The sequence below is a fragment of the Ambystoma mexicanum genome, chromosome 12 (genome assembly GCF_040938575.1).
Source record: "Ambystoma mexicanum isolate Mex_15411 chromosome 12, UKY_AmexF1_1, whole genome shotgun sequence".
NCBI lineage: Eukaryota > Metazoa > Chordata > Amphibia > Caudata > Ambystomatidae > Ambystoma > Ambystoma mexicanum.
The window spans coordinates 320,061,848-320,350,205 of record NC_090936.1 but is presented as its reverse complement, the minus strand read 5'-3'; positions in this window follow the sequence as shown (position 1 = coordinate 320,350,205).

The following is a 288,358-nucleotide window of genomic DNA, read 5'->3' as shown; positions in this document are numbered from 1 at the left end:
TAGAGGTAGGGCCGCAGCTTCCTTAGGGCCCACACAACAGAGAAACATTCTTTCTCTACCGTGGACCATCTGAGCTCTCTGTCCTTAAGCTGGCGACTAATAAAACCGATAGGGTGTTCCTTACCCTTCTCATCTACTTGTGATAGTACAGCTCCTATCCCAGTGTCAGAGGCATCCGTCTGCACGATAAAAGGTCTTTGATAATCAGGGGCCCTGAGCACAGGGGCCTGGCACAAGGAGTCTTTCAAGCCATTGAAGGCCTTCTCACACTCGTCAGTCCAAGTTACCTTCTTGGGTTTCTTCGGAGTTGTGAGGGCAGTCAGAGGAGCAGCTATGGTGCCATAGTCTGCCATAAAATTGCGGTAATAACCCGTGAGTCCTAAGAAGGCTCTCACTTGGGTTTGTGTAGTGGGGGTAGGCCAGTCTTGTACTGCTTGTACTTTACTGGGGAGAGGCTGTATCCTTCCTCCACCTACTTCATGCCCAAGGTAAACCACTGAGCCTTGTCCAATCTGGCATTTACTCGCCTTTATGGTCAAGTGGGCTTTCTGAAGAGCCTGGAGCACAATCCCGAGGTGTTTCACATGGTCTTCCCAGGTGGCACTGAAAACTGCTATATCGTCCAGATATGCAAGACAGAATTCGTCCAACCCATTCAACACATGATTCACAAGCCTCTGGAAAGTGGCAGGTGCATTCTTCAATCCGAACGGCATTACCCGGAATTGGTAAAGCCCGTCGGGAGTTGAAAATGCTGTCTTCTCCTTGGCATGTTCTGCTAAAGCTATTTGCCAATAGCCCGCAGTCAGGTCAAACGTGCTGAGGTACTTGGAGGCACCCAAGGTATCCACCAGCTCGTCAGTTCGAGGCAAGGGGTGAGCGTCTGTCTTGGTGACAGCATTCAGAGCCCTGTAATCCACGCAGAACCTCAATTCAGAAGTGCCTGCCTTTGGAACCAATACCACAGGACTGGACCAAGGACTACTAGAGGGTTCAATCACCCCAAGGTCTAACATCTTGTTGACCTCGGTCTTAATATAAGACCGTACTTTATCCGACATCCTGTATCCCCTACTTTTGGTAGGTACACTGTCTCCTGTGTCAATGTTATGTTTGCACCAAGGTGTCAAACCAGGCGACTGTGAAAACAGGGGGGAAAACTGCCTAAGCAAACTTTTCACCTCAGCCTGCTGATCAGAAGTCAGGTGAGGGGCCACTCGGACACCCTCAACGGAGCTATCTGAAGGACCGCTTTGGAACAGGTCGGGAAGAGGTTCTGACTCCTCTTCCTCAACGTCTGACGCCAGTAGCAGTGCTGCGATTTCGACTCTTGGGACGAAAGCCTTCAGCCTATTTACGTGGAACACTTTTGGAGCCTGTCCAGGCCTTCCAAGGTCCACTAAATAGTTCACCTCACCCAGGGGCTCCACCACTGTGTAAGGGCCTGACCATTTGTCCTGTAAAGCGCGAGGCCTTATAGGGTTCATGATCAGGACTTGCTGACCAGGGGTAAAGTGAATTAAGGAAGCTCTCTGGTCGTACCAATGTTTCACCAGCGCTTGTCCTGCCTTCAACTTTTCACTAGCCAAGCCCATCAGGAGTACCATCCGTTTTCTGAGCCCTAGCACATAGTCAACTACATTGGTAGTAACAGGGGGAGTGGGCATCTCCCATCCCTCTTTGACGATGGCTAAGGGTCCCCGTACGGGATGACCGAACAGAAGTTCGAAGGGGCTGAAGCCAACACCCTCCTGTGGTACCTCTCTGTAGGCAAACAGCAAGCATGGTAACAGAAGATCCCATTTTCTTCTCTGGGGCTCCTCCAGAGCCCCAATCATGCTCTTTAGCGTTCTGTTGAAACGCTCCACCAGACCATTGGTCTGGGGGTGGTATGCAGAAGAGAACTTGTAGGTGACCCCACATTCTTTCCACATAGCCTGCATATACTTCGACATAAAGTTGCTGCCACGATCTGACACAACTTCTTTAGGGAAGCCAACCCTAGTAAATATGCCGAGTAAAGCTTTTGCAACTGACTTGGCAGTTACAGTCTTTAATGGGATGGCCTCAGGATACCTGGTTGCATGGTCGACCAGCACCAGGATAAACCTATTGCCTGAGGATGTTTGCGGGTCAAGGGGACCAACGATGTCGATCCCTACCCTTTCAAATGGTACCCCCACAACTGGGAGCGGTACCAACGGAGCTTGGATTGTCGCGCCAACCTTACCAGACAACTGGCAGGAGGCACAACTCCTGCAGTGACTTTCTACTTGCACCCCCATCTTGGGCCAGTAGAAGTGCATAGATAACCTTTGCTTGGTCCTCTTCATTCCAAGGTGACCAGCAAGGGGAACTTCATGCGCCAACTGCAGGAGGAAGGGTCTAACAGCAAGGGGAACCACCAACCTCCTATGGTCTCCTTCTGTAGACTCTGTGGGCTCACTATACAGGAGTCCACCTTCCCAATAAATCCGATGCTTCCCAGGAGGTTCACCCTCAAGCTGGGAGCAGGCCTGTCTCCTTAGGCCTTCCAGAGATGGGCACTCACGTTGGCCCTTACTGAAGTCGTCCCGATCAGGACCTCCTTCAACTAACAAGTCTTTTAGTTCAGGATGGTCGTTGGGGTCGAACACTTCAGGCATCGCCACCTCCTCGTCAGGCTCGGGCGATTGACCAACTCCCTCCACCGCAGTGGTAGGCGAGCTCGGGGGAATATTCTCTTTCCCCCGTCGGGACTTGTTGACTCCTTTCGCCTTGGGTTTCCCCTTCGGCTGGGGCGGCGTATTGGACTTGGCCAATGCTGCCCGTGCTTGAGACCGTGTGTAGGGTCTTTCGGCAGTGTCTCCTACGAGCCCTAGAGCTCTGAGATCATTGCCCAACAAGACCTTTCCCGGGACGTTTCTCTGAATGCTCACTGGAATCCTAACTGCTGTACCATTTAAAGTTAGATTAACAGGGATCACGGGAAACATACGGAGGGGGCCGTCAGCCAACTTAGTGGGCATCAGAGTAGCTCTGGCAACTTCCTCTGAGTCTACCAAGGTAGAATCCACTACAGTTCGACTGCACCCACTATCCCTAAGAGCTGGAGTATCCACTCCATTGATCAGCACACTGTCTTTAAAGTAGTGCTTGGTATTATCCGGAATCCTAGCATACGCCTCTGCGACTTTAGGCTCCCAGGAACCCAGGGACACTAAAACTACCTCAGCCTCTATTCCGCTGGGAAATGAGTCTGAGGAGAAGGATGCTCCTGTAATCTCTTCTTCCTCGTAGGAGGAGAAGGCCAGATTAGCGGAGTGGACCCCCAAAGGTCTAACCTTACAACGGGGATCCCCCTTCACATGGTCAGTTGCTCCACAAGAAAAACAAGCCCCATTGGGTCTGTTTACGTAGGGAGGCTTATTATAACCAGAGTTCTGTTTCGGAGGCGAACCTCCACTACCCTGTGAGTTCTCGGATGGCTTACCCTTATTTTTCTTTTTGTGGCCCTTATGGGAAGAAGATTTAGCAGATTCCCCACCCTCCACATCTTTGGACTTTTTCCCTTCCTCCTGCTTACCAGGATGAGTTTTGTCCTTATGGGACACTCGATGTGACACCCATAAATCTGCTGCAATGGCCAGCTTCTTAGGATCTATCTCCTTCGAATCGGCCAAATGCTGCTTAAGCTCCGGGGAAGAAGAAGCAAAAATGTGTTCCAGCATGACCAGATTGATCATGCCTTCGAAGGTAGAAACCTTATAACCTTCAACCCAGCCAGTCAAGTTTTTCAGGGACTCAGCTACATACGACACCCAAGTACCACCTTCCTTTTTCTTATACTCTCTAAACCTTTTCAAATATTGGGTCGGAGTCTTCCCAAACTTTAAAATGAGAGTCTGCTTCAACATTGCAAAATCAGCGCGCTCAGCCTTCGACATTTCCATAATGGCACTGCAACCAGAATGGGGCAGTCTGCTGAGTAACCATGCAATCTTATCCGCATTATCAACCTCTTGAACCTCGCATGCATACTCAAACGCATTTAACCAGTCCATAATGTCATTTCGTTCCTCATACACACTGAGCAGATCTTTTGGAAACCGTGGATGAGAGGAAGCCCCAGAACCATGTCCAGGACCCTTGGACCCATTTGCGAACTGAAGCTTGGCCAGTTCCAACTGGTGATCCCTGTCTTTTTGTTTTTCTGCCTGGTCGATTTTCAGTTTGGCTATGCTGAATTCAAGCTCCTGCTGCCTAAACCGCAGCTCTTGCTTCTTGAATTCAAGCATAGCCTCCCCATCAACACTGGCAGAGGAAACGTTAGACATTACATCCTCCCTGTCCTCGTGGTCGTGATGGATCAGTGCAGCGGCAGAACCGTCGGTTCTGCCAGTGAGAGCAGCCCCACCACCTTCTGCACTGTCCTCGGAAGTTATAGCGTCAAGCTGCGCTTCTTGCCACGCCACGATTCTCTGGATCATTTCCAATTTAGTGCCTTGAGAGGAAACCCCTCTCTCCGCACACATCTTCTTCAATGTTTCAGATTTCGAAGCATTTAAGGTTAATAAAGTATTCGTTTCCATACTGTCGATAGGACTATGGCCTTTTTAACGTTATATTCAATACTTTACTGCGTGTCCTGGTTGGAATAACCTGAAAACGCCTTAGCTCGTGCGCAACACTGGATACCTTCAGTCGTATCCCACCGCTGTACACCAATTTGTTAAGACGGATTTCTGAACTCTGTCCTGGTGGCGCAGAGGTTCAGAAGGCCAACCTAATTACTTGGAACAGGGTAACCTCTGGACAAGCCAGACCAATCAAGGTAGCGATCGCGGCGGTCAAGACTAGGTCTCAAGAGGGGTGAGGGTGACTGAAAGCCCGCAATGAGCACACAAAGCAAGAGCGCTTACAAACTACTCCAAACAGTTGTTTATATCAAAAATAGATACACATTTATTATAAGGCCTTGAAACTAATAACTACAGTAAAAGCAGCAATATACAACGATATTAAACCAACACATACACTATCCACCCAATATATATACAGAATACACAGTTTCACAGCATTAGCAGCACGAAATATGTTATCCACCTGCAGGGGAAGGAAAACAGGCAGTGCGAACCAATGCGTGTGATATGTCCGCCTTCTGAGGCCCCTAACTAGATGGTAGTCCAATCCCTACGAAGAGTGGAGCCTAGCGCTCAAAAGTACCTGCACACGCCGGTGCCAATGGGCAGAAGGTGAAGCTCTTCGGAGGACGTTGAACAGCTCTGTAGGGAGCTCTAATGAAGGAGAACACGGTCCGCGACTCTAGCGCAGCCTCCACTGTGAGGCAGAAGCAGGGCGCGAGTACGGACAAGGGGTGCTGTATTTACAGCGGGGAAAAGCAAGGGGCACTGCAGGAGGGCGACCAGATCCTAGCTAATCTACTCACCGGTCCCCGAAGCAAGCAGGCCCGAGCTTCTCCTCGATAGATACAGCTTCTGGCAGGTTCTGAAGAGCAGGGAACGTCTCGTCGTCGTGCAGAGTAAAAAGACGTCCCGATCGAAGAAACAAGCACAGTTTTGTCGCCACAGCAGGGCAACGGAACGGCCGGGTGTATTCAAGCCAAACGAGCACTGCTCACCTCTAGCTTAGGACTGCTAAGCAAACGAAGCGTGTGAGCATGCCCCGGACTCAGAATACCACCCAACCTGTCGGCGATTACAGAGCAGGCCTCCTTAGTAAGCTGGTCAGTCAACTGGATGGCCCAGAGACACTTCCGAAGGCTTACAGCAGGAGTGGATGAAGGTGCCGGGAATAGCTGGTCCTGCTATTCCAATAGGTCGAAGCGCCAGTACAGGCCTTCTTGTTCGATCTTAGGTGGAAAGGGCTTCACCGGACGACAGCAATGAGGAGCAGAAGTTCTTCAGGGGGTCACCAGCGATTCCTCGGTCCAGCCTCGTGTTCGCAGGATACTTGGCTCCTGTATCCCTGGGTTCGTAAGAACTCAGGAGATCGACATGGTAGTGGTGTTTCCAGCTCCCTCTTATCCACGGTTCCCTTCGCGCCAAAACGGAGGGGAGCCAATGGGAGATCCGCTCATCAACACACATACCATACGTGGACCAATCACGGACCACAGTGGTCCCAGGCATTCACACCACCCTAGACTCTCTGGCACCCAGGATGTGTATTGGGACCAGACAGCCCAGCCCACATCCTGGGGGCACTCAAACGACATGTAGAAGCCCGCGAACGCAACCGTGTTTCGCGGGAAACTACATGCCCAAATAAGGAAGGCCCCGGGTCGCCTGACCCGGGGGAAGGTAAAGGGAGCAAGACGGACAGTGGACTAGACAAAGGAGCCTCGTGGTCCGGCCATTTTGTGTAGCCGGGCCACCCTTTTGTGTTCGCGGCAAAAACGTGCTCAGAACGGCAAAAGGAGCTCAAAATAAACCAAATGATCGCTGCCACCAGCCCAGTCCCTGAATGACTTGCACCGATCCAAAAACCATCCTACAAGAGTGTCTAGGGTCTGTAGAAGGCTAGAGACCCAAGAGAGCTGTAACTTAGCTTACAGTGCCCTCTTGTGTCGTGTTGCACTAAAATGGCGACACGATAAAAGAAACTACGGGAAACAGCGTTCCCCGGTACTGACTGTCTTAAGGGCATGTCAGTTTCCCCGTAAGAAAGGAGCGAAAGCCCAGAGGAGTACAGCAGAAGGCTGCACTTCTCTGGCAAAGTCAAGAAAACAGGTTGAAAACAATAGCAAAAAGTTTAGGGGTTGCCACATGGAAGGAAAGTTCCCTACAATAACGAAATCTTTCCTAACAATAAAAAACCTGAGACCCGTCCTATAACATGAGATGGGATATCCAACTCCTTCCCATTCCATTCCCGAGACACTTCCGATAGCAGAGATGTGATATCTCAATGTTTATACCAAACCTGAGACCCTTCCTATAACATGAGATGTGATATTCAACTCCTTCCCGTTCCAAACCTGAGACCCTTCCTTTAGCATGAGATGTGATATCCAGCTCCTTCCCATTCCAATCCTGAGACCCTTTTGATAGCAGAGATGTGATATCTCAATGTTCATACCAAACCTGAGACCCTTCCTACGGCATGAGATGTCATATTCAACTCCTTCCCATTCCAATCCTGAGACCCTTCCCATAGCATGAGATGTGATATCCAACTCCTTCCCATTCCAATCCTCAGACCCTTCCTATAGCATGAGATGTGATATCTCAATGCTTCTAATACCAAACCTGAGACTCTTCCTATAACATGAGATGGGATATCTGTTAGGAAAGATTTCATGATTGCAGGTAATTTTCCTTCCATGTGGCAACCCCTAAACTTTTTGCTGTTGTTTTTCACCTTGTTCTTGACTTTGCCAGAGAAGTGCAGCCTTCTGCCGCACTCCTCTGGGCTTTCGCTCCTTTCTTACGGGGAAACTGACATGCCCTTAACACAGTCAGTACCGGGGAACGCTGTTTCCCGTAGTTTCTTTTATCGTGTTGCGGCATTAGTGCAACATGACACAAGAGGGCACTGTAAGCTAAATTACAGCTCTCTTGGGTCTCTAGCCTTCTACAGGCCCTAGATACTCTTTTAGGATGGTATTTTGATCGGTGCAAGTCAATCAGGGACTGGAATGGTGGCAGCGATCGTTTTGTTTATTTTGAGCTCCTTTTGGCGTTCTGAGCACGTTTTTCGCACTGAACCCAAAATGGTGGCCTGGCTCCCAAAATGGCCAGACCACGAGGCTCCTTTGTCTTGTCCACTGACCGTCTTGCTCCCTTCACCTTCCCCAGGTCGGGCGACCCGGGGCCTTCCTTATTTGGGCATGTACTTTCCCGCGAAACGTGGTTGCTTTCGCGGGCTTCTACATGTCGTTTGTGTGCCTCCAGGGTGTGGGGTGGGATGTCTGGTCCCAATACACATCCTGGGTGCCAGAGAGTCTAGGGTGGTGTGAATGCCTGGGACCACCGTGGTCCGTGATTGGTCCACGTATGGTATGTGTGTTGATGAGCGGATCTCCCATTGGCTCCCCTCCGTTTTGGCGCGAAGGGAACCGTGGATAAGAGGAGGCTGGAAACACCACTACCATGTCGATCTCCTGAGTTCTCACGAACGAAGGAATACAGGAGCCAAGTATCCTGCAACTACGAGGCTGGACCGAGGAATCGCTGGTGACCCGCTGAAGGAATCCTCCTTTGCACTGCTGTCGTCCTTTGAAACCCTTTCCTCCTTGGATCGAACCAGAAGGCCTGTACTGGTGCTTCGACCTTTGGAATAGCAGGAACAGCTAATCCCGGCGACTTCATCATCTCCTGCCAAGTAAGCCTTCGGAAGTGTCTCTGGGCCATCCAGTTGACTGACCAGCTTACAAGGGAGTCCTGCTCTGTAACTGCCGCCAGGTTGTGTTGTATTCCGAGTCCTGGTCACTCTCCCACGCTTCGTACACTTGGCGTTCCCAAGTCTGAAGGGAGGAGTGTACATTTGGCTCGAATACACACGGCCGCTCCGTTGTCCTGCTGCGGCAACAAACTGTGCTGGTTTCGTCGATTGGGACGTCTTTTTGCTCTACACGACTACGAGGCGTTCCCTGCTCTTCTGAACCTGCCAGCTGCTGAAACTAACGTGGAGAAGCCTGGGTCTGCTTGCTTCGGGGACCGGTGAGTAGTTTAGCTAGGATCTGGTCGCCCTCCTGCAGTATCCCATTGCTTTTCCCTGCTGTGTAAAAACAGCACCCTTTTGGCCGTACTCGCGCTCTCCTTCTGCCCGCTGTGGAGGCTGCGCCTGAGTTGCGGAACCTGCTCTCCTTCTGCTGTGCACTAACCCGAACTGCCTGACTTCCTACGAAGAGCTTCCCCTTTTGCCCGTTGGCACCGGCGTGGCAGGTACTTTGAGCACAAGGCTCCACTCTTCGCAGGGCTCGGACTTCCATCTAGTTAGGTGCCTCTCAAGGCGAACTGAGTCTAAAGCGTTATCGCACTGCCTGTTTTCCTTTCCTTTCAGGTGGACTACATATTTCGTGCTTTAAACGCTTGCGACTGTGTATTGGTGTATATATTGTGTTGATATGGTATGTGTTTGTTTAATATTGTGATATTGTGATTTTCTCGCTACGGTCATTGTTTTAAAGGCCTTAAAATAAATGTGTATCTATTTTTGATATAACAACTGTTTGGAGTAGTTTGTAAGCGCTCTTGCTTGGTGTGCTCACTGCGGGCTTTCAGTCACCCTCACCCCTCTTGAGACCTAGTCTTGACCGCCGCGATCGCTACCTTGATTGGTCTGGCTTGTCCAGAGGTTACCCTGTTCCAAGTAATTAGGTTGGCCTTCTGAACTTCTGCGCCACCAGGACAGAGTTCAGAAATCCGTCTTAACAATATCCAACTCCTTCCCATTCCAATCCTGAGACCCTTTTGATAGCAGAGATGTGATATCTCAATGTTTATACCAAACCTGAGACCCTTCCTACGGCATGAGATGTCATATTCAACTACTTCCCATTCCAATCCTGAGACCCTTCCTATAGCATGAGATGTGATATCCAACTCCTTCCCATTCCAATCCTCAGACCCTTCCTATAGCATGAGATGTGATGTCTCAATGCTTCTAATACCAAACCTGAGATCCTTCCTATAACATGAGATGTGATATCCAACTCCTTCCATTCCAATCCTGAGACCCTTCCTATAGCATGAGATGTGATATCTCAATGCTTATACCAAACCTGAGACCCTTCCTATAGCATGAGATGTGATATCCAACTCCTTCCCATTCCAATCCTGAGACCCTTCCTATAGCCTGAGATGTGATATCTCAATGCCTCTAATACCAAACCTGAGATCCTTCCTCTAACATGAAATGTGATATCCAACTCCTTCACTTTCCAAACCTGAGAGCCTATCTATAGCATGAGATGTGATATCCAAGTCCTTCCCATTCCAATCCTTAGACCCTTCCTACAGCATGCAATATGATATCTCAATGATTCTAATAAAAAACCTGAGACCCGTCCTATAACATGAGATGGGATATCCAACTCCTTCCCATTCCATTCCCGAGACACTTCCGATAGCAGAGATGTGATATCTCAATGTTTATACCAAACCTGAGACCCTTCCTATAACATGAGATGTGATATCCAACTCCTTCCCGTTCCAAACCTGAGACCCTTCCTTTAGCATGAGATGTGATATCCAGCTCCTTCCCATTCCAATCCTGAGACACTTCCGATAGCATGAGATGTGATATCTCAATGCTTCTAATATCAAAACTGAGACCCTCCCTATAGCATGATATGTGATATCTAAGTCGTTCCCATTCCAATCCTGAGACCCTTCCTTTAGCATGAGATGTGATATCTCAATGCTTCTACCAAACCTGAGACCCTTCCTTTAGCATGAGATGTGATATCCAACTCCTTCCCATTCCAATCCTGAGACCCTTCCTATAGCATGAGATGTGATATCTCAATGCTTCTAATACCAAACCTGAGATCCTTCCGATAACATGAGATGTGATATCTCAATACTTCTAATACCAAACCTGAGATCCATCCTATAACATGAGATGTGATATCCAAATCCTTCCCCTTCCAAACCTGAGACCCTCCCTTTAGCATGAGATGTGATATCCAACTCCTTCCCATTCCAATCCTGAGACCCTTCTGATAGCATAAGATATGATATCTCAATGCTTCTATACCAAACCTGAGATCCTTCTGATAGCATGAGATGTGATATCTCAATACTTCCAATACCAAACCTGAGATCCTTCCTATAACATGAGATGTGATATCCAAATCCTTATCTTCCAAACCTGAGACCCTCCCTTTAGCATGAGATGTGATATCCAACTCCTTCCCATTCCAATCCTGAGACTCTTCTGATAGCATAAGATATGTCAATGCTTCTATACCAAACCTGAGATCCTTCTGATAGCATGAGATGTGATATCTCAATACTTCTAATACCAAACCTGAGATCCTACCTCTAACATGAAATGTGATATCCAACTCTTTCCCCTTGCAAACCTGAGAGCCTTCCTATAGCATAAGATGTGATATCCAAGTCCTTCCCATTCCAATCCTGAGACCCTTCCTATAACATGAGATGTGATTTCCAACTCCTTCCCATTCCAACCTGAGACCCTTCCTATAGCATGAGATGGGATATCCAACTCCTTCCAAATCCAATCCCGATACCCTTCCGATAGCATGAGATGTGATATCCCAATGCTTCTACCAAACCTGAGACCCATACTATGGCATGAGATGTGATATCAAACTCCTTCCCATTCTAATCCTGAGACCCTTTCTGTAGCTTGAGATGTGATATCCAACTCCTTCCCATTCCAATTCTGAGACCCTTCCTTTATCATGAGATGTGATATCCAACTCCTTCCCATTCCAATCTTGAGACCCTTCCGATATCATGAAATGTGATATCCAACTCCTTCCCATTCCAATCTTGAGACCCTTCCGATATCATGAAATGTGATATCTCAATGCTTCTAATATCAAACTTGAGACCCTCCCTATAGCATGAGATGTGATATCCAAGTCCTTCCCATTCCAATCCTGAGACCCGCCCTATAGCATGAGATGTGATATCCAACTCCTTCCCATTCCAATCCTGAGACACTTCCGATAGCAGAGATGTGATATCTCAATGTTTATACCAAACCTGAGACCCTGCCTATAACATGAGATGTGATATCCAACTCCTTCCCGTTCCAAACCTGAGACCCTTCCTTTAGCATGAGATGTGATATCCAGCTCCTTCCCATTCCAATCCTGAGACACTTCCGATAGCATGAGATGTGATATCTCAATGCTTCTAATATCAAAACTGAGACCCTCCCTATAGCATATGTGATACCTAAGTCCTTCCCATTCCAATCCTGAGACCCTTCCTATAGCATGAGATGTGATATCTCAATGCTTATCCTTGATTCCTGTAGTAAATTGATTTCCTTTGCAGGCCGACTCCTGTCACGAATGCCTTGTCTGCATGCATTCTCTCCTGGCCATTCTCTCACCGTGGCTATTTGCCTACCCCCTTCCTCTCTCAGTGGATGGACTTCTCCATCCTAGCCTCCTACCACTCAACTCCGCCTACTTGGAGAATTCAAAATGAACCTGTATGCTTCCTGACCTGGACTTTTACGAGATCTGCAACTCTTCATGTCGCTGGCCCTACACACTGCAGTGAATACTCAGGATTTTCTGATCTCAGACCTCCCCCTCTGTAACCCTCTCAACAATCCTCTCCCGTGGTGATCAAGTTCTCATCTCCAAAGAAGGCTAACTGCCAGCTGTTCCTCCTCAGAGGAGTTCTCCCTTTCTGTCCCTGCTCCCTGCACCGTTTCGCGTTGCAAACACTCGCTTCCCTGCTCTCTGGTTTAGACGCTTTTCCTTCTCAGAGGCCTTCATCCTTTCTGCCCCTTTCGCGTTGCAAGTACTCGCTTCCCAGCTCTCTGGTTTAGACACGTGTTCCCTGCCTTCTCTCCTCTTCCCGCTGCCTTCAAATCAAAAAATGAGCTCCAAAAGATACACAGTGCTCAGAATGCTCTATAACACCCATTATTCAACATATAGCCGTAACCCGCTAGACGTATTGAAACGTGCTGTAAAGTAGCAAAAACAGCTACAAAATGTACTTTCCTCGCGTTTTTGTAAATGCTAATTCTGACGGGTTCCCATGTATGTACTGTCCGTGCGTTTGTTGTCGAATCCTGAAGTTTTTAACCACTGTTCTCCCATACAAGGGGGGGGTCAACGTCTACTGCTGTTCACAGGCTGAATGTATACGGCTGAAATCTTCAAGGCATTATCAGCTTTCCTGACTGTTTTGGAACGTGTATTTGCCATCTGTTAATGCAGTCGCCCTGTGTTCATCGTCCCTTCTACTTTACAGGCTGCACTCCCCTGGTGGTCACATTCTCCTCTCCAGAGCAGGCTGACTACCAGCTGCTCCTCCTCATAGGCGTTCCTCCTTTCTATCGCTGATCCCTGCACCGTTTCGCGTTGCATGTACTCACTTCAAAGCTCTCTGGTTTAGATGCGTGTTCCCTGCCTTCTCTCCTCTTCCTACAGCCTTCCAATGAGCTCCACAAGATAGTGTTCAGAATGCTTTATAACACCCATTATTCAACATATAGCTGTAACCCGCTAGACGTATTGAAACGTGCTAAAAACGAGCAGAAACAGCTAGAAAATGTATTTTCTCGCGTTTTGGTAAATGCGAATTCTGGTGGATTCCCATTTTGTACTCTGTTCGTGCGTTTGTTCAGTCGAATCCTGGTCTTTTGAACCACTCTTCTCCCATACAAGGGAGGGTCAAAATGTGTTGTTCACAGGCTGAATTTATACTGCTGAAATGCTCGCTTCCCTGCTCTCTGGTTTATACGCGTGTACCCTGCATTTACCAAAACGCGAGGGAAGTACATTTTCTAGCTGTTTTTGCTAGTTTTTAGCACGTTTCAATACGTCTAGCGGGTTACAGCTATATGTTGAATAATGGGTGTTATAAAGCATTCTGAACACTATCTTGTGGAGCTCATTGGAAGGCTGTAGGAAGAGGAGAGAAGGCAGGGAACACGCATCTAAACCAGAGAGCTGGGAAGCGAGTACATGCAACGCGAAACGGTGCAGGGAGCAGGGACAGAAAGGTGGAACGCCTCTGAGGAGGAGCAGCTGGTAGTTAGCCTGCTCTGGAGAGGAGAATGTGATCACCATGGGAGTGCAGCCTTGAAACAAGAAGGGACGATGAAAACATGCTGACTGGAATAACAGATGGCAAATACACTTTCCAGAACAGTCGGTTTACCCGATAATGCATTGACGATTTCAGCAGTATACATTCAGCCTGTGAACAGTAGATTTTGATCCCCCCCTTGTATGGGTGACGAGTGGTTAAAAACATCAGGATTCGACTGAACAAATGCACGAACAGAGTACAAAATGGGAATCCACCAGAATTCGTATTTACCAAAACGCGAGGAAAGAACATTTTCTAGCTATTTTTGCTAGTTTTTAGCACTTTTCAATACGTCTAGCGGGTTACAGCTATATCTTGAATAATGGGTGTTATAAAGCATTCTGAGCACCGTGTATCTTTTGAAGCTCATTTGTTGATTTGAAGGCAGCGGGAAGAGGAGAGAAGGCAGGGAACACACGTCTAAACCAGAGAGCTGGGAAGCGAATTGTTCTCTGCAACGCGAAACGATGTAGAGAACAAGCACAGAAAGGAAGAAGGAAAAGCGTCTAAACCAGAGAGCAGGGAAGCGAGTGTTTGCAACGCGAAACGGTGCAGAGAGCAGGGACAGAAAGGGAGAACTCCACTGAGGAGGAACAGCTGGTAGTTAGCCTTCTTTGGAGATGAGAACTTGATCACCACGGGAGAGGATTGTTGAGAGGGTTACGTAGGGGGATGTCTGAGATCAGAAAATCCTGAGTATTCCCTGCAGTGTGTAGGGCCAGAAACATGAAGAGTTGCAGATCTCGTAAAAGTCCAGGTCAGGAAGCATACAGGTTCATTTTGAATTCTCCAAGTAGGCGGAGTTGAGTGGTAGGAGGCTAGGATGGAGAAGTCCATCCACTGAGAGAGGAAGGGGGTAGGCAAATAGCCACGGTGAGAGAATGGCCAGGAAAGAGAGAATGCATGCAGACAAGGCATTCGTGAGAGGAGTCGGCCTGCAAAGGAAAGCAATTTACTACAGGAATCAAGGATACTCCCCCTCAAGAACGGTTGGATCTGGGCATGGAGAGGAACTTGTCATCAGGGAGGAAAGTGTCAGAGCTCGAGACAGCGCTGGCCGTCATCCATGTCTCGGTTAGACCAAGGACATCAAGGTCGGGTTCTTCCAGGAAATGGCAGATGTCAGATGAGTGTTAACTGAGTGAGAGTTGAGAGTGGGGAGGGGTACAAATCAGTAATCCTTGCGGAGGTGTAGAAGGAGCCTGACCTAGGGCACATGAGGAAGGAGAGAGGAAAGGAAGCAGAAGAAGGGAGAGAAGACACAGCAGGAGTGCATTATCAATCCGGGAGCTAGGAGTGGTGAGGTTAGACGGGGAGGTCTGAGTCTCAGGATTTGAATGGGAAGTTTGATACCACATGTCATGCTATAGGAAGACTCTCAGGATTGGAATGGGAAGGAGTTGGATATGATATCTCTTGTTATAGGGAGGGTCTCAGGTTTGGTATTAGAAGCACTGAGATATCAAATCACATCCTATCGGAAGGGTCTCGGGTTTGGTATTGGAAGAAATGAGATTTCAAATCTCAGGCTGTGGGAATGGTCTCGGGTATGGTATTGGAAGGGGTGAAAAATCACATTTCATGCTACAGGAAGGGTCACAAGTTTGGAATGGGAAGGAGTTGGATTTCACATATACTACGGGAAGGGCCTCAGGTTTGGTATTAGAAGCATAGAGATATCACATCTCATGTTATAGGAAGGGTCGCGATTGGAATGGGAAGGAGTTGGATATCACATCTCATGTTATAGGGAGGGTCTCAGTTTTGATATTAGAAGCATTGAGATATCACATCTCATGATATCGGAATGGTCTCAGGGATGGAATGGGAAGGAGTTGGATATCACATCTCATGATAAAGGAAGTGTCTAAGGTTTGGAAGGGGAAGGAGTTTGATATCACATCTCATGCCATAGTATGGGTCTCAGGTTTGGTAGAAGCATTGGGATATCACATCTCTGCTACCGGAAGTGTCTCGGGATTGGAAAGGGAAGGAGTTGGATATCCCATCTCATGTTATAGGACGGGTCTCAGGTTTTTTTATTAGAATCATTGAGATATCTTATTGCATGCTGTAGGAAGGGTCTAAGGATTGGAATGGGAAGGACTTGGATATCACATCTTATGCTATAGATAGGCTCTCAGGTTTGGAAAGTGAAGGAGTTGGATATCACATTTCATGTTAGAGGAAGGATCTCAGGTTTGGTATTAGAGGCATTAAGATATCACATCTCAGGCTATAGGAAGGGTCTCAGGATTGGAATGGGAAGGAGTTGGATATCACATCTCATGCTATAGGAAGGGTCTCAGGTTTGGTATAAGCATTGAGATATCACATCTCATGCTATAGGAAGGGTCTCAGGATTGGAATGGAAGGAGTTGGATATCACATCTCATGTTATAGGAAGGATCTCAGGTTTGGTATTAGAAGCATTGAGACATCACATCTCATGCTATAGGAAGGGTCTCAGGATTGGAATGGGAAGGAGTTGAATATGACATCTCATGCCGTAGGAAGGGTCTCAGGTTTGGTATAAACATTGAGATATCACATCTCTGCTATCAAAAGGGTCTCAGGATTGGAATGGGAAGGAGTTGGATATCCCATCTCATGTTATAGGAAGTGTCTCATGTTTGGTATTAGAAGCATTGAGATATCACATCTCATGCTATAGGAAGTGTCTCAGGTTTGGAAAGGGAAGGACTTGGATATCACATCTCATGCTATAGGTAGGGTCTCAAGTTTGATATTAGAAGCATTGAGATATCACATCTCATGCTATAGGAAGGGTCTGAGGATTGGAATGGGAAGGAGTTGCATATCACATCTCATGCTATGGGAAGGGTCTCAGGTTTGGTATAAGCAGTGAGATATCACATCTCAAGCTATAGGAAGTGTCTCAGGATTGGAATGGGAAGGAGTTGGATATCACATCTCATGTTATAGGAAGGATCTCAGGTTTGGTATAAGCATTGAGATATCACAACTCTGCTATCGGAAGGGTCTCAGGATTGGAATGGGAAGGAGTTGGATATTCCCATCTCATGTTATAGGAAGGGTCTCAGGTTTGGTATTAGAAGCATTGAGATATCACATCTCATGCTATAGGAAGGGTCTCAGGATTGGAATGGGAAGGACTTGGATATCACATCTCATGCTATAGGGAGGTTCTCAAGTTTGATATTAGAAGCATTGAGATATCACATCTCATGATATCGGAAGGGTCTCAGGGATGGAATGGGAAGGAGTTGGATATCACATCTCATGATAAAGGAAGTGTCTAAGGTTTGGAAGGGGAAGGAGTTTGATATCACATCTCATGCCATAGTATGGGTCTCAGGTTTGGTAGAAGCATTGGGATATCACATCTCATGCTATCGGAAGGGTATCAGGATTGGATTTGGAAGGAGTTGGATATCCCATCTCATGCTATAGGAAGGGTCTCAGCTTGGAATGGGAAGGAGTTGGATATCACATCTCATGTTATAGGAAGGGTCTCAGGATTGGAATTGGAAGGACTTGGATATCACATCTCATGCTATAGGAAAGCTCTCAGGTTTGGAAGGGGAAAGAGTTGGATATCACATTTCATGTTAGAGGTAGGATCTCAGGTTTGGTATTAGAGGCATTGAGATATCACATCTCATGCTATCAGAAGAGTCTCAGGATTGGAATGGGAAGGAGTTGGATATCACATCTCATGCTAAAGGGAGGGTCTCAGGTTTGGAAGGGGAAGGATTTGGATATCACATCTCATGTTATAGGAAGGATCTCAGGTTTGGTATTAGAAGCATTGAGATATCACATCTCATGCTATCGGAAGGATCTCAGGTTTGTGTTAAGACGGATTTCTGAACTCTGTCCTGGTGGCGCAGAGGTTCAGAAGGCCAACCTAATTACTTGGAACAGGGTAACCTCTGGACAAGCCAGACCAATCAAGGTAGCGATCGCGGCGGTCAAGACTAGGTCTCAAGAGGGGTGAGGGTGACTGAAAGCCCGCAATGAGCACACAAAGCAAGAGCGCTTACAAACTACTCCAAACAGTTGTTTATATCAAAAATAGATACACATTTATTATAAGGCCTCAAAACTAATGACCACAGTAAAAGCAGCAACATACAACGATATTAAACCAACACATACACTATCCACCCAATATATATACAGAATACACAGTTTCACAGCATTAGCAGCACGAAATATGTTATCCACCTGCAGGGGAAGGAAAACAGGCAGTGCGAACCAATGCGTGTGATATGTCCGCCTTCTGAGGCCCCTAACTAGATGGTAGTCCAATCCCTACGAAGAGTGGAGCCTAGCGCTCAAAAGTACCTGCACACGCCGGTGCCAATGGGCAGAAGGTGAAGCTCTTCGGAGGACGTTGAACAGCTCTGTAGGGAGCTCTAATGAAGGAGAACACGGTCCGCGACTCTAGCGCAGCCTCCACTGTGAGGCAGAAGCAGGGCGCGAGTACGGACAAGGGGTGCTGTATTCACAGCGGGGAAAAGCAAGGGGCACTGCAGGAGGGCGACCAGATCCTAGCTAATCTACTCACCGGTCCCCGAAGCAAGCAGGCCCGAGCTTCTCCTCGATAGATGCAGCTTCTGGCAGGTTCTGAAGAGCAGGGAACGTCTCGTCGTCGTGCAGAGTAAAAAGACGTCCCGATCGAAGAAACAAGCACAGTTTTGTCGCCACAGCAGGGCAACGGAACGGCCGGGTGTATTCAAGCCAAACGAGCACCGCTCACCTCTAGCTTAGGACTGCTAAGCAAACGAAGCGTGTGAGCATGCCCCGGACTCAGAATACCACCCAACCTGTCAGCGATTACAGAGCAGACCTCCTTAGTAAGCTGGTCAGTCAACTGGATGGCCCAGAGACACTTCCGAAGGCTTACAGCAGGAGTTGATGAAGGTGCCGGGAATAGCTGGTCCTGCTATTCCAATAGGTCGAAGCGCCAGTACAGGCCTTCTTGTTCGATCTTAGGTGGAAAGGGCTTCACCGGACGACAGCAATGAGGAGCAGAAGTTCTTCAGGGGGTCACCAGTGATTCCTCGGTCCAGCCTCGTGTTCGCAGGATACTTGGCTCCTGTATCCCTGGGTTCGTAAGAACTCAGGAGATCGACATGGTAGTGGTGTTTCCAGCTCCCTCTTATCCACGGTTCCCTTCGCGCCAAAACGGAGGGGAGCCAATGGGAGATCCGCTCATCAACACACATACCATACGTGGACCAATCACGGACCACAGTGGTCCCAGGCATTCACACCACCCTAGACTCTCTGGCACCCAGGATGTGTATTGGGACCAGACAGCCCAGCCCACATCCTGGGGGCACTCCAACGACATGTAGAAGCCCGCGAAAGCAACCGTGTTTCGCGGGAAACTACATGCCCAAATAAGGAAGGCCCCGGGTCGCCTGACCCGGGGGAAGGTAAAGGGAGCAAGACGGACAGTGGACGAGACAAAGGAGCCTCGTGGTCCGGCCATTTTGGGTAGCCGGGCCACCCTTTTGTGTTCGCGGCAAAAAGGTGCTTAGAACGGCAAAAGGAGCTCAAAATAAACCAAATGATCGCTGCCACCAGCCCAGTCCCTGAATGACTTGCACCGATCCAAAAACCATCCTACAAGAGTGTCTAGGGTCTGTAGAAGGCTAGAGACCCAAGAGAGCTGTAACTTAGCTTACAGTGCCCTCTTGTGTCGTGTTGCACTAAAATGGCGACACGATAAAAGAAACTACGGGAAACAGCGTTCCCCGGTACTGACTGTCTTAAGGGCATGTCAGTTTCCCCGTAAGAAAGGAGCGAAAGCCCAGAGGAGTACAGCAGAAGGCTGCACTTCTCTGGCAAAGTCAAGAAAACAGGTTGAAAACAATAGCAAAAAGTTTAGGGGTTGCCACATGGAAGGAAAGTTCCCTACAATAACGAAATCTTTCCTAACACTCGCCCCTCCCAGACTATGGACAGGGGGAACTAATCCACCCCTGGATGAGTCTCTTGTTCAGGTCGGTAAAACATTCTGGACAACCCATCAGCATTGCTATGTTGGACACCTGGCCTATGCTCAATAGTGAAGTCGAAGCCTTGTAGACTTATGGACCACCTAAGCAACTTTGGATTCTCCCCCTTCATGTTCATTAGCCACTTTAACGGCTTATGGTCAGTCTGCACAGTGAAGTGGGTCCCATAGAGGTAGGGCCGCAGCTTCCTTAGGGCCCACACAACAGAGAAACATTCTTTCTCTACCGTGGACCATCTGAGCTCTCTGTCCTTAAGCTGGCGACTAATAAAACCGATAGGGTGTTCCTTACCCTTCTCATCTACTTGTGATAGTACAGCTCCTATCCCAGTGTCAGAGGCATCCGTCTGCACGATAAAAGGTCTTTGATAATCAGGGGCCCTGAGCACAGGGGCCTGGCACAAGGAGTCTTTCAAGCCATTGAAGGCCTTCTCACACTCGTCAGTCCAAGTTACCTTCTTGGGTTTCTTCGGAGTTGTGAGGGCAGTCAGAGGAGCAGCTATGGTGCCATAGTCTGCCACAAAATTGCGGTAATAACCCGTGAGTCCTAAGAAGGCTCTCACTTGGGTTTGTGTAGTGGGGGTAGGCCAGTCTTGTACTGCTTGTACTTTACTGGGGAGAGGCTGTCTCCTCCCTCCACCTACTTCATGTCCAAGGCAAACCACTGAGCCTTGTCCATTTTGGTGAGGGGCCACTCGGACACCCTCAAAAGAGCTTTCTGAAGGACTGCTTTGGAACAGGTCAGGGAGAGGTTCAGACTCCTCTTCCTCAACGTCTGAAGCCAATAGCAGTGCTGCGATTTCGCCGCTTGGGACGAAAGCCTTCAGCCTATTCACGTGAAACACTTTTAGAGCCTGTCCAGGCCTTCCAAGGTCCACTGAATAGCTAACCTCACCCAGGGGCTCCACCACTGGGTAAGGGCCTGACCATTTGTCCTGTAAAGCTCGAGGCCTTATGAGATTCATGATCAGGACTTGCTGACCAAGTGTAAAGTTGATGAGGGAAGCTTTCTGGTCGTACCAAGGTTTCACCAGCGCTTGCCCTGCCTTCAATTTATCACTAGTCAAGCCTATCAGAAGTACCATCCGTTTTCTGAGCCCTAGCACATAATCAACTACATTGGTAGTAACAGGGGGAGTGGGCATCTCCCATCCCTCTTTGATGATGGCTAAGGGTCCCCGTACGGGATGACCGAACAGAAGTTCGAAGGGGCTGAAGCCAACACCCTCCTGTGGTACCTCTCGGTAGGCAAACGGTAAGCATGAAACAAGAAGATCCCATTTTCTTCTCTGAGGCTCCTCCAGAGCCCCAATCATGCTTTTTAACGTCCTGTTAAGACGCCCCCCCAGACCATCGGTCTGGGGGCGGTATGCAGAAGAGAACCTGTAGGTGACCCCACATTCTTTCCACATAGCCTGCCTATACTTCGACATAAAGTTGCTGCCATGATCCGACACAACTTCTTTAGGGAAGCCAACCCTAGTGAACATGCCGAGTAAAGCTTCTGCAACTGGCTTGGCAGTTACAGTTGTAAATGGGACGGCCTCAGGATACCTGGTTGCATGGTCGACCAGCACCAGGATAAACCTATTGCCTGAGGATGTTTGCGGGTCAAGGGGACCAACCATGTCGATCCCTACCCTTTCAAATGGTACCCCCACAACTGGGAGCGGTACCAACGGAGCTTGGATTGTCGCGCCAACCTTACCAGACAACTGGCAGGAGGCACAACTCCTGCAGTGACTTTCTACTTGCACCCCCATCTTGGGCCAGTAGAAGTGCATGGATAACCTTTGCTTGGTCCTCCTCATACCAAGGTGACCAGCAAGGTGAACGACATGCGCCAACTGCAGGAGGAAGGGCCTAACAGCAAGGGAAACCACCAACCTCCTATGGTCTCCTTCTGTAGACTCTGTGGGCTCACTATAAAGGAGTCCACCTTCCTGGTAAATCCTTTGCAACCCAGGAGGTTCACCCTCAAGCTGGGAGCAGGCCTGTCTCCTTAGGCCTTCCAGAGATGGGCACTCACGTTGGCCCTTACTGAAGTCGTCCCTATCAGGACCTCCTTCAACTAACAAGTCTTTTAGTTCAGGATGGTCGTTGGGGTCGAACACTTCAGGCATCGCCACCTCCTCGTCAGGCTCGGGCGATTGACCAACTCCCTCCACCGCAGTGGTAGGCGAGTTCGGGGGAATATTCTCTTTCCCCCGTCGGGACTTGTTGACTCCTTTCGCCTTGGGTTTCCCCTTCGGCTGGGGCGGCGTATTGGACTTGGCCAATGCTGCCCGTGCTTGAGACCGTGTGTAGGGTCTTTCGGCAGTGTCTCCTACGAGCCCTAGAGTTCTGAGATCATTGCCCAACAAGACCTTTCCCGGGACGTTTCTCTGAATGCTCACTGGAATCCTAACTGCTGTACCATTTAAAGTTAGATTAACAGGGATCACGGGAAACATACGGAGGGGGCCGTCAGCCAACTTAGTGGGCATCAGAGTAGCTCTGGCAACTTCCTCTGAGTCTACCAAGGTAGAATCCACTACAGTTCGACTGCACCCACTATCCCTAAGAGCTGGAGTATCCACTCCATTGATCAGCACACTGTCTTTAAAGTAGTGCTTGGTATTATCCGGAATCCTAGCATACGCCTCTGCGACTTTAGGCTCCCAGGAACCCAGGGACACTAAAACTACCTCAGCCTCTATTCCGCTGGGAAATGAGTCTGAGGAGAAGGATGCTCCTGTAATCTCTTCTTCCTCGTAGGAGGAGAAGGCCAGATTAGCGGAGTGGACCCCCAAATGTCTAACCTTACAACGGGGATCCCCCTTCACATGGTCAGTTGCTCCACAAGAAAAACAAGCCCCATTGGGTCTGTTTACGTAGGGAGGCTTATTATAACCAGAGTTCTGTTTCGGAGGCGAACCTCCACTACCCTGTGAGTTCTCGGATGGCTTACCCTTATTTTTCTTTTTGTGGCCCTTATGGGAAGAAGATTTAGCAGTTTCCCCACCCTCCACATCTTTGGACTTTTTCCCTTCCTCCTGCTTACCAGGATGAGTTTTGTCCTTATGGGACACTCGATGTGACACCCATAAATCTGCTGCAATGGCCAGCTTCTTAGGATCTATCTCCTTCGAATCGGCCAAATGCTGCTTAAGCTCCGGGGAAGAAGAAGCAAAAATGTGTTCCAGCATGACCAGATTGATCATGCCTTCGAAGGTAGAAACCTTATAACCTTCAACCCAGCCAGTCAAGTTTTTCAGGGACTCAGCTACATACGACACCCAAGTACCACCTTCCTTTTTCTTATACTCTCTAAACCTTTTCAAATATTGGGTCGGAGTCTTCCCAAACTTTAAAATGAGAGTCTGCTTCAACATTGCAAAATCAGCGCGCTCAGCCTTCGACATTTCCATAATGGCACTGCAACCAGAATGGGGCAGTCTGCTGAGTAACCATGCAATCTTATCCGCATTATCAACCTCTTGAACCTCGCATGCATATTCAAACGCATTCAACCAGTCCATAATGTCATTTCGTTCCTCATACACACTGAGCAGATCTTTTGGAAACCGTGGATGAGAGGAAGCCCCAGAACCATGTCCAGGACCCTTGGACCCATTTGCGAACTGAAGCTTGGCCAGTTCCAACTGGTGATCCCTGTCTTTTTGTTTTTCTGCCTGGTCGATTTTCAGTTTGGCTATGCTGAATTCAAGCTCCTGCTGCCTAAACCGCAGCTCTTGCTTCTTGAATTCAAGCATAGCCTCCCCATCAACACTGGCAGAGGAAACGTTAGACATTACATCCTCCCTGTCCTCGTGGTCGTGATGGATCAGTGCAGCGGCAGAACCGTCGGTTCTGCCAGTGAGAGCAGCCCCACCACCTTCTGCACTGTCCTCGGAAGTTATAGCGTCAAGCTGCGCTTCTTGCCACGCCACGATTCTCTGGATCATTTCCAATTTAGTGCCTTGAGAGGAAACCCCTCTCTCCGCACACATCTTCTTCAATGTTTCAGATTTCGAAGCATTTAAGGTTAATAAAGTATTCGTTTCCATACTGTTGATAGGACTATGGCCTTTTTAACGTTATATTCAATACTTTACTGCGTGTCCTGGTTGGAATAACCTGAAAACGCCCTAGCTCGTGCGCAACACTGGATACCTTCAGTCGTATCCCACCGCTGTACACCAATTTGTTAAGACGGATTTCTGAACTCTGTCCTGGTGGCGCAGAGGTTCAGAAGGCCAACCTAATTACTTGGAACAGGGTAACCTCTGGACAAGCCAGACCAATCAAGGTAGCGATCGCGGCGGTCAAGACTAGGTCTCAAGAGGGGTGAGGGTGACTGAAAGCCCGCAATGAGCACACAAAGCAAGAGCGCTTACAAACTACTCCAAACAGTTGTTTATATCAAAAATAGATACACATTTATTATAAGGCCTCAAAACTAATGACCACAGTAAAAGCAGCAACATACAACGATATTAAACCAACACATACACTATCCACCCAATATATATACAGAATACACAGTTTCACAGCATTAGCAGCACGAAATATGTTATCCACCTGCAGGGGAAGGAAAACAGGCAGTGCGAACCAATGCGTGTGATATGTCCGCCTTCTGAGGCCCCTAACTAGATGGTAGTCCAATCCCTACGAAGAGTGGAGCCTAGCGCTCAAAAGTACCTGCACACGCCGGTGCCAATGGGCAGAAGGTGAAGCTCTTCGGAGGACGTTGAACAGCTCTGTAGGGAGCTCTAATGAAGGAGAACACGGTCCGCGACTCTAGCGCAGCCTCCACTGTGAGGCAGAAGCAGGGCGCGAGTACGGACAAGGGGTGCTGTATTCACAGCGGGGAAAAGCAAGGGGCACTGCAGGAGGGCGACCAGATCCTAGCTAATCTACTCACCGGTCCCCGAAGCAAGCAGGCCCGAGCTTCTCCTCGATAGATGCAGCTTCTGGCAGGTTCTGAAGAGCAGGGAACGTCTCGTCGTCGTGCAGAGTAAAAAGACGTCCCGATCGAAGAAACAAGCACAGTTTTGTCGCCACAGCAGGGCAACGGAACGGCCGGGTGTATTCAAGCCAAACGAGCACCGCTCACCTCTAGCTTAGGACTGCTAAGCAAACGAAGCGTGTGAGCATGCCCCGGACTCAGAATACCACCCAACCTGTCAGCGATTACAGAGCAGACCTCCTTAGTAAGCTGGTCAGTCAACTGGATGGCCCAGAGACACTTCCGAAGGCTTACAGCAGGAGTTGATGAAGGTGCCGGGAATAGCTGGTCCTGCTATTCCAATAGGTCGAAGCGCCAGTACAGGCCTTCTTGTTCGATCTTAGGTGGAAAGGGCTTCACCGGACGACAGCAATGAGGAGCAGAAGTTCTTCAGGGGGTCACCAGTGATTCCTCGGTCCAGCCTCGTGTTCGCAGGATACTTGGCTCCTGTATCCCTGGGTTCGTAAGAACTCAGGAGATCGACATGGTAGTGGTGTTTCCAGCTCCCTCTTATCCACGGTTCCCTTCGCGCCAAAACGGAGGGGAGCCAATGGGAGATCCGCTCATCAACACACATACCATACGTGGACCAATCACGGACCACAGTGGTCCCAGGCATTCACACCACCCTAGACTCTCTGGCACCCAGGATGTGTATTGGGACCAGACAGCCCAGCCCACATCCTGGGGGCACTCCAACGACATGTAGAAGCCCGCGAAAGCAACCGTGTTTCGCGGGAAACTACATGCCCAAATAAGGAAGGCCCCGGGTCGCCTGACCCGGGGGAAGGTAAAGGGAGCAAGACGGACAGTGGACGAGACAAAGGAGCCTCGTGGTCCGGCCATTTTGGGTAGCCGGGCCACCCTTTTGTGTTCGCGGCAAAAAGGTGCTTAGAACGGCAAAAGGAGCTCAAAATAAACCAAATGATCGCTGCCACCAGCCCAGTCCCTGAATGACTTGCACCGATCCAAAAACCATCCTACAAGAGTGTCTAGGGTCTGTAGAAGGCTAGAGACCCAAGAGAGCTGTAACTTAGCTTACAGTGCCCTCTTGTGTCGTGTTGCACTAAAATGGCGACACGATAAAAGAAACTACGGGAAACAGCGTTCCCCGGTACTGACTGTCTTAAGGGCATGTCAGTTTCCCCGTAAGAAAGGAGCGAAAGCCCAGAGGAGTACAGCAGAAGGCTGCACTTCTCTGGCAAAGTCAAGAAAACAGGTTGAAAACAATAGCAAAAAGTTTAGGGGTTGCCACATGGAAGGAAAGTTCCCTACAATAACGAAATCTTTCCTAACAGTTTGGTATAGAAGCATTGAGATATCACATCTCATGCTATCAGAAGGGTCTCAGGATTGGAATGGGAAGGAGTTGGATATCACATCTCATGCTAAAGGGAGGGTCTCAGGTTTGGAAGGGGAAGGATTTGGATATCACATCTCATGTTATCGGAAGGATCTCAGGTTTGGTATTAGAAGTATTGAGATATCACATCTAATGCTATAGGAAGGGTCTCAGGATTGGAATGGGAAGGAGTTGGTTATCACATCTCATGCTAAAGGAAGGGTCTCAGGTTTGGTAGAAGCATTGAGATATCACATCTCATGCTATAGGAAGGGCCTCAGGATTGGAATATGAAGGATTTAGATATCACATATTGTTAGGAAAGATTTCGTAATTGTAGGGAATTTTCCTTCCATGTGGCAACCCCTAAACTTTTTGCTATTGTTTTTAACCTTGTTCTTGACTTTGCCAGAGAAGTACAGCCTTCTGCCGCACTTCTCTGGGCTTTCGCTCCTTTTCTTATGGGGAAACTGACATGCCCTTAAGACAGTCAGTACCGGGGAACGTGGTTTCCCGTAGTTTCTTTAATCGTGTCGCCATTTTAGTGCAACACGACACAAGAGGGCACTGTAAGCTAAGTTACAGCTCTCTTGGGTCTCTAGCCTTCTACAGACCCTAGATACTCTTTTAGGATGGTATTTGATCGGTGCAAGTCATTCAGGGACTCGAATGGTGGCAGCAATCGTTTTGTTTATTTTGAGCTCCTTTTGGCGTTCTGAGCACGTTTTTGCACTGAACCCAAAATGGTGGCCTGGCTCTCCAAAATGGCCAGACCACGAGGCTCCTTTGTCTTGTCCACTGACCGTCCTGCTCCCTTCACCTTCCCCAGGTCAGGCGACCCGGGGCCTTCCTTATTTGGGCATGTACTTTCCCGCGAAACGTGGTTGCTTTCGCGGGCTTCTACATGTCGTTTGTGTGCCTCCAGGGTGTTGGCTGGGATGTCTGGTCCCAATACACATCCTGGGTGCCAGAGAGTCTAGGGTGGTGTGAATGCCTGGGACCACTGTGGTCCGTGATTGGTCCACGTATGGTATGTGTTTTGATGAGCGGATCTCCCATTGGCTCCCCTCCGTTTTGGCGCGAAGGGAACCGTGGATAAGAGGGGGCTGGAAACACCACTACCATGTCGATCTCCTGAGTTCTCACGAACGAAGGAATACAGGAGCCAAGTATCCTGCAACTACGAGGCTGGACCGAGGAATCGCTGGTGACCCGCTGAAGGAATCCTCCTTTGCACTGCTGTCGTCCGGAGAGCCCCTGTCCTCCTTTGATCGAACCAGAAGGCCTGTACTGGTGCTTCGACCTTTGGAATAGCAGGAACAGCTATTCCCGGCATCTTCAACCATCTCCTGCCAAGTAAGCCTTCGGAAGCGTCTCTGGGCCATCCAGTTGACTGACCAGTTTACCAAGGAGTTTGGCTCTGCAACCGCCGCGAGGTTGTGTTGTATTGCGAGTCCTTGTCACTCTCCCACGCTTCGTACGCTTGGCGTCCCCAGGTCTGGAGGGAGGAGTGTTCATTTGGCTCGAATACGCACGGCCGCTCCGTTGTCCTGTGCGGCAACAAAACTGTGCCGGTTTCGTCGATTGGGACGTCTTTTTGCTCTACACGACTACAAAGCGTTCCCTGCTCTTCTGAACCTGCCAGCTGCTGAAACTATCGTGGAGAAGCCTGGGTCTGCTTGCTTCGGGGACCGGTGAGTAGTATATCTAGGATCTGGTCGCCCTCCTGCAGTATCCCATTGCTTTTCCCTGCTGTGTAAAAACAGCACCCTTTTGCCGCGCTCGCGCTCTGCTTCTGCCCGCTGTGGAGGCTGCGCTTGAGTTGCGGAACCTGTTCTTCTTCTACTGTGCACTAACGTGAACCGCCTGACTTCCTCCGAAGAGCTTCCCCTTGTGCCCGTCGGCACCGGCGTGGCAGGTACTTTGAGCACAAGGCTCCACTCTTCGCAGGGCTCGGACTTCCATCTAGTTAGGTGCCTATGAAGGCGAACTGAGTCGAAAGCATTATCGCACTGCCTGTTTTCCTTCCCTGGCAGGTGGACTACATATTTCGTGCTTTAAACGCTTGCGACTGTGTATTTGTATATATATTGTGTTGATATGGTATGTGTTGGTTTAATATTGTGATATGGTGATTTTCTCGCTACGGTCGTTGTTTTAAAGGCCTTAAAATAAATGTGTATCTATTTTTGATATAACAACTGTTTGGAGTAGTTTGTTAGCGCTCTTGCTTTGTGTGCTCATTGCGGGCCTTCAATCACCCTCACCCCTCTTGAGACCTAGTCTTGACCGCCGCGATCGCTACCTTGATTGGTCTGGCTCGTCCAGAGGTTACCCTGTTCCAAGTAATTAGGTTGGCCTTCTGAACTTCTGCGCCACCAGGACAGAGTTCAGAAATCCGTCTTAACAAATTGGTGTACAGCGGTGGGATACGACTGAAGGTATCCAGTGTTGCGCTCGAACTAAGGCATTTCAGGTTATTCCAAACAGTACACGTAGTGAATTGTTATAGTATAACTTTAAAAAGGCCATAGTCCTATCAAACAGTATGGAAACAAGTACGTTGTTAACTTTAAATGCTTCCAAATCAGAAACGCTGAAAAAGATGTGTGCGGAGAGAGGTGTTTCCTCTCAAGGCACGAAATTGGAAATGATCCAAAGAATCGTGGCGTGGCAAGAAGCGCAGCTTGACACTATTACTTCTGAGGACAGTGCGGAAGGTGGTGGGGCTGCTCTCACTGGCAGAACCGACGGTTCTGCCGCTGCACTGATCCATCACGACCACGAGGACAGGGAGGATGTAATGTCTAATGTTTCCTCTGCCAGTGCTGATGGGGAGGCTATGCTTGAATTCAAGAAGCAAGAGCTTGAATTCAGCATAGCCAAACTAAAAATCGAACAGGCAGAAAAACATAAAAGACAGGGATCACCAGTTGGAACTGGCCAAGCTTCAGGTTGCAAATGGATCCAAGGGTCCTGGACATGGTTCTGGGGCTTCCTCTCATCCACGGTTTCCAAAAGATCTGCTCAGTGTGTATGAAGAAAGGAATGACATTATGGACTGGCTGAATGTGTTTGAGTATGCATGTGAGGTTCAAAAAGTTGACAGTGCTGATAAGATTGCGTGGTTGCTCAGTAGACTGCCCCATTCTGGATGTAGTGCCATTATGGAAATGTCGAAGGCTGAGCGGGCTGATTTCGCAATGTTAAAGCAGACTCTCATTTTAAAGTTTGGGAAGACTCCGGCCCAATATTTAAAGCGCTTTCGAGAGTATAAGAAAAAGGAAGGTGGTACTTGGGTATCTTATGTCGCTGAATCTTTGAAATACTTAACTGGCTGGGTCGAAGGCTATAAGGTTTCTACCTTTGACGGCATGATAAATCTTGTCATGCTGGAACACATTTTTGCTTCTTCTTCCCCGGAGCTTAAGCAGCATTTGGCCGATTCGAAGGAGATAGATCCTAAGAAGCTGGCCATTGCAGCAGACTTATGGGTGTCACATCGAGTGTCCCATAAGGACAAAACTCATCCTGGTAAGCAGGAGGAGGGGAAAAAGTCCAAAGATATGGAGGGTGGGGAATCTGCTAAATCTTCTTCCCAAAAGGGCCACAAAAAGAAAAACAAGGGTAAGACACAAGAGAACTCACAGGGTAGTGGAGGTGCGCCTCCGAAACAGAACTCTGGTTACAATAAGCCTCCCTACGTAAACAGACCCACTGGGGCTTGTTTTTCTTGTGGAGCAACTGACCATGTGAAGGGGGATCCCCGTTGTAAGGTTAGACCTTTGGGGGTCCACTCCGCTAATCTGGCCTTCTCCTCCTACGAGGAAGAAGAGATTACAGGAGCATCCTTCTCCTCTGACTCGTTTCCCAGCGGAATAGAGGCCGAGGTAGTTTTAGTGTCCCTGGGTTCCTGGGAGCCTAAAGTCGCAGAGGCTTATTGTTAAGACGGATTTCTGAACTCTGTCCTGGTGGCGCAGAAGTTCAGAAGGCCAACCTAATTACTTGGAACAGGGTAACCTCTGGACAAGCCAGACCAATCAAGGTAGCGATCGCGGCGGTCAAGACTAGGTCTCAAGAGGGCTGAGGGTGACTGAAAGCCCGCAGTGAGCACACAAAGCAAGAGCGCTGACAAACTACTCCAAACAGTTGTTATATCAAAAATAGATACACATTTATTTTAAGGCCTTTAAAACAATGACCGTAGCGAGAAAATCACAATATCACAATATTAAACCAACACATACCATATCAACACAATATATATACAAATACACAGTCGCAAGCGTTTAAAGCACGAAATATGTAGTCCACCTGAAAGGAAAGGAAAACAGGCAGTGCGATAACGCTTTAGACTCAGTTCGCCTTTAGAGGCACCTAACTAGATGGAAGTCCGAGCCCTGCGAAGAGTGGAGCCTTGTGCTCAAAGTACCTGCCACGCCGGTGCCAACGGGCAAAAGGGGAAGCTCTTCGGAGGAAGTCAGGCAGTTCGGGTTAGTGCACAGCAGAAGGAGAACAGGTTCCGCAACTCAAGCGCAGCCTCCACAGCGAGCAGAAGCAGAGCGCGAGTACGGCAAAAGGGTGCTGTTTTTACACAGCAGGGAAAAGCAATGGGATACTGCAGGAGGGCGACCAGATCCTAGCTAAACTACTCACCGGTCCCCGAAGCAAGCAGACCCAGGCTTCTCCACGTTAGTTTCAGCAGCTGGCAGGTTCAGAAGAGCAGGGAACGCCTCGTAGTCGTGTAGAGCAAAAAGACGTCCCAATCGACGAAACCAGCACAGTTTTGTTGCCGCAGCAGGACAACGGAGCGGCTGTGTGTATTCAAGCCAAATGTACACTCCTCCCTTCAGACTTGGGAACGCCAAGCGTACGAAGCGTGGGAGAGTGACAAGGACTCGAAATACAACACAACCTGGCGGCAGTTACAGAGCAGGACTCCCTTGTAAGCTGGTCAGTCAACTGGATGGCCCAGAGACACTTCCGAAGGCTTACTTGGCAGGAGATGATGAAGTCGCCGGGAATAGCTGTTCCTGCTATTCCAAAGGTCGAAGCACCAGTACAGGCCTTCTGGTTCGATCCAAGGAGGAAAGGGTTTTCACAGGACGACAGCAGTGCAAAGGAGGATTCCTTCAGCGGGTCACCAGCGATTCCTCGGTCCAGCCTCTGGGTTGCAGGATACTTGGCTCCTGTATTCCTTCGTTCGTGAGAACTCAGGAGATCGACCCGGTAGTGGTGTTTCCAGCTCCCTCTTATCCACGGTTCCCTTCGCGCCAAAACGGAGGGGAGCCAATGGGAGATCCGCTCATCAACACACATACCATACGTGGACCAATCACGGACCACGGTGGTCCCAGGCATTCACGCCACCCCAGACTCTCTGGCACCCAGAATGTGTATTGGGACCAGACATCCCAGCCCACACCCTGGAGGCACACAAACGACATGTAGAAGCCCGCGAAAGCAACTACGTTTCGCGGGAAAGTACATGCCCAAATAAGGAAGGCCCCGGGTCGCCCGACCTGGGGAAGGTGAAGGGGGCAAGACGGTCAGTGGACAAGACAAAGGAGCCTCGTGGTCTGGCCATTTTGGAGAGCCAGGCCACCATTTTGGGTTCAGTGCAAAAACGTGCTCAGAACGCCAAAAGGAGCTCAAAATAAACAAAACGATCGCTGCCACCATTCGAGTCCCTGAATGACTTGCACCGATCAAATACCATCCTAAAAGAGTATCTAGGGTCTGTAGAAGGCTAGAGACCCAAGAGAGCTGTAACTTAGCTTACAGTGTCCTCTTGTGTCATGTTGCACTAAAGCCGCAACACGATAAAAGAAACTACGGGAAACGGTGTTCCCCGGTACTGACTGTCTTAAGGGCATGTCAGTTTCCCCGTAACAAAAGGAGCGAAAGCCCAGAGAAGTGCGGCAGAAGGCTGTACTTCTCTGGCAAAGTCAAGAACAAGGTTAAAAACAATAGCAAAAAGTTTAGGGGTTGCCACATGGAAGGAAAATTCCCGACAATTACAAAATCTTTCCTAACACTCGCCCCTCCCAGACTATGGACAGGGGGAACTAATCCACCCCTGGATGAGTCTCTTGTTCAGGTCGGTTAAACATTCTGGACAACCCATCAGCATTGCTATGTTGGACACCTGGTCTATGCTCAATAGTGAAGTCGAAGCCTTGAAGACTTATGGACCACCTAAGCAACTTTGGATTCTCCCCCTTCATGTTCATTAGCCACTTTAACGGCTTATGGTCAGTCTGCACAGTGAAGTGGGTCCCATAGATGTACGGCCTCAGCTTCCTTAGGGCCCACACAACAGAGAAACATTCTTTCTCTACCGTGGACCATCTGAGCTCTCTGTCCTTAAGCTGGCGACTAATAAAACCGATAGGGTGTTCCTTACCCTTCTCATCTACTTGTGATAGTACAGCTCCTATCCCAGTGTCAGAGGCATCCGTCTGCACGATAAAAGGTCTTTGATAATCAGGGGCCCTGAGCACAGGGGCCTGGCACAAGGAGTCTTTTAAGCCATTGAAGGCCTTCTCACACTCGTCTGTCCAAGTTACCTTCTTGGGTTTCTTCGGAGTTGTGAGGGCAGTCAGAGGAGCAGCTATGGTGCCATAGTCTGCCACAAAATTGCGGTAATACCCCGTGAGTCCTAAAAAGGCTCTCACTTGGGTTTGCGTAGTGGGGGTAGGCCAGTCTTGTACTGCTTGTACCTTACTGGATAGAGGCTGTCTCCTCCCTCCAACTACTTCATGTCCAAGGTAAACCACTGAGCCTTGTCCATTTTGGTGAGGGGCCACTCGGACACCCTCAAAAGAGCTAACTGAAGGACTGCTTGGGAACAGGTCGGGGAGAGGTTCAGACTCCTCTTCCTCAACATCTGAAGCCAGTAGCAGTGCTGCGATTTCGACGCTTGGGCCGAAAGCCTTCAGCCTATTCACGGGAAGCACTTTTGGAGCCTGTCCAGGCCTTCCAAGGTCCACTGAATAGTTAACCTCACCCAGGGGCTCCACCACCGGGTAAGGGCCTGACCATTTGTCCTGTAAAGCTCGAGGCCTTATGAGATTCATGATCAGGACTTGCTGACCAAGTGTAAAGTTGATGAGGGAAGCTTTCTGGTCGTACCAATGTTTCACCAGCGCTTGCCCTGCCTTCAATTTATCACTAGTCAAGCCCATCAGAAGTACCATCCGTTTTCTGAGCCCTAGCACATAATCAACTACATTGGTAGCAACAGGGGGAGTGGGCATCTCCCATCCCTCTTTGACGATGGCTAAGGGTCCCCGTACGGGATGACCGAACAGAAGTTCGAAGGGGCTGAAGCCAACACCCTCCTGTGGTACCTCTCGGTAGGCAAACAGTAAGCATGAAACAAGAAGATCCCATTTCCTTCTCTGAGGCTCCTCCAGAGCCCCAATCATGCTCTTTAACGTCCTGCTGAAACACCCCCCCAGACCATTGGTCTGGGGGCGGTATGCAGAAGAGAACCTGTAGGTGTCCCCACATTCTTTCCACATAGCCTGCCTATACTTCGACATAAAGTTGCTGCCATGATCCGACACAACTTCTTTAGGGAAGCCAACCCTAGTAAACATGCCGAGTAAAGCTTCTGCAACTGGCTTGGCAGTTACAGTTGTAAATGGGACGGCCTCAGGATACCTGGTTGCATGGTCGACCAGCACCAGGATAAACCTATTGCCTGAGGATGTTTGCGGGTCAAGGGGACCAACCATGTCGATCCCTACCCTTTCAAATGGTACCCCCACAACTGGGAGCGGTACCAACGGAGCTTGGATTGCCGCGCCAACCTTACCAGACAACTGGCAGGCGGCACAACTCCTGCAGTGACTTTCTACTTGCTCCCCCATCTTGGGCCAGTAGAAGTGCATGGATAACCTTTGCTTGGTCTTCCTCATACCGAGGTGACCAGCAAGGGGAACTTCATGCGCCAACTGCAGGAGGAAGGGCCTAACAGCAAGGGGAACCACCAACCTCCTATGGTCTCCTTCTGTAGACTCTGTGGGCTCACTATACAGGAGTCCACCTTCCTGGTAAATCCTATGCATCCCAGGAGGTTCACCCTCAAGCTGGGAGCAGGCCTGTCTCCTTAGGCCTTCCAGAGATGGGCACTCACGTTGGCCTTTACTGAATTCGTCCCTATCAGGACCTCCTTCAACTAACAAGTCTTTTAGTTCAGGATGATCGTTGGGGTCGAATACTTCAGGCATCGCCACCTCCTCGTCAGGCCCGGGCGATTGACCAACTTCCTCCACCGCAGTGGTAGGCGAGCTCGGGGGAATATTCTCTTTCCCTCGTCTTGACTTGTAGACTCCTTTCGCCTTGGGTTTCCCCTTCGGCTGGGGCGGCGTATTGGACTTGGCCAATGCTGCCCGTGCTTGAGACCGTGTGTAGGGTCTTTCGGCAGTGTCTCCTACGAGCCCTAAAGCTCTGAGATCATTACCCAACAAGACCTTTCCCGGGACGTTTCTCTGAATGCTCACTGGAATCCTGACTGCTGTACCATTTAAAGTAAGATTTACAGGGATCACGGGAAACATACGGAGGGGTCCGTCAGCCAACTTAGTGGGCATCAGAGTAGCTCTGGCAACTTCCTCTGAGTCTACCAAGGTAGAATCCACTACAGTGCGACTGCACCCACTATCCCTAAGAGCTGGAGTATCCACTCCATTGATCAGCACACTGTCTTTAAAGTAGTGCTTGGTATTATCCGGAATCCTAGCATAAGCCTCTGCGACTTTAGGCTCCCAGGAACCCAGGGACACTAAAACTACCTCAGCCTCTATCCCGCTGGGAAATGAGTCTGAGGAGAAGGATGCTCCTGTAATCTCTTCTTCCTCGTAGGAGGAGAAGGCCAGATTAGCGGAGTGGACCCCCAAAGGTCTAACCTTACAACGGGGATCCCCCTTCACATGGTCAGTTGCTCCACAAGAAAAACAAGCCCCAGTGGGTCTGTTTACGTAGGGAGGCTTATTGTAACCAGAGTTCTGTTTCGGAGGCGAACCTCCACTACCCTGTGAGTTCTCTTGTGTCTTACCCTTGTTTTTCTTTTTGTGGCCCTTATGGGAAGAAGATTTAGCAGATTCCCCACCCTCCATATCTTTGGACTTTTCCCCTTCCTCCTGCTTACCAGGATGAGTTTTGTCCTTATGGGACACTCGATGTGACACCCATAAGTCTGCTGCAATGGCCAGCTTCTTAGGATCTATCTCCTTCGAATCGGCCAAATGCTGCTTAAGCTCCGGGGAAGAAGAAGCAAAAATATGTTCCAGCATGACAAGATTTATCATGCCTTCGAAGGTAGAAACCTTATAACCTTCGACCCAGCCAGTTAAGTTTTTCAAAGATTCAGCGACATAAGATACCCAAGTACCACCTTCCTTTTTCTTATACTCTCGAAAACGCTTTAAATATTGGGCCGGAGTCTTCCCAAACTTTAAAATGAGAGTTTGCTTTAACATTGCGAAATCAGCCCGCTCAGCCTTCGACATTTCCATAATGGCACTACAGCCAGAATGGGGCAGTCTACTGAGCAACCACGCAATCTTATCAGCACTGTCAACTTTTTGAACCTCGCATGCATACTCAAACGCATTCAGCCAGTCCATAATGTCATTCCTTTCTTCATACACACTGAGCAGATCTTTCGGAAACCGTGGATGAGAGGAAGCCCCAGAACCATGTCCAGGACCCTTGGACCCATTTGCAACGTGAAGCTTGGCCAGTTCCAACTGGTGATCCCTGTCTTTCTGTTTTTCTGCCTGTTCGATTTTTAGTTTGGCTATGCTGAATTCAAGCTCCTGCTGCCTAAACCGCAGCTCTTGCTTCTTGAATTCAAGCATAGCCTCCCCATCAGCACTGGCAGAGGAAACATTAGACATTACATCCTCCCTGTCCTCGTGGTCGCGATGGATCAGTGCAGCGGCAGAACCGTCGGTTCTGCCAGTGAGAGCAGCCCCACCACCTTCTGCACTGTCCTCGGAAGTTATAGCGTCAAGCTGCGCTTCTTGCCACGCCACGATTCTCTGGATCATTTCCAATTTTGTGCCTTGAGAGGAAACACCTCTCTCCGCACACATCTTTTTCAGCGTTTCTGATTTGGAAGCATTTAAAGTTAACAACGTATTTGTTTCCATACTGTTTGATAGGACTATGGCCTTTTTAAAGTTATATTACAACAATTCACTACGTGCACTGTTTGGAATAACCTGAAATGCCTTAGTTCGAGCGCAACACTGGATACCTTCAGTCGTATCCCACCGCTGTACACCAATTTGTTAAGACGGATTTCTGAACTCTGTCCTGGTGGCGCAGAAGTTCAGAAGGCCAACCTAATTACTTGGAACAGGGTAACCTCTGGACAAGCCAGACCAATCAAGGTAGCGATCGCGGCGGTCAAGACTAGGTCTCAAGAGGGGTGAGGGTGACTGAAAGCCCGCAGTGAGCACACAAAGCAAGAGCGCTGACAAACTACTCCAAACAGTTGTTATATCAAAAATAGATACACATTTATTTTAAGGCCTTTAAAACAATGACCGTAGCGAGAAAATCACAATATCACAATATTAAACCAACACATACCATATCAACACAATATATATACAAATACACAGTCGCAAGCGTTTAAAGCACGAAATATGTAGTCCACCTGAAAGGAAAGGAAAACAGGCAGTGCGATAACGCTTTAGACTCAGTTCGCCTTTAGAGGCACCTAACTAGATGGAAGTCCGAGCCCTGCGAAGAGTGGAGCCTTGTGCTCAAAGTACCTGCCACGCCGGTGCCAACGGGCAAAAGGGGAAGCTCTTCGGAGGAAGTCAGGCAGTTCGGGTTAGTGCACAGCAGAAGGAGAACAGGTTCCGCAACTCAAGCGCAGCCTCCACAGCGAGCAGAAGCAGAGCGCGAGTACGGCAAAAGGGTGCTGTTTTTACACAGCAGGGAAAAGCAATGGGATACTGCAGGAGGGCGACCAGATCCTAGCTAAACTACTCACCGGTCCCCGAAGCAAGCAGACCCAGACTTCTCCACGTTAGTTTCAGCAGCTGGCAGGTTCAGAAGAGCAGGGAACGCCTCGTAGTCGTGTAGAGCAAAAAGACGTCCCAATCGACAAAACCAGCACAGTTTTGTTGCCGCAGCAGGACAACGGAGCGGCTGTGTGTATTCAAGCCAAATGTACACTCCTCCCTTCAGACTTGGGAACGCCAAGCGTACGAAGCGTGGGAGAGTGACAAGGACTCGAAATACAACACAACCTGGCGGCAGTTACAGAGCAGGACTCCCTTGTAAGCTGGTCAGTCAACTGGATGGCCCAGAGACACTTCCGAAGGCTTACTTGGCAGGAGATGATGAAGTCTCCGGGAATAGCTGTTCCTGCTATTCCAAAGGTCGAAGCACCAGTACAGGCCTTCTGGTTCGATCCAAGGAGGAAAGGGTTTTCACAGGACGACAGCAGTGCAAAGGAGGATTCCTTCAGCGGGTCACCAGCGATTCCTCGGTCCAGCCTCTGGGTTGCAGGATACTTGGCTCCTGTATTCCTTCGTTCGTGAGAACTCAGGAGATCGACCCGGTAGTGGTGTTTCCAGCTCCCTCTTATCCACGGTTCCCTTCGCGCCAAAACAGAGGGGAGCCAATGGGAGATCCGCTCATCAACACACATACCATACGTGGACCAATCACGGACCACGGTGGTCCCAGGCATTCACACCACCCCAGACTCTCTGGCACCCAGAATGTGTATTGGGACCAGACATCCCAGCCCACACCCTGGAGGCACACAAACGACATGTAGAAGCCCGCGAAAGCAACTACGTTTCGCGGGAAAGTACATGCCCAAATAAGGAAGGCCCCGGGTCGCCCGACCTGGGGAAGGTGAAGGGGGCAAGACGGTCAGTGGACAAGACAAAGGAGCCTCGTGGTCTGGCCATTTTGGAGAGCCAGGCCACCATTTTGGGTTCAGTGCAAAAACGTGCTCAGAACGCCAAAAGGAGCTCAAAATAAACAAAACGATTGCTGCCACCATTCGAGTCCCTGAATGACTTGCACCGATCAAATACCATCCTAAAAGAGTATCTAGGGTCTGTAGAAGGCTAGAGACCCAAGAGAGCTGTAACTTAGCTTACAGTGCCCTCTTGTGTCATGTTGCACTAAAGCCGCAACACGATAAAAGAAACTACGGGAAACGGTGTTCCCCGGTACTGACTGTCTTAAGGGCATGTCAGTTTCCCCGTAACAAAAGGAGCGAAAGCCCAGAGAAGTGCGGCAGAAGGCTGTACTTCTCTGGCAAAGTCAAGAACAAGGTTAAAAACAATAGCAAAAAGTTTAGGGGTTGCCACATGGAAGGAAAATTCCCTACAATTACGAAATCTTTCCTAACACTTATGCTAGGATTCCGGATAATACCAAGCACTACTTTAAAGACAGTGTGCTGATCAATGGAGTGGATACTCCAGCTCTTAGGGATAGTGGGTGCAGTCGAACTGTAGTGGATTCTACCTTGGTAGACTCAGAGGAAGTTGCCAGAGCTACTCTGATGCCCACTAAGTTGGCTGACGGCCCCCTCCGTATGTTTCCCGTGATCCCTGTTAATCTAACTTTAAATGGTACAGCAGTCAGGATTCCAGTGAGCATTCAGAGAAACGTCCCGGGAAAGGTCTTATTAGGTAATGATCTCAGAGCTTTAGGGCTCGTAGGAGACACTGCCGAACGACCCTACACACGGTCTCAAGCACGGGCAGCATTGGCCAAGTCCAATACGCCGCCCCAGCCGAAGGGGCAACCCAAGGCGAAAGGAGTCTACAAGTCAAGACGGGGGAAAGAGAATATTCCCCCGAGCTCGCCTACCACTGCGGTGGAGGAAGTTGGTCAATCGCCCGAGCCTGACGAGGAGGTGGCGATGCCTGAAGTATTCGACCCCAACGATCATCCTGAACTAAAAGACTTGTTAGTTGAAGGAGGTCCTGATAGGGACGAATTCAGTAAAGGCCAACGTGAGTGCCCATCTCTGGAAGGCCTAAGGAGACAGGCCTGCTCCCAGCTTGAGGGTGAACCTCCTGGGAAGTATAGGATTTATTGGGAAGGTGGACTCCTGTATAGTGAGCCCACAGAGTCTACAGAAGGAGACCATAGGAGTTTGGTGGTTCCCCTTGCTGTTAGACCCTTCCTCCTGCAGTTGGCGCATGAAGTTCCCCTTGCTGGTCACCTTGGTATGAAGAGGACCAAGCAAAGGTTATCCATGCACTTCTACTGGCCCAAGATGGGGGTGCAAGTAGAAAGTCACTGCAGGAGTTGCGCCTCCTGCCAGTTGTCTGGTAAGGTTGGCGCGACAATCCAAGCTCCGTTGGTACCGCTCCCAGTTGTGGGGGTACCATTTGAAAGGGTAGGGATCGACATCGTCGGTCCCCTTGACCCGCAAACATCCTCGGGCAATAGGTTTATCCTGGTGCTGGTTGACCATGCAACCAGGTATCCTGAGGCCATCCCATTGAAAACTGTAACTGCCAAGTCAGTTGCAAAAGCTTTACTCGGCATATTTACTAGGGTTGGCTTCCCTAAAGAAGTTGTGTCAGATCGTGGCAGCAACTTTATGTCGAAGTATATGCAGGCTATGTGGAAAGAATGTGGGGTCACCTACAAGTTCTCTTCTGCATACCACCCCCAGACCAATGGTCTGGTGGAACGCTTCAACAGAACGTTAAAGAGCATGATTGGGGCTCTGGAGGAGCCCCAGAGAAGAAAATGGGATCTTCTTTTACCATGCTTGCTGTTTGCCTACCGAGAGGTACCACAGGAGGGTGTTGGCTTCAGCCCCTTCGAACTTCTGTTTGGTCATCCCGTACGGGGACCCTTAGCCATTGTCAAGGAGGGATGGGAGATGCCCACTCCCCCTGTTACTACCAATGTAGTTGACTATGTGCTAGGGCTCAGAAAACGGATGGTACTTCTGATGGGCTTGGCTAGTGATAAATTGAAGGCAGGGCAAGCGCTGGTGAAACATTGGTACGACCAGAAAGCTTCCCTCATCAACTTTACACCTGGTCAGCAAGTCCTGATCATGAATCCTATAAGGCCTCGAGCTTTACAGGACAAATGGTCAGGCCCTTACACAGTGGTGGAGCCCCTGGGTGAGGTGAACTATTTAGTGGACCTTGGAAGGCCTGGACAGGCTCCAAAAGTGTTCCACGTGAATAGGCTGAAGGCTTTCGTCCCAAGAGTCGAAATCGCAGCACTGCTACTGGCGTCAGACGTTGAGGAAGAGGAGTCAGAACCTCTCCCCGACCTGTTCCACAGCGGTCCTTCAGATAGCTCCATTGAGGGTGTCCGAGTGGCCCCTCAACTGACTTCTGATCAGCAGGCGGAGGTGAAACGTTTGCTTAGGCAGTTTTCCCCCCTGTTCTCACAGTCGCCTGGTTTGACACCTTGGTGCAAACATAACATTGACACAGGAGACAGTGTACCTACCAAAAGTAGGGGATACAGGATGTCGGATAAAGTACGGTCTTATATTAAGACCGAGGTCAACAAAATGTTAGACCTTGGGGTGATTGAACCCTCTAGTAGTCCTTGGTCCAGTCCTGTGGTTCTGGTTCCAAAGGCAGGCACTTCTGAATTGAGGTTCTGCGTGGATTACAGTGCTCTGAATGCTGTCACCAAGACAGATGCCCACCCCTTGCCTCGAACAGATGAGCTGGTGGATACTTTGGGTGCCTCCAAGTACCTCAGCACGTTTGACCTCACTGCTGGCTATTGGCAAATAGCGTTAGCAGAACATGCCAGGGAGAAGACAGCATTTTCTACACCAGACGGCCTTTACCAATTCCGGGTAATGCCGTTCGGGTTGAAGAATGCACCTGCCACTTTCCAGAGGCTTGTGAATCATGTGTTGAATGGGTTGGACGAATTCTGTCTTGCATATCTGGATGATATAGCAGTTTTCAGTGCCACCTGGGAAGACCATGTGAAACACCTCGGGATTGTGCTCCAGGCTCTTCAGAAAGCCCACTTGACCATAAAGGCTAGTAAGTGCCAGATTGGACAAGGCTCAGTGGTTTACCTTGGACATGAAGTAGGTGGAGGGAGGATACAGCCTCTACCCAGTAAAGTACAAGCAGTACAAGACTGGCCTACCCCCACTACGCAAACCCAAGTGAGAGCCTTTTTAGGACTCACGGGGTATTACCGCAATTTTGTGGCAGACTATGGCACCATAGCTGCTCCTCTGACTGCCCTCACAACTCCGAAGAAACCCAAGAAGGTAACTTGGACCGACGAGTGTGAGAAGGCCTTCAATGGCTTAAAAGACTCCTTGTGCCAGGCCCCTGTCCTAAGGGCCCCTGATTATCAAAGACCTTTTATCGTGCAGACGGATGCCTCTGACACTGGGATAGGAGCTGTACTATCACAAGTAGATGAGAAGGGTAAGGAACACCCTATCGGTTTTATTAGTCGCCAGCTTAAGGACAGGGAGCTCAGATGGTCCACGGTAGAGAAAGAATGTTTCTCTGTTGTGTGGGCCCTAAGGAAGCTGAGGCCCTACCTCTATGGGACCCACTTCACTGTGCAGACTGACCATAAGCCGTTAAAGTGGCTAATGAACATGAAGGGGGAGAATCCAAAGTTGCTTAGGTGGTCCATAAGTCTACAAGGCTTCGACTTCACTATTGAGCATAGGCCAGGTGTCCAACATAGCAATGCTGATGGGTTGTCCAGAATGTTTTACCGACCTGAACAAGAGACTCATCCAGGGGTGGATTAGTTCCCCCTGTCCATAGTCTGGGAGGGGCGAGTGTTAGGAAAGATTTCGTAATTGTAGGGAATTTTCCTTCCATGTGGCAACCCCTAAACTTTTTGCTATTGTTTTTAACCTTGTTCTTGACTTTGCCAGAGAAGTACAGCCTTCTGCCGCACTTCTCTGGGCTTTCGCTCCTTTTCTTATGGGGAAACTGACATGCCCTTAAGACAGTCAGTACCGGGGAACGTGGTTTCCCGTAGTTTCTTTAATCGTGTCGCCATTTTAGTGCAACACGACACAAGAGGGCACTGTAAGCTAAGTTACAGCTCTCTTGGGTCTCTAGCCTTCTACAGACCCTAGATACTCTTTTAGGATGGTATTTGATCGGTGCAAGTCATTCAGGGACTCGAATGGTGGCAGCGATCGTTTTGTTTATTTTGAGCTCCTTTTGGCGTTCTGAGCACGTTTTTGCACTGAACCCAAAATGGTGGCCTGGCTCCCAAAATGGCCAGGCCGCGAGGCTCCTTTGTCTTGTCCATTGACCGTCTTGCTCCCGTCACCTTCCCCAGGTCCGGCGACCCGGGGCCTTCCTTATTTGGGCATGTACTTTCCCGCGAAACGTGGTTGCTTTCGCGGGCTTCTACATGTCGTTTGTGTGCCTCCAGGGTGTGGGCTGGGATGTCTGGTCCCAATACACATCCTGGGTGCCAGAGAGTCTAGGGTGGTGTGAATGCCTGGGACCACTGTGGTCCGTGATTGGTCCACGTATGGTATGTGTTTTGATGAGCGGATCTCCCATTGGCTCCCCTCCGTTTTGGCGCGAAGGGAACCGTGGATAAGAGGGGGCTGGAAACACCACTACCATGTCGATCTCCTGAGTTCTCACGAACGAAGGAATACAGGAGCCAAGTATCCTGCAACTACGAGGCTGGACCGAGGAATCGCTGGTGACCCGCTGAAGGAATCCTCCTTTGCACTGCTGTCGTCCGGAGAGCCCCTGTCCTCCTTTGATCGAACCAGAAGGCCTGTACTGGTGCTTCGACCTTTGGAATAGCAGGAACAGCTATTCCCGGCATCTTCAACCATCTCCTGCCAAGTAAGCCTTCGGAAGCGTCTCTGGGCCATCCAGTTGACTGACCAGCTTACCAAGGAGTTTGGCTCTGCAACCGCCGCGAGGTTGTGTTGTATTGCGAGTCCTTGTCACTCTCCCACACTTCGTACGCTTGGCGTCCCCAGGTCTGGAGGGAGGAGTGTTCATTTGGCTCGAATACGCACGGCCGCTCCGTTGTCCTGTGCGGCAACAAAACTGTGCCGGTTTCGTCGATTGGGACGTCTTTTTGCTCTACACGACTACAAAGCGTTCCCTGCTCTTCTGAACCTGCCAGCTGCTGAAACTATCGTGGAGAAGCCTGGGTCTGCTTGCTTCGGGGACCGGTGAGTAGTATATCTAGGATCTGGTCGCCCTCCTGCAGTATCCCATTGCTTTTCCCTGCTGTGTAAAAACAGCACCCTTTTGCCGCGGTCGCGCTCTGCTTCTGCCCGCTGTGGAGGCTGCGCTTGAGTTGCGGAACCTGTTCTTCTTCTACTGTGCACTAACGTGAACCGCCTGACTTCCTCCGAAGAGCTTCCCCTTGTGCCCGTCGGCACCGGCGTGGCAGGTACTTTGAGCACAAGGCTCCACTCTTCGCAGGGCTCGGACTTCCATCTAGTTAGGTGCCTATGAAGGCGAACTGAGTCGAAAGCATTATCGCACTGCCTGTTTTCCTTCCCTGGCAGGTGGACTACATATTTCGTGCTTTAAACGCTTGCGACTGTGTATTTGTATATATATTGTGTTGATATGGTATGTGTTGGTTTAATATTGTGATATTGTGATTTTCTCGCTACGGTCGTTGTTTTAAAGGCCTTAAAATAAATGTGTATCTATTTTTGATATAACAACTGTTTGGAGTAGTTTGTTAGCGCTCTTGCTTTGTGTGCTCATTGCGGGCCTTCAGTCACCCTCACTCCTCTTGAGACCTAGTCTTGACCGCCGCGATCGCTACCTTGATTGGTCTGGCTCGTCCAGAGGTTACCCTGTTCCAAGTAATTAGGTTGGCCTTCTGAACTTCTGCGCCACCAGGACAGAGTTCAGAAATCCTGCTTAACACATATCATGCTATAGGGAGGGTCTCAGTTTTGATATTAGAAGCATTGAGATATCACATCTCATGCTATCGGAAGGATCTCAGGATTGGAATGGGAAGGAGCTGGATATCACATCTCATGCTAAAGGAAGGGTCTCAGGTTTGGAACGGGAAGGAGTTGGATATCACATCTCATGTTATAGGAAGGGTCTCAGGTTTGGTATAAGCATTGAGATATCACATCTCTGCTATCGGAAGTGTCTCAGGATTGGAATGGGAAGGACTTGGATATCAAATCTCATGCTATACATAGGCTCTCAGGTTTGGAAAGGGAAGGAGATGTGATATCTCAATGCTTCTAATATCAAAACTGAGACCCTGCCTATAGCATGATATGTGATATCTAAGTCCTTCCCATTCCAATCCTGAGACCCTTCCTATAGCATGAGATGTGATATCTCAATGCTTCTACCAAACCTGAGACCCTCCCTTTAGCATGAGATGTGATATCCAACTCCTTCCCATTCCAATCCTGAGACCCTTCTGATAGCATAAGATATGATATCTCAATGCTTCTATACCAAACCTGAGATCCTTCTGATAGCATGAGATGTGATATCTCAATACATCTAATACCAAACCTGAGATCCTTCCTATAACATGAGATGTGATATCCAAATCCTTATCTTCCAAACCTGAGACCCTCCCTTTAGCATGAGATGTGATATCCAACTCCTTCCCATTCCAATCCTGAGACTCTTCTGATAGCATAAGATATATGTCAATGCTTCTATACCAAACCTGAGATCCTTCTGATAGCATGAGATGTGATATCTCAATACTTCTAATACCAAACCTGAGATCCTACCTCTAACATGAAATGTGATATCCAACTCTTTCCCCTTGCAAACCTGAGAGCCTTCCTATAGCATAAGATGTGATATCCAAGTCCTTCCCATTCCAATCCTGAGACCCTTCCTATAACATGAGTTGTGATTTCCAACTCCTTCCCATTCCAACCTGAGACCCTTCCTATAGCATGAGATGGGATATCCAACTCCTTCCAAATCCAATACCGATACCCTTCCGATAGCATGAGATGTGATATCCCAATGCTTCTACCAAACCTGAGACCCATACTATGGCATGAGATGTGATATCAAACTCCTTCCCATTCTAATCCTGAGACCCTTTCTGTAGCTTGAGATGTGATATCCAACTCCTTCCCATTCCAATTCTGAGACCCTTCCTTTATCATGAGATGTGATATCCAACTCCTTCCCATTCCAATCTTGAGACCCTTCCGATATCATGAAATGTGATATCCAACTCCTTCCCATTCCAATCTTGAGACTCTTCCGATATCATGAAATGTGATATCTCAATGCTTCTAATTTCAAACTTGAGACCCTCCCTATAGCATGAGATGTGATATCCAAGTCCTTCCCATTCCAATCCTGAGACCCTCCCTATAGCATGAGATGTGATATCCAACTCCTTCCCATTCCAATCCTGAGACACTTCCGATAGCAGAGATGTGATATCTCAATGTTTATACCAAACCTGAGACCCTGCCTATAACATGAGATGTGATATCTGTTAGGAAAGATTTCGTAATTGTAGGGAATTTTCCTTCCATGTGGCAACCCCTAAACTTTTTGCTGTTGTTATTCACCTTGTTTTTGACTTTGCCAGAGAAGTGCAGCCTTCTGCCGCACTCCTCTGGGCTTTCGCTCCTTTCTTACGGGGAAACTGACATGCCCTTAAGACAGTCAGTACCGGGGAACGCTGTTTCCCGTAGTTTCTTTTATCGTGTTGCGGCTTTAGTGCAACATGACACAAGAGGGCACTGTAAGCTAAGTTACAGCTCTCTTGGGTCTCTAGCCTTCTACAGACCCTAGATACTCTTTTAGGATGGTATTTGATCGGTGCAAGTCATTCAGGGACTCGAATGGTGGCAGCGATCGTTTTGTTTATTTTGAGCTCCTTTTGGCGTTCTGAGCACGTTTTTGCACTGAACCCAAAATGGTGGCCTGGCTCTCCAAAATGGCCAGACCACGAGGCTCCTTTGTCTTGTCCACTGACCGTCCTGCTCCCTTCACCTTCCCCAGGTCAGGCGACCCGGGGCCTTCCTTATTTGGGCATGTACTTTCCCGCGAAACGTGGTTGCTTTCGCGGGCTTCTACATGTCGTTTGTGTGCCTCCAGGGTGTGGGCTGGGATGTCTGGTCCCAATACACATCCTGGGTGCCAGAGAGTCTGGGGTGGTGTGAATGCCTGGGACAACCGTGGTCCGTGATTGGGCCACGTATGGTATGTGTGTTGATGTGCGGATCTCCCATTGGCTCCCCTCCGTTTTGGCGCGAAGGGAACCGTGGATAAGAGGGAGCTGGAAACACCACTGCCATGTCGATCTCCTGAGTTCTCACGAACGAAGGAATACAGGAGCCAAGTATCCTGCAACTACGAGGCTGGACCGAGGAATCGCTGGTGACCCGCTGAAGGAATCCTCCTTTGCACTGCTGTCGTCCGGAGAGCCCCTGTTCTCCTTTGTTCGAACCAGAAGGCCTGTACTGGTGCTTCGACCTTTGGAATAGCAGGAACAGCTATTCCCGGCATCTTCAACCATCTCCTGCCAAGTAAGCCTTCGGAAGCGTCTCTGGGCCATCCAGTTGACTGACCAGCTTACAAAGGAGGTTGGCTCTGCAACTGCCGCCAGGTTGTGTTGTATTGCGAGTCCTTGTCCCTCTCCCACGCTTCGTACGCTTGGCGTCCCCAGGTCTGAAGGGAGGAGGGTTCATTTGGCTCGAATACACACGGCCGCTCCGTTGTCCTGTGCGGCAACAAAACTGTGCTGGTTTCGTCGATTGGGACGTCTTTTTGCTCTACACGACTACGAGGCGTTCCCTGCTCTTCTGAACCTGCCAGCTGCTGAAACTAACGTGGAGAAGCCTGGGTCTGCTTGCTTCGGGGACCGGTGAGTAGCTTAGCTAGGATCTGGTCGCCCTCCTGCAGTATCCCATTGCTTTTCCCTGCTGTGTAAAAACAGCACCCTTTTGGCCGTACTCGCGCTCTGCTTCTGCCCGCTGTGGAGGCTGCGCTTGAGTTGCGGAACCTGTTCTCCTTCTGCTGTGCACTAACCCGAACTGCCCGACTTCCTCCGAAGAGCTTCCCCTTTTGCCCGTTGGCACCGGCGTGGCAGGTACTTTGAGCACAAGGCTCCACTCTTCGCAGGGCCCGGACTTCCATCTAGTTAGGTGCCTCTAAAGGCGAACTGAGTCAAAAGCGTTATCGCACTGCCTGTTTTCCTTTCCTTTCAGGTGGACTACATATTTCGTGCTTTAAACGCTTGCGACTGTGTATTTGTATATATATTGTGTTGATATGGTATGTGTTGGTTTAATATTGTGATATTGTGATTTTCTCGCTACGGTCGTTGTTTTAAAGGCCTTAAAATAAATGTGTTTATATTTTTGATATAACAACTGTTTGGAGTAGTTTGTAAGCGCTCTTGCTTTGTGTGCTCATTGCGGGCTTTCAGTCACCCTCACCCCTCTTGAGACCTAGTCTTGACCGCCGCGATCGCTACCTTGATTGGTCTGGCTTGTCCAGAGGTTACCCTGTTCCAAGTAATTAGGTTGGCCTTCTGAACTTCTGCGCCACCATGACAGAGTTCAGAAATCCGTCTTAACAAATTGGTGTACAGCGGTGGGATACGACTGAAGATATCCAGTGTTGCGCTCGAACTAGGGCATTTCAGGTTATTCCAAACAGTACACGTAGTGAATTGTTGTAATATAACTTTAAAAAGGCCATAGTCCTATCAAACAGTATGGAAACAAATACCTTGTTAACTTTAAATGCTTCCAAATCAGAAACGCTGAAAAAGATGTGTGCGGAGAGAGGTGTTTCCTCTCAAGGCACAAAATTGGAAATGATCCAGAGAATCGTGGCGTGGCAAGAAGCGCAGCTTGACGCTATTACTTCTGAGGACAGTGCGGAAGGTGGTGGGGCTGCTCTCAATGGTAGAACCGACGGTTCTGCCGCCGCACTGTTCCACCGCGACCACGAGGACAGGGAGGACGAGCTGTCTAATGTTTCCTCTGCCAGTGCTGATGGGGAGGCTATGCTTGAATTCAAGAAGCAAGAGCTGCGGTTTAGGCAGCAGGAGCTTGAATTCAGCATAGCCAAACTAAATATCGAACAGGCAGAAAAACAAAAAGACAGGGATCACCAGTTGGAACTGGCCAAGCTTCAGGTTGCAAATGGATCCAAGGGTCCTGGACATGGGTCTGGGGCCTCCTCTCATCCACGGTTTCCAAAAGATCTGCTCAGTGTGTATGAAGAGAGGAATGACATTATGGACTGGCTGAATGCGTTTGAGTATGCTTGCGAGGTCCAGGAAGTTGACAATGCTGATAAGATTGCGTGGTTGCTCAGTAGACTGCCCCATTCTGGCTGTAGTGCCATTATGGAAATGTCGAAGGCTGAGCGGGCTGATTTCGCAATGTTAAAGCAGACTCTCATTTTAAAGTTTGGGAAGACTCCGGCCCAATATTTAAAGCGTTTTCGAGAGTATAAGAAAAAGGAAGGTGGTACTTGGGTATCTTATGTCGCTGAATCTTTGAAAAACTTAACTGGCTGGGTTGAAGGTTATAAGGTTTCTACCTTCGAAGGCATGATCAATCTGGTCATGCTGGAACACATTTTTGCTTCTTCTTCCCCGGAGCTTAAGCAGCATTTGGCCGATTCGAAGGAGATAGATCCTAAGAAGCTGGCCATTGCAGCAGACTTATGGGTGTCACATCGAGTGTCCCATAAGGACAAAACTCATCCTGGTAAGCAGGAGGAAGGGAAAAAGTCCAAAGATATGGAGGGTGGGGAATCTGCTATATCTCCTTCCCATAAGGGCCACAAAAAGAAAAACAAGGGTACGACACAAGAGAACTCACAGGGTAGTGGAGGTTCGCCTCCGAAACAGAACTCTGGTTACAATAAGCCTCCCTACGTAAACAGACCCAATGGGGCTTGTTTTTCTTGTGGAGCAACTGACCATGTGAAGGGGGATCCCCGTTGTAAGGTTAGACCTTTGGGGGTCCACTCCGCTAATCTGGCCTTCTCCTCCTACGAGGAAGAAGAGATTACAGGAGCATCCTTCTCCTCAGACTCATTTCCCAGCGGAATAGAGGCTGAGGTAGTTTTAGTGTCCCTGGGTTCCTGGGAGCCTAAAGTCGCAGAGGCTTATGCTAGGATTCCGGATAATACCAAGCACTACTTTAAAGACAGTGTGCTGATCAATGGAGTGGATACTCCAGCTCTTAGGGATAGTGGGTGCAGTCGCACTGTAGTGGATTCTACCTTGGTAGACTCAGAGGAAGTTGCCAGAGCTACTCTGATGCCCACTAAGTTGGCTGACGGCCCCCTCCGTATGTTTCCCGTGATCCCTGTAAATCTTACTTTAAATGGTACAGCAGTCAGGATTCCAGTGAGCATTCAGAGAAACGTCCCGGGAAAGGTCTTGTTGGGTAATGATCTCAGAGCTTTAGGGCTCGTAGGAGACACTGCCGAAAGACCCTACACACGGTCTCAAGCACGGGCAGCATTGGCCAAGTCCAATACGCCGCCCCAGCCGAAGGGGAAACCCAAGGCAAAAGGAGTCTACAAGTCAAAACGAGGGAAAGAGAATATTCCCCCGAGCTCGCCTACCACTGCGGTGGAGGAAGTTGGTCAATCGCCCGGGCATGACGAGGAGGTGGCGATGCCTGAAGTATTCGACCCCAACGATCATCCTGAACTAAAAGACTTGTTAGTTGAAGGAGGTCCTGATAGGGACGAATTCAGTAAAGGCCAACGTGAGTGCCCATCTCTGGAAGGCCTAAGGAGACAGGCCTGCTCCCAGCTTGAGGGTGAACCTCCTGGGATGCATAGGATTTACCAGGAAGGTGGACTCCTGTATAGTGAGCCCACAGAGTCTACAGGAGGAGACCATAGGAGGTTGGTGGTTCCCCTTCCTGTTAGGCCCTTCCTCCTGCAGTTGGCGCATGTCGTTCCCCTTGCTGGTCACCTTGGTATGAGGAGGACCAAGCAAAGGTTATCCATGCACTTCTACTGGCCCAAGATGGGGGAGCAAGTAGAAAGTCACTGCAGGAGTTGTGCCTCCTGCCAGTTGTCTGGTAAGGTTGGCGCGACAATCCAAGCTCCGTTGGTACCGCTCCCAGTTGTGGGGGTACCATTTGAAAGGGTAGGGATCGACATGGTTGGTCCCCTTGACCCGCAAACATCCTCAGGCAATAGGTTTATCCTGGTGCTGGTCGACCATGCAACCAGGTATCCTGAGGCCGTCCCATTTACAACTGTAACTGCCAAGCCAGTTGCAGAAGCTTTACTCGGCATGTTTACTAGGGTTGGCTTCCCTAAAGAAGTTGTGTCGGATCATGGCAGCAACTTTATGTCAAAGTATAGGCAGGCTATGTGGAAAGAATGTGGGGTCACCTACAGGTTCTCTTCTGCATACCGCCCCCAGACCGATGGTCTGGGGGGGCGTTTCAACAGGACGTTAACGAGCATGATTGGGGTTCTGGAGGAGCCTCAGAGAAGAGAATGGGATCTTCTTGTTTCATGCTTACTGTTTGCCTACCGAGAGGTACCACAGGAGGGTGTTGGCTTCAGCCCCTTCGAACTTCTGTTCGGTCATCCCGTACGGGGACCCTTAGCCATCGTCAAAGAGGGATGGGAGATGCCCACTCCCCCTGTTACTACCAATGTAGTTGATTATGTGCTAGGGCTCAGAAAACGGATGGTACTTCTGATGGGCTTGGCCAGTGATAAATTGAAGGCAGGGCAAGCGCTGGTGAAACATCGGTACGACCAGAAAGCTTCCCTCATCAACTTTATACTTGGTCAGCAAGTCCTGATCATGAATCTCATAAGGCCTCGAGCTTTACAGGACAAATGGTCAGGCCCTTGCCCAGTGGTGGAGCCCCTGGGTGAGGTCAACTATTCAGTGGACCTTGGAAGGCCTGGACAGGCTCCAAAAGTGTTTCATGTGAATAGGCTGAAGGCTTTCGTCCCAAGTGGCGAAATCGCAGCACTGCTATTGGCTTCAGATGTTGAGGAAGAGGAGTCTGAACCTCTCCCCGACCTGTTCCCAAGCAGTCCTTCAGTTAGCTCTTTTGAGGGTGTCCGAGTGGCCCCTCACCAAAATGGACAAGGCTCAGTGGTTTACCTTGGACATGAAGTAGTTGGAGGGAGGAGACAGCCTCTATCCAGTAAGGTACAAGCAGTACAAGACTGGCCTACCCCCACTACGCAAACCCAAGTGAGAGCCTTTTTTAGGACTCACGGGGTATTACCGCAATTTTGTGGCAGACTATGGCACCATAGCTGCTCCTCTGACTGCCCTCACAACTCCGAAGAAACCCAAGAAGGTAACTTGGACCGACGAGTGTGAGAAGGCCTTCAATGGCTTAAAAGACTCCTTGTGCCAGGCCCCTGTGCTCAGGGCCCCTGATTATCAAAGACCTTTTATCGTGCAGACGGATGCCTCTGACACTGGGATAGGAGCTGTACTATCACAAGTAGATGAGAAGGGTAAGGAACACCCTATCGGTTTTATTAGTCGCCAGCTTAAGGACAGAGAGCTCAGGTGGTCCACGGTAGAGAAAGAATGTTTCTCTGTTGTGTGGGCCCTAAGGAAGCTGAGGCCCTACCTCTATGGGACCCACTTCACTGTGCAGACTGACCATAAGCCGTTAAAGTGGCTAATGAACATGAAGGGGGAGAATCCAAAGTTGCTTAGGTGGTCCATAAGTCTACAAGGCTTCGACTTCACTATTGAGCATAGGCCAGGTGTCCAACATAGCAATGCTGATGGGTTGTCCAGAATGTTTAACCGACCTGAACAAGAGACTCATCCAGGGGTGGATTAGTTCCCCCTGTCCATAGTCTGGGAGGGGCGAGTGTTAGGAAAGATTTCGTAATTGTAGGGAATTTTCCTTCCATGTGGCAACCCCTAAACTTTTTGCTGTTGTTATTCACCTTGTTTTTGACTTTGCCAGAGAAGTGCAGCCTTCTTCCGCACTCCTCTGGGCTTTCGCTCCTTTCTTACGGGGAAACTGACATGCCCTTAAGACAGTCAGTACCGGGGAACGCTGTTTCCCGTAGTTTCTTTTATCGTGTTGCGGCTTTAGTGCAACATGACACAAGAGGGCACTGTAAGCTAAGTTACAGCTCTCTTGGGTCTCTAGCCTTCTACAGACCCTAGATACTCTTTTAGGATGGTATTTGATCGGTGCAAGTCATTCAGGGACTCGAATGGTGGCAGCGATCGTTTTGTTTATTTTGAGCTCCTTTTGGCGTTCTGAGCACGTTTTTGCACTGAACCCAAAATGGTGGCCTGGCTCTCCAAAATGGCCAGACCACGAGGCTCCTTTGTCTTGTCCACTGACCGTCCTGCTCCCTTCACCTTCCCCAGGTCAGGCGACCCGGGGCCTTCCTTATTTGGGCATGTACTTTCCCGCGAAACGTGGTTGCTTTCGCGGGCTTCTACATGTCGTTTGTGTGCCTCCAGGGTGTGGGCTGGGATGTCTGGTCCCAATACACATCCTGGGTGCCAGAGAGTCTGGGGTGGTGTGAATGCCTGGGACCACCGTGGTCCGTGATTGGTCCACGTATGGTATGTGTGTTGATGTGCGGATCTCCCATTGGCTCCCCTCCGTTTTGGCGCGAAGGGAACCGTGGATAAGAGGGAGCTGGAAACACCACTGCCATGTCGATCTCCTGAGTTCTCACGAACGAAGGAATACAGGAGCCAAGTATCCTGCAACTACGAGGCTGGACCGAGGAATCGCTGGTGACCCGCTGAAGGAATCCTCCTTTGCACTGCTGTCATCCGGAGAGCCCCTGTCCTCCTTTGTTCGAACCAGAAGGCCTGTACTGGTGCTTCGACCTTTGGAATAGCAGGAACAGCTATTCCCGGCATCTTCAACCATCTCCTGCCAAGTAAGCCTTCGGAAGCGTCTCTGGGCCATCCAGTTGACTGACCAGCTTACAAAGGAGGTTGGCTCTGCAACTGCCGCCAGGTTGTGTTGTATTGCGAGTCCTTGTCCCTCTCCCACGCTTCGTACGCTTGGCGTCCCCAGGTCTGAAGGGAGGAGGGTTCATTTGGCTCGAATACACACGGCCGCTCCGTTGTCCTGTGCGGCAACAAAACTGTGCTGGTTTCGTCGATTGGGACGTCTTTTTGCTCTACACGACTACGAGGCGTTCCCTGCTCTTCTGAACCTGCCAGCTGCTGAAACTAACGTGGAGAAGCCTGGGTCTGCTTGCTTCGGGGACCGGTGAGTAGCTTAGCTAGGATCTGGTCGCCCTCCTGCAGTATCCCATTGCTTTTCCCTGCTGTGTAAAAACAGCACCCTTTTGGCCGTACTCGCGCTCTGCTTCTGCCCGCTGTGGAGGCTGCGCTTGAGTTGCGGAACCTGTTCTCCTTCTGCTGTGCACTAACCCGAACTGCCCGACTTCCTCCGAAGAGCTTCCCCTTTTGCCCGTTGGCACCGGCGTGGCAGGTACTTTGAGCACAAGGCTCCACTCTTCGCAGGGCTCGGACTTCCATCTAGTTAGGTGCCTCTAAAGGCGAACTGAGTCAAAAGCGTTATCGCACTGCCTGTTTTCCTTTCCTTTCAGGTGGACTACATATTTCGTGCTTTAAACGCTTGCGACTGTGTATTTGTATATATATTGTGTTGATATGGTATGTGTTGGTTTAATATTGTGATATTGTGATTTTCTCGCTACGGTCGTTGTTTTAAAGGCCTTAAAATAAATGTGTTTATATTTTTGATATAACAACTGTTTGGAGTAGTTTGTAAGCGCTCTTGCTTTGTGTGCTCATTGCGGGCTTTCAGTCACCCTCACCCCTCTTGAGACCTAGTCTTGACCGCCGCGATCGCTACCTTGATTGGTCTGGCTTGTCCAGAGGTTACCCTGTTCCAAGTAATTAGGTTGGCCTTCTGAACTTCTGCGCCACCAGGACAGAGTTCAGAAATCCGTCTTAACAATATCCAACTCCTTCCCGTTCCAAACCTGAGACCCTTCCTTTAGCATGAGATGTGATATCCAGCTCCTTCCCATTCCAATCCTGAGATACTTCCGATAGCATGAGATGTGATATCTCAATGCTTCTAATATCAAAACTGAGACCCTCCCTATAGCATGATATGTGATACCTAAGTCCTTCCCATTCCAATCCTGAGACCCTTCCTATAGCATGAGATGTGATATCTCAATGCTTATCCTTGATTCCTGTAGTAAATTGATTTCCTTTGCAGGCCGACTCCTGTCACGAATGCCTTGTCTGCATGCATTCTCTCCTGGCCATTTGTTAAGACGGATTTCTGAACTCTGTCCTGGTGGCGCAGAAGTTCAGAAGGCCAACCTAATTACTTGGAACAGGGTAACCTCTGGACAAGCCAGACCAATCAAGGTAGCGATCGCGGCGGTCAAGACTAGGTCTCAAGAGGGGTGAGGGTGACTGAAAGCCCGCAGTGAGCACACAAAGCAAGAGCGCTTACAAACTACTCCAAACAGGTGTTATATCAAAAATATAAACACATTTATTTTAAGGCCTTTAAAACAACGACCGCAGCGAGAAAATCACAATATCACAATATTAAACCAACACATACCATATCAACACAATATATATACAAATACACAGTCGCAAGCATTTAAAGCACGAAATATGTAGTCCACCTGAAAGGAAAGGAAAACAGGCAGTGCGATAACGCTTTAGACTCAGTTCGCCTTCAGAGGCACCTAACTAGATGGAAGTCCGAGCCCTGCGAAGAGTGGAGCCTTGTGCTCAAAGTACCTGCCACGCCGGTGCCAACGGGCAAAAGGGGAAGCTCTTCGGAGGAAGTCAGGCAGTTCGGGTTAGTGCACAGCAGAAGGAGAACAGGTTCCGCAACTCAAGCGCAGCCTCCACAGCGGGCAGAAGCAGAGCGCGAGTACGGCCAAAAGGGTGCTGTTTTTACACAGCAGGGAAAAGCAATGGGATACTGCAGGAGGACGACCAGATCCTAGCTAAACTACTCACCGGTCCCCGAAGCAAGCAGACCCAGGCTTCTCCACGTTAGTTTCAGCAGCTGGCAGGTTTAGAAGAGCAGGGAACGCCTCGTAGTCGTGTAGAGCAAAAAGACGTCCCAATCGACAAAACCAGCACAGTTTTGTTGCCGCAGCAGGACAACGGAGCGGCCGTGTGTATTCAAGCCAAATGTACACTCCTCCCTTCAGACCTGGGGACGCCAAGCGTACGAAGCGTGGGAGAGTGACCAGGACTCGAAATACAACACAACCTGGCGGCGGTTACAGAGCAGGACCCCCTTGTAAGCTGGTCAGTCAACTGGATGGCCCAGAGACACTTCCGAAGGCTTACTTGGCAGGAGATGATGAAGTCGCCGGGAATAGCTGTTCCTGCTATTCCAAAGGTCGAAGCACCAGTACAGGCCTTCTGGTTCGATCCAAGGAGGAAAGGGTTTCACAGGACGACAGCAGTGCAAAGGAGGATTCCTTCAGCGGGTCACCAGCGATTCCTCGGTCCAGCCTCTGGGTTGCAGGATACTTGGCTCCTGTATTCCTTCGTTCGTGAGAACTCAGGAGATCGACATGGTAGTGGTGTTTCCAGCTCCCTCTTATCCACGGTTCCCTTCGCGCCAAAACGGAGGGGAGCCAATGGGAGATCCGCTCATCAACACACATACCATACGTGGACCAATCACGGACCACGGTGGTCCCAGGTTTTCACACCACCCCAGACTCTCTGGCACCCAGGATGTGTATTGGGACCAGACATCCCAGCCCACACCCTGGAGGCACACAAACGACATGTAGAAGCCCGCGAAAGCATCTGCGTTTCGCGGGAAAGTACATGCCCAAATAAGGAAGGCCCCGGGTCGCTCGACCTGGGGAAGGTGAAGGGAGCAAGACGGTCAGTGGACAAGACAAAGGAGCCTCGTGGTCTGGCCATTTTGGGAGCCAGGCCACCATTTTGGGTTCAGTGCGAAAAACGTGCTCAGAACGCCAAAAGGAGCTCAAAATAAACAAAACGATCGCTGCCACCATTCGAGTCCCTGAATGACTTGCACCGATCAAATACCATCCTAAAAGAGTATCTAGGGCCTGTAGAAGGCTAGAGACCCAAGAGAGCTGTAACTTAGCTTACAGTGCCCTCTTGTGTCATGTTGCACTAAAGCCGCAACATGATAGAAGAAACTACGGGAAACAGCGTTCCCCGGTACTGACTGTCTTAAGGGCATGTCAGTTTCCCCGTAAGAAAGGAGCGAAAGCCCAGAGGAGTGCGGCAGAAGGCTGCACTTCTCTGGCAAAGTCAAGAACAAGGTTAAAAACAATAGCAAAAAGTTTAGGGGTTGCCACATGGAAGGAAAATTCCCTACAATTACGAAATCTTTCCTAACACTCGCCCCTCCCAGACTATGGACAGGGGGAACTAATCCACCCCTGGATGAGTCTCTTGTTCAGGTCGGTTAAACATTCTGGACAACCCATCAGCATTGCTATGTTGGACACCTGGTCTATGCTCAATAGTGAAGTCGAAGCCTTGTAGACTTATGGACCACCTAAGCAACTTTGGATTCTCCCCCTTCATGTTCATTAGCCACTTTAACGGCTTATGGTCAGTCTGCACAGTGAAGTGGGTCCCATAGAGGTAGGACCTCAGCTTCCGTAGGGCCCACACAACAGAGAAACATTCTTTCTCTACCGTGGACCATCTGAGCTCTCTGTCCTTAAGCTGGCGACTAATAAAACCGATAGGGTGTTCCTTACCCTTCTCATCTACTTGTGATAGTACAGCTCCTATCCCAGTGTCAGAGGCATCCGTCTGCACGATAAAAGGTCTTTGATAATCAGGGGCCCTGAGCACAGGGGCCTGGCACAAGGAGTCTTTTAAGCCATTGAAGGCCTTCTCACACTCGTCGGTCCAAGTTACTTTCTTGGGTTTCTTCGGAGTTGTGAGGGCAGTCAGAGGAGCAGCTATGGTACCATAGTCTGCCACAAAATTGTGGTAATACCCCGTGAGTCCTAAGAAGGCTCTCACTTGGGTTTGCGTAGTGGGGGTAGGCCAGTCTTGTACTGCTTGTACCTGACTGAGTAGAGGCTGTCTCCTCCCTCCACCTACTTCATGTCCAAGGTAAACCACTGAGCCTTGTCCATTTTGGTGAGGGGCCACTCGGACACCCTCAAAAGAGCTTACTGAAGGACTGCTTGGGAACAGGTCGGGGAGAGGTTCAGACTCCTCTTCCTCAACGTCTGAAGCCAATAGCAGTGCTGCGATTTCGACGCTTGGGACGAAAGCCTTCAGCCTATTCGTGTGAAACACTTTTGGAGCCTGTCCAGGCCTTCCAAGGTCCACTGAATAGTTAACCTCACCCAGGGGCTCCACCACTGGGTAAGGGCCTGACCATTTGTCCTGTAAAGCTCGAGGCCTTATGGGATTCATGATCAGGACTTGCTGACCAAGTGTAAAGTTGATGAGGGAAGCTTTCTGGTCGTACCAATGTTTCACCAGCGCTTGCCCTGCCTTCAATTTATCACTAGCCAAGCCCATCAGAAGTACCATCCGTTTTCTGAGCCCTAGCACATAATCAACTACATTGGTAGTAACAGGGGGAGTGGGCATCTCCCATCCCTCTTTGACGATGGCTAAGGGTCCCCGTACGGGATGACCGAACAGAAGTTCGAAGGGGCTGAAGCCAACACCCTCCTGTGGTACCTCTCGGTAGGCAAACAGTAAGCATGAAACAAGAAGATCCCATTTTCTTCTCTGAGGCTCCTCCAGAGCCCCAATCAAGCTCTTTAACGTCCTGTTAAAACGGCCCCCCAGACCATCGGTCTGGGGGCGGTATGCAGAAGAGAACCTGTAGGTGACCCCACATTCTTTCCACATAGCCTGCCTATACTTCGACATAAAGTTGCTGCCATGATCCGACACAACTTCTTTAGGGAAGCCAACCCTAGTAAACATGCCGAGTAAAGCTTCTGCAACTGGCTTGGCAGTTACAGTTGTAAATGGGACGGCCTCAGGAAACCTGGTTGCATGGTCGACCAGCACCAGTATAAACCTATTGCCTGAGGATGTTTGCGGGTCAAGGGGACCAACCATGTCGATCCCTACCCTTTCAAATGGTACCCCCATAACTGGGAGCGGTACCAACGGAGCTTGGATTGTCGCGCCAACCTTACCAGACAACTGGCAGGCGGCACAACTCCTGCAGTGACTTTCTACTTGCTCCCCCATCTTGGGCCAGTAGAAGTGCATGGATAACCTTTGCTTGGTCTTCCTCATACCGAGGTGACCAGCAAGGGGAACTTCATGTGCCAACTGCAGGAGGAAGGGCCTAACAGCAAGGGGAACCACCAACCTCCTATGGTCTCCTTCTGTAGACTCTGTGGGCTCACTATACAGGAGTCCACCTTCCCAATAAATCCTATGCTTCCCAGGAGGTTCACCCTCAAGCTGGGAGCAGGCCTGTCTCCTTAGGCCTTCCAGAGATGGGCACTCACGTTGGCCTTTACTGAATTCGTCCCTATCAGGACCTCCTTCAACTAACAAGTCTTTTAGTTCAGGATGATCGTTGGGGTCGAATACTTCAGGCATCGCCACCTCCTCGTCAGGCCCGGGCGATTGACCAACTTCCTCCACCGCAGTGGTAGGCGAGCTCGGGGGAATATTCTCTTTCCCTCGTCTTGACTTGTAGACTCCTTTCGCCTTGGGTTTCCCCTTCGGCTGGGGCGGCGTATTGGACTTGGCCAATGCTGCCCGTGCTTGAGACCGTGTGTAGGGTCTTTCGGCAGTGTCTCCTACGAGCCCAAAAGCTCTGAGATCATTGCCCAACAAGACCTTTCCCGGGACGTTTCTCTGAATGCTCACTGGAATCCTGACTGCTGTACCATTTAAAGTAAGATTTACAGGGATCACGGGAAACATACGGAGGGGGCCGTCAGCCAACTTAGTGGGCATCAGAGTAGCTCTGGCAACTTCCTCTGAGTCTACCAAGGTAGAATCCACTACAGTTCGACTGCACCCACTATCCCTAAGAGCTGGAGTATCCACTCCATTGATCAGCACACTGTCTTTAAAGTAGTGCTTGGTATTATCCGGAATCCTAGCATAAGCCTCTGCGACTTTAGGCTCCCAGGAACCCAGGGACACTAAAACTACCTCAGCCTCTATTCCGCTGGGAAATGAGTCTGAGGAGAAGGATGCTCCTGTAATCTCTTCTTCCTCGTAGGAGGAGAAGGCCAGATTAGCGGAGTGGACCCCCAAAGGTCTAACCTTACAACGGGGATCCCCCTTCACATGGTCAGTTGCTCCACAAGAAAAACAAGCCCCAGTGGGTCTGTTTACGTAGGGAGGCTTATTGTAACCAGAGTTCTGTTTTGGAGGCGGACCTCCACTACCCTGTGAGTTCTCTCGTGTCTTACCCTTGTTTTTCTTTTTGTGGCCCTTATGGGAAGAAGATTTAGCAGATTCCCCACCCTCCATATCTTTGGACTTTTTCCCTTCCTCCTGCTTACCAGGATGAGTTTTGTCCTTATGGGACACTCGATGTGACACCCATAAGTCTGCTGCAATGGCCAGCTTCTTAGGATCTATCTCCTTCGAATCGGCCAAATGCTGCTTAAGCTCCGGGGAAGAAGAAGCAAAAATGTGTTCCAGCATGACCAGATTGATCATGCCTTCGAAGGTAGAAACCTTATAACCTTCAACCCAGCCAGTTAAGTTTTTCAAAGATTCAGCGACATAAGATACCCAAGTACCACCTTCCTTTTTCTTATACTCTCGAAAACGCTTTAAACATTGGGCCGGAGTCTTCCCAAACTTTAAAATGAGAGTTTGCTTTAACATTGCGAAATCAGCCCGCTCAGCCTTCGACATTTCCATAATGGCACTGCAGCCAGAATGGGGCAGTCTACTGAGCAACCACGCAATCTTATCAGCATTGTCAACTTCCTGGACCTCGCATGCATACTCAAACGCATTCAGCCAGTCCATAATGTCATTCCTTTCTTCATACACACTGAGCAGATCTTTCGGAAACCGTGGATGAGAGGAAGCCCCAGACCCATGTCTAGGACCCTTGGATCCATTTGCAACCTGAAGCTTGGCCAGTTCCATCTGGTGATCCCTGTCTTTCTGTTTTTCTGCCTGTTCGATTTTTAGTTTGGCTATGCTGAATTCAAGCTCCTGCTGCCTAAACCGCAGCTCTTGCTTCTTGAATTCAAGCATTGCCTCCCCATCAACACTGGCAGAGGAAACATTAGACATTACATCCTCCCTGTCCTCGTGGTCGCGGTGGAACTGTGCGGCGGCAGAACCGTCGGTTCTACCAGTGAGAGCAGCCCCACCACCTTCCGCACTGTCCTCAGAAGTAATAGCGTCAAGCTGCGCTTCTTGCCACGCCACGATTCTTTGGATCATTTCCAATTTCGTGCCTTGAGAGGAAACACCTCTCTCCGCACACATCTTTTTCAGCGTTTCTGATTTGGAAGCATTTAAAGTTAACAACGTACTTGTTTCCATACTGTTTGATAGGACTATGGCCTTTTTAAAGTTATACTATAACAATTCACTACGTGTACTGTTTGGAATAACCTGAAATGCCTTAGTTCGAGCGCAACACTGGATACCTTCAGTCGTATCCCACCGCTGCCACCAATTTGTTAAGACGGATTTCTGAACTCTGTCCTGGTGGCGCAGAAGTTCAGAAGGCCAACCTAATTACTTGGAACAGGGTAACCTCTGGACAAGCCAGACCAATCAAGGTAGCGATCGCGGCGGTCAAGACTAGGTCTCAAGAGGGGTGAGGGTGACTGAAAGCCCGCAGTGAGCACACAAAGCAAGAGCGCTTACAAACTACTCCAAACAGGTGTTATATCAAAAATATAAACACATTTATTTTAAGGCCTTTAAAACAACGACCGCAGCGAGAAAATCACAATATCACAATATTAAACCAACACATACCATATCAACACAATATATATACAAATACACAGTCGCAAGCATTTAAAGCACGAAATATGTAGTCCACCTGAAAGGAAAGGAAAACAGGCAGTGCGATAACGCTTTAGACTCAGTTCGCCTTCAGAGGCACCTAACTAGATGGAAGTCCGAGCCCTGCGAAGAGTGGAGCCTTGTGCTCAAAGTACCTGCCACGCCGGTGCCAACGGGCAAAAGGGGAAGCTCTTCGGAGGAAGTCAGGCAGTTCGGGTTAGTGCACAGCAGAAGGAGAACAGGTTCCGCAACTCAAGCGCAGCCTCCACAGCGGGCAGAAGCAGAGCGCGAGTACGGCCAAAAGGGTGCTGTTTTTACACAGCAGGGAAAAGCAATGGGATACTGCAGGAGGGCGACCAGATCCTAGCTAAACTACTCACCGGTCCCCGAAGCAAGCAGACCCAGGCTTCTCCACGTTAGTTTCAGCAGCTGGCAGGTTTAGAAGAGCAGGGAACGCCTCGTAGTCGTGTAGAGCAAAAAGACGTCCCAATCGACAAAACCAGCACAGTTTTGTTGCCGCAGCAGGACAACGGAGCGGCCGTGTGTATTCAAGCCAAATGTACACTCCTCCCTTCAGACCTGGGGACGCCAAGCGTACGAAGCGTGGGAGAGTGACCAGGACTCGAAATACAACACAACCTGGCGGCGGTTACAGAGCAGGACCCCCTTGTAAGCTGGTCAGTCAACTGGATGGCCCAGAGACACTTCCGAAGGCTAACTTGGCAGGAGATGATGAAGTCGCCGGGAATAGCTGTTCCTGCTATTCCAAAGGTCGAAGCACCAGTACAGGCCTTCTGGTTCGATCCAAGGAGGAAAGGGTTTCACAGGACGACAGCAGTGCAAAGGAGGATTCCTTCAGCGGGTCACCAGCGATTCCTCGGTCCAGCCTCTGGGTTGCAGGATACTTGGCTCCTGTATTCCTTCGTTCGTGAGAACTCAGGAGATCGACATGGTAGTGGTGTTTCCAGCTCCCTCTTATCCACGGTTCCCTTCGCGCCAAAACGGAGGGGAGCCAATGGGAGATCCGCTCATCAACACACATACCATACGTGGACCAATCACGGACCACGGTGGTCCCAGGCATTCACACCACCCCAGACTCTCTGGCACCCAGGATGTGTATTGGGACCAGACATCCCAGCCCACACCCTGGAGGCACACAAACGACATGTAGAAGCCCGCGAAAGCATCTGCGTTTCGCGGGAAAGTACATGCCCAAATAAGGAAGGCCCCGGGTCGCTCGACCTGGGGAAGGTGAAGGGAGCAAGACGGTCAGTGGACAAGACAAAGGAGCCTCGTGGTCTGGCCATTTTGGGAGCCAGGCCACCATTTTGGGTTCAGTGCGAAAAACGTGCTCAGAACGCCAAAAGGAGCTCAAAATAAACAAAACGATCGCTGCCACCATTCGAGTCCCTGAATGACTTGCACCGATCAAATACCATCCTAAAAGAGTATCTAGGGCCTGTAGAAGGCTAGAGACCCAAGAGAGCTGTAACTTAGCTTACAGTGCCCTCTTGTGTCATGTTGCACTAAAGCCGCAACATGATAGAAGAAACTACGGGAAACAGCGTTCCCCGGTACTGACTGTCTTAAGGGCATGTCAGTTTCCCCGTAAGAAAGGAGCGAAAGCCCAGAGGAGTGCGGCAGAAGGCTGCACTTCTATGGCAAAGTCAATAACAAGGTTAAAAACAATAGCAAAAAGTTTAGGGGTTGCCACATGGAAGGAAAATTCCCTACAATTACGAAATCTTTCCTAACACCATTCTCTCACCGTGGCTATTTGCCTACCCCCTTCCTCTCTCAGTGGATGGACTTCTCCATCCTAGCCTCCTACCACTCAACTCCGCCTACTTGGAGAATTCAAAATGAACCTGTATGCTTCCTGACCTGGACTTTTACGAGATCTGCAACTCTTCATGTCGCTGGCCCTACACACTGCAGTGAATACTCAGGATTTTCTGATCTCAGACCTCCCCCTCTGTAACCCTCTCAACAATCCTCTCCCGTGGTGATCAAGTTCTCATCTCCAAAGAAGGCTAACTGCCAGCTGTTCCTCCTCAGAGGAGTTCTCCCTTTCTGTCCCTGCTCCCTGCACCGTTTCGCATTGCAAACACTCGCTTCCCTGCTCTCTGGTTTAGACGCTTTTCCTTCTCAGAGGCCTTCTTCCTTTCTGCCCCTTTCGCGTTGCAAGTACTCGCTTCAAAGCTCTCTGGTTTAGATGCGTGTTCCCTGCCTTCTCTCCTCTTCCTACAGCCTTCCAATGAGCTCCACAAGATAGTGTTCAGAATGCTTTATAACACCCATTATTCAACATATAGCTGTAACCCGCTAGACGTATTGAAACGTGCTAAAAACGAGCAGAAACAGCTAGAAAATGTACTTTCCTCGCGTTTTCGTAAATGCGAATTCTGGTGGATTCCCATTTTGTACTCTGTTCGTGCGTTTGTTCAGTCGAATCCTGGTCTTTTGAACCACTCTTCTCCCATACAAGGGAGGGTCAAAATGTGTTGTTCACAGGCTGAATTTATACTGCTGAAATGCTCGCTTCCCTGCTCTCTGGTTTATACGCGTGTACCCTGCATTTACCAAAACGCGAGGGAAGTACATTTTCTAGCTGTTTTGCTAGTTTTTAGCACGTTTCAATACGTCTAGCGGGTTACAGCTATATGATGAATAATGGGTGTTATAAAACATTCTGAACACTGTATCTTGTGGAGCAAATTGGAAGGCTGTAGCAAGAGGAGAGAAGGCAGGGAACACGCATCTCAACCAGTGAGCTGGGAAGCGAGTACATGCAACGCGAAACGGTGCAGGGAGCAGGGACAGAAAGGATGAACACCTATGAGGAGGAGCAGCTGGTAGTTAGCCTGCATAGGAGAGAAGAATGTGATCACTAGGGGAGTGCAGCCTGTCAACTAGAAGGAACGATGAACAAAGGGCGACTGCATTAACAGATGGCAAATACACGTTCCAAAACAGTCAGGAAAGCTGATAATGCCTTGAAGATTTCAGCCGTATACATTCAGCCTGTGAACAGCAGTAGATGTTGACCCCCCTCCCTAGTATGGGAGAACAGTGGTTAAAAACTTCAGGATTCGACACAAACGCACGGACACAGCACATACAACATGGGAACCCACCAGAATTCGCATTTACAAAAACGCGAGGGAAGTACATTTTCTAGCTATTTTTGCTAGTTTTTAGCACGTTTCAATACGTCTAGTGGGTTACAGCTATATGTTGAATAATGGGGTTATAAAGCATTCTGAACACTATCTTGTGGAGCTCATTGGAAGGCTGTAGGAAGAGGAGAGAAGGCAGGGAACACGCATCTAAACCAGAGAGCTGGGAAGCGAGTACATGCAACGCGAAACGGTGCAGGGAGCAGGGACAGAAAGGTGGAACGCCTCTGAGGAGGAGCAGCTGGTAGTTAGCCTGCTCTGGAGAGGAGAATGTGATCACCACGGGAGTGCAGCCTTGAAACAAGAAGGGACGATGAAAACATGCTGACTGGAATAACAGATGGCAAATACACTTTCCAGAACAGTCGGTTTACCCGATAATGCATTGACGATTTCAGCAGTATACATTCAGCCTGGGAACAGTAGATTTTGATCCCCCCCTTGTATGGGTGACGAGTGGTTAAAAACATCAGGATTCGACTGAACAAATGCACGAACAGAGTACAAAATGGGAATCCACCAGAATTCGTATTTACCAAAACGCGAGGAAAGAACATTTTCTAGCTATTTTTGCTAGTTTTTAGCACTTTTCAATACGTCTAGCGGGTTACAGCTATATCTTGAATAATGGGTGTTATAAAGCATTCTGAGCACCGTGTATCTTTTGAAGCTCATTTGTTGATTTGAAGGCAGCGGGAAGAGGAGAGAAGGCAGGGAACACACGTCTAAACCAGAGAGCTGGGAAGCGAGTTGTTCTCTGCAACGCGAAACGATGTAGAGAACAAGCACAGAAAGGAAGAAGGAAAAGCGTCTAAACCAGAGAGCAGGGAAGCGAGTGTTTGCAACGCGAAACGGTGCAGAGAGCAGGGACAGAAAGGGAGAACTCCACTGAGGAGGAACAGCTGGTAGTTAGCCTTCTTTGGAGATGAGAACTTGATCACCACGGGAGAGGATTGTTGAGAGGGTTACGTAGGGGGATGTCTGAGATCAGAAAATCCTGAGTATTCCCTGCAGTGTGTAGGGCCAGAGACATGAAGAGTTGCAGATCTCGTAAAAGTCCAGGTCAGGAAGCATACAGGTTCATTTTGAATTCTCCAAGTAGGCGGAGTTGAGTGGTAGGAGGCTAGGATGAAGAAGTCCATCCACTGAGAGAGGAAGGGGGTAGGCAAATAGCCACGGTGAGAGAATGGCCAGGAAAGAGAGAATGCATGCAGACAAGACATTCGTGAGAGGAGTCGGCCTGCAAAGGAAAGCCATTTACTACAGGAATCAAGGATACTCCCCCTCAAGAACGGTTGGATCTGGGCTTGGAGAGGAACTTGTCATCAGGGAGGAAAGTGTCAGAGCTCGAGACAGCGCTGGCCGTCATCCATGTCTCGGTTAGACCAAGGACATCAAGGTCGGGTTCTTCCAGGAAATGGCAGATGTCAGATGAGTGTTAACTGAGTGAGAGTTGAGAGTGGGGAGGGGTACAAATCAGTAATCCTTGCGGAGGTGTAGAAGGAGCCTGACCTAGGGCACATGAGGAAGGAGAGAGGAAAGGAAGCAGAAGAAGGGAGAGAAGACACAGCAGGAGTGCATTATCAATCCGGGAGCTAGGAGTGGTGAGGTTAGATGGGGAGGTCTGAGTCTCAGGATTTGAATGGGAAGTTCGATATCACATGTCATGCTATAGGAAGAGTCTCAGGATTGGAATGGGAAGGAGTTGGATATGATATCTCTTGTTATAGGGAGGGTCTCAGGTTTGGTATTAGAAGCACTGAGATATCAAATCACATCCTATCGGAAGGGTCTCGGGTTTGGTATTGGAAGAAATGAGATTTCAAATCTCAGGCTGTGGGAATGGTCTCGGGTATGGTATTGGAAGGGGTGAAAAATCACATTTCATGCTACAGGAAGGGTCACAAGTTTGGAATGGGAAGGAGTTGGATTTCACATATGCTACGGGAAGGGCCTCAGGTTTGGTATTAGAAGCATAGAGATATCACATCTCATGTTATAGGAAGGGTCGCGATTGGAATGGGAAGGAGTTGGATATCACATCTCATGTTATAGGGAGGGTCTCAGTTTTGATATTAGAAGCATTGAGATATCACATCTCATGATATCGGAAGGGTCTCAGGGATGGAATGGGAAGGAGTTGGATATCACATCTCATGATAAAGGAAGTGTCTAAGGTTTGGAAGGGGAAGGAGTTTGATATCACATCTCATGCCATAGTATGGGTCTCAGGTTTGGTAGAAGCATTGGGATATCACATCTCTGCTAGCGGAAGTGGCTCGGGATTGGAAAGGGAAGGAGTTGGATATCCCATCTCATGTTATAGGACGGGTCTCAGGTTTTTTATTAGAATCATTGAGATATCTTATTGCATGCTGTAGGAAGGGTCTAAGGATTGGAATGGGAAGGACTTGGATATCACATCTTATGCTATAGATAGGCTCTCAGGTTTGGAAAGTGAAGGAGTTGGATATCACATTTCATGTTAGAGGAAGGATCTCAGGTTTGGTATTAGAGGCATTGAGATATCACATCTCAGGCTATAGGAAGGGTCTCAGGATTGGAATGGGAAGGAGTTGGATATCACATCTCATGCTATAGGAAGGGTCTCAGGTTTTGTATAAGCATTGAGATATCACATCTCATGCTATAGGAAGGGTCTCAGGATTGGAATGGAAGGAGTTGGATATCACATCTCATGTTATAGGAAGGATCTCAGGTTTGGTATTAGAAGCATTGAGACATCACATCTCATGCTATAGGAAGGGTCTCAGGATTGGAATGGGAAGGAGTTGGATATCACATCTCATGCTATAGGAAGGGTCTCAGGATTGGAATGGGAAGGAGTTGAATATGACATCTCATGCCGTAGGAAGGGTCTCAGGTTTGGTATAAACATTGAGATATCACATCTCTGCTATCAAAAGGGTCTCAGGATTGGAATGGGAAGGAGTTGGATATCCCATCTCATGTTATAGGAAGTGTCTCATGTTTGGTATTAGAAGCATTGAGATATCACATCTCATGCTGTTAGGAAAGATTTCGTAATTGTAGGTAATTTTCCTTCCATGTGGCAACCCCTAAACTTTTTGCTGTTGTTTTCACCTTGTTCTTGACTTTGCCAGAGAAGTGCAGCCTTCTGCCGCACTCCTCTGGGCTTTCGCTCCTTTCTTACGGGGAAACTGACATGCCCTTAAGACAGTCAGTACCGGGGAATGTGGTTTCCCGTAGTTTCTTTTATCGTGTCGCAGCTTTAGTGCAACACGACACAAGAGGGCACTGTAAGCTAAGTTACAGCTCTCTTGGGTCTCTAGCCTTCTACAGGCCCTAGATACTCTTTTAGGATGGTATTTGATCGGTGCAAGTCAATCAGGGACTCGAATGGTGGCAGCGATCGTTTTGTTTATTTTGAGCTCCTTTTGGCGTTCTGAGCACATTTTTGCACTGAACCCAAAATGGTGGCCTGGCTCCCAAAATGGCCAGGCCGCGAGGCTCCTTTGTCTTGTCCATTGACCGTCTTGCTCCCGTCACCTTCCCCAGGTCCGGCGACCCGGGGCCTTCCTTATTTGGGCATGTACTTTCCCGCGAAACGTGGTTGCTTTCGCGGGCTTCTACATGTCGTTTGTGTGCCTCCAGGGTGTGGGCTGGGATGTCTGGTCCCAATACACATCCTGGGTGCCAGAGAGTCTAGGGTGGTGTGAATGCCTGGGACCACCGTGGTCCGTGATTGGTCCACGTATGGTATGTGTGTTGATGAGCGGATCTCCCATTGGCTCCCCTCCGTTTTGGCGCGAAGGGAACCGTGGATAAGAGGGAGCTGGAAACACCACTACCATGTCGATCTCCTGAGTTCTCACGAACGAAGGAATACAGGAGCCAAGTATCCTGCAACCCAGAGGCTGGACCGAGGAATCGCTGGTGACCCGCTGAAGGAATCGTCCTTTGCACTGCTGTCGTCCTGTGAAGCCCTTTCCTCCTTGGATCGAACCAGAAGGCCTGTACTGGTGCTTCGACCTTTGGAATAGCAGGAACAGCTATTCCCGGCGACTTCATCATCTCCTGCCAAGTAAGCCTTCGGAAGTGTCTCTGGGCCATCCAGTTGACTGACCAGCTTACAAGGGGGTCCTGCTCTGTAACTGCCGCCAGGTTGTGTTGTATTTCGAGTCCTGGTCACTCTCCCACGCTTCGTACGCTTGGCGTTCCCAAGTCTGAAGGGAGGAGTGTACATTTGGCTCGAATACACATGGCCGCTCCGTTGTCCTGCTGCGGCAACAAAACTGTGCTGGTTTCGTCGATTGGGACGTCTTTTTGCTCTACACGACTACGAGGCGTTCCCTGCTCTTCTGAACCTGCCAGCTGCTGAAACTAACGTGGAGAAGCCTGGGTCTGCTTGCTTCGGGGAACGGTGAGTAGTTTAGCTAGGATCTGGTCGCCCTCCTGCAGTATCCCATTGCTTTTCCCTGCTGTGTAAAAACAGCACCCTTTTGCCGTACTCGCGCTCTGCTTCTGCTCGCTGTGGAGGCTGCGCTTGAGTTGCGGAACCTGTTCTCCTTCTGCTGTGCACTAACCCGAACTGCCTGACTTCCTCCGAAGAGCTTCCCCTTTTGCCCGTTGGCACCGGCGTGGCAGGTACTTTGAGCACAAGGCTCCACTCTTCGCAGGGCTCGGACTTCCATCTAGTTAGGTGCCTCTGAAGGCGAACTGAGTCTAAAGCGTTATCGCACTGCCTGTTTTCCTTTCCTTTCAGGTGGACTACATATTTCGTGCTTTAAACGCTTGCGACTGTGTATTTGTATATATATTGTGTTGATATGGTATGTGTTGGTTTAATATTGTGATATTGTGATTTTCTCGCTACGGTCATTATTTTAAAGGCCTTAAAATAAATGTGTATCTATTTTTGATATAACAACTGTTTGGAGTAGTTTGTAAGCGCTCTTGCTTTGTGTGCTCATTGCGGGCTTTCAGTCACCCTCACCCCTCTTGAGACCTAGTCTTGACCGCCGCGATCGCTACCTTGATTGGTCTGGCTCGTCCAGAGGTTACCCTGTTCCAAGTAATTAGGTTGGCCTTCTGAACTTCTGCGCCACCAGGACAGAGTTCAGAAATCCGTCTTAACAAATTGGTGTACAGCGGTGGGATACGACTGAAGGTATCCAGTGTTGCGCTCGAACTAAGGCATTTCAGGTTATTCCAAACAGTACACGTAGTGAATTGTTGTAACATAACTTTAAAAAGGCCATAGTCCTATCAAACAGTATGGAAGCAAATACCTTGTTAACTTTAAATGCTTCCAAATCAGAAACGCTGAAAAAGATATGTGCGGAGAGAGGTGTTTCCTCTCAAGGCACAAAATTGGAAATGATCCAGAGAATCGTGGCGTGGCAAGAAGCGCAGCTTGACGCTATAACTTCCGAGGACAGTGCAGAAGGTGGTGGGGCTGCTCTCACTGGCAGAACCGACGGTTCTGCCGCTGCACTGATCCATCACGACCACGAGGACAGGGAGGATGTAATGTCTAACTCTGCCAGTCTAACCTGTCTAACCTCTGCCAGTGTTGATGGGGAGGCTATGCTTGAATTCAAGAAGCAAGAGCTGCGGTTTAGGCAGCAGGAGCTTGAATTCAGCATAGCCAAACTAAAAATCGAACAGGCAGAAAAACAGAAAGACAGGGATCACCAGTTGGAACTGGCCAAGCTTCAGGTTGCAAATGGATCCAAGGGTCCTAGACATGGGTCTGGGGCTTCCTCTCATCCACGGTTTCCAAAAGATCTGCTCAGTGTGTATGAAGAAAGGAATGACATTATGGACTGGCTGAATGCGTTTGAGTATGCATGCGAGGTTCAAGAAGTTGACAATGCTGATAAGATTGCCTGGTTGCTCAGTAGACTGCCCCATTCTGGCTGCAGTGCCATTATGGAAATGTCGAAGGCTGAGCGGGCTGATTTCGCAATGTTAAAGCAAACTCTCATTTTAAAGTTTGGGAAGACTCCGGCCCAATGTTTAAAGCGTTTTCGAGAGTATAAGAAAAAGGAAGGTGGTACTTGGGTATCTTATGTCGCTGAATCTTTGAAAAACTTAACTGGCTGGGTCGAAGGTTATAAGGTTTCTACCTTCGAAGGCATGATCAATCTGGTCATGCTGGAACACATTTTTGCTTCTTCTTCCCCGGAGCTTAAGCAGCATTTGGCCGATTCGAAGGAGATAGATCCTAAGAAGCTGGCCATTGCAGCAGACTTATGGGTGTCACATCGAGTGTCCCATAAGGACAAAACTCATCCTGGTAAGCAGGAGGAAGGGAAAAAGTCCAAAGATATGGAGGGTGGGGAATCTGCTATATCTCCTTCCCATAAGGGCCACAAAAAGAAAAACAAGGGTACGACACAAGAGAACTCACAGGGTAGTGGAGGTTCGCCTCCGAAACAGAACTCTGGTTACAATAAGCCTCCCTACGTAAACAGACCCAATGGGGCTTGTTTTTCTTGTGGAGCAACTGACCATGTGAAGGGGGATCCCCGTTGTAAGGTTAGACCTTTGGGGGTCCACTCCGCTAATCTGGCCTTCTCCTCCTACGAGGAAGAAGAGATTACAGGAGCATCCTTCTCCTCAGACTCATTTCCCAGCGGAATAGAGGCTGAGGTAGTTTTAGTGTCCCTGGGTTCCTGGGAGCCTAAAGTCGCAGAGGCTTATGCTAGGATTCCGGATAATACCAAGCACTACTTTAAAGACAGTGTGCTGATCAATGGAGTGGATACTCCAGCTCTTAGGGATAGTGGGTGCAGTCGCACTGTAGTGGATTCTACCTTGGTAGACTCAGAGGAAGTTGCCAGAGCTACTCTGATGCCCACTAAGTTGGCTGACGGCCCCCTCCGTATGTTTCCCGTGATCCCTGTAAATCTTACTTTAAATGGTACAGCAGTCAGGATTCCAGTGAGCATTCAGAGAAACGTCCCGGGAAAGGTCTTGTTGGGTAATGATCTCAGAGCTTTAGGGCTCGTAGGAGACACTGCCGAAAGACCCTACACACGGTCTCAAGCACGGGCAGCATTGGCCAAGTCCAATACGCCGCCCCAGCCGAAGGGGAAACCCAAGGCAAAAGGAGTCTACAAGTCAAAACGAGGGAAAGAGAATATTCCCCCGAGCTCGCCTACCACTGCGGTGGAGGAAGTTGGTCAATCGCTCGGGCCTGACGAGGAGGTGGCGATGCCTGAAGTATTCGACCCCAACGATCATCCTGAACTAAAAGACTTGTTAGTTGAAGGAGGTCCTGATAGGGACGAATTCAGTAAAGGCCAACGTGAGTGCCCATCTCTGGAAGGCCTAAGGAGACAGGCCTGCTCCCAGCTTGAGGGTGAACCTCCTGGGATGCATAGGATTTACCAGGAAGGTGGACTCCTGTATAGTGAGCCCACAGAGTCTACAGGAGGAGACCATAGGAGGTTGGTGGTTCCCCTTCCTGTTAGGCCCTTCCTCCTGCAGTTGGCGCATGTCGTTCCCCTTGCTGGTCACCTTGGTATGAGGAGGACCAAGCAAAGGTTATCCATGCACTTCTACTGGCCCAAGATGGGGGAGCAAGTAGAAAGTCACTGCAGGAGTTGTGCCTCCTGCCAGTTGTCTGGTAAGGTTGGCGCGACAATCCAAGCTCCGTTGGTACCGCTCCCAGTTGTGGGGGTACCATTTGAAAGGGTAGGGATCGACATGGTTGGTCCCCTTGACCCGCAAACATCCTCAGGCAATAGATTTATCCTGGTGCTGGTCGACCATGCAACCAGGTATCCTGAGGCCGTCCCATTTACAACTGTAACTGCCAAGCCAGTTGCAGAAGCTTTACTCGGCATGTTTACTAGGGTTGGCTTCCCTAAAGAAGTTGTGTCGGATCATGGCAGCAACTTTATGTCGAAGTATAGGCAGGCTATGTGGAAAGAATGTGGGGTCACCTACAGGTTCTCTTCTGCATACCGCCCCCAGACCGATGGTCTGGGGGGGCGTTTCAACAGGACGTTAACGAGCATGATTGGGGTTCTGGAGGAGCCTCAGAGAAGAGAATGGGATCTTCTTGTTTCATGCTTACTGTTTGCCTACCGAGAGGTACCACAGGAGGGTGTTGGCTTCAGCCCCTTCGAACTTCTGTTCGGTCATCCCGTACGGGGACCCTTAGCCATCGTCAAAGAGGGATGGGAGATGCCCACTCCCCCTGTTACTACCAATGTAGTTGATTATGTGCTAGGGCTCAGAAAACGGATGGTACTTCTGATGAGCTTGGCCAGTGATAAATTGAAGGCAGGGCAAGCGCTGGTGAAACATCGGTACGACCAGAAAGCTTCCCTCATCAACTTTATACTTGGTCAGCAAGTCCTGATCATGAATCTCATAAGGCCTCGAGCTTTACAGGACAAATGGTCAGGCCCTTGCCCAGTGGTGGAGCCCCTGGGTGAGGTCAACTATTCAGTGGACCTTGGAAGGCCTGGACAGGCTCCAAAAGTGTTTCACGTGAATAGGCTGAAGGCTTTCGTCCCAAGCGGCGAAATCGCAGCACTGCTATTGGCTTCAGATGTTGAGGAAGAGGAGTCTGAACCTCTCCCCGACCTGTTCCCAAGCAGTCCTTCAGTTAGCTCTTTTGAGGGTGTCCGAGTGGCCCCTCACCAAAATGGACAAGGCTCAGTGGTTTACCTTGGACATGAAGTAGTTGGAGGGAGGAGACAGCCTCTATCCAGTAAGGTACAAGCAGTACAAGACTGGCCTACCCCCACTACGCAAACCCAAGTGAGAGCCTTTTTTAGGACTCATGGGGTATTACCGCAATTTTGTGGCAGACTATGGCACCATAGCTGCTCCTCTGACTGCCCTCACAACTCCGAAGAAACCCAAGAAGGTAACTTGGACCGACGAGTGTGAGAAGGCCTTCAATGGCTTAAAAGACTCCTTGTGCCAGGCCCCTGTGCTAAGGGCCCCTGATTATCAAAGACCTTTTATCGTGCAGACGGATGCCTCTGACACTGGGATAGGAGCTGTACTATCACAAGTAGATGAGAAGGGTAAGGAACACCCTATCGGTTTTATTAGTCGCCAGCTTAAGGACAGAGAGCTCAGGTGGTCCACGGTAGAGAAAGAATGTTTCTCTGTTGTGTGGGCCCTAAGGAAGCTGAGGCCCTACCTCTATGGGACCCACTTCACTGTGCAGACTGACCATAAGCCGTTAAAGTGGCTAATGAACATGAAGGGGGAGAATCCAAAGTTGCTTAGGTGGTCCATAAGTCTACAAGGCTTCGACTTCACTATTGAGCATAGGCCAGGTGTCCAACATAGCAATGCTGATGGGTTGTCCAGAATGTTTAACCGACCTGAACAAGAGACTCATCCAGGGGTGGATTAGTTCCCCCTGTCCATAGTCTGGGAGGGGCGAGTGTTAGGAAAGATTTCGTAATTGTAGGGAATTTTCCTTCCATGTGGCAACCCTTAAACTTTTTGCTGTTGTTATTCACCTTGTTTTTGACTTTGCCAGAGAAGTGCAGCCTTCTTCCGCACTCCTCTGGGCTTTCGCTCCTTTCTTACGGGGAAACTGACATGCCCTTAAGACAGTCAGTACCGGGGAACGCTGTTTCCCGTAGTTTCTTTTATCGTGTTGCGGCTTTAGTGCAACATGACACAAGAGGGCACTGTAAGCTAAGTTACAGCTCTCTTGGGTCTCTAGCCTTCTACAGACCCTAGATACTCTTTTAGGATGGTATTTGATCGGTGCAAGTCATTCAGGGACTCGAATGGTGGCAGCGATCGTTTTGTTTATTTTGAGCTCCTTTTGGCGTTCTGAGCACGTTTTTGCACTGAACCCAAAATGGTGGCCTGGCTCTCCAAAATGGCCAGACCACGAGGCTCCTTTGTCTTGTCCACTGACCGTCCTGCTCCCTTCACCTTCCCCAGGTCAGGCGACCCGGGGCCTTCCTTATTTGGGCATGTACTTTCCCGCGAAACGTGGTTGCTTTCGCGGGCTTCTACATGTCGTTTGTGTGCCTCCAGGGTGTGGGCTGGGATGTCTGGTCCCAATACACATCCTGGGTGCCAGAGAGTCTGGGGTGGTGTGAATGCCTGGGACCACCGTGGTCCGTGATTGGTCCACGTATGGTATGTGTGTTGATGTGCGGATCTCCCATTGGCTCCCCTCCGTTTTGGCGCGAAGGGAACCGTGGATAAGAGGGAGCTGGAAACACCACTGCCATGTCGATCTCCTGAGTTCTCACGAACGAAGGAATACAGGAGCCAAGTATCCTGCAACTACGAGGCTGGACCGAGGAATCGCTGGTGACCCGCTGAAGGAATCCTCCTTTGCACTGCTGTCGTCCGGAGAGCCCCTGTCCTCCTTTGTTCGAACCAGAAGGCCTGTACTGGTGCTTCGACCTTTGGAATAGCAGGAACAGCTATTCCCGGCATCTTCAACCATCTCCTGCCAAGTAAGCCTTCGGAAGCGTCTCTGGGCCATCCAGTTGACTGACCAGCTTACAAAGGAGGTTGGCTCTGCAACTGCCGCCAGGTTGTGTTGTATTGCGAGTCCTTGTCCCTCTCCCACGCTTCGTACGCTTGGCGTCCCCAGGTCTGAAGGGAGGAGGGTTCATTTGGCTCGAATACACACGGCCGCTCCGTTGTCCTGTGCGGCAACAAAACTGTGCTGGTTTCGTCGATTGGGACGTCTTTTTGCTCTACACGACTACGAGGCGTTCCCTGCTCTTCTGAACCTGCCAGCTGCTGAAACTAACGTGGAGAAGCCTGGGTCTGCTTGCTTCGGGGACCGGTGAGTAGCTTAGCTAGGATCTGGTCGCCCTCCTGCAGTATCCCATTGCTTTTCCCTGCTGTGTAAAAACAGCACCCTTTTGGCCGTACTCGCGCTCTGCTTCTGCCCGCTGTGGAGGCTGCGCTTGAGTTGCGGAACCTGTTCTCCTTCTGCTGTGCACTAACCCGAACTGCCCGACTTCCTCCGAAGAGCTTCCCCTTTTGCCCGTTGGCACCGGCGTGGCAGGTACTTTGAGCACAAGGCTCCACTCTTCGCAGGGCTCGGACTTCCATCTAGTTAGGTGCCTCTAAAGGCGAACTGAGTCAAAAGCGTTATCGCACTGCCTGTTTTCCTTTCCTTTCAGGTGGACTACATATTTCGTGCTTTAAACGCTTGCGACTGTGTATTTGTATATATATTGTGTTGATATGGTATGTGTTGGTTTAATATTGTGATATTGTGATTTTCTCGCTACGGTCGTTGTTTTAAAGGCCTTAAAATAAATGTGTTTATATTTTTGATATAACAACTGTTTGGAGTAGTTTGTAAGCGCTCTTGCTTTGTGTGCTCATTGCGGGCTTTCAGTCACCCTCACCCCTCTTGAGACCTAGTCTTGACCGCCGCGATCGCTACCTTGATTGGTCTGGCTTGTCCAGAGGTTACCCTGTTCCAAGTAATTAGGTTGGCCTTCTGAACTTCTGCGCCACCAGGACAGAGTTCAGAAATCCGTCTTAACAATATCCAACTCCTTCCCGTTCCAAACCTGAGACCCTTCCTTTAGCATGAGATGTGATATCCAGCTCCTTCCCATTCCAATCCTGAGACACTTCCGATAGCATGAGATGTGATATCTCAATGCTTCTAATATCAAAACTGAGACCCTCCCTATAGCATGATATGTGATACCTAAGTCCTTCCCATTCCAATCCTGAGACCCTTCCTATAGCATGAGATGTGATATCTCAATGCTTATCCTTGATTCCTGTAGTAAATTGATTTCCTTTGCAGGCCGACTCCTGTCACGAATGCCTTGTCTGCATGCATTCTCTCCTGGCCATTTGTTAAGACGGATTTCTGAACTCTGTCCTGGTGGCGCAGAAGTTCAGAAGGCCAACCTAATTACTTGGAACAGGGTAACCTCTGGACAAGCCAGACCAATCAAGGTAGCGATCGCGGCGGTCAAGACTAGGTCTCAAGAGGGGTGAGGGTGACTGAAAGCCCGCAGTGAGCACACAAAGCAAGAGCGCTTACAAACTACTCCAAACAGGTGTTATATCAAAAATATAAACACATTTATTTTAAGGCCTTTAAAACAACGACCGCAGCGAGAAAATCACAATATCACAATATTAAACCAACACATACCATATCAACACAATATATATACAAATACACAGTCGCAAGCATTTAAAGCACGAAATATGTAGTCCACCTGAAAGGAAAGGAAAACAGGCAGTGCGATAACGCTTTAGACTCAGTTCGCCTTCAGAGGCACCTAACTAGATGGAAGTCCGAGCCCTGCGAAGAGTGGAGCCTTGTGCTCAAAGTACCTGCCACGCCGGTGCCAACGGGCAAAAGGGGAAGCTCTTCGGAGGAAGTCAGGCAGTTCGGGTTAGTGCACAGCAGAAGGAGAACAGGTTCCGCAACTCAAGCGCAGCCTCCACAGCGAGCAGAAGCAGAGCGCGAGTACGGCAAAAGGGTGCTGTTTTTACACAGCAGGGAAAAGCAATGGGATACTGCAGGAGGGCGACCAGATCCTAGCTAAACTACTCACCGGTCCCCGAAGCAAGCAGACCCAGGCTTCTCCACGTTAGTTTGAGCAGCTGGCAGGTTCAGAAGAGCAGGGAACGCCTCGTAGTCGTGTAGAGCAAAAAGACGTCCCAATCGACGAAACCAGCACAGTTTTGTTGCCGCAGCAGGACAACGGAGCGGCTGTGTGTATTCAAGCCAAATGTACACTCCTCCCTTCAGACTTGGGAACGCCAAGCGTACGAAGCGTGGGAGAGTGACAAGGACTCGAAATACAACACAACCTGGCGGCAGTTACAGAGCAGGACTCCCTTGTAAGCTGGTCAGTCAACTGGATGGCCCAGAGACACTTCCGAAGGCTTACTTGGCAGGAGATGATGAAGTCTCCGGGAATAGCTGTTCCTGCTATTCCAAAGGTCGAAGCACCAGTACAGGCCTTCTGGTTCGATCCAAGGAGGAAAGGGTTTCACAGGACGACAGCAGTGCAAAGGAGGATTCCTTCAGCGGGTCACCAGCGATTCCTCGGTCCAGCCTCTGGGTTGCAGGATACTTGGCTCCTGTATTCCTTCGTTCGTGAGAACTCAGGAGATCGACATGGTAGTGGTGTTTCCAGCTCCCTCTTATCCACGGTTCCCTTCGCGCCAAAACGGAGGGGAGCCAATGGGAGATCCGCTCATCAACACACATACCATACGTGGACCAATCACGGACCACGGTGGTCCCAGGCATTCACACCACCCCAGACTCTCTGGCACCCAGGATGTGTATTGGGACCAGACATCCCAGCCCACACCCTGGAGGCACACAAACGACATGTAGAAGCCCGCGAAAGCATCTGCGTTTCGCGGGAAAGTACATGCCCAAATAAGGAAGGCCCCGGGTCGCTCGACCTGGGGAAGGTGAAGGGAGCAAGACGGTCAGTGGACAAGACAAAGGAGCCTCGTGGTCTGGCCATTTTGGGAGCCAGGCCACCATTTTGGGTTCAGTGCGAAAAACGTGCTCAGAACGCCAAAAGGAGCTCAAAATAAACAAAACGATCGCTGCCACCATTCGAGTCCCTGAATGACTTGCACCGATCAAATACCATCCTAAAAGAGTATCTAGGGCCTGTAGAAGGCTAGAGACCCAAGAGAGCTGTAACTTAGCTTACAGTGCCCTCTTGTGTCATGTTGCACTAAAACCGCAACATGATAGAAGAAACTACGGGAAACAGCGTTCCCCGGTACTGACTGTCTTAAGGGCATGTCAGTTTCCCCGTAAGAAAGGAGCGAAAGCCCAGAGGAGTGCGGCAGAAGGCTGCACTTCTCTGGCAAAGTCAAGAACAAGGTTAAAAACAATAGCAAAAAGTTTAGGGGTTGCCACATGGAAGGAAAATTCCCTACAATTACGAAATCTTTCCTAACACTCGCCCCTCCCAGACTATGGACAGGGGGAACTAATCCACCCCTGGATGAGTCTCTTGTTCAGGTCGGTTAAACATTCTGGACAACCCATCAGCATTGCTATGTTGGACACCTGGTCTATGCTCAATAGTGAAGTCGAAGCCTTGTAGACTTATGGACCACCTAAGCAACTTTGGATTCTCCCCCTTCATGTTCATTAGCCACTTTAACGGCTTATGGTCAGTCTGCACAGTGAAGTGGGTCCCATAGAGGTAGGGCCTCAGCTTCCGTAGGGCCCACACAACAGAGAAACATTCTTTCTCTACCGTGGACCATCTGAGCTCTCTGTCCTTAAGCTGGCGACTAATAAAACCGATAGGGTGTTCCTTACCCTTCTCATCTACTTGTGATAGTACAGCTCCTATCCCAGTGTCAGAGGCATCCGTCTGCACGATAAAAGGTCTTTGATAATCAGGGGCCCTGAGCACAGGGGCCTGGCACAAGGAGTCTTTTAAGCCATTGAAGGCCTTCTCACACTCGTCGGTCCAAGTTACTTTCTTGGGTTTCTTCGGAGTTGTGAGGGCAGTCAGAGGAGCAGCTATGGTACCATAGTCTGCCACAAAATTGTGGTAATACCCCGTAAGTCCTAAGAAGGCTCTCACTTGGGTTTGCGTAGTGGGGGTAGGCCAGTGTTGTACTGCTTGTACCTGACTGAGTAGAGGCTGTCTCCTCCCTCCACCTACTTCATGTCCAAGGTAAACCACTGAGCCTTGTCCATTTTGGTGAGGGGCCACTCGGACACCCTCAAAAGAGCTTACTGAAGGACTGCTTGGGAACAGGTCGGGGAGAGGTTCAGACTCCTCTTCCTCAACGTCTGAAGCCAATAGCAGGACTGCGATTTCGACGCTTGGGACGAAAGCCTTCAGCCTATTCGCGTGAAACACTTTCGGAGCCTGTCCAGGCCTTCCAAGGTCCACTGAATAGTTAACCTCACCCAGGGGCTCCACCACTGGGTAAGGGCCTGACCATTTGTCCTGTAAAGCTCGAGGCCTTATGGGATTCATGATCAGGACTTGCTGACCAAGTGTAAAGTTGATGAGGGAAGCTTTCTGGTCGTACCAATGTTTCACCAGCGCTTGCCCTGCCTTCAATTTATCACTAGCCAAGCCCATCAGAAGTACCATCCGTTTTCTGAGCCCTAGCACATAATCAACTACATTGGTAGTAACAGGGGGAGTGGGCATCTCCCATCCCTCTTTGACGATGGCTAAGGGTCCCCGTACGGGATGACCGAACAGAAGTTCGAAGGGGCTGAAGCCAACACCCTCCTGTGGTACCTCTCGGTAGGCAAACAGTAAGCATGAAACAAGAAGATCCCATTTTCTTCTCTGAGGCTCCTCCAGAGCCCCAATCATGCTCTTTAACGTCCTGTTAAAACGGCCCCCCAGACCATCGGTCTGGGGGCGGTATGCAGAAGAGAACCTGTAGGTGACCCCACATTCTTTCCACATAGCCTGCCTATACTTCGACATAAAGTTGCTGCCATGATCCGACACAACTTCTTTAGGGAAGCCAACCCTAGTAAACATGCCGAGTAAAGCTTCTGCAACTGGCTTGGCAGTTACAGTTGTAAATGGGACGGCCTCAGGAAACCTGGTTGCATGGTCGACCAGCACCAGTATAAACCTATTGCCTGAGGATGTTTGCGGGTCAAGGGGACCAACCATGTCGATCCCTACCCTTTCAAATGGTACCACCATAACTGGGAGCGGTACCAACGGAGCTTGGATTGTCGCGCCAACCTTACCAGACAACTGGCAGGCGGCACAACTCCTGCAGTGACTTTCTACTTGCTCCCCCATCTTGGGCCAGTAGAAGTGCACGGATAACCTTTGCTTGGTCTTCCTCATACCGAGGTGACCAGCAAGGGGAACTTCATGCGCCAACTGCAGGAGGAAGGGCCTAACAGCAAGGGGAACCACCAACCTCCTATGGTCTCCTTCTGTAGACTCTGTGGGCTCACTATACAGGAGTCCACCTTCCCAATAAATCCTATGCTTCCCAGGAGGTTCACCCTCAAGCTGGGAGCAGGCCTGTCTCCTTAGGCCTTCCAGAGATGGGCACTCACGTTGGCCTTTACTGAATTCGTCCCTATCAGGACCTCCTTCAACTAACAAGTCTTTTAGTTCAGGATGATCGTTGGGGTCGAATACTTCAGGCATCGCCACCTCCTCGTCAGGCCCGGGCGATTGACCAACTTCCTCCACCGCAGTGGTAGGCGAGCTCGGGGGAATATTCTCTTTCCCTCGTCTTGACTTGTAGACTCCTTTCGCCTTGGGTTTCCCCTTCGGCTGGGGCGGCGTATTGGACTTGGCCAATGCTGCCCGTGCTTGAGACCGTGTGTAGGGTCTTTCGGCAGTGTCTCCTACGAGCCCAAAAGCTCTGAGATCATTGCCCAACAAGACCTTTCCCGGGACGTTTCTCTGAATGCTCACTGGAATCCTGACTGCTGTACCATTTAAAGTAAGATTTACAGGGATCACGGGACACATACGGAGGGGGCCGTCAGCCAACTTAGTGGGCATCAGAGTAGCTCTGGCAACTTCCTCTGAGTCTACCAAGGTAGAATCCACTACAGTTCGACTGCACCCACTATCCCTAAGAGCTGGAGTATCCACTCCATTGATCAGCACACTGTCTTTAAAGTAGTGCTTGGTATTATCCGGAATCCTAGCATAAGCCTCTGCGACTTTAGGCTCCCAGGAACCCAGGGACACTAAAACTACCTCAGCCTCTATTCCGCTGGGAAATGAGTCTGAGGAGAAGGATGCTCCTGTAATCTCTTCTTCCTCGTAGGAGGAGAAGGCCAGATTAGCGGAGTGGACCCCCAAAGGTCTAACCTTACAACGGGGATCCCCCTTCACATGGTCAGTTGCTCCACAAGAAAAACAAGCCCCAGTGGGTCTGTTTACGTAGGGAGGCTTATTGTAACCAGAGTTCTGTTTTGGAGGCGGACCTCCACTACCCTGTGAGTTCTCTTGTGTCTTACCCTTGTTTTTCTTTTTGTGGCCCTTATGGGAAGAAGATTTAGCAGATTCCCCACCCTCCATATCTTTGGACTTTTTCCCTTCCTCCTGCTTACCAGGATGAGTTTTGTCCTTATGGGACACTCGATGTGACACCCATAAGTCTGCTGCAATGGCCAGCTTCTTAGGATCTATCTCCTTCGAATCGGCCAAATGCTGCTTAAGCTCCGGGGAAGAAGAAGCAAAAATGTGTTCCAGCATGACCAGATTGATCATGCCTTCGAAGGTAGAAACCTTATAACCTTCGACCCAGCCAGTTAAGTTTTTCAAAGATTCAGCGACATAAGATACCCAAGTACCACCTTCCTTTTTCTTATACTCTCGAAAACGCTTTAAACATTGGGCCGGAGTCTTCCCAAACTTTAAAATGAGAGTTTGCTTTAACATTGCGAAATCAGCCCGCTCAGCCTTCGACATTTCCATAATGGCACTGCAGCCAGAATGGGGCAGTCTACTGAGCAACCACGCAATCTTATCAGCATTGTCAACTTCCTGGACCTCGCATGCATACTCAAACGCATTCAGCCAGTCCATAATGTCATTCCTTTCTTCATACATACTGAGCAGATCTTTCGGAAACCGTGGATGAGAGGAAGCCCCAGACCCATGTCTAGGACCCTTGGATCCATTTGCAACCTGAAGCTTGGCCAGTTCCAACTGGTGATCCCTGTCTTTCTGTTTTTCTGCCTGTTCGATTTTTAGTTTGGCTATGCTGAATTCAAGCTCCTGCTGCCTAAACCGCAGCTCTTGCTTCTTGAATTCAAGCATAGCCTCCCCATCAACACTGGCAGAGGAAACATTAGACATTACATCCTCCCTGTCCTCGTGGTCGCAGTGGAACTGTGCGGCGGCAGAACCGTCGGTTCTACCAGTGAGAGCAGCCCCACCACCTTCCGCACTGTCCTCAGAAGTAATAGCGTCAAGCTGCGCTTCTTGCCACGCCATGATTCTTTGGATCATTTCCAATTTCGTGCCTTGAGAGGAAACACCTCTCTCCGCACACATCTTTTTCAGCGTTTCTGATTTGGAAGCATTTAAAGTTAACAACGTACTTGTTTCCATACTGTTTGATAGGACTATGGCCTTTTTAAAGTTATACTATAACAATTCACTACGTGTACTGTTTGGAATAACCTGAAATGCCTTAGTTCGAGCGCAACACTGGATACCTTCAGTCGTATCCCACCGCTGCCACCAATTTGTTAAGACGGATTTCTGAACTCTGTCCTGGTGGCGCAGAAGTTCAGAAGGCCAACCTAATTACTTGGAACAGGGTAACCTCTGGACAAGCCAGACCAATCAAGGTAGCGATCGCGGCGGTCAAGACTAGGTCTCAAGAGGGGTGAGGGTGACTGAAAGCCCGCAGTGAGCACACAAAGCAAGAGCGCTTACAAACTACTCCAAACAGGTGTTATATCAAAAATATAAACACATTTATTTTAAGGCCTTTAAAACAACGACCGCAGCGAGAAAATCACAATATCACAATATTAAACCAACACATACCATATCAACACAATATATATACAAATACACAGTCGCAAGCATTTAAAGCACGAAATATGTAGTCCACCTGAAAGGAAAGGAAAACAGGCAGTGCGATAACGCTTTAGACTCAGTTCGCCTTCAGAGGCACCTAACTAGATGGAAGTCCGAGCCCTGCGAAGAGTGGAGCCTTGTGCTCAAAGTACCTGCCACGCCGGTGCCAACGGGCAAAAGGGGAAGCTCTTCGGAGGAAGTCAGGCAGTTCGGGTTAGTGCACAGCAGAAGGAGAACAGGTTCCGCAACTCAAGCGCAGCCTCCACAGCGGGCAGAAGCAGAGCGCGAGTACGGCCAAAAGGGTGCTGTTTTTACACAGCAGGGAAAAGCAATGGGATACTGCAGGAGGGCGACCAGATCCTAGCTAAACTACTCACCGGTCCCCGAAGCAAGCAGACCCAGGCTTCTCCACGTTAGTTTCAGCAGCTGGCAGGTTTAGAAGAGCAGGGAACGCCTCGTAGTCGTGTAGAGCAAAAAGACGTCCCAATCGACGAAACCAGCACAGTTTTGTTGCCGCAGCAGGACAACGGAGCGGCCGTGTGTATTCAAGCCAAATGTACACTCCTCCCTTCAGACCTGGGGACGCCAAGCGTACGAAGCGTGGGAGAGTGACCAGGACTCGAAATACAACACAACCTGGCGGCGGTTACAGAGCAGGACCCCCTTGTAAGCTGGTCAGTCAACTGGATAGCCCAGAGACACTTCCGAAGGCTTACTTGGCAGGAGATGATGAAGTCGCCGGGAATAGCTGTTCCTGCTATTCCAAAGGTCGAAGCACCAGTACAGGCCTTCTGGTTCGATCCAAGGAGGAAAGGGTTTCACAGGACGACAGCAGTGCAAAGGAGGATTCCTTCAGCGGGTCACCAGCGATTCCTCGGTCCAGCCTCTGGGTTGCAGGATACTTGGCTCCTGTATTCCTTCGTTCGTGAGAACTCAGGAGATCGACATGGTAGTGGTGTTTCCAGCTCCCTCTTATCCACGGTTCCCTTCGCGCCAAAACGGAGGGGAGCCAATGGGAGATCCGCTCATCAACACACATACCATACGTGGACCAATCACGGACCACGGTGGTCCCAGGCATTCACACCACCCCAGACTCTCTGGCACCCAGGATGTGTATTGGGACCAGACATCCCAGCCCACACCCTGGAGGCACACAAACGACATGTAGAAGCCCGCGAAAGCATCTGCGTTTCGCGGGAAAGTACATGCCCAAATAAGGAAGGCCCCGGATCGCTCGACCTGGGGAAGGTGAAGGGAGCAAGACGGTCAGTGGACAAGACAAAGGAGCCTCGTGGTCTGGCCATTTTGGGAGCCAGGCCACCATTTTGGGTTCAGTGCGAAAAACGTGCTCAGAACGCCAAAAGGAGCTCAAAATAAACAAAACGATCGCTGCCACCATTCGAGTCCCTGAATGACTTGCACCGATCAAATACCATCCTAAAAGAGTATCTAGGGCCTGTAGAAGGCTAGAGACCCAAGAGAGCTGTAACTTAGCTTACAGTGCCCTCTTGTGTCATGTTGCACTAAAGCCGCAACATGATAGAAGAAACTACGGGAAACAGCGTTCCCCGGTACTGACTGTCTTAAGGGCATGACAGTTTCCCCGTAAGAAAGGAGCGAAAGCCCAGAGGAGTGCGGCAGAAGGCTGCACTTCTCTGGCAAAGTCAAGAACAAGGTTAAAAACAATAGCAAAAAGTTTAGGGGTTGCCACATGGAAGGAAAATTCCCTACAATTACGAAATCTTTCCTAACACCATTCTCTCACCGTGGCTATTTGCCTACCCCCTTCCTCTCTCAGTGGATGGACTTCTCCATCCTAGCCTCCTACCACTCAACTCCGCCTACTTGGAGAATTCAAAATGAACCTGTATGCTTCCTGACGTGGACTTTTACGAGATCTGCAACTCTTCATGTCGCTGGCCCTACACACTGCAGTGAATACTCAGGATTTTCTGATCTCAGACCTCCCCCTCTGTAACCCTCTCAACCATCCTCTCCCGTGGTGATCAAGTTCTCATCTCCCAAGAAGGCTAACTGCCAGCTGTTCCTCTTCAGAGGAGTTCTCCCTTTCTGTCCCTGCTCCCTGCACCGTTTCGCATTGCAAACACTCGCTTCCCTGCTCTCTGGTTTAGACGCTTTTCCTTCTCAGAGGCCTTCTTCCTTTCTGCCCCTTTCGCGTTGCAAGTACTCGCTTCCCAGCTCTCTGGTTTAGACGCGTGTTCCCTGCCTTCTCTCCTCTTCCCGCTGCCTTCAAATAAAAAAATGAGCTCCAAAAGATACACAGTGCTCAGAATGCTCTATAACACCCATTATTCAATATATAGCCGTGACCCGCTAGACGTATTGAAACGTGCTGTAAAGTAGCAAAAACAGCTACAAAATGTACTTTCCTCGCGTTTTTGTAAATGCTAATTCTGACGGGTTCCCATGTATGTACTGTCCGTGCGTTTGTTGTCGAATCCTGAAGTTTTTAACCACTGTTCTCCCATACAAGGGGGGGTCAACGTCTACTGCTGTTCACAGGCTGAATGTATACGGCTGAAATCTTCAAGGCATTATCAGCTTTCCTGACTGTTTTGGAACGTGTATTTGCCATCTGTTAATGCAGTCGCCCTGTGTTCATCGTCCCTTCTACTTTACAGGCTGCACTCCCCTGGCGATCACATTCTCCTCTCCAGAGCAGGCTGACTACCAGCTGCTCCTCCTCATAGGCGTTCATCCTTTCTGTCGCTGCTCCCTGCACCGTTTCGCGTTGCATGTACTCGCTTCAAAGCTCTCTGGTTTAGATGCGTGTTCCCTGCCTTCTCTCCTCTTCCTACAGCCTTCCAATGAGCTCCACAAGATAGTGTTCAGAATGCTTTATAACACCCATTATTCAACATATAGCTGTAACCCGCTAGACGTATTGAAACGTGCTAAAAACGAGCAGAAACAGCTAGAAAATGTACTTTCCTCGCGTTTTCGTAAATGCGAATTCTGGTGGATTCCCATTTTGTACTCTGTTCGTGCGTTTGATCAGTCGAATCCTGGTCTTTTGAACCACTCTTCTCCCATACAAGGGAGGGTCAAAATGTGTTGTTCACAGGCTGAATTTATACTGCTGAAATGCTCGCTTCCCTGCTCTCTGGTTTATACGCGTGTACCCTGCATTTACCAAAACGCGAGGGAAGTACATTTTCTAGCTATTTTTGCTAGTTTTTAGCACGTTTCAATACGTCTAGCGGGTTACAGCTATATGTTGAATAATGGGGTTATAAAGCATTCTGAACACTATCTTGTGGAGCTCATTGGAAGGCTGTAGGAAGAGGAGAGAAGGCAGGGAACACGCATCTAAACCAGAGAGCTGGGAAGCGAGTACATGCAACGCGAAACGGTGCTGGGAGCAGGGACAGAAAGGTGGAACGCCTCTGAGGAGGAGCAGCTGGTAGTTAGCCTGCTCTGGAGAGGAGAATGTGATCACCACGGGAGTGCAGCCTTGAAACAAGAAGGGACGATGAAAACATGCTGACTGGAATAACAGATGGCAAATACACTTTCCAGAACAGTCGGTTTACCCGATAATGCATTGACGATTTCAGCAGTATACATTCAGCCTGGGAACAGTAGATTTTGATCCCCCCCTTGTATGGGTGACGAGTGGTTAAAAACATCAGGATTCGACTGAACAAATGCACGAACAGAGTACAAAATGGGAATCCACCAGAATTCGTATTTACCAAAACGCGAGGAAAGAACATTTTCTAGCTATTTTTGCTAGTTTTTAGCACTTTTCAATACGTCTAGCGGGTTACAGCTATATCTTGAATAATGGGTGTTATAAAGCATTCTGAGCACCGTGTATCTTTTGAAGCTCATTTGTTGATTTGAAGGCAGCGGGAAGAGGAGAGAAGGCAGGGAACACACGTCTAAACCAGAGAGCTGGGAAGCGAGTTGTTCTCTGCAACGCGAAACGATGTAGAGAACAAGCACAGAAAGGAAGAAGGAAAAGCGTCTAAACCAGAGAGCAGGGAAGCGAGTGTTTGCAACGCGAAACGGTGCAGAGAGCAGGGACAGAAAGGGAGAACTCCACTGAGGAGGAACAGCTGGTAGTTAGCCTTCTTTGGAGATGAGAACTTGATCACCACGGGAGAGGATTGTTGAGAGGGTTACGTAGGGGGATGTCTGAGATCAGAAAATCCTGAGTATTCCCTGCAGTGTGTAGGGCCAGAGACATGAAGAGTTGCAGATCTCGTAAAAGTCCAGGTCAGGAAGCATACAGGTTCATTTTGAATTCTCCAAGTAGGCGGAGTTGAGTGGTAGGAGGCTAGGATGAAGAAGTCCATCCACTGAGAGAGGAAGGGGGTAGGCAAATAGCCACGGTGAGAGAATGGCCAGGAAAGAGAGAATGCATGCCGACAAGGCATTCGTGAGAGGAGTCGGCCTGCAAAGGAAAGCCATTTACTACAGGAATCAAGGATACTCCCTCTCAAGAACGGTTGGATCTGGGCTTGGAGAGGAACTTGTCATCAGGGAGGAAAGTGTCAGAGCTCGAGACAGCGCTGGCCGTCATCCATGTCTCGGTTAGACCAAGGACATCAAGGTCGGGTTCTTCCAGGAAATGGCAGATGTCAGATGAGTGTTAACTGAGTGAGAGTTGAGAGTGGGGAGGGGTACAAATCAGTAATCCTTGCGGAGGTGTAGAAGGAGCCTGACCTAGGGCACATGAGGAAGGAGAGAGGAAAGGAAGCAGAAGAAGGGAGAGAAGACACAGCAGGAGTGCATTATCAATCCGGGAGCTAGGAGTGGTGAGGTTAGACGGGGAGGTCTGAGTCTCAGGATTTGAATGGGAAGTTCGATATCACATGTCATGCTATAGGAAGAGTCTCAGGATTGGAATGGGAAGGAGTTGGATATGATATCTCTTGTTATAGGGAGGGTCTCAGGTTTGGTATTAGAAGCACTGAGATATCAAATCACATCCTATCGGAAGGGTCTCGGGTTTGGTATTGGAAGAAATGAGATTTCAAATCTCAGGCTGTGGGAATGGTCTCGGGTATGGTATTGGAAGGGGTGAAAAATCACATTTCATGCTACAGGAAGGGTCACAAGTTTGGAATGGGAAGGAGTTGGATTTCACATATACTACGGGAAGGGCCTCAGGTTTGGTATTAGAAGCATAGAGATATCACATCTCATGTTATAGGAAGGGTCGCGATTGGAATGGGAAGGAGTTGGATATCACATCTCATGTTATAGGGAGGGTCTCAGTTTTGATATTAGAAGCATTGAGATATCACATCTCATGATATCGGAAGGGTCTCAGGGATGGAATGGGAAGGAGTTGGATATCACATCTCATGATAAAGGAAGTGTCTAAGGTTTGGAAGGGGAAGGGGTTTGATATCACATCTCATGCCATAGTATGGGTCTCAGGTTTGGTAGAAGCATTGGGATATCACATCTCTGCTAGCGGAAGTGGCTCGGGATTGGAAAGGGAAGGAGTTGGATATCCCATCTCATGTTATAGGACGGGTCTCAGGTTTTTTATTAGAATCATTGAGATATCTTATTGCATGCTGTAGGAAGGGTCTAAGGATTGGAATGGGAAGGACTTGGATATCACATCTTATGCTATAGATAGGCTCTCAGGTTTGGAAAGTGAAGGAGTTGGATATCACATTTCATGTTAGAGGAAGGATCTCAGGTTTGGTATTAGAGGCATTGAGATATCACATCTCAGGCTATAGGAAGGGTCTCAGGATTGGAATGGGAAGGAGTTGGATATCACATCTCATGCTATAGGAAGGGTCTCAGGTTTGGTATAAGCATTGAGATATCACATCTCATGCTATAGGAAGGGTCTCAGGATTGGAATGGAAGGAGTTGGATATCACATCTCATGTTATAGGAAGGATCTCAGGTTTGGTATTAGAAGCATTGAGACATCACATCTCATGCTATAGGAAGGGTCTCAGGATTGGAATGGGAAGGAGTTGGATATCACATCTCATGCTATAGGAAGGGTCTCAGGATTGGAATGGGAAGGAGTTGAATATGACATCTCATGCCGTAGGAAGGGTCTCAGGTTTGGTATAAACATTGAGATATCACATCTCTGCTATCAAAAGGGTCTCAGGATTGGAATGGGAAGGAGTTGGATATCCCATCTCATGTTATAGGAAGTGTCTCATGTTTGGTATTAGAAGCATTGAGATATCACATCTCATGCTGTTAGGAAAGATTTCGTAATTGTAGGTAATTTTCCTTCCATGTGGCAACCCCTAAACTTTTTGCTGTTGTTTTCACCTTGTTCTTGACTTTGCCAGAGAAGTGCAGCCTTCTGCCGCACTCCTCTGGGCTTTCGCTCCTTTCTTACGGGGAAACTGACATGCCCTTAAGACAGTCAGTACCGGGGAACGTGGTTTCCCGTAGTTTCTTTTATCGTGTCGCAGCTTTAGTGCAACACGACACAAGAGGGCACTGTAAGCTAAGTTACAGCTCTCTTGGGTCTCTAGCCTTCTACAGGCCCTAGATACTCTTTTAGGATGGTATTTGATCGGTGCAAGTCATTCAGGGACTCGAATGGTGGCAGCGATCGTTTTGTTTATTTTGAGCTCCTTTTGGCGTTCTGAGCACGTTTTTGCACTGAACCCAAAATGGTGGCCTGGCTCCCAAAATGGCCAGGCCGCGAGGCTCCTTTGTCTTGTCCATTGACCGTCTTGCTCCCGTCACCTTCCCCAGGTCCGGCGACCCGGGGCCTTCCTTATTTGGGCATGTACTTTCCCGCGAAACGTGGTTGCTTTCGCGGGCTTCTACATGTCGTTTGTGTGCCTCCAGGGTGTGGGCTGGGATGTCTGGTCCCAATACACATCCTGGGTGCCAGAGAGTCTAGGGTGGTGTGAATGCCTGGGACCACCGTGGTCGTGATTGGTCCACGTATGGTATGTGTGTTGATGAGCGGATCTCCCATTGGCTCCCCTCCGTTTTGGCGCGAAGGGAACCGTGGATAAGAGGGAGCTGGAAATACCACTACCATGTCGATCTCCTGAGTTCTCACGAACGAAGGAATACAGGAGCCAAGTATCCTGCAACCCAGAGGCTGGACCGAGGAATCGCTGGTGACCCGCTGAAGGAATCCTCCTTTGCACTGCTGTCGTCCTGTGAAGCCCTTTCCTCCTTGGATCGAACCAGAAGGCCTGTACTGGTGCTTCGACCTTTGGAATAGCAGGAACAGCTATTCCCGGCGACTTCATCATCTCCTGCCAAGTAAGCCTTCGGAAGTGTCTCTGGGCCATCCAGTTGACTGACCAGCTTACAAGGGGGTCCTGCTCTGTAACTGCCGCCAGGTTGTGTTGTATTTCGAGTCCTGGTCACTCTCCCACGCTTCGTACGCTTGGCGTTCCCAAGTCTGAAGGGAGGAGTGTACATTTGGCTCGAATACACACGGCCGCTCCGTTGTCCTGCTGCGGCAACAAAACTGTGCTGGTTTCGTCGATTGGGACGTCTTTTTGCTCTACACGACTACGAGGCATTCCCTGCTCTTCTGAACCTGCCAGCTGCTGAAACTAACGTGGAGAAGCCTGGGTCTGCTTGCTTCGGGGACCGGTGAGTAGTTTAGCTAGGATCTGGTCGCCCTCCTGCAGTATCCCATTGCTTTTCCCTGCTGTGTAAAAACAGCACCCTTTTGCCGTACTCGCGCTCTGCTTCTGCTCGCTGTGGAGGCTGCGCTTGAGTTGCGGAACCTGTTCTCCTTCTGCTGTGCACTAACCCGAACTGCCTGACTTCCTCCGAAGAGCTTCCCCTTTTGCCCGTTGGCACCGGCGTGGCAGGTACTTTGAGCACAAGGCTCCACTCTTCGCAGGGCTCGGACTTCCATCTAGTTAGGTGCCTCTGAAGGCGAACTGAGTCTAAAGCGTTATCGCACTGCCTGTTTTCCTTTCCTTTCAGGTGGACTACATATTTCGTGCTTTAAACGCTTGCGACTGTGTATTTGTATATATATTGTGTTGATATGGTATGTGTTGGTTTAATATTGTGATATTGTGATTTTCTCGCTACGGTCATTATTTTAAAGGCCTTAAAATAAATGTGTATCTATTTTTGATATAACAACTGTTTGGAGTAGTTTGTAAGCGCTCTTGCTTTGTGTGCTCATTGCGGGCTTTCAGTCACCCTCACCCCTCTTGAGACCTAGTCTTGACCGCCGCGATCGCTACCTTGATTGGTCTGGCTCGTCCAGAGGTTACCCTGTTCCAAGTAATTAGGTTGGCCTTCTGAACTTCTGCGCCACCAGGACAGAGTTCAGAAATCCGTCTTAACAAATTGGTGTACAGCGGTGGGATACGACTGAAGGTATCCAGTGTTGCGCTCGAACTAAGGCATTTCAGGTTATTCCAAACAGTACACGTAGTGAATTGTTGTAATATAACTTTAAAAAGGCCATAGTCCTATCAAACAGTATGGAAGCAAATACCTTGTTAACTTTAAATGCTTCCAAATCAGAAACGCTGAAAAAGATATGTGCGGAGAGAGGTGTTTCCTCTCAAGGCACAAAATTGGAAATGATCCAGAGAATCGTGGCGTGGCAAGAAGCGCAGCTTGACGCTATAACTTCTGAGGACAGTGCAGAAGGTGGTGGGGCTGCTCTCACTGGCAGAACCGACGGTTCTGCCGCTGCACTGATCCATCACGACCACGAGGACAGGGAGGATGTAATGTCTAATGTTTCCTCTGCCAGTGTTGATGGGGAGGCTATGCTTGAATTCAAGAAGCAAGAGCTGCGGTTTAGGCAGCAGGAGCTTGAATTCAGCATAGCCAAACTAAAAATCGAACAGGCAGAAAAACAGAAAGACAGGGATCACCAGTTGGAACTGGCCAAGCTTCAGGTTGCAAATGGATCCAAGGGTCCTAGACATGGGTCTGGGGCTTCCTCTCATCCACGGTTTCCAAAAGATCTGCTCAGTGTGTATGAAGAAAGGAATGACATTATGGACTGGCTGAATGCGTTTGAGTATGCATGCGAGGTTCAAGAAGTTGACAATGCTGATAAGATTGCGTGGTTGCTCAGTAGACTGCCCCATTCTGGCTGCAGTGCCATTATGGAAATGTCGAAGGCTGAGCGGGCTGATTTCGCAATGTTAAAGAAAACTCTCATTTTAAAGTTTGGGAAGACTCCGGCCCAATGTTTAAAGCGTTTTCGAGAGTATAAGAAAAAGGAAGGTGGTACTTGGGTATCTTATGTCGCTGAATCTTTGAAAAACTTAACTGGCTGGGTCGAAGGTTATAAGGTTTCTACCTTCGAAGGCATGATCAATCTGGTCATGCTGGAACACATTTTTGCTTCTTCTTCCCCGGAGCTTAAGCAGCATTTGGCCGATTCGAAGGAGATAGATCCTAAGAAGCTGGCCATTGCAGCAGACTTATGGGTGTCACATCGAGTGTCCCATAAGGACAAAACTCATCCTGGTAAGCAGGAGGAAGGGAAAAAGTCCAAAGATATGGAGGGTGGGGAATCTGCTATATCTCCTTCCCATAAGGGCCACAAAAAGAAAAACAAGGGTACGACACAAGAGAACTCACAGGGTAGTGGAGGTTCGCCTCCGAAACAGAACTCTGGTTACAATAAGCCTCCCTACGTAAACAGACCCAATGGGGCTTGTTTTTCTTGTGGAGCAACTGACCATGTGAAGGGGGATCCCCGTTGTAAGGTTAGACCTTTGGGGGTCCACTCCGCTAATCTGGCCTTCTCCTCCTACGAGGAAGAAGAGATTACAGGAGCATCCTTCTCCTCAGACTCATTTCCCAGCGGAATAGAGGCTGAGGTAGTTTTAGTGTCCCTGGGTTCCTGGGAGCCTAAAGTCGCAGAGGCTTATGCTAGGATTCCGGATAATACCAAGCACTACTTTAAAGACAGTGTGCTGATCAATGGAGTGGATACTCCAGCTCTTAGGGATAGTGGGTGCAGTCGCACTGTAGTGGATTCTACCTTGGTAGACTCAGAGGAAGTTGCCAGAGCTACTCTGATGCCCACTAAGTTGGCTGACGGCCCCCTCCGTATGTTTCCCGTGATCCCTGTAAATCTTACTTTAAATGGTACAGCAGTCAGGATTCCAGTGAGCATTCAGAGAAACGTCCCGGGAAAGGTCTTGTTGGGTAATGATCTCAGAGCTTTAGGGCTCGTAGGAGACACTGCCGAAAGACCCTACACACGGTCTCAAGCACGGGCAGCATTGGCCAAGTCCAATACGCCGCCCCAGCCGAAGGGGAAACCCAAGGCAAAAGGAGTCTACAAGTCAAAACGAGGGAAAGAGAATATTCCCCCGAGCTCGCCTACCACTGCGGTGGAGGAAGTTGGTCAAACGCCCGGGCCTGACGAGGAGGTGGCGATGCCTGAAGTATTCGACCCCAACGATCATCCTGAACTAAAAGACTTGTTAGTTGAAGGAGGTCCTGATAGGGACGAATTCAGTAAAGGCCAACGTGAGTGCCCATCTCTGGAAGGCCTAAGGAGACAGGCCTGCTCCCAGCTTGAGGGTGAACCTCCTGGGATGCATAGGATTTACCAGGAAGGTGGACTCCTGTATAGTGAGCCCACAGAGTCTACAGGAGGAGACCATAGGAGGTTGGTGGTTCCCCTTCCTGTTAGGCCCTTCGTCCTGCAGTTGGCGCATGTCGTTCCCCTTGCTGGTCACCTTGGTATGAGGAGGACCAAGCAAAGGTTATCCATGCACTTCTACTGGCCCAAGATGGGGGAGCAAGTAGAAAGTCACTGCAGGAGTTGTGCCTCCTGCCAGTTGTCTGGTAAGGTTGGCGCGACAATCCAAGCTCCGTTGGTACCGCTCCCAGTTGTGGGGGTACCATTTGAAAGGGTAGGGATCGACATGGTTGGTCCCCTTGACCCGCAAACATCCTCAGGCAATAGGTTTATCCTGGTGCTGATCGACCATGCAACCAGGTATCCTGAGGCCGTCCCATTTACAACTGTAACTGCCAAGCCAGTTGCAGAAGCTTTACTCGGCATGTTTACTAGGGTTGGCTTCCCTAAAGAAGTTGTGTCGGATCATGGCAGCAACTTTATGTCGAAGTATAGGCAGGCTATGTGGAAAGAATGTGGGGTCACCTACAGGTTCTCTTCTGCATACCGCCCCCAGACCGATGGTCTGGGGGGGCGTTTCAACAGGACGTTAACGAGCATGATTGGGGTTCTGGAGGAGCCTCAGAGAAGAGAATGGGATCTTCTTGTTTCATGCTTACTGTTTGCCTACCGAGAGGTACCACAGGAGGGTGTTGGCTTCAGCCCCTTCGAACTTCTGTTCGGTCATCCCGTACGGGGACCCTTAGCCATCGTCAAAGAGGGATGGGAGATGCCCACTCCCCCTGTTACTACCAATGTAGTTGATTATGTGCTAGGGCTCAGAAAACGGATGGTACTTCTGATGGGCTTGGCCAGTGATAAATTGAAGGCAGGGCAAGCGCTGGTGAAACATCGGTACGACCAGAAAGCTTCCCTCATCAACTTTATACTTGGTCAGCAAGTCCTGATCATGAATCTCATAAGGCCTCGAGCTTTACAGGACAAATGGTCAGGCCCTTGCCCAGTGGTGGAGCCCCTGGGTGAGGTCAAATATTCAGTGGACCTTGGAAGGCCTGGACAGGCTCCAAAATTGTTTCACGTGAATAGGCTGAAGGCTTTCGTCCCAAGCGGCGAAATCGCAGCACTGCTATTGGCTTCAGATGTTGAGGAAGAGGAGTCTGAACCTCTCCCCGACCTGTTCCCAAGCAGTCCTTCAGTTAGCTCTTTTGAGGGTGTCCGAGTGGCCCCTCACCAAAATGGACAAGGCTCAGTGGTTTACCTTGGACATGAAGTAGTTGGAGGGAGGAGACAGCCTCTATCCAGTAAGGTACAAGCAGTACAAGACTGGCCTACCCCCACTACGCAAACCCAAGTGAGAGCCTTTTTTAGGACTCACGGGGTATTACCGCAATTTTGTGGCAGACTATGGCACCATAGCTGCTCCTCTGACTGCCCTCACAACTCCGAAGAAACCCAAGAAGGTAACTTGGACCGACGAGTGTGAGAAGGCCTTCAATGGCTTAAAAGACTCCTTGTGCCAGGCCCCTGTGCTCAGGGCCCCTGATTATCAAAGACCTTTTATCGTGCAGACGGATGCCTCTGACACTGGGATAGGAGCTGTACTATCACAAGTAGATGAGAAGGGTAAGGAACACCCTATCGGTTTTATTAGTCGCCAGCTTAAGGACAGAGAGCTCAGGTGGTCCACGGTAGAGAAAGAATGTTACTCTGTTGTGTGGGCCCTAAGGAAGCTGAGGCCCTACCTCTATGGGACCCACTTCACTGTGCAGACTGACCATAAGCCGTTAAAGTGGCTAATGAACATGAAGGGGGAGAATCCAAAGTTGCTTAGGTGGTCCATAAGTCTACAAGGCTTCGACTTCACTATTGAGCATAGGCCAGGTGTCCAACATAGCAATGCTGATGGGTTGTCCAGAATGTTTAACCGACCTGAACAAGAGACTCATCCAGGGGTGGATTAGTTCCCCCTGTCCATAGTCTGGGAGGGGCGAGTGTTAGGAAAGATTTCGTAATTGTAGGGAATTTTCCTTCCATGTGGCAACCCCTAAACTTTTTGCTGTTGTTATTCACCTTGTTTTTGACTTTGCCAGAGAAGTGCAGCCTTCTTCCGCACTCCTCTGGGCTTTCGCTCCTTTCTTACGGGGAAACTGACATGCCCTTAAGACAGTCAGTACCGGGGAACGCTGTTTCCCGTAGTTTCTTTTATCGTGTTGCGGCTTTAGTGCAACATGACACAAGAGGGTACTGTAAGCTAAGTTACAGCTCTCTTGGGTCTCTAGCCTTCTACAGACCCTAGATACTCTTTTAGGATGGTATTTGATCGGTGCAAGTCATTCAGGGACTCGAATGGTGGCAGCGATCGTTTTGTTTATTTTGAGCTCCTTTTGGCGTTCTGAGCACGTTTTTGCACTGAACCCAAAATGGTGGCCTGGCTCTCCAAAATGGCCAGACCACGAGGCTCCTTTGTCTTGTCCACTGACCGTCCTGCTCCCTTCACCTTCCCCAGGTCAGGCGACCCGGGGCCTTCCTCATTTGGGCATGTACTTTCCCGCGAAACGTGGTTGCTTTCGCGGGCTTCTACATGTCGTTTGTGTGCCTCCAGGGTGTGGGCTGGGATGTCTGGTCCCAATACACATCCTGGGTGCCAGAGAGTCTGGGGTGGTGTGAATGCCTGGGACCACCGTGGTCCGTGATTGGTCCACGTATGGTATGTGTGTTGATGTGCGGATCTCCCATTGGCTCCCCTCCGTTTTGGCGCGAAGGGAACCGTGGATAAGAGGGAGCTGGAAACACCACTGCCATGTCGATCTCCTGAGTTCTCACGAACGAAGGAATACAGGAGCCAAGTATCCTGCAACTACGAGGCTGGACCGAGGAATCGCTGGTGACCCGCTGAAGGAATCCTCCTTTGCACTGCTGTCGTCCGGAGAGCCCCTGTCCTCCTTTGTTCGAACCAGAAGGCCTGTACTGGTGCTTCGACCTTTGGAATAGCAGGAACAGCTATTCCCGGCATCTTCAACCATCTCCTGCCAAGTAAGCCTTCGGAAGCGTCTCTGGGCCATCCAGTTGACTGACCAGCTTACAAAGGAGGTTGGCTCTGCAACTGCCGCCAGGTTGTGTTGTATTGCGAGTCCTTGTCCCTCTCCCACGCTTCGTACGCTTGGCGTCCCCAGGTCTGAAGGGAGGAGGGTTCATTTGGCTCGAATACACACGGCCGCTCCGTTGTCCTGTGCGGCAACAAAACTGTGCTGGTTTCGTCGATTGGGACGTCTTTTTGCTCTACACGACTACGAGGCGTTCCCTGCTCTTCTGAACCTGCCAGCTGCTGAAACTAACGTGGAGAAGCCTGGGTCTGCTTGCTTCGGGGACCGGTGAGTAGCTTAGCTAGGATCTGGTCGCCCTCCTGCAGTATCCCATTGCTTTTCCCTGCTGTGTAAAAACAGCACCCTTTTGGCCGTACTCGCGCTCTGCTTCTGCCCGCTGTGGAGGCTGTGCTTGAGTTGCGGAACCTGTTCTCCTTCTGCTGTGCACTAACCCGAACTGCCCGACTTCCTCCGAAGAGCTTCCCCTTTTGCCCGTTGGCACCGGCGTGGCAGGTACTTTGAGCACAAGGCTCCACTCTTCGCAGGGCTCGGACTTCCATCTAGTTAGGTGCCTCTAAAGGCGAACTGAGTCAAAAGCGTTATCGCACTGCCTGTTTTCCTTTCCTTTCAGGTGGACTACATATTTCGTGCTTTAAACGCTTGCGACTGTGTATTTGTATATATATTGTGTTGATATGGTATGTGTTGGTTTAATATTGTGATATTGTGATTTTCTCGCTACGGTCGTTGTTTTAAAGGCCTTAAAATAAATGTGTTTATATTTTTGATATAACAACTGTTTGGAGTAGTTTGTAAGCGCTCTTGCTTTGTGTGCTCATTGCGGGCTTTCAGTCACCCTCACCCCTCTTGAGACCTAGTCTTGACCGCCGCGATCGCTACCTTGATTGGTCTGGCTTGTCCAGAGGTTACCCTGTTCCAAGTAATTAGGTTGGCCTTCTGAACTTCTGCGCCACCAGGACAGAGTTCAGAAATCCGTCTTAACAATATCCAACTCCTTCCCGTTCCAAACCTGAGACCCTTCCTTTAGCATGAGATGTGATATCCAGCTCCTTCCCATTCTAATCCTGAGACACTTCCGATAGCATGAGATGTGATATCTCAATGCTTCTAATATCAAAACTGAGACCCTCCCTATAGCATGATATGTGATACCTAAGTCCTTCCCATTCCAATCCTGAGACCCTTCCTATAGCATGAGATGTGATATCTCAATGCTTATCCTTGATTCCTGTGGTAAATTGATTTCCTTTGCAGGCCGACTCCTGTCACGAATGCCTTGTCTGCATGCATTCTCTCCTGGCCATTTGTTAAGACGGATTTCTGAACTCTGTCCTGGTGGCGCAGAAGTTCAGAAGGCCAACCTAATTACTTGGAACAGGGTAACCTCTGGACAAGCCAGACCAATCAAGGTAGCGATCGCGGCGGTCAAGACTAGGTCTCAAGAGGGGTGAGGGTGACTGAAAGCCCGCAGTGAGCACACAAAGCAAGAGCGCTTACAAACTACTCCAAACAGGTGTTATAACAAAAATATAAACACATTTATTTTAAGGCCTTTAAAACAACGACCGCAGCGAGAAAATCACAATATCACAATATTAAACCAACACATACCATATCAACACAATATATATACAAATACACAGTCGCAAGCATTTAAAGCACGAAATATGTAGTCCACCTGAAAGGAAAGGAAAACAGGCAGTGCGATAACGCTTTAGACTCAGTTCGCCTTCAGAGGCACCTAACTAGATGGAAGTCCGAGCCCTGCGAAGAGTGGAGCCTTGTGCTCAAAGTACCTGCCACGCCGGTGCCAACGGGCAAAAGGGGAAGCTCTTTGGAGGAAGTCAGGCAGTTCGGGTTAGTGCACAGCAGAAGGAGAACAGGTTCCGCAACTCAAGCGCAGCCTCCACAGCGGGCAGAAGCAGAGCGCGAGTACGGCCAAAAGGGTGCTGTTTTTACACAGCAGGGAAAAGCAATGGGATACTGCAGGAGGACGACCAGATCCTAGCTAAACTACTCACCGGTCCCCGAAGCAAGCAGACCCAGGCTTCTCCACGTTAGTTTCAGCAGCTGGCAGGTTTAGAAGAGCAGGGAACGCCTCGTAGTCGTGTAGAGCAAAAAGACGTCCCAATCGACAAAACCAGCACAGTTTTGTTGCCGCAGCAGGACAACGGAGCGGCCGTGTGTATTCAAGCCAAATGTACACTCCTCCCTTCAGACCTGGGGACGCCAAGCGTACGAAGCGTGGGAGAGTGACCAGGACTCGAAATACAACACAACCTGGCGGCGGTTACAGAGCAGGACCCCCTTGTAAGCTGGTCAGTCAACTGGATGGCCCAGAGACACTTCCGAAGGCTTACTTGGCAGGAGATGATGAAGTCGCCGGGAATAGCTGTTCCTGCTATTCCAAAGGTCGAAGCACCAGTACAGGCCTTCTGGTTCGATCCAAGGAGGAAAGGGTTTCACAGGACGACAGCAGTGCAAAGGAGGATTCCTTCAGCGGGTCACCAGCGATTCCTCGGTCCAGCCTCTGGGTTGCAGGATACTTGGCTCCTGTATTCCTTCGTTCGTGAGAACTCAGGAGATCGACATGGTAGTGGTGTTTCCAGCTCCCTCTTATCCACGGTTCCCTTCGCGCCAAAACGGAGGGGAGCCAATGGGAGATCCGCTCATCAACACACATACCATACGTGGACCAATCACGGACCACGGTGGTCCCAGGCATTCACACCACCCCAGACTCTCTGGCACCCAGGATGTGTATTGGGACCAGACATCCCAGCCCACACCCTGGAGGCACACAAACGACATGTAGAAGCCCGCGAAAGCATCTGCGTTTCGCGGGAAAGTACATGCCCAAATAAGGAAGGCCCCGGGTCGCTCGACCTGGGGAAGGTGAAGGGAGCAAGACGGTCAGTGGACAAGACAAAGGAGCCTCGTGGTCTGGCCATTTTGGGAGCCAGGCCACCATTTTGGGTTCAGTGCGAAAAACGTGCTCAGAACGCCAAAAGGAGCTCAAAATAAACAAAACGATCGCTGCCATCATTCGAGTCCCTGAATGACTTGCACCGATCAAATACCATCCTAAAAGAGTATCTAGGGCCTGTAGAAGGCTAGAGACCCAAGAGAGCTGTAACTTAGCTTACAGTGCCCTCTTGTGTCATGTTGCACTGAAGCCGCAACATGATAGAAGAAACTACGGGAAACAGCGTTCCCCGGTACTGACTGTCTTAAGGGCATGTCAGTTTCCCCGTAAGAAAGGAGCGAAAGCCCAGAGGAGTGCGGCAGAAGGCTGCACTTCTCTGGCAAAGTCAAGAACAAGGTTAAAAACAATAGCAAAAAGTTTAGGGGTTGCCACATGGAAGGAAAATTCCCTACAATTACGAAATCTTTCCTAACACTCGCCCCTCCCAGACTATGGACAGGGGGAACTAATCCACCCCTGGATGAGTCTCTTGTTCAGGTCGGTTAAACATTCTGGACAACCCATCAGCATTGCTATGTTGGACACCTGGTCTATGCTCAATAGTGAAGTCGAAGCCTTGTAGACTTATGGACCACCTAAGCAACTTTGGATTCTCCCCCTTCATGTTCATTAGCCACTTTAACGGCTTATGGTCAGTCTGCACAGTGAAGTGGGTCCCATAGAGGTAGGGCCTCAGCTTCCGTAGGGCCCACACAACAGAGAAACATTCTTTCTCTACCGTGGACCATCTGAGCTCTCTGTCCTTAAGCTGGCGACTAATAAAACCGATAGGGTGTTCCTTACCCTTCTCATCTACTTGTGATAGTACAGCTCCTATCCCAGTGTCAGAGGTATCCGTCTGCACGATAAAAGGTCTTTGATAATCAGGGGCCCTGAGCACAGGGGCCTGGCACAAGGAGTCTTTTAAGCCATTGAAGGCCTTCTCACACTCGTCGGTCCAAGTTACTTTCTTGGGTTTCTTCGGAGTTGTGAGGGCAGTCAGAGGAGCAGCTATGGTACCATAGTCTGCCACAAAATTGTGGTAATACCCCGTGAGTCCTAAGAAGGCTCTCACTTGGGTTTGCGTAGTGGGGGTAGGCCAGTCTTGTACTGCTTGTACCTGACTGAGTAGAGGCTGTCTCCTCCCTCCACCTACTTCATGTCCAAGGTAAACCACTGAGCCTTGTCCATTTTGGTGAGGGGCCACTCGGACACCCTCAAAAGAGCTTACTGAAGGACTGCTTGGGAACAGGTCGGGGAGAGGTTCAGACTCCTCTTCCTCAACGTCTGAAGCTAATAGCAGTGCTGCGATTTCGACGCTTGGGACGAAAGCCTTCAGCCTATTCGCGTGAAACACTTTTGGAGCCTGTCCAGGCCTTCCAAGGTCCACTGAATAGTTAACCTCACCCAGGGGCTCCACCACTGGGTAAGGGCCTGACCATTTGTCCTGTAAAGCTCGAGGCCTTATGGGATTCATGATCAGGACTTGCTGACCAAGTGTAAAGTTGATGAGGGAAGCTTTCTGGTCGTACCAATGTTTCACCAGCGCTTGCCCTGCCTTCAATTTATCACTAGCCAAGCCCATCAGAAGTACCATCCGTTTTCTGAGCCCTAGCACATAATCAACTACATTGGTAGTAACAGGGGGAGTGGGCATCTCCCATCCCTCTTTGACGATGGCTAAGGGTCCCCGTACGGGATGACCGAACAGAAGTTCGAAGGGGCTGAAGCCAACACCCTCCTGTGGTACCTCTCGGTAGGCAAACAGTAAGCATGAAACAAGAAGATCCCATTTTCTTCTCTGAGGCTCCTCCAGAGCCCCAATCATGCTCTTTAACGTCCTGTTAAAACGGCCCCCCAGACCATCGGTCTGGGGGCGGTATGCAGAAGAGAACCTGTAGGTGACCCCACATTCTTTCCACATAGCCTGCCTATACTTCGACATAAAGTTGCTGCCATGATCCGACACAACTTCTTTAGGGAAGCCAACCCTAGTAAACATGCCGAGTAAAGCTTCTGCAACTGGCTTGGCAGTTACAGTTGTAAATGGGACGGCCTCAGGAAACCTGGTTGCATGGTCGACCAGCACCAGTATAAACCTATTGCCTGAGGATGTTTGCGGGTCAAGGGGACCAACCATGTCGATCCCTACCCTTTCAAATGGTACCCCCATAACTGGGAGCGGTACCAACGGAGCTTGGATTGTCGCGCCAACCTTACCAGACAACTGGCAGGCGGCACAACTCCTGCAGTGACTTTCTACTTGCTCCCCCATCTTGGGCCAGTAGAAGTGCATGGATAACCTTTGCTTGGTCTTCCTCATACCGAGGTGACCAGCAAGGGGAACTTCATGCGCCAACTGCAGGAGGAAGGGCCTAACAGCAAGGGGAACCACCAACCTCCTATGGTCTCCTTCTGTAGACTCTGTGGGCTCACTATACAGGAGTCCACCTTCCCAATAAATCCTATGCTTCCCAGGAGGTTCACCCTCAAGCTGGGAGCAGGCCTGTCTCCTTAGGCCTTCCAGAGATGGGCACTCACGTTGGCCTTTACTGAATTCGTCCCTATCAGGACCTCCTTCAACTAACAAGTCTTTTAGTTCAGGATGATCGTTGGGGTCGAATACTTCAGGCATCGCCACCTCCTCGTCAGGCCCGGGCGATTGACCAACTTCCTCCACCGCAGTGGTAGGCGAGCTCGGGGGAATATTCTCTTTCCCTCGTCTTGACTTGTAGACTCCTTTCGCCTTGGGTTTCCCCTTCGGCTGGGGCGGCGTATTGGACTTGGCCAATGCTGCCCGTGCTTGAGACCGTGTGTAGGGTCTTTCGGCAGTGTCTCCTACGAGCCCAAAAGCTCTGAGATCATTGCCCAACAAGACCTTTCCCGGGACGTTTCTCTGAATGCTCACTGGAATCCTGACTGCTGTACCATTTAAAGTAAGATTTACAGGGATCACGGGAAACATACGGAGGGGGCCGTCAGCCAACTTAGTGGGCATCAGAGTAGCTCTGGCAACTTCCTCTGAGTCTACCAAGGTAGAATCCACTACAGTTCGACTGCACCCACTATCCCTAAGAGCTGGAGTATCCACTCCATTGATCAGCACACTGTCTTTAAAGTAGTGCTTGGTATTATCCGGAATCCTAGCATAAGCCTCTGCGACTTTAGGCTCCCAGGAACCCAGGGACACTAAAACTACCTCAGCCTCTATTCCGCTGGGAAATGAGTCTGAGGAGAAGGATGCTCCTGTAATCTCTTCTTCCTCGTAGGAGGAGAAGGCCAGATTAGCGGAGTGGACCCCCAAAGGTCTAACTTTACAACGAGGATCCCCCTTCACATGGTCAGTTGCTCCACAAGAAAAACAAGCCCCAGTGGGTCTGTTTACGTAGGGAGGCTTATTGTAACCAGAGTTCTGTTTTGGAGGCGGACCTCCACTACCCTGTGAGTTCTCTTGTGTCTTACCCTTGTTTTTCTTTTTGTGGCCCTTATGGGAAGAAGATTTAGCAGATTCCCCACCCTCCATATCTTTGGACTTTTTCCCTTCCTCCTGCTTACCAGGATGAGTTTTGTCCTTATGGGACACTCGATGTGACACCCATAAGTCTGCTGCAATGGCCAGCTTCTTAGGATCTATCTCCTTCGAATCGGCCAAATGCTGCTTAAGCTCCGGGGAAGAAGAAGCAAAAATGTGTTCCAGCATGACCAGATTGATCATGCCTTCGAAGGTAGAAACCTTATAACCTTCGACCCAGCCAGTTAAGTTTTTCAAAGATTCAGCGACATAAGAGACCCAAGTACCACCTTCCTTTTTCTTATACTCTCGAAAACGCTTTAAACATTGGGCCGGAGTCTTCCCAAACTTTAAAATGAGAGTTTGCTTTAACATTGCGAAATCAGCCCGCTCAGCCTTCGACATTTCCATAATGGCACTGCAGCCAGAATGGGGCAGTCTACTGAGCAACCACGCAATCTTATCAGCATTGTCAACTTCCTGGACCTCGCATGCATACTCAAACGCATTCAGCCAGTCCATAATGTCATTCCTTTCTTCATACATACTGAGCAGATCTTTCGGAAACCGTGGATGAGAGGAAGCCCCAGACCCATGTCTAGGACCCTTGGATCCATTTGCAACCTGAAGCTTGGCCAGTTCCAACTGGTGATCCCTGTCTTTCTGTTTTTCTGCCTGTTCGATTTTTAGTTTGGCTATGCTGAATTCAAGCTCCTGCTGCCTAAACCGCAGCTCTTGCTTTTTGAATTCAAGCATAGCCTCCCCATCAACACTGGCAGAGGAAACATTAGACATTACATCCTCCCTGTCCTCGTGGTCGCGGTGGAACTGTGCGGCGGCAGAACCGTCGGTTCTACCAGTGAGAGCAGCCCCACCACCTTCCGCACTGTCCTCAGAAGTAATAGCGTCAAGCTGCGCTTCTTGCCACGCCACGATTCTTTGGATCATTTCCAATTTCGTGCCTTGAGAGGAAACACCTCTCTCCGCACACATCTTTTTCAGCGTTTCTGATTTGGAAGCATTTAAAGTTAACAACGTACTTGTTTCCATACTGTTTGATAGGACTCTGGCCTTTTTAAAGTTATACTATAACAATTCACTACGTGTACTGTTTGGAATAACCTGAAATGCCTTAGTTCGAGCGCAACACTGGATACCTTCAGTCGTATCCCACCGCTGCCACCAATTTGTTAAGACGGATTTCTGAACTCTGTCCTGGTGGCGCAGAAGTTCAGAAGGCCAACCTAATTACTTGGAACAGGGTAACCTCTGGACAAGCCAGACCAATCAAGGTAGCGATCGCGGCGGTCAAGACTAGGTCTCAAGAGGGGTGAGGGTGACTGAAAGCCCGCAGTGAGCACCCAAAGCAAGAGCGCTTACAAACTACTCCAAACAGGTGTTATATCAAAAATATAAACACATTTATTTTAAGGCCTTTAAAACAACGACCGCAGCGAGAACATCACAATATCACAATATTAAACCAACACATACCATATCAACACAATATATATACAAATACACAGTCGCAAGCATTTAAAGCACTAAATATGTAGTCCACCTGAAAGGAAAGGAATACAGGCAGTGCGATAACGCTTTAGACTCAGTTCGCCTTCAGAGGCACCTAACTAGATGGAAGTCCGAGCCCTGCGAAGAGTGGAGCCTTGTGCTCAAAGTACCTGCCACGCCGGTGCCAACGGGCAAAAGGGGAAGCTCTTCGGAGGAAGTCAGGCAGTTCGGGTTAGTGCACAGCAGAAGGAGAACAGGTTCCGCAACTCAAGCGCAGCCTCCACAGCGGGCAGAAGCAGAGCGCGAGTACGGCCAAAAGGGTGCTGTTTTTACACAGCAGGGAAAAGCAATGGGATACTGCAGGAGGGCGACCAGATCCTAGCTAAACTACTCACCGGTCCCCGAAGCAAGCAGACCCAGGCTTCTCCACGTTAGTTTCAGCAGCTGGCAGGTTTAGAAGAGCAGGGAACGCCTCGTAGTCGTGTAGAGCAAAAAGACGTCCCAATCGACGAAACCAGCACAGTTTTGTTGCCGCAGCAGGACAACGGAGCGGCCGTGTGTATTCAAGCCAAATGTACACTCCTCCCTTCAGACCTGGGGACGCCAAGCGTACGAAGCGTGGGAGAGTGACCAGGACTCGAAATAAAACACAACCTGGCGGCGGTTACAGAGCAGGACCCCCTTGTAAGCTGGTCAGTCAACTGGATGGCCCAGAGACACTTCCGAAGGCTTACTTGGCAGGAGATGATGAAGTCGCCGGGAATAGCTGTTCCTGCTATTCCAAAGGTCGAAGCACCAGTACAGGCCTTCTGGTTCGATCCAAGGAGGAAAGGGTTTCACAGGACGACAGCAGTGCAAAGGAGGATTCCTTCAGCGGGTCACCAGCGATTCCTCGGTCCAGCCTCTGGGTTGCAGGATACTTGGCTCCTGTATTCCTTCGTTCGTGAGAACTCAGGAGATCGACATGGTAGTGGTGTTTCCAGCTCCCTCTTATCCACGGTTCCCTTCGCGCCAAAACGGAGGGGAGCCAATGGGAGATCCGCTCATCAACACACATACCATACGTGGACCAATCACGGACCACGGTGGTCCCAGGCATTCACACCACCCCAGACTCTCTGGCACCCAGGATGTGTATTGGGACCAGACATCCCAGCCCACACCCTGGAGGCACACAAACGACATGTAGAAGCCCGCGAAAGCATCTGCGTTTCGCGGGAAAGTACATGCCCAAATAAGGAAGGCCCCGGGTCGCTCGACCTGGGGAAGGTGAAGGGAGCAAGACGGTCAGTGGACAAGACAAAGGAGCCTCGTGGTCTGGCCATTTTGGGAGCCAGGCCACCATTTTGGGTTCAGTGCGAAAAACGTGCTCAGAACGCCAAAAGGAGCTCAAAATAAACAAAACGATCGCTGCCACCATTCGAGTCCCTGAATGACTTGCACCGATCAAATACCATCCTAAAAGAGTATCTAGGGCCTGTAGAAGGCTAGAGACCCAAGAGAGCTGTAACTTAGCTTACAGTGCCCTCTTGTGTCATGTTGCACTAAAGCCGCAACATGATAGAAGAAACTACGGGAAACAGCGTTCCCCGGTACTGACTGTCTTAAGGGCATGTCAGTTTCCCCGTAAGAAAGGAGCGAAAGCCCAGAGGAGTGCGGCAGAAGGCTGCACTTCTCTGGCAAAGTCAAGAACAAGGTTAAAAACAATAGCAAAAAGTTTAGGGGTTGCCACATGGAAGGAAAATTCCCTACAATTACGAAATCTTTCCTAACACCATTCTCTCACCGTGGCTATTTGCCTACCCCCTTCCTCTCTCAGTGGATGGACTTCTCCATCCTAGCCTCCTACCACTCAACTCCGCCTACTTGGAGAATTCAAAATGAACCTGTATGCTTCCTGACCTGGACTTTTACGAGATCTGCAACTCTTCATGTCGCTGGCCCTACACACTGCAGTGAATACTCAGGATTTTCTGATCTCAGACCTCCCCCTCTGTAACCCTCTCAACAATCCTCTCCCGTGGTGATCAAGTTCTCATCTCCAAAGAAGGCTAACTGCCAGCTGTTCCTCCTCAGAGGAGTTCTCCCTTTCTGTCCCTGCTCCCTGCACCGTTTCGCATTGCAAACACTCGCTTCCCTGCTCTCTGGTTTAGACGCTTTTCCTTCTCAGAGGCCTTCTTCCTTTCTGCCCCTTTCGCGTTGCAAGTACTCGCTTCCCAGCTCTCTGGTTTAGACGCGTGTTCCCTGCCTTCTCTCCTCTTCCCGCTGCCTTCAAATCAAAAAATGAGCTCCAAAAGATACACAGTGCTCAGAATGCTCTATAACACCCATTATTCAACATATAGCCGTAACCCGCTAGACGTATTGAAACGTGCTGTAAAGTAGCAAAAACAGCTACAAAATGTACTTTCCTCGCGTTTTTGTAAATGCTAATTCTGACGGGTTCCCATGTATGTACTGTCCGTGCGTTTGTTGTCGAATCCTGAAGTTTTTAACCACTGTTCTCCCATACAAGGGGGGGGGTCAACGTCTACTGCTGTTCACAGGCTGAATGTATACGGCTGAAATCTTCAAGGCATTATCAGCTTTCCTGACTGTTTTGGAACGTGTATTTGCCATCTGTTAATGCAGTCGCCCTGTGTTCATCGTCCCTTCTACTTTACAGGCTGCACTCCCCTGGTGATCACATTCTCCTCTCCAGAGCAGGCTGACTACCAGCTGCTCCTCCTCATAGGCGTTCATCCTTTCTGTCGCTGATCCCTGCACCGTTTCGCGTTGCATGTACTCGCTTCAAAGCTCTCTGGTTTAGATGCGTGTTCCCTGCCTTCTCTCCTCTTCCTACAGCCTTCCAATGAGCTCCACAAGATAGTGTTCAGAATGCTTTATAACACCCATTATTCAACATATAGCTGTAACCCGCTAGACGTATTGAAACGTGCTAAAAACGAGCAGAAACAGCTAGAAAATGTACTTTCCTCGCGTTTTCGTAAATGCGAACTCTGGTGGATTCCCATTTTGTACTCTGTTCGTGCGTTTGTTCAGTCGAATCCTGGTCTTTTGAACCACTCTTCTCCCATACAAGGGAGGGTCAAAATGTGTTGTTCACAGGCTGAATTTATACTGCTGAAATGCTCGCTTCCCTGCTCTCTGGTTTATACGCGTGTACCCTGCATTTACCAAAACGCGAGGGAAGTACATTTTCTAGCTGTTTTTGCTAGTTTTTAGCACGTTTCAATACGTCTAGCGGGTTACAGCTATATGATGAATAATGGGTGTTATAAAACATTCTGAACACTGTATCTTGTGGAGCAAATTGGAAGGCTGTAGCAAGAGGAGAGAAGGCAGGGAACACGCATCTCAACCAGTGAGCTGGGAAGCGAGTACATGCAACGCGAAACGGTGCAGGGAGCAGGGACAGAAAGGATGAACACCTATGAGGAGGAGCAGCTGGTAGTTAGCCTGCATAGGAGAGAAGAATGTGATCACTAGGGGAGTGCAGCCTGTCAACTAGAAGGAACGATGAACAAAGGGCGACTGCATTAACAGATGGCAAATACACGTTCCAAAACAGTCAGGAAAGCTGATAATGCCTTGAAGATTTCAGCCGTATACATTCAGCCTGTGAACAGCAGTAGATGTTGACCCCCCTCCCTAGTATGGGAGAACAGTGGTTAAAAACTTCAGGATTCGACACAAACGCACGGACACAGCACATACAACATGGGAACCCACCAGAATTCGCATTTACAAAAACGCGAGGGAAGTACATTTTCTAGCTATTTTTGCTAGTTTTTAGCACGTTTCAATACGTCTAGCGGGTTACAGCTATATGTTGAATAATGGGGTTATAAAGCATTCTGAACACTATCTTGTGGAGCTCATTGGAAGGCTGTAGGAAGAGGAGAGAAGGCAGGGAACACGCATCTAAACCAGAGAGCTGGGAAGCGAGTACATGCAACGCGAAACGGTGCAGGGAGCAGGGACAGAAAGGTGGAACGCCTCTGAGGAGGAGCAGCTGGTAGTTAGCCTGCTCTGGAGAGGAGAATGTGATCACCACGGGAGTGCAGCCTTGAAACAAGAAGGGACGATGAAAACATGCTGACTGGAATAACAGATGGCAAATACACTTTCCAGAACAGTCGGTTTACCCGATAATGCATTGACGATTTCAGCAGTATACATTCAGCCTGGGAACAGTAGATTTTGATCCCCCCCTTGTATGGGTGACGAGTGGTTAAAAACATCAGGATTCGACTGAACAAATGCACGAACAGAGTACAAAATGGGAATCCACCAGAATTCGTATTTACCAAAACGCGAGGAAAGAACATTTTCTAGCTATTTTTGCTAGTTTTTAGCACTTTTCAATACGTCTAGCGGGTTACAGCTATATCTTGAATAATGGGTGTTATAAAGCATTCTGAGCACCGTGTATCTTTTGAAGCTCATTTGTTGATTTGAAGGCAGCGGGAAGAGGAGAGAAGGCAGGGAACACACGTCTAAACCAGAGAGCTGGGAAGCGAGTTGTTCTCTGCAACGCGAAACGATGTAGAGAACAAGCACAGAAAGGAAGAAGGAAAAGCGTCTAAACCAGAGAGCAGGGAAGCGAGTGTTTGCAACGCGAAACGGTGCAGGGAGCAGGGACAGAAAGGGAGAACTCCACTGAGGAGGAACAGCTGGTAGTTAGCCTTCTTTGGAGATGAGAACTTGATCACCACGGGAGAGGATTGTTGAGAGGGTTACGTAGGGGGATGTCTGAGATCAGAAAATCCTGAGTATTCCCTGCAGTGTGTAGGGCCAGAGACATGAAGAGTTGCAGATCTCGTAAAAGTCCAGGTCAGGAAGCATACAGGTTCATTTTGAATTCTCCAAGTAGGCGGAGTTGAGTGGTAGGAGGCTAGGATGAAGAAGTCCATCCACTGAGAGAGGAAGGGGGTAGGCAAATAGCCACAGTGAGAGAATGGCCAGGAAAGAGAGAATGCATGCAGACAAGGCATTCGTGAGAGGAGTCGGCCTGCAAAGGAAAGCCATTTACTACAGGAATCAAGGATACTCCCCCTCAAGAACGGTTGGATCTGGGCTTGGAGAGGAACTTGTCATCAGGGAGGAAAGTGTCAGAGCTCGAGACAGCGCTGGCCGTCATCCATGTCTCGGTTAGACCAAGGACATCAAGGTCGGGTTCTTCCAGGAAATGGCAGATGTCAGATGAGTGTTAACTGAGTGAGAGTTGAGAGTGGGGAGGGGTACAAATCAGTAATCCTTGCGGAGGTGTAGAAGGAGCCTGACCTAGGGCACATGAGGAAGGAGAGAGAAAAGGAAGCAGAAGAAGGGAGAGAAGACACAGCAGGAGTTCATTATCAATCCGGGAGCTAGGAGTGGTGAGGTTAGACGGGGAGGTCTGAGTCTCAGGATTTGAATGGGAAGTTCGATATCACATGTCATGCTATAGGAAGAGTCTCAGGATTGGAATGGGAAGGAGTTGGATATGATATCTCGTTATAGGGAGGGTCTCAGGTTTGGTATTAGAAGCACTGAGATATCAAATCACATCCTATCGGAAGGGTCTCGGGTTTGGTATTGGAAGAAATGAGATTTCAAATCTCAGGCTGTGGGAATGGTCTCGGGTATGGTATTGGAAGGGGTGAAAAATCACATTTCATGCTACAGGAAGGGTCACAAGTTTGGAATGGGAAGGAGTTGGATTTCACATATACTACGGGAAGGGCCTCAGGTTTGGTATTAGAAGCATAGAGATATCACATCTCATGTTATAGGAAGGGTCGCGATTGGAATGGGAAGGAGTTGGATATCACATCTCATGTTATAGGGAGGGTCTCAGTTTTGATATTAGAAGCATTGAGATATCACATCTCATGATATCGGAAGGGTCTCAGGGATGGAATGGGAAGGAGTTGGATATCACATCTCATGATAAAGGAAGTGTCTAAGGTTTGGAAGGGGAAGGAGTTTGATATCACATCTCATGCCATAGTATGGGTCTCAGGTTTGGTAGAAGCATTGGGATATCACATCTCTGCTAGCGGAAGTGGCTCGGGATTGGAAAGGGAAGGAGTTGGATATCCCATCTCATGTTATAGGACGGGTCTCAGGTTTTTTATTAGAATCATTGAGATATCTTATTGCATGCTGTAGGAAGGGTCTAAGGATTGGAATGGGAAGGACTTGGATATCACATCTTATGCTATAGATAGGCTCTCAGGTTTGGAAAGTGAAGGAGTTGGATATCACATTTCATGTTAGAGGAAGGATCTCAGGTTTGGTATTAGAGGCATTGAGATATCACATCTCAGGCTATAGGAAGGGTCTCAGGATTGGAATGGGAAGGAGTTGGATATCACATCTCATGCTATAGGAAGGGTCTCAGGTTTGGTATAAGCATTGAGATATCACATCTCATGCTATAGGAAGGGTCTCAGGATTGGAATGGAAGGAGTTGGATATCACATCTCATGTTATAGGAAGGATCTCAGGTTTGGTATTAGAAGCATTGAGACATCACATCTCATGCTATAGGAAGGGTCTCAGGATTGGAATGGGAAGGAGTTGGATATCACATCTCATGCTATAGGAAGGGTCTCAGGATTGGAATGGGAAGGAGTTGAATATGACATCTCATGCCGTAGGAAGGGTCTCAGGTTTGGTATAAACAATGAGATATCACATCTCTGCTATCAAAAGGGTCTCACGATTGGAATGGGAAGGAGTTGGATATCCCATCTCATGTTATAGGAAGTGTCTCATGTTTGGTATTAGAAGCATTGAGATATCACATCTCATGCTGTTAGGAAAGATTTCGTAATTGTAGGTAATTTTCCTTCCATGTGGCAACCCCTAAACTTTTTGCTGTTGTTTTCACCTTGTTCTTGACTTTGCCAGAGAAGTGCAGCCTTCTGCCGCACTCCTCTGGGCTTTCGCTCCTTTCTTACGGGGAAACTGACATGCCCTTAAGACAGTCAGTACCGGGGAACGTGGTTTCCCGTAGTTTCTTTTATCGTGTCGCAGCTTTAGTGCAACACGACACAAGAGGGCACTGTAAGCTAAGTTACAGCTCTCTTGGGTCTCTAGCCTTCTACAGGCCCTAGATACTCTTTTAGGATGGTATTTGATCGGTGCAAGTCATTCAGGGACTCGAATGGTGGCAGCGATCGTTTTGTTTATTTTGAGCTCCTTTTGGCGTTCTGAGCATGTTTTTGCACTGAACCCAAAATGGTGGCCTGGCTCCCAAAATGGCCAGGCCGCGAGGCTCCTTTGTCTTGTCCATTGACCGTCTTGCTCCCGTCACCTTCCCCAGGTCCGGCGACCCGGGGCCTTCCTTATTTGGGCATGTACTTTCCCGCGAAATGTGGTTGCTTTCGCGGGCTTCTACATGTCGTTTGTGTGCCTCCAGGGTGTGGGCTGGGATGTCTGGTCCCAATACACATCCTGGGTGCCAGAGAGTCTAGGGTGGTGTGAATGCCTGGGACCACCGTGGTCTGTGATTGGTCCACGTATGGTATGTGTGTTGATGAGCGGATCTCCCATTGGCTCCCCTCCGTTTTGGCGCGAAGGGAACCGTGGATAAGAGGGAGCTGGAAACACCACTACCATGTCGATCTCCTGAGTTCTCACGAACGAAGGAATACAGGAGCCAAGTATCCTGCAACCCAGAGGCTGGACCGAGGAATCGCTGGTGACCCGCTGAAGGAATCCTCCTTTGCACTGCTGTCGTCCTGTGAAGCCCTTTCCTCCTTGGATCGAACCAGAAGGCCTGTACTGGTGCTTCGACCTTTGGAATAGCAGGAACAGCTATTCCCGGCGACTTCATCATCTCCTGCCAAGTAAGCCTTCGGAAGTGTCTCTGGGCCATCCAGTTGACTGACCAGCTTACAAGGGGGTCCTGCTCTGTAACTGCCGCCAGGTTGTGTTGTATTTCGAGTCCTGGTCACTCTCCCACGCTTCGTACGCTTGGCGTTCCCAAGTCTGAAGGGAGGAGTGTACATTTGGCTCGAATACACACGGCCGCTCCGTTGTCCTGCTGCGGCAACAAAACTGTGCTGGTTTCGTCGATTGGGACGTCTTTTTGCTCTACACGACTACGAGGCGTTCCCTGCTCTTCTGAACCTGCCAGCTGCTGAAACTAACGTGGAGAAGCCTGGGTCTGCTTGCTTCGGGGACCGGTGAATAGTTTAGCTAGGATCTGGTCGCCCTCCTGCAGTATCCCATTGCTTTTCCCTGCTGTGTAAAAACAGCACCCTTTTGCCGTACTCGCGCTCTGCTTCTGCTCGCTGTGGAGGCTGCGCTTGAGTTGCGGAACCTGTTCTCCTTCTGCTGTGCACTAACCCGAACTGCCTGACTTCCTCCGAAGAGCTTCCCCTTTTGCCCGTTGGCACCAGCGTGGCAGGTACTTTGAGCACAAGGCTCCACTCTTCGCAGGGCTCGGACTTCCATCTAGTTAGGTGCCTCTGAAGGCGAACTGAGTCTAAAGCGTTATCGCACTGCCTGTTTTCCTTTCCTTTCAGGTGGACTACATATTTCGTGCTTTAAACGCTTGCGACTGTGTATTTGTATATATATTGTGTTGATATGGTATGTGTTGGTTTAATATTGTGATATTGTGATTTTCTCGCTACGGTCATTATTTTAAAGGCCTTAAAATAAATGTGTATCTATTTTTGATATAACAACTGTTTGGAGTAGTTTTGTAAGCGCTCTTGCTTTGTGTGCTCACTGCCGGCTTTCAGTCACCCTCACCCCTCTTGAGACCTAGTCTTGACCGCCGCGATCGCTACCTTGATTGGTCTGGCTTGTCCAGAGGTTACCCTGTTCCAAGTAATTAGGTTGGCCTTCTGAACTTCTGCGCCACCAGGACAGAGTTCAGAAATCCGTCTTAACACATGCTATAGGAAGTGTCTCAGGTTTGGAATGGGAAGGACTTGGATATCACATCTCATGCTATAGGTAGGGTCTCAAGTTTGATATTAGAAGCATTGAGATATCACATCTCATGCTATAGGAAGGGTCTGAGGATTGGAATGGGAAGGAGTTGCATATCACATCTCATGCTATGGGAAGGGTCTCAGGTTTGGTATAAGCAGTGAGATATCACATCTCATGCTATAGGAAGTGTCTCAGGATTGGAATGGGAAGGAGTCGGATATCACATCTCATGTTATAGGAAGGATCTCAGGTTTGGTATAAGCATTGAGATATCACATCTCTGCTATCGGAAGGGTCTCAGGATTGGAATGGGAAGGAGTTGGATATTCCCATCTCATGTTATAGGAAGGGTCTCAGGTTTGGTATTAGAAGCATTGAGATATCACATCTCATGCTATAGGAAGGGTCTCAGGATTGGAATGGGAAGGACTTGGATATCACATCTCATGCTATAGGGAGGTTCTCAAGTTTGATATTAGAAGCATTGAGATATCACATCTCATGATATCGGAAGGGTCTCAGGGATGGAATGGGAAGGAGTTGGATATCACATCTCATGATAAAGGAAGTGTCTAAGGTTTGGAAGGGGAAGGAGTTTGATATCACATCTCATGCCATAGTATGGGTCTCAGGTTTGGTAGAAGCATTGGGATATCACATCTCATGCTATCGGAAGGGTATCAGGATTGGATTTGGAAGGAGTTGGATATCCCATCTCATGCTATAGGAAGGGTCTCAGGTTGGAATGGGAAGGAGTTGGATATCACATCTCATGTTATAGGAAGGGTCTCAGGATTGGAATTGGAAGGACTTGGATATCACATCTCATGCTATAGGAAGGCTCTCAGGTTTGGAAGGGGAAAGAGTTGGATATCACATTTCATGTTAGAGGTAGGATCTCAGGTTTGGTATTAGAGGCATTGAGATATCACATCTCATGCTATCAGAAGAGTCTCAGGATTGGAATGGGAAGGAGTTGGATATCACATCTCATGCTAAAGGGATGGTCTCAGGTTTGGAAGGGGAAGGATTTGGATATCACATCTCATGTTATAGGAAGGATCTCAGGTTTGGTATTAGAAGCATTGAAATATCACATCTCATGCTATCGGAAGGATCTCAGGTTTGGTATAGAAGCATTGAGATATCACATCTCATGCTATCAGAAGGGTCTCAGGATTGGAATGGGAAGGAGTTGGATATCACATCTCATGCTAAAGGGAGGGTCTCAGGTTTGGAAGGGGAAGGATTTGGATATCACATCTCATGTTATCGGAAGGATCTCAGGTTTGGTATTAGAAGTATTGAGATATCACATCTAATGCTATATGAAGGGTCTCAGGATTGGAATGGGAAGGAGTTGGTTATCACATCTCATGCTAAAGGAAGGGTCTCAGGTTTGGTAGAAGCATTGAGATATCACATCTCATGCTATAGGAAGGGTCTCAGGATTGGAATATGAAGGACTTAGATATCACATATCATGCTATAGGGAGGGTCTCAGTTTTGATATTAGAAGCATTGAGATATCACATCTCATGCTATCGGAAGGATCTCAGGATTGGAATGGGAAGGAGCTGGATATCACATCTCATGCTAAAGGAAGGGTCTCAGGTTTGGAACGGGAAGGAGTTGGATATCACATCTCATGTTATAGGAAGGGTCTCAGGTTTGGTATAAGCATTGAGATATCACATCTCTGCTTTCGGAAGTGTCTCAGGATTGGAATGGGAAGGACTTGGATATCAAATCTTATGCTATAGATAGGCTCTCAGGTTTGGAAAGGGAAGGAGATGTGATATCTCAAAGCTTCTAATATCAAAACTGAGACCCTCCCTATAGCATGATATGTGATATCTAAGTCCTTCCCATTCCAATCCTGAGACCCTTCCTATAGCATGAGATGTGGTATCTCAATGCTTCTACCAAACCTGAGACCCTTCCTTTATCATGAGATGTGATATCCAACTCCTTCCCTTTCCAATCCTGAGACCCTTCCTATAGCATGAGATGTGATATCTCAATGCTTCTAATACCAAACCTGAGATCCTTCCGATAACATGAGATGTGATATCTCAATACTTCTAATACCAAACCTGAGATCCATCCTATAACATGAGATGTGATATCCAAATCCTTCCCCTTCCAAACCTGAGACCCTCCCTTTAGCATGAGATGTGATATCCAACTCCTTCCCATTCCAATCCTGAGACCCTTCTGATAGCATAAGATATGATATCTCAATGCTTCTATACCAAACCTGAGATCCTTCTGATAGCATGAGATGTGATATCTCAATACTTCTAATACCAAACCTGAGATCCTTCCTATAACATGAGATGTGATATCCAACTCCTTCCCCTTGCAAACCTGAGAGCCTTCCTATAGCATAAGATGTGATATCCAAGTCCTTCCCATTCCAATCCTGAGACCCTTCCTATAACATGAGATGTGATTTCCAACTCCTTCCCATTCCAACCTGAGACCCTTCCTATAGCATGAGATGGGATATCCAACTCCTTCCAAATCCAATCCCGATACCCTTCCGATAGCATGAGATGTGATATCCCAATGCTTCTACCAAACCTGAGACCCTTCCTTTATCATGAGATGTGATATCCAACTCCTTCCCTTTCCAATCCTGAGACCCTTCCTATAGCATGAGATGTGATATCTCAATGCTTCTAATACCAAACCTGAGATCCTTCCGATAACATGAGATGTGATATCTCAATACTTCTAATACCAAACCTGAGATCCATCCTATAACATGAGATGTGATATCCAAATCCTTCCCCTTCCAAACCTGAGACCCTCCCTTTAGCATGAGATGTGATATCCAACTCCTTCCCATTCCAATCCTGAGACCCTTCTGATAGCATAAGATGTGATATCTCAATGCTTCTAATACCAAACCTGAGATCCTTCCGATAACATGAGATGTGATATCTCAATACTTCTAATACCAAACCTGAGATCCATCCTATAACATGAGATGTGATATCCAAATCCTTATCTTCCAAACCTGAGACCCTCCCTTTAGCATGAGATGTGATATCCAACTCCTTCCCATTCCAATCCTGAGACTCTTCTGATAGCATAAGATATATGTCAATGCTTCTATACCAAACCTGAGATCCTTCTGATAGCATGAGATGTGATATCTCAATACTTCTAATACCAAACCTGAGATCCTACCTCTAACATGAAATGTGATATCCAACTCTTTCCCCTTGCAAACCTGAGAGCCTTCCTATAGCATAAGATGTGATATCCAAGTCCTTCCCATTCCAATCCTGAGACCCTTCCTATAACATGAGATGTGATTTCCAACTCCTTCCCATTCCAACCTGAGACCCTTCCTATAGCATGAGATGGGATATCCAACTCCTTCCAAATCCAATCCCGATACCCTTCCGATAGCATGAGATGTGATATCCCAATGCTTCTACCAAACCTGAGACCCATACTATGGCATGCGATGTGATATCAAACTCCTTCCCATTCTAATCCTGAGACCCTTTCTGTAGCTTGAGATGTGATATCCAACTCCTTCCCATTCCAATTCTGAGACCCTTCCTTTATCATGAGATGTGATATCCAACTCCTTCCCATTCCAATCTTGAGACCCTTCCGATATCATGAAATGTGATATCCAACTCCTTCCCATTCCAATCTTGAGACCCTTCCGATATCATGAAATGTGATATCTCAATGCTTCTAATATCAAACTTGAGACCCTCCCTATAGCATGAGATGTGATATCCAAGTCCTTCCCATTCCAATCCTGAGACCCTCCCTATAGCATGAGATGTGATATCCAACTCCTTCCCATTCCAATCCTGAGACACTTCCGATAGCAGAGATGTGATATCTCAATGTTTATACCAAACCTGAGACCCTGCCTATAACATGAGATGTGATATCCAACTCCTTCCCGTTCCAAACCTGAGACCCTTCCTTTAGCATGAGATGTGATATCCAGCTCCTTCCCATTCCAATCCTGAGACCCTTCCTATAGCATGAGATGTGATATCTCAATGCTTATCCTTGATTCCTGTAGTAAATTGATTTCCTTTGCAGGCCGACTCCTGTCACGAATGCCTTGTCTGCATGCATTCTCTCCTGGCCATTCTCTCACCGTGGCTATTTGCCTACCCCCTTCCTCTCTCAGTGGATGGACTTCTCCATCCTAGCCTCCTACCACTCAACTCCGCCTACTTGGAGAATTCAAAATGAACCTGTATGCTTCCTGACCTGGACTTTTACGAGATCTGCAACTCTTCATGTCGCTGGCCCTACACACTGCAGTGAATACTCAGGATTTTCTGATCTCAGACCTCCCCCTCTGTAACCCTCTCAACAATCCTCTCCCGTGGTGATCAAGTTCTCATCTCCAAAGAAGGCTAACTGCCAGCTGTTCCTCCTCAGAGGAGTTCTCCCTTTCTGTCCCTGCTCCCTGCACCGTTTCGCATTGCAAACACTCGCTTCCCTGCTCTCTGGTTTAGACGTTTTTCCTTCTCAGAGGCCTTCTTCCTTTCTGCCCCTTTCGCGTTGCAAGTACTCGCTTCCCAGCTCTCTGGTTTAGACGCGTGTTCCCTGCCTTCTCTCCTCTTCCCGCTGCCTTCAAATAAAAAAATGAGCTCCAAAAGATACACAGTGCTCAGAATGCTCTATAACACCCATTATTCAACATATAGCCGTGACCCGCTAGACGTATTGAAACGTGCTGTAAAGTAGCAAAAACAGCTACAAAATGTACTTTCCTCGCGTTTTTGTAAATGCTAATTCTGACGGGTTCCCGTGTATGTACTGTCCGTGCGTTTGTTGTCGAATCCTGAAGTTTTTAACCACTGTTCTCCCATACAAGGGGGGGTCAACGTCTACTGCTGTTCACAGGCTGAATGTATACGGCTGAAATCTTCAAGGCATTATCAGCTTTCCTGACTGTTTTGGAACGTGTATTTGCCATCTGTTAATGCAGTCGCCCTGTGTTCATCGTCCCTTCTACTTTACAGGCTGCACTCCCCTGGTGATCACATTCTCCTCTCCAGAGCAGGCTGACTACCAGCTGCTCCTCCTCATAGGCGTTCATCCTTTCTGTCGCTGCTCCCTGCACCGTTTCGCGTTGCATGTACTCGCTTCAAAGCTCTCTGGTTTAGATGCGTGTTCCCTGCCTTCTCTCCTCTTCCTACAGCCTTCCAATGAGCTCCACAAGATAGTGTTCAGAATGGTTTATAACACCCATTATTCAACATATAGCTGTAACCCGCTAGACGTATTGAAACGTGCTAAAAACGAGCAGAAACAGCTAGAAAATGTACTTTCCTCGCGTTTTCGTAAATGCGAATTCTGGTGGATTCCCATTTTGTACTCTGTTCGTGCGTTTGATCAGTCGAATCCTGGTCTTTTGAACCACTCTTCTCCCATACAAGGGAGGGTCAAAATGTGTTGTTCACAGGCTGAATTTATACTGCTGAAATGCTCGCTTCCCTGCTCTCTGGTTTATACGCGTGTACCCTGCATTTACCAAAACGCGAGGGAAGTACATTTTCTAGCTGTTTTTGCTAGTTTTTAGCACGTTTCAATACGTCTAGCGGGTTACAGCTATATGTTGAATAATGGGTGTTATAAAGCATTCTGAACACTGTATCTTGTGGAGCAAATTGGAAGGCTGTAGCAAGAGGAGAGAAGGCAGGGAACACGCATCTCAACCAGAGAGCTGGGAAGCGAGTACATGCAACGCGAAACGGTGCAGGGAGCAGGGATAGAAAGGATGAACACCTATGAGGAGGAGCAGCTGGTAGTTAGCCTGCATAGGAGAGAAGAATGTGATCACTAGGGGAGTGCAGCCTGTAAACTAGAAGGAACGATGAACAAAGGGCGACTGCATTAACAGATAGCAAATACACGTTCCAAAACAGTCAGGAAAGCTGATAATGCCTTGAAGATTTCAGCCGTATACATTCAGCCTGTGAACAGCAGTAGATGTTGACCCCCCTCCCTAGTATGGGAGAACAGTGGTTAAAAACTTCAGGATTCGACACAAACGCACGGACACAGCACATACAACATGGGAACCCACCAGAATTCGCATTTACAAAAACGCGAGGGAAGTACATTTTCTAGCTGTTTTTGCTAGTTTTTAGCACGTTTCAATACGTCTAGCGGGTTACAGCTATATGTTGAATAATGGGGTTATAAAGCATTCTGAACACTATCTTGTGGAGCTCATTGGAAGGCTGTAGGAAGAGGAGAGAAGGCAGGGAACACGCATCTAAACCAGAGAGCTGGGAAGCGAGTACATGCAACGCGAAATGGTGCAGGGAGCAGGGACAGAAAGGTGGAACGCCTCTGAGGAGGAGCAGCTGGTAGTTAGCCTGCTCTGGAGAGGAGAATGTGATCACCACGGGAGTGCAGCCTTGAAACAAGAAGGGACGATGAAAACATGCTGACTGGAATAACAGATGGCAAATACACTTTCCAGAACAGTCGGTTTACCCGATAATGCATTGACGATTTCAGCAGTATACATTCAGCCTGTGAACAGTAGATTTTGATCCCCCCCTTGTATGGGTGACGAGTGGTTAAAAACATCAGGATTCGACTGAACAAATGCACGAACAGAGTACAAAATGGGAATCCACCAGAATTCGTATTTACCAAAACGCGAGGAAAGAACATTTTCTAGCTATTTTTGCTAGTTTTTAGCACTTTTCAATACGTCTAGCGGGTTACAGCTATATCTTGAATAATGGGTGTTATAAAGCATTCTGAGCACCGTGTATCTTTTGAAGCTCATTTGTTGATTTGAAGGCAGTGGGAAGAGGAGAGAAGGCAGGGAACACACGTCTAAACCAGAGAGCTGGGAAGCGAGTTGTTCTCTGCAACGCGAAACGATGTAGAGAACAAGCACAGAAAGGAAGAAGGAAAAGCGTCTAAACCAGAGAGCAGGGAAGCGAGTGTTTGCAACGCGAAACGGTGCAGAGAGCAGGGACAGAAAGGGAGAACTCCACTGAGGAGGAACAGCTGGTAGTTAGCCTTCTTTGGAGATGAGAACTTGATCACCACGGGAGAGGATTGTTGAGAGGGTTACATAGGGGGATGTCTGAGATCAGAAAATCCTGAGTATTCCCTGCAGTGGAATAAGGCCAGAGACATGAAGAGTTGCAGATCTCGTAAAAGTCCAGGTCAGGAAGCATACAGGTTCATTTTGAATTTTCCAAGTAGGCGGAGTTGAGTGGTAGGAGGCTAGGATGGAGAAGTCCATCCACTGAGAGAGGAAGGGGGTAGGCAAATAGCCACGGTGAGAGAATGGCCAGGAAAGAGAGAATGCATGCAGACAAGGCATTCGTGAGAGGAGTCGGCCTGCAAAGGAAAGCAATTTACTACAGGAATCAAGGATACTCCCCCTCAAGAACGGTTGGATCTGGGCATGGAGAGGAACTTGTCATCAGGGAGGAAAGTGTCAGAGCTCGAGACAGCGCTGGCCGTCATCCATGTCTCGGTTAGACCAAGGACATCAAGGTCGGGTTCTTCCAGGAAGTGGCAGATATCAGATGAGTGTTAACTGAGTGAGAGTTGAGAGTGGGGAGGGGTACAAATCAGTAATCCTTGCGGAGGTGTAGAAGGAGCCTGACCTAGGGCACATGAGGAAGGAGAGAGGAAAGGAAGCAGAAGAAGGGAGAGAAGACACAGCAGGAGTGCATTATCAATCCGGGAGCTAGGAGTGGTGAGGTTAGACGGGGCGGTCTGAGTCTCAGGATTTTATTGGGAAGTTCGATATCACATATGCTATAGGAAGAGTCTCAGGATTGGAATGGGAAGGAGTTGGATATGATATCTCTTGTTATAGGGAGGGTCTCAGGTTTGGTATTAGAAGCACTGAGATATCAAATCACATCCTATCGGAAGGGTCTCGGGTTTGGTATTGGAAGAAATGAGATTTCATATCTCAGGCTGTGGGAATGGTCTCGGGTATGGTATTGGAAGGGGTGAAAAATCACATTTCATGCTACAGGAAGGGTCACAAGTTTGGAATATGAAGGAGTTGGATTTCACATATACTACGGGAAGGGCCTCAGGTTTGGTATTAGAAGCATAGAGATATCACATATCATGTTATAGGAAGGGTCTCAGTTTTGATATTAGAAGCATTGAGATATCACATATGCTATTGGAAGGGTCTCAGTTTTGATATTAGAAGCATTGAGATATCACATCTCATGATATCGGAAGGGTCTCAGGGATGGAATGGGAAGGAGTTGGATATCACATCTCATGATAAAGGAAGTGTCTAAGGTTTGGAAGGGGAAGGAGTTTGATATCACATCTCATGCCATAGTATGGGTCTCAGGTTTGGTAGAAGCATTGGGATATCACATCTCTGCTAGCGGAAGTGTCTCGGGATTGGAAAGGGAAGGAGTTGGATATCCCATCTCATGTTATAGGACGGGTCTCAGGTTTTTTATTAGAATCATTGAGATATCTTATTGCATGCTGTAGGAAGGGTCTAAGGATTGGAATGGGAAGGACTTGGATATTACATCTTATGCTATAGATAGGCTCTCAGGTTTGGAAAGTGAAGGAGTTGGATATCACATTTCATGTTAGAGGAAGGATCTCAGGTTTGGTATTAGAGGCATTGAGATCACATCTCAGGCTATAGGAAGGGTCTCAGGATTGGAATGGGAAGGAGTTGGATATCACATCTCATGTTATGGGAAGGGTCTCAGGTTTGGTATAAGCATTGAGATATCACAGCTCATGCTATAGGAAGGGTCTCAGGATTGGAATGGAAGGAGTTGGATATCACATCTCATGTTATAGGAAGGATCTCAGGTTTGGTATTAGAAGCATTGAGACATCACATCTCATGCTATAGGAAGGGTCTCAGGATTGGAATGGGAAGGAGTTGGATATCACATCTCATGCTATAGGAAGGGTCTCAGGATTGGAATGGGAAGGAGTTGAATATGACATCTCATGCCGTAGGAAGGGTCTCAGGTTTGGTATAAACATTGAGATATCACATCTCTGCTATCAAAAGGGTCTCAGGATTGGAATGGGAAGGAGTTGGATATCCCATCTCATGTTATAGGAAGTGTCTCATGTTTGGTATTAGAAGCATTGAGATATCACATCTCATGCTATAGGAAGTGTCTCAGGTTTGGAATGGGAAGGACTTGGATATCACATCTCATGCTATAGGTAGGGTCTCAAGTTTGATATTAGAAGCATTGAGATATCACATCTCATGCTATAGGAAGGGTCTGAGGATTGGAATGGGAAGGAGTTGGATATCACATCTCATGCTATGGGAAGGGTCTCAGGTTTGGTATAAGCAGTGAGATATCACATCTCATGCTATAGGAAGTGTCTCAGGATTGGAATGGGAAGGAGTTGGATATCACATCCCATGTTATAGGAAGGATCTCAGGTTTGGTATAAGCATTGAGATATCACATCTCTGCTATCGGAAGGGTCTCAGGATTGGAATGGGAAGGAGTTGGATATTCCCATCTCATGTTATAGGAAGGGTCTCAGGTTTGGTATTAGAAGCATTGAGATATCACATCTCATGCTATAGGAAGGGTCTCAGGATTGGAATGGGAAGGACTTGGATATCACATCTCATGCTATAGGGAGGTTCTCAAGTTTGATATTAGAAGCATTGAGATATCACATCTCATGATATCGGAAGGGTCTCAGGGATGGAATGGGAAGGAGTTGGATATCACATCTCATGATAAAGGAAGTGTCTAAGGTTTGGAAGGGGAAGGAGTTTGATATCACATCTCATGCCATAGTATGGGTCTCAGGTTTGGTAGAAGCATTGGGATATCACATCTCATGCTATCGGAAGGGTATCAGGATTGGATTTGGAAGGAGTTGGATATCCCATCTCATGCTATAGGAAGGGTCTCAGGTTGGAATGGGAAGGAGTTGGATATCACATCTCATGTTATAGGAAGGGTCTCAGGATTGGAATTGGAAGGACTTGGATATCACATCTCATGCTATAGGAAGGCTCTCAGGTTTGGAAGGGGAAAGAGTTGGATATCACATTTCATGTTAGAGGTAGGATCTCAGGTTTGGTATTAGAGGCATTGAGATATCACATCTCATGCTATCAGAAGAGTCTCAGGATTGGAATGGGAAGGAGTTGGATATCACATCTCATGCTAAAGGGAGGGTCTCAGGTTTGGAAGGGGAAGGATTTGGATATCACATCTCATGTTATAGGAAGGATCTCAGGTTTGGTATTAGAAGCATTGAGATATCACATCTCATGCTATAGGAAGGGTCTCAGGATTGGAATGGGAAGGAGTTGGTTATCACATCTCATGCTACAGGAAGGGTCTCAGGTTTGGTAGAAGCATTGAGATATCACATCTCATGCTATAGGAAGGGTCTCAGGATTGGAATGGGAAGGACTTAGATATCACATATCATGCTATAGGGAGGGTCTCAGTTTTGATATTAGAAGCATTGAGATATCACATCTCATGCTATCGGAAGGATCTCAGGATTGGAATGGGAAGGAGCTGGATATCACATCTCATGGTAAAGGAAGGGTCTCAGGTTTGGAACGGGAAGGAGTTGGATATCACATCTCATGTTATAGGAAGGGTCTCAGGTTTGGTATAAGCATTGAGATATCACATCTCTGCTATCGGAAGTGTCTCAGGATTGGAATGGGAAGGACTTGGATATCAAATCTCATGCTATAGATAGGCTCTCAGGTTTGGAAAGGGAAGGAGTTGGATATCACATTTCATGTTAGAGGAAGGATCTCAGGTTTGGTATTAGAGGCATTGAGATATCACATCTCAGGCTATAGGAAGGGTCTCAGGATTGGAATGGGAAGGAGTTGGATATCACATCTCATGCTATAGGAAGGGATTCAGGTTTGGTATAAGCATTGAGATATCACATCTCATGCTATAGGAAGGGTCTCAGGATTGGAATGGGAAGGAGTTGTATATGACATCTCATGCCATAGGAAGGGTCTCAGGTTTGGTATAAGCATTGAGATATCACATCTCATGCTATAGGAAGGGTCTCAGGATTGGAATGGGAAGGACTTGGATATCACATCTCATGCTATAGGCAGGGTCTCAGGTTTGGAAAGGGAATGAGATGGATATCACATTTCATGTTAGAGGTAGGATCTCAGGTTTGGTATTAGAGGCATTGAGATATCACATCTCAGGCTATAGGAAGGGTCTCAGGATTGGAATGGGAAGGAGTTGGATATCACATCTCATGCTATAGGAAGGGTCTCAGGATTGGAATGCTAAGGAGTTGGATTTCACATCTCATGCTAGAGGAAGGGTCTCAGGTTTGGTATAAGCATTGAGATATCACATCTCGTGCTATAGGAAGGGTCTCAGGATTGGAATGGGAAGGAGTTGTATATGACATCTCATGCCGTAGGAAGGGTTTCAGGTTTGGTATAAGCATTGAGATATCACATCTCTGCTATCGAAAGGGTCTTAGGATTGGAATGGGAAGGAGTTGGATATCCCATCTCATGTTATAGGAAGAGTCTCAGGTTTGGTATTAGAAGCATTGAGATATCCCATCTCATGATATAGGAAGGGTCTCAGGTTGGAATGGGAAGGAGTTGGATATCACATTTCATGTTATAGGAAGGGTCTCAGGATTGGAATGGGAAGGACTTGGATATCATATCCCATGCTATAGGAAGGCTCTCAGGTTTGGAAGGGGAAGGAGTTGGATATCACATTTCATGTTAGAGGAAGGATCTCAGGTTTGGTATTAGAGGCCTTGAGATATCACATCTCATGCTATAGGAAGGGTCTCAGGATTGGAATGGGAAGGAGTTGGATATCACATCTCAAGCTATAGGAACGGTCTCAGGTTTGGTATAAGCATTGTGATATCACATCTCATGCTATAGGAAGGGTCTCAGGATTGGAATGGGAAGGAGTTGGATATCACATCTCATGTTATAGGAAAGATCTCAGGTTTGGTATTAGAAGCATTGAGACATCACATCTCATGTTATAGGAAGATTCTCAGGATTGGAATGGGAAGAAGTTGGATATCACATCTCATGCTATAGGAAGGGTCTCAGGTTTGGTATAAGCATTGAGATATCACATCTCATGCTATAGGAAGGGTCTCAGGATTGGAATGGGAAGGAGTTGTATATGACATCTCATGCAATAGGAAGGGTCTCAGGTTTGGTATAAGCATTGAGATATCACATCACATGCTATAGGAAGGGTGTCAGGATTGGAATGGGAAGGACTTGGATATCACATCTCATGCTATAGGCAGGGTCTCAGGTTTGGAAAGGGAATGAGATGGATATCACATTTCATGTTAGAGGTAGGATCTCAGGTTTGGTATTAGAGGCATTGAGATATCACATCTCATGCTATCAGAAGGGTCTCAGGATTGGAATGGGAAGGAGTTGGATATCACATCTCATGCTAAAGGGAGGGTCTCAGGTTTGGAAGGGGAAGGATTTGGAAATCACATCTCATGTTATAGGAAGGATCTCAGGTTTGGTATTAGAAGCATTGAGATATCACATCTCATGCTTTCATAAGGGTCTCAGGATTGGAATGGGAAGGAGTTGGATATCACATCTCATGTTATAGGAAGGATCTCAGATTTGGTGTTAGAAGCATTGAGACATCACATCTCATGCTATAGGAAGGGTCTCAGGATTGGAATGGGAAGGAGTTGGATATCACATCTCATGCTATAGGAAGGGTCTCAGATTTGGTATAAGCATTGAGATATCACATCTCATGCTATAGGAAGGGTCTCAGGATTGGAATGGGAAGGAGTTGTATATGACATCTCAGGCCATAGGAAGGGTCTCAGGTTTGGTATAAGCATTGAGATATCACATCTCTGCTATCGGAAGGGTCTCAGGATTGGAATGGGAAGGAATTGGATATCACATCTCATGTTATAGGAAGGATCTCAGGTTTGGTATTAGAAGCATTGAGATATCCCTTCTCATGCTATAGGAAGGGTCTCAGGATTGGAATGTGAAGGATTTGGATATCACATCTCATGCTAAAGGAAGGGTCTCAGGTTTGGTAGAAGCATTGAGATATCACGTCTCTGCTATCGGAAGGGTCTCAGGATTGGATTGGGAAGGAGTTGGATATCCCTTCTCATGCTATAGGAAGGGTCTCAGGTTTGGTATAAGCATTGAGATATCACATCTCTGCTATCGGAAGGGTCTCAGGATTGGATTGGGAAGGAGTTGGATATCCCTTCTCATGCTATAGGAAGTGTCTCAGGTTGGAATGGGAAGGAGTTGGATATCACATCTCATGTTATAGGAAGGGTCTCAGGATTGGAATCAGAAGGATTTGGATATCACATCTCTTGCTATAGGAAGGGTCTCAGGATTGGAATGGGTAGGAGTTGGATATTACTTTCTTGCTATAGGAAGGGTCTCATGTTTGGAATGGGAAGGAGTTGGATATCACATATGCTATAGTTAGTGTCTCAGGTTTGGAACGGGAAGGAGTTGGATATCACATCTCATGTTATAGGAAGGGTCTCAGGTTTGGTATAAGCATTGAGATATCACATCTCTGCTATCGGAAGTGGCTCAGGATTGGAATGGGAAGGAGTTGGATATCCCATCTCATGTTATAGGACGAGTCTCTGGTTTGGTATTAGAATCATTGAGATATCACATCGCATGCTGTAGGAAGGGTCTAAGGATTGGAATGGGATGGACTTGGATATCACATCTCATGCTATAGATAGGCTCTTAGGTTTGGAAATGGAAGGAGTTGGATATCACATTTCATGTTAGAGGAAGGATCTCAGGTTTGGTATTAGAAGCATTGAGATACCACATCTCATGCTATAGGAAGGGTCTCAGGATTGGAATGGGAAGGAGCTAGATATCACATCTCATGCTAAAGGAAGGGTCTCAGGTTTGGAACGGGAAGGATTTGGATATCACATCTCATGTTATAGGAAGGGTCTCAGGTTTGGTATAAGCATTGAGATATCACATCTCTGCTATCGGAAGTGTCTCAGGATTGGAATGGGAAGGAGTTGGATATCCCATCCCATGCTATAGGAAGGGTCTCAGGTTTGGTATAAGCATTGAGATATCACATCTCATGCTATAGGACGGGTCTCAGGATTGGAATGGAAGGAGTTGGATATCACATCTCATGCTATAGGAAGGGTCTCAGGTTTGGTATAAGCATTGAGATATCACATCTCATGCTATAGGAAGGGTCTCAGGATTGGAATGGGAAGGAGTTGTATATGACATCTCATGCCATAGGAAGGGTCTCAGGTTTGGTATAAGCATTGAGATATCACATCACATGCTATAGGAAGGGTCTCAGGATTGGAATGGGAAGGACTTGGATATCACATCTCATGCTATAGGCAGGGTCTCAGGTTTGGAAAGGGAATGAGATGGATATCACATTTCATGTTAGAGGTAGGATCTCAGGTTTGGTATTAGAGGCATTGAGATATCACATCTCATGCTATCAGAAGGGTCTCAGGATTGGAATGGGAAGGAGTTGGATATCACATCTCATGCTAAAGGGAGGGTCTCAGGTTTGGAAGGGGAAGGATTTGGAAATCACATCTCATGTTATAGGAAGGATCTCAGGTTTGGTATTAGAGGCATTGAGATATCACATCTCAGGCTATAGGAAGGGTCTCAGGATTGGAATGGGAAGGAGTTGGATATCACATCTCATGCTATAGGAAGGGTCTCAGGATTGGAATGCTAAGGAGTTGGATATCACATCTCATGCTAGAGGAAGGGTCTCAGGATTGGAATGGGAAGGACTTGGATATCACATCTCATGCTATAGGCAGGGTCTCAGGTTTGGAAAGGGAATGAGATGGATATCACATTTCATGTTAGAGGTAGGATCTCAGGTTTGGTATTAGAGGCATTGAGATATCACATCTCAGGCTATAGGAAGGGTCTCAGGATTGGAATGGGAAGGAGTTGGATATCACATCTCATGCTATAGGAAGGGTCTCAGGATTGGAATGCTAAGGAGTTGGATATCACATCTCATGCTAGAGGAAGGGTCTCAGGTTTGGTATAAGCATTGAGATATCACATCTCGTGCTATAGGAAGGGTCTCAGGATTGGAATGGGAAGGAGTTGTATATGACATCTCATGCCGTAGGAAGGGTTTCAGGTTTGGTATAAGCATTGAGATATCACATCTCTGCTATCGAAAGGGTCTTAGGATTGGAATGGGAAGGAGTTGGATATCCCATCTCATGTTATAGGAAGAGTCTCAGGTTTGGTATTAGAAGCATTGAGATATCCCATCTCATGATATAGGAAGGGTCTCAGGTTGGAATGGGAAGGAGTTGGATATCACATTTCATGTTATAGGAAGGGTCTCAGGATTGGAATGGGAAGGACTTGGATATCATATCCCATGCTATAGGAAGGCTCTCAGGTTTGGAAGGGGAAGGAGTTGGATATAACATTTCATGTTAGAGGAAGGATCTCAGGTTTGGTATTAGAGGCCTTGAGATATCACATCTCATGCTATAGGAAGGGTCTCAGGATTGGAATGGGAAGGAGTTGGATATCACATCTCAAGCTATAGGAACGGTCTCAGGTTTGGTATAAGCATTGTGATATCACATCTCATGCTATAGGAAGGGTCTCAGGATTGGAATGGGAAGGAGTTGGATATCACATCTCATGTTATAGGAAAGATCTCAGGTTTGGTATTAGAAGCATTGAGACATCACATCTCATGTTATAGGAAGATTCTCAGGATTGGAATGGGAAGAAGTTGGATATCACATCTCATGCTATTGGAAGGGTCTCAGGTTTGGTATAAGCATTGAGATATCACATCTCATGCTATAGGAAGGGTCTCAGGATTGGAATGGGAAGGAGTTGTATATGACATCTCATGCCATAGGAAGGGTCTCAGGTTTGGTATAAGCATTGAGATATCACATCACATGCTATAGGAAGGGTGTCAGGATTGGAATGGGAAGGACTTGGATATCACATCTCATGCTATAGGCAGGGTCTCAGGTTTGGAAAGGGAATGAGATGGATATCACATTTCATGTTAGAGGTAGGATCTCAGGTTTGGTATTAGAGGCATTGAGATATCACATCTCATGCTATCAGAAGGGTCTCAGGATTGGAATGGGAAGGAGTTGGATATCACATCTCATGCTAAAGGGAGGGTCTCAGGTTTGGAAGGGGAAGGATTTGGAAATCACATCTCATGTTATAGGAAGGATCTCAGGTTTGGTATTAGCAGCATTGAGATATCACATCTCATGCTTTCATAAGGGTCTCAGGATTGGAATGGGAAGGAGTTGGATATCACATCTCATGCTATAGGAAGGGTCTCAGATTTGGTATAAGCATTGAGATATCACATCTCATGCTATAGGAAGGGTCTCAGGATTGGAATGGGAAGGAGTTGTATATGACATCTCAGGCCATAGGAAGGGTCTCAGGTTTGGTATAAGCATTGAGATATCATATCTCTGCTATCGGAAGGGTCTCAGGATTGGAATGGGAAGGAATTGGATATCACATCTCATGTTATAGGAAGGATCTCAGGTTTGGTATTAGAAGCATTGAGATATCCCTTCTCATGCTATAGGAAGGGTCTCAGGATTGGAATGTGAAGGATTTGGATATCACATCTCATGCTAAAGGAAGGGTCTCAGGTTTGGTAGAAGCATTGAGATATCACGTCTCTGCTATCGGAAGGGTCTCAGGATTGGATTGGGAAGGAGTTGGATATCCCTTCTCATGCTATAGGAAGGGTCTCAGGTTTGGTATAAGCATTGAGATATCACATCTCTGCTATCGGAAGGGTCTCAGGATTGGATTGGGAAGGAGTTGGATATCATATCCCATGCTATAGGAAGGCTCTCAGGTTTGGAAGGGGAAGGAGTTGGATATCACATTTCATGTTAGAGGAAGGATCTCAGGTTTGGTATTAGAGGCCTTGAGATATCACATCTCATGCTATAGGAAGGGTCTCAGGATTGGAATGGGAAGGAGTTGGATATCACATCTCAAGCTATAGGAACGGTCTCAGGTTTGGTATAAGCATTGTGATATCACATCTCATGCTATAGGAAGGGTCTCAGGATTGGAATGGGAAGGAGTTGGATATCACATCTCATGTTATAGGAAAGATCTCAGGTTTGGTATTAGAAGCATTGAGACATCACATCTCATGTTATAGGAAGATTCTCAGGATTGGAATGGGAAGAAGTTGGATATCACATCTCATGCTATTGGAAGGGTCTCAGGTTTGGTATAAGCATTGAGATATCACATCTCATGCTATACGAAGGGTCTCAGGATTGGAATGGGAAGGAGTTGTATATAACATCTCATGCCATAGGAAGGGTCTCAGGTTTGGTATAAGCATTGAGATATCACATCACATGCTATAGGAAGGGTGTCAGGATTGGAATGGGAAGGACTTGGATATCACATCTCATGCTATAGGCAGGGTCTCAGGTTTGGAAAGGGAATGAGATGGATATCACATTTCATGTTAGAGGTAGGATCTCAGGTTTGGTATTAGAGGCATTGAGATATCACATCTCATGCTATCAGAAGGGTCTCAGGATTGGAATGGGAAGGAGTTGGATATCACATCTCATGCTAAAGGGAGGGTCTCAGGTTTGGAAGGGGAAGGATTTGGAAATCACATCTCATGTTATAGGAAGGATCTCAGGTTTGGTATTAGAAGCATTGAGATATCACATCTCATGCTTTCATAAGGGTCTCAGGATTGGAATGGGAAGGAGTTGGATATCACATCTCATGTTATAGGAAGGATCTCAGATTTGGTGTTAGAAGCATTGAGACATCACATCTCATGCTATAGGAAGGGTCTCAGGATTGGAATGGGAAGGAGTTGGATATCACATCTCATGCTATAGGAAGGGTCTCAGATTTGGTATAAGCATTGAGATATCACATCTCATGCTATAGGAAGGGTCTCAGGATTGGAATGGGAAGGAGTTGTATATGACATCTCAGGCCATAGGAAGGGTCTCAGGTTTGGTATAAGCATTGAGATATCACATCTCTGCTATCGGAAGGGTCTCAGGATTGGAATGGGAAGGAATTGGATATCACATCTCATGTTATAGGAAGGATCTCAGGTTTGGTATTAGAAGCATTGAGATATCCCTTCTCATGCTATAGGAAGGGTCTCAGGATTGGAATGTGAAGGATTTGGATATCACATCTCATGCTAAAGGAAGGGTCTCAGGTTTGGTAGAAGCATTGAGATATCACGTCTCTGCTATCGGAAGGGTCTCAGGATTGGATTGGGAAGGAGTTGGATATCCCTTCTCATGCTATAGGAAGGGTCTCAGGTTTGGTATAAGCATTGAGATATCACATCTCTGCTATCGGAAGGGTCTCAGGATTGGATTGGGAAGGAGTTGGATATCCCTTCTCATGCTATAGGAAGTGTCTCAGGTTGGAATGGGAAGGAGTTGGATATCACATCTCATGTTATAGGAAGGGTCTCAGGATTGGAATCAGAAGGATTTGGATATCACATCTCTTGCTATAGGAAGGGTCTCAGGATTGGAATGGGTAGGAGTTGGATATTACTTTCTTGCTATAGGAAGGGTCTCATGTTTGGAATGGGAAGGAGTTGGATATCACATATGCTATAGTTAGTGTCTCAGGTTTGGAACGGGAAGGAGTTGGATATCACATCTCATGTTATAGGAAGGGTCTCAGGTTTGGTATAAGCATTGAGATATCACATCTCTGCTATCGGAAGTGGCTCAGGATTGGAATGGGAAGGAGTTGGATATCCCATCTCATGTTATAGGACGAGTCTCTGGTTTGGTATTAGAATCATTGAGATATCACATCGCATGCTGTAGGAAGGGTCTAAGGATTGGAATGGGATGGACTTGGATATCACATCTCATGCTATAGATAGGCTCTTAGGTTTGGAAATGGAAGGAGTTGGATATCACATTTCATGTTAGAGGAAGGATCTCAGGTTTGGTATTAGAAGCATTGAGATACCACATCTCATGCTATAGGAAGGGTCTCAGGATTGGAATGGGAAGGAGCTGGATATCACATCTCATGCTAAAGGAAGGGTCTCAGGTTTGGAACGGGAAGGATTTGGATATCACATCTCATGTTATAGGAAGGGTCTCAGGTTTGGTATAAGCATTGAGATATCACATCTCTGCTATCGGAAGTGTCTCAGGATTGGAATGGGAAGGAGTTGGATATCCCATCTCATGCTATAGGAAGGGTCTCAGGTTTGGTATAAGCATTGAGATATCACATCTCATGCTATAGGACGGGTCTCAGGATTGGAATGGAAGGAGTTGGATATCACATCTCATGCTATAGGAAGGGTCTCAGGTTTGGTATAAGCATTGAGATATAACATCTCATGCTATAGGAAGGGTCTCAGGATTGGAATGGGAAGGAGTTGTATATGACATCTCATGCCATAGGAAGGGTCTCAGGTTTGGTATAAGCATTGAGATATCACATCACATGCTATAGGAAGGGTCTCAGGATTGGAATGGGAAGGACTTGGATATCACATCTCATGCTATAGGCAGGGTCTCAGGTTTGGAAAGGGAATGAGATGGATATCACATTTCATGTTAGAGGTAGGATCTCAGGTTTGGTATTAGAGGCATTGAGATATCACATCTCATGCTATCAGAAGGGTCTCAGGATTGGAATGGGAAGGAGTTGGATATCACATCTCATGCTAAAGGGAGGGTCTCAGGTTTGGAAGGGGAAGGATTTGGAAATCACATCTCATGTTATAGGAAGGATCTCAGGTTTGGTATTAGAAGCATTGAGATATCACATCTCATGCTTTCATAAGGGTCTCAGGATTGGAATGGGAAGGAGTTGGATATCACATCTCATGTTATAGGAAGGATCTCAGATTTGGTATTAGAAGCATTGAGACATCACATCTCAAGCTATAGGAAGGGTCTCAGGATTGGAATGGGAAGGAGTTGGATATCACATCTCATGCTATAGGAAGGGTCTCAGATTTGGTATAAGCATTGAGATATCACATCTCATGCTATAGGAAGGGTCTCAGGATTGGAATGGGAAGGAGTTGTATATGACATCTGAGGCCATAGGAAGGGTCTCAGGTTTGGTATAAGCATTGAGATATCACATCTCTGCTATCGGAAGGGTCTCAGGATTGGAATGGGAAGGAATTGGATATCACATCTCATGTTATAGGAAGGATCTCAGGTTTGGTATTAGAAGCATTGAGATATCCCTTCTCATGCTATAGGAAGGGTCTCAGGATTGGATTGGGAAGGAGTTGGATATCCCTTCTCATGCTAAAGGAAGGGTCTCAGGTTTGGTAGAAGCATTGAGATATCACATCTCTGCTATCGGAAGGGTCTCAGGATTGGATTGGGAAGGAGTTGGATATCACATCTCATGCTATAGGAAGGGTCTCAGATTTGGTATAAGCATTGAGATATCACATCTCATGCTATAGGAAGGGTCTCAGGATTGGAATGGGAAGGAGTTGTATATGACATCTCAGGCCATAGGAAGGGTCTCAGGTTTGGTATAAGCATTGAGATATCACATCTCTGCTATCGGAAGGGTCTCAGGATTGGAATGGGAAGGAATTGGATATCACATCTCATGTTATAGGAAGGATCTCAGGTTTGGTATTAGAAGCATTGAGATATCCCTTCTCATGCTATAGGAAGGGTCTCAGGATTGGAATGTGAAGGATTTGGATATCACATCTCATGCTAAAGGAAGGGTCTCAGGTTTGGTAGAAGCATTGAGATATCACGTCTCTGCTATCGGAAGGGTCTCAGGATTGGATTGGGAAGGAGTTGGATATCCCTTCTCATGCTATAGGAAGGGTCTCAGGTTTGGTATAAGCATTGAGATATCACATCTCTGCTATCGGAAGGGTCTCAGGATTGGATTGGGAAGGAGTTGGATATCCCTTCTCATGCTATAGGAAGTGTCTCAGGTTGGAATGGGAAGGAGTTGGATATCACATCTCATGTTATAGGAAGGGTCTCAGGATTGGAATCAGAAGGATTTGGATATCACATCTCTTGCTATAGGAAGGGTCTCAGGATTGGAATGGGTAGGAGTTGGATATTACTTTCTTGCTATAGGAAGGGTCTCATGTTTGGAATGGGAAGGAGTTGGATATCACATATGCTATAGTTAGTGTCTCAGGTTTGGAACGGGAAGGAGTTGGATATCACATCTCATGTTATAGGAAGGGTCTCAGGTTTGGTATAAGCATTGAGATATCACATCTCTGCTATCGGAAGTGGCTCAGGATTGGAATGGGAAGGAGTTGGATATCCCATCTCATGTTATAGGACGAGTCTCTGGTTTGGTATTAGAATCATTGAGATATCACATCGCATGCTGTAGGAAGGGTCTAAGGATTGGAATGGGATGGACTTGGATATCACATCTCATGCTATAGATAGGCTCTTAGGTTTGGAAATGGAAGGAGTTGGATATCACATTTCATGTTAGAGGAAGGATCTCAGGTTTGGTATTAGAAGCATTGAGATACCACATCTAATGCTATAGGAAGGGTCTCAGGATTGGAATGGGAAGGAGCTGGATATCACATCTCATGCTAAAGGAAGGGTCTCAGGTTTGGAACGGGAAGGATTTGGATATCACATCTCATGTTATAGGAAGGGTCTCAGGTTTGGTATAAGCATTGAGATATCACATCTCTGCTATCGGAAGTGTCTCAGGATTGGAATGGGAAGGAGTTGGATATCCCATCCCATGCTATAGGAAGGGTCTCAGGTTTGGTATAAGCATTGAGATATCACATCTCATGCTATAGGACGGGTCTCAGGATTGGAATGGAAGGAGTTGGATATCACATCTCATGCTATAGGAAGGGTCTCAGGTTTGGTATAAGCATTGAGATATCACATCTCATGCTATAGGAAGGGTCTCAGGATTGGAATGGGAAGGAGTTGTATATGACATCTCATGCCATAGGAAGGGTCTCAGGTTTGGTATAAGCATTGAGATATCACATCACATGCTATAGGAAGGGTCTCAGGATTGGAATGGGAAGGACTTGGATATCACATCTCATGCTATAGGCAGGGTCTCAGGTTTGGAAAGGGAATGAGATGGATATCACATTTCATGTTAGAGGTAGGATCTCAGGTTTGGTATTAGAGGCATTGAGATATCACATCTCATGCTATCAGAAGGGTCTCAGGATTGGAATGGGAAGGAGTTGGATATCACATCTCATGCTAAAGGGAGGGTCTCAGGTTTGGAAGGGGAAGGATTTGGAAATCACATCTCATGTTATAGGAAGGATCTCAGGTTTGGTATTAGAGGCATTGAGATATCACATCTCAGGCTATAGGAAGGGTCTCAGGATTGGAATGGGAAGGAGTTGGATATCACATCTCATGCTATAGGAAGGGTCTCAGGATTGGAATGCTAAGGAGTTGGATATCACATCTCATGCTAGAGGAAGGGTCTCAGGATTGGAATGGGAAGGACTTGGATATCACATCTCATGCTATAGGCAGGGTCTCAGGTTTGGAAAGGGAATGAGATGGATATCACATTTCATGTTAGAGGTAGGATCTCAGGTTTGGTATTAGAGGCATTGAGATATCACATCTCAGGCTATAGGAAGGGTCTCAGGATTGGAATGGGAAGGAGTTGGATATCACATCTCATGCTATAGGAAGGGTCTCAGGATTGGAATGCTAAGATGTTGGATATCACATCTCATGCTAGAGGAAGGGTCTCAGGTTTGGTATAAGCATTGAGATATCACATCTCGTGCTATAGGAAGGGTCTCAGGATTGGAATGGGAAGGAGTTGTATATGACATCTCATGCCGTAGGAAGGGTTTCAGGTTTGGTATAAGCATTGAGATATCACATCTCTGCTATCGAAAGGGTCTTAGGATTGGAATGGGAAGGAGTTGGATATCCCATCTCATGTTATAGGAAGAGTCTCAGGTTTGGTATTAGAAGCATTGAGATATCCCATCTCATGATATAGGAAGGGTCTCAGGTTGGAATGGGAAGGAGTTGGATATCACATTTCATGTTATAGGAAGGGTCTCAGGATTGGAATGGGAAGGACTTGGATATCATATCCCATGCTATAGGAAGGCTCTCAGGTTTGGAAGGGGAAGGAGTTGGATATAACATTTCATGTTAGAGGAAGGATCTCAGGTTTGGTATTAGAGGCCTTGACATATCACATCTCATGCTATAGGAAGGGTCTCAGGATTGGAATGGGAAGGAGTTGGATATCACATCTCAAGCTATAGGAACGGTCTCAGGTTTGGTATAGCATTGTGATATCACATCTCATGCTATAGGAAGGGTCTCAGGATTGGAATGGGAAGGAGTTGGATATCACATCTCATGTTATAGGAAAGATCTCAGGTTTGGTATTAGAAGCATTGAGACATCACATCTCATGTTATAGGAAGATTCTCAGGATTGGAATGGGAAGAAGTTGGATATCACATCTCATGCTATTGGAAGGGTCTCAGGTTTGGTATAAGCATTGAGATATCACATCTCATGCTATAGGAAGGTTCTCAGGATTGGAATGGGAAGGAGTTGTATATGACATCTCATGCCATAGGAAGGGTCTCAGGTTTGGTATAAGCATTGAGATATCACATCACATGCTATAGGAAGGGTGTCAGGATTGGAATGGGAAGGACTTGGATATCACATCTCATGCTATAGGCAGGGTCTCAGGTTTGGAAAGGGAATGAGATGGATATCACATTTCATGTTAGAGGTAGGATCTCAGGTTTGGTATTAGAGGCATTGAGATGTCACATCTCATGCTATCAGAAGGGTCTCAGGATTGGAATGGGAAGGAGTTGGATATCACATCTCATGCTAAAGGGAGGGTCTCAGGTTTGGAAGGGGAAGGATTTGGAAATCACATCTCATGTTATAGGAAGGATCTCAGGTTTGGTATTAGCAGCATTGAGATATCACATCTCATGCTTTCATAAGGGTCTCAGGATTGGAATGGGAAGGAGTTGGATATCACATCTCATGCTATAGGAAGGGTCTCAGATTTGGTATAAGCATTGAGATATCACATCTCATGCTATAGGAAGGGTCTCAGGATTGGAATGGGAAGGAGTTGTATATGACATCTCAGGCCATAGGAAGGGTCTCAGGTTTGGTATAAGCATTGAGATATCACATCTCTGCTATCGGAAGGGTCTCAGGATTGGAATGGGAAGGAATTGGATATCACATCTCATGTTATAGGAAGGATCTCAGGTTTGGTATTAGAAGCATTGAGATATCCCTTCACATGCTATAGGAAGGGTCTCAGGATTGGAATGTGAAGGATTTGGATATCACATCTCATGCTAAAGGAAGGGTCTCAGGTTTGGTAGAAGCATTGAGATATCACGTCTCTGCTATCGGAAGGGTCTCAGGATTGGATTGGGAAGGAGTTGGATATCCCTTCTCATGCTATAGGAAGGGTCTCAGGTTTGGTATAAGCATTGAGATATCACATCTCTGCTATCGGAAGGGTCTCAGGATTGGATTGGGAAGGAGTTGGATATCATATCCCATGCTATAGGAAGGCTCTCAGGTTTGGAAGGGGAAGGAGTTGGATATCACATTTCATGTTAGAGGAAGGATCTCAGGTTTGGTATTAGAGGCCTTGAGATATCACATCTCATGCTATAGGAAGGGTCTCAGGATTGGAATGGGAAGGAGTTGGATATCACATCTCAAGCTATAGGAACGGTCTCAGGTTTGGTATAAGCATTGTGATATCACATCTCATGCTATAGGAAGGGTCTCAGGATTGGAATGGGAAGGAGTTGGATATCACATCTCATGTTATAGGAAAGATCTCAGGTTTGGTATTAGAAGCATTGAGACATCACATCTCATGTTATAGGAAGATTCTCAGGATTGGAATGGGAAGAAGTTGGATATCACATCTCATGCTATTGGAAGGGTCTCAGGTTTGGTATAAGCATTGAGATATCACATCTCATGCTATACGAAGGGTCTCAGGATTGGAATGGGAAGGAGTTGTATATGACATCTCATGCCATAGGAAGGGTCTCAGGTTTGGTATAAGCATTGAGATATCACATCACATGCTATAGGAAGGGTGTCAGGATTGGAATGGGAAGGACTTGGATATCACATCTCATGCTATAGGCAGGGTCTCAGGTTTGGAAAGGGAATGAGATGGATATCACATTTCATGTTAGAGGTAGGATCTCAGGTTTGGTATTAGAGGCATTGAGATATCACATCTCATGCTATCAGAAGGGTCTCAGGATTGGAATGGGAAGGAGTTGGATATCACATCTCATGCTAAAGGGAGGGTCTCAGGTTTGGAAGGGGAAGGATTTGGAAATCACATCTCATGTTATAGGAAGGATCTCAGGTTTGGTATTAGAAGCATTGAGATATCACATCTCATGCTTTCATAAGGGTCTCAGGATTGGAATGGGAAGGAGTTGGATATCACATCTCATGTTATAGGAAGGATCTCAGATTTGGTGTTAGAAGCATTGAGACATCACATCTCATGCTATAGGAAGGGTCTCAGGATTGGAATGGGAAGGAGTTGGATATCACATCTCATGCTATAGGAAGGGTCTCAGATTTGGTATAAGCATTGAGATATCACATCTCATGCTATAGGAAGGGTCTCAGGATTGGAATGGGAAGGAGTTGTATATGACATCTCAGGCCATAGGAAGGGTCTCAGGTTTGGTATAAGCATTGAGATATCACATCTCTGCTATCGGAAGGGTCTCAGGATTGGAATGGGAAGGAATTGGATATCACATCTCATGTTATAGGAAGGATCTCAGGTTTGGTATTAGAAGCATTGAGATATCCCTTCTCATGCTATAGGAAGGGTCTCAGGATTGGAATGTGAAGGATTTGGATATCACATCTCATGCTAAAGGAAGGGTCTCAGGTTTGGTAGAAGCATTGAGATATCACGTCTCTGCTATCGGAAGGGTCTCAGGATTGGATTGGGAAGGAGTTGGATATCCCTTCTCATGCTATAGGAAGGGTCTCAGGTTTGGTATAAGCATTGAGATATCACATCTCTGCTATCGGAAGGGTCTCAGGATTGGATTGGGAAGGAGTTGGATATCCCTTCTCATGCTATAGGAAGTGTCTCAGGTTGGAATGGGAAGGAGTTGGATATCACATCTCATGTTATAGGAAGGGTCTCAGGATTGGAATCAGAAGGATTTGAATATCACATCTCTTGCTATAGGAAGGGTCTCAGGATTGGAATGGGTAGGAGTTGGATATTACTTTCTTGCTATAGGAAGGGTCTCATGTTTGGAATGGGAAGGAGTTGGATATCACATATGCTATAGTTAGTGTCTCAGGTTTGGAACGGGAAGGAGTTGGATATCACATCTCATGTTATAGGAAGGGTCTCAGGTTTGGTATAAGCATTGAGATATCACATCTCTGCTATCGGAAGTGGCTCAGGATTGGAATGGGAAGGAGTTGGATATCCCATCTCATGTTATAGGACGAGTCTCTGGTTTGGTATTAGAATCATTGAGATATCACATCGCATGCTGTAGGAAGGGTCTAAGGATTGGAATGGGATGGACTTGGATATCACATCTCATGCTATAGATAGGCTCTTAGGTTTGGAAATGGAAGGAGTTGGATATCACATTTCATGTTAGAGGAAGGATCTCAGGTTTGGTATTAGAAGCATTGAGATACCACATCTCATGCTATAGGAAGGGTCTCAGGATTGGAATGGGAAGGAGCTGGATATCACATCTCATGCTAAAGGAAGGGTCTCAGGTTTGGAACGGGAAGGATTTGGATATCACATCTCATGTTATAGGAAGGGTCTCAGGTTTGGTATAAGCATTGAGATATCACATCTCTGCTATCGGAAGTGTCTCAGGATTGGAATGGGAAGGAGTTGGATATCCCATCTCATGCTATAGGAAGGGTCTCAGGTTTGGTATAAGCATTGAGATATCACATCTCATGCTATAGGACGGGTCTCAGGATTGGAATGGAAGGAGTTGGATATCACATCTCATGCTATAGGAAGGGTCTCAGGTTTGGTATAAGCATTGAGATATAACATCTCATGCTATAGGAAGGGTCTCAGGATTGGAATGGGAAGGAGTTGTATATGACATCTCATGCCATAGGAAGGGTCTCAGGTTTGGTATAAGCATTGAGATATCACATCACATGCTATAGGAAGGGTCTCAGGATTGGAATGGGAAGGACTTGGATATCACATCTCATGCTATAGGCAGGGTCTCAGGTTTGGAAAGGGAATGAGATGGATATCACATTTCATGTTAGAGGTAGGATCTCAGGTTTGGTATTAGAGGCATTGAGATATCACATCTCATGCTATCAGAAGGGTCTCAGGATTGGAATGGGAAGGAGTTGGATATCACATCTCATGCTAAAGGGAGGGTCTCAGGTTTGGAAGGGGAAGGATTTGGAAATCACATCTCATGTTATAGGAAGGATCTCAGGTTTGGTATTAGAAGCATTGAGATATCACATCTCATGCTTTCATAAGGGTCTCAGGATTGGAATGGGAAGGAGTTGGATATCACATCTCATGTTATAGGAAGGATCTCAGATTTGGTATTAGAAGCATTGAGACATCACATCTCAAGCTATAGGAAGGGTCTCAGGATTGGAATGGGAAGGAGTTGGATATCACATCTCATGCTATAGGAAGGGTCTCAGATTTGGTATAAGCATTGAGATATCACATCTCATGCTATAGGAAGGGTCTCAGGATTGGAATGGGAAGGAGTTGTATATGACATCTGAGGCCATAGGAAGGGTCTCAGGTTTGGTATAAGCATTGAGATATCACATCTCTGCTATCGGAAGGGTCTCAGGATTGGAATGGGAAGGAATTGGATATCACATCTCATGTTATAGGAAGGATCTCAGGTTTGGTATTAGAAGCATTGAGATATCCCTTCTCATGCTATAGGAAGGGTCTCAGGATTGGATTGGGAAGGAGTTGGATATCCCTTCTCATGCTAAAGGAAGGGTCTCAGGTTTGGTAGAAGCATTGAGATATCACATCTCTGCTATCGGAAGGGTCTCAGGATTGGATTGGGAAGGAGTTGGATATCACATCTCAAGTTATAGGAAGGGTCTCAGGTTGGAATGGGAAGGAGTTGGATATCACATCTCATGTTATAGGAAGGGTGTCAGGATTGGAATGGGAAGGATTTGGATATCACATCTCTTGCTATAGGAAGGGTCTCAGGATTGGAATGGGAAGGATTTGGATATCACATCTCATGTTATAGGAAGGGTCTCAGGTTTGTTATTAGAAGCATTGAGATATCACATCTCATGTTATAGGACAGTCTCAGGTTTGGTATTAGAAGCATTGAGATATCATATCTCATGGTATAGGACAGGTCTCAGGATTGGAATGGAAAGGAGTTGGATATCACATCTCATGCTATAGGAAGGGTCTCAGGATTGGAATGGGAAGGATTTGGATATCACATCTCATGTTATAGGGAGGGTCTCAGGTTTGTTATTAGAAGCATTGAGATATCACATCTCATGTTATAGGACAGTCTCAGGTTTGGTATTAGAAGCATTGAGATATCACATCTCATGGTATAGGACGGGTCTCAGGATTGGAATGGGAAGGAATTGGATATCACATCTCATGCTATAGGAAGGGTCTCAGGATTGGAATGGGAAGGAGTTTGATATCACATCTCATGCCATAGGAAGGTCTCAGGTATGGTAGAAGCATTAAGATATCACATCTCATGCTATCGGAAGGGTCTCAGGATTGGATTGGGAAGGAGTTGGATATCCCATCTCATGCTATAGGAAGGGTCACAGGTTGGAATTGGAAGGAGTTGGATATCACATCTCATGCTATCGGAAGGGTCTCAGGATTGGAATGGGAAGGAGTTGGATATCACATCTCATGCTTTAGGGAGGGTCTCAGGTTTGATATTAGAAGCATTGAGATATCATATCTCATGCTATCGGAAGGGTCTCAGGATTGTATTGGGAAGGAGTTGGATATCACATCTCATGTTATAGGAAGGGTCTCAGGATTGGATGGGAAGAGTTGGATATCACATCTCATGCTATAGGAAGGGTCTGAGGTTTGGAAGGGGAAGGATTTGGATATCATATCTCAGGTCATAGGACGGGTCTGTGGTTTTGGTATTAGAAGCATTGAGATATCATATCTCATGCTATCGGAAGGGTCTCAGGATTGGATTGGGAAGGAGTTGGATATCACATCTCATGTTATAGGAAGGGCCTCAAGATTGGAATGGGAAGGGCTTGGATATCACATCTCATGTTATAGGAAGGGTCTCAGGTTTGTTATTAGAAGCATTGAGATATCACATCTCTTGTTATAGGACTGTCTCAGTTTTGGTATTAGAAGCATTGAGATATCATATCTCATGGTATAGGACGGGTCTCAGGATTGGAAAGGGAAGGATTTGGATATCACATCTCATGTTATAGGAAGGGTCTCAGGTTTATTATTAGAAGCATTGAGATATCACATCTCATGTTATAGGACAGTCTCAGGTTTGGTATTAGAAGCATTGAGATATCACATCTCATGGTATAGGACGGGTCTCAGGGTTGGAATGGGAAGGAGTTGGATATCACATCTCATGCTATAGGAAGGGTCTCAGGATTGGAATGGGAAGGAGTTTGATATCACATCTCATGCCATAGGAAGGTCTCAGGTATAGTAGAAGCATTAAGATATCACATCTCATGCTATCGGAAGGGTCTCAGGATTGGATTGGGAAGGAGTTGGATATCCCATCTCATGCTATAGGAAGGGTCACAGGTTGGAATTGGAAGGAGTTGGATATCACATCTCATGCTATCGGAAGGGTCTCAGGATTGGAATGGGAAGGAGTTGGATATCACCTCTCATGCTATAGGGAGGGTCTCAGGTTTGATATTAGAAGCATTGAGATATCATATCTCATGCTATCGGAAGGGTCTCAGGATTGAATTGGGAAGGAGTTGGATATCACATCTCATGTTATAGGAAGGGTCTCAGGATTGGATGGGAAGAGTTGGATATCACATCTCATGCTATAGGAAGGGTCTCAGGTTTGGTAGAAGCATTTAGATATCACATCTCATGCTATAGGAAGGGTCTCAGGATTGGAATGGGAAGGAGTTGGATATCACATCTCATGATAAAGGAAGGGTCTCAGGTTTGGAAGGGGAAGAATTTGGATATCACATCTCAAGTTATAGGACGAGTCTGTGGTTTGGTATTAGAAGCATTGAGATATCATATCTCATGCTATCGAAAGGGTCTCAGGATTGGTTTGGGAAGGAGTTGGATATCACATCTCATGTTATAGGAAGGGTCTCAGGTTTGTTAGAAGCATTGAGATATCACATCTCTTGTTATAGGACAGTCTCAGGTTTGGTATTAGAAGCATTGAGATATCATATCTCATGGTATAGGACGGGTCTCAGGGTTGGAATGGAAAGGAGCTGGATATTACATCTCATGCTATACGAAGGGTCTCAGGATTGGAATGGGAAGGATTTGGATATCACATCTCATGTTATAGGAAGGGTCTCAGGTTTGTTATTAGAAGCATTGAGATATCACATCTCATGGTATAGGACGGGTCTCAGGATTGGAATGGGAAGGAATTGGATATCACATCTCATGCTATAGGAAGGGTCTCAGGATTGGAATGGGAAGGAGTTTGATATCACATCTCATGCCATAGGAAGGTCTCAGGTATGGTAGAAGCATTAAGATATCACATCTCATGCTATCGGAAGGGTCTCAGGATTGGATTGGGAAGGAGTTGGATATCCCATCTCATGCTATCGGAAGGGTCACAGGTTGGAATTGGAAGGAGTTGGATATCACATCTCATGCTATCGGAAGGGTCTCAGGATTGGAATGGGAAGGAGTTGGATATCACCTCTCATGCTATAGGGAGGGTCTCAGGTTTGATATTAGAAGCATTGAGATATCATATCTCATGCTATCGGAAGGGTCTCAGGATTGAATTGGGAAGGAGTTGGATATCACATCTCATGTTATAGGAAGGGTCTCAGGATTGGATGGGAAGGAGTTTGATATCACATCTCATGCCATAGGAAGGTCTCAGGTATGGTAGAAGCATTAAGATATCACATCTCATGCTATCGGAAGGGTCTCAGGATTGGATTGGGAAGGAGTTGGATATCACATCTCATGTTATAGGAAGGGTCTCAGGATTGGATGGGAAGAGTTGGATATCACATCTCATGCTATGGGAAGGGTCTCAGGTTTGGTAGAAGCATTGGGATATCACATCTCATGCTATAGGAAGGGTCTCAGGATTGGAATGGGAAGGAGTTTGATATCACATCTCATGCCATAGGAAGGTCTCAGGTATGGTAGAAGCATTAAGATATCACATCTCATGCTATCGGAAGGGTCTCAGGATTGGATTGGGAAGGAGTTGGATATCACATCTCATGTTATAGGAAGGGTCTCAGGATTGGATGGGAAGAGTTGGATATCACATCTCATGCTATAGGAAGGGTCTCAGGTTTGGTAGAAGCATTGGGATATCACATCTCATGCTATAGGAAGGGTCTCAGGATTGGAATGGGAAGGAGTTTGATATCACATCTCATGCCATAGTAAGGTCTCAGGTATGGTAGAAGCATTAAGATATCACATCTCATGCTATCGGAAGGGTCTCAGGATTGGATTGGGAAGGAGTTGGATATCACATCTCATGTTATAGGAAGGGTCTCAGGATTGGATGGGAAGAGTTGGATATCACATCTCATGCTATAGGAAGGGTCTCAGGATTGGAATGGGAAGGAGTTGGATATCACATCTCATGATAAAGGAAGTGTCTCAGGTTTGGAAGGGGAAGGATTTGGATATCATATCTCAAGTTATAGGACGGGTCTGTGGTTTTGGTATTAGAAGCATTGAGATATCATATCTCATGCTATCGGAAGGGTCTCAGGATTGGATTGGGAAGGAGTTGGATATCACATCTCATGTTATAGGAAGGGCCTCAAGATTGGAATGGGAAGGGCTTGGATATCACATCTCATGTTATAGGAAGGGTCTCAGGTTTGTTATTAGAAGCATTGAGATATCACATCTCCTGTTATAGGACAGTCTCAGGTTTGGTATTAGAAGCATTGAGATATCATATCTCATGGTATAGGACGGGTCTCAGGATTGGAATGGAAAGGAGTTGGATATCACATCTCATGCTATAGGAAGGGTCTCAGGATTGGAATGGGAAGGATTTGGACATCACATCTCATGTTATAGGAAGGGTCTCAGGTTTATTATTAGAAGCATTGAAATATCACATCTCATGTTATAGGACAGTCTCAGGTTTTGTATTAGAAGCATTGAGATATCACATCTCATGGTATAGGACGGGTCTCAGGATTGGAATGGGAAGGAGTTGGATATCACATCTCATGCTATAGGAAGGGTCTCAGGATTGGAATGGAAGTAGTTTGATTTCACATCTAATGCCATAGGAAGGTCTCAGGTATGGTAGAAGAAGCATTGAGATATCACATCTCATGGTATAGGACGGGTCTCAGGATTGGAATGGGAAGGAGTTGGATATCACATCTCATGCTATAGGAAGGGTCTCAGGATTGGAATGGGAAGGAGTTTGATATCACATCTCATGCCATAGGAAGGTCTCAGGTATGGTAGAAGCATTAAGATATCACATCTCATGCTATCGGAAGGGTCTCAGGATTGGATTGGGAAGGAGTTGGATATCCCATCTCATGCTATAGGAAGGGTCACAGGTTGGAATTGGAAGGAGTTGGATATCACATCTCATGCTATTGGAAGGGTCTCAGGATTGGAATGGGAAGGAGTTGGATATCACATCTCATGCTTTAGGGAGGGTCTCAGGTTTATTATTAGAAGCATTGAGATATCACATCTCATGTTATAGGACAGTCTCAGGTTTGGTATTAGAAGCATTGAGATATCACATCTCATGGTATAGGACGGGTCTCAGGATTGGAATGGGAAGGAGTTGGATATCACATCTCATGCTATAGGAAGGGTCTCAGGATTGGAATGGGAAGGAGTTTAATATCACATCTCATGCCATAGGAAGGGTCTCAGGTATGGTAGAAGCATTAAGATATCACATCTCATGCTATCGGAACGGTCTCAGGATTGGATTGGGAAGGAGTTGGATATCCCATCTCATGCTATAGGAAGGGTCACAGGTTGGAATTGGAAGGAGTTGGATATCACATCTCATGCTATCGGAAGGGTCTCTAGATTGGAATGGGAAGGAGTTGGATATCACCTCTCATGCTATAGGGAGGGTCTCAGGTTTGATATTAGAAGCATTGAGATATCATATCTCATGCTATCGGAAGGGTCTCAGGATTGAATTGGGAAGGAGTTGGATATCACATCTCATGTTATAGGAAGGGTCTCATGATTGGATGAGAAGAGTTGGATATCACATCTCATGCTATAGGAAGGGTCTCAGGTTTGGTAGAAGCATTTAGATATCACATCTCATGCTATAGGAAGGGTCTCAGGATTGGAATGAGAAGGAGTTGGATATCACATCTCATGATAAAGGAAGGGTCTCAGGTTTGGAAGGGGAAGGATTTGGATATCACATCTCAAGTTATAGGACGAGTCTGTGATTTGGTATTAGAAGCATTGAGATATCATATCTCATGCTATCGGAAGGGTCTCAGGATTGGTTTGGGAAGGAGTTGGATATCACATCTCATGTTATAGGAAGGGTCTCAAGATTGGAATGGGAAGGACTTGGATATCACATCTCATGTTATAGGAAGGGTCTCAGGTTTGTTATTAGAAGCATTGAGATATCACATCTCATGTTATAGGACAGTCTCAGGTTTGGTATTAGAAGCATTGAGATATCACATCTCATGGTATAGGACGGGTCTCAGGATTGGAATGGGAAGGAGTTGGATATAACATCTCATGCTATAGGAAGGGTCTCAGGATTGGAATGGAAGTAGTTTGATTTCACATCTAATGCCATAGGAAGGTCTCAGGTATGGTAGAAGAAGCATTGAGATATCACATCTCATGGTATAGGACGGGTCTCAGGATTGGAATGGGAAGGAGTTGGATATCACATCTCATGCTATAGGAAGGGTCTCAGGATTGGAATGGGAAGGAGTTTGATATCACATCTCATGCCATAGGAAGGTCTCAGGTATGGTAGAAGCATTAAGATATCACATCTCATGCTATCGGAAGGGTCTCAGGATTGGATTGGGAAGGAGTTGGATATCCCATCTCATGCTATAGGAAGGGTCACAGGTTGGAATTGGAAGGAGTTGGATATCACATCTCATGCTATCGGAAGGGTCTCAGGATTGGAATGGGAAGGAGTTGGATATCACCTCTCATGCTATAGGGAGGGTCTCAGGTTTGATATTAGAAGCATTGAGATATCATATCTCATGCTATCGGAAGGGTCTCAGGATTGAATTGGGAAGGAGTTGGATATCACATCTCATGTTATAGGAAGGGTCTCAGGATTGGATGGGAAGAGTTGGATATCACATCTCATGCTATAGGAAGGGTCTCAGGTTTGGTAGAAGCATTGAGATATCACATCTCATGCTATAGGAAGGGTCTCAGGATTGGAATGGGAAGGAGTTGGATATCACATCTCATGATAAAGGAAGGGTCTCAGGTTTGGAAGGGGAAGGATTTGGATATCACATCTCAAGTTATAGGACGAGTCTGTGGTTTGGTATTAGAAGCATTGAGATATCATATCTCATGCTATCGGAAGGGTCTCAGGATTGGTTTGGGAAGGAGTTGGATATCACATCTCATGTTATAGGAAGGGTCTCAAGATTGGAATGGGAAGGACTTGGATATCACATCTCATGTTATAGGAAGGGTCTCAGGTTTGTTATTAGAAGCATTGAGATATCACATCTCATGTTATAGGACAGTCTCAGGTTTGATATTAGAAGCATTGAGATATCACATCTCATGGTATAGGACGGGTCTCAGGATTGGAATGGGAAGGAGTTGGATATAACATCTCATGCTATAGGAAGGGTCTCAGGATTGGAATGGAAGTAGTTTGATTTCACATCTCATGCCATAGGAAGGTCTCAGGTATGGTAGAAGAAGCATTGAGATATCACATCTCATGGTATAGGACGGGTCTCAGGATTGGAATGGGAAGGAGTTGGATATCACATCTCATGCTATAGGAAGGGTCTCAGGATTGGAATGGGAAGGAGTTTGATATCACATCTCATGCCATAGGAAGGTCTCAGGTATGGTAGAAGCATTAAGATATCACATCTCATGCTATCGGAAGGGTCTCAGGATTGGATTGGGAAGGAGTTGGATATCCCATCTCATGCTATAGGAAGGGTCACAGGTTGGAATTGGAAGGAGTTGGATATCACATCTCATGCTATCGGAAGGGTCTCAGGATTGGAATGGGAAGGAGTTGGATATCACCTCTCATGCTATAGGGAGGGTCTCAGGTTTGATATTAGAAGCATTGAGATATATCTCATGCTATCGGAAGGGTCTCAGGATTGGATTGGGAAGGAGTTGGATATCACATCTCATGTTATAGGAAGGGTCTCAGGATTGGATGGGAAGAGTTGGATATCACATCTCATGCTATAGGAAGGGTCTCAGGTTTGGTAGAAGCATTGAGATATCACATCTCATGCTATAGGAAGGGTCTCAGGATTGGAATGGGAAGGAGTTGGATATCACATCTCATGATAAAGGAAGGGTCTCAGGTTTGGAAGGGGAAGGATTTGGATATCACATCTCAAGTTATAGGACGAGTCTGTGGTTTGGTATTAGAAGCATTGAGATATCATATCTCATGCTATCGAAAGGGTCTCAGGATTGGATTGGGAAGGAGTTGGATATCACATCTCATGTTATAGGAAGGGTCTCAAGATTGGAATGGGAAGGACTTGGATATCACATCTCATGTTATAGGAAGGGTCTCAGGTTTGTTATTAGAAGCATTGAGATATCACATCTCATGTTATAGGACAGTATCAGGTTTGGTATTAGAAGCATTGAGATATAACATTTCATAGTATAGGACGGGTCTCAGGATTGGAATGGGAAGGAGTTGGATATCACATCTCATGCTATAGGAAGGGTCTCAGGATTGGAATGGGAAGGAGTTTGATATCACATCTCAAGCCATGGGAAGGTCTCAGGTTTGCTAGAAGCATTTAGATATCACATCTCATGCTATCGGAAGGGTCTCAGGATTGGATTGGGAAGGAGTTGGATATCGCATCTCATGCTATAGGAAGGGTCACATGTTGGAATTGGAAGGAGTTGGATATCACATCTCATGTTATAGGAAGGGTATCAGGATTGGAACGGGAAGGACTTTGATATCACATCTCACGCTATAGGGAGGGTCTCAGGTTTGGTATTAGAAGCATTGAGATATCACATCTCATGCTATCGGAAGGGTCTCAGGATTGGATTGGGAAGGAGTTGGATATCACATCTCATGTTATAGGAAGGGTCTCAGGATTGGAATGGGAAGGACTTGGACATCACATCTCATGTTATAGGAAGGGTCTCAGGTTTGTTATTAGAATCATTGAGATATCACATCTCATGTTATAGGACAGTCTCAGGTTTGTTATTAGAAATATTGAGATATAACATCTCATGGTATAGGACGGGTCTCAGGATTGGATGGGAAGAGTTGGATATCACATCTCATGCTATAGGAAAGGTCTCAGGTTTGGTAGAAGCATTGGGATATCACATCTCATGCTATAGGAAGGGTCTCAGGATTGGAATGGGAAGGAGTTGGATATCACATCTCATGTTATAGGAAGGGTCTCAGGATTGGATGGGAAGAGTTGGATATCACATCTCATGTTATAGGAAGGGTATCAGGATTGGAATGGGAAGGACTTTGATATCACATCTCACGCTATAGGGAGGGTCTCAGGTTTGGTATTAGAAGCATTGAGATATCACATCTCATGCTATCGGAAGGGTCTCAGGATTGGATTGGGAAGGAGTTGGATATCACATCTCATGTTATAGGAAGGGCCTCAGGATTGGAATGGGAAGGACTTGGACATCACATCTCATGTTATAGGACAGTCTCAGGTTTGGTATTAGAAGCATTGAGATATCACATCTCATGCTATAGGAAGGGTCTCAGGATTGGAATGGGAAGGAGTTGGATATCACATCTCATGATAAAGGAAGTGTCTCAGGTTTGGAAGGGGAAGGATTTGGATATCATATCTCAGGTTATAGGACGGGTCTGTGGTTTTGGTATTAGAAGCATTGAGATATCATATCTCATGCTATCGGAAGGGTCTCAGGATTGGATTGGGAAGGAGTTGGATATCACATCTCATGTTATAGGAAGGGCCTCAAGATTGGAATGGGAAGGGCTTGGATATCACATTTCATGTTATAGGAAGGGTCTCAGGTTTGTTATTAGAAGCATTGAGATATCACATCTCTTGTTATAGGACAGTCTCAGGTTTGGTATTAGAAGCATTGAGATATCATATCTCATGGTATAGGACGGGTCTAAGGATTGGAAAGGGAAGGATTTGGATATCACATCTCATGTTATAGGAAGGGTCTCAGGTTTATTATTAGAAGCATTGAGATATCACATCTCATGTTATAGGACAGTCTCAGGTTTGGTATTAGAAGCATTGAGATATCACATCTCATGGTATAGGACGGGTCTCAGGATTGGAATGGGAAGGAGTTGGATATCACATCTCATGCTATAGGAAGGGTCTCAGGATTGGAATGGGAAGGAGTTTGATATCACATCTCATGCCATAGGAAGGTCTCAGGTATGGTAGAAGCATTAAGATATCACATCTCATGCTATCGGAAGGGTCTCAGGATTGGATTGGGAAGGAGTTGGATATCCCATCTCATGCTATAGGAAGGGTCACAGGTTGGAATTGGAAGGAGTTGGATATCACATCTCATGCTATCGGGAGGGTCTCAGGATTGGAATGGGAAGGAGTTGGATATCACCTCTCATGCTATAGGGAGGGTCTCAGGTTTGATATTAGAAGCATTGAGATATCATATCTCATGCTATCGGAAGGGTCTCAGGATTGAATTGGGAAGGAGTTGGATATCACATCTCATGTTATAGGAAGGGTCTCAGGATTGGATGGGAAGAGTTGGATATCACATCTCATGCTATAGGAAGGGTCTCAGGTTTGGTAGAAGCATTTAGATATCACATCTCATGCTATAGGAAGGGTCTCAGGATTGGAATGGGAAGGAGTTGGATATCACATCCCATGATAAAGGAAGGGTCTCAGGTTTGGAAGGGGAAGGATTTGGATATCACATCTCAAGTTATAGGACGAGTCTGTGGTTTGGTATTAGAAGCATTGAGATATCATATCTCATGCTATCGGAAGGGTCTCAGGATTGGTTTGGGAAGGAGTTGGATATCACATCTCATGTTATGGGAAGGGTCTCAGGTTTGTTAGAAGCATTGAGATATCACATCTCTTGTTATAGGACAGTCTCAGGTTTGGTATTAGAAGCATTGAGATATCATATCTCATGGTATAGGACGGGTCTCAGGATTGGTTTGGGAAGGAGTTGGATATCACATCTCATGTTATAGGAAGGGTCTCAGGTTTGTTAGAAGCATTGAGATATCACATCTCTTGTTATAGGACAGTCTCAGGTTTGGTATTAGAAGCATTGAGATATCATATCTCATGGTATAGGACGGGTCTCAGGATTGGAATGGAAAGGAGTTGGATATCACATCTCATGCTATAGGAAGGGTCTCAGGATTGGAATGGGAAGGATTTGGATATCACATCTCATGTTATAGGAAGGGTCTCAGGTTTGTTATTAGAAGCATTGAGATATCACATCTCATGTTATAGGACAGTCTCAGGTTTGGTATTAGAAGCATTGAGATATCACATCTCATGGTATAGGACGGGTCTCAGGATTGGAATGGGAAGGAATTGGATATCACATCTCATGCTATAGGAAGGGTCTCAGGATTGGAATGGGAAGGAGTTTGATATCACATCTCATGCCATAGGAAGGTCTCAGGTATGGTAGAAGCATTAAGATATCACATCTCATGCTATCAGAATGGTCTCAGGATTGGATTGGGAAGGAGTTGGATATCCCATCTCATGCTATAGGAAGGGTCACAGGTTGGAATTGGAAGGAGTTGGATATCACATCTCATGCTATCGGAAGGGTCTCAGGATTGGAATGGGAAGGAGTTGGATATCACCTCTCATGCTATAGGGAGGGTCTCAGGTTTGATATTAGAAGCATTGAGATATCATCTCTCATGCTATCGGAAGGGTCTCAGGATTGGTTTGGGAAGGAGTTGGATATCACATCTCATGTTATAGGAAGGGTCTCAGGTTTGTTAGAAGCATTGAGATATCACATCTCTTGTTATAGGACAGTCTCAGGTTTGGTATTAGAAGCATTGAGATATCATATCTCATGGTATAGGACGGGTCTCAGGATTGGAATGGAAAGGAGTTGGATATCACATCTCAGGTAATAGGAAGGGTCTCAGGATTGGAATGGGAAGGATTTGGATATCACATCTCATGTTATAGGAAGGGTCTCAGGTTTGTTATTAGAAGCATTGAGATATCACATCTCATGTTATAGGACAGTCTCAGGTTTGGTATTAGAAGCATTGAGATAATACCTCTCATGGTATAGGACGGGTCTCAGGATTGGAATGGGAAGGAATTGGATATCACATCTCATGCTATAGGAAGGGTCTCAGGATTGGAATGGGAAGGAGTTTGATATCACATCTCATGCCATAGGAAGGTCTCAGGTATGGTAGAAGCATTAAGATATCACATCTCATGCTATCGGAAGGGTCTCAGGATTGGATTGGGAAGGAGTTGGATATCCCATCTCATGTTATAGGAAGGGTCACAGGTTGGAATTGGAAGGAGTTGGATATCACATCTCATGCTATCGGAAGGGTCTCAGGATTGGATTGGGAAGGAGTTGGATATCACATCTCATGTTATAGGAAGGTTCTCAGGATTGGATGGGAAGAGTTGGATATCACATCTCATGCTATAGGAAGGGTCTCAGGTTTGGTAGAAGCATTGGGATATCACATCTCATGCTATAGGAAGGGTCTCAGGATTGGAATGGGAAGGAGTTTGACATCACATCTCATGCCATAGTAAGGTCTCAGGTATGGTAGAAGCATTAAGATATCACATCTCATGCTATCGGAAGGGTCTCAGGATTGGATTGGGAAGGAGTTGGATATCACATCTCATGTTATAGGAAGGGTCTCAGGATTGGATGGGAAGAGTTGGATATCACATCTCATGCTATAGGAAGGGTCTCAGGTTTGGTAGAAGCATTGGGATATCACATCTCATGCTATAGGAAGGGTCTCAGGATTGGAATGGGAAGGAGTTGGATATCACATCTCATGATAAAGGAAGTGTCTCAGGTTTGGAAGGGGAAGGATTTGAATATCATATCTCAAGTTATAGGACGGGTCTGTGGTTTTGGTATTAGAAGCATTGAGATATCATATCTCATGCTATCGGAAGGGTCTCAGGATTGGATTGGGAAGGAGTTGGATATCACATCTCATGTTATAGGAAGGGCCTCAAGATTGGAATGGGAAGGGCTTGGATATCACATCTCATGTTATAGGAAGGGTCTCAGGTTTGTTATTAGAAGCATTGAGATATCACATCTCATGGTATAGGACGGGTCTCAGGATTGGAATGGAAAGGAGTTGGATATCACATCTCATGCTATAGGAAGGGTCTCAGGATTGGAATGGGAAGGATTTGGATATCACATCTCATGTTATAGGAAGGGTCTCAGGTTTATTATTAGAAGCATTGAGATATCACATCTCATGTTATAGGACAGTCTCAGGTTTGGTATTAGAAGCATTGAGATATCACATCTCATGGTATAGGACGGGTCTCAGGATTGGAATGGGAAGGAGTTGGATATCACATCTCATGCTATAGGAAGGGTCTCAGGATTGGAATGGGAAGGAGTTTAATATCACATCTCATGCCATAGGAAGGGTCTCAGGTATGGTAGAAGCATTAAGATATCACATCTCATGCTATCGGAAGGGTCTCAGGATTGGATTGGGAAGGAGTTGGATATCCCATCTCATGCTATAGGAAGGATCACAGGTTGGAATTGGAAGGAGTTGGATATCACATCTCATGCTATCGGAAGGGTCTCTGGATTGGAATGGGAAGGAGTTGGATATCACCTCTCGTGCTATAGGGAGGGTCTCAGGTTTGATATTAGAAGCATTGAGATATCATATCTCATGCTATCGGAAGGGTCTCAGGATTGAATTGGGAAGGAGTTGGATATCACATCTCATGTTATAGGAAGGGTCTCAGGATTGGATGGGAAGAGTTGGATATCACATCTCATGCTATAGGAAGGGTCACAGGTTTGGTAGAAGCATTTAGATATCACATCTCATGCTATAGGAAGGGTCTCAGGATTGGAATGAGAAGGAGTTGGATATCACATCTCATGATAAAGGAAGGGTCTCAGGTTTGGAAGGGGAAGGATTTGGATATCACATCTCAAGTTAAAGGACGAGTCTGTGGTTTGGTATTAGAAGCATTGAGATATCATATCTCATGCTATCGGAAGGGTCTCAGGATTGGTTTGGGAAGGAGTTGGATATCACATCTCATGTTATAGGAAGGGTCTCAAGATTGGAATGGGAAGGACTTGGATATCACATCTCATGTTATAGGAGGGGTCTCAGGTTTGTTATTAGAAGCAGTGAGATATCACATCTCATGTCATAGGACAGTCTCAGGTTTGGTATTAGAAGCATTGAGATATCACATCTCATGGTATAGGATGGGTCTCAGGATTGGAATGGGAAGGAGTTGGATATAACATCTCATGCTATAGGAAGGGTCTCAGGATTGGAATGGAAGTAGTTTGATTTCACATCTAATGCCATAGGAAGGTCTCAGGTATGGTAGAAGAAGCATTGAGATATCACATCTCATGGTATAGGACGGGTCTCAGGATTGGAATGGGAAGGAGTTGGATATCACATCTCATGCTATAGGAAGGGTCTCAGGATTGGAATGCGAAGGAGTTTGATATCACATCTCATGCCATAGGAAGGTCTCAGGTATGGTAGAAGCATTAAGATATCACATCTGATGCTATCGGAAGGGTCTCAGGATTGGATTGGGAAGGAGTTGGATATCCCATCTCATGCTATAGGAAGGGTCACAGGTTGGAATTGGAAGGAGTTGGATATCACATCTCATGCTATCGGAAGGGTCTCAGGATTGGAATGGGAAGGAGTTGGATATCACATCTCATGCTTTAGGGAGGGTCTCAGGTTTGATATTAGAAGCATTGAGATATCATATCTCATGCTATCGGAAGGGTCTCAGGATTGGATTGGGAAGGAGTTGGATATCACATCTCATGTTATGGGAAGGGTCTCAGGATTGGATGGGAAGAGTTGGATATCACATCTCATGCTATAGGAAGGGTCTCAGGTTTGGTAGAAGCATTGGGATATCACATCTCATGCTATAGGAAGGGTCTCAGGATTGGAATGGGAAGGAGTTGGATATCACATCTCATGATAAAGGAAGTGTCTCAGGTTTGGAAGGGGAAGGATTTGGATATCATATCTCAAGTTATAGGACGCGTCTGTGGTTTTGGTATTAGAAGCATTGAGATATCATATCTCATGCTATCGGAAGGGTCTCAGGATAGGATTGGGAAGGAGTTGGATATCACATCTCATGTTATAGGAAGGGCCTCAAGATTGGAATGGGAAGGGCTTGGATATCACATCTCATGTTATAGGAAGGGTCTCAGGTTTGTTATTAGAAGCATTGAGATATCACATCTCTTGTTATAGGACAGTCTCAGGTTTGGTATTAGAAGCATTGAGATATCATATCTCATGGTATAGGACGGGTCTCAGGATTGGAATGGAAAGGAGTTGGATATCACATCTCATGCTATAGGAAGGGTCTCAGGATTGGAATGGGAAGGATTTGGATATCACATCTCATGTTATAGGAAGGGTCTCAGGTTTGGTATTAGAAGCATTGAGATATCACATCTCATGTTATAGGACAGTCTCAGGTTTATTATTAGAAGCATTGAGATATCACATCTCAAGTTATAGGACAAGTCTGTGGTTTGGTATTAGAAGCATTGAGATATCATATCTCATGCTATCGGAAGGGTCTCAGGATTGGTTTGGGAAGGAGTTGGATATCACATCTCATGTAATAGGAAGGGTCTCAAGATTGGAATGGGAAGGACTTGGATATCACATCTCATGTTATAGGAAGGGTCTCAGGTTTGTTATTAGAAGCATTGAGATATCACATCTCATGTTATAGGACAGTCTCAGGTTTGGTATTAGAAGCATTGAGATATCACATCTCATGGTATAGGACGGGTCTCAGGATTGGAATGGGAAGGAGTTGGATATAACATCTCATGCTATAGGAAGGGTCTCAGGATTGGAATGGAAGTAGTTTGATTTCACATCTCATGCCATAGGAAGGTCTCAGGTATGGTAGAAGAAGCATTGAGATATCACATCTCATGGTATAGGACGGGTCTCAGGATTGGAATGGGAAGGAGTTGGATATCACATCTCATGCTATAGGAAGGGTCTCAGGATTGGAATGGGAAGGAGTTTGATATCACATCTCATGCCATAGGAAGGTCTCAGGTATGGTAGAAGCATTAAGATATCACATCTCATGCTATCGGAAGGGTCTCAGGATTGGATTGGGAAGGAGTTGGATATCCCATCTCATGCTATAGGAAGGGTCACAGGTTGGAATTGGAAGGAGTTGGATATCACATCTCATGCTATCGGAAGGGTCTCAGGATTGGAATGGCAAGGAGTTGGATATCACCTCTCATGCTATAGGGAGGGTCTCAGGTTTGATATTAGAAGCATTGAGATATCATATCTCATGCTATCGGAAGGGTCTCAGGATTGGATTGGGAAGGAGTTGGATATCACATCTCATGTTATAGGAAGGGTCTCAGGATTGGATGGGAAGAGTTGGATATCACATCTCATGCTATAGGAAGGGTCTCAGGTCTGGTAGAAGCATTGAGATATCACATCTCATGCTATAGGAAGGGTCTCAGGATTGGAATGGGAAGGAGTTGGATATCACATCTCATGATAAAGGAAGGGTCTCAGGTTTGGAAGGGGAAGGATTTGGATATCACATCTCAAGTTATAGGACGAGTCTGTGGTTTGGTATTAGAAGCATTGAGATATCATATCTCATGCTATCGGAAGGGTCTCAGGATTGGATTGGGAAGGAGTTGGATATCACATCTCATGTTATAGGAAGGGTCTCAAGATTGGAATGGGAAGGACGTGGATATCACATCTCATGTTATAGGAAGGGTCTCAGGTTTGTTATTAGAAGCATTGAGATATCACATCTCATGTTATAGGACAGTATCAGGTTTGGTATTAGAAGCATTGGGATATAACATTTCATAGTATAGGACGGGTCTCAGGATTGGAATGGGAAGGAGTTGGATATCACATCTCATGCTATAGGAAGGGTCTCAGGATTGGAATGGTAAGGAGTTTGATATCACATCTCAAGCCATGGGAAGGTCTCAGGTTTGCTAGAAGCATTTAGATATCACATCTCATGCTATCGGAAGGGTCTCAGGATTGGATTGGGAAGCAGTTGGATATCGCATCTCATGTTATAGGAAGGGTATCAGGATTGGAATGGGAAGGACTTTGATATCACATCTCACGCTATAGGGAGGGTCTCAGGTTTGGTATTAGAAGCATTGAGATATCACATCTCATGCTATCGGAAGGGTCTCAGGATTGGATTGGGAAGGAGTTGGATATCACATCTCATGTTATAGGAAGGGTCTCAGGATTGGATGGGAAGAGTTGGATATCACATCTCATGTTATAGGAAGGGTATCAGGATTGGAATGGGAAGGACTTTGATATCACATCTCACGCTATAGGGAGGGTCTCAGGTTTGGTATTAGAAGCATTGAGATATCACATCTCATGCTATTGGAAGGGTCTCAGGATTGGATTGGGAAGGAGTTGGATATCACATCTCATGTTATAGGAAGGGTCTCAGGATTGGAATGGGAAGGACTTGGACATCACATCTCATGTTATAGGAAGGGTCTCAGGTTTGTTATTAGAAGCATTGAGATATCACATCTCATGTTATAGGACAGTCTCAGGTTTGTTATTAGAAGTATTGAGATATAACATCTCATGGTATAGGACGGGTCTCAGGATTGGATGGGAAGAGTTGGATATCACATCTCATGCTATAGGAAAGGTCTCAGGTTTGGTAGAAGCATTGGGATATCACATCTCATGCTATAGGAAGAGTCTCAGGATTGGAATGGGAAGGAGTTGGATATCACATCTCATGTTATAGGAAGGGTCTCAGGATTGGATGGGAAGAGTTGGATATCACATCTCATGTTATAGGAAGGGTATCAGGATTGGAATGGGAAGGACTTTGATATCACATCTCACGCTATAGGGAGGGTCTCAGGTTTCGTATTAGAAGCATTGAGATATCACATCTCATGCTATCGGAAGGGTCTCAGGATTGGATTGGGAAGGAGTTGGATATCACATCTCATGTTATAGGAAGGGCCTCAGGATTGGAATGGGAAGGACTTGGACATCACATCTCATGTTATAGGAAGGGTCTCAGGTTTGTTATTAGAAGCATTGAGATATCACATCTCATGTTATAGGACAGTCTCAGGTTTGGTATTAGAAGCATTGAGATATCACATCTCATGCTATAGGAAGGGTCTCAGGATTGGAATGGGAAGGAGTTGGATATCACATCTCATGATAAAGGAAGTGTCTCAGGTTTGGAAGGGGAAGGATTCGGATATTATATCTCAGGTTATAGGACGGGTCTGTGGTTTTGGTATTAGAAGCATTGAGATATCATATCTCATGCTATTGGAAGGGTCTCAGGATTGGATTGGGAAGAAGTTGGATATCACATCTCATGTTATAGGAAGGGCCTCAAGATTGGAATCGGAAGGGCTTGGATATCACATCTCATGTTATAGGAAGGGTCTCAGGTTTGTTATTAGAAGCATTGAGATATCACATCTCTTGTTATAGGACAGTCTCAGGTTTGGTATTAGAAGCATTGAGATATCATATCTCATGGTATAGGACGGGTCTCAGGATTGGAAAGGGAAGGATTTGGATATCACATCTCATGTTATAGGAAGGGTCTCAGGTTTATTATTAGAAGCATTGAGATATCACATCTCATGTTATAGGACAGTCTCAGGTTTGGTATTAGAAGCATTGAGATATCACATCTCATGGTATAGGACGGGTCTCAGGATTGGAATGGGAAGGAGTTGGATATCACATCTCATGCTATAGGAAGGGTCTCAGGATTGGAATGGGAAGGAGTTTGATATCACATCTCATGCCATAGGAAGGTCTCAGGTATGGTAGAAGCATTAAGATATCACATCTCATGCTATCGGAAGGGTCTCAGGATTGGATTGGGAAGGAGTTGGATATCCCATCTCATGCTATAGGAAGGGTCACAGGTTGGAATTGGAAGGAGTTGGATATCACATCTCATGCTATCAGAAGGGTCTCAGGATTGGAATGGGAAGGAGTTGGATATCACCTCTCATGCTATAGGGAGGGTCTCAGGTTTGATATTAGAAGCATTGAGATATCATATCTCATGCTATCGGAAGGGTCTCAGGATTGAATTGGGAAGGAGTTGGATATCACATCTCATGTTATAGGAAGGGTCTCAGGATTGGATGGGAAGAGTTGGATATCACATCTCATGCTATAGGAAGGGTCTCAGGTTTGGTAGAAGCATTTAGATATCACATCTCATGCTATAGGAAGGGTCTCAGGATTGGAATGGGAAGGAGTTGGATATCACATCCCATGATAAAGGAAGGGTCTCAGGTTTGGAAGGGGAAGGATTTGGATATCACATCTCAAGTTATAGGACGAGTCTGTGGTTTGGTATTAGAAGCATTGAGATATCATATCTCATGCTATCGGAAGGGTCTCAGGATTGGTTTGGGAAGGAGTTGGATATCACATCTCATGTTATAGGAAGGGTCTCAGGTTTGTTAGAAACATTGAGATATCACATCTCTTGTTATAGGACAGTCTCAGGTTTGGTATTAGAAGCATTGAGATATCATATCTCATGGTATAGGACGGGTCTCAGGATTGGAATGGAAAGGAGTTGGATATCACATCTCATGCTATAGGAAGGGTCTCAGGATTGGAATGGGAAGGATTTGGATATCACATCTCATGTTATAGGAAGGGTCTCAGGTTTGTTATTAGAAGCATTGAGATATCACATCTCATGTTATAGGACAGTCTCAGGTTTGGTATTAGAAGCATTGAGATATCACATCTCATGGTATAGGACGGGTCTCAGGATTGGAATGGGAAGGAATTGGATATTACATCTCATGCTATAGGAAGGGTCTCAGCATTGGAATGGGAAGGAGTTTGATATCACATCTCATGCCATAGGAAGGTCTCAGGTATGGTAGAAGCATTAAAATATCACATCTCATGCTATCGGAATGGTCTCAGGATTGGATTGGGAAGGAGTTGGATATCCCATCTCATGCTATAGGAAGGGTCACAGGTTGGAATTGGAAGGAGTTGGATATCACATCTCATGCTATCGGAAGGGTCTCAGGATTGGAATGGGAAGGAGTTGGATATCACCTCTCATGCTATAGGGAGGGTCTCAGGTTTGATATTAGAAGCATTGAGATATCATATCTCATGCTATCGGAAGGGTCTCAGGATTGAATTGGGAAGGAGTTGGATATCACATCACATGTTATAGGAAGGGTCTCAGGATTGGATGGGAAGAGTTGGATATCACATCTCATGCTATAGGAAGGGTCTCAGGTTTGGTAGAAGCATTTAGATATCACAACTCATGCTATAGGAAGGGTCTCAGGATTGGAATGGGAAGGAGTTGGATATCACATCTCATGATAAAGGAAGGGTCTCAGGTTTGGAAGGGGAAGGATTTGGATATCACATCTCAAGTTATAGGACGAGTCTGTGGTTTGGTATTAGAAGCATTGAGATATCATATCTCATGCTATCGGAAGGGTCTCAGGATTGGTTTGGGAAGGAGTTGGATATCACATCTCATGTTATAGGAAGGGTCTCAGGTTTGTTAGAAGCATTGAGATATCACATCTCTTGTTATAGGACAGTCTCAGGTTTGGTATTAGAAGCATTGAGATATCATATCTCATGGTATAGGACGGGTCTCAGGATTGGAATGGAAAGGAGTTGGATATCACATCTCATGCTATAGGAAGGGTCTCAGGATTGGAATGGGAAGGATTTGGATATCACATCTCATGTTATAGGAAGGGTCTCAGGTTTGTTATTAGAAGCATTGAGATATCACATCTCATGTTATAGGACAGTCTCAGGTTTGGTATTAGAAGCATTGAGATATCACATCTCATGGTATAGGACGGGTCTCAGGATTGGAATGGGAAGGAATTGGATATCACATCTCATGCTATAGGAAGGGTCTCAGGATTGGAATGGGAAGGAGTTTGATATCACATCTCATGCCATAGGAAGGTCTCAGGTATGGTAGAAGCATTAAGATATCACATCTCATGCTATCGGAAGGGTCTCAGGATTGGATTGGGAAGGAGTTGGATATCCCATCTCATGCTATAGGAAGGGTCACAGGTTGGAATTGGAAGGAGTTGGATATCACATCTCATGCTATCGGAAGGGTCTCAGGATTGGATTGGGAAGGAGTTGGATATCACATCTCATGTTATAGGAAGGGTCTCAGGATTGGATGGGAAGAGTTGGATATCACATCTCATGCTATAGGAAGGGTCTCAGGTTTGGTAGAAGCATTGGGATATCACATCTCATGCTATAGGAAGGGTCTCAGGATTGGAATGGGAAGGAGTTTGATATCACATCTCATGCCATAGGAAGGTCTCAGGTATGGTTGAAGCATTAAGATATCACATCTCATGCTATCGGAAGGGTCTCAGGATTGGATTGGGAAGGAGTTGGATATCACATCTCATGTTATAGGAAGGGTCTCAGGATTGGATGGGAAGAGTTGGATATCACATCTCATGCTATAGGAAGGGTCTCAGGTTTGGTAGAAGCATTGGGATATCACATCTCATGCTATAGGAAGGGTCTCAGGATTGGAATGGGAAGGAGTTTGATATCACATCTCATGCCATAGGAAGGTCTCAGGTATGGTAGAAGCATTAAGATATCACATCTCATGCTATCGGAAGGGTCTCAGGATTGGATTGGGAAGGAGTTGGATATCACATCTCATGTTATAGGAAGGGTCTCAGGATTGGATGGGAAGAGTTGTATATCACATCTCATGCTATAGGAAGGGTCTCAGGTTTGGTAGAAGCATTGGGATATCACATCTCATGCTATAGGAAGGGTCTCAGGATTGGAATGGGAAGGAGTTGGATATCACATCTCATGATAAAGGAAGTGTCTCAGGTTTGGAAGGGGAAGGATTAGGATATCATATTTCAAGTTATAGGACGGGTCTGTGGTTTTGGTATTAGAAGCATTGAGATATCATATCTCATGCTATCAGAAGGGTCTCAGGATTGGATTGGGAAGGAGTTGGATATCACATCTCATGTTATAGGAAGGGCCTCAAGATTGGAATGGGAAGGGCTTGGATATCACATCTCATGTTATAGGAAGGGTCTCAGGTTTGTTATTAGAAGCATTGAGATATCACATCTCCTGTTATAGGACAGTCTCAGGTTTGGTATTAGAAGCATTGAGATATCATATCTCATGGTATAGGACGGGTCTCAGGATTGGAATGGAAAGGAGTTGGATATCACATCTCATGCTATAGGAAGGGTCTCAGGATTGGAATGGGAAGGATTTGGATATCACATCTCATGTTATAGGAAGGTCTCAGGTTTATTATTAGAAGCATTGAGATATCACATCTCATGTTATAGGACAGTCTCAGGTTTGGTATTAGAAGCATTGAGATATCACATCTCATGGTATAGGACGGGTCTCAGGTTTGGAATGGGAAGGAGTTGGATATCACATCTCATGCTATAGGAAGGGTCTCAGGATTGGAATGGGAAGGAGTTTGATATCACATCTCATGCCATAGGAAGGGTCTCAGGTATGGTAGAAGCATTAAGATATCACATCTCATGCTATCGGAAGGGTCTCAGGATTGGATTGGGAAGGAGTTGGATATCCCATCTCATGCTATAGGAAGGGTCACAGGTTGGAATTGGAAGGAGTTGGATATCACATCTCATGCTATCGGAAGGGTCTCTGGATTGGAATGGGAAGGAGTTGGATATCACCTCTCATGCTATAGGGAGGGTCTCAGGTTTGATATTAGAAGCATTGAGATATCATATCTCATGCTATCGGAAGGGTCTCAGGATTGAATTGGGAAGGAGTTTGATATCACATCTCATGTTATAGGAAGGGTCTCAGGATTGGATGGGAAGAGTTGGATATCACATCTCATGCTATAGGAAGGGTCTCAGGTTTGGTAGACGCATTTAGATATCACATCTCATGCTATAGGAAGGGTCTCAGGATTGGAATGAGAAGGAGTTGGATATCACATCTCATGATAAAGGAAGGGTATCAGGTTTGGAAGGGGAAGGATTTGGATATCACATCTCAAGTTATAGGACGAGTCTGTGGTTTGGTATTAGAAGCATTGAGATATCATATCTCATGCTTTTGGAAGGGTCTCAGGATTGGTTTGGGAAGGAGTTGGATATCACATCTCATGCTATAGGAAGGGTCTCAGGATTGGAATGGGAAGGACTTGGATATCACATCTCATGCTATAGGGAGGTTCTCAAGTTTGATATTAGAAGCATTGAGATATCACATCTCATGATATCGGAAGGGTCTCAGGGATGGAATGGGAAGGAGTTGGATATCACATCTCATGATAAAGGAAGTGTCTAAGGTTTGGAAGGGGAAGGAGTTTGATATCACATCTCATGCCATAGTATGGGTCTCAGGTTTGGTAGAAGCATTGGGATATCACATCTCATGCTATCGGAAGGGTATCAGGATTGGATTTGGAAGGAGTTGGATATCCCATCTCATGCTATAGGAAGGGTCTCAGGTTGGAATGGGAAGGAGTTGGATATCACATCTCATGTTATAGAAAGGGTCTCAGGATTGGAATTGGAAGGACTTGGATATCACATCTCATGCTATAGGAAGGCTCTCAGGTTTGGAAGGGGAAAGAGTTGGATATCACATTTCATGTTAGAGGTAGGATCTCAGGTTTGGTATTAGAGGCATTGAGATATCACATCTCATGCTATCAGAAGAGTCTCAGGATTGGAATGGGAAGGAGTTGGATATCACATCTCATGCTAAAGGGAGGGTCTCAGGTTTGGAAGGGGAAGGATTTGGATATCACATCTCATGTTATAGGAAGGATCTCAGGTTTGGTATTAGAAGCATTGAGATATCACATCACATGTTATAGGAAGGGTCTCAGGATTGGATGGGAAGAGTTGGATATCACATCTCATGCTATAGGAAGGGTCTCAGGTTTGGTAGAAGCATTTAGATATCACAACTCATGCTATAGGAAGGGTCTCAGGATTGGAATGGGAAGGAGTTGGATATCACATCTCATGATAAAGGAAGGGTCTCAGGTTTGGAAGGGGAAGGATTTGGATATCACATCTCAAGTTATAGGACGAGTCTGTGGTTTGGTATTAGAAGCATTGAGATATCATATCTCATGCTATCGGAAGGGTCTCAGGATTGGTTTGGGAAGGAGTTGGATATCACATCTCATGTTATAGGAAGGGTCTCAGGTTTGTTAGAAGCATTGAGATATCACATCTCTTGTTATAGGACAGTCTCAGGTTTGGTATTAGAAGCATTGAGATATCATATCTCATGGTATAGGACGGGTCTCAGGATTGGAATGGAAAGGAGTTGGATATCACATCTCATGCTATAGGAAGGGTCTCAGGATTGGAATGGGAAGGATTTGGATATCACATCTCATGTTATAGGAAGGGTCTCAGGTTTGTTATTAGAAGCATTGAGATATCACATCTCATGTTATAGGACAGTCTCAGGTTTGGTATTAGAAGCATTGAGATATCACATCTCATGGTATAGGACGGGTCTCAGGATTGGAATGGGAAGGAATTGGATATCACATCTCATGCTATAGGAAGGGTCTCAGGATTGGAATGGGAAGGAGTTTGATATCACATCTCATGCCATAGGAAGGTCTCAGGTATGGTAGAAGCATTAAGATATCACATCTCATGCTATCGGAAGGGTCTCAGGATTGGATTGGGAAGGAGTTGGATATCCCATCTCATGCTATAGGAAGGGTCACAGGTTGGAATTGGAAGGAGTTGGATATCACATCTCATGCTATCGGAAGGGTCTCAGGATTGGATTGGGAAGGAGTTGGATATCACATCTCATGTTATAGGAAGGGTCTCAGGATTGGATGGGAAGAGTTGGATATCACATCTCATGCTATAGGAAGGGTCTCAGGTTTGGTAGAAGCATTGGGATATCACATCTCATGCTATAGGAAGGGTCTCAGGATTGGAATGGGAAGGAGTTTGATATCACATCTCATGCCATAGGAAGGTCTCAGGTATGGTTGAAGCATTAAGATATCACATCTCATGCTATCGGAAGGGTCTCAGGATTGGATTGGGAAGGAGTTGGATATCACATCTCATGTTATAGGAAGGGTCTCAGGATTGGATGGGAAGAGTTGGATATCACATCTCATGCTATAGGAAGGGTCTCAGGTTTGGTAGAAGCATTGGGATATCACATCTCATGCTATAGGAAGGGTCTCAGGATTGGAATGGGAAGGAGTTTGATATCACATCTCATGCCATAGGAAGGTCTCAGGTATGGTAGAAGCATTAAGATATCACATCTCATGCTATCGGAAGGGTCTCAGGATTGGATTGGGAAGGAGTTGGATATCACATCTCATGTTATAGGAAGGGTCTCAGGATTGGATGGGAAGAGTTGTATATCACATCTCATGCTATAGGAAGGGTCTCAGGTTTGGTAGAAGCATTGGGATATCACATCTCATGCTATAGGAAGGGTCTCAGGATTGGAATGGGAAGGGGTTGGATATCACATCTCATGATAAAGGAAGTGTCTCAGGTTTGGAAGGGGAAGGATTAGGATATCATATTTCAAGTTATAGGACGGGTCTGTGGTTTTGGTATTAGAAGCATTGAGATATCATATCTCATGCTATCAGAAGGGTCTCAGGATTGGATTGGGAAGGAGTTGGATATCACATCTCATGTTATAGGAAGGGCCTCAAGATTGGAATGGGAAGGGCTTGGATATCACATCTCATGTTATAGGAAGGGTCTCAGGTTTGTTATTAGAAGCATTGAGATATCACATCTCCTGTTATAGGACAGTCTCAGGTTTGGTATTAGAAGCATTGAGATATCATATCTCATGGTATAGGACGGGTCTCAGGATTGGAATGGAAAGGAGTTGGATATCACATCTCATGCTATAGGAAGGGTCTCAGGATTGGAATGGGAAGGATTTGGATATCACATCTCATGTTATAGGAAGGTCTCAGGTTTATTATTAGAAGCATTGAGATATCACATCTCATGTTATAGGACAGTCTCAGGTTTGGTATTAGAAGCATTGAGATATCACATCTCATGGTATAGGACGGGTCTCAGGTTTGGAATGGGAAGGAGTTGGATATCACATCTCATGCTATAGGAAGGGTCTCAGGATTGGAATGGGAAGGAGTTTGATATCACATCTCATGCCATAGGAAGGGTCTCAGGTATGGTAGAAGCATTAAGATATCACATCTCATGCTATCGGAAGGGTCTCAGGATTGGATTGGGAAGGAGTTGGATATCCCATCTCATGCTATAGGAAGGGTCACAGGTTGGAATTGGAAGGAGTTGGATATCACAACTCATGCTATCGGAAGGGTCTCTGGATTGGAATGGGAAGGAGTTGGATATCACCTCTCATGCTATAGGGAGGGTCTCAGGTTTGATATTAGAAGCATTGAGATATCATATCTCATGCTATCGGAAGGGTCTCAGGATTGAATTGGGAAGGAGTTTGATATCACATCTCATGTTATAGGAAGGGTCTCAGGATTGGATGGGAAGAGTTGGATATCACATCTCATGCTATAGGAAGGGTCTCAGGTTTGGTAGACGCATTTAGACATCACATCTCATGCTATAGGAAGGGTCTCAGGATTGGAATGAGAAGGAGTTGGATATCACATCTCATGATAAAGGAAGGGTATCAGGTTTGGAAGGGGAAGGATTTGGATATCACATCTCAAGTTATAGGACGAGTCTGTGGTTTGGTATTAGAAGCATTGAGATATCATATCTCATGCTTTTGGAAGGGTCTCAGGATTGGTTTGGGAAGGAGTTGGATATCACATCCATGTTATAGGAAGGGTCTCAAGATTGGAATGGGAAGGACTTGGATATCACATCTCAAGTTATAGGAAGGGTCTCAGGTTTGTTATTAGAAGCATTGAGATATCACATCTCATGTTATAGGACAGTCTCAGGTTTGGTATTAGAAGCATTGAGATATCACATCTCATGGTATAGGACGGGTCTCAGGATTGGAATGGGAAGGAGTTGGATATAACATCTCATGCTATAGGAAGGGTCTCGGGATTGGAATGGAAGTAGTTTGATTTCACATCTCATGCCATAGGAAGGTCTCAGGTATGGTAGAAGAAGCATTGAGATATCACATCTCATGGTATAGGACGGGTCTCAGGATTGGAATGGGAAGGAGTTGGATATCACATCTCATGCTATAGGAAGGGTCTCAGGATTGGAATGGGAAGGAGTTTGATATCACATCTCATGCCATAGGAAGGTCTCAGGTATGGTAGAAGCATTAAGATATCACATCTCATGCTATCGGAAGGGTCTCAGGATTGCATTGGGAAGGAGTTGGATATCACATCTCATGTTATAGGAAGGGTCTCAGGATTGGATGGGAAGAGTTGGATATCACATCTCATGCTATAGGAAGGGTCTCAGGTTTGGTAGAAGCATTGGGATATCACATCTCATGCTATAGGAAGGGTCTCAGGATTGGAATGGGAAGGAGTTTGATATCACATCTCATGCCATAGGAAGGTCTCAGGTATGGTAGAAGCATTAAGATATCACATCTCATGCTATCGGAAGGGTCTCAGGATTGGATTGGGAAGGAGTTGGATATCACATCTCATGTTATAGGAAGGGTCTCAGGATTGGATGGGAAGAGTTGGATATCACATCTCATGCTATAGGAAGGGTCTCAGGTTTGGTAGAAGCATTGGGATATCACATCTCATGCTATAGGAAGGGTCTCAGGATTGGAATGGGAAGGAGTTGGATATCACATCTCATGATAAAGGAAGTGTCTCAGGTTTGGAAGGGGAAGGATTTGGATATCATATCTCAAGTTATAGGACGGGTCTGTGGTTTTGGTATTAGAAGCATTGAGATATCATATCTCATGCTATCGGAAGGGTCTCAGGATTGGATTGGGAAGGAGTTGGATATCACATTTCATGTTATAGGAAGGGCCTCAAGATTGGAATGGGAAGGGCTTGGATATCACATCTCATGTTATAGGAAGGGTCTCAGGTTTGTTATTAGAAGCATTGAGATATCACATCTCCTGTTATAGGACAGTCTCAGGTTTGGTATTAGAAGCATTGAGATATCATATCTCATGGTATAGGACTGGTCTCAGGATTGGAATGGAAAGGAGTTGGATATCACATCTCATGCTATAGGAAGGGTCTCAGGATTGGAATGGGAAGGATTTGGATATCACATCTCATGTTATAGGAAGTTTCTCAGGTTTGTTATTAGAAGCATTGAGATATCACATCTCATGTTATAGGACAGTCTCAGGTTTGGTATTAGAAGCATTGAGATAATACCTCTCATGGTATAGGACGGGTCTCAGGATTGGAATGGGAAGGAATTGGATATCACATCTCATGCTATAGGAAGGGTCTCAGGATTGGAATGGGAAGGAGTTTGATATCACATCTCATGCCATAGGAAGGTCTCAGGTATGGTAGAAGCATTAAGATATCACATCTCATGCTATCGGAAGGGTCTCAGGATTGGATTGGGAAGGAGTTGGATATCCCATCTCATGCTATAGGAAGGGTCACAGGTTGGAATTGGAAGGAGTTGGATATCACATCTCATGCTATCGGAAGGGTCTCAGGATTGGATTGGGAAGGAGTTGGATATCACATCTCATGTTATAGGAAGGTTCTCAGGATTGGATGGGAAGAGTTGGATATCACATCTCATGCTATAGGAAGGGTCTCAGGTATGGTAGAAGCATTAAGATATCACATCTCATGCTATCGGAAGGGTCTCAGGATTGGATTGGGAAGGAGTTGGATATCACATCTCATGTTATAGGAAGGGTCTCAGGATTGGATGGGAAGAGTTGGATATCACATCTCATGCTATAGGAAGGGTCTCAGGTTTGGTAGAAGCATTGGGATATCACATCTCATGCTATAGGAAGGGTCTCAGGATTGGAATGGGAAGGAGTTGGATATCACATCTCATGATAAAGGAAGTGTCTCAGGTTTGGAAGGGGAAGGATTTGGATATCATATCTCAAGTTATAGGACGGGTCTGTGGTTTTGGTATTAGAAGCATTGAGATATCATATCTCATGCTATCGGAAGGGTCTCAGGATTGGATTGGGAAGGAGTTGGATATCACATCTCATGTTATAGGAAGGGCCTCAAGATTGGAATGGGAAGGGCTTGGATATCACATCTCATGTTATAGGAAGGGTCTCAGGTTTGTTATTAGAAGCATTGAGATATCACATCTCATGGTATAGGACGGGTCTCAGGATTGGAATGGAAAGGAGTTGGATATCACATCTCATGCTATAGGAAGGGTCTCAGGATTGGAATGGGAAGGATTTGGATATCACATCTCATGTTATAGGAAGGGTCTCAGGTTTATTATTAGAAGCATTGAGATATCACATCTCATGTTATAGGACAGTCTCAGGTTTGGTATTAGAAGCATTGAGATATCACATCTCATGGTATAGGACGGGTCTCAGGATTGGAATGGGAAGGAGTTGGATATCACATCTCATGCTATAGGAAGGGTCTCAGGATTGGAATGGGAAGGAGTTTAATATCACATCTCATGCCATAGGAAGGGTCTCAGGTATGGTAGAAGCATTAAGATATCACATCTCATGCTATCGGAAGGGTCTCAGGATTGGATTGGGAAGGAGTTGGATATCCCATCTCATGCTATAGGAAGGGTCACAGGTTGGAATTGGAAGGAGTTGGATATCACATCTCATGCTATCGGAAGGGTCTCTGGATTGGAATGGGAAGGAGTTGGATATCACCTCTCATGCTATAGGGAGGGTCTCAGGTTTGATATTAGAAGCATTGAGATATCATATCTCATGCTATCGGAAGGGTCTCAGGATTGAATTGGGAAGGAGTTGGATATCACATCTCATGTTATAGGAAGGGTCTCAGGATTGGATGGGAAGAGTTGGATATCACATCTCATGCTATAGGAAGGGTCACAGGTTTGGTAGAAGCATTTAGATATCACATCTCATGCTATAGGAAGGGTCTCAGGATTGGAATGAGAAGGAGTTGGATATCACATCTCATGATAAAGGAAGGGTCTCAGGTTTGGAAGGGGAAGGATTTGGATATCACATCTCAAGTTAAAGGACGAGTCTGTGGTTTGGTATTAGAAGCATTGAGATATCATATCTCATGCTATCGGAAGGGTCTCAGGATTGGTTTGGGAAGGAGTTGGATATCACATCTCATGTTATAGGAAGGGTCTCAAGATTGGAATGGGAAGGACTTGGATATCACATCTCATGTTATAGGAGGGGTCTCAGGTTTGTTATTAGAAGCATTGAGATATCACATCTCATGTTATAGGACAGTCTCAGGTTTGGTATTAGAAGCATTGAGATATCACATCTCATGGTATAGGACGGGTCTCAGGATTGGAATGGGAAGGAGTTGGATATAACATCTCATGCTATAGGAAGGGTCTCAGGATTGGAATGGAAGTAGTTTGATTTCACATCTAATGCCATAGGAAGGTCTCAGGTATGGTAGAAGCATTAAGATATCACATCTGATGCTATCGGAAGGGTCTCAGGATTGGATTGGGAAGGAGTTGGATATCCCATCTCATGCTATAGGAAGGGTCACAGGTTGGAATTGGAAGGAGTTGGATATCACATCTCATGCTATCGGAAGGGTCTCAGGATTGGAATGGGAAGGAGTTGGATATCACATCTCATGCTTTAGGGAGGGTCTCAGGTTTGATATTAGAAGCATTGAGATATCATATCTCATGCTATCGGAAGGGTCTCAGGATTGGATTGGGAAGGAGTTGGATATCACATCTCATGTTATGGGAAGGGTCTCAGGATTGGATGGGAAGAGTTGGATATCACATCTCATGCTATAGGAAGGGTCTCAGGTTTGGTAGAAGCATTGGGATATCACATCTCATGCTATAGGAAGGGTCTCAGGATTGGAATGGGAAGGAGTTGGATATCACATCTCATGATAACGGAAGTTTCTCAGGTTTGGAAGGGGAAGGATTTGGATATCATATCTCAAGTTATAGGACGCGTCTGTGGTTTTGGTATTAGAAGCATTGAGATATCATATCTCATGCTATCGGAAGGGTCTCAGGATAGGATTGGGAAGGAGTTGGATATCACATCTCATGTTATAGGAAGGGCCTCAAGATTGGAATGGGAAGGGCTTGGATATCACATCTCATGTTATAGGAAGGGTCTCAGGTTTGTTATTAGAAGCATTGAGATATCACATCTCTTGTTATAGGACAGTCTCAGGTTTGGTATTAGAAGCATTGAGATATCATATCTCATGGTATAGGACGGGTCTCAGGATTGGAATGGAAAGGAGTTGGATATCACATCTCATGCTATAGGAAGGGTCTCAGGATTGGAATGGGAAGGATTTGGATATCACATCTCATGTTATAGGAAGGGTCTCAGGTTTATTATTAGAAGCATTGAGATATCACATCTCATGTTATAGGACAGTCTCAGGTTTGGTATTAGAAGCATTGAGATATCACATCTCATGTTATAGGACAGTCTCAGGTTTATTATTAGAAGCATTGAGATATCACATCTCAAGTTATAGGACAAGTCTGTGGTTTGGTATTAGAAGCATTGAGATATCATATCTCATGCTATCGGAAGGGTCTCAGGATTGGTTTGGGAAGGAGTTGGATATCACATCTCATGTAATAGGAAGGGTCTCAAGATTGGAATGGGAAGGACTTGGATATCACATCTCATGTTATAGGAAGGGTCTCAGGTTTGTTATTAGAAGCATTGAGATATCACATCTCATGTTATAGGACAGTCTCAGGTTTGGTATTAGAAGCATTGAGATATCACATCTCATGGTATAGGACGGGTCTCAGGATTGGAATGGGAAGGAGTTGGATATAACATCTCATGCTATAGGAAGGGTCTCAGGATTGGAATGGAAGTAGTTTGATTTCACATCTCATGCCATAGGAAGGTCTCAGGTATGGTAGAAGAAGCATTGAGATATCACATCTCATGGTATAGGACGGGTCTCAGGATTGGAATGGGAAGGAGTTGGATATCACATCTCATGCTATAGGAAGGGTCTCAGGATTGGAATGGGAAGGAGTTTGATATCACATCTCATGCCATAGGAAGGTCTCAGGTATGGTAGAAGCATTAAGATATCACATCTCATGCTATCGGAAGGGTCTCAGGATTGGATTGGGAAGGAGTTGGATATCCCATCTCATGCTATAGGAAGGGTCACAGGTTGGAATTGGAAGGAGTTGGATATCACATCTCATGCTATCGGAAGGGTCTCAGGATTGGAATGGCAAGGAGTTGGATATCACCTCTCATGCTATAGGGAGGGTCTCAGGTTTGATATTAGAAGCATTGAGATATCATATCTCATGCTATCGGAAGGGTCTCAGGATTGGATTGGGAAGGAGTTGGATATCACATCTCATGTTATAGGAAGGGTCTCAGGATTGGATGGGAAGAGTTGGATATCACATCTCATTCTATAGGAAGGGTCTCAGGTTTGGTAGAAGCATTGAGATATCACATCTCATGCTATAGGAAGGGTCTCAGGATTGGAATGGGAAGGAGTTGGATATCACATCTCATGATAAAGGAAGGGTCTCAGGTTTGGAAGGGGAAGGATTTGGATATCACATCTCAAGTTATAGGACGAGTCTGTGGTTTGGTATTAGAAGCATTGAGATATCATATCTCATGCTATCGGAAGGGTCTCAGGATTGGATTGGGAAGGAGTTGGATATCACATCTCATGTTATAGGAAGGGTCTCAAGATTGGAATGGGAAGGACGTGGATATCACATCTCATGTTATAGGAAGGGTCTCAGGTTTGTTATTAGAAGCATTGAGATATCACATCTCATGTTATAGGACAGTATCAGGTTTGGTATTAGAAGCATTGGGATATAACATTTCATAGTATAGGACGGGTCTCAGGATTGGAATGGGAAGGAGTTGGATATCACATCTCATGCTATAGGAAGGGTCTCAGGATTGGAATGGGAAGGAGTTTGATATCACATCTCAAGCCATGGGAAGGTCTCAGGTTTGCTAGAAGCATTTAGATATCACATCTCATGCTATCGGAAGGGTCTCAGGATTGGATTGGGAAGCAGTTGGATATCGCATCTCATGTTATAGGAAGGGTATCAGGATTGGAATGGGAAGGACTTTGATATCACATCTCACGCTATAGGGAGGGTCTCAGGTTTGGTATTAGAAGCATTGAGATATCACATCTCATGCTATCGGAAGGGTCTCAGGATTGGATTGGGAAGGAGTTGGATATCACATCTCATGTTATAGGAAGGGTCTCAGGATTGGATGGGAAGAGTTGGATATCACATCTCATGTTATAGGAAGGGTATCAGGATTGGAATGGGAAGGACTTTGATATCACATCTCACGCTATAGGGAGGGTCTCAGGTTTGGTATTAGAAGCATTGAGATATCACATCTCATGCTATCGGAAGGGTCTCAGGATTGGATTGGGAAGGAGTTGGATATCACATCTCATGTTATAGGAAGGGTCTCAGGATTGGAATGGGAAGGACTTGGACATCACATCTCATGTTATAGGAAGGGTCTCAGGTTTGTTATTAGAAGCATTGAGATATCACATCTCATGTTATAGGACAGTCTCAGGTTTGTTATTAGAAGTATTGAGATATAACATCTCATGGTATAGGACGGGTCTCAGGATTGGATGGGAAGAGTTGGATATCACATCTCATGCTATAGGAAAGGTCTCAGGTTTGGTAGAAGCATTGGGATATCACATCTCATGCTATAGGAAGAGTCTCAGGATTGGAATGGGAAGGAGTTGGATATCACATCTCATGTTATAGGAAGGGTCTCAGGATTGGATGGGAAGAGTTGGATATCACATCTCATGTTATAGGAAGGGTATCAGGATTGGAATGGGAAGGACTTTGATATCACATCTCACGCTATAGGGAGGGTCTCAGGTTTCGTATTAGAAGCATTGAGATATCACATCTCATGCTATCGGAAGGGTCTCAGGATTGGATTGGGAAGGAGTTGGATATCACATCTCATGTTATAGGAAGGGCCTCAGGATTGGAATGGGAAGGACTTGGACATCACATCTCATGTTATAGGAAGGGTCTCAGGTTTGTTATTAGAAGCATTGAGATATCACATCTCATGTTATAGGACAGTCTCAGGTTTGGTATTAGAAGCATTGAGATATCACATCTCATGCTATAGGAAGGGTCTCAGGATTGGAATGGGAAGGAGTTGGATATCACATCTCATGATAAAGGAAGTGTCTCAGGTTTGGAAGGGGAAGGATTCGGATATCATATCTCAGGTTATAGGACGGGTCTGTGGTTTTGGTATTAGAAGCATTGAGATATCATATCTCATGCTATCGGAAGGGTCTCAGGATTGGATTGGGAAGGAGTTGGATATCACATCTCATGTTATAGGAAGGGCCTCAAGATTGGAATCGGAAGGGCTTGGATATCACATCTCATGTTATAGGAAGGGTCTCAGGTTTGTTATTAGAAGCATTGAGATATCACATCTCTTGTTATAGGACAGTCTCAGGTTTGGTATTAGAAACATTGAGATATCATATCTCATGGTATAGGACGGGTCTCAGGATTGGAAAGGGAAGGATTTGGATATCACATCTCATGTTATAGGAAGGGTCTCAGGTTTATTATTAGAAGCATTGAGATATCACATCTCATGTTATAGGACAGTCTCAGGTTTGGTATTAGAAGCATTGAGATATCACATCTCATGGTATAGGACGGGTCTCAGGATTGGAATGGGAAGGAGTTGGATATCACATCTCATGCTATAGGAAGGGTCTCAGGATTGGAATGGGAAGGAGTTTGATATCACATCTCATGCCATAGGAAGGTCTCAGGTATGGTAGAAGCATTAAGATATCACATCTCATGCTATCGGAAGGGTCTCAGGATTGGATTGGGAAGGAGTTGGATATCCCATCTCATGCTATAGGAAGGGTCACAGGTTGGAATTGGAAGGAGTTGGATATCACATCTCATGCTATCAGAAGGGTCTCAGGATTGGAATGGGAAGGAGTTGGATATCACCTCTCATGCTATAGGGAGGGTCTCAGGTTTGATATTAGAAGCATTGAGATATCATATCTCATGCTATCGGAAGGGTCTCAGGATTGAATTGGGAAGGAGTTGGATATCACATCTCATGTTATAGGAAGGGTCTCAGGATTGGATGGGAAGAGTTGGATATCACATCTCATGCTATAGGAAGGGTCTCAGGTTTGGTAGAAGCATTTAGATATCACATCTCATGCTATAGGAAGGGTCTCAGGATTGGAATGGGAAGGAGTTGGATATCACATCCCATGATAAAGGAAGGGTCTCAGGTTTGGAAGGGGAAGGATTTGGATATCACATCTCAAGTTATAGGACGAGTCTGTGGTTTGGTATTAGAAGCATTGAGATATCATATCTCATGCTATCGGAAGGGTCTCAGGATTGGTTTGGGAAGGAGTTGGATATCACATCTCATGTTATAGGAAGGGTCTCAGGTTTGTTAGAAACATTGAGATATCACATCTCTTGTTATAGGACAGTCTCAGGTTTGGTATTAGAAGCATTGAGATATCATATCTCATGGTATAGGACGGGTCTCAGGATTGGAATGGAAAGGAGTTGGATATCACATCTCATGCTATAGGAAGGGTCTCAGGATTGGAATGGGAAGGATTTGGATATCACATCTCATGTTATAGGAAGGGTCTCAGGTTTGTTATTAGAAGCATTGAGATATCACATCTCATGTTATAGGACAGTCTCAGGTTTGGTATTAGAAGCATTGAGATATCACATCTCATGGTATAGGACGGGTCTCAGGATTGGAATGGGAAGGAATTGGATATCACATCTCATGCTATAGGAAGGGTCTCAGGATTGGAATGGGAAGGAGTTTGATATCACATCTCATGCCATAGGAAGGTCTCAGGTATGGTAGAAGCATTAAAATATCACATCTCATGCTATCGGAATGGTCTCAGGATTGGATTGGGAAGGAGTTGGATATCCCATCTCATGCTATAGGAAGGGTCACAGGTTGGAATTGGAAGGAGTTGGATATCACATCTCATGCTATCGGAAGGGTCTCAGGATTGGAATGGGAAGGAGTTGGATATCACCTCTCATGCTATAGGGAGGGTCTCAGGTTTGATATTAGAAGCATTGAGATATCATATCTCATGCTATCGGAAGGGTCTCAGGATTGAATTGGGAAGGAGTTGGATATCACATCTCATGTTATAGGAAGGGTCTCAGGATTGGATGGGAAGAGTTGGATATCACATCTCATGCTATAGGAAGGGTCTCAGGTTTGGTAGAAGCATTTAGATATCACAACTCATGCTATAGGAAGGGTCTCAGGATTGGAATGGGAAGGAGTTGGATATCACATCTCATGATAAAGGAAGGGTCTCAGGTTTGGAAGGGGAAGGATTTGGATATCACATCTCAAGTTATAGGACGAGTCTGTGGTTTGGTATTAGAAGCATTGAGATATCATATCTCATGCTATCGGAAGGGTCTCAGGATTGGTTTGGGAAGGAGTTGGATATCACATCTCATGTTATAGGAAGGGTCTCAGGTTTGTTAGAAGCATTGAGATATCACATCTCTTGTTATAGGACAGTCTCAGGTTTGGTATTAGAAGCATTGAGATATCATATCTCATGGTATAGGACGGGTCTCAGGATTGGAATGGAAAGGAGTTGGATATCACATCTCATGCTATAGGAAGGGTCTCAGGATTGGAATGGGAAGGATTTGGATATCACATCTCATGTTATAGGAAGGGTCTCAGGTTTGTTATTAGAAGCATTGAGATATCACATCTCATGTTATAGGACAGTCTCAGGTTTGGTATTAGAAGCATTGAGATATCACATCTCATGGTATAGGACGGGTCTCAGGATTGGAATGGGAAGGAATTGGATATCACATCTCATGCTATAGGAAGGGTCTCAGGATTGGAATGGGAAGGAGTTTGATATCACATCTCATGCCATAGGAAGGTCTCAGGTATGGTAGAAGCATTAAGATATCACATCTCATGCTATCGGAAGGGTCTCAGGATTGGATTGGGAAGGAGTTGGATATCCCATCTCATGCTATAGGAAGGGTCACAGGTTGGAATTGGAAGGAGTTGGATATCACATCTCATGCTATCGGAAGGGTCTCAGGATTGGATTGGGAAGGAGTTGGATATCACATCTCATGTTATAGGAAGGGTCTCAGGATTGGATGGGAAGAGTTGGATATCACATCTCATGCTATAGGAAGGGTCTCAGGTTTGGTAGAAGCATTGGGATATCACATCTCATGCTATAGGAAGGGTCTCAGGATTGGAATGGGAAGGAGTTTGATATCACATCTCATGCCATAGGAAGGTCTCAGGTATGGTTGAAGCATTAAGATATCACATCTCATGCTATCGGAAGGGTCTCAGGATTGGATTGGGAAGGAGTTGGATATCACATCTCATGTTATAGGAAGGGTCTCAGGATTGGATGGGAAGAGTTGGATATCACATCTCATGCTATAGGAAGGGTCTCAGGTTTGGTAGAAGCATTGGGATATCACATCTCATGCTATAGGAAGGGTCTCAGGATTGGAATGGGAAGGAGTTTGATATCACATCTCATGCCATAGGAAGGTCTCAGGTATGGTAGAAGCATTAAGATATCACATCTCATGCTATCGGAAGGGTCTCAGGATTGGATTGGGAAGGAGTTGGATAGCACATCTCATGTTATAGGAAGGGTCTCAGGATTGGATGGGAAGAGTTGTATATCACATCTCATGCTATAGGAAGGGTCTCAGGTTTGGTAGAAGCATTGGGATATCACATCTCATGCTATAGGAAGGGTCTCAGGATTGGAATGGGAAGGAGTTGGATATCACATCTCATGATAAAGGAAGTGTCTCAGGTTTGGAAGGGGAAGGATTAGGATATCATATTTCAAGTTATAGGACGGGTCTGTGGTTTTGGTATTAGAAGCATTGAGATATCATATCTCATGCTATCAGAAGGGTCTCAGGATTGGATTGGGAAGGAGTTGGATATCACATCTCATGTTATAGGAAGGGCCTCAAGATTGGAATGGGAAGGGCTTGGATATCACATCTCATGTTATAGGAAGGGTCTCAGGTTTGTTATTAGAAGCATTGAGATATCACATCTCCTGTTATAGGACAGTCTCAGGTTTGGTATTAGAAGCATTGAGATATCATATCTCATGGTATAGGACGGGTCTCAGGATTGGAATGGAAAGGAGTTGGATATCACATCTCATGCTATAGGAAGGGTCTCAGGATTGGAATGGGAAGGATTTGGATATCACATCTCATGTTATAGGAAGGGTCTCAGGTTTATTATTAGAAGCATTGAGATATCACATCTCATGTTATAGGACAGTCTCAGGTTTGGTATTAGAAGCATTGAGATATCACATCTCATGGTATAGGACGGGTCTCAGGTTTGGAATGGGAAGGAGTTGGATATCACATCTCATGCTATAGGAAGGGTCTCAGGATTGGAATGGGAAGGAGTTTGATATCACATCTCATGCCATAGGAAGGGTCTCAGGTATGGTAGAAGCATTAAGATATCACATCTCATGCTATCGGAAGGGTCTCAGGATTGGATTGGGAAGGAGTTGGATATCCCATCTCATGCTATAGGAAGGGTCACAGGTTGGAATTGGAAGGAGTTGGATATCACATCTCATGCTATCGGAAGGGTCTCTGGATTGGAATGGGAAGGAGTTGGATATCACCTCTCATGCTATAGGGAGGGTCTCAGGTTTGATATTAGAAGCATTGAGATATCATATCTCATGCTATCGGAAGGGTCTCAGGATTGAATTGGGAAGGAGTTTGATATCACATCTCATGTTATAGGAAGGGTCTCAGGATTGGATGGGAAGAGTTGGATATCACATCTCATGCTATAGGAAGGGTCTCAGGTTTGGTAGACGCATTTAGATATCACATCTCATGCTATAGGAAGGGTCTCAGGATTGGAATGAGAAGGAGTTGGATATCACATCTCATGATAAAGGAAGGGTATCAGGTTTGGAAGGGGAAGGATTTGGATATCACATCTCAAGTTATAGGACGAGTCTGTGGTTTGGTATTAGAAGCATTGAGATATCATATCTCATGCTTTTGGAAGGGTCTCAGGATTGGTTTGGGAAGGAGTTGGATATCACATCCATGTTATAGGAAGGGTCTCAAGATTGGAATGGGAAGGACTTGGATATCACATCTCAAGTTATAGGAAGGGTCTCAGGTTTGTTATTAGAAGCATTGAGATATCACATCTCATGTTATAGGACAGTCTCAGGTTTGGTATTAGAAGCATTGAGATATCACATCTCATGGTATAGGACGGGTCTCAGGATTGGAATGGGAAGGAGTTGGATATAACATCTCATGCTATAGGAAGGGTCTCAGGATTGGAATGGAAGTAGTTTGATTTCACATCTCATGCCATAGGAAGGTCTCAGGTATGGTAGAAGAAGCATTGAGATATCACATCTCATGGTATAGGACGGGTCTCAGGATTGGAATGGGAAGGAGTTGGATATCACATCTCATGCTATAGGAAGGGTCTCAGGATTGGAATGGGAAGGAGTTTGATATCACATCTCATGCCATAGGAAGGTCTCAGGTATGGTAGAAGCATTAAGATATCACATCTCATGCTATCGGAAGGGTCTCAGGATTGCATTGGGAAGGAGTTGGATATCACATCTCATGTTATAGGAAGGGTCTCAGGATTGGATGGGAAGAGTTGGATATCACATCCCATGCTATAGGAAGGGTCTCAGGTTTGGTAGAAGCATTGGGATATCACATCTCATGCTATAGGAAGGGTCTCAGGATTGGAATGGGAAGGAGTTTGATATCACATCTCATGCCATAGGAAGGTCTCAGGTATGGTAGAAGCATTAAGATATCATATCTCATGCTATCGGAAGGGTCTCAGGATTGGATTGGGAAGGAGTTGGATATCACATCTCATGTTATAGGAAGGGTCTCAGGATTGGATGGGAAGAGTTGGATATCACATCTCATGCTATAGGAAGGGTCTCAGGTTTGGTAGAAGCATTGGGATATCACATCTCATGCTATAGGAAGGGTCTCAGGATTGGAATGGGAAGGAGTTGGATATCACATCTCATGATAAAGGAAGTGTCTCAGGTTTGGAAGGGGAAGGATTTGGATATCATATCTCAAGTTATAGGACGGGTCTGTGGTTTTGGTATTAGAAGCATTGAGATATCATATCTCATGCTATCGGAAGGGTCTCAGGATTGGATTGGGAAGGAGTTGGATATCACATCTCATGTTATAGGAAGGGCCTCAAGATTGGAATGGGAAGGGCTTGGATATCACATCTCATGTTATAGGAAGGGTCTCAGGTTTGTTATTAGAAGCATTGAGATATCACATCTCCTGTTATAGGACAGTCTCAGGTTTGGTATTAGAAGCATTGAGATATCATATCTCATGGTATAGGACTGGTCTCAGGATTGGAATGGAAAGGAGTTGGATATCACATCTCATGCTATAGGAAGGGTCTCAGGATTGGAATGGGAAGGATTTGGATATCACATCTCATGTTATAGGAAGGGTCTCAGGTTTATTATTAGAAGCATTGAGATATCACATCTCATGTTATAGGACAGTCTCAGGTTTGGTATTAGAAGCATTGAGATATCACATCTCATGTTATAGGACAGTATCAGGTTTGGTATTAGAAGCATTGAGATATAACATTTCATAGTATAGGACGGGTCTCAGGATTGGAATGGGAAGGAGTTGGATATCACATCTCATGCTATAGGAAGGGTCTCAGGATTGGAATGGGAAGGAGTTTGATATCACATCTCAAGCCATGGGAAGGTCTCAGGTTTGCTAGAAGCATTTAGATATCACATCTCATGCTATCGGAAGGGTCTCAGGATTGGATTGGGAAGGAGTTGGATATCGCATCTCATGCTATAGGAAGGGTCACATGTTGGAATTGGAAGGAGTTGGATATCACATCTCATGTTATAGGAAGGGTATCAGGATTGGAATGGGAAGGACTTTGATATCACATCTCACGCTATAGGGAGGGTCTCAGGTTTGGTATTAGAAGTATTGAGATATCACATCTCATGCTATCGGAAGGGTCTCAGGATTGGATTGGGAAGGAGTTGGATATCACATCTCATGTTATAGGAAGGGTCTCAGGATTGGATGGGAAGAGTTGGATATCACATCTCATGTTATAGGAAGGGTATCAGGATTGGAATGGGAAGGACTTTGATATCACATCTCACGCTATAGGGAGGGTCTCAGGTTTGGTATTAGAAGCATTGAGATATCACATCTCATGCTATCGGAAGGGTCTCAGGATTGGATTGGGAAGGAGTTGGATATCACATCTCATGTTATAGGAAGGGTCTCAGGATTGGAATGGGAAGGACTTAGACATCACATCTCATGTTATAGGAAGGGTCTCAGGTTTGTTATTAGAAGCATTGAGATATCACATCTCATGTTATAGGACAGTCTCAGGTTTGTTATTAGAAGTATTGAGATATAACATCTCATGGTATAGGACGGGTCTCAGGATTGGATAGGAAGAGTTGGATATCACATCTCATGCTATAGGAAAGGTCTCAGGTTTGGTAGAAGCATTGGGATATCACATCTCATGCTATTGGAAGGGTCTCAGGATTGGAATGGGAAGGAGTTGGATATCACATCTCATGTTATAGGAAGGGTCTCAGGATTGGATGGGAAGAGTTGGATATCACATCTCATGTTATAGGAAGGGTATCAGGATTGGAATGGGAAGGACTTTGATATCACATCTCACGCTTTAGGGAGGGTCTCAGGTTTGGTATTAGAAGCATTGAGATATCACATCTCATGCTATCGGAAGGGTCTCAGGATTGGATTGGGAAGGAGTTGGATATCACATCTCATGTTATAGGAAGGGCCTCAGGATTGGAATGGGAAGGACTTGGACATCACATCTCATGTTATAGGAAGGGTCTCAGGTTTGTTATTAGAAGCATTGAGATATCACATCTCATGTTATAGGACAGTCTCAGGTTTGGTATTAGAAGCATTGAGATATCACATCTCATGCTATAGGAAGGGTCTCAGGATTGGAATGGGAAGGAGTTGGATATCACATCTCATGCTAAAGGAAGGGTCTCAGGTTTGGAAGGGGAAGGATTTGGATATCACATCTCAAGTTATAGGACGTGTCTGTGGTTTGGTATTAGAAGCATTGAGATATCATATCTCATGCTATCAGAAGGGTCTCAGGATTGGATTGGGAAGGAGTTGGATATCACATCTCATGTTCTACGAAGGGTCTCAAGATTGGAACGGGAAGGACTTGGATATCACATCTCATGTTATAGGAAGGGTCTCAGGTTTGTTATTAGAAGCATTGAGATATCACATCTCATGTTATACGACAGTCTCAGGTTTGGTATTAGAAGCATTGAGATATAACATCTCATTTTATAGGACGGGTCTCAGGATTGGAATGGGAAGGAGTTGGATATCACATCTCATGCTATAGGGAGGGTCTCAGTTTTGATATTAGAAGCATTGAGATATCACATCTCATGCTATCGGAAGGGTCTCAGGATTGGATTGGGAAGGAGTTGGATATCACATCTCAAGTTATAGGACGGGTCTGTGGTTTGGTATTAGAAGCATTGAGATATCACATCTCATGCTATCGGAAGGGTCTCAGGATTGGATTGGGAAGGAGTTGGATATCACATCTCATGTTATAGGAAAGCTCTCAGGTTTGTTATTAGAAGCATTGAGATATCACATCTCATGTTATAGGACAGTCTCAGGTTTGGTATTAGAAGCATTGAGATATCATATCTCATGGTATAGGACGGGTCTCAGGATTGGAATGGGAAGGAGTTGGATATCACATCTCATGCTAAAGGAAGGGTCTCGGGTTTGGAAGGCTAAGGATTTGGATATCACACCTCAATTGATAGGACGGGTCTGTGGTTTGGTATTAGAACCATTGAGATATCATATCTCATGCTATCGGAAGGGTCTCAGTATTGGATTGGGAAGGAGTTGGATATCACATCTCATGTTATAGGAAGGGTCTCAGGATTGGAATGGGAATGATTTGGATATCACATCTCATGTTATAGGAAGGGTCTCAGGTTTGTTATTAGAAGCATTGAGATATCCTTCTCATGTTATAAGACAGTCTCAGGTTTGGTATTAGAAGCATTGAGATATCACATCTCATGGTATAGGACGGGTTTCAGGATAGGAATGGGAAGGAGTTGGATATCACATCTCATGCTATAGGAAGGGTCTCAGGATTGGAATGGGAAGTAGTTTGATATCACATCTCATGCCATAGGAAGGTCTCAGGTATGGTAGAAGCATTAATATATCACATCTCATGCTATCGGAAGGGTCTCAGGATTGGATTGGGAAGGAGTTGGATATCCCATCTCATGCTATAGGAAGGGTCACAGGTTGGAATTGGAAGGAGTTGGATATCACATCTCATGCTGTCGGAAGGGTCTCAGGATTGAAATGGGAAGGAGTTGGATATCACATCTCATGCTTTAGGGAGGGTCTCAGGTTTGATATTAGAAGCATTGAGATATCATATCCTCATGCTATCGGAAGGGTCTCAGGATTGGATTGGGAAGGAGTTGGATATCACATCTCATGTTATAGGAAGGGTCTCAGGATTGGAATGGGAAGGACTTGGACATCACAGGAGTTGGATATCACATCTCAAGTTATAGGACGGGTCTGTGGTTTGGTATTAGAAGCATTGAGATATCACATCTCATGCTATCGCAAGGGTCTCAGGATTGGATTGGGAAGGATTTGGATATCACATCTCATGTTATAGGAAAGCTCTAAGGTTTGTTATTAGATGCATTGAGATATCACATCTCATGTTATAGGACAGTCTCAGGTTTGGTATTAGAAGCATTGAGATATCATATCTCATGGTATAGGACGGGTCTCAGGATTGGAATGGGAAGGAGTTGGATATCACATCTCATGCTAAAGGAAGGGTCTCAGGTTTGGAAGGCTAAGGATTTGGATATCACACCTCAATTGATACGACGGGTCTGTGGTTTGGTATTAGAACCATTGAGATATCATATCTCATGCTATCGGAAGGGTCTCAGTATTGGATTGGGAAGGAGTTGGATATCACATCTCATGTTATAGGAAGGGTCTCAGGATTGGAATGGGAATGATTTGGATATCACATCTCATGTTATAGGAAGGGTCTCAGGTTTGTTATTAGAAGCATTGAGATATCCTTCTCATGTTATAAGACAGTCTCAGGTTTGGTATTAGAAGCATTGAGATATCACATCTCATGGTATAGGACGGGTTTCAGGATAGGAATGGGAAGGAGTTGGATATCACATCTCATGCTATAGGAAGGGTCTCAGGATTGGAATGGGAAGTAGTTTGATATCACATCTCATGCCATAGGAAGGTCTCAGGTATGGTAGAAGCATTAATATATCACATCTCATGCTATCGGAAGGGTCTCAGGATTGGATTGGGAAGGAGTTGGATATCCCATCTCATGCTATAGGAAGGGTCACAGGTTGGAATTGGAAGGAGTTGGATATCACATCTCATGCTGTCGGAAGGGTCTCAGGATTGGAATGGGAAGGAGTTGGATATCACATCTCATGCTTTAGGGAGGGTCTCAGGTTTGATATTAGAAGCATTGCGATATCATATCCTCATGCTATCGGAAGGGTCTCAGGATTGGATTGGGAAGGAGTTGGTTATCACATCTCATGTTATAGGAAGGGTCTCAGGATTGGAATGGAAGGACTTGGACATCACATCTCATGTTATAGGAAGGGTCTCAGGTTTGTTATTAGAAGCATTGAGATATCACATCTCATGCTATAGGAAGGGTCTCAGGATTGGAATGGGAAGGAGTTGGATATCACATCTCATGATAAAGGAAGGGTCTCAGGTTTGGAAGGGGAAGGATTTGGATATCATATCTCAAGTTATAGGACGGGTCTGTGGTTTTGGTATTAGAAGCATTGAGATATCATATCTCATGCTATCGGAAGGGTCTCAGGATTGGATTGGGAAGGAGTTGGATATCACATCTCATGTTATAGGAAGGGCCTCAAGATTGGAATGGGAAGGGCTTGGATATCACATCTCATGTTATAGGAAGGGTCTCAGGTTTGTTGTTAGAAGCATTGAGATATCACATCTCTTGTTATAGGACAGTCTCAGGTTTGGTATTAGAAGCATTGAGATATCATATCTCATGGTATAGGACGGGTCTCAGGATTGGAATGGAAAGGAGTTGGATATCACATCTCATGCTATAGGAAGGGTCTCAGGATTGGAATGGGAAGGATCTGGATATCACATCTCATGTTATAGGAAGGGTCTCAGGTTTGTTATTAGAAGCATTGAGATATCACATCTCATGTTATAGGACAGTCTCAGGTTTGGTATTAGAAGCATTGAGATATCACATCTCATGGTATAGGACGGGTCTCAGGATTGGAATGGGAAGGAATTGGATATCACATCTCATGCCATAGGAAGGTCTCAGGTATGGTAGAAGCATTAAGATATCACATCTCATGCTATCGGAAGGGTCTCAGGATTGGATTGGGAAGGAGTTGGATATCCCATCTCATGCTATAGGAAGGGTCTCAGGTTTGGTAGACGCATTTAGATATCACATCTCATGCTATAGGAAGGGTCTCAGGATTGGAATGAGAAGGAGTTGGATATCACATCTCATGATGAAGGAAGGGTCTCAGGTTTGGAAGGGGAAGGATTTGGATATCACATCTCAAGTTATAGGACGAGTCTGTGGTTTGGTATTAGAAGCATTGAGATATCATATCTCATGCTTTTGGAAGGGTCTCAGGATTGGTTTGGGAAGGAGTTGGATATCACATCTCATGTTATAGGAAGGGTCTCAAGATTGGAATGGGAAGGACTTGGATATCACATCTCAAGTTATAGGAAGGGTCTCAGGTTTGTTATTAGAAGCATTGAGATATCACATCTCATGTTATAGGACAGTCTCAGGTTTGGTATTAGAAGCATTGAGATATCACATCTCATGGTATAGGACAGGTCTCAGGATTGGAATGGGAAGGAGTTGGATATAACATCTCATGCTATAGGAAGGGTCTCAGGATTGGAATGGAAGTAGTTTGATTTCACATCTCATGCCATAGGAAGGTCTCAGGTATGGTAGAAGAAGCATTGAGATATCACATCTCATGGTATAGGACGGGTCTCAGGATTGGAATGGGAAGGAGTTGGATATCACATCTCATGCTATAGGAAGGGTCTCAGGATTGGAGTGGGAAGGAGTTTGATATCACATCTCATGCCATAGGAAGGTCTCAGGTATGGTAGAAGCATTAAGATATCACATCTCATGCTATCGGAAGGGTCTCAGGATTGCATTGGGAAGGAGTTGGATATCACATCTCATGTTATAGGAAGGGTCTCAGGATTGGATGGGAAGAGTTGGATATCACATCTCATGCTATAGGAAGGGTCTCAGGTTTGGTAGAAGCATTGGGATATCACATCTCATGCTATAGGAAGGGTCTCAGGATTGGAATGGGAAGGAGTTTGATATCACATCTCATGCCATAGGAAGGTCTCAGGTATGGTAGAAGCATTAAGATATCACATCTCATGCTATCGGAAGGGTCTCAGGATTGGATTGGGAAGGAGTTGGATATCACATCTCATGTTATAGGAAGGGTCTCAGGATTGGATGGGAAGAGTTGGATATCACATCTCATGCTATAGGAAGGGTCTCAGGTTTGGTAGAAGCATTGGGATATCACATCTCATGCTATAGGAAGGGTCTCAGGATTGGAATGGGAAGGAGTTGGATATCACATCTCATGATAAAGGAAGTGTCTCAGGTTTGGAAGGGGAAGGATTTGGATATCATATCTCAAGTTATAGGACGGGTCTGTGGTTTTGGTATTAGAAGCATTGAGATATCATATCTCATGCTATCGGAAGGGTCTCAGGATTGGATTGGGAAGGAGTTGGATATCACATCTCATGTTATAGGAAGGGCCTCAAGATTGGAATGGGAAGGGCTTGGATATCACATCTCATGTTATAGGAAGGGTCTCAGGTTTGTTATTAGAAGCATTGAGATATCACATCTCCTGTTATAGGACAGTCTCAGGTTTGGTATTAGAAGCATTGAGATATCATATCTCATGGTATAGGACGGGTCTCAGGATTGGAATGGAAAGGAGTTGGATATCACATCTCATGCTATAGGAAGGGTCTCAGGATTGGAATGGGAAGGATTTGGATATCACATCTCATGTTATAGGAAGGGTCTCAGGTTTATTATTAGAAGCATTGAGATATCACATCTCATGTTATAGGACAGTCTCAGGTTTGGTATTAGAAGCATTGAGATATCACATCTCATGGTATAGGACGGGTCTCAGGATTGGAATGGGAAGGAGTTGGATATCACATCTCATGCTATAGGAAGGGTCTCAGGATTGGAATGGGAAGGAGTTTGATATCACATCTCATGCCATAGGAAGGGTCTCAGGTATGGTAGAAGCATTAAGATATCACATCTCATGCTATCGGAAGGGTCTCAGGATTGGATTGGGAAGGAATTGGATATCCCATCTCATGCTATAGGAAGGGTCACAGGTTGGAATTGGAAGGAGTTGGATATCACATCTCATGCTATCGGAAGGGTCTCTGGATTGGAATGGGAAGGAGTTGGATATCACCTCTCATGCTATAGGGAGGGTCTCAGGTTTGATATTAGAAGCATTGAGATATCATATCTCATGCTATCGGAAGGGTCTCATGATTGAATTGGGAAGGAGTTGGATATCACATCTCATGTTATAGGAAGGGTCTCAGGATTGGATGGGAAGAGTTGGATATCACATCTCATGCTATAGGAAGGGTCTCAGGTTTGGTAGAAGCATGAGATATCACATCTCATGCTATAGGAAGGGTCTCAGGATTGGAATGGGAAGGAGTTGGATATCACATCTCATGATAAAGGAAGGGTCTCAGGTTTGGAAGGGGAAGGATTTGGATATCACATCTCAAGTTATAGGACGAGTCTGTGGTTTGGTATTAGAAGCATTGAGATATCATATCTCATGCTATCGGAAGGGTCTCAGGATTGGTTTGGGAAGGAGCTGGATATCACATCTCATGTTATAGGAAGGGTCTCAAGATTGGAATGGGAAGGACTTGGATATCACATCTCATGTTATAGGAAGGGTCTCAGGTTTGTTATTAGAAGCATTGAGATATCACATCTCATGTTATAGGACAGTCTCAGGTTTGGTATTAGAAGCATTGAGATATCACATCTCATGGTATAGGACGGATCTCAGGATTGGAATGGGAAGGAGTTGGATATAACATCTCATGCTATAGGAAGGGTCTCAGGATTGGAATGGAAGTAGTTTGATTTCACATCTCATGCCATAGGAAGGTCTCAGGTATGGTAGAAGAAGCATTGAGATATCACATCTCATGGTATAGGACGGGTCTCAGGATTGGAATGGGAAGGAGTTGGATATCACATCTCATGCTATAGGAAGGGTCTCAGGATTGGAATGGGAAGGAGATGATATCACATCTTATGCCTTAGGAAGGTCTCAGGTATTGTAGAAGCATTAAGATATCACATCTCATGCTATCGGAAGGGTCTCAGGATTGGATTGGGAAGGAGTTGGATATCCCATCTCATGCTATAGGAAGGGTCACAGGTTGGAATTGGAAGGAGTTGGATATCACATCTCATGCTATCGGAAGGGTCTCAGGATTGGAATGGGAAGGAGTTGGATATCACCTCTCATGCTATAGGGAGGGTCTCAGGTTTGATATTAGAAGCATTGAGATATCATATCTCATGCTATCGGAAGGGTCTCAGGATTGGATTGGGAAGGAGTTGGATATCACATCTCATGTTATAGGAAGGGTCTCAGGATTGGATGGGAAGAGTTGGATATCACATCTCATGTTATAGGAAGGGTCTCAGGTTTGGTAGAAGCATTGAGATATCACATCTCATGCTATAGGAAGGGTCTCAGGATTGGAATGGGAAGGAGTTTGATATCACATCTCATGCCATAGGAAGGTCTCAGGTATGGTAGAAGCATTAAGATATCACATCTCATGCTATCGGAAGGGTCTCAGGATTGGATTGGGAAGGAGTTGGATATCCCATCTCATGCTATAGGAAGGGTCACAGGTTGGAATTGGAAGGAGTTGGATATCACATCTCATGCTATCGGAAGGGTCTCAGGATTGAATTGGGAAGGAGTTGGATATCATATCTCATGTTATAGGAAGGGTCTCAGGATTGGATGGGAAGAGTTGGATATCACATCTCATGCTATAGGAAGGGTCTCAGGTTTGGTAGAAGCATTGAGATATCACATCTCATGCTATAGGAAGGGTCTCAGGATTGGAATGGGAAGGAGTTGGATATCACATCTCATGATAAAGGAAGGGTCTCAGGTTTGGAAGGGGAAGGATTTGGATATCACATCTCAAGTTATAGGACGAGTCTGTGGTTTGGTATTAGAAGCATTGAGATATCATATCTCATGCTATCGGAAGGGTCTCAGGATTGGTTTGGGAAGGAGCTGGATATCACATCTCATGTTATAGGAAGGGTCTCAAGATTGGAATGGGAAGGACTTGGATATCACATCTCATGTTATAGGAAGGGTCTCAGGTTTGTTATTAGAAGCATTGAGATATCACATCTCATGTTATAGGACAGTCTCAGGTTTGGTATTAGAAGCATTGAGATATCACATCTCATGGTATAGGACGTGTCTCAGGATTGGAATGGGAAGGAGTTGGATATAACATCTCATGCTATAGGAAGGGTCTCAGGATTGGAATGGAAGTAGTTTGATTTCACATCTCATGCCATAGGAAGGTCTCAGGTATGGTAGAAGAAGCATTGAGATATCACATCTCATGGTATAGGACGGGTCTCAGGATTGGAATGGGAAGGAGTTGGATATCACATCTCATGCTATAGGAAGGGTCTCAGGATTGGAATGGGAAGGAGATGATATCACATCTTATGCCTTAGGAAGGTCTCAGGTATTGTAGAAGCATTAAGATATCACATCTCATGCTATCGGAAGGGTCTCAGGATTGGATTGGGAAGGAGTTGGATATCCCATCTCATGCTATAGGAAGGGTCACAGGTTGGAATTGGAAGGAGTTGGATATCACATCTCATGCTATCGGAAGGGTCTCAGGATTGGAATGGGAAGGAGTTGGATATCACCTCTCATGCTATAGGGAGGGTCTCAGGTTTGATATTAGAAGCATTGAGATATCATATCTCATGCTATCGGAAGGGTCTCAGGATTGGATTGGGAAGGAGTTGGATATCACATCTCATGTTATAGGAAGGGTCTCAGGATTGGATGGGAAGAGTTGGATATCACATCTCATGTTATAGGAAGGGTCTCAGGTTTGGTAGAAGCATTGAGATATCACATCTCATGCTATAGGAAGGGTCTCAGGATTGGAATGGGAAGGAGTTTGATATCACATCTCATGCCATAGGAAGGTCTCAGGTATGGTAGAAGCATTAAGATATCACATCTCATGCTATCGGAAGGGTCTCAGGATTGGATTGGGAAGGAGTTGGATATCCCATCTCATGCTATAGGAAGGGTCACAGGTTGGAATTGGAAGGAGTTGGATATCACATCTCATGCTATCGGAAGGGTCTCAGGATTGAATTGGGAAGGAGTTGGATATCATATCTCATGTTATAGGAAGGGTCTCAGGATTGGATGGGAAGAGTTGGATATCACATCTCATGCTATAGGAAGGGTCTCAGGTTTGGTAGAAGCATTGAGATATCACATCTCATGCTATAGGAAGGGTCTCAGGATTGGAATGGGAAGGAGTTGGATATCACATCTCATGATAAAGGAAGGGTCTCAGGTTTGGAAGGGGAAGGATTTGGATATCACATCTCAAGTTATAGGACGAGTCTGTGGTTTGGTATTAGAAGCATTGAGATATCATATCTCATGCTATCGGAAGGGTCTCAGGATTGGTTTGGGAAGGAGCTGGATATCACATCTCATGTTATAGGAAGGGTCTCAAGATTGGAATGGGAAGGACTTGGATATCACATCTCATGTTATAGGAAGGGTCTCAGGTTTGTTATTAGAAGCATTGAGATATCACATCTCATGTTATAGGACAGTCTCAGGTTTGGTATTAGAAGCATTGAGATATCACATCTCATGGTATAGGACGTGTCTCAGGATTGGAATGGGAAGGAGTTGGATATAACATCTCATGCTATAGGAAGGGTCTCAGGATTGGAATGGAAGTAGTTTGATTTCACATCTCATGCCATAGGAAGGTCTCAGGTATGGTAGAAGAAGCATTGAGATATCACATCTCATGGTATAGGACGGGTCTCAGGATTGGAATGGGAAGGAGTTGGATATCACATCTCATGCTATAGGAAGGGTCTCAGGATTGGAATGGGAAGGAGTTTGATATCACATCTTATGCCTTAGGAAGGTCTCAGGTATGGTAGAAGCATTAAGATATCACATCTCATGCTATCGGAAGGGTCTCAGGATTGGATTGGGAAGGAGTTGGATATCCCATCTCATGCTATAGGAAGGGTCACAGGTTGGAATTGGAAGGAGTTGGATATCACATCTCATGCTATCGGAAGGGTCTCAGGATTGGAATGGGAAGGAGTTGGGTATCACCTCTCATGCTATAGGGAGGGTCTCAGGTTTGATATTAGAAGCATTGAGATATCATATCTCATGCTATCGGAAGGGTCTCAGGATTGGATTGGGAAGGAGTTGGATATCACATCTCATGTTATAGGAAGGGTCTCAGGATTGGATGGGAAGAGTTGGATATCACATCTCATGCTATAGGAAGGGTCTCAGGTTTGGTAGAAGCATTGAGATATCACATCTCATGCTATAGGAAGGGTCTCAGGATTGGAATGGGAAGGAGTTGGATATCACATCTCATGATAAAGGAAGGGTCTCAGGTTTGGAAGGGGAAGGATTTGGATATCACATCTCAAGTTATAGGACGAGTCTGTGGTTTGGTATTAGAAGTATTGAGATATCATATCTCATGCTATCGGAAGGGTCTCAGGATTGGATTGGGAAGGAGTTGGATATCACATCTCATGTTATAGGAAGGGTCTCAAGATTGGAATGGGAAGGACTTGGATATCACATCTCATGTTATAGGAAGGGTCTCAGGTTTGTTATTAGAAGCATTGAGATATCACATCTCATGTTATAGGACAGTATCAGGTTTGGTATTAGAAGCATTGAGATATAACATTTCATAGTATAGGACGGGTCTCAGGATTGGAATGGGAAGGAGTTGGATATCACATCTCATGCTATAGGAAGGGTCTCAGGATTGGAATGGGAAGGAGTTTGATATCACATCTCAAGCCATGGGAAGGTCTCAGGTTTGCTAGAAGCATTTAGATATCACATCTCATGCTATCGGAAGGGTCTCAGGATTGGATTGGGAAGGAGTTGGATATCGCATCTCATGCTATAGGAAGGGTCACATGTTGGAATTGGAAGGAGTTGGATATCACATCTCATGTTATAGGAAGGGTATCAGGATTGGAATGGGAAGGACTTTGATATCACATCTCACGCTATAGGGAGGGTCTCAGGTTTGGTATTAGAAGTATTGAGATATCACATCTCATGCTATCGGAAGGGTCTCAGGATTGGATTGGGAAGGAGTTGGATATCACATCTCATGTTATAGGAAGGTTCTCAGGATTGGATGGGAAGAGTTGGATATCACATCTCATGTTATAGGAAGGGTATCAGGATTGGAATGGGAAGGACTTTGATATCACATCTCACGCTATAGGGAGGGTCTCAGGTTTGGTATTAGAAGCATTGAGATATCACATCTCATGCTATCGGAAGGGTCTCAGGATTGGATTGGGAAGGAGTTGGATATCACATCTCATGTTATAGGAAGGGTCTCAGGATTGGAATGGGAAGGACTTAGACATCACATCTCATGTTATAGGAAGGGTCTCAGGTTTGTTATTAGAAGCATTGAGATATCACATCTCATGTTATAGGACAGTCTCAGGTTTGTTATTAGAAGTATTGAGATATAACATCTCATGGTATAGGACGGGTCTCAGGATTGGATGGGAAGAGTTGGATATCACATCTCATGCTATAGGAAAGGTCTCAGGTTTGGTAGAAGCATTGGGATATCACATCTCATGCTATTGGAAGGGTCTCAGGATTGGAATGGGAAGGAGTTGGATATCACATCTCATGTTATAGGAAGGGTCTCAGGATTGGATGGGAAGAGTTGGATATCACATCTCATGTTATAGGAAGCGTATCAGGATTGGAATGGGAAGGACTTTGATATCACATCTCACGCTTTAGGGAGGGTCTCAGGTTTGGTATTAGAAGCATTGAGATATCACATCTCATGCTATCGGAAGGGTCTCAGGATTGGATTGGGAAGGAGTTGGATATCACATCTCATGTTATAGGAAGGGCCTCAGGATTGGAATGGGAAGGACTTGGACATCACATCTCATGTTATAGGAAGGGTCTCAGGTTTGTTATTAGAAGCATTGAGATATCACATCTCATGTTATAGGACAGTCTCAGGTTTGGTATTAGAAGCATTGAGATATCACATCTCATGCTATAGGAAGGGTCTCAGGATTGGAATGGGAAGGAGTTGGATATCACATCTCATGCTAAAGGAAGGGTCTCAGGTTTGGAAGGGGAAGGATTTGGATATCACATCTCAAGTTATAGGACGGGTCTGTGGTTTGGTATTAGAAGCATTGAGATATCATATCTCATGCTATCAGAAGGGTCTCAGGATTGGATTGGGAAGGAGTTGGATATCACATCTCATGTTCTACGAAGGGTCTCAAGATTGGAACGGGAAGGACTTGGATATCACATCTCATGTTATAGGAAGGGTCTCAGGTTTGTTATTAGAAGCATTGAGATATCACATCTCATGTTGTACGACAGTCTCAGGTTTGGTATTAGAAGCATTGAGATATAACATCTCATTTTATAGGACGGGTCTCAGGATTGGAATGGGAAGGAGTTGGATATCACATCTCATGCTATAGGGAGGGTCTCAGTTTTGATATTAGAAGCATTGAGATATCACATCTCATGCTATCGGAAGGGTCTCAGGATTGGATTGGGAAGGAGTTGGATATCACATCTCAAGTTATAGGAAGGGTCTGTGGTTTGGTATTAGAAGCATTGAGATATCACATCTCATGCTATCGGAAGGGTCTCAGGATTGGATTGGGAAGGAGTTGGATATCACATCTCATGTTATAGGAAAGCTCTCAGGTTTGTTATTAGAAGCATTGAGATATCACATCTCATGTTATAGGACAGTCTCAGGTTTGGTATTAGAAGCATTGAGATATCATATCTCATGGTATAGGACGGGTCTCAGGATTGGAATGGGAAGGAGTTGGATATCACATCTCATGCTAAAGGAAGGGTCTCAGGTTTGGAAGGCTAAGGATTTGGGTATCACACCTCAATTGATAGGACGGGTCTGTGGTTTGGTATTAGAACCATTGAGATATCATATCTCATGCTATCGGAAGGGTCTCAGTATTGGATTGGGAAGGAGTTGGATATCACATCTCATGTTATAGGAAGGGTCTCAGGATTGGAATGGGAATGATTTGGATATCACATCTCATGTTATAGGAAGGGTCTCAGGTTTGTTATTAGAAGCATTGAGATATCCTTCTCATGTTATAGGACAGTCTCAGGTTTGGTATTAGAAGCATTGAGATATCACATCTCATGGTATAGGACGGGTTTCAGGATAGGAATGGGAAGGAGTTGGATATCACATCTCATGCTATAGGAAGGGTCTCAGGATTGGAATGGGAAGTAGTTTGATATCACATCTCATGCCATAGGAAGGTCTCAGGTATGGTAGAAGCATTAATATATCACATCTCATGCTATCGGAAGGGTCTCAGGATTGGATTGGGAAGGAGTTGGATATCCCATCTCATGCTATAGGAAGGGTCACAGGTTGGAATTGGAAGGAGCTGGATATCACATCTCATGCTGTCGGAAGGGTCTCAGGATTGGAATGGGAAGGAGTTGGATATCACATCTCATGCTTTAGGGAGGGTCTCAGGTTTGATATTAGAAGCATTGAGATATCATATCCTCATGCTATCGGAAGGGTCACAGGATTGGATTGGGAAGGAGTTGGATATCACATCTCATGTCATAGGAAGGGTCTCAGGATTGGAATGGGAAGGACTTGGACATCACATCTCATGTTATAGGAAGGGTCTCAGGTTTGTTATTAGAAGCATTGAGATATCACATCTCATGCTATAGGAAGGGTCTCAGGATTGGAATGGGAAGGAGTTGGATATCACATCTCATGATAAAGGAAGGGTCTCAGGTTTGGAAGGGGAAGGATTTGGATATCATATCTCAAGTTATAGGACGGGTCTCTGGTTTTGGTATTAGAAGCATTGAGATATCATATCTCATGCTATCGGAAGGGTCTCAGGATTGGATTGGGAAGGAGTTGGATATCACATCTCATGTTATAGGAAGGGCCTCAAGATTGGAATGGGAAGGGCTTGGATATCACATCTCATGTTATAGGAAGGGTCTCAGGTTTGTTGTTAGAAGCATTGAGATATCACATCTCTTGTTATAGGACAGTCTCAGGTTTGGTATTAGAAGCATTGAGATATCATATCTCATGGTATAGGACGGGTCTCAGGATTGGAATGGAAAGGAGTTGGATATCACATCTCATGCTATAGGAAGGGTCTCAGGATTGGAATGGGAAGGATCTGGATATCACATCTCATGTTATAGGAAGGGTCTCAGGTTTGTTATTAGAAGCATTGAGATATCACATCTCATGTTATAGGACAGTCTCAGGTTTGGTATTAGAAGCATTGAGATATCACATCTCATGGTATAGGACGGGTCTCAGGATTGGAATGGGAAGGAATTGGATATCACATCTCATGCTATAGGAAGGGTCTCAGGATTGGAATGGGAAGGAGTTTGATATCACATCTCATGCCATAGGAAGGTCTCAGGTATGGTAGAAGCATTAAGATATCACATCTCATGCTATCGGAAGGGTCTCAGGATTGGATTGGGAAGGAGTTGGATATCCCATCTCATGCTATAGGAAGGGTCACAGGTTGGAATTGGAAGGAGTTGGATATCACATCTCATGCTATCGGAAGGGTCTCAGGATTGGAATGGGAAGGAGTTGGATATCACATCTCATGCTTTAGGGAGGGTCTCAGGTTTGATATTAGAAGCATTGAGATATCATATCTCATGCTATCGGAAGGGTCTCAGGATTGGATTGGGAAGGAGTTGGATATCACATCTCATGTTATAGGAAGGGTCTCAGGATTGGATGGGAAGAGTTGGATATCACATCTCATGCTATAGGAAGGGTCTCAGGTTTGGTAGAAGCATTGGGATATCACATCTCATGCTATAGGAAGGGTCTCAGGATTGGAATGGGAAGGAGTTGGATATCACATCTCATGATAAAGGAAGGGTCTCAGGTTTGGAAGGGGAAGGATTTGGATATCACATCTCAAGTTATAGGACGAGTCTGTGGTTTGGTATTAGAAGTATTGAGATATCATATCTCATGCTATCGGAAGGGTCTCAGGATTGGATTGGGAAGGAGTTGGATATCACATCTCATGTTATAGGAAGGGTCTCAAGATTGGAATGGGAAGGACTTGGATATCACATCTCATGTTATAGGAAGGGTCTCAGGTTTGTTATTAGAAGCATTGAGATATCACATCTCATGTTATAGGACAGTATCAGGTTTGGTATTAGAAGCATTGAGATATAACATTTCATAGTATAGGACGGGTCTCAGGATTGGAATGGGAAGGAGTTGGATATCACATCTCATGCTATAGGAAGGGTCTCAGGATTGGAATGGGAAGGAGTTTGATATCACATCTCAAGCCATGGGAAGGTCTCAGGTTTGCTAGAAGCATTTAGATATCACATCTCATGCTATCGGAAGGGTCTCAGGATTGGATTGGGAAGGAGTTGGATATCGCATCTCATGCTATAGGAAGGGTCACATGTTGGAATTGGAAGGAGTTGGATATCACATCTCATGTTATAGGAAGGGTATCAGGATTGGAATGGGAAGGACTTTGATATCACATCTCACGCTATAGGGAGGGTCTCAGGTTTGGTATTAGAAGTATTGAGATATCACATCTCATGCTATCGGAAGGGTCTCAGGATTGGATTGGGAAGGAGTTGGATATCACATCTCATGTTATAGGAAGGGTCTCAGGATTGGATGGGAAGAGTTGGATATCACATCTCATGTTATAGGAAGGGTATCAGGATTGGAATGGGAAGGACTTTGATATCACATCTCACGCTATAGGGAGGGTCTCAGGTTTGGTATTAGAAGCATTGAGATATCACATCTCATGCTATCGGAAGGGTCTCAGGATTGGATTGGGAAGGAGTTGGATATCACATCTCATGTTATAGGAAGGGTCTCAGGATTGGAATGGGAAGGACTTAGACATCACATCTCATGTTATAGGAAGGGTCTCAGGTTTGTTATTAGAAGCATTGAGATATCACATCTCATGTTATAGGACAGTCTCAGGTTTGTTATTATAAGTATTGAGATATAACATCTCATGGTATAGGACGGGTCTCAGGATTGGATGGGAAGAGTTGCATATCACATCTCATGCTATAGGAAAGGTCTCAGGTTTGGTAGAAGCATTGGGATATCACATCTCATGCTATTGGAAGGGTCTCAGGATTGGAATGGGAAGGAGTTGGATATCACATCTCATGTTATAGGAAGGGTCTCAGGATTGGATGGGAAGAGTTGGATATCACATCTCATGCTATAGGAAGGGTCTCAGGTTTGGTAGAAGCATTGGGATATCCCATCTCATGCTATAGGAAGGGTCTCAGGATTGGAATGGGAAGGAGTTTGATATCACATCTCATGCCATAGGAAGGTCTCAGGTATGGTAGAAGCATTAAGATATCACATCTCATGCTATCGGAAGGGTCTCAGGATTGGATTGGGAAGGAGTTGGATATCACATCTCATGTTATAGGAAGGGTCTCAGGATTGGATGGGAAGAGTTGGATATCACATCTCATGCTATAGGAAGGGTCTCAGGATTGGAATGGGAAGGAGTTTGATATCACATCTCATGCCATAGGAAGGTCTCAGGTATGGTAGAAGCATTAAGATATCACATCGCATGCTATCGGAAGGGTCTCAGGATTGGATTGGGAAGGAGTTGGATATCACATCTCATGTTATAGGAAGGGTCTCAGGATTGGATGGGAAGAGTTGTATATCACATCTCATGCTATAGGAAGGGTCTCAGGTTTGGTAGAAGCATTGGGATATCACATCTCATGCTATAGGAAGGGTCTCAGGATTGGAATGGGAAGGAGTTGGATATCACATCTCATGATAAAGGAAGTGTCTCAGGTTTGGAAGGGGAAGGATTAGGATATCATATTTCAAGTTATAGGACGGGTCTGTGGTTTTGGTATTAGAAGCATTGAGATATCATATCTCATGCTATCAGAAGGGTCTCAGGATTGGATTGGGAAGGAGTTGGATATCACATCTCATGTTATAGGAAGGGCCTCAAGATTGGAATGGGAAGGGCTTGGATATCACATCTCATGTTATAGGAAGGGTCTCAGGTTTGTTATTAGAAGCATTGAGATATCACATCTCCTGTTATAGGACAGTCTCAGGTTTGGTATTAGAAGCATTGAGATATCATATCTCATGGTATAGGACGGGTCTCAAAATTGGAATGGAAAGGAGTTGGATATCACATCTCATGCTATAGGAAGGGTCTCAGGATTGGAATGGGAAGGATTTGGATATCACATCTCATGTTATAGGAAGGGTCTCAGGTTTATTATTAGAAGCATTGAGATATCACATCTCATGTTATAGGACAGTCTCAGGTTTGGTATTAGAAGCATTGAGATATCACATCTCATGGTATAGGACGGGTCTCAGGTTTGGAATGGGAAGGAGTTGGATATCACATCTCATGCTATAGGAAGGGTCTCAGGATTGGAATGGGAAGGAGTTTGATATCACATCTCATGCCATAGGAAGGGTCTCAGGTATGGTAGAAGCATTAAGATATCACATCTCATGTTATAGGAAGGGTCTCAAGATTGGAATGGGAAGGACTTGGATATCACATCTCATGTTATAGGAAGGGTCTCAGGTTTGTTATTAGAAGCATTGAGATATCACATCTCATGTTATAGGACAGTATCAGGTTTGGTATTAGAAGCATTGAGATATAACATTTCATAGTATAGGACGGGTCTCAGGATTGGAATGGGAAGGAGTTGGATATCACATCTCATGCTATAGGAAGGGTCTCAGGATTGGAATGGGAAGGAGTTTGATATCACATCTCAAGCCATGGGAAGGTCTCAGGTTTGCTAGAAGCATTTAGATATCACATCTCATGCTATCGGAAGGGTCTCAGGATTGGATTGGGAAGGAGTTGGATATCGCATCTCATGCTATAGGAAGGGTCACATGTTGGAATTGGAAGGAGTTGGATATCACATCTCATGTTATAGGAAGGGTATCAGGATTGGAATGGGAAGGACTTTGATATCACATCTCACGCTATAGGGAGGGTCTCAGGTTTGGTATTAGAAGTATTGAGATATCACATCTCATGCTATCGGAAGGGTCTCAGGATTGGATTGGGAAGGAGTTGGATATCACATCTCATGTTATAGGAAGGGTCTCAGGATTGGATGGGAAGAGTTGGATATCACATCTCATGTTATAGGAAGGGTATCAGGATTGGAATGGGAAGGACTTTGATATCACATCTCACGCTATAGGGAGGGTCTCAGGTTTGGTATTAGAAGCATTGAGATATCACATCTCATGCTATCGGAAGGGTCTCAGGATTGGATTGGGAAGGAGTTGGATATCACATCTCATGTTATAGGAAGGGTCTCAGGATTGGAATGGGAAGGACTTAGACATCACATCTCATGTTATAGGAAGGGTCTCAGGTTTGTTATTAGAAGCATTGAGATATCACATCTCATGTTATAGGACAGTCTCAGGTTTGTTATTATAAGTATTGAGATATAACATCTCATGGTATAGGACGGGTCTCAGGATTGGATGGGAAGAGTTGCATATCACATCTCATGCTATAGGAAAGGTCTCAGGTTTGGTAGAAGCATTGGGATATCACATCTCATGCTATTGGAAGGGTCTCAGGATTGGAATGGGAAGGAGTTGGATATCACATCTCATGTTATAGGAAGGGTCTCAGGATTGGATGGGAAGAGTTGGATATCACATCTCATGCTATAGGAAGGGTCTCAGGTTTGGTAGAAGCATTGGGATATCACATCTCATGCTATAGGAAGGGTCTCAGGATTGGAATGGGAAGGAGTTTGATATCACATCTCATGCCATAGGAAGGTCTCAGGTATGGTAGAAGCATTAAGATATCACATCTCATGCTATCGGAAGGGTCTCAGGATTGGATTGGGAAGGAGTTGGATATCACATCTCATGTTATAGGAAGGGTCTCAGGATTGGATGGGAAGAGTTGGATATCACATCTCATGCTATAGGAAGGGTCTCAGGATTGGAATGGGAAGGAGTTTGATATCACATCTCATGCCATAGGAAGGTCTCAGGTATGGTAGAAGCATTAAGATATCACATCGCATGCTATCGGAAGGGTCTCAGGATTGGATTGGGAAGGAGTTGGATATCACATCTCATGTTATAGGAAGGGTCTCAGGATTGGATGGGAAGAGTTGTATATCACATCTCATGCTATAGGAAGGGTCTCAGGTTTGGTAGAAGCATTGGGATATCACATCTCATGCTATAGGAAGGGTCTCAGGATTGGAATGGGAAGGAGTTGGATATCACATCTCATGATAAAGGAAGTGTCTCAGGTTTGGAAGGGGAAGGATTAGGATATCATATTTCAAGTTATAGGACGGGTCTGTGGTTTTGGTATTAGAAGCATTGAGATATCATATCTCATGCTATCAGAAGGGTCTCAGGATTGGATTGGGAAGGAGTTGGATATCACATCTCATGTTATAGGAAGGGCCTCAAGATTGGAATTGGAAGGGCTTGGATATCACATCTCATGTTATAGGAAGGGTCTCAGGTTTGTTATTAGAAGCATTGAGATATCACATCTCCTGTTATAGGACAGTCTCAGGTTTGGTATTAGAAGCATTGAGATATCATATCTCATGGTATAGGACGGGTCTCAAAATTGGAATGGAAAGGAGTTGGATATCACATCTCATGCTATAGGAAGGGTCTCAGGATTGGAATGGGAAGGATTTGGATATCACATCTCATGTTATAGGAAGGGTCTCAGGTTTATTATTAGAAGCATTGAGATATCACATCTCATGTTATAGGACAGTCTCAGGTTTGGTATTAGAAGCATTGAGATATCACATCTCATGGTATAGGACGGGTCTCAGGTTTGGAATGGGAAGGAGTTGGATATCACATCTCATGCTATAGGAAGGGTCTCAGGATTGGAATGGGAAGGAGTTTGATATCACATCTCATGCCATAGGAAGGGTCTCAGGTATGGTAGAAGCATTAAGATATCACATCTCATGCTATCGGAAGGGTCTCAGGATTGGATTGGGAAGGCGTTGGATATCCCATCTCATGCTATAGGAAGGGTCACAGGTTGGAATTGGAAGGAGTTGGATATCACATCTCATGCTATCGGAAGGGTCTCTGGATTGGAATGGGAAGGAGTTGGATATCACCTCTCATGCTATAGGGAGGGTCTCAGGTTTGATATTAGAAGCATTGAGATATCATATCTCATGCTATCGGAAGGGTCTCAGGATTGAATTGGGAAGGAGTTGGATATCACATCTCATGTTATAGTAAGGGTCTCAGGATTGGATGGGAAGAGTTGGATATCACATCTCATGCTATAGAAAGGGTCTCAGGTTTGGTAGAAGCATTGAGATATCACATCTCATGCTATAGGAAGGGTCTCAGGATTGGAATGGGAAGGAGTTGGATATCACATCTCATGATAAAGGAAGGGTCTCAGGTTTGGAAGGGGAAGGATTTGGATATCACATCTCAAGTTATAGGACGAGTCTGTGGTTTGGTATTAGAAGCATTGAGATATCATATCTCATGCTATCGGAAGGGTCTCAGGATTGGTTTGGGAAGGAGCTGGATATCACATCTCATGTTATAGGAAGGGTCTCAAGATTGGAATGGGAAGGACTTGGATATCACATCTCATGTTATAGGAAGGGTCTCAGGTTTGTTATTAGAAGCATTGAGATATCACATCTCATGTTATAGGACAGTCTCAGGTTTGGTATTAGAAGCATTGAGATATCACATCTCATGTTATAGGACAGTCTCAGGTTTGGTATTAGAAGCATTGAGATATCACATCTCATGGTATAGGGCGGGTCTCAGGATTGGAATGGGAAGGAGTTGGATATCACATCTCATGCTATAGGAAGGGTCTCAGGATTGGAATGGGAAGGAGTTTGATATCACATCTCATGCCATAGGAAGGGTCTCAGGTATGGTAGAAGCATTAAGATATCACATCTCATGCTATCGGAAGGGTCTCAGGATTGGATTGGGAAGGAGTTGGATATCCCATCTCATGCTATAGGAAGGGTCACAGGTTGGAATTGGAAGGAGTTGGATATCACATCTCATGCTATCGGAAGGGTCTCTGGATTGGAATGGAAAGGAGTTGGATATCACCTCTCATGCTATAGGGAGGGTCTCAGGTTTGATATTAGAAGCATTGAGATATCATATCTCATGCTATCGGAAGGGTCTCAGGATTGAATTGGGAAGGAGTTGGATATCACATCTCATGTTATAGGAAGGGTCTCAGGATTGGATGGGAAGAGTTGGATATCACATCTCATGCTATAGGAAGGGTCTCAGGTTTGGTAGAAGCATTGAGATATCACATCTCATGCTATAGGAAGGGTCTCAGGATTGGAATGGGAAGGAGTTGGATATCACATCTCATGATAAAGGAAGGGTCTCAGGTTTGGAAGGGGAAGGATTTGGATATCACATCTCAAGTTATAGGACAAGTCTGTGGTTTGGTATTAGAAGCATTGAGATATCATATCTCATGCTATCGGAAGGGTCTCAGGATTGGTTTGGGAAGGAGCTGGATATCACATCTCATGTTATAGGAAGGGTCTCAAGATTGGAATGGGAAGGACTTGGATATCACATCTCATGTTATAGGAAGGGTCTCAGGTTTGTTATTAGAAGCATTGAGATATCACATCTCATGTTATAGGACAGTCTCAGGTTTGGTATTAGAAGCATTGAGATATCACATCTCATGGTATAGGACGGGTCTCAGGATTGGAATGGGAAGGAGTTGGATATAACATCTCATGCTATAGAAAGGGTCTCAGGATTGGAATGGAAGTAGTTTGATTTCACATCTCATGCCATAGGAAGGTCTCAGGTATGGTAGAAGAAGCATTGAGATATCACATCTCATGGTATGGGACGGGTCTCAGGATTGGAATGGGAAGGAGTTGGATATCACATCTCATGCTATAGGAAGGGTCTCAGGATTGGAATGGGAAGGAGTTTGATATCACATCTTATGCCTTAGGAAGGTCTCAGGTATGGTAGAAGCATTAAGATATCACATCTCATGCTATCGGAAGGGTCTCAGGATTGGATTGGGAAGGAGTTGGATATCCCATCTCATGCTATAGGAAGGGTCACAGGTTGGAATTGGAAGGAGTTGGATATCACATCTCATGCTATCGGAAGGGTCTCAGGATTGGAATGGGAAGGAGTTGGATATCACCTCTCATGCTATAGGGAGGGTCTCAGGTTTGATATTAGAAGCATTGAGATATCATATCTCATGCTATCGGAAGGGTCTCAGGATTGGATTGGGAAGGAGTTGGATATCACATCTCATGTTATAGGAAGGGTCTCAGGATTGGATGGGAAGAGTTGGATATCACATCTCATGCTATAGGAAGGGTCTCAGGTTTGGTAGAAGCATTGAGATATCACATCTCATGCTATAGGAAGGGTCTCAGGATTGGAATGGGAAGGAGTTGGATATCACATCTCATGATAAAGGAAGGGTCTCAGGTTTGGAAGGAGAAGGATTTGGATATCACATCTCAAGTTATAGGACGAGTCTGTGGTTTGGTATTAGAAGTATTGAGATATCATATCTCATGCTATCGGAAGGGTCTCAGGATTGGATTGGGAAGGAGTTGGATATCACATCTCATGTTATAGGAAGGGTCTCAAGATTGGAATGGGAAGGACTTGGATATCACATCTCATGTTATAGGAAGGGTCTCAGGTTTGTTATTAGAAGCATTGAGATATCACATCTCATGTTATAGGACAGTATCAGGTTTGGTATTAGAAGCATTGAGATATAACATTTCATAGTATAGGACGGGTCTCAGGATTGGAATGGGAAGGAGTTGGATATCACATCTCATGCTATAGGAAGGGTCTCAGGATTGGAATGGGAAGGAGTTTGATATCACATCTCAAGCCATGGGAAGGTCTCAGGTTTGCTAGAAGCATTTAGATATCACATCTCATGCTATCGGAAGGGTCTCAGGATTGGATTGGGAAGGAGTTGGATATCGCATCTCATGCTATAGGAAGGGTCACATGTTGGAATTGGAAGGAGTTGGATATCACATCTCATGTTATAGGAAGGGTATCAGGATTGGAATGGGAAGGACTTTGATATCACATCTCACGCTATAGGGAGGGTCTCAGGTTTGGTATTAGAAGTATTGAGATATCACATCTCATGCTATCGGAAGGGTCTCAGGATTGGATTGGGAAGGAGTTGGATATCACATCTCATGTTATAGGAAGGGTCTCAGGATTGGATGGGAAGAGTTGGATATCACATCTCATGTTATAGGAAGGGTATCAGGATTGGAATGGGAAGGACTTTGATATCACATCTCACGCTATAGGGAGGGTCTCAGGTTTGGTATTAGAAGCATTGAGATATCACATCTCATGCTATCGGAAGGGTCTCAGGATTGGATTGGGAAGGAGTTGGATATCACATCTCATGTTATAGGAAGGGTCTCAGGATTGGAATGGGAAGGACTTAGACATCACATCTCATGTTATAGGAAGGGTCTCAGGTTTGTTATTAGAAGCATTGAGATATCACATCTCATGTTATAGGACAGTCTCAGGTTTGTTATTAGAAGTATTGAGATATAACATCTCATGGTATAGGACGGGTCTCAGGATTGGATGGGAAGAGTTGGATATCACATCTCATGCTATAGGAAAGGTCTCAGGTTTGGTAGAAGCATTGGGATATCACATCTCATGCTATTGGAAGGGTCTCAGGATTGGAATGGGAAGGAGTTGGATATCACATCTCATGTTATAGGAAGGGTCTCAGGATTGGATGGGAAGAGTTGGATATCACATCTCATGTTATAGGAAGGGTATCAGGATTGGAATGGGAAGGACTTTGATATCACATCTCACGCTTTAGGGAGGGTCTCAGGTTTGGTATTAGAAGCATTGAGATATCACATCTCATGCTATCGGAAGGGTCTCAGGATTGGATTGGGAAGGAGTTGGATATCACATCTCATGTTATAGGAAGGGCCTCAGGATTGGAATGGGAAGGACTTGGACATCACATCTCATGTTATAGGAAGGGTCTCAGGTTTGTTATTAGAAGCATTGAGATATCACATCTCATGTTATAGGACAGTCTCAGGTTTGGTATTAGAAGCATTGAGATATCACATCTCATGCTATAGGAAGGGTCTCAGGATTGGAATGGGAAGGAGTTGGATATCACATCTCATGCTAAAGGAAGGGTCTCAGGTTTGGAAGGGGAAGGATTTGGATATCACATCTCAAGTTATAGGACGGGTCTGTGGTTTGGTATTAGAAGCATTGAGATATCATATCTCATGCTATCAGAAGGGTCTCAGGATTGGATTGGGAAGGAGTTGGATATCACATCTCATGTTCTACGAAGGGTCTCAAGATTGGAACGGGAACGACTTGGATATCACATCTCATGTTATAGGAAGGGTCTCAGGTTTGTTATTAGAAGCATTGAGATATCACATCTCATGTTATACGACAGTCTCAGGTTTGGTATTAGAAGCATTGAGATATAACATCTCATTTTATAGGACGGGTCTCAGGATTGGAATGGGAAGGAGTTGGATATCACATCTCATGCTATAGGGAGGGTCTCAGTTTTGATATTAGAAGCATTGAGATATCACATCTCATGCTATCGGAAGGGTCTCAGGATTGGATTGGGAAGGAGTTGGATATCACATCTCATGTTATAGGAAAGCTCTCAGGTTTGTTATTAGAAGCATTGAGATATCACATCTCATGTTATAGGACAGTCTCAGGTTTGGTATTAGAAGCATTGAGATATCATATCTCATGGTATAGGACGGGTCTCAGGATTGGAATGGGAAGGAGTTGGATATCACATCTCATGCTAAAGGAAGGGTCTCAGGTTTGGAAGGCTAAGGATTTGGATATCACACCTCAATTGATAGGACGGGTCTGTGGTTTGGTATTAGAACCATTGAGATATCATATCTCATGCTATCGGAAGGGTCTCAGTATTGGATTGGGAAGGAGTTGGATATCACATCTCATGTTATAGGAAGGGTCTCAGGATTGGAATGGGAATGATTTGGATATCACATCTCATGTTATAGGAAGGGTCTCAGGTTTGTTATTAGAAGCATTGAGATATCCTTCTCATGTTATAAGACAGTCTCAGGTTTGGTATTAGAAGCATTGAGATATCACATCTCATGGTATAGGACGGGTTTCAGGATAGGAATGGGAAGGAGTTGGATATCACATCTCATGCTATAGGAAGGGTCTCAGGATTGGAATGGGAAGTAGTTTGATATCACATCTCATGCCATAGGAAGGTCTCAGGTATGGTAGAAGCATTAATATATCACATCTCATGCTATCGGAAGGGTCTCAGGATTGGATTGGGAAGGAGTTGGATATCCCATCTCATGCTATAGGAAGGGTCACAGGTTGGAATTGGAAGGAGTTGGATATCACATCTCATGCTGTCGGAAGGGTCTCAGGATTGGAATGGGAAGGAGTTGGATATCACATCTCATGCTTTAGGGAGGGTCTCAGGTTTGATATTAGAAGCATTGAGATATCACATCCTCATGCTATCGGAAGGGTCTCAGGATTGGATTGGGAAGGAGTTGGATATCACATCTCATGTTATAGGAAGGGTCTCAGGATTGGAATGGGAAGGACTTGGACATCACAGGAGTTGGATATCACATCTCAAGTTATAGGACGGGTCTGTGGTTTGGTATTAGAAGCATTGAGATATCACATCTCATGCTATCGGAAGGGTCTCAGGATTGGATTGGGAAGGAGTTGGATATCACATCTCATGTTATAGGAAAGCTCTCAGGCTTGTTATTAGAAGCATTGAGATATCACATCTCATGTTATAGGACAGTCTCAGGTTTGGTATTAGAAGCATTGAGATATCATATCTCATGGTATAGGACGGGTCTCAGGATTGGAATGGGAATGATTTGGATATCACATCTCATGTTATAGGAAGGGTCTCAGGTTTGTTATTAGAAGCATTGAGATATCCTTCTCATGTTATAAGACAGTCTCAGGTTTGGTATTAGAAGCATTGAGATATCACATCTCATGGTATAGGACGGGTTTCAGGATAGGAATGGGAAGGAGTTGGATATCACATCTCATGCTATAGGAAGGGTCTCAGGATTGGAATGGGAAGTAGTTTGATATCACATCTCATGCCATAGGAAGGTCTCAGGTATGGTAGAACCATTAATATATCACATCTCATGCTATCGGAAGGGTCTCAGGATTGGATTGGGAAGGAGTTGGATATCCCATCTCATGCTATAGGAAGGGTCACAGGTTGGAATTGGAAGGAGTTGGATATCACATCTCATGCTGTCGGAAGGGTCTCAGGATTGGAATGGGAAGGAGTTGGATATCACATCTCATGCTTTAGGGAGGGTCTCAGGTTTGATATTAGAAGCATTGAGATATCATATCCTCATGCTATCGGAAGGGTCTCAGGATTGGATTGGGAAGGAGTTGGATATCACATCTCATGTTATAGGAAGGGTCTCAGGATTGGAATGGGAAGGACTTGGACATCACAGGAGTTGGATATCACATCTCAAGTTATAGGACGGGTCTGTGGTTTGGTATTAGAAGCATTGAGATATCACATCTCATCCTATCGGAAGGGTCTCAGGATTGGATTGGGAAGGAGTTGGATATCACATCTCATGTTATAGGAAAGCTCTCAGGCTTGTTATTAGAAGCATTGAGATATCACATCTCATGTTATAGGACAGTCTCAGGTTTGGTATTAGAAGCATTGAGATATCATATCTCATGGTATAGGACGGGTCTCAGGATTGGAATGGGAAGGAGTTGGATATCACATCTCATGCTAAAGGAAGGGTCTCAGGTTTGGAAGGCTAAGGATTTGGATATCACACCTCAATTGATAGGACGGGTCTGTGGTTTGGTATTAGAACCATTGAGATATCATATCTCATGCTATCGGAAGGGTCTCAGTATTGGATTGGGAAGGAGTTGGATATCACATCTCATGTTATAGGAAGGGTCTCAGGATTGGAATGGGAATGATTTGGATATCACATCTCATGTTATAGGAAGGGTCTCAGGTTTGTTATTAGAAGCATTGAGATATCCTTCTCATGTTATAAGACAGTCTCAGGTTTGGTATTAGAAGCATTGAGATATCACATCTCATGGTATAGGACGGGTTTCAGGATAGGAATGGGAAGGAGTTGGATATCACATCTCATGCTATAGGAAGGGTCTCAGGATTGGAATGGGAAGTAGTTTGATATCACATCTCATGCCATAGGAAGGTCTCAGGTATGGTAGAAGCATTAATATATCACATCTCATGCTATCGGAAGGGTCTCAGGATTGGATTGGGAAGGAGTTGGATATCCCATCTCATACTATAGGAAGGGTCACAGGTTGGAATTGGAAGGAGTTGGATATCACATCTCATGCTGTCGGAAGGGTCTCAGGATTGGAATGGGAAGGAGTTGGATATCACATCTCATGCTTTAGGGAGGATCTCAGGTTTGATATTAGAAGCATTGAGATATCATATCCTCATGCTATCGGAAGGGTCTCAGGATTGGATTGGGAAGGAGTTGGATATCACATCTCATGTTATAGGAAGGGTCTCAGGATTGGAATGGGAAGGACTTGGACATCACATCTCATGTTATAGGAAGGGTCTCAGGTTTGTTATTAGAAGCATTGAGATATCACATCTCATGCTATAGGAAGGGTCTCAGGATTGGAATAGGAAGGAGTTGGATATCACATCTCATGATAAAGGAAGGGTCTCAGGTTTGGAAGGGGAAGGATTTGGATATCATATCTCAAGTTATAGGACGGGTCTGTGGTTTTGGTATTAGAAGCATTGAGATATCATATCTCATGCTATCAGAAGGGTCTCAGGATTGGATTGGGAAGGAGTTGGATATCACATCTCATGTTATAGGAAGGGTCTCAGGTTTGTTGTTAGAAGCATTGAGATATCACATCTCTTGTTATAGGACAGTCTCAGGTTTGGTATTAGAAGCATTGAGATATCATATCTCATGGTATAGGACGGGTCTCAGGATTGGAATGGAAAGGAGTTGGATATCACATCTCATGCTATAGGAAGGGTCTCAGGATTGGAATGGGAAGGATCTGGATATCACATCTCATGTTATAGGAAGGGTCTCAGGTTTGTTATTAGAAGCATTGAGATATCACATCTCATGTTATAGGACAGTCTCAGGTTTGGTATTAGAAGCATTGAGATATCACATCTCATGGTATAGGACGGGTCTCAGGATTGGAATGGGAAGGAATTGGATATCACATCTCATGCTATAGGAAGGGTCTCAGGATTGGAATGGGAAGGAGTTTGATATCACATCTCATGCCATAGGAAGGTCTCAGGTATGGTAGAAGCATTAAGATATCACATCTCATGCTATCGGAAGGGTCTCAGGATTGGATTGGGAAGGAGTTGGATATCCCATCTCATGCTATAGGAAGGGTCACAGGTTGGAATTGGAAGGAGTTGGATATCACATCTCATGCTATCGGAAGGGTCTCAGGATTGGAATGGGAAGGAGTTGGATATCACATCTCATGCTTTAGGGAGGGTCTCAGGTTTGATATTAGAAGCATTGAGATATCATATCTCATGCTATCGGAAGGGTCTCAGGATTGGATTGGGAAGGAGTTGGATATCACATCTCATGTTATAGGAAGGGTCTCAGGATTGGATGGGAAGAGTTGGATATCACATCTCATGCTATAGGAAGGGTCTCAGGTTTGGTAGAAGCATTGGGATATCACATCTCATGCTATAGGAAGTTTCTCAGTATTGGAATGGGAAGGAGTTGGATATCACATCTCATGATAAAGGAAGGGTCTCAGGTTTGGAAGGGGAAGGATTTGGATATCACATCTCAAGTTATAGGACGAGTCTGTGGTTTGGTATTAGAAGTATTGAGATATCATATCTCATGCTATCGGAAGGGTCTCAGGATTGGATTGGGAAGGAGTTGGATATCACATCTCATGTTATAGGAAGGGTCTCAAGATTGGAATGGGAAGGACTTGGATATCACATCTCATGTTATAGGAAGGGTCTCAGGTTTGTTATTAGAAGCATTGAGATATCACATCTCATGTTGTACGACAGTCTCAGGTTTGGTATTAGAAGCATTGAGATATAACATCTCATTTTATAGGACGGGTCTCAGGATTGGAATGGGAAGGAGTTGGATATCACATCTCATGCTATAGGGAGGGTCTCAGTTTTGATATTAGAAGCATTGAGATATCACATCTCATGCTATCGGAAGGGTCTCAGGATTGGATTGGGAAGGAGTTGGATATCACATCTCAAGTTATAGGAAGGGTCTGTGGTTTGGTATTAGAAGCATTGAGATATCACATCTCATGCTATCGGAAGGGTCTCAGGATTGGATTGGGAAGGAGTTGGATATCACATCTCATGTTATAGGAAAGCTCTCAGGTTTGTTATTAGAAGCATTGAGATATCACATCTCATGTTATAGGACAGTCTCAGGTTTGGTATTAGAAGCATTGAGATATCATATCTCATGGTATAGGACGGGTCTCAGGATTGGAATGGGAAGGAGTTGGATATCACATCTCATGCTAAAGGAAGGGTCTCAGGTTTGGAAGGCTAAGGATTTGGGTATCACACCTCAATTGATAGGACGGGTCTGTGGTTTGGTATTAGAACCATTGAGATATCATATCTCATGCTATCGGAAGGGTCTCAGTATTGGATTGGGAAGGAGTTGGATATCACATCTCATGTTATAGGAAGGGTCTCAGGATTGGAATGGGAATGATTTGGATATCACATCTCATGTTATAGGAAGGGTCTCAGGTTTGTTATTAGAAGCATTGAGATATCCTTCTCATGTTATAGGACAGTCTCAGGTTTGGTATTAGAAGCATTGAGATATCACATCTCATGGTATAGGACGGGTTTCAGGATAGGAATGGGAAGGAGTTGGATATCACATCTCATGCTATAGGAAGGGTCTCAGGATTGGAATGGGAAGTAGTTTGATATCACATCTCATGCCATAGGAAGGTCTCAGGTATGGTAGAAGCATTAATATATCACATCTCATGCTATCGGAAGGGTCTCAGGATTGGATTGGGAAGGAGTTGGATATCCCATCTCATGCTATAGGAAGGGTCACAGGTTGGAATTGGAAGGAGCTGGATATCACATCTCATGCTGTCGGAAGGGTCTCAGGATTGGAATGGGAAGGAGTTGGATATCACATCTCATGCTTTAGGGAGGGTCTCAGGTTTGATATTAGAAGCATTGAGATATCATATCCTCATGCTATCGGAAGGGTCACAGGATTGGATTGGGAAGGAGTTGGATATCACATCTCATGTCATAGGAAGGGTCTCAGGATTGGAATGGGAAGGACTTGGACATCACATCTCATGTTATAGGAAGGGTCTCAGGTTTGTTATTAGAAGCATTGAGATATCACATCTCATGCTATAGGAAGGGTCTCAGGATTGGAATGGGAAGGAGTTGGATATCACATCTCATGATAAAGGAAGGGTCTCAGGTTTGGAAGGGGAAGGATTTGGATATCATATCTCAAGTTATAGGACGGGTCTCTGGTTTTGGTATTAGAAGCATTGAGATATCATATCTCATGCTATCGGAAGGGTCTCAGGATTGGATTGGGAAGGAGTTGGATATCACATCTCATGTTATAGGAAGGGCCTCAAGATTGGAATGGGAAGGGCTTGGATATCACATCTCATGTTATAGGAAGGGTCTCAGGTTTGTTGTTAGAAGCATTGAGATATCACATCTCTTGTTATAGGACAGTCTCAGGTTTGGTATTAGAAGCATTGAGATATCATATCTCATGGTATAGGACGGGTCTCAGGATTGGAATGGAAAGGAGTTGGATATCACATCTCATGCTATAGGAAGGGTCTCAGGATTGGAATGGGAAGGATCTGGATATCACATCTCATGTTATAGGAAGGGTCTCAGGTTTGTTATTAGAAGCATTGAGATATCACATCTCATGTTATAGGACAGTCTCAGGTTTGGTATTAGAAGCATTGAGATATCACATCTCATGGTATAGGACGGGTCTCAGGATTGGAATGGGAAGGAATTGGATATCACATCTCATGCTATAGGAAGGGTCTCAGGATTGGAATGGGAAGGAGTTTGATATCACATCTCATGCCATAGGAAGGTCTCAGGTATGGTAGAAGCATTAAGATATCACATCTCATGCTATCGGAAGGGTCTCAGGATTGGATTGGGAAGGAGTTGGATATCCCATCTCATGCTATAGGAAGGGTCACAGGTTGGAATTGGAAGGAGTTGGATATCACATCTCATGCTATCGGAAGGGTCTCAGGATTGGAATGGGAAGGAGTTGGATATCACATCTCATGCTTTAGGGAGGGTCTCAGGTTTGATATTAGAAGCATTGAGATATCATATCTCATGCTATCGGAAGGGTCTCAGGATTGGATTGGGAAGGAGTTGGATATCACATCTCATGTTATAGGAAGGGTCTCAGGATTGGATGGGAAGAGTTGGATATCACATCTCATGCTATAGGAAGGGTCTCAGGTTTGGTAGAAGCATTGGGATATCACATCTCATGCTATAGGAAGGGTCTCAGGATTGGAATGGGAAGGAGTTGGATATCACATCTCATGATAAAGGAAGGGTCTCAGGTTTGGAAGGGGAAGGATTTGGATATCACATCTCAAGTTATAGGACGAGTCTGTGGTTTGGTATTAGAAGTATTGAGATATCATATCTCATGCTATCGGAAGGGTCTCAGGATTGGATTGGGAAGGAGTTGGATATCACATCTCATGTTATAGGAAGGGTCTCAAGATTGGAATGGGAAGGACTTGGATATCACATCTCATGTTATAGGAAGGGTCTCAGGTTTGTTATTAGAAGCATTGAGATATCACATCTCATGTTATAGGACAGTATCAGGTTTGGTATTAGAAGCATTGAGATATAACATTTCATAGTATAGGACGGGTCTCAGGATTGGAATGGGAAGGAGTTGGATATCACATCTCATGCTATAGGAAGGGTCTCAGGATTGGAATGGGAAGGAGTTTGATATCACATCTCAAGCCATGGGAAGGTCTCAGGTTTGCTAGAAGCATTTAGATATCACATCTCATGCTATCGGAAGGGTCTCAGGATTGGATTGGGAAGGAGTTGGATATCGCATCTCATGCTATAGGAAGGGTCACATGTTGGAATTGGAAGGAGTTGGATATCACATCTCATGTTATAGGAAGGGTATCAGGATTGGAATGGGAAGGACTTTGATATCACATCTCACGCTATAGGGAGGGTCTCAGGTTTGGTATTAGAAGTATTGAGATATCACATCTCATGCTATCGGAAGGGTCTCAGGATTGGATTGGGAAGGAGTTGGATATCACATCTCATGTTATAGGAAGGGTCTCAGGATTGGATGGGAAGAGTTGGATATCACATCTCATGTTATAGGAAGGGTATCAGGATTGGAATGGGAAGGACTTTGATATCACATCTCACGCTATAGGGAGGGTCTCAGGTTTGGTATTAGAAGCATTGAGATATCACATCTCATGCTATCGGAAGGGTCTCAGGATTGGATTGGGAAGGAGTTGGATATCACATCTCATGTTATAGGAAGGGTCTCAGGATTGGAATGGGAAGGACTTAGACATCACATCTCATGTTATAGGAAGGGTCTCAGGTTTGTTATTAGAAGCATTGAGATATCACATCTCATGTTATAGGACAGTCTCAGGTTTGTTATTATAAGTATTGAGATATAACATCTCATGGTATAGGACGGGTCTCAGGATTGGATGGGAAGAGTTGCATATCACATCTCATGCTATAGGAAAGGTCTCAGGTTTGGTAGAAGCATTGGGATATCACATCTCATGCTATTGGAAGGGTCTCAGGATTGGAATGGGAAGGAGTTGGATATCACATCTCATGTTATAGGAAGGGTCTCAGGATTGGATGGGAAGAGTTGGATATCACATCTCATGCTATAGGAAGGGTCTCAGGTTTGGTAGAAGCATTGGGATATCACATCTCATGCTATAGGAAGGGTCTCAGGATTGGAATGGGAAGGAGTTTGATATCACATCTCATGCCATAGGAAGGTCTCAGGTATGGTAGAAGCATTAAGATATCACATCTCATGCTATCGGAAGGGTCTCAGGATTGGATTGGGAAGGAGTTGGATATCACATCTCATGTTATAGGAAGGGTCTCAGGATTGGATGGGAAGAGTTGGATATCACATCTCATGCTATAGGAAGGGTCTCAGGATTGGAATGGGAAGGAGTTTGATATCACATCTCATGCCATAGGAAGGTCTCAGGTATGGTAGAAGCATTAAGATATCACATCGCATGCTATCGGAAGGGTCTCAGGATTGGATTGGGAAGGAGTTGGATATCACATCTCATGTTATAGGAAGGGTCTCAGGATTGGATGGGAAGAGTTGTATATCACATCTCATGCTATAGGAAGGGTCTCAGGTTTGGTAGAAGCATTGGGATATCACATCTCATGCTATAGGAAGGGTCTCAGGATTGGAATGGGAAGGAGTTGGATATCACATCTCATGATAAAGGAAGTGTCTCAGGTTTGGAAGGGGAAGGATTAGGATATCATATTTCAAGTTATAGGACGGGTCTGTGGTTTTGGTATTAGAAGCATTGAGATATCATATCTCATGCTATCAGAAGGGTCTCAGGATTGGATTGGGAAGGAGTTGGATATCACATCTCATGTTATAGGAAGGGCCTCAAGATTGGAATGGGAAGGGCTTGGATATCACATCTCATGTTATAGGAAGGGTCTCAGGTTTGTTATTAGAAGCATTGAGATATCACATCTCCTGTTATAGGACAGTCTCAGGTTTGGTATTAGAAGCATTGAGATATCATATCTCATGGTATAGGACGGGTCTCAAAATTGGAATGGAAAGGAGTTGGATATCACATCTCATGCTATAGGAAGGGTCTCAGGATTGGAATGGGAAGGATTTGGATATCACATCTCATGTTATAGGAAGGGTCTCAGGTTTATTATTAGAAGCATTGAGATATCACATCTCATGTTATAGGACAGTCTCAGGTTTGGTATTAGAAGCATTGAGATATCACATCTCATGGTATAGGACGGGTCTCAGGTTTGGAATGGGAAGGAGTTGGATATCACATCTCATGCTATAGGAAGGGTCTCAGGATTGGAATGGGAAGGAGTTTGATATCACATCTCATGCCATAGGAAGGGTCTCAGGTATGGTAGAAGCATTAAGATATCACATCTCATGTTATAGGAAGGGTCTCAAGATTGGAATGGGAAGGACTTGGATATCACATCTCATGTTATAGGAAGGGTCTCAGGTTTGTTATTAGAAGCATTGAGATATCACATCTCATGTTATAGGACAGTATCAGGTTTGGTATTAGAAGCATTGAGATATAACATTTCATAGTATAGGACGGGTCTCAGGATTGGAATGGGAAGGAGTTGGATATCACATCTCATGCTATAGGAAGGGTCTCAGGATTGGAATGGGAAGGAGTTTGATATCACATCTCAAGCCATGGGAAGGTCTCAGGTTTGCTAGAAGCATTTAGATATCACATCTCATGCTATCGGAAGGGTCTCAGGATTGGATTGGGAAGGAGTTGGATATCGCATCTCATGCTATAGGAAGGGTCACATGTTGGAATTGGAAGGAGTTGGATATCACATCTCATGTTATAGGAAGGGTATCAGGATTGGAATGGGAAGGACTTTGATATCACATCTCACGCTATAGGGAGGGTCTCAGGTTTGGTATTAGAAGTATTGAGATATCACATCTCATGCTATCGGAAGGGTCTCAGGATTGGATTGGGAAGGAGTTGGATATCACATCTCATGTTATAGGAAGGGTCTCAGGATTGGATGGGAAGAGTTGGATATCACATCTCATGTTATAGGAAGGGTATCAGGATTGGAATGGGAAGGACTTTGATATCACATCTCACGCTATAGGGAGGGTCTCAGGTTTGGTATTAGAAGCATTGAGATATCACATCTCATGCTATCGGAAGGGTCTCAGGATTGGATTGGGAAGGAGTTGGATATCACATCTCATGTTATAGGAAGGGTCTCAGGATTGGAATGGGAAGGACTTAGACATCACATCTCATGTTATAGGAAGGGTCTCAGGTTTGTTATTAGAAGCATTGAGATATCACATCTCATGTTATAGGACAGTCTCAGGTTTGTTATTATAAGTATTGAGATATAACATCTCATGGTATAGGACGGGTCTCAGGATTGGATGGGAAGAGTTGCATATCACATCTCATGCTATAGGAAAGGTCTCAGGTTTGGTAGAAGCATTGGGATATCACATCTCATGCTATTGGAAGGGTCTCAGGATTGGAATGGGAAGGAGTTGGATATCACATCTCATGTTATAGGAAGGGTCTCAGGATTGGATGGGAAGAGTTGGATATCACATCTCATGCTATAGGAAGGGTCTCAGGTTTGGTAGAAGCATTGGGATATCACATCTCATGCTATAGGAAGGGTCTCAGGATTGGAATGGGAAGGAGTTTGATATCACATCTCATGCCATAGGAAGGTCTCAGGTATGGTAGAAGCATTAAGATATCACATCTCATGCTATCGGAAGGGTCTCAGGATTGGATTGGGAAGGAGTTGGATATCACATCTCATGTTATAGGAAGGGTCTCAGGATTGGATGGGAAGAGTTGGATATCACATCTCATGCTATAGGAAGGGTCTCAGGATTGGAATGGGAAGGAGTTTGATATCACATCTCATGCCATAGGAAGGTCTCAGGTATGGTAGAAGCATTAAGATATCACATCGCATGCTATCGGAAGGGTCTCAGGATTGGATTGGGAAGGAGTTGGATATCACATCTCATGTTATAGGAAGGGTCTCAGGATTGGATGGGAAGAGTTGTATATCACATCTCATGCTATAGGAAGGGTCTCAGGTTTGGTAGAAGCATTGGGATATCACATCTCATGCTATAGGAAGGGTCTCAGGATTGGAATGGGAAGGAGTTGGATATCACATCTCATGATAAAGGAAGTGTCTCAGGTTTGGAAGGGGAAGGATTAGGATATCATATTTCAAGTTATAGGACGGGTCTGTGGTTTTGGTATTAGAAGCATTGAGATATCATATCTCATGCTATCAGAAGGGTCTCAGGATTGGATTGGGAAGGAGTTGGATATCACATCTCATGTTATAGGAAGGGCCTCAAGATTGGAATGGGAAGGGCTTGGATATCACATCTCATGTTATAGGAAGGGTCTCAGGTTTGTTATTAGAAGCATTGAGATATCACATCTCCTGTTATAGGACAGTCTCAGGTTTGGTATTAGAAGCATTGAGATATCATATCTCATGGTATAGGACGGGTCTCAAAATTGGAATGGAAAGGAGTTGGATATCACATCTCATGCTATAGGAAGGGTCTCAGGATTGGAATGGGAAGGATTTGGATATCACATCTCATGTTATAGGAAGGGTCTCAGGTTTATTATTAGAAGCATTGAGATATCACATCTCATGTTATAGGACAGTCTCAGGTTTGGTATTAGAAGCATTGAGATATCACATCTCATGGTATAGGACGGGTCTCAGGTTTGGAATGGGAAGGAGTTGGATATCACATCTCATGCTATAGGAAGGGTCTCAGGATTGGAATGGGAAGGAGTTTGATATCACATCTCATGCCATAGGAAGGGTCTCAGGTATGGTAGAAGCATTAAGATATCACATCTCATGCTATCGGAAGGGTCTCAGGATTGGATTGGGAAGGCGTTGGATATCCCATCTCATGCTATAGGAAGGGTCACAGGTTGGAATTGGAAGGAGTTGGATATCACATCTCATGCTATCGGAAGGGTCTCTGGATTGGAATGGGAAGGAGTTGGATATCACCTCTCATGCTATAGGGAGGGTCTCAGGTTTGATATTAGAAGCATTGAGATATCATATCTCATGCTATCGGAAGGGTCTCAGGATTGAATTGGGAAGGAGTTGGATATCACATCTCATGTTATAGTAAGGGTCTCAGGATTGGATGGGAAGAGTTGGATATCACATCTCATGCTATAGAAAGGGTCTCAGGTTTGGTAGAAGCATTGAGATATCACATCTCATGCTATAGGAAGGGTCTCAGGATTGGAATGGGAAGGAGTTGGATATCACATCTCATGATAAAGGAAGGGTCTCAGGTTTGGAAGGGGAAGGATTTGGATATCACATCTCAAGTTATAGGACGAGTCTGTGGTTTGGTATTAGAAGCATTGAGATATCATATCTCATGCTATCGGAAGGGTCTCAGGATTGGTTTGGGAAGGAGCTGGATATCACATCTCATGTTATAGGAAGGGTCTCAAGATTGGAATGGGAAGGACTTGGATATCACATCTCATGTTATAGGAAGGGTCTCAGGTTTGTTATTAGAAGCATTGAGATATCACATCTCATGTTATAGGACAGTCTCAGGTTTGGTATTAGAAGCATTGAGATATCACATCTCATGTTATAGGACAGTCTCAGGTTTGGTATTAGAAGCATTGAGATATCACATCTCATGGTATAGGACGGGTCTCAGGATTGGAATGGGAAGGAGTTGGATATCACATCTCATGCTATAGGAAGGGTCTCAGGATTGGAATGGGAAGGAGTTTGATATCACATCTCATGCCATAGGAAGGGTCTCAGGTATGGTAGAAGCATTAAGATATCACATCTCATGCTATCGGAAGGGTCTCAGGATTGGATTGGGAAGGAGTTGGATATCCCATCTCATGCTATAGGAAGGGTCACAGGTTGGAATTGGAAGGAGTTGGATATCACATCTCATGCTATCGGAAGGGTCTCTGGATTGGAATGGAAAGGAGTTGGATATCACCTCTCATGCTATAGGGAGGGTCTCAGGTTTGATATTAGAAGCATTGAGATATCATATCTCATGCTATCGGAAGGGTCTCAGGATTGAATTGGGAAGGAGTTGGATATCACATCTCATGTTATAGGAAGGGTCTCAGGATTGGATGGGAAGAGTTGGATATCACATCTCATGCTATAGGAAGGGTCTCAGGTTTGGTAGAAGCATTGAGATATCACATCTCATGCTATAGGAAGGGTCTCAGGATTGGAATGGGAAGGAGTTGGATATCACATCTCATGATAAAGGAAGGGTCTCAGGTTTGGAAGGGGAAGGATTTGGATATCACATCTCAAGTTATAGGACAAGTCTGTGGTTTGGTATTAGAAGCATTGAGATATCATATCTCATGCTATCGGAAGGGTCTCAGGATTGGTTTGGGAAGGAGCTGGATATCACATCTCATGTTATAGGAAGGGTCTCAAGATTGGAATGGGAAGGACTTGGATATCACATCTCATGTTATAGGAAGGGTCTCAGGTTTGTTATTAGAAGCATTGAGATATCACATCTCATGTTATAGGACAGTCTCAGGTTTGGTATTAGAAGCATTGAGATATCACATCTCATGGTATAGGACGGGTCTCAGGATTGGAATGGGAAGGAGTTGGATATAACATCTCATGCTATAGAAAGGGTCTCAGGATTGGAATGGAAGTAGTTTGATTTCACATCTCATGCCATAGGAAGGTCTCAGGTATGGTAGAAGAAGCATTGAGATATCACATCTCATGGTATGGGACGGGTCTCAGGATTGGAATGGGAAGGAGTTGGATATCACATCTCATGCTATAGGAAGGGTCTCAGGATTGGAATGGGAAGGAGTTTGATATCACATCTTATGCCTTAGGAAGGTCTCAGGTATGGTAGAAGCATTAAGATATCACATCTCATGCTATCGGAAGGGTCTCAGGATTGGATTGGGAAGGAGTTGGATATCCCATCTCATGCTATAGGAAGGGTCACAGGTTGGAATTGGAAGGAGTTGGATATCACATCTCATGCTATCGGAAGGGTCTCAGGATTGGAATGGGAAGGAGTTGGATATCACCTCTCATGCTATAGGGAGGGTCTCAGGTTTGATATTAGAAGCATTGAGATATCATATCTCATGCTATCGGAAGGGTCTCAGGATTGGATTGGGAAGGAGTTGGATATCACATCTCATGTTATAGGAAGGGTCTCAGGATTGGATGGGAAGAGTTGGATATCACATCTCATGCTATAGGAAGGGTCTCAGGTTTGGTAGAAGCATTGAGATATCACATCTCATGCTATAGGAAGGGTCTCAGGATTGGAATGGGAAGGAGTTGGATATCACATCTCATGATAAAGGAAGGGTCTCAGGTTTGGAAGGAGAAGGATTTGGATATCACATCTCAAGTTATAGGACGAGTCTGTGGTTTGGTATTAGAAGTATTGAGATATCATATCTCATGCTATCGGAAGGGTCTCAGGATTGGATTGGGAAGGAGTTGGATATCACATCTCATGTTATAGGAAGGGTCTCAAGATTGGAATGGGAAGGACTTGGATATCACATCTCATGTTATAGGAAGGGTCTCAGGTTTGTTATTAGAAGCATTGAGATATCACATCTCATGTTATAGGACAGTATCAGGTTTGGTATTAGAAGCATTGAGATATAACATTTCATAGTATAGGACGGGTCTCAGGATTGGAATGGGAAGGAGTTGGATATCACATCTCATGCTATAGGAAGGGTCTCAGGATTGGAATGGGAAGGAGTTTGATATCACATCTCAAGCCATGGGAAGGTCTCAGGTTTGCTAGAAGCATTTAGATATCACATCTCATGCTATCGGAAGGGTCTCAGGATTGGATTGGGAAGGAGTTGGATATCGCATCTCATGCTATAGGAAGGGTCACATGTTGGAATTGGAAGGAGTTGGATATCACATCTCATGTTATAGGAAGGGTATCAGGATTGGAATGGGAAGGACTTTGATATCACATCTCACGCTATAGGGAGGGTCTCAGGTTTGGTATTAGAAGTATTGAGATATCACATCTCATGCTATCGGAAGGGTCTCAGGATTGGATTGGGAAGGAGTTGGATATCACATCTCATGTTATAGGAAGGGTCTCAGGATTGGATGGGAAGAGTTGGATATCACATCTCATGTTATAGGAAGGGTATCAGGATTGGAATGGGAAGGACTTTGATATCACATCTCACGCTATAGGGAGGGTCTCAGGTTTGGTATTAGAAGCATTGAGATATCACATCTCATGCTATCGGAAGGGTCTCAGGATTGGATTGGGAAGGAGTTGGATATCACATCTCATGTTATAGGAAGGGTCTCAGGATTGGAATGGGAAGGACTTAGACATCACATCTCATGTTATAGGAAGGGTCTCAGGTTTGTTATTAGAAGCATTGAGATATCACATCTCATGTTATAGGACAGTCTCAGGTTTGTTATTAGAAGTATTGAGATATAACATCTCATGGTATAGGACGGGTCTCAGGATTGGATGGGAAGAGTTGGATATCACATCTCATGCTATAGGAAAGGTCTCAGGTTTGGTAGAAGCATTGGGATATCACATCTCATGCTATTGGAAGGGTCTCAGGATTGGAATGGGAAGGAGTTGGATATCACATCTCATGTTATAGGAAGGGTCTCAGGATTGGATGGGAAGAGTTGGATATCACATCTCATGTTATAGGAAGGGTATCAGGATTGGAATGGGAAGGACTTTGATATCACATCTCACGCTTTAGGGAGGGTCTCAGGTTTGGTATTAGAAGCATTGAGATATCACATCTCATGCTATCGGAAGGGTCTCAGGATTGGATTGGGAAGGAGTTGGATATCACATCTCATGTTATAGGAAGGGCCTCAGGATTGGAATGGGAAGGACTTGGACATCACATCTCATGTTATAGGAAGGGTCTCAGGTTTGTTATTAGAAGCATTGAGATATCACATCTCATGTTATAGGACAGTCTCAGGTTTGGTATTAGAAGCATTGAGATATCACATCTCATGCTATAGGAAGGGTCTCAGGATTGGAATGGGAAGGAGTTGGATATCACATCTCATGCTAAAGGAAGGGTCTCAGGTTTGGAAGGGGAAGGATTTGGATATCACATCTCAAGTTATAGGACGGGTCTGTGGTTTGGTATTAGAAGCATTGAGATATCATATCTCATGCTATCAGAAGGGTCTCAGGATTGGATTGGGAAGGAGTTGGATATCACATCTCATGTTCTACGAAGGGTCTCAAGATTGGAACGGGAAGGACTTGGATTTCACATCTCATGTTATAGGAAGGGTCTCAGGTTTGTTATTAGAAGCATTGAGATATCACATCTCATGTTATACGACAGTCTCAGGTTTGGTATTAGAAGCATTGAGATATAACATCTCATTTTATAGGACGGGTCTCAGGATTGGAATGGGAAGGAGTTGGATATCACATCTCATGCTATAGGGAGGGTCTCAGTTTTGATATTAGAAGCATTGAGATATCACATCTCATGCTATCGGAAGGGTCTCAGGATTGGATTGGGAAGGAGTTGGATATCACATCTCAAGTTATAGGACGGGTCTGTGGTTTGGTATTAGAAGCATTGAGATATCACATCTCATGCTATCGGAAGGGTCTCAGGATTGGATTGGGAAGGAGTTGGATATCACATCTCATGTTATAGGAAAGCTCTCAGGTTTGTTATTAGAAGCATTGAGATATCACATCTCATGTTATAGGACAGTCTCAGGTTTGGTATTAGAAGCATTGAGATATCATATCTCATGGTATAGGACGGGTCTCAGGATTGGAATGGGAAGGAGTTGGATATCACATCTCATGCTAAAGGAAGGGTCTCAGGTTTGGAAGGCTAAGGATTTGGATATCACACCTCAATTGATAGGACGGGTCTGTGGTTTGGTATTAGAACCATTGAGATATCATATCTCATGCTATCGGAAGGGTCTCAGTATTGGATTGGGAAGGAGTTGGATATCACATCTCATGTTATAGGAAGGGTCTCAGGATTGGAATGGGAATGATTTGGATATCACATCTCATGTTATAGGAAGGGTCTCAGGTTTGTTATTAGAAGCATTGAGATATCCTTCTCATGTTATAAGACAGTCTCAGGTTTGGTATTAGAAGCATTGAGATATCACATCTCATGGTATAGGACGGGTTTCAGGATAGGAATGGGAAGGAGTTGGATATCACATCTCATGCTATAGGAAGGGTCTCAGGATTGGAATGGGAAGTAGTTTGATATCACATCTCATGCCATAGGAAGGTCTCAGGTATGGTAGAAGCATTAATATATCACATCTCATGCTATCGGAAGGGTCTCAGGATTGGATTGGGAAGGAGTTGGATATCCCATCTCATGCTATAGGAAGGGTCACAGGTTGGAATTGGAAGGAGTTGGATATCACATCTCATGCTGTCGGAAGGGTCTCAGGATTGGAATGGGAAGGAGTTGGATATCACATCTCATGCTTTAGGGAGGGTCTCAGGTTTGATATTAGAAGCATTGAGATATCACATCCTCATGCTATCGGAAGGGTCTCAGGATTGGATTGGGAAGGAGTTGGATATCACATCTCATGTTATAGGAAGGGTCTCAGGATTGGAATGGGAAGGACTTGGACATCACAGGAGTTGGATATCACATCTCAAGTTATAGGACGGGTCTGTGGTTTGGTATTAGAAGCATTGAGATATCACATCTCATGCTATCGGAAGGGTCTCAGGATTGGATTGGGAAGGAGTTGGATATCACATCTCATGTTATAGGAAAGCTCTCAGGCTTGTTATTAGAAGCATTGAGATATCACATCTCATGTTATAGGACAGTCTCAGGTTTGGTATTAGAAGCATTGAGATATCATATCTCATGGTATAGGACGGGTCTCAGGATTGGAATGGGAATGATTTGGATATCACATCTCATGTTATAGGAAGGGTCTCAGGTTTGTTATTAGAAGCATTGAGATATCCTTCTCATGTTATAAGACAGTCTCAGGTTTGGTATTAGAAGCATTGAGATATCACATCTCATGGTATAGGACGGGTTTCAGGATAGGAATGGGAAGGAGTTGGATATCACATCTCATGCTATAGGAAGGGTCTCAGGATTGGAATGGGAAGTAGTTTGATATCACATCTCATGCCATAGGAAGGTCTCAGGTATGGTAGAACCATTAATATATCACATCTCATGCTATCGGAAGGGTCTCAGGATTGGATTGGGAAGGAGTTGGATATCCCATCTCATGCTATAGGAAGGGTCACAGGTTGGAATTGGAAGGAGTTGGATATCACATCTCATGCTGTCGGAAGGGTCTCAGGATTGGAATGGGAAGGAGTTGGATATCACATCTCATGCTTTAGGGAGGGTCTCAGGTTTGATATTAGAAGCATTGAGATATCATATCCTCATGCTATCGGAAGGGTCTCAGGATTGGATTGGGAAGGAGTTGGATATCACATCTCATGTTATAGGAAGGGTCTCAGGATTGGAATGGGAAGGACTTGGACATCACAGGAGTTGGATATCACATCTCAAGTTATAGGACGGGTCTGTGGTTTGGTATTAGAAGCATTGAGATATCACATCTCATCCTATCGGAAGGGTCTCAGGATTGGATTGGGAAGGAGTTGGATATCACATCTCATGTTATAGGAAAGCTCTCAGGCTTGTTATTAGAAGCATTGAGATATCACATCTCATGTTATAGGACAGTCTCAGGTTTGGTATTAGAAGCATTGAGATATCATATCTCATGGTATAGGACGGGTCTCAGGATTGGAATGGGAAGGAGTTGGATATCACATCTCATGCTAAAGGAAGGGTCTCAGGTTTGGAAGGCTAAGGATTTGGATATCACACCTCAATTGATAGGACGGGTCTGTGGTTTGGTATTAGAACCATTGAGATATCATATCTCATGCTATCGGAAGGGTCTCAGTATTGGATTGGGAAGGAGTTGGATATCACATCTCATGTTATAGGAAGGGTCTCAGGATTGGAATGGGAATGATTTGGATATCACATCTCATGTTATAGGAAGGGTCTCAGGTTTGTTATTAGAAGCATTGAGATATCCTTCTCATGTTATAAGACAGTCTCAGGTTTGGTATTAGAAGCATTGAGATATCACATCTCATGGTATAGGACGGGTTTCAGGATAGGAATGGGAAGGAGTTGGATATCACATCTCATGCTATAGGAAGGGTCTCAGGATTGGAATGGGAAGTAGTTTGATATCACATCTCATGCCATAGGAAGGTCTCAGGTATGGTAGAAGCATTAATATATCACATCTCATGCTATCGGAAGGGTCTCAGGATTGGATTGGGAAGGAGTTGGATATCCCATCTCATACTATAGGAAGGGTCACAGGTTGGAATTGGAAGGAGTTGGATATCACATCTCATGCTGTCGGAAGGGTCTCAGGATTGGAATGGGAAGGAGTTGGATATCACATCTCATGCTTTAGGGAGGATCTCAGGTTTGATATTAGAAGCATTGAGATATCATATCCTCATGCTATCGGAAGGGTCTCAGGATTGGATTGGGAAGGAGTTGGATATCACATCTCATGTTATAGGAAGGGTCTCAGGATTGGAATGGGAAGGACTTGGACATCACATCTCATGTTATAGGAAGGGTCTCAGGTTTGTTATTAGAAGCATTGAGATATCACATCTCATGCTATAGGAAGGGTCTCAGGATTGGAATAGGAAGGAGTTGGATATCACATCTCATGATAAAGGAAGGGTCTCAGGTTTGGAAGGGGAAGGATTTGGATATCATATCTCAAGTTATAGGACGGGTCTGTGGTTTTGGTATTAGAAGCATTGAGATATCATATCTCATGCTATCAGAAGGGTCTCAGGATTGGATTGGGAAGGAGTTGGATATCACATCTCATGTTATAGGAAGGGTCTCAGGTTTGTTGTTAGAAGCATTGAGATATCACATCTCTTGTTATAGGACAGTCTCAGGTTTGGTATTAGAAGCATTGAGATATCATATCTCATGGTATAGGACGGGTCTCAGGATTGGAATGGAAAGGAGTTGGATATCACATCTCATGCTATAGGAAGGGTCTCAGGATTGGAATGGGAAGGATCTGGATATCACATCTCATGTTATAGGAAGGGTCTCAGGTTTGTTATTAGAAGCATTGAGATATCACATCTCATGTTATAGGACAGTCTCAGGTTTGGTATTAGAAGCATTGAGATATCACATCTCATGGTATAGGACGGGTCTCAGGATTGGAATGGGAAGGAATTGGATATCACATCTCATGCTATAGGAAGGGTCTCAGGATTGGAATGGGAAGGAGTTTGATATCACATCTCATGCCATAGGAAGGTCTCAGGTATGGTAGAAGCATTAAGATATCACATCTCATGCTATCGGAAGGGTCTCAGGATTGGATTGGGAAGGAGTTGGATATCCCATCTCATGCTATAGGAAGGGTCACAGGTTGGAATTGGAAGGAGTTGGATATCACATCTCATGCTATCGGAAGGGTCTCAGGATTGGAATGGGAAGGAGTTGGATATCACATCTCATGCTTTAGGGAGGGTCTCAGGTTTGATATTAGAAGCATTGAGATATCATATCTCATGCTATCGGAAGGGTCTCAGGATTGGATTGGGAAGGAGTTGGATATCACATCTCATGTTATAGGAAGGGTCTCAGGATTGGATGGGAAGAGTTGGATATCACATCTCATGCTATAGGAAGGGTCTCAGGTTTGGTAGAAGCATTGGGATATCACATCTCATGCTATAGGAAGGTTCTCAGTATTGGAATGGGAAGGAGTTGGATATCACATCTCATGATAAAGGAAGGGTCTCAGGTTTGGAAGGGGAAGGATTTGGATATCACATCTCAAGTTATAGGACGAGTCTGTGGTTTGGTATTAGAAGTATTGAGATATCATATCTCATGCTATCGGAAGGGTCTCAGGATTGGATTGGGAAGGAGTTGGATATCACATCTCATGTTATAGGAAGGGTCTCAAGATTGGAATGGGAAGGACTTGGATATCACATCTCATGTTATAGGAAGGGTCTCAGGTTTGTTATTAGAAGCATTGAGATATCACATCTCATGTTATAGGACAGTATCAGGTTTGGTATTAGAAGCATTGAGATATAACATTTCATAGTATAGGACGGGTCTCAGGATTGGAATGGGAAGGAGTTGGATATCACATCTCATGCTATAGGAAGGGTCTCAGGATTGGAATGGGAAGGAGTTTGATATCACATCTCAAGCCATGGGAAGGTCTCAGGTTTGCTAGAAGCATTTAGATATCACATCTCATGCTATCGGAAGGGTCTCAGGATTGGATTGGGAAGGAGTTGGATATCGCATCTCATGCTATAGGAAGGGTCACATGTTGGAATTGGAAGGAGTTGGATATCACATCTCATGTTATAGGAAGGGTATCAGGATTGGAATGGGAAGGACTTTGATATCACATCTCACGCTATAGGGAGGGTCTCAGGTTTGGTATTAGAAGTATTGAGATATCACATCTCATGCTATCGGAAGGGTCTCAGGATTGGATTGGGAAGGAGTTGGATATCACATCTCATGTTATAGGAAGGGTCTCAGGATTGGATGGGAAGAGTTGGATATCACATCTCATGTTATAGGAAGGGTATCAGGATTGGAATGGGAAGGACTTTGATATCACATCTCACGCTATAGGGAGGGTCTCAGGTTTGGTATTAGAAGCATTGAGATATCACATCTCATGCTATCGGAAGGGTCTCAGGATTGGATTGGGAAGGAGTTGGATATCACATCTCATGTTATAGGAAGGGTCTCAGGATTGGAATGGGAAGGACTTAGACATCACATCTCATGTTATAGGAAGGGTCTCAGGTTTGTTATTAGAAGCATTGACATATCACATCTCATGTTATAGGACAGTCTCAGGTTTGTTATTAGAAGTATTGAGATATAAAATCTCATGGTATAGGACGGGTCTCAGGATTGGATGGGAAGAGTTGGATATCACATCTCATGCTATAGGAAAGGTCTCAGGTTTGGTAGAAGCATTGGGATATCACATCTCATGCTATTGGAAGGGTCTCAGGATTGGAATGGGAAGGAGTTGGATATCACATCTCATGTTATAGGAAGGGTCTCAGGATTGGATGGGAAGAGTTGGATATCACATCTCATGTTATAGGAAGGGTATCAGGATTGGAATGGGAAGGACTTTGATATCACATCTCACGCTTTAGGGAGGGTCTCAGGTTTGGTATTAGAAGCATTGAGATATCACATCTCATGCTATCGGAAGGGTCTCAGGATTGGATTGGGAAGGAGTTGGATATCACATCTCATGTTATAGGAAGGGCCTCAGGATTGGAATGGGAAGGACTTGGACATCACATCTCATGTTATAGGAAGGGTCTCAGGTTTGTTATTAGAAGCATTGAGATATCACATCTCATGTTATAGGACAGTCTCAGGTTTGGTATTAGAAGCACTGAGATATCACATCTCATGCTATAGGAAGGGTCTCAGGATTGGAATGGGAAGGAGTTGGATATCACATCTCATGCTAAAGGAAGGGTCTCAGGTTTGGAAGGGGAAGGATTTGGATATCACATCTCAAGTTATAGGACGGGTCTGTGGTTTGGTATTAGAAGCATTGAGATATCATATCTCATGCTATCAGAAGGGTCTCAGGATTGGATTGGGAAGGAGTTGGATATCACATCTCATGTTCTACGAAGGGTCTCAAGATTGGAACGGGAAGGACTTGGATATCACATCTCATGTTATAGGAAGGGTCTCAGGTTTGTTATTAGAAGCATTGAGATATCACATCTCATGTTATACGACAGTCTCAGGTTTGGTATTAGAAGCATTGAGATAAAACATCTCATATAATAGGACGGGTCTCAGGATTGGAATGGGAAGGAGTTGGATATCACATCTCATGCTATAGGGAGGGTCTCAGTTTTGATATTAGAAGCATTGAGATATCACATCTCATGCTATCGGAAGGGTCTCAGGATTGGATTGGGAAGGAGTTGGATATCACATCTCAAGTTATAGGACGGGTCTGTGGTTTGGTATTAGAAGCATTGAGATATCACATCTCATGCTATAGGAAGGGTCACAGGTTGGAATTGGAAGGAGTTGGATATCACATCTCATGCTATCGGAAGGGTCTCAGGATTGGAATGGGAAGGAGTTGGATATCACATCTCATGCTTTAGGGAGGGTCTCAGGTTTGATATTAGAAGCATTGAGATATCATATCTCATGCTATCGGAAGGGTCTCAGGATTGGATTGGGAAGGAGTTGGATATCACATCTCATGTTATAGGAAGGGTCTCAGGATTGGATGGGAAGAGTTGGATATCACATCTCATGCTATAGGAAGGGTCTCAGGTTTGGTAGAAGCATTGGGATATCACATCTCATGCTATAGGAAGGTTCTCAGTATTGGAATGGGAAGGAGTTGGATATCACATCTCATGATAAAGGAAGGGTCTCAGGTTTGGAAGGGGAAGGATTTGGATATCACATCTCAAGTTATAGGACGAGTCTGTGGTTTGGTATTAGACGTATTGAGATATCATATCTCATGCTATCGGAAGGGTCTCAGGATTGGATTGGGAAGGAGTTGGATATCACATCTCATGTTATAGGAAGGGTCTCAAGATTGGAATGGGAAGGACTTGGATATCACATCTCATGTTATAGGAAGGGTCTCAGGTTTGTTATTAGAAGCATTGAGATATCACATCTCATGTTATAGGACAGTATCAGGTTTGGTATTAGAAGCATTGAGATATAACATTTCATAGTATAGGACGGGTCTCAGGATTGGAATGGGAAGGAGTTGGATATCACATCTCATGCTATAGGAAGGGTCTCAGGATTGGAATGGGAAGGAGTTTGATATCACATCTCAAGCCATGGGAAGGTCTCAGGTTTGCTAGAAGCATTTAGATATCACATCTCATGCTATCGGAAGGGTCTCAGGATTGGATTGGGAAGGAGTTGGATATCGCATCTCATGCTATAGGAAGGGTCACATGTTGGAATTGGAAGGAGTTGGATATCACATCTCATGTTATAGGAAGGGTATCAGGATTGGAATGGGAAGGACTTTGATATCACATCTCACGCTATAGGGAGGGTCTCAGGTTTGGTATTAGAAGTATTGAGATATCACATCTCATGCTATCGGAAGGGTCTCAGGATTGGATTGGGAAGGAGTTGGATATCACATCTCATGTTATAGGAAGGGTCTCAGGATTGGATGGGAAGAGTTGGATATCACATCTCATGTTATAGGAAGGGTATCAGGATTGGAATGGGAAGGACTTTGATATCACATCTCACGCTATAGGGAGGGTCTCAGGTTTGGTATTAGAAGCATTGAGATATCACATCTCATGCTATCGGAAGGGTCTCAGGATTGGATTGGGAAGGAGTTGGATATCACATCTCATGTTATAGGAAGGGTCTCAGGATTGGAATGGGAAGGACTTAGACATCACATCTCATGTTATAGGAAGGGTCTCAGGTTTGTTATTAGAAGCATTGAGATATCACATCTCATGTTATAGGACAGTCTCAGGTTTGTTATTAGAAGTATTGAGATATAACACCTCATGGTATAGGACGGGTCTCAGGATTGGATGGGAAGAGTTGGATATCACATCTCATGCTATAGGAAAGGTCTCAGGTTTGGTAGAAGCATTGGGATATCACATCTCATGCTATTGGAAGGGTCTCAGGATTGGAATGGGAAGGAGTTGGATATCACATCTCATGTTATAGGAAGGGTCTCAGGATTGGATGGGAAGAGTTGGATATCACATCTCATGTTATAGGAAGGGTATCAGGATTGGAATGGGAAGGACTTTGATATCACATCTCACGCTTTAGGGAGGGTCTCAGGTTTGGTATTAGAAGCATTGAGATATTACATCTCATGCTATCGGAAGGGTCTCAGGATTGGATTGGGAAGGAGTTGGATATCACATCTCATGTTATAGGAAGGGCCTCAGGATTGGAATGGGAAGGACTTGGACATCACATCTCATGTTATAGGAAGGGTCTCAGGTTTGTTATTAGAAGCATTGAGATATCACATCTCATGTTATAGGACAGTCTCAGGTTTGGTATTAGAAGCACTGAGATATCACATCTCATGCTATAGGAAGGGTCTCAGGATTGGAATGGGAAGGAGTTGGATATCACATCTCATGCTAAAGGAAGGGTCTCAGGTTTGGAAGGGGAAGGATTTGGATATCACATCTCAAGTTATAGGACGGGTCTGTGGTTTGGTATTAGAAGCATTGAGATATCATATCTCATGCTATCAGAAGGGTCTCAGGATTGGATTGGGAAGGAGTTGGATATCACATCTCATGTTCTACGAAGGGTCTCAAGATTGGAACGGGAAGGACTTGGATATCACATCTCATGTTATAGGAAGGGTCTCAGGTTTGTTATTAGAAGCATTGAGATATCACATCTCATGTTATACGACAGTCTCAGGTTTGGTATTAGAAGCATTGAGATAAAACATCTCATATAATAGGACGGGTCTCAGGATTGGAATGGGAAGGAGTTGGATATCACATCTCATGCTATAGGGAGGGTCTCAGTTTTGATATTAGAAGCATTGAGATATCACATCTCATGCTATCGGAAGGGTCTCAGGATTGGATTGGGAAGGAGTTGGATATCACATCTCAAGTTATAGGACGGGTCTGTGGTTTGGTATTAGAAGCATTGAGATATCACATCTCATGCTATCGGAAGGGTCTCAGGATTGGATTGGGAAGGAGTTGGATATCACATCTCATGTTATAGGAAAGCTCTCAGGTTTGTTATTAGAAGCATTGAGATATCACATCTCATGTAATAGGACAGTCTCAGGTTTGGTATTAGAAGCATTGAGATATCATATCTCATGGTATAGGACGGGTCTCAGGATTGGAATGGGAAGGAGTTGGATATCACATCTCATGCTAAAGGAAGGGTCTCAGGTTTGGAAGGCTAAGGATTTGGATATCACACCTCAATTGATAGGACGGGTCTGTGGTTTGGTATTAGAACCATTGAGATATCATATCTCATGCTATCGGAAGGGTCTCAGTATTGGATTGGGAAGGAGTTGGATATCACATCTCATGTTATAGGAAGGGTCTCAGGATTGGAATGGGAATGATTTGGATATCACATCTCATGTTATAGGAAGGGTCTCAGGTTTGTTATTAGAAGCATTGAGATATCCTTCTCATGTTATAAGACAGTCTCAGGTTTGGTATTACAAGCATTGAGATATCACATCTCATGGTATAGGACGGGTTTCAGGATAGGAATGGGAAGGAGTTGGATATCACATCTCATGCTATAGGAAGGGTCTCAGGATTGGAATGGGAAGTAGTTTGATATCACATCTCATGCCATAGGAAGGTCTCAGGTATGGTAGAAGCATTAATATATCACATCTCATGCTATCGGAAGGGTCTCAGGATTGGATTGGGAAGGAGTTGGATATCCCATCTCATGCTATAGGAAGGGTCACAGGTTGGAATTGGAAGGAGTTGGATATCACATCTCATGCTGTCGGAAGGGTCTCAGGATTGGAATGGGAAGGAGTTGGATATCACATCTCATGCTTTAGGGAGGGTCTCAGGTTTGATATTAGAAGCATTGAGATATCATATCCTCATGCTATCGGAAGGGTCTCAGGATTGGATTGGGAAGGAGTTGGATATCACATCTCATGTTATAGGAAGGGTCTCAGGATTGGAATGGGAAGGACTTGGACATCACAGGAGTTGGATATCACATCTCAAGTTATAGGACGGGTCTGTGGTTTGGTATTAGAAGCATTGAGATATCACATCTCATGCTATCGGAAGGGTCTCAGGATTGGATTGGGAAGGAGTTGGATATCACATCTCATGTTATAGGAAAGCTCTCAGGTTTGTTATTAGAAGCATTGAGATATCACATCTCATGTTATAGGACAGTCTCAGGTTTGGTATTAGAAGCATTGAGATATCATATCTCATGGTATAGGACGGGTCTCAGGATTGGAATGGGAAGGAGTTGGATATCACATCTCATGCTAAAGGAAGGGTCTCAGGTTTGGAAGGCTAAGGATTTGGATATCACACCTCAATTGATAGGACGGGCCTGTGGTTTGGTATTAGAACCATTGAGATATCATATCTCATGCTATCGGAAGGGTCTCAGTATTGGATTGGGAAGGAGTTGGATATCACATCTCATGTTATAGGAAGGGTCTCAGGATTGGAATGGGAATGATTTGGATATCACATCTCATGTTATAGGAAGGGTCTCAGGTTTGTTATTAGAAGCATTGAGATATCCTTCTCATGTTATAAGACAGTCTCAGGTTTGGTATTAGAAGCATTGAGATATCACATCTCATGGTATAGGACGGGTTTCAGGATAGGAATGGGAAGGAGTTGGATATCACATCTCATGTTATAGGAAGGGTCTCAGGATTGGAATGGGAATGATTTGGATATCACATCTCATGTTATAGGAAGGGTCTCAGGTTTGTTATTAGAAGCATTGAGATATCCTTCTCATGTTATAAGACAGTCTCAGGTTTGGTATTAGAAGCATTGAGATATCACATCTCATGGTATAGGACGGGTTTCAGGATAGGAATGGGAAGGAGTTGGATATCACATCTCATGCTATAGGAAGGGTCTCAGGATTGGAATGGGAAGTAGTTTGATATCACATCTCATGCCATAGGAAGGTCTCAGGTATGGTAGAAGCATTAATATATCACATCTCATGCTATCGGAAGGGTCTCAGGATTGGATTGGGAAGGAGTTGGATATCCCATCTCATGCTATAGGAAGGCTCACAGGTTGGAATTGGAAGGAGTTGGATATCACATCTCATGCTGTCGGAAGGGTCTCAGGATTGGAATGGGAAGGAGTTGGATATCATATCTCATGCTTTAGGGAGGGTCTCAGGTTTGATATTAGAAGCATTGAGATATCATATCCTCATGCTATCGGAAGGGTCTCAGGATTGGATTGGGAAGGAGTTGGATATCACATCTCATGTTATAGGAAAGCTCTCAGGTTTGTTATTAGAAGCATTGAGATATCACATCTCATGTTATAGGACAGTCTCAGGTTTGGTATTAGAAGCATTGAGATATCATATCTCATGGTATAGGACGGGTCTCAGGATTGGAATGGGAAGGAGTTGGATATCACATCTCATGCTAAAGGAAGGGTCTCAGGTTTGGAAGGCTAAGGATTTGGATATCACACCTCAATTGATAGGACGGGCCTGTGGTTTGGTATTAGAACCATTGAGATATCATATCTCATGCTATCGGAAGGGTCTCAGTATTGGATTGGGAAGGAGTTGGATATCACATCTCATGTTATAGGAAGGGTCTCAGGATTGGAATGGGAATGATTTGGATATCACATCTCATGTTATAGGAAGGGTCTCAGGTTTGTTATTAGAAGCATTGAGATATCCTTCTCATGTTATAAGACAGTCTCAGGTTTGGTATTAGAAGCATTGAGATATCACATCTCATGGTATAGGACGGGTTTCAGGATAGGAATGGGAAGGAGTTGGATATCACATCTCATGCTATAGGAAGGGTCTCAGGATTGGAATGGGAAGTAGTTTGATATCACATCTCATGCCATAGGAAGGTCTCAGGTATGGTAGAAGCATTAATATATCACATCTCATGCTATCGGAAGGGTCTCAGGATTGGATTGGGAAGGAGTTGGATATCCCATCTCATGCTATAGGAAGGGTCACAGGTTGGAATTGGAAGGAGTTGGATATCACATCTCATGCTGTCGGAAGGGTCTCAGGATTGGAATGGGAAGGAGTTGGATATCACATCTCATGCTTTAGGGAGGGTCTCAGGTTTGATATTAGAAGCATTGAGATATCACATCCTCATGCTATCGGAAGGGTCTCAGGATTGGATTGGGAAGGAGTTGGATATCACATCTCATGTTATAGGAAGGGTCTCAGGATTGGAATGGGAAGGACTTGGACATCACAGGAGTTGGATATCACATCTCAAGTTATAGGACGGGTCTGTGGTTTGGTATTAGAAGCATTGAGATATCACATCTCATGCTATCGGAAGGGTCTCAGGATTGGATTGGGAAGGAGTTGGATATCACATCTCATGTTATAGGAAAGCTCTCAGGCTTGTTATTAGAAGCATTGAGATATCACATCTCATGTTATAGGACAGTCTCAGGTTTGGTATTAGAAGCATTGAGATATCATATCTCATGGTATAGGACGGGTCTCAGGATTGGAATGGGAATGATTTGGATATCACATCTCATGTTATAGGAAGGGTCTCAGGTTTGTTATTAGAAGCATTGAGATATCCTTCTCATGTTATAAGACAGTCTCAGGTTTGGTATTAGAAGCATTGAGATATCACATCTCATGGTATAGGACGGGTTTCAGGATAGGAATGGGAAGGAGTTGGATATCACATCTCATGCTATAGGAAGGGTCTCAGGATTGGAATGGGAAGTAGTTTGATATCACATCTCATGCCATAGGAAGGTCTCAGGTATGGTAGAACCATTAATATATCACATCTCATGCTATCGGAAGGGTCTCAGGATTGGATTGGGAAGGAGTTGGATATCCCATCTCATGCTATAGGAAGGGTCACAGGTTGGAATTGGAAGGAGTTGGATATCACATCTCATGCTGTCGGAAGGGTCTCAGGATTGGAATGGGAAGGAGTTGGATATCACATCTCATGCTTTAGGGAGGGTCTCAGGTTTGATATTAGAAGCATTGAGATATCATATCCTCATGCTATCGGAAGGGTCTCAGGATTGGATTGGGAAGGAGTTGGATATCACATCTCATGTTATAGGAAGGGTCTCAGGATTGGAATGGGAAGGACTTGGACATCACAGGAGTTGGATATCACATCTCAAGTTATAGGACGGGTCTGTGGTTTGGTATTAGAAGCATTGAGATATCACATCTCATCCTATCGGAAGGGTCTCAGGATTGGATTGGGAAGGAGTTGGATATCACATCTCATGTTATAGGAAAGCTCTCAGGCTTGTTATTAGAAGCATTGAGATATCACATCTCATGTTATAGGACAGTCTCAGGTTTGGTATTAGAAGCATTGAGATATCATATCTCATGGTATAGGACGGGTCTCAGGATTGGAATGGGAAGGAGTTGGATATCACATCTCATGCTAAAGGAAGGGTCTCAGGTTTGGAAGGCTAAGGATTTGGATATCACACCTCAATTGATAGGACGGGTCTGTGGTTTGGTATTAGAACCATTGAGATATCATATCTCATGCTATCGGAAGGGTCTCAGTATTGGATTGGGAAGGAGTTGGATATCACATCTCATGTTATAGGAAGGGTCTCAGGATTGGAATGGGAATGATTTGGATATCACATCTCATGTTATAGGAAGGGTCTCAGGTTTGTTATTAGAAGCATTGAGATATCCTTCTCATGTTATAAGACAGTCTCAGGTTTGGTATTAGAAGCATTGAGATATCACATCTCATGGTATAGGACGGGTTTCAGGATAGGAATGGGAAGGAGTTGGATATCACATCTCATGCTATAGGAAGGGTCTCAGGATTGGAATGGGAAGTAGTTTGATATCACATCTCATGCCATAGGAAGGTCTCAGGTATGGTAGAAGCATTAATATATCACATCTCATGCTATCGGAAGGGTCTCAGGATTGGATTGGGAAGGAGTTGGATATCCCATCTCATACTATAGGAAGGGTCACAGGTTGGAATTGGAAGGAGTTGGATATCACATCTCATGCTGTCGGAAGGGTCTCAGGATTGGAATGGGAAGGAGTTGGATATCACATCTCATGCTTTAGGGAGGATCTCAGGTTTGATATTAGAAGCATTGAGATATCATATCCTCATGCTATCGGAAGGGTCTCAGGATTGGATTGGGAAGGAGTTGGATATCACATCTCATGTTATAGGAAGGGTCTCAGGATTGGAATGGGAAGGACTTGGACATCACATCTCATGTTATAGGAAGGGTCTCAGGTTTGTTATTAGAAGCATTGAGATATCACATCTCATGCTATAGGAAGGGTCTCAGGATTGGAATAGGAAGGAGTTGGATATCACATCTCATGATAAAGGAAGGGTCTCAGGTTTGGAAGGGGAAGGATTTGGATATCATATCTCAAGTTATAGGACGGGTCTGTGGTTTTGGTATTAGAAGCATTGAGATATCATATCTCATGCTATCAGAAGGGTCTCAGGATTGGATTGGGAAGGAGTTGGATATCACATCTCATGTTATAGGAAGGGTCTCAGGTTTGTTGTTAGAAGCATTGAGATATCACATCTCTTGTTATAGGACAGTCTCAGGTTTGGTATTAGAAGCATTGAGATATCATATCTCATGGTATAGGACGGGTCTCAGGATTGGAATGGAAAGGAGTTGGATATCACATCTCATGCTATAGGAAGGGTCTCAGGATTGGAATGGGAAGGATCTGGATATCACATCTCATGTTATAGGAAGGGTCTCAGGTTTGTTATTAGAAGCATTGAGATATCACATCTCATGTTATAGGACAGTCTCAGGTTTGGTATTAGAAGCATTGAGATATCACATCTCATGGTATAGGACGGGTCTCAGGATTGGAATGGGAAGGAATTGGATATCACATCTCATGCTATAGGAAGGGTCTCAGGATTGGAATGGGAAGGAGTTTGATATCACATCTCATGCCATAGGAAGGTCTCAGGTATGGTAGAAGCATTAAGATATCACATCTCATGCTATCGGAAGGGTCTCAGGATTGGATTGGGAAGGAGTTGGATATCCCATCTCATGCTATAGGAAGGGTCACAGGTTGGAATTGGAAGGAGTTGGATATCACATCTCATGCTATCGGAAGGGTCTCAGGATTGGAATGGGAAGGAGTTGGATATCACATCTCATGCTTTAGGGAGGGTCTCAGGTTTGATATTAGAAGCATTGAGATATCATATCTCATGCTATCGGAAGGGTCTCAGGATTGGATTGGGAAGGAGTTGGATATCACATCTCATGTTATAGGAAGGGTCTCAGGATTGGATGGGAAGAGTTGGATATCACATCTCATGCTATAGGAAGGGTCTCAGGTTTGGTAGAAGCATTGGGATATCACATCTCATGCTATAGGAAGGTTCTCAGTATTGGAATGGGAAGGAGTTGGATATCACATCTCATGATAAAGGAAGGGTCTCAGGTTTGGAAGGGGAAGGATTTGGATATCACATCTCAAGTTATAGGACGAGTCTGTGGTTTGGTATTAGAAGTATTGAGATATCATATCTCATGCTATCGGAAGGGTCTCAGGATTGGATTGGGAAGGAGTTGGATATCACATCTCATGTTATAGGAAGGGTCTCAAGATTGGAATGGGAAGGACTTGGATATCACATCTCATGTTATAGGAAGGGTCTCAGGTTTGTTATTAGAAGCATTGAGATATCACATCTCATGTTATAGGACAGTATCAGGTTTGGTATTAGAAGCATTGAGATATAACATTTCATAGTATAGGACGGGTCTCAGGATTGGAATGGGAAGGAGTTGGATATCACATCTCATGCTATAGGAAGGGTCTCAGGATTGGAATGGGAAGGAGTTTGATATCACATCTCAAGCCATGGGAAGGTCTCAGGTTTGCTAGAAGCATTTAGATATCACATCTCATGCTATCGGAAGGGTCTCAGGATTGGATTGGGAAGGAGTTGGATATCGCATCTCATGCTATAGGAAGGGTCACATGTTGGAATTGGAAGGAGTTGGATATCACATCTCATGTTATAGGAAGGGTATCAGGATTGGAATGGGAAGGACTTTGATATCACATCTCACGCTATAGGGAGGGTCTCAGGTTTGGTATTAGAAGTATTGAGATATCACATCTCATGCTATCGGAAGGGTCTCAGGATTGGATTGGGAAGGAGTTGGATATCACATCTCATGTTATAGGAAGGGTCTCAGGATTGGATGGGAAGAGTTGGATATCACATCTCATGTTATAGGAAGGGTATCAGGATTGGAATGGGAAGGACTTTGATATCACATCTCACGCTATAGGGAGGGTCTCAGGTTTGGTATTAGAAGCATTGAGATATCACATCTCATGCTATCGGAAGGGTCTCAGGATTGGATTGGGAAGGAGTTGGATATCACATCTCATGTTATAGGAAGGGTCTCAGGATTGGAATGGGAAGGACTTAGACATCACATCTCATGTTATAGGAAGGGTCTCAGGTTTGTTATTAGAAGCATTGACATATCACATCTCATGTTATAGGACAGTCTCAGGTTTGTTATTAGAAGTATTGAGATATAAAATCTCATGGTATAGGACGGGTCTCAGGATTGGATGGGAAGAGTTGGATATCACATCTCATGCTATAGGAAAGGTCTCAGGTTTGGTAGAAGCATTGGGATATCACATCTCATGCTATTGGAAGGGTCTCAGGATTGGAATGGGAAGGAGTTGGATATCACATCTCATGTTATAGGAAGGGTCTCAGGATTGGATGGGAAGAGTTGGATATCACATCTCATGTTATAGGAAGGGTATCAGGATTGGAATGGGAAGGACTTTGATATCACATCTCACGCTTTAGGGAGGGTCTCAGGTTTGGTATTAGAAGCATTGAGATATCACATCTCATGCTATCGGAAGGGTCTCAGGATTGGATTGGGAAGGAGTTGGATATCACATCTCATGTTATAGGAAGGGCCTCAGGATTGGAATGGGAAGGACTTGGACATCACATCTCATGTTATAGGAAGGGTCTCAGGTTTGTTATTAGAAGCATTGAGATATCACATCTCATGTTATAGGACAGTCTCAGGTTTGGTATTAGAAGCACTGAGATATCACATCTCATGCTATAGGAAGGGTCTCAGGATTGGAATGGGAAGGAGTTGGATATCACATCTCATGCTAAAGGAAGGGTCTCAGGTTTGGAAGGGGAAGGATTTGGATATCACATCTCAAGTTATAGGACGGGTCTGTGGTTTGGTATTAGAAGCATTGAGATATCATATCTCATGCTATCAGAAGGGTCTCAGGATTGGATTGGGAAGGAGTTGGATATCACATCTCATGTTCTACGAAGGGTCTCAAGATTGGAACGGGAAGGACTTGGATATCACATCTCATGTTATAGGAAGGGTCTCAGGTTTGTTATTAGAAGCATTGAGATATCACATCTCATGTTATACGACAGTCTCAGGTTTGGTATTAGAAGCATTGAGATAAAACATCTCATATAATAGGACGGGTCTCAGGATTGGAATGGGAAGGAGTTGGATATCACATCTCATGCTATAGGGAGGGTCTCAGTTTTGATATTAGAAGCATTGAGATATCACATCTCATGCTATCGGAAGGGTCTCAGGATTGGATTGGGAAGGAGTTGGATATCACATCTCAAGTTATAGGACGGGTCTGTGGTTTGGTATTAGAAGCATTGAGATATCACATCTCATGCTATAGGAAGGGTCACAGGTTGGAATTGGAAGGAGTTGGATATCACATCTCATGCTATCGGAAGGGTCTCAGGATTGGAATGGGAAGGAGTTGGATATCACATCTCATGCTTTAGGGAGGGTCTCAGGTTTGATATTAGAAGCATTGAGATATCATATCTCATGCTATCGGAAGGGTCTCAGGATTGGATTGGGAAGGAGTTGGATATCACATCTCATGTTATAGGAAGGGTCTCAGGATTGGATGGGAAGAGTTGGATATCACATCTCATGCTATAGGAAGGGTCTCAGGTTTGGTAGAAGCATTGGGATATCACATCTCATGCTATAGGAAGGTTCTCAGTATTGGAATGGGAAGGAGTTGGATATCACATCTCATGATAAAGGAAGGGTCTCAGGTTTGGAAGGGGAAGGATTTGGATATCACATCTCAAGTTATAGGACGAGTCTGTGGTTTGGTATTAGACGTATTGAGATATCATATCTCATGCTATCGGAAGGGTCTCAGGATTGGATTGGGAAGGAGTTGGATATCACATCTCATGTTATAGGAAGGGTCTCAAGATTGGAATGGGAAGGACTTGGATATCACATCTCATGTTATAGGAAGGGTCTCAGGTTTGTTATTAGAAGCATTGAGATATCACATCTCATGTTATAGGACAGTATCAGGTTTGGTATTAGAAGCATTGAGATATAACATTTCATAGTATAGGACGGGTCTCAGGATTGGAATGGGAAGGAGTTGGATATCACATCTCATGCTATAGGAAGGGTCTCAGGATTGGAATGGGAAGGAGTTTGATATCACATCTCAAGCCATGGGAAGGTCTCAGGTTTGCTAGAAGCATTTAGATATCACATCTCATGCTATCGGAAGGGTCTCAGGATTGGATTGGGAAGGAGTTGGATATCGCATCTCATGCTATAGGAAGGGTCACATGTTGGAATTGGAAGGAGTTGGATATCACATCTCATGTTATAGGAAGGGTATCAGGATTGGAATGGGAAGGACTTTGATATCACATCTCACGCTATAGGGAGGGTCTCAGGTTTGGTATTAGAAGTATTGAGATATCACATCTCATGCTATCGGAAGGGTCTCAGGATTGGATTGGGAAGGAGTTGGATATCACATCTCATGTTATAGGAAGGGTCTCAGGATTGGATGGGAAGAGTTGGATATCACATCTCATGTTATAGGAAGGGTATCAGGATTGGAATGGGAAGGACTTTGATATCACATCTCACGCTATAGGGAGGGTCTCAGGTTTGGTATTAGAAGCATTGAGATATCACATCTCATGCTATCGGAAGGGTCTCAGGATTGGATTGGGAAGGAGTTGGATATCACATCTCATGTTATAGGAAGGGTCTCAGGATTGGAATGGGAAGGACTTAGACATCACATCTCATGTTATAGGAAGGGTCTCAGGTTTGTTATTAGAAGCATTGAGATATCACATCTCATGTTATAGGACAGTCTCAGGTTTGTTATTAGAAGTATTGAGATATAACACCTCATGGTATAGGACGGGTCTCAGGATTGGATGGGAAGAGTTGGATATCACATCTCATGCTATAGGAAAGGTCTCAGGTTTGGTAGAAGCATTGGGATATCACATCTCATGCTATTGGAAGGGTCTCAGGATTGGAATGGGAAGGAGTTGGATATCACATCTCATGTTATAGGAAGGGTCTCAGGATTGGATGGGAAGAGTTGGATATCACATCTCATGTTATAGGAAGGGTATCAGGATTGGAATGGGAAGGACTTTGATATCACATCTCACGCTTTAGGGAGGGTCTCAGGTTTGGTATTAGAAGCATTGAGATATTACATCTCATGCTATCGGAAGGGTCTCAGGATTGGATTGGGAAGGAGTTGGATATCACATCTCATGTTATAGGAAGGGCCTCAGGATTGGAATGGGAAGGACTTGGACATCACATCTCATGTTATAGGAAGGGTCTCAGGTTTGTTATTAGAAGCATTGAGATATCACATCTCATGTTATAGGACAGTCTCAGGTTTGGTATTAGAAGCACTGAGATATCACATCTCATGCTATAGGAAGGGTCTCAGGATTGGAATGGGAAGGAGTTGGATATCACATCTCATGCTAAAGGAAGGGTCTCAGGTTTGGAAGGGGAAGGATTTGGATATCACATCTCAAGTTATAGGACGGGTCTGTGGTTTGGTATTAGAAGCATTGAGATATCATATCTCATGCTATCAGAAGGGTCTCAGGATTGGATTGGGAAGGAGTTGGATATCACATCTCATGTTCTACGAAGGGTCTCAAGATTGGAACGGGAAGGACTTGGATATCACATCTCATGTTATAGGAAGGGTCTCAGGTTTGTTATTAGAAGCATTGAGATATCACATCTCATGTTATACGACAGTCTCAGGTTTGGTATTAGAAGCATTGAGATAAAACATCTCATATAATAGGACGGGTCTCAGGATTGGAATGGGAAGGAGTTGGATATCACATCTCATGCTATAGGGAGGGTCTCAGTTTTGATATTAGAAGCATTGAGATATCACATCTCATGCTATCGGAAGGGTCTCAGGATTGGATTGGGAAGGAGTTGGATATCACATCTCAAGTTATAGGACGGGTCTGTGGTTTGGTATTAGAAGCATTGAGATATCACATCTCATGCTATCGGAAGGGTCTCAGGATTGGATTGGGAAGGAGTTGGATATCACATCTCATGTTATAGGAAAGCTCTCAGGTTTGTTATTAGAAGCATTGAGATATCACATCTCATGTAATAGGACAGTCTCAGGTTTGGTATTAGAAGCATTGAGATATCATATCTCATGGTATAGGACGGGTCTCAGGATTGGAATGGGAAGGAGTTGGATATCACATCTCATGCTAAAGGAAGGGTCTCAGGTTTGGAAGGCTAAGGATTTGGATATCACACCTCAATTGATAGGACGGGTCTGTGGTTTGGTATTAGAACCATTGAGATATCATATCTCATGCTATCGGAAGGGTCTCAGTATTGGATTGGGAAGGAGTTGGATATCACATCTCATGTTATAGGAAGGGTCTCAGGATTGGAATGGGAATGATTTGGATATCACATCTCATGTTATAGGAAGGGTCTCAGGTTTGTTATTAGAAGCATTGAGATATCCTTCTCATGTTATAAGACAGTCTCAGGTTTGGTATTACAAGCATTGAGATATCACATCTCATGGTATAGGACGGGTTTCAGGATAGGAATGGGAAGGAGTTGGATATCACATCTCATGCTATAGGAAGGGTCTCAGGATTGGAATGGGAAGTAGTTTGATATCACATCTCATGCCATAGGAAGGTCTCAGGTATGGTAGAAGCATTAATATATCACATCTCATGCTATCGGAAGGGTCTCAGGATTGGATTGGGAAGGAGTTGGATATCCCATCTCATGCTATAGGAAGGGTCACAGGTTGGAATTGGAAGGAGTTGGATATCACATCTCATGCTGTCGGAAGGGTCTCAGGATTGGAATGGGAAGGAGTTGGATATCACATCTCATGCTTTAGGGAGGGTCTCAGGTTTGATATTAGAAGCATTGAGATATCATATCCTCATGCTATCGGAAGGGTCTCAGGATTGGATTGGGAAGGAGTTGGATATCACATCTCATGTTATAGGAAGGGTCTCAGGATTGGAATGGGAAGGACTTGGACATCACAGGAGTTGGATATCACATCTCAAGTTATAGGACGGGTCTGTGGTTTGGTATTAGAAGCATTGAGATATCACATCTCATGCTATCGGAAGGGTCTCAGGATTGGATTGGGAAGGAGTTGGATATCACATCTCATGTTATAGGAAAGCTCTCAGGTTTGTTATTAGAAGCATTGAGATATCACATCTCATGTTATAGGACAGTCTCAGGTTTGGTATTAGAAGCATTGAGATATCATATCTCATGGTATAGGACGGGTCTCAGGATTGGAATGGGAAGGAGTTGGATATCACATCTCATGCTAAAGGAAGGGTCTCAGGTTTGGAAGGCTAAGGATTTGGATATCACACCTCAATTGATAGGACGGGCCTGTGGTTTGGTATTAGAACCATTGAGATATCATATCTCATGCTATCGGAAGGGTCTCAGTATTGGATTGGGAAGGAGTTGGATATCACATCTCATGTTATAGGAAGGGTCTCAGGATTGGAATGGGAATGATTTGGATATCACATCTCATGTTATAGGAAGGGTCTCAGGTTTGTTATTAGAAGCATTGAGATATCCTTCTCATGTTATAAGACAGTCTCAGGTTTGGTATTAGAAGCATTGAGATATCACATCTCATGGTATAGGACGGGTTTCAGGATAGGAATGGGAAGGAGTTGGATATCACATCTCATGTTATAGGAAGGGTCTCAGGATTGGAATGGGAATGATTTGGATATCACATCTCATGTTATAGGAAGGGTCTCAGGTTTGTTATTAGAAGCATTGAGATATCCTTCTCATGTTATAAGACAGTCTCAGGTTTGGTATTAGAAGCATTGAGATATCACATCTCATGGTATAGGACGGGTTTCAGGATAGGAATGGGAAGGAGTTGGATATCACATCTCATGCTATAGGAAGGGTCTCAGGATTGGAATGGGAAGTAGTTTGATATCACATCTCATGCCATAGGAAGGTCTCAGGTATGGTAGAAGCATTAATATATCACATCTCATGCTATCGGAAGGGTCTCAGGATTGGATTGGGAAGGAGTTGGATATCCCATCTCATGCTATAGGAAGGCTCACAGGTTGGAATTGGAAGGAGTTGGATATCACATCTCATGCTGTCGGAAGGGTCTCAGGATTGGAATGGGAAGGAGTTGGATATCATATCTCATGCTTTAGGGAGGGTCTCAGGTTTGATATTAGAAGCATTGAGATATCATATCCTCATGCTATCGGAAGGGTCTCAGGATTGGATTGGGAAGGAGTTGGATATCACATCTCATGTTATAGGAAAGCTCTCAGGTTTGTTATTAGAAGCATTGAGATATCACATCTCATGTTATAGGACAGTCTCAGGTTTGGTATTAGAAGCATTGAGATATCATATCTCATGGTATAGGACGGGTCTCAGGATTGGAATGGGAAGGAGTTGGATATCACATCTCATGCTAAAGGAAGGGTCTCAGGTTTGGAAGGCTAAGGATTTGGATATCACACCTCAATTGATAGGACGGGCCTGTGGTTTGGTATTAGAACCATTGAGATATCATATCTCATGCTATCGGAAGGGTCTCAGTATTGGATTGGGAAGGAGTTGGATATCACATCTCATGTTATAGGAAGGGTCTCAGGATTGGAATGGGAATGATTTGGATATCACATCTCATGTTATAGGAAGGGTCTCAGGTTTGTTATTAGAAGCATTGAGATATCCTTCTCATGTTATAAGACAGTCTCAGGTTTGGTATTAGAAGCATTGAGATATCACATCTCATGGTATAGGACGGGTTTCAGGATAGGAATGGGAAGGAGTTGGATATCACATCTCATGCTATAGGAAGGGTCTCAGGATTGGAATGGGAAGTAGTTTGATATCACATCTCATGCCATAGGAAGGTCTCAGGTATGGTAGAAGCATTAATATATCACATCTCATGCTATCGGAAGGGTCTCAGGATTGGATTGGGAAGGAGTTGGATATCCCATCTCATGCTATAGGAAGGCTCACAGGTTGGAATTGGAAGGAGTTGGATATCACATCTCATGCTGTCGGAAGGGTCTCAGGATTGGAATGGGAAGGAGTTGGATATCATATCTCATGCTTTAGGGAGGGTCTCAGGTTTGATATTAGAAGCATTGAGATATCATATCCTCATGCTATCGGAAGGGTCTCAGGATTGGATTGGGAAGGAGTTGGATATCACATCTCATGTTATAGGAAGGGTCTCAGGATTGGAATGGGAAGGACTTGGACATCACATCTCATGTTATAGGAAGGGTCTCAGGTTTGTTATTAGAAGCATTGAGATATCACATCTCATGCTATAGGAAGGGTCTCAGGATTGGAATGGGAAGGAGTTGGATATCACATCTCATGATAAAGGAAGGGTCTCAGGTTTGGAAGGGGAAGGATTTGGATATCATATCTCAAGTTATAGGACGGGTCTGTGGTTTTGGTATTAGAAGCATTGAGATATCATATCTCATGCTATCGGAAGGGTCTCAGGATTGGATTGGGAAGGAGTTGGATATCACATCTCATGTTATAGGAAGGGACTCAAGATTGGAATGGGAAGGGCTTGGATATCACATCTCATGTTATAGGAAGGGTCTCAGGTTTGTTGTTAGAAGCATTGAGATATCACATCTCTTGTTATAGGACAGTCTCAGGTTTGGTATTAGAAGCATTGAGATATCATATCTCATGGTATAGGACGGGTCTCAGGATTGGAATGGAAAGGAGTTGGATATCACATCTCATGCTATAGGAAGGGTCTCAGGATTGGAATGGGAAGGATCTGGATATCACATCTCATGTTATAGGAAGGGTCTCAGGTTTGTTATTAGAAGCATTGAGATATCACATCTCATGTTATAGGACAGTCTCAGGTTTGGTATTAGAAGCATTGAGATATCACATCTCATGGTATAGGACGGGTCTCAGGATTGGAATGGGAAGGAATTGGATATCACATCTCATGCTATAGGAAGGGTCTCAGGATTGGAATGGGAAGGAGTTTGTTATCACATCTCATGCCATAGGAAGGTCTCAGGTATGGTAGAAGCATTAAGATATCACATCTCATGCTATCGGAAGGGTCTCAGGATTGGATTGGGAAGGAGTTGGATATCCCATCTCATGCTATAGGAAGGGTCTCAGGTTTGGTAGACGCATTTAGATATCACATCTCATGCTATAGGAAGGGTCTCAGGATTGGAATGAGAAGGAGTTGGATATCACATCTCATGATAAAGGAAGGGTCTCAGGTTTGGAAGGGGAAGGATTTGGATATCACATCTCAAGTTATAGGACGAGTCTGTGGTTTGGTATTAGAAGCATTGAGATATCATATCTCATGCGTTTGGAAGGGTCTCAGGATTGGTTTGGGAAGGAGTTGGATATCACATCTCATGTTATAGGAAGGGTCTCAAGATTGGAATGGGAAGGACTTGGATATCACATCTCAAGTTATAGGAAGGGTCTCAGGTTTGTTATTAGAAGCATTGAGATATCACATCTCATGTTATAGGACAGTCTCAGGTTTGGTATTAGAAGCATTGAGATATCACATCTCATGGTATAGGACAGGTCTCAGGATTGGAATGGGAAGGAGTTGGATATAACATCTCATGCTATAGGAAGGGTCTCAGGATTGGAATGGAAGTAGTTTGATTTCACATCTCATGCCATAGGAAGGTCTCAGGTATGGTAGAAGAAGCATTGAGATATCACATCTCATGGTATAGGACGGGTCTCAGGATTGGAATGGGAAGGAGTTGGATATCACATCTCATGCTATAGGAAGGGTCTCAGGATTGGAATGGGAAGGAGTTTGATATCACATCTCATGCCATAGGAAGGTCTCAGGTATGGTAGAAGCATTAAGATATCACATCTCATGCTATCGGAAGGGTCTCAGGATTGGATTGGGAAGGAGTTGGATATCACATCTCATGTTATAGGAAGGGTCTCAGGATTGGATGGGAAGAGTTGGATATCACATCTCATGCTATAGGAAGGGTCTCAGGTTTGGTAGAAGCATTGGGATATCACATCTCATGCTATAGGAAGGGTCTCAGGATTGGAATGGGAAGGAGTTGGATATCACATCTCATGATAAAGGAAGTGTCTCAGGTTTGGAAGGGGAAGGAGTTGGATATCATATCTCATGCTATCGGAAGGGTCTCAGGATTGGATTGGGAAGGAGTTGGATATCACATCTCATGTTATAGGAAGGGCCTCAAGATTGGAATGGGAAGGGCTTGGATATCACATCTCATGTTATAGGAAGGGTCTCAGGTTTGTTATTAGAAGCATTGAGATATCACATCTCATGTTATAGGACAGTCTCAGGTTTGGTATTAGAAGCATTGAGATATCACATCTCATGGTTTAGGACGGGTCTCAGGATTGGAATGGGAAGGAGTTGGATATAACATCTCATGCTATAGGAAGGGTCTCAGGATTGGAATGGAAGTAGTTTGATTTCACATCTCATGCCATAGGAAGGTCTCAGGTATGGTAGAAGAAGCATTGAGATATCACATCTCATGGTATAGGACGGGTCTCAGGATTGGAATGGGAAGGAGTTGGATATCACATCTCATGCTATAGGAAGGGTCTCAGGATTGGATTGGGAAGGAGTTGGATATCCCATCTCATGCTATAGGAAGGGTCACAGGTTGGAATTGGAAGGAGTTGGATATCACCTCTCATGCTATAGGGAGGGTCTCAGGCTTGATATTAGAAGCATTGAGATATCATATCTCATGCTATCGGAAGGGTCTCAGGATTGAATTGGGAAGGAGTTGGATATCACATCTCATGTTATAGGAAGGGTCTCAGGATTGGATGGGAAGAGTTGGATATCACATCTCATGCTATAGGAAGGGTCTCAGGTTTGGTAGAAGCATTGAGATATCACATCTCATGCTATAGGAAGGGTCTCAGGATTGGAATGGGAAGGAGTTGGATATCACATCTCATGATAAAGGAAGGGTCTCAGGTTTGGAAGGGGAAGGATTTGGATATCACATCTCAAGTTATATGACGAGTCTGTGGTTTGGTATTAGAAGCATTGAGATATCATATCTCATGCTATCGGAAGGGTCTCAGGATTGGTTTGGGAAGGAGCTGGATATCACATCTCATGTTATAGGAAGGGTCTCAAGATTGGAATGGGAAGGACTTGGATATCACATCTCATGTTATAGGAAGGGTCTCAGGTTTGTTATTAGAAGCATTGAGATATCACATCTCATGTTATAGGACAGTCTCAGGCTTGGTATTAGAAGCATTGAGATATCACATCTCATGGTATAGGACGGGTCTCAGGATTGGAATGGGAAGGAGTTGGATATAACATCTCATGCTATAGGAAGGGTCTCAGGATTGGAATGGAAGTAGTTTGATTTCACATCTCATGCCATAGGAAGGTCTCAGGTATGGTAGAAGAAGCATTGAGATATCACATCTCATGGTATAGGACGGGTCTCTGGATTGGAATGGGAAGGAGTTGGATATCACATCTCATGCTATAGGAAGGGTCTCAGGATTGGAATGGGAAGGAGATGATATCACATCTTATGCCTTAGGAAGGTCTCAGGTATGGTAGAAGCATTAAGATATCACATCTCATGCTATCGGAAGGGTCTCAGGATTGGATTGGGAAGGAGTTGGATATCCCATCTCATGCTATAGGAAGGGTCACAGGTTGGAATTGGAAGGAGTTGGATATCACATCTCATGCTATCGGAAGGGTCTCAGGATTGGAATGGGAAGGAGTTGGATATCACCTCTCATGCTATAGGGAGGGTCTCAGGTTTGTTATTAGAAGCATTGAGATATCATATCTCATGCTATCGGAAGGGTCTCAGGATTGGATTGGGAAGGAGTTGGATATCACATCTCATGTTATAGGAAGGGTCTCAGGATTGGATGGGAAGAGTTGGATATCACATCTCATGTTATAGGAAGGGTCTCAGGTTTGGTAGAAGCATTGAGATATCACATCTCATGCTATAGGAAGGGTCTCAGGATTGGAATGGGAAGGAGTTGGATATCACATCTCATGATAAAGGAAGGGTCTCAGGTTTGGAAGGGGAAGGATTTGGATATCACATCTCAAGTTATAGGACGAGTCTGTGGTTTGGTATTAGAAGTATTGAGATATCATATCTCATGCTATCGGAAGGGTCTCAGGATTGGATTGGGAAGGAGTTGGATATCACATCTCATGTTATAGGAAGGGTCTCAAGATTGGAATGGGAAGGACTTGGATATCACATCTCATGTTATAGGAAGGGTCTCAGGTTTGTTATTAGAAGCATTGAGATATCACATCTCATGTTATAGGACAGTATCAGGTTTGGTATTAGAAGCATTGAGATATAACATTTCATAGTATAGGACGGGTCTCAGGATTGGAATGGGAAGGAGTTGGATATCACCTCTCATGCTATAGGGAGGGTCTCAGGTTTGATATTAGAAGCATTGAGATATCATATCTCATGCTATCGGAAGGGTCTCAGGATTGAATTGGGAAGGAGTTGGATATCACATCTCATGTTATAGGAAGGGTCTCAGGATTGGATGGGAAGAGTTGGATATCACATCTCATGCTATAGGAAGGGTCTCAGGTTTGGTAGAAGCATTGAGATATCACATCTCATGCTATAGGAAGGGTCTCAGGATTGGAATGGGAAGGAGTTGGATATCACATCTCATGATAAAGGAAGGGTCTCAGGTTTGGAAGGGGAAGGATTTGGATATCACATCTCAAGTTATAGGACGAGTCTGTGGTTTGGTATTAGAAGCATTGAGATATCATATCTCATGCTATCGGAAGGGTCTCAGGATTGGTTTGGGAAGGAGCTGGATATCACATCTCATGTTATAGGAAGGGTCTCAAGATTGGAATGGGAAGGACTTGGATATCACATCTCATGTTATAGGAAGGGTCTCAGGTTTGTTATTAGAAGCATTGAGATATCACATCTCATGTTATAGGACAGTCTCAGGTTTGGTATTAGAAGCATTGAGATATCACATCTCATGGTATAGGACGGGTCTCAGGATTGGAATGGGAAGGAGTTGGATATAACATCTCATGCTATAGGAAGGGTCTCAGGATTGGAATGGAAGTAGTTTGATTTCACATCTCATGCCATAGGAAGGTCTCAGGTATGGTAGAAGAAGCATTGAGATATCACATCTCATGGTATAGGACGGGTCTCAGGATTGGAATGGGAAGGAGTTGGATATCACATCTCATGCTATAGGAAGGGTCTCAGGATTGGAATGGGAAGGAGTTTGATATCACATCTTATGCCTTAGGAAGGTCTCAGGTATGGTAGAAGCATTAAGATATCACATCTCATGCTATCGGAAGGGTCTCAGGATTGGATTGGGAAGGAGTTGGATATCCCATCTCATGCTATAGGAAGGGTCACAGGTTGGAATTGGAAGGAGTTGGATATCACATCTCATGCTATCGGAAGGGTCTCAGGATTGGAATGGGAAGGAGTTGGATATCACCTCTCATGCTATAGGGAGGGTCTCAGGTTTGATATTAGAAGCATTGAGATATCATATCTCATGCTATCGGAAGGGTCTCAGGATTGGATTGGGAAGGAGTTGGATATCACATCTCATGTTATAGGAAGGGTCTCAGGATTGGATGGGAAGAGTTGTATATCACATCTCATGCTATAGGAAGGGTCTCAGGTTTGGTAGAAGCATTGAGATATCACATCTCATGCTATAGGAAGGGTCTCAGGATTGGAAGGGAAGGAGCTGGATATCACATCTCATGATAAAGGAAGGGTCTCAGGTTTGGAAGGGGAAGGATTTGGATAACACATCTCAAGTTATAGGACGAGTCTGTGGTTTGGTATTAGAAGTATTGAGATATCATATCTCATGCTATCGGAAGGGTCTCAGGATTGGATTGGGAAGGAGTTGGATATCACATCTCATGTTATAGGAAGGGTCTCAGGTTTGTTATTAGAAGCATTGAGATATCACATCTCATGTTATAGGACAGTATCAGGTTTGGTATTAGAAGCATTGAGATATAACATTTCATAGTATAGGACGGGTCTCAGGATTGGAATGGGACGGAGTTGGATATCACATCTCATGCTATAGGAAGGGTCTCAGGATTGGAATGGGAAGGAGTTTGATATCACATCTCAAGCCATGGGAAGGTCTCAGGTTTGCTAGAAGCATTTAGATATCACATCTCATGCTATCGGAAGGGTCTCAGGATTGGATTGGGAAGGAGTTGGATATCGCATCTCATGCTATAGGAAGGGTCACATGTTGGAATTGGAAGGAGTTGGATATCACATCTCATGTTATAGGAAGGGTATCAGGATTGGAATGGGAAGGACTTTGATATCACATCTCACGCTATAGGGAGGGTCTCAGGTTTGGTATTAGAAGTATTGAGATATCACATCTCATGCTATCGGAAGGGTCTCAGGATTGGATTGGGAAGGAGTTGGATATCACATCGCATGTTATAGGAAGGTTCTCAGGATTGGATGGGAAGAGTTGGATATCACATCTCATGTTATAGGAAGGGTATCAGGATTGGAATGGGAAGGACTTTGATATCACATCTCACGCTATAGGGAGGGTCTCAGGTTTGGTATTAGAAGCATTGAGATATCACATCTCATGCTATCGGAAGGGTCTCAGGATTGGATTGGGAAGGAGTTGGATATCACATCTCATGTTATAGGAAGGGTCTCAGGATTGGAATGGGAAGGACTTAGACATCACATCTCATGTTATAGGAAGGGTCTCAGGTTTGTTATTAGAAGCATTGAGATATCACATCTCATGTTATAGGACAGTCTCAGGTTTGTTATTAGAAGTATTGAGATATAACATCTCATGGTATAGGACGGGTCTCAGGATTGGATGGGAAGAGTTGGATATCACATCTCATGCTATAGGAAAGGTCTCAGGTTTGGTAGAAGCATTGGGATATCACATCTCATGCTATTGGAAGGGTCTCAGGATTGGAATGGGAAGGAGTTGGATATCACATCTCATGTTATAGGAAGGGTCTCAGGATTGGATGGGAAGAGTTGGATATCACATCTCATGTTATAGGAAGCGTATCAGGATTGGAATGGGAAGGACTTTGATATCACATCTCACGCTTTAGGGAGGGTCTCAGGTTTGGTATTAGAAGCATTGAGATATCACATCTCATGCTATCGGAAGGGTCTCAGGATTGGATTGGGAAGGAGTTGGATATCACATCTCATGTTATAGGAAGGGCCTCAGGATTGGAATGGGAAGGACTTGGACATCACATCTCATGTTATAGGAAGGGTCTCAGGTTTGGTATTAGAAGCATTGAGATATCACATCTCATGCTATCGGAAGGGTCTCAGGATTGGATTGGGAAGGAGTTGGATATCACATCTCATGTTATAGGAAGGGTCTCAGGATTGGAATGGGAAGGACTTAGACATCACATCTCATGTTATAGGAAGGGTCTCAGGTTTGTTATTAGAAGCATTGAGATATCACATCTCATGTTATAGGACAGTCTCAGGTTTGTTATTAGAAGTATTGAGATATAACATCTCATGGTATAGGACGGGTCTCAGGATTGGATGGGAAGAGTTGGATATCACATCTCATGCTATAGGAAAGGTCTCAGGTTTGGTAGAAGCATTGGGATATCACATCTCATGCTATTGGAAGGGTCTCAGGATTGGAATGGGAAGGAGTTGGATATCACATCTCATGTTATAGGAAGGGTCTCAGGATTGGATGGGAAGAGTTGGATATCACATCTCATGTTATAGGAAGCGTATCAGGATTGGAATGGGAAGGACTTTGATATCACATCTCACGCTTTAGGGAGGGTCTCAGGTTTGGTATTAGAAGCATTGAGATATCACATCTCATGCTATCGGAAGGGTCTCAGGATTGGATTGGGAAGGAGTTGGATATCACATCTCATGTTATAGGAAGGGCCTCAGGATTGGAATGGGAAGGACTTGGACATCACATCTCATGTTATAGGAAGGGTCTCAGGTTTGGTATTAGAAGCATTGAGATATCACATCTCATGCTATCGGAAGGGTCTCAGGATTGGATTGGGAAGGAGTTGGATATCACATCTCATGTTATAGGAAGGGTCTCAGGATTGGAATGGGAAGGACTTAGACATCACATCTCATGTTATAGGAAGGGTCTCAGGTTTGTTATTAGAAGCATTGAGATATCACATCTCATGTTATAGGACAGTCTCAGGTTTGTTATTAGAAGTATTGAGATATAACATCTCATGGTATAGGACGGGTCTCAGGATTGGATGGGAAGAGTTGGATATCACATCTCATGCTATAGGAAAGGTCTCAGGTTTGGTAGAAGCATTGGGATATCACATCTCATGCTATTGGAAGGGTCTCAGGATTGGAATGGGAAGGAGTTGGATATCACATCTCATGTTATAGGAAGGGTCTCAGGATTGGATGGGAAGAGTTGGATATCACATCTCATGTTATAGGAAGCGTATCAGGATTGGAATGGGAAGGACTTTGATATCACATCTCACGCTTTAGGGAGGGTCTCAGGTTTGGTATTAGAAGCATTGAGATATCACATCTCATGCTATCGGAAGGGTCTCAGGATTGGATTGGGAAGGAGTTGGATATCACATCTCATGTTATAGGAAGGGCCTCAGGATTGGAATGGGAAGGACTTGGACATCACATCTCATGTTATAGGAAGGGTCTCAGGTTTGGTATTAGAAGCATTGAGATATCACATCTCATGCTATCGGAAGGGTCTCAGGATTGGATTGGGAAGGAGTTGGATATCACATCTCATGTTATAGGAAGGGTCTCAGGATTGGAATGGGAAGGACTTAGACATCACATCTCATGTTATAGGAAGGGTCTCAGGTTTGTTATTAGAAGCATTGAGATATCACATCTCATGTTATAGGACGGTCTCAGGTTTGTTATTAGAAGTATTGAGATATAACATCTCATGGTATAGGACGGGTCTCAGGATTGGATGGGAAGAGTTGGATATCACATCTCATGCTATAGGAAAGGTCTCAGGTTTGGTAGAAGCATTGGGATATCACATCTCATGCTATTGGAAGGGTCTCAGGATTGGAATGGGAAGGAGTTGGATATCACATCTCATGTTATAGGAAGGGTCTCAGGATTGGATGGGAAGAGTTGGATATCACATCTCATGTTATAGGAAGCGTATCAGGATTGGAATGGGAAGGACTTTGATATCACATCTCACGCTTTAGGGAGGGTCTCAGGTTTGGTATTAGAAGCATTGAGATATCACATCTCATGCTATCGGAAGGGTCTCAGGATTGGATTGGGAAGGAGTTGGATATCACATCTCATGTTATAGGAAGGGCCTCAGGATTGGAATGGGAAGGACTTGGACATCACATCTCATGTTATAGGAAGGGTCTCAGGTTTGTTATTAGAAGCATTGAGATATCACATCTCATGTTATAGGACAGTCTCAGGTTTGGTATTAGAAGCATTGAGATATCACATCTCATGCTATAGGAAGGGTCTCAGGATTGGAATGGGAAGGAGTTGGATATCACATCTCATGCTAAAGGAAGGGTCTCAGGTTTGGAAGGGGAAGGATTTGGATATCACATCTCAAGTTATAGGACGGGTCTGTGGTTTGGTATTAGAAGCATTGAGATATCATATCTCATGCTATCAGAAGGGTCTCAGGATTGGATTGGGAAGGAGTTGGATATCACATCTCATGTTCTACGAAGGGTCTCAAGATTGGAACGGGAAGGACTTGGATTTCACATCTCATGTTATAGGAAGGGTCTCAGGTTTGTTATTAGAAGCATTGAGATATCACATCTCATGTTATACGACAGTCTCAGGTTTGGTATTAGAAGCATTGAGATATAACATCTCATTTTATAGGACGGGTCTCAGGATTGGAATGGGAAGGAGTTGGATATCACATCTCATGCTATAGGGAGGGTCTCAGTTTTGATATTAGAAGCATTGAGATATCACATCTCATGCTATCGGAAGAGTCTCAGGATTGGATTGGGAAGGAGTTGGATATCACATCTCAAGTTATAGGACGGGTCTGTGGTTTGGTATTAGAAGCATTGAGATATCACATCTCATGCTATCGGAAGGGTCTCAGGATTGGATTGGGAAGGAGTTGGATATCACATCTCATGTTATAGGAAAGCTCTCAGGTTTGTTATTAGAAGCATTGAGATATCACATCTCATGTTATAGGACAGTCTCAGGTTTGGTATTAGAAGCATTGAGATATCATATCTCATGGTATAGGACGGGTCTCAGGATTGGAATGGGAAGGAGTTGGATATCACATCTCATGCTAAAGGAAGGGTCTCAGGTTTGGAAGGCTAAGGATTTGGGTATCACACCTCAATTGATAGGACGGGTCTGTGGTTTGGTATTAGAACCATTGAGATATCATATCTCATGCTATCGGAAGGGTCTCAGTATTGGATTGGGAAGGAGTTGGATATCACATCTCATGTTATAGGAAGGTTCTCAGGATTGGAATGGGAATGATTTGGATATCACATCTCATGTTATAGGAAGGGTCTCAGGTTTGTTATTAGAAGCATTGAGATATCCTTCTCATGTTATAGGACAGTCTCAGGTTTGGTATTAGAAGCATTGAGATATCACATCTCATGGTATAGGACGGGTTTCAGGATCGGAATGGGAAGGAGTTGGATATCACATCTCATGCTATAGGAAGGGTCTCAGGATTGGCATGGGAAGTAGTTTGATATCACATCTCATGCCTTAGGAAGGTCTCAGGCATGGTAGAAGCATTAATATATCACATCTCATGCTATCGGAAGGGTCTCAGGATTGGATTGGGAAGGAGTTGGATATCCCATCTCATGCTATAGGAAGGGTCACAGGTTGGAATTGGAAGGAGTTGGATATCACATCTCATGCTGTCGGAAGGGTCTCAGGATTGGAATGGGAAGGAGTTGGATATCACATCTCATGCTTTAGGGAGGGTCTCAGGTTTGATATTAGAAGCATTGAGATATCATATCCTCATGCTATCGGAAGGGTCTCAGGATTGGATTGGGAAGGAGTTGGATATCACATCTCATGTTATAGGAAGGGTCTCAGGATTGGAATGGGAAGGACTTGGACATCACATCTCATGTTATAGGAAGGGTCTCAGGTTTGTTATTAGAAGCATTGAGATATCACATCTCATGCTATAGGAAGGGTCTCAGGATTGGAATGGGAAGGAGTTGGATATCACATCTCATGATAAAGGAAGGGTCTCAGGTTTGGAAGGGGAAGGATTTGGATATCATATCTCAAGTTATAGGACGGGTCTGTGGTTTTGGTATTAGAAGCATTGAGATATCATATCTCATGCTATCGGAAGGGTCTCAGGATTGGATTGGGAAGGAGTTGGATATCACATCTCATGTTATAGGAAGGGCCTCAAGATTGGAATGGGAAGGGCTTGGATATCACATCTCATGTTATAGGAAGGGTCTCAGGTTTGTTGTTAGAAGCATTGAGATATCACATCTCTTGTTATAGGACAGTCTCAGGTTTGGTATTAGAAGCATTGAGATATCATATCTCATGGTATAGGACGGGTCTCAGGATTGGAATGGAAAGGAGTTGGATATCACATCTCATGCCATAGGAAGGGTCTCAGGATTGGAATGGGAAGGATCTGGATATCACATCTCATGTTATAGGAAGGGTCTCAGGTTTGTTATTAGAAGCATTGAGATATCACATCTCATGTTATAGGACAGTCTCAGGTTTGGTATTAGAAGCATTGAGATATCACATCTCATGGTATAGGACGGGTCTCAGGATTGGAATGGGAAGGAATTGGATATCACATCTCATGCTATAGGAAGGGTCTCAGGATTGGAATGGGAAGGAGTTTGATATCACATCTCATGCCATAGGAAGGTCTCAGGTATGGTAGAAGCATTAAGATATCACATCTCATGCTATCGGAAGGGTCTCAGGATTGGATTGGGAAGGAGTTGGATATCCCATCTCATGCTATAGGAAGGGTCACAGGTTGGAATTGGAAGGAGTTGGATATCACATCTCATGCTATCGGAAGGGTCTCAGGATTGGAATGGGAAGGAGTTGGATATCACATCTCATGCTTTAGGGAGGGTCTCAGGTTTGATATTAGAAGCATTGAGATATCATATCTCATGCTATCGGAAGGGTCTCAGGATTGGATTGGGAAGGAGTTGGATATCACATCTCATGTTATAGGAAGGGTCTCAGGTTTGGTAGAAGCATTGGGATATCACATCTCATGCTATAGGAAGGGTCTCAGGATTGGAATGGGAAGGAGTTGGATATCACATCTCATGATAAAGGAAGTGTCTCAGGTTTGGAAGGGGAAGGATTTGGATATCATATCTCAAGTTATAGGACGGGTCTGTGGTTTTGGTATTAGAAGCATTGAGATATCATATCTCATGCTATCGGAAGGGTCTCAGGATTGGAATGGGAAGGAGTTGGATATCACATCTCATGTTATAGGAAGGGCCTCAAGATTGGGAAGGGCTTGGATATCACATCTCATGTTATAGGAAGGTTCTCAGGTTTGTTATTAGAAGCATTGAGATATCACATCTCTTGTTATAGGACAGTCTCAGGTTTGGTATTAGAAGCATTGAGATATCACATCTCATGGTAAAGGACGGGTCTCAGGATTGGATTGGGAAGGAGTTGGATATCACATCTCATGTTATAGGAAGGGTCTCAGGATTGGATGGGAAGAGTTGGATATCACATCTCATGCTATAGGAAGGGTCTCAGGTTTGGTAGAAGCATTGGGATATCACATCTCATGCTATAGGAAGGGTCTCAGGATTGGAATGGGAAGGAGTTGGATATCACATCTCATGCTATAGGAAGGGTCTCAGGATTGGAATGGGAAGGAGTTTGATATCACATCTCATGCCATAGGAAGGTCTCAGGTATGGTAGAAGCATTAAGATATCACATCTCATGCTATCGGAAGGGTCTCAGGATTGGATTGGGAAGGAGTTGGCTATCCCATCTCATGCTATAGGAAGGGTCACAGGTTGGAATTGGAAGGAGTTGGATATCACATCTCATGCTATCGGAAGGGTCTCAGGATTGGAATGGGAAGGAGTTGGATATCACCTCTCATGCTATAGGGAGGGTCTCAGGTTTGATATTAGAAGCATTGAGATATCATATCTCATGCTATCGGAAGGGTCTCAGGATTGGATTGGGAAGGAGTTGGATATCACATCTCATGTTATAGGAAGGGTCTCAGGATTGGATGGGAAGAGTTGGATATCACATCTCATGCTATAGGAAGGGTCTCAGGTTTGGTAGAAGCATTAGGATATCACATCTCATGCTATAGGAAGGGTCTCAGGATTGGAATGGGAAGGAGTTGGATATCACATCTCATGATAAAGGAAGTGTCTCAGGTTTGGAAGGGGAAGGATTTGGATATCATATCTCAAGTTATAGGACGAGTCTGTGGTTTGGTATTAGAAGCATTGAGATATCATAGCTCATGGTATCGGAAGGGTCTCAGGATTGGTTTGGGAAGGAGTTGGATATCACATCTCATGTTATAGGAAGGGTCTCAAGATTGGAATGGGAAGGACTTGGATATCACATCTCATGTTATAGGAAGGGTCTCAGGTTGGTTATTAGAAGCATTGAGATATCACATCTCATGATATAGGACAGTCTCAGGTTTGGTATTAGAAGCATTGAGATATCACATCTCATGGTATAGGACGGGTCTCAGGATTGGAATGGGAAGGAGTTGGATATAACATCTCATGCTATAGGAAGGGTCTCAGGATTGGAATGGAAGTAGTTTGATTTCACATCTCATGCCATAGGAAGGTCTCAGGTATGGTAGAAGAAGCATTGAGATATCACATCTCATGGTATAGGAGGGGTCTCAGGATTGGAATGGGAAGGAGTTGGATATCACATCTCATGCTATAGGAAGGGTCTCAGGATTGGAATGGGAAGGAGTTTGATATCATATCTCATGCCATAGGAAGGTCTCAGGTATGGTAGAAGCATTAAGATATCACATCTCATGCTATCGGAAGGGTCTCAGGATTGGATTGGGAAGGAGTTGGATATCTCATCTCATGCTATAGGAAGGGTCACAGGTTGGAATTGGAAGGAGTTGGATATCACATCTCATGCTATCGGAAGGGTCTCAGGATTGGAATGGGAAGGAGTTGGATATCACCTCTCATGCTATAGGGAGGGTCTCAGGTTTGATATTAGAAGCATTGAGATATCATATCTCATGCTATCGGAAGGGTCTCAGGATTGGATTGGGAAGGAGTTGGATATCACATCTCATGTTATAGGAAGGGTCTCAGGATTGGATGGGAAGAGTTGGATATCACATCTCATGCTATAGGAAGGGTCTCAGGTTTGGTAGAAGCATTGAGATATCACATCTCATGCTATAGGAAGGGTCTCAGGATTGGAATGGGAAGGAGTTGGATATCACATCTCATGATAAAGGAAGGGTCTCAGGTTTGGAAGGGGAAGGAGTTGGATATCACATCTCATGTTATAGGAAGGGTCTCAAGATTGGAATGGGAAGGACTTGGATATCACATCTCATGTTATAGGAAGGGTCTCAGGTTTGTTATTAGAAGCATTGAGATATCACATCTCATGTTATAGGACAGTATCAGGTTTGGTATTAGAAGCATTGAGATATAACATCTCATAGTATCGGACGGGTCTCAGGATTGGAATGGGAAGGAGTTTGATATCACATCTCATGCCATGGGAAGGTCTCAGGTTTGCTAGAAGCATTTAGATATCACATCTCATGCTATCGGAAGGGTCTCAGGATTGGATTGGGAAGGAGTTGGATATCGCATCTCATGCTATAGGAAGGGTCACAGGTTGTAATTGGAAGGAGTTGGATATCACATCTCATGTTATAGGAAGGGTATCAGGATTGGAATGCGAAGGACTTTGATATCACATCTCACGCTATAGGGAGGGTCTCAGGTTTGGTATTAGAAGCATCGAGATATCACATCTCATGCTATCGGAAGGGTCTCAGGATTGGATTGGGAAGGAGTTGGATATCACATCTCATGTTATAGGAAGGGTCTCAGGATTGGATGGGAAGAGTTGGATATCACATCTCATGTTATAGGAAAGGTATCAGGATTGGAATGGGAAGGACTTTGATATCACATCTCACGCTATAGGGAGGGTCTCAGGTTTGGTATTAGAAGCACTGAGATATCACATCTCATGCTATCGGAAGGGTCTCAGGATTGGATTGGGAAGGAGTTGGATATCACATCTCATGTTATAGGAAGGGTCTCAGGATTGGAATGGGAAGGACTTGGACATCACATCTCATGTTATAGGAAGGGTCTCAGGTTTGTTATTAGAAGCATTGAGATATCACATCTCATGTTATAGGACAGTCTCAGGTTTGGTATTAGAAGCATTGAGATATAACATCTCATGGTATAGGACGGGCCTCAGGATTGGATGGGAAGAGTTGGATATCACATCTCATGCTATATTAAAGGTCTAAGGTTTGGTAGAAGCATTGGGATATCACATCTCATGCTATAGGAAGGGTCTCAGGATTGGAATGGGAAGGAGTTGGATATCACATCTCATGTTATAGGAAGGGTCTCAGGATTGGATGGGAAGAGTTGGATATCACAACTCATGTTATAGGAAGGGTATCAGGATTCGAATGGGAAGGACTTTGATATCACATCTCACGCTATAGGGAGGGTCTCAGGTTTGGTATTAGAAGCATTGAGATATCACATCTCATGCTATCGGAAGGGTCTCAGGATTGGATTGGGAAGGAGTTGGATATCACATCTCATGTTATAGGAAGGGTCTCAGGATTGGAATGGGAAGGACTTGGACATCACATCTCATGTTATAGGAAGGGTCTCAGGTTTGTTATTAGAAGCATTGAGATATCACATCTCATGTTATAGGACAGTCTCAGGTTTGGTATTAGAAGCATTGAGATATAACATCTCATGGCATAGGACGGGTCTCAGGATTGGATGGGAAGAGTTGGATATCACATCTCATGCTATAGGAAAGGTCTCAGGTTTGGTAGAAGCATTGGGATATCACATCTCATGCTATAGGAAGGGTCTCAGGATTGGAATGGGAAGGAGTTGGATATCACATCTCATGCTAAAGGAAGGGTCTCAGGTTTGGAAGGGGAAGGATTTGGATATCACATCTCAAGTTATAGGACGGGTCTGTGGTTTGGTATTAGAAGCATTGAGATATCATATCTCATGCTATCAGAAGGGTCTCAGGATTGGATTGGGAAGGAGTTGGATATCACATCTCATGTTCTACGAAGGGTCTCAAGATTGGAATGGGAAGGACTTGGATATCACATCTCATGTTATAGGAAGGGTCTCAGGTTTGTTATTAGAAGCATTGAGATATCACATCTCATGTTATAGGACAGTCTCAGGTTTGGTATTAGAAGCATTGAGATATAACATCTCATTTTATAGGACGGGTCTCAGGATTGGAATAGGAAGGAGTTGGATATCACATCTCATGCTATAGGGAGGGTCTCAGTTTTGATATTAGAAGCATTGAGATATCACATCTCATGCCATCGGAAGGGTCTCAGGATTGGATTGGGAAGGAGTTGGATATCACATCTCAAGTTATAGGACGGGTCTGTGGTTTGGTATTAGAAGCATTGAGATATCACATCTCATGCTATCGGAAGGGTCTCAGGATTGGATTGGGAAGGAGTTGGATATCACATCTCATGTTATAGGAAAGCTCTCAGGTTTGTTATTAGAAGCATTGAGATATCACATCTCATGTTATAGGACAGTCTCAGGTTTGGTATTAGAAGCATTGAGATATCATATCTCATGGTATAGGACGGGTCTCAGGATTGGAATGGGAAGGAGTTGGATATCACATCTCATGCTAAAGGAAGGGTCTCAGGTTTGGAAGGCTAAGGATTTGGATATCACACCTCAATTTATAGGACGGGTCTGTGGTTTGGTATTAGAACCATTGAGATATCATATCTCATGCTATCGGAAGGGTCTCAGTATTGGATTGGGAAGGAGTTGGATATCACATCTGATGTTATAGGAAGGGTCTCAGGATTGGAATGGGAAGGATTTGGATATCACATCTCATGTTATAGGAAGGGTCTCAGGTTTGTTATTAGAAGCATTGAGATATCACTTCTCATGTTATAGGACAGTCTCAGGTTTGGTATTAGAAGCATTGAGATATCACATCTCATGGTATAGGACGGGTCTCAGGATTGGAATGGGAAGTAGTTTGATATCACATCTCATGCCATAGGAAGGTCTCAGGTATGGTAGAAGCATTTATATATCACATCTCATGCTATCGGAAGGGTCTCAGGATTGGATTGGGAAGGAGTTGGATATCCCATCTCATGCTATAGGAAGGATCACAGGTTGGAATTGGAAGGAGTTGGATATCACATCTCATGCTGTCGGAAGGGTCTCAGGATTGGAATGGGAAGGAGTTGGATATCACATCTCATGCTATAGGAAGGGTCTCAGGATTGGAATGGGAAGTAGTTTGATATCACATCTCATGCCATAGGAAGGTCTCAGGTATGGTAGAAGCATTAATATATCACATCTCATGTTATCGGAAGGGTCTCAGGATTGGATTGGGAAGGAGTTGGATATCCCATCTCATGCTATAGGAAGGGTCACAGGTTGGAATTGGAAGGAGTTGGATATCACATCTCATGCTGTCGGAAGGGTCTCAGGATTGGAATGGGAAGGAGTTGGATATCACATCTCATGCTTTAGGGAGGGGCTCAGGTTTGATATTAGAAGCATTGAGATATCATATCCTCATGCTATCGGAAGGGTCTCAGGATTGGATTGGGAAGGAGTTGGATATCACATCTCTTGTTATAGGAAGGGTCTCAGGATTGGAATGGGAAGGACTTGGACATCACATCTCATGTTATAGGACGGGTCTCAGGTTTGTTATTAGAAGCATTGAGATATCACATCTCATGCTATAGGAAGGGTCTCAGGATTGGAATGGGAAGGAGGTGGATATCACATCTCATGATAAAGGAAGGGTCTCAGGTTTGGAAGGGGAAGGATTTGGATATCATATCTCAAGTTTTAGGACGGGTCTGTGGTTTTGGTATTAGAAGCATTGAGATATCACATCTCATGCTATCGGAAGGGTCTCAGGATTGGATTGGGAAGGAGTTGGATACCACATCTCATGTTATAGGAAGGGCCTCAAGATTGGAATGGGAAGGGCTTGGATATCACATCTCATGTTATAGGAAGGGTCTCAGGTTTGTTGTTAGAAGCATTGAGCTTTCATATCTCATGGTATAGGACGGGTCTCAGGATTGGAATGGAAAGGAGTTGGATATCACATCTCATGCTATAGGAAGGGTCTCAGGATTGGAATGGGAAGGATTTGGATATCACATCTCATGTTATAGGAAGGGTCTCAGGTTTGTTATTAGAAGCATTGAGATATCACATCTCATGTTATAGGACAGTCTCAGGTTTGGTATTAGAAGCATTGAGATATCACATCTCATGGTATAGGATGGGTCTCAGGATTGGAATGGGAAGGAATTGGATATCACATATCATGCTATAGGAAGGGTCTCAGGATTGGAATGGGAAGGAGTTTGATATCACATCTCATGCCATAGGAAGGTCTCAGGTATGGTAGAAGCATTAAGATATCACATCTCATGCTATCGGAAGGGTCTCAGGATTGGATTGGGAAGGAGTTGGATATCCCATCTCATTCTATGGGAAGGGTCACAGGTTGGAATTGGAAGGAGTTGGATATCACATCTCATGCTATCGGAAGGGTCTCAGGATTGGAATGGGAAGGAGTTGGATATCACATCTCATGCTTTAGGGAGGGTCTCAGGTTTGATATTAGAAGCATTGAGATATCATATCTCATGCTATCGGAAGGGTCTCAGGATTGGATTGGGAAGGAGTTGGATATCACATCTCATGTTATAGGAAGGGTCTCAGGATTGGATGGGAAGAGTTGGATATCACATCTCATGCTATAGGAAGGGTCTCAGGTTTGGTAGAAGCATTGGGATATCACATCTCATGCTATAGGAAGGGTCTCAGGATTGGAATGGGAAGGAGTTGGATATCATATCTCAAGTTATAGGACGGGTCTGTGGTTTTGGTATTAGAAGCATTGAGATATCATATCTCATGCTATCGGAAGGGTCTCAGGATTGGATTGGGAAGGAGTTGGATATCACATCTCATGTTATAGGAAGGGCCTCAAGATTGGAATGGGAAGGGCTTGGATATCACATCTCATGTTAAAGGAAGGGTCTCAGGTTTGTTATTAGAAGCATTGAGATATCACATCTCTTGTTATAGGACAGTCTCAGGTTTGGTATTAGAAGCATTGAGATATCACATCTCATGGTATAGGACGGGTCTCAGGATTGGAATGAGAAGGAGTTGGATATCACATCTCATGCTATAGGAAGGGTCTCAGGATTGGAATGGGAAGGAGTTTGATATCACATCTCATGCCATAGGAAGGTCTCAGGTATGGTAGAAGCATTAAGATTTCACATCTCATGCTATCGGAAGGGTCTCAGGATTGGATTGGGAAGGAGTTGGATATCCCATCTCATGCTATAGGAAGGGTCACAGGTTGGAATTGGAAGGAGTTGGATATCACATCTCATGCTATCGGAAGGGTCTCAGGATTGGAATGGGAAGGAGTTGGATATCACCTCTCATGCTATATGGAGGGTCTCAGGTTTGATATTAGAAGCATTGAGATATCATATCTCATGCTATCGGAAGGGTCTCAGGATTGGAATGGGAAGGAGTTGGATATCACATCTCATGATAAAGGAAGGGTCTCAGGTTTGGAAGGGGAAGGATTTGGATATCACATCTCAAGTTATCGGACGAGTCTGTGGTTTGGTATTAGAAGCATTGAGATATCATATCTCATGCTATCGGAAGGGTCTCAGGATTGGTTTGGGAAGGAGTTGGATATCACATCTCATGTTATAGGAAGGGTCTCAAGATTGGAATGGGAAGGACTTGGATATCACATCTCATGTTATAGGAAGGGTCTCAGGTTTGTTATTAGAAGCATTGAGATATCACATCTCATGTTATAGGACAGTCTCAGGTTTGGTATTAGAAGCATTGAGATATCACATCTCATGCTATCGGAAGGGTCTCAGGATTGGATTGGGAAGGAGTTGGATATCGCATCTCATGCTATAGGAAGGGTCACAGGTTGTAATTGGAAGGAGATGGATATCACATCTCATGTTATAGGAAGGGTATCAGGATTGGAATGGGAAGGACTTTGATATCACATCTCACGCTATAGGGAGGGTCTCAGGTTTGGTATTAGAAGCATTGAGATATCACATCTCATGCTATCGGAAGGGTCTCAGGATTGGATTGGGAAGGAGTTGGATATCACATCTCATGTTATAGGAAGGGTCTCAGGATTGGATGGGAAGAGTTGGATATCACATCTCATGTTATAGGAAGGGTATCAGGATTGGAAAGGGAAGGACTTTGATATCACATCTCACGCTATAGGGAGGGTCTCAGGTTTGGTATTAGAAGCACTGAGATATCACATCTCATGCTATCGGAAGGGTCTCAGGATTGGATTGGGAAGGAGTTGGATATCACATCTCATGTTATAGGAAGGGTCTCAGGATTGGAATGGGAAGGACTTGGACATCACATCTCATGTTATAGGAAGGGTCTCAGGTTTGTTATTAGAAGCATTGAGATATCACATCTCATGTTATAGGACGGGTCTCAGGATTGGATGGGAAGAGTTGGATATCACATCACATGCTATAGGAAAGGTCTAAGGTTTGGTAGAAGCATTGGGATATCACATCTCATGTTATAGGAAGGGTCTCAGGATTGGATGGGAAGAGTTAGATATCACAACTCATGTTATAGGAAGGGTATCAGGATTGGAATGGGAAGGACTTTGATATCACATCTCACGCTATAGGGAGGGTCTCAGGTTTGGTATTAGAAGCATTGAGATATCACATCTCATGCTATCGGAAGGGTCTCAGGATTGGATTGGGAAGGAGTTGGATATCACATCTCATGTTATAGGAAGGGTCTCAGGATTGGAATGGGAAGGACTTGGACATCACATCTCATGTTATAGGAAGGGTCTCAGGTTTGTTATTAGAAGCATTGAGATATCACATCTCATGTTATAGGACAGTCTCAGGTTTGGTATTAGAAGCATTGAGATATAACATCTCATGGTATAGGACGGGTCTCAGGATTGGATGGGAAGAGTTGGATATCACATCTCATGCTATAGGAAAGGTCTCAGGTTTGGTAGAAGCGTTGGGATATCACATCTCATGATATAGGAAGGGTCTCAGGATTGGAATGGGAAGGAGTTGGATATCACATCTCATGCTAAAGGAAGGGTCTCAGGTTTGGAAGGGGAAGGATTTGGATATCACATCTCAAGTTATAGGACGGGTCTGTGGTTTGGTATTAGAAGCATTGAGATATCATATCTCATGCTATCAGAAGGGTCTCAGGATTGGATTGGGAAGGAGTTGGATATCACATCTCATGTTCTACGAAGGGTCTCAAGATTGGAACGGGAAGGACTTGGATATCACATCTCATGTTATAGGAAGGGTCTCAGGTTTGTTATTAGAAGCATTGAGATATCACATCTCATGTTATAGGACAGTCTCAGGTTTGGTATTAGAAGCATTGAGATATAACATCTCATTTTATAGGACGGGTCTCAGGATTGGAATAGGAAGGAGTTGGATATCACATCTCATGCTATAGGGAGGGTCTCAGTTTTGATATTAGAAGCATTGAGGTATCACATCTCATGCCATCGGAAGGGTCTCAGGATTGCATTGGGAAGGAGTTGGATATCACATCTCAAGTTATAGGACGGGTCTGTGGTTTGGTATTAGAAGCATTGAGATATCACATCTCATGCTATCGGAAGGGTCTCAGGATTGGATTGGGAAGGAGTTGGATATCACATCTCATGTTATAGGAAAGCTCTCAGGTTTGTTATTAGAAGCATTGAGATATCACATCTCATGTTATAGGACAGTCTCAGGTTTTGTATTAGAAGCATTGAGATATCATATCTCATGGTATAGGACGGGTCTCAGGATTGGAATGGGAAGGAGTTGGATATCACATCTCATGCTAAAGGAAGGGTATCAGGTTTGGAAGGCTAAGGATTTGGATATCACACCTCAATTTATAGGACGGGTCTGTGGTTTGGTATTAGAACCATTGAGATATCATATCTCATGCTATCGGGAGGGTCTCAGTATTGGATTGGGAAGGAGTTGGATATCACATCTCATGTTATAGGAAGGGTCTCAGGATTGGAATGGGAAGTATTTGGATATCACATCTCATGTTATAGGAAGGGTCTCAGGTTTGTTATTAGAAGCATTGAGATATCACTTCTCATGTTATAGGACAGTCTCAGGTTTGGTATTAGAAGCATTGAGATATCATATCACATCTCATGGTATAGGACGGGTCTCAGGATTGGAATGGGAAGTAGTTTGATATCACATCTCATGCCATAGGAAGGTCTCAGGTATGGTAGAAGCATTTATATATCACATCTCATGCTATCGGAAGGGTCTCAGGATTGGATTGGGAAGGAGTTGGATATCCCATCTCATGCTATAGGAAGGGTCACAGGTTGGAATTGGAAGGAGTTGGATATCACATCTCATGCTGTCGGAAGGGTCTCAGGATTGGAATGGGAAGGAGTTGGATATCACATCTCATGCTATAGGAAGGGTCTCAGGATTGGAATGGGAAGTAGTTTGATATCACATCTCATGCCATAGGAAGGTCTCAGGTATGGTAGAAGCATTAATATATCACATCTCATGCTATCGGAAGGGTCTCAGGATTGGATTGGGAAGGAGTTGGATATCCCATCTCATGCTATAGGAAGGGTCACAGGTTGGAATTGGAAGGAGTTGGATATCACATCTCATGCTGTCGGAAGGGTCTCAGGATTGGAATGGGAAGGAGTTGGATATCACATCTCATGCTTTAGGGAGGGGCTCAGGTTTGATATTAGAATAATTGAGATATCATATCCTCATGCTATCGGAAGGGTCTCAGGATTGGATTGGGAAGGAGTTGGATATCACATCTCTTGTTATAGGAAGGGTCTCAGGATTGGAATGGGAAGGACTTGGACATCACATCTCATGTTATAGGAAGGGTCTCAGGTTTGTTATTAGAAGCATTGAGATATCACATCTCATGCTATAGGAAGGGTCTCAGGATTGGAATGGGAAGGAGGTGGATATCACATCTCATGATAAAGGAAGGGTCTCAGGTTTGGAAGGGGGAAGGATTTGGATATCATATCTCAAGTTTTAGGACGGGTCTGTGGTTTTGGTATTAGAAGCATTGAGATATCATATCTCATGCTATCGGAAGGGTCTCAGGATTGGATTGGGAAGGAGTTGGATACCACATCTCATGTTATACGAAGGGCCTCAAGATTGGAATGGGAAGGGCTTGGATATCACATCTCATGTTATAGGAAGGGTCTCAGGTTTGTTGTTAGAAGCATTGAGATATCATATCTCATGGTATAGGACGGGTCTCAGGATTGGAATGGAAAGGAGTTGGATATCACATCTCATGCTATAGGAAGGGTCTCAGGATTGGAATGGGAAGGATTTGGATATCACATCTCATGTTATAGGAAGGGTCTCAGGTTTGTTATTAGAAGCATTGAGATATCACATCTCATGTTATAGGACAGTCTCAGGTTTGGTATTAGAAGCATTGAGATATCACATCTCATGGTATAGGACGGATCTCAGGATTGGAATGGGAAGGAATTGGATATCACATCTCATGCTATAGGAAGGGTCTCAGGATTGGAATGGGAAGGAGTTTGATATCACATCTCATGCCATAGGAAGGTCTCAGGTATGGTAGAAGCATTAAGATATCACATCTCATGCTATCGGAAGGGTCTCAGGATTGGAATGGGAAGGAGTTGGATACGACATCTCATGCTTTAGGGAGGGTCTCAGGTTTGATATTAGAAGCATTGAGATATCATATCTCATGCTATCGGAAGGGTCTCAGGATTGGATTGGGAAGGAGTTGGATATCACATCTCATGTTATAGGAAGGGTCTCAGGATTGGATGGGAAGAGTTGGATATCACATCTCATGCTATAGGAAGGGTCTCAGGTTTGGTAGAAGCATTGGGATATCACATCTCATGCTATAGGAAGGGTCTCAGGATTGGAATGGGAAGGAGTTGGATATCACATCTCATGATAAAGGAAGTGTCTCAGGTTTGGAAGGGGAAGAATTTGGATATCATATCTCAAGTTATAGGACGGGTCTGTGGTTTTGGTATTAGAAGCATTGAGATATCATATCTCATGCTATCGGAAGGGTCTCAGGATTGGATTGGGAAGGAGTTGGATATCACATCTCATGTTATAGGAAGGGCCTCAAGATTGGAATGGGAAGGGCTTGGATATCACATCTCATGTTATAGGAAGGGTCTCAGGTTTGTTATTAGAAGCATTGAGATATCACATCTCTTGTTATAGGACAGTCTCAGGTTTGGTATTAGAAGCATTGAGATATCACATCTCATGGTATAGGACGGGTCTTAGGATTGGAAGGAGAAGGAGTTGGATATCACATCTCATGCTATAGGAAGGGTCTCAGGATTGGAATGGGAAGGAGTTTGATATCACATCTCATGCCATAGGAAGGTCTCAGGTATGGTAGAAGCATTAAGATATCACATCTCATGCTATCGGAAGGGTCTCAGGATTGGATTGGGAAGGAGTTGGATATCCCATCTCATGCTATAGGAAGGGTCACAGGTTGGAATTGGAAGGAGTTGGATATCACATCTCATGCTATCGGAAGGGTCTCAGGATTGGAATGGGAAGGAGTTGGATATCACCTCTCATGCTATATGGAGGGTCTCAGGTTTGATATTAGAAGCATTGAGATATCATATCTCATGCTATCGGAAGGGTCTCAGGATTGGAATGGGAAGGAGTTGGATATCACATCTCATGATAAAGGAAGGGTCTCAGGTTTGGAAGGGGAAGGATTTGGATATCACATCTCAAGTTATAGGACGAGTCTGTGGTTTGGTATTAGAAGCATTGAGATATCATATCTCATGCTATCGGAAGGGTCTCAGGATTGGTTTGGGAAGGAGTTGGATATCACATCTCATGTTATAGGAAGGGTCTCAAGATTGGAATGGGAAGGACTTGGATATCACATCTCATGTTATAGGAAGGGTCTCAGGTTTGTTATTAGAAGCATTGAGATATCACATCTCATGGTATAGGACGGGTCTCAGGATTGGAATGGGAAGGAGTTGGATATAACATCTCATGCTATATGAAGGGTCTCAGGATTGGAATGGAAGTAGTTTGATTTCACATCTCATGCCATAGGAAGTTCTCAGGTATGGTAGAAGAAGCATTGAGATATCACATCTCATGGTATAGGACGGGTCTCAGGATTGGAATGGGAAGGAGTTAGATATCACATCTCATGCTATAGGAAGGGTCTCAGGTTTGGAATGGGAAGGAGTTTGATATCACATCTCATGCCATAGGAAGGTCTCAGGTATGGTAGAAGCATTAAGATATCACATCTCATGCTATCGGAAGGGTCTCAGGATTGGATTGGGAAGGAGTTGGATATCCCATCTCATGCTATAGGAAGGGTCACAGGTTGGAATTGGAAGGAGTTGGATATCACATCTCATGCTATCGGAAGGGTCTCAGGATTGGAATGGGAAGGAGTTGGATATCACCTCTCATGCTATAGGGAGGGTCTCAGGTTTGATATTAGAAGCATTGAGATATCATATCTCATGCTATCGGAAGGGTCTCAGGATTGGATTGGGAAGGAGTTGGATATCACATCTCATGTTATAGGAAGGGTCTCAGGTTTGGTAGAAGCATTGAGATATCACATCTCATGCTATAGGAAGGGTCTCAGGATTGGAATGGGAAGGAGTTTGATATCACATCTCATGCCATGGGAAGGTCTCAGGTTTGCTAGAAGCATTTAGATATCACATGTCATGCTATCGGAAGGGTCTCAGGATTGGATTGGGAAGGAGTTGGATATTGCATCTCATGCTATAGGAAGGGTCACAGGTTGGAATTGGAAGGAGTTGGATATCACATCTCATGTTATAGGAAGGGTATCAGGATTGGAATGGGAAGGACTTTGATATCACATCTCACGCTATAGGGAGGGTCTCAGGTTTGGTATTAGAAGCATTGAGATATCACATCTCATGCTATCGGAAGGGTCTCAGGATTGGATTGGGAAGGAGTTGGATATCACATCTCATGTTATAGGAAGGGTCTCAGGATTGGATGGGAAGAGTTGGATATCACATCTCATGTTATAGGAAGGGTATCAGGATTGGAATGGGAAGGACTTTGATATCACATCTCACTCTATAGGGAGGGTTTCAGGTTTGGTATTAGAAGCATTGAGATATCACATCTCATGCTATCAGAAGGGTCTCAGGATTGGATTGGGAAGGAGTTGGATATCACACCTCATGTTATAGGAAGGGTCTCAGGATTGGAATGGGAAGGACTTGGACATCACATCTCATGTTATAGGACAGTCTCAGGTTTGGTATTAGAAGCATTGAGATATACCATCTCATGGTATAGGACGGGTCTCAGGATTGGATGGGAAGAGTTGGATATCACATCTCATGCTATAGGAAAGGTCTCAGGTTTGGTAGAAGCATTGGGATATACCATCTCATGGTATAGGACAGGTCTCAGGATTGGATGGGAAGAGTTGGATATCACATCTCATGCTATAGGAAAGGTCTCAGATTTGGTAGAAGCATTGGGATATCACATCTCATGTTATAAGACAGTCTCAGGTTTGGTATTAGAAGCATTGAGATATACCATCTCATGGTATAGGACGGGTCTCAGGATTGGATGGGAAGAGTTGGATATCACATCTCATGCTATAGGAAAGGTCTCAGGTTTGGTAGAAGCATTGGGATATCACATCTCATGCTATAGGAAGGGTCTCAGGATTAGAATGGGAAGGAGTTGGATATCACATCTCATGCTAAAGGAAGGGTCTCAGGTTTGGAAGGGGAAGGATTTGGATATCACATCTCAAGTTATAGGACGGGTCTGTGGTTTGGTATTAGAAGCATTGAGATATCATATCTCATGCTATCAGAAGGGTCTCAGGATTGGATTGGGAAGGAGTTGTATATCACATCTCATGTTATACGAAGGGTCTCAAGATTGGAACCGGAAGGACTTGGATATCACATCTCATGTTATAGGAAGGGTCTCAGGTTTGTTATTAGAAGCATTGAGATATCACTTCTCATGTTATAGGACAGTCTCAGGTTTGGTATTAGAAGCATTGTTATATACCATCTCATTTTATAGGACGGGTCTCAGGATTGGAATGGGAAGGAGTTGGATATCACATCTCATGCTATAGGGAGGGTCTCAGTTTTGATATTAGAAGCATTGAGATATCACATCTCATGCTATCGGAAGGGTCTCAGAATTGGATTGGGAAGGAGTTGGATATCACATCTCAAGTTATAGGACGTTTCTGTGGTTTGGTATTAGAATCATTGAGATATCACATCTCATGCTATCGGAAGGGTCTCAGGATTGGATTGGGAAGGAGTTGGATATCACATCTCATGTTATAGGAAAGCTCTCAGGTCTGTTATTAGAAGCATTGAGATATCACATCTCATGTTATAGGACAGTCTCAGGTTTGGTATTAGAAGCATTGAGATATCATATCTCATGCTATCAGAAGGGTCTCAGGATTGGATTGGGAAGGAGTTGGATATCACATCTCATGTTATACGAAGGGTCTCAAGATTGGAACCGGAAGGACTTGGATATCACATCTCATGTTATAGGAAGGGTCTCAGGTTTGTTATTAGAAGCATTGAGATATCACATCTCATGTTATAGGACAGTCTCAGGTTTGGTATTAGAAGCATTGTTATATACCATCTCATTTTATAGGACGGGTCTCAGGATTGGAATGGGAAGGAGTTGGATATCACATCTCATGCTATAGGGAGGGTCTCAGTTTTGATATTAGAAGCATTGAGATATCACATCTCATGCTATCGGAAGGGTCTCAGGATTGGATTGGGAAGGAATTGGATATCACATCTCAAGTTATAGGACGGGTCTGTGGTTTGGTATTAGAATCATTGAGATATCACATCTCATGCTATCGGAAGGGTCTCAGGATTGGATTGGGAAGGAGTTGGATATCACATCTCATGTTATAGGAAAGCTCTCAGGTTTGTTATTAGAAGCATTGAGATATCACATCTCATGTTATAGGACAGTCTCAGGTTTGGTATTAGAAGCATTGAGATATCATATCTCATGGTATAGGACGGGTCTCAGGATTGGAATGGGAAGGAGTTGGATATCACATCTCATGCTAAAGGAAGGGTCTCAGGTTTGGAAGGCTAAGGATTTGGATATCACACCTCAATTTATAGGACGGGTCTGTGGTTTGGTATTAGAACCATTGAGATATCATATCTCATGCTATCGGAAGGGTCTCAGTATTGGATTGGGAAGGAGTTGGATATCACATCTCATGTTATAGGAAGGGTCTCAGGATTGGAATGGGAAGGATTTGGATATCACATCTCATGTTATAGGAAGGGTCTCAGGTTTGTTATTAGAAGCATTGAGATATCACTTCTCATGTTATAGGACAGTCTCAGTTTTGGTATTAGAAGCATTGAGATATCACATCTCATGGTATAGGACGGGTCTCAGGATTGGAATGGGAAGGAGTTGGATATCACATCTCATGCTATAGGAAGGGTCTCAGGATTGGAATGGGAAGTAGTTTGATATCACATCTCATGCCATAGGAAGGTCTCAGGTATGGTAGAAGCATTAATATATCACATCTCATGCTATCGGAAGGGTCTCAGGATTGGATTGGGAAGGAGTTGGATATCCCATCTCATGCTATAGGAAGGGTCACAGGTTGGAATTGGAAGGAGTTGGATATCACATCTCATGCTGTTGGAAGGGTCTCACGATTGGAATGGGAAGGAGTTGGATATCACATCTCATGCTTTAGGGATGGGCTCAGGTTTGGTATTAGAAGCATTGTTATATACCATCTCATTATATAGGACGGGTCTCAGGATTGGAATGGGAAGGAGTTGGATATCACATCTCATGCTATAGGGAGGGTCTCAGTTTTGATATTAGAAGCATTGAGATATCACATCTCATGCTATCGGAAGGGTCTCAGAATTGGATTGGGAAGGAGTTGGATATCACATCTCAAGTTATAGGACGTTTCTGTGGTTTGGTATTAGAATCATTGAGATATCACATCTCATGCTATCGGAAGGGTCTCAGGATTGGATTGGGAAGGAGTTGGATATCACATCTCATGTTATAGGAAAGCTCTCAGGTCTGTTATTAGAAGCATTGAGATATCACATCTCATGTTATAGGACAGTCTCAGGTTTGGTATTAGAAGCATTGAGATATCATAACTCATGCTATCAGAAGGGTCTCAGGATTGGATTGGGAAGGAGTTGGATATCACATCTCATGTTATACGAAGGGTCTCAAGATTGGAACCGGAAGGACTTGGATATCACATCTCATGTTATAGGAAGGGTCTCAGGTTTGTTATTAGAAGCATTGAGATATCACATCTCATGTTATAGGACAGTCTCAGGTTTGGTATTAGAAGCATTGTTATATACCATCTCATTTTATAGGACGGGTCTCAGGATTGGAATGGGAAGGAGTTGGATATCACATCTCATGCTATAGGGAGGGTCTCAGTTTTGATATTAGAAGCATTGAGATATCACATCTCATGCTATCGGAAGGGTCTCAGGATTGGATTGGGAAGGAATTGGATATCACATCTCAAGTTATAGGACGGGTCTGTGGTTTGGTATTAGAATCATTGAGATATCACATCTCATGCTATCGGAAGGGTCTCAGGATTGGATTGGGAAGGAGTTGGATATCACATCTCATGTTATAGGAAAGCTCTCAGGTTTGTTATTAGAAGCATTGAGATATCACATCTCATGTTATAGGACAGTCTCAGGTTTGGTATTAGAAGCATTGAGATATCATATCTCATGGTATAGGACGGGTCTCAGGATTGGAATGGGAAGGAGTTGGATATCACATCTCATGCTAAAGGAAGGGTCTCAGGTTTGGAAGGCTAAGGATTTGGATATCACACCTCAATTTATAGGACGGGTCTGTGGTTTGGTATTAGAACCATTGAGATATCATATCTCATGCTATCGGAAGGGTCTCAGTATTGGATTGGGAAGGAGTTGGATATCACATCTCATGTTATAGGAAGGGTCTCAGGATTGGAATGGGAAGGATTTGGATATCACATCTCATGTTATAGGAAGGGTCTCAGGTTTGTTATTAGAAGCATTGAGATATCACTTCTCATGTTATAGGACAGTCTCAGTTTTGGTATTAGAAGCATTGAGATATCATATCTCATGGTATAGGACGGGTCTCAGGATTGGAATGGGAAGTAGTTTGATATCACATCTCATGCCATAGGAAGGTCTCAGGTATGGTAGAAGCATTAATATATCACATCTCATGCTATCAGAAGGGTCTCAGGATTGGATTGGGAAGGAGTTGGATATCCCATCTCATGCTATAGGAAGGGTCACAGGTTGGAATTGGAAGGAGTTGGATATCACATCTCATGCTGTCGGAAGGGTCTCAGGATTGGAATGGGAAGGAGTTGGATATCACATCTCATGCTTTAGGGATGGGCTCAGGTTTGATATTAGAAGCATTGAGATATCATATTCTCATGCTATCGGAAGGGTCTCAGGATTGGATTGGGAAGGAGTTGGATATCACATCTCATGTTATAGGAAGGGTCTCAGGTTTGTTATTAGAAGCATTGAGATATCACATCTCATGCTATAGGAAGGGTCTCAGGATTGGAATGCGAAGGAGTTGGATATCACATCTCATGATAAAGGAAGGGTCTCAGGTTTGGAAGGGGAAGGATTTGGATATCACATCTCAAGTTATAGGACGAGTCTGTGGTTTGGTATTAGAAGCATTGAGATATCATATCTCATGCTGTCGGAAGGGTCTCAGGATTGGTTTGGGAAGGAGTTGGATATCACATCTCATGTTATAGGAAGGGTCTCAAGATTGGAATGGGAAGGACTTGGATATCACATCTCATGTTATAGGAAGGGTCTCAGGTTTGTTATTAGAAGCATTGAGATATCACATCTCATGTTATAGGACAGTCTCAGGTTTGGTATTAGAAGCATTGAGATATCACATCTCATGGTATAGGACGGGTCTCAGGATTGGAATGGGAAGGAGTTGGATATAACATCTCATGCTATAGGAAGGGTCTCAGGATTGGAATGGAAGTAGTTTGATTTCACATCTCATGCCATAGGAAGTTCTCAGGTATGGTAGAAGAAGCATTGAGATATCACATCTCATGGTATAGGACGGGTCTCAGGATTGGAATGGGAAGGAGTTGGATATCACATCTCATGCTATAGGAAGGGTCTCAGGATTGGAATGGGAAGGAGTTTGATATCACATCTCATGCCATAGGAAGGTCTCAGGTATGGTAGAAGCATTAAGATATCACATCTCATGCTATCGGAAGGGTCTCAGGATTGGAATGGGAAGGAGTTGGATATCACCTCTCATGCTATAGGGAGGGTCTCAGGTTTGATATTAGAAGCATTGAGATATCATATCTCATGCTATCGGAAGGGTCTCAGGATTGGATTGGGAAGGAGTTGGATATCACATCTCATGTTATAGGAAGGGTCTCAGGATTGGATGGGAAGAGTTGGATATCACATCTCATGCTATAGGAAGGGTCTCAGGTTTGGTAGAAGCATTGAGATATCACATCTCATGCTATAGGAAGGGTCTCAGGATTGGAATGGGAAGGAGTTTGATATCACATCTCATGCCATGGGAAGGTCTCAGGTTTGCTAGAAGCATTTAGATATCACATCTCATGCTATCGGAAGGGTCTCAGGATTGGATTGGGAAGGAGTTGGATATCGCATCTCATGCCATAGGAAGGGTCACAGGTTGGAATTGGAAGGAGTTGGATATCACATCTCATGTTATAGGAAGGGTATCAGGATTGGAATGGGAAGGACTTTGATATCACATCTCACGCTATAGGGAGGGTCTCAGGTTTGGTATTAGAAGCATTGAGATATCACATCTCATGCTATCGGAAGGGTCTCAGGATTGGATTGGGAAGGAGTTGGATATCACATCTCATGTTATAGGAAGGGTCTCAGGATTGGATGGGAAGAGTTGGATATCACATCTCATGTTATAGGAAGGGTATCAGGATTGGAATGGGAAGGACTTTGATATCACATCTCACTCTATAGGGAGGGTTTCAGGTTTGGTATTAGAAGCATTGAGATATCACATCTCATGCTATCAGAAGGGTCTCAGGATTGGATTGGGAAGGAGTTGGATATCACACCTCATGTTATAGGAAGGGTCTCAGGATTGGAATGGGAAGGACTTGGACATCACATCTCATGTTATAGGAAGGGTCTCAGGTTTGTTATTAGAAGCATTGAGATATCACATCTCATGTTATAGGACAGTCTCAGGTTTGGTATTAGAAGCATTGAGATATACCATCTCATGGTATAGGACGGGTCTCAGGATTGGATGGGAAGAGTCGGATATCACATCTCATGCTATAGGAAAGGTCTCAGGTTTGGTAGAAGCATTGGGATATCACATCTCATGCTATAGGAAGGGTCTCAGGATTGGAATGGGAAGGAGTTGGATATCACATCTCATGCTAAAGGAAGGGTCTCAGGTTTGGAAGGGGAAGGATTTGGATATCACATCTCAAGTTATAGGACGGGTCTGTGGTTTGGTATTAGAAGCATTGAGATATCATATCTCATGCTATCAGAAGGGTCTCAGGATTGGATTGGGAAGGAGTTGGATATCACATCTCATGTTATACGAAGGGTCTCAAGATTGGAACCGGAAGGACTTGGATATCACATCTCATGTCATAGGAAGGGTCTCAGGTTTGTTATTAGAAGCATTGAGATATCACATCTCATGTTATAGGACAGTCTCAGGTTTGGTATTAGAAGCATTGTTATATACCATCTCATTTTATAGGACGGGTCTCAGGATTGGAATGGGAAGGAGTTGGATATCACATCTCATGCTATAGGGAGGGTCTCAGTTTTGATATTAGAAGCATTGAGATATCACATCTCATGCTATCGGAAGGGTCTCAGGATTGGATTGGGAAGGAGTTGGATATCACATCTCAAGTTATAGGACTGGTCTGTGGTTTGGTATTAGAATCATTGAGATATCACATCTCATGCTATCGGAAGGGTCTCAGGATTGGATTGGGAAGGAGTTGGATATCACATCTCATGTTATAGGAAAACTCTCAGGTTTGTTATTAGAAGCATTGAGATATCACATCTCATGTTATAGGACAGTCTCAGGTTTGGTATTAGAAGCATTGAGATATCATATCTCATGGTATAGGACGGGTCTCAGGATTGGAATGGCAAGGAGTTGGATATCACATCTCATGCTAAAGGAAGGGTCTCAGGTTTGGAAGGCTAAGGATTTGGATATCACACCTCAATTTATAGGACGGGTCTGTGGTTTGGTATTAGAACCATTGAGATATCATATCTCATGCTATCGGAAGGGTCTCAGTATTGGATTGGGAAGGAGTTGGATATCACATCTCATGTTATAGGAAGGGTCTCAGGATTGGAATGGGAAGGATTTGGATATCACATCTCATGTTATAGGAAGGGTCTCAGGTTTGTTATTAGAAGCATTGAGATATCACTTCTCATGTTATAGGACAGTCTCAGGTTTGGTATTAGAAGCATTGAGATATCACATCTCATGGTATAGGACGGGTCTCAGGATTGGATTGGGAAGGAGTTGGATATCACATCTCATGCTATAGGAAGGGTCTCAGGATTGGAATGGGAAGTAGTTTGATATCACATCTCATGCCATAGGAAGGTCTCAGGTATGGTAGAAGCATTAATATATCACATCTCATGCTATCGGAAGGGTCTCAGGATTGGATTGGGAAGGAGTTGGATATCCCATCTCATGCTATAGGAAGGGTCACAGGTTGGAATTGGAAGGAGTTGGATATCACATCTCATGCTGTCGGAAGGGTCTCAGGATTGGAATGGGAAGGAGTTGGATATCACATCTCATGCTTTAGGGAGGGTCTCAGGTTTGATATTAGAAGCATTGAGATATCATATCTCATGCTATCGGAAGGGTCTCAGGATTGGATTGGGAAGGAGTTGGATATCACATCTCATGTTATAGGAAGGGTCTCAGGTTTGGTAGAAGCATTGAGATATCACATCTCATGCTATAGGAAGGGTCTCAGGATTGGAATGGGAAGGAGTTTGATATCACATCTCATGCCATGGGAAGGTCTCAGGTTTGCTAGAAGCATTTAGATATCACATGTCATGCTATCGGAAGGGTCTCAGGATTGGATTGGGAAGGAGTTGGATATTGCATCTCATGCTATAGGAAGGGTCACAGGTTGGAATTGGAAGGAGTTGGATATCACATCTCATGTTATAGGAAGGGTATCAGGATTGGAATGGGAAGGACTTTGATATCACATCTCACGCTATAGGGAGGGTCTCAGGTTTGGTATTAGAAGCATTGAGATATCACATCTCATGCTATCGGAAGGGTCTCAGGATTGGATTGGGAAGGAGTTGGATATCACATCTCATGTTATAGGAAGGGTCTCAGGATTGGATGGGAAGAGTTGGATATCACATCTCATGTTATAGGAAGGGTATCAGGATTGGAATGGGAAGGACTTTGATATCACATCTCACTCTATAGGGAGGGTTTCAGGTTTGGTATTAGAAGCATTGAGATATCACATCTCATGCTATCAGAAGGGTCTCAGGATTGGATTGGGAAGGAGTTGGATATCACACCTCATGTTATAGGAAGGGTCTCAGGATTGGAATGGGAAGGACTTGGACATCACATCTCATGTTATAGGACAGTCTCAGGTTTGGTATTAGAAGCATTGAGATATACCATCTCATGGTATAGGACGGGTCTCAGGATTGGATGGGAAGAGTTGGATATCACATCTCATGCTATAGGAAAGGTCTCAGGTTTGGTAGAAGCATTGGGATATACCATCTCATGGTATAGGATAGGTCTCAGGATTGGATGGGAAGAGTTGGATATCACATCTCATGCTATAGGAAAGGTCTCAGATTTGGTAGAAGCATTGGGATATCACATCTCATGTTATAGGACAGTCTCAGGTTTGGTATTAGAAGCATTGAGATATACCATCTCATGGTATAGGACGGGTCTCAGGATTGGATGGGAAGAGTTGGATATCACATCTCATGCTATAGGAAAGGTCTCAGGTTTGGTAGAAGCATTGGGATATCACATCTCATGCTATAGGAAGGGTCTCAGGATTGGAATGGGAAGGAGTTGGATATCACATCTCATGCTAAAGGAAGGGTCTCAGGTTTGGAAGGGGAAGGATTTGGATATCACATCTCATGTTATACGAAGGGTCTCAAGATTGGAACCGGAAGGACTTGGATATCACATCTCATGTTATAGGAAGGGTCTCAGGTTTGTTATTAGAAGCATTGAGATATCACATCTCATGTTATAGGACAGTCTCGGGTTTGGTATTAGAAGCATTGTTATATACCATCTCATTTTATAGGACGGGTCTCAGGATTGGAATGGGAAGGAGTTGGATATCACATCTCATGCTATAGGGAGGGTCTCAGTTTTGATATTAGAAGCATTGAGATATCACATCTCATGCTATCGGAAGGGTCTCAGAATTGGATTGGGAAGGAGTTGGATATCACATCTCAAGTTATAGGACGTTTCTGTGGTTTGGTATTAGAATCATTGAGATATCACATCTCATGCTATTGGAAGGGTCTCAGGATTGGATTGGGAAGGAGTTGGATATCACATCTCATGTTATAGGAAAGCTCTCAGGTCTGTTATTAGAAGCATTGAGATATCACATCTCATGTTATAGGACAGTCTCAGGTTTGGTATTAGAAGCATTGAGATATCATATCTCATGCTATCAGAAGGGTCTCAGGATTGGATTGGGAAGGAGTTGGATATCACATCTCATGTTATACGAAGGGTCTCAAGATTGGAACCGGAAGGACTTGGATATCACATCTCATGTTATAGGAAGGGTCTCAGGTTTGTTATTAGAAGCATTGAGATATCACATCTCATGTTATAGGACAGTCTCAGGTTTGGTATTAGAAGCATTGTTATATACCATCTCATTTTATAGGACGGGTCTCAGGATTGGAATGGGAAGGAGTTGGATATCACATCTCATGCTATAGGGAGGGTCTCAGTTTTGATATTAGAAGCATTGAGATATCACATCTCATGCTATCGGAAGGGTCTCAGGATTGGATTGGGAAGGAATTGGATATCACATCTCAAGTTATAGGACGGGTCTGTGGTTTGGTATTAGAATCATTAAGATATCACATCTCATGCTATCGGAAGGGTCTCAGGATTGGATTGGGAAGGAGTTGGATATCACATCTCATGTTATAGGAAAGCTCTCAGGTTTGTTATTAGAAGCATTGAGATATCACATCTCATGTTATAGGACAGTCTCAGGTTTGGTATTAGAAGCATTGAGATATCATATCTCATGGTATAGGACGGGTCTCAGGATTGGAATGGGAAGGAGTTGGATATCACATCTCATGCTAAAGGAAGGGTCTCAGGTTTGGAAGGCTAAGGATTTGGATATCACACCTCAATTTATAGGACGGGTCTGTGGTTTGGTATTAGAACCATTGAGATATCATATCTCATGCTATCGGAAGGGTCTCAGTATTGGATTGGGAAGGAGTTGGATATCACATCTCATGTTATAGGAAGGGTCTCAGGATTGGAATGGGAAGGATTTGGATATCACATCTCATGTTATAGGAAGGGTCTCAGGTTTGTTATTAGAAGCATTGAGATATCACTTCTCATGTTATAGGACAGTCTCAGTTTTGGTATTAGAAGCATTGAGATATCACATCTCATGGTATAGGACGGGTCTCAGGATTGGAATGGGAAGAAGTTGGATATCACATCTCATGCCATAGGAAGGTCTCAGGTATGGTAGAAGCATTAATATATCACATCTCATGCTATCGGAAGGGTCTCAGGATTGGATTGGGAAGGAGTTGGATATCCCATCTCATGCTATAGGAAGGGTCACAGGTTGGAATTGGAAGGAGTTGGATATCACATCTCATGCTGTCGGAAGGGTCTCAGGATTGGAATGGGAAGGAGTTGGATATCACATCTCATGCTTTAGGGATGGGCTCAGGTTTGATATTAGAAGCATTGAGATATCATATCCTCATGCTATCAGAAGGGTCTCAGGATTGGATTGGGAAGGAGTTGGATATCACATCTCATGTTATAGGAAGGGTCTCAGGTTTGTTATTAGAGGCATTGAGATATCACATCTCATGCTATAGGAAGGGTCTCAGGATTGGAATGCGAAGGAGTTGGATATCACATCTCATGATAAAGGAAGGGTCTCAGGTTTGGAAGGGGAAGGATTTGGATATCACATCTCAAGTTATAGGACGAGTCTGTGGTTTGGTATTAGAAGCATTGAGATATCATATCTCATGCTGTCGGAAGGGTCTCAGGATTGGTTTGGGAAGGAGTTGGATATCACATCTCATGTTATAGGAAGGGTCTCAAGATTGGAATGGGAAGGACTTGGATATCACATCTCATGTTATAGGAAGGGTCTCAGGTTTGTTATTAGAAGCATTGAGATATCACATCTCATGTTATAGGACAGTCTCAGGTTTGGTATTAGAAGCATTGAGATATCACATCTCATGGTATAGGAAGGGTCTCAGGATTGGAATGGAAGTAGTTTGATTTCACATCTCATGCCATAGGAAGTTCTCAGGTATGGTAGAAGAAGCATTGAGATATCACATCTCATGGTATAGGATGGGTCTCAGGATTGGAATGGGAAGGAGTTGGATATCACATCTCATGCTATAGGAAGGGTCTCAGGATTGGAATGGGAAGGAGTTTGATATCACATCTCATGCCATAGGAAGGTCTCAGGTATGGTAGAAGCATTAAGATATCACATCTCATGCTATCGGAAGGGTCTCAGGATTGGAATGGGAAGGAGTTGGATATCACCTCTCATGCTATAGGGAGGGTCTCAGGTTTGATATTAGAAGCATTGAGATATCATATCTCATGCTATCGGAAGGGTCTCAGGATTGGATTGGGAAGGAGTTGGATATCACATCTCATGTTATAGGAAGGGTCTCAGGATTGGATGGGAAGAGTTGGATATCACATCTCATGCTATAGGAAGGGTCTCAGGTTTGGTAGAAGCATTGAGATATCACATCTCATGCTATAGGAAGGGTCTCAGGATTGGAATGGGAAGGAGTTTGATATCACATCTCATGCCATGGGAAGGTCTCAGGTTTGCTAGAAGCATTTAGATATCACATCTCATGCTATCGGAAGGGTCTCAGGATTGGATTGGGAAGGAGTTGGATATCGCATCTCATGCCATAGGAAGGGTCACAGGTTGGAATTGGAAGGAGTTGGATATCACATCTCATGTTATAGGAAGGGTATCAGGATTGGAATGGGAAGGACTTTGATATCACATCTCACGCTATAGGGAGGGTCTCAGGTTTGGTATTAGAAGCATTGAGATATCACATCTCATGCTCTCGGAAGGGTCTCAGGATTGGATTGGGAAGGAGTTGGATATCACATCTCATGTTATAGGAAGGGTCTCAGGATTGGATGGGAAGAGTTGGATATCACATCTCATGTTATAGGAAGGGTATCAGGATTGGAATGGGAAGGACTTTGATATCACATCTCACTCTATAGGGAGGGTTTCAGGTTTGGTATTAGAAGCATTGAGATATCACATCTCATGCTATCAGAAGGGTCTCAGGATTGGATTGGGAAGGAGTTGGATATCACACCTCATGTTATAGGAAGGCTCTCAGGATTGGAATGGGAAGGACTTGGACATCACATCTCATGTTATAGGAAGGGTCTCAGGTTTGTTATTAGAAGCATTGAGATATCACATCTCATGTTATAGGAAAGTCTCAGGTTTGGTATTAGAAGCATTGAGATATACCATCTCATGGTATAGGACGGGTCTCAGGATTGGATGGGAAGAGTCGGATATCACATCTCATGCTATAGGAAAGGTCTCAGGTTTGGTAGAAGCATTGGGATATCACATCTCATGCTATAGGAAGGGTCTCAGGATTGGAATGGGAAGGAGTTGGATATCACATCTCATGCTAAAGGAAGGGTCTCAGGTTTGGAAGGGGAAGGATTTGGATATCACATCTCAAGTTATAGGACGGGTCTGTGGTTTGGTATTAGAAGCATTGAGATATCATATCTCATGCTATCAGAAGGGTCTCAGGATTGGATTGGGAAGGAGTTGGATA